The following is a 283,220-nucleotide window of genomic DNA, read 5'->3' on the forward strand; positions in this document are numbered from 1 at the left end:
TGGCAGAGTGCTCCATCCCGTAGCACACAGGTCTCTCCATGAGGCTGCTTGAACGTACCCACAATGTGCCGGCTGGCTTTTCCCCCAGAGCTGGTGATGGAAGAGAGAGTAAGGCAGAAGCTATGATGTCTTTTATGATCCAGTTTTGGGAGTCACAAATCATTCTTTCTGCATATTCTACTGGTCACGTAGGCCAGTCCTGGTACAGTGTAGGTGGGGACTACACGATGACGTGAATATCAGGACACTGGATCATTGGGGGCCATCCTGGAGACTGGCTACCACAGTCCCCTGCTCCAAGATTTATACAACCACCCCTTCTCCCTCGTATACCAGGAATCTGGCCATCACGTTCCCCTCCCCCTTCACCCTCACTCTCTCCTTCAGTCACCAAAGCCCAGGATTGGGCCTCTACAATACCTCTTTCACCAGTTTCCCCATTTCTCTCCTCTGTTCCCACCCAGGTAAGATCCTTGTCACTTCGATCCTGAACACTCAGGCTCTTCTAATCCAAAATGTACATATTGCATAAAACTTTTGTTGGCTCCCCAGGATACACAGATTCCTGGGCGAGACACTCAGCCTCTGCTCACCACTCCTCGATGGACCTAACTTGAGCTTCACCAATGTTCTCTAAGCAAAGTTGTACCCCTTCATTGACCTTGTTAGCTCTGCCTGGAACACATTCTTTTTGTCTGTCTGTAAAACCCCTAGGCATCCTTCAAAACCCATATCCCATAACCCTTCTCTAACTGCCCGGGACAGTTAGTCTGTCCCTCCCCAGATACCCTCAGCCTCTGCTCACAAGCTTGCAACCATCTATTGATAATTACCTGCCAGGCTCTCCCTTCACAACTATGAGCTTCCCCAGGGGAAGCACAGAGTCTGGCTCATCTCAGGGTCCTTACAACAAAGCCCAGGACTGGGCACATCTGCTGACTAGTGCTGGGAATGATGCAGGTAGGGGCTGGAGAGATCAGACAGGACACGTTTAGCTGTGAGTAAGAAAACCCAACTCAAATTGGCTTAACAAATGAGGACCTTCATTATCTCACACAGAGAGAAGTCCAGAGGCAGGTGGGCAGTTGGTGTGGTATGACCAGCAGTTCAGGAACTCTCTGCTGTACGATCCCCATCATTGGCTTTGTCCTCGGGCCAGTTCCTCTCATGGCCATAAGAAGGCTGCACGAGTTCCTTTGTCACCAGTGGACATGACTATATCCGGAGGCAGAAAGGGGCCATTTCCTCTAGTATCTTTCTCTTGGGAGCCAGGAACTCCCTCCCTGCAGCCTCCCAAAAGACCTCCCCTCCTGCTTCATTGGCCAGAGCCAGGTCATGTGTCACTCCTAAGCCAGTTGCTATCAGGGAAACCACCTGGGCACAGGGGCTATTGGGAGGCAACCAGCCAGAGCGAGAGGGAGTCACAGCCTGACCATGAGAGGATGTGGGGGACAGTTATGGATGGAGCTGGGAAATGGGGAGAGACTTTGGCATGTTTAGATCAAGCAAGGTGAGAGGTTGAGGAAATAAAGTTGCTAGGGATGGGTCTCCAGACCCCTCCCAACCTAGTCATCTTTCTATTCGTTCATTCATTCCTTCAAATAGTGATTGAGTAGCTATGTGCTAGGTCCTGGGTCAATCCTATGAAGTGAGTATTATTATTTCTATCTTAGAGTGAAGAAACTGGGCCCAGAGATGGCATAATTTGTTCAAGTTCCCAGAGTATGTGGGAATTGTCATATCTGTCTGGCCCCTGATGCAAAGGTCTGAGTCCCCCGAAGACAGGACCACAGGGGGCTGGGGAGGGTGTGTGTCCCGAATGGGCCTCACTCCCCGGGGCCCTGACCAGCCCCCCAGGAAGCCCGGGCCTGGCTGGATGGGGCTTCTATGCTGTTTGTAAGGGGCCAGGGCCTCAGCCAGGGCAGAAGCTGTCTGGGAATCAGCTCCAGCCTCAGCTGCTCCTCACAGGGGCACTTGGCGGGGGCGGGGTGGGGGGCATTTCTCAGATACGATACAGATACACCAGGCTCCACCCCTAATCCCTCACGGCATACCTCTCTGTCCCATAAAAGGCCACCATGGGCTCAAGCCCTGGGAAGGCAGGACGGTCCTCAGCCCAGGACCTGCCCCAGGTGGTTGGCCCTGCCCAGGGCGCCCACACCTCCAGCTGCCCAGGTAGGTGCTTTCTCAGCATGGGGCAGGGTAGGATGGAGGGGGAGGGGGCCAGAGGCTAAGCGCCGGAGGTGGCAGTCTTGCTGCTCCACCCCTCCTTGGCCCTCCTGGGAAGCCAGGTTCAGGGCAAGGAGGACAGAGAGCAGGCTGCCTGCTCCTGGAAGGTCAACCAAAACTGCGAGTGAGAGCGGCTGAAGGCAGGAGGCGTTGAGGATGCAGAGCCGCTGGCTGGGCTCTGCCCTGCCCTCTGTCCTGTCCCAGTCTGGGGGTGGGGGGCCTACCCCCCACCCGTGTCCAGACCTAGGGGTGCAGCAGGGAACGTCCTGCATACGGATGCTGAACCGAAGGCTCTAGTCACAGCCCTGCCATTCATTTACTCTGTGACCTTGGGCAAGTGCTTCAACCTCTCTGGGCTGAGTTTTCTCATCTGTACCATGGGGAGGGTGCCTGTGATGATCCTGAAGGCTCTTCAGGGCTGACCATCTCTGCTTTAAGTTCGTGGTGGGACTGGGTGTGGGTGGCCCGCCCTCCTCCACCTTCCGCCCCATCTGCTCTCACCCTCATCCCATCCTGCAGCCATTTCTGACTTCCAGCCTTGGGCCTCCAGGCCAAGGACTGGAGACTTTGGATAACTTTTCAGGGCCTTGTGGGGCCCAGATCTTCATGGTCATCTTCTCTCTTCCCCGGAGGCAGGCCAAGCAGGCATTTTTATCGGAGAGAAGGGGAGTGGAATGCCCAAGGCTGCACGACTGGGGAGGCAGAGGACTGGCCTGTGAAGGGCGTGGGGCTGAGTCCCTGGAGAACCACCCCGAATTTCTCTAGCTCTGTGCTTCCTGGACCACCAGCAGCATGCAGATATGTGCACCTGCCCGGCGCCTGGCCTCCTGAATGGGACTCCTTGGCATGCACGGTACCTGGGGGATTCCTCTGCCGAATAGTTTGGAAGCCACTGCTCTGGAAGACCCAGGAAGGGGTAGGTAGTGAGACTGAGTCTCCTTTGCAAGCAGCCCTACAGAGATGGATGGGGGTGCCACTTGCAGCCTGGGAGGCTCCTGGACTCTCTGGGAGGTGGGCACCAGCAGTGTCTGGAACTGGGGGCCCCCAGGTACCCGGCTTAGGCCAGGAGTTAGGGTGTTCTCTGGAGACCTTTCAAAAAGGGGAGGAGGGAACTTCCCTGGCGGTCCAGCGGTTAAATCTCCGCGCTTCCACTGCAAGGGGCGCAGGTTCAATCCCTAGTCGAGAAACTAAGATCCCGCACGCTGCGTGGCATGGCCGAAGGAAAAAATATTTTTAAAATAAAAATAAAGGGGAATAAGTCCTCAATAAATATTGATCGAAAAAGATAAATAAATAAAAAATAAAGGTGGGGGGAGGATGACCTCAACAAAGGAGGCACCCTCTGCAAAGCAGGGCCAGTGGCCACGTGCAGGCTGGGCAGCCCAAGGCGAGGAGGGAGTTTCTAGGGCTCCTTCCTTCTCCTGCTAGACACTCATCCCTCTTGAAAAACACGTTCTGGGGAATGAGGCCAGAGTTGTTTTAATTTCCTGACCTACCACATCCTTTTCTCTTGGCAGACTTGGCAGAGCCAGTGTTGCTAAAATGATTAAAATAATCCTGTTATCATACCCCTGGCTCCGCACAAGAGGCTTTCCTTCCTTGTGAGACACTACCCATGGGAAGCGAAGGGTCTCTCACAGGCCCCGGAGAGCTACCTCTGGGGTTGAAAAGTCTCTCTGATCCCAAATGTGGGCAAATCCCCTCACCCAAGAAATTGCATTGAGGCCCATTTTGCAAAGAATCCTGTGAAAAATAAGCCTGAAAAGCAAAACCCAAAAACAGTGATGGGCGACAAGGGGATTGTTCCATTGGCTTTTTCTAGAGAGCTGTCCTCCAAACTCACTGGTTCTACTGGTTCTGCCCCAGAGCTCCAGCTGTGGTCTCCCCCAGGCAGAATGCTAAGCTGGGATTCACTTCTGCCCCTCTCTGCCTCAATAGAAACAATCAACCAGTTTCCCTCATACCCAGACTCCAAGCATTCATCTTTAGAAATCAGAGAACATAATAATATCTCAACAGATGATTTCCCCTCCCATTAGCTTGTTTAATTCTCAGACCCACTTTGGAAGGTGGCTAGGTTCACCCCCATTTTACAGATGAGAAACTGAGGCCCAGAGTCAGAGGCAGATTTCCACGAAGCTAAGTCGCTTAACTTTCAAGATCCCCATTTGCTGACAACAGTAATATATGTGAAATGATCACTGAAGATGCACTAAGTGAGTTTTACCTTTCTGTCATTACAAACCATCCAACTGTGAATTTATTCAACAAAAGAAACAAGTTCTGGAAAATCGTATTCTTTTTCTTGAAGGGGACTCCTGTGAAAACTGCTGAGGTCCTGCCAGTGTCTCTTGGGGAGGAAGTGGCAAGACGGAGGCTCCACGTCAGCGATCTTTCCCTCCACCACCTCCTGTCCTTCCTCCTGCCCCTTTCTACTTTCACCTCATCTTGTTGTTCCTACTGTTTTCAAGGCAATGGGTTGGTATGTTCTACTTGCCTTGTTTATCCGCAAAGGTGGGTGGTAGATTCATGGGAAATAATTGGGATAGATATTCTTACTTTAAAATAAGCCTGTAATCTCTGTTACGGGGGATTAGACTAACTCATATTGTAAAAGGTGGAAATTACACGGGGATGGATGTCAGCTCATTCAAAGGGAAACTTAAGCCCATCAGAGCTTTCACAGATGGATGGGCTGCCTGAAAAGGCAGTGAGTGCCCAGTCACGGAATGTGGGCAAAGAGAGGCTGGAAGTCATTCGTTGCTGAAGAGGTGATTGCAAATTTAGGGAGGCAGGTGTTCAGGCAGATGCTGTGTAAGAGGGGACCCTGAGAGTCTGCAGGGGGCAAAAGCGAGGAAAGAAACCAACCTAGCGTGCAGGTGAGTGAACACAGGAGAGGAGGTCTCAGGATTGGGGTCGGGCTTAGAAGCCTGGATGGCCTCGGCTGGGGGGCATTATGTCAGCCCAGTGTCCCCACATTTGGGGCAGGTGGTTGTCGCCAGGGCTGCTGCTCTTTCTGACTTTACTCCCAGCTCTTCTCTGCTCCCGTTGTAAGGTTTTCATTTCTGTCTGCATCGTCACTCTACCCCGACCCTGCCGGACACAGTGTAAGATACCTCTATGTTTCTCCAGCCAGGATCCAGGAAAAAGTATATCTGCTCATTACCTTATCACAGGTGCTACACAGGTAGAATTTGACACCGGGAGGGACCTGATAATCCAAACCCTTCATAAGCTCTCAGCTAGTCTGCACACAGAGCAGGACAGAGCCTCCGTTCCCTCATCTGTGATACAGGAACAATAGACCCCAGCTCTTGGGATTGGGTGAGGTTTTAATTAGATCTGTGGTCCTCAGACTTCAGCCTGCGTCAGCATCACCTGGGGGGCTTTTGTTAAAAGCCAGATTTCAGGATCCCCTCTCCCCCAGAATTTCTGATTCAGTAGACTTTGGAAGGAGCCTGAAATGTGGCATTTTGAACAAATTCAAAGGTAATACTGATGCTCCTGGTTTGGGGACCATACTTTGAGAATCATTCAACTAGATCAGTAGATTCTCTATCTTGGCCAGGAGACCACCAGCCCCTTAAAGCCAGGGACCAGCTCTAACTTATTTCCATTTCTGCTAAGGCCCATGGTAGGTGCTCTCAGGAAGTGCTGTTGCACTGAATGTAGATGGAAGCCAAGCAGGCTCCTCCTCAGAGGCTCTTTCTCAATGGCTGTCCCTGGGTTCTGGTTGCTGTGTCAACAGCTGGAGCAGCAGGCAGGCGATATGGGGAACGTAGTCACGCGGATCTTTGCAATAGTGAGGAGGGGGCGGAGGGCCTGACCTAGCAGCACGTGGACAAGAATGCGGAGGTAGGCAGGGAAGACGTGGCTTCCAAAACCTCCCATTACAGAGCCACCCTCCCATTGGCTTTGCAGCGGCCCCAAACCCAGGAATAATTTAAACTTTCGTTGCATAACAGAGAAAGGAACAAAGGGAAGGGGGCTGGGCGGGGGAGGGGCTCATATGTAGGAAACAGGAAAGAGGAAGGAACCCTGGTCCCTGAGAACCAACAGACGCTTGGCTACTTCATGCCCAATAACTCATTTAATCCTCACCCAGACCCCAAGGGGCCGCATTACAAGGACCCACAGTACCCGTCCAAGGTTACACAGCTGTCTGGGCCTTGGCGGTGTCCAGATTGGAAATCCAATCTGCTGTTGCCAAGGGCTATGTTTGTTCTTTCATTTCAGGGCTGCCTCTTTGAAACTGTTGAACTTTGGACGAGGTTAGAGCACTAGGAGTGTGGGGTGGCAGGGAGGCTGTGAGGAAGGTCTGGGGACATTTTAACACCCTGGGGGGGCCAGGCCAGTCATCATCTGAGCTTCTCCTTCAAAGCAACCACCCCCTCCTCTTTATCTGTTTTTGTGTTTGGATCCACCTGAGGTGTGCCTTGCCGTGGACATGCCACCCTCACCCCTGTTCTGGCCAAGTTAACCCCATAAGGCAGTGGTTCTCATATTCCAGTGTGGAAAAGAGTGAAGCTTGTTTAAAATGTCAATTTCTGCCTTGCCTCTGGAGAGTCTGGTCCAACGGCTGGGAGTAGGGATGACCTAGGAATTGGCAGTTTTAATAGGCCCCAGGATGATTCTGATGTAGGGGACCCGTGAACTGCCCTTTGAGACATCCAGCCAGGGCCTCCGCTATCTCCTGTACTTTCACTGTCCCTTCTGGAAGGCCCCAGGTTTCAGTGACTTCTTGTTCTAGCTCCCCGCTGCCCCTGCCCTCTCGTCCTCTCAGCTGTTCCCTGGGAACAATTCACGTTGTCGCCAGACACTGTCTCCAGACAGGATATCCACAGCTGCCCCCCCGCTGGCCAGCTCACCCTGCAGCCAGCAGGCCCCCACGCACCCAACTGGCTTAGTAAGCCCCGCAGCCAGGGCCTCTGCTCTTTCTCATAAGGACCTGGCTCCTGACCAGCCGGGGAGCCTTTGGGCAGGCTGAGCCAGCTGCCCCTGACATCAGAGGGAACTAGGACGTCTGCCCTTTGTAAAAGAGGTTTGGGCGGAGAACCATCCCATCAATGGAGAAAGAACAGACTTTGGGTGCACCAGCCAGATGGAGCTGCTTTATTTCGCTGCCTTAGTTTCCTCATCTGTAAAATGGGGGCAAGACCAAGTGCTCATCGGAGAACTTCAGGAGGTTCAGAGTCCCCCTAGGCACGAGATCAGGCATGAGATTTGGCCAGAGGCTTAGAGGTTGGGGAAGTGCGTCTTCAGGCTCCCTCCCTCTGCTCCTCTCTGACAATAAGTCTCACCTGGGTCCTTGCCTTCGGCCCTGCCGTCACAAATACATCCTTTGGTCATCACCACAAACCTCAGAACACCTGGGAGAAGGGGGGGCGGGACAGGGTTTTTCTCCCCATTTTGCTGATAAGGAAACTGATTTCTTATCCAGGGAGGCCATGCATCTGGTTAGCAGTCAAAGCAGAATTTGGCTCCTGATTTCCAGATGGAGGTTCTGTGCTCTGTGACTCTGTGCTCTGGTGACTGCCGCATCCCTGGCTCTATAAGTAGACAGGGCAGCCCCTTTCAACACACCTGGAGTGAGTTCCTGCTCAAGGCAAGGGGTTTTGAAGCAGATCTTGGAGACTGTGCACCTGAGAAGGAGGAAGCCGGAGTCAGAGGGAGCAGGGAAGAGTCAGGCTGACTGGGACAGGGGCCCTGAGAGGCTGAACCCTCCAAGGCAGCACTGCCCTGGGTGGGGCTGGGGGGAGCCTCCACCAGCATGAGAAATGGTACCACTCCGAAGCAAGAGTGGCACAAAGCCCCCCTCCTAGGCTGGGTGAGTCCTCCTGGGGGAAAGGACGGCTCCCAGGGTTGGGGTGAAGTGGAAAGGGTTTGGATGTGCTTGACACGCTGACCGGTGGGTACCAGGCCCCAGTCACAGTTTAAACACTTACTAGTTGTGGGATCTTGGGGAGCTTGGGACACATCTCCTCACTTCTCTGAGCCTCTGTTTACTCATCTGTCAAATGGGAATCATAGAATACACTTTTGAGAGAAGATTTGCAGTAACACCTGTAGACTGCTTAGTACAGCGCTCGGGATCTAGTTGGTGCTCAGTAAATGGTAATTAGCTCCTCCCTTCTGTCCCATAGCAAGTGGGAGCCCATTGCAAGTGCTCAGTGAACGTTTGGTTCTATAGAGCAAGGAGAGGCTTCAAGGGATCATGGCAATCAAGAGGTACGGATACAGGGTACAGTCCTTAGCTTTGTGGGATGTTATATGTGTAAAAGCTTCTGCTGTGGAGAGGAGCTTTGCTTTAGGGGTCAGTTTCTGGCCCCCCAGCCCCTGAGCTTTCTGTCTGTTGTAGGTGCTCTGAGCTTTCAGGCTGTTCACATTCAGAAGAACCTTGTGGGAAGAGGGTGCGGGATGGCAGAGAAAGGCCCTATCCTGATGGCCCCCATCCCTCCCTTAGAAGACTACATCTTCCTGATGAGCCCTTAATGCAGTGGTACCCGCACCTTCACCTGGACAAACCTTCTTCCATTCTGTTCAGTGGAAGGACACAGCCCTTCCAAAAGCAACAAAGCAGTGGCCTGGACAAGTCACAAAGTCCTTGTTCTGCCCAGACCACAGTCCATTTCCCTTCTCTCCCTCTCATTCCAGCCCTGGCTCTGGCATCCCTGCCCCTTGGACCCTCATTCTCGTTCACCCAAGCCCAAGCCCCTCGACTCCAGGCTGCCTTTCCTGAATCCTCTGTGGCTCATCCCGCAAATGCCTCCATGCTGCCTGCATCTGGCAGAACCTGGGGCTTGGGAGGCAGAGAGAGAAGAGGCTTCTGAGACAGACCTGCCCCGGAGACACTTAAGACTGACGAGACATGATTTAAAGTAGGAAATACTCTGGGCCTTGGAGAGCTGGACAGTAGCGAGGGAGCCATCACTTCTGGAGGGATCAGGGCATCTTCCAGAGGTGGAAGCATTGGTAGGAGATGGACATATAAACATGGAAGAGAACAACATTCCTAGTGGCTCAGAGGAATAAAAATGCACAGCGTGTACAAAACTGGATTCATCCAGTCTTGCTACAGTGTAGAATTTGTGGAAGAAGGTTATAAAGATCGAGCTGGAAAGATACATGGGGGCCAGATTTTGAACGCTCTTCCTGCATTCCAGACTAAGGCAATCCACTCATTCCACAAACTGCTGTGCCCCTTTATGAGACCCGAAACACAGATAGGAATCAGCCTCGTCCTTTATAGTAACCAGTGTGGATGGGGGTGGGGTGCGCCTGAGAACCTTGGAGGGAGTCTCAGGAAAAAAGCTTGATACACCAGATCCCTGGAGAGATTGAGGATCTGTTTCTTTTAAATTGTGCCGGGGGGAAAAAAATGAACTTTCAGAAAGAGGACACACAGCACGAGCCCTGTAATCATAGCGGTGGTTGGTTTGGCCGTGCATCCCCTGTACAATGTGACAACAGTCGGTGCTGCTTGACAGCTGGACTTCTAGGCTCAAGGGACAAAGCAAAGAACATATGTACAATGCAAATGTCGTCAAGCTCAATAATGAAAATATGGAAGTTCAGACAGCTAAGTGGGGAGACAGAGGCTGGGGTACAGAGCAAAGGGAAGGGCAAGGATGCTGAGAGCTTCATGGTATGGCGTGAAAAGATACTGCTTGCAGTGGATGGCTCAAGAAATAAAGGTCCAAGGCTATTATTTCAATTATAAAAATGACTAACAGAGGAAGTAAAATAGGTATATAAATAATTATGTTGACATGTGGGCAGGGGAGGCGGGCTGTGGTTTTAATAACCTAACTCATCATTAGCAGGACTCTAGAGGTAACTCTACAGGTAAAATTTCGGACAACAGGCAGCCACACAAACATTTCTTTACCAGCATGGAAATAAGGACCAGAAGCAAGTGCGAAACGAGGTAAGAAGTGATTCTTTCCCGGCAGTGAAGACGAGGCGTAACAGAGGGGAGTTGGCAGGAAACTGTTGTCTGTAACCCCACACGTGCTGAATTTTGATTTAAGAAAAATGAAGTGGATGGTCACTGTTCTTTACCTATTGGGAGCCAGTAAAAGGCTGGTTCTTTGGCCAGCGACAAGGTTGTTTGAGTATTTTTAAAAGTATTTACGTATTTGACTTAGAATAAATAAAACATTCATAAGGCACAAAATGTGAAAGATACAAAGGGTGTACAGTGACGCTTCCTTTGCCCTTGGTCCCAGTTCTCCCAGTCCTCTAGAGACGACCAATGCTATCTCTTTTTTTCTTTCCACAGAGGTCACACACATACAACCAAATATATATACACAGTACGTACATTGTTTCCACCACTTTCCCCCACTGCAATACTTTTAAAAACACCAACAGTAGCATTCTCTGCCTTGTATTGGCCATCGCCTTGTACTTTTAGTTCATCAATTTATCTGAGAGATTGTTCTGTATCAGCAATGAGCTTCCTTATTTGTCTTCTTTATAGCTAGATGATATTCATGTTTGGATGGGGAAACAATGAATGACAGTGTCTTTTTCCACACAGCTCCACCGACCCTGTGTCATCAGATTTTGTCATCATTGTAGGTGAAAACCAGTATCTTGGTCAACTTTTTTTTTTTTTTTTTTTTTGCGGTACGCGGGCCTCTCACTGTTGTGGCCTCTCCCGTTGCGGAGCACCGCCTCCGGACGCACAGGCTCAGCGGCCATGGCTCACGGGCCCAGCCGCTCCGTGGCATGTGGGATCTTCCCGGACCGGGGCACGAACCCGCGTCCCCTGCATCGGCAGGCGGACTCTCAACCACTGCGCCACCAGGGAAGCCCTTGGTCAACTTTTAATTTGCATTTTTTCTACGTGTGGGGTTGAATAACTTTTCATATGGTTAAGAGCCATTTGTATTTTTTCTTCTGTGAACTGATGATTCCTATCTTTTGCCCCTTTATATTAATGTCTTTTTCTTATTAATTAGTAGAGGCTGTTTATTAGGCAAATATTTCCTCCTGGGTTTGTCCTTTGCCTTTGGACTTTGCCTGTAGATCTTTGTCACACATCAAGTTTTTTTTTTTTTTACACATCAAGTTTTGATTTTTAATCAGTTTACCTTTTTTAAAAAATTTTGGCCGCTTTGGGTCTTCATTGCTGTGCACAAGCTTTCTCTAGTTGTGGCGAGCGGGGGCTATCCTTTGTTGCAGTGTGCAGGCTTCTCATCGCGGTGGCTTCTCTTGTTGTGGTGCACAGGCTTCTAGGCACGTGGGCTTCAGTAGTTGCGGCACGCAGGCTCAGTAGTTGTGGCACGTGGGCTCTAGAGCTCAGGCTCAGTAGTTGTGGCACATGGGCTTAGTTGCTCTGTGGCATGTGGGATCTTCCCGGACCAGGGATCGAACCCTTGTCCCCTGCATTGGCAGGCAGATTCTTAACCACTGTGCCACCAGGGAAGTCCCAAGTTTTGATTTTTATGTAGTGGTTTTCTCAGTCATTTATGGCTTCTGGGGTTTGTAGTAGTTTTCTGTCATTTATGGCTTCTAACTCAGAAAGTCCTCTTGGAGATTAACACAATTCTCCCATGGTTTCTTGTAGGACTTTTCCTTTTTCTTCTCTTTTTAAAAATTGTTTACATCTTTTATCTATCAGGAGTTTATATTAATGTAAGGTGTGAGATGTGTCTCCAACTTACATTTTTTTTCCCCAGCTGGCTAGTGAGAGTATATTTTGAGGAGGAAAGCTTAAGGGACAGGAAGGTAGGGCACTGAGCAGAGCAGTATAAGAGGAAGTTTCCCTGGTATAGGTATAGAAGAAACTGGAGGTGGCATTCGAGTCAGGAACTGCTGAGATCAGCCAGGTGAAAGGTGAACCCAGGTGGGCCTAAACTAGGGTAGGGAGAGCAAGAAAGATGAGAAAGGGGGAGGGTGGTCCTGGAGACAGAATCCCTAGTACTCAGCTACTGGTTTAATGGTAAAAAGTAAAAGAAGATGCCTGTCTCCTGCCTCAGAGATGCTATTAGCAGAGAGAGAGAATTCAGTGGTATGTGTTCTGGCTTCACAGAAGCAGGGTGCAAGGATTCAGAGGCAAAGTTTGAAGCCTCTCTGGGACACGCAGGGAAGATTGTTCAGCAAGGTGGTGAAAAGGTGACAGGGAGTATCAGAGATCTGGGGGATGAATTTCCCTGCTGCTCTCTTGAGGGCCTAGCATAGGAGTTACACATCCAGTCCCTTAGTTAGACAGGGGTACGCCCCACCCTGAGGGCTACTGCATTCATCCAACCTGTCGGAGGGACTGATTCAATGGGGTGAATCAGACATGTTCCTGACAGACTGGAACGATGGAACCCTAAAACTGGGGCCATGGGAATAATCCTCTCCTTATATAGGCCTTTAGTATTTTCAAAGTAATTGGTTGTCGTTGGTGGGTCCCATTTTTAAAGATGGAGAACGGGTTCTGAACGAAGTGAGTTGCCCACTGTTCCAAAAGGAATTCGCAGCAGAGCCTGTAATAATAACAACAACAACAACAACAACTTACATTTCTAGAGCACTTACTATCGCACTGAGCTAAATTATTTATGAACATGAGTTATATCATCTAATCCTGATAATCCTGTAATATAGGAACCACGGCAGGAGGAAAAGGTGGGCTTCTTACCCCCGACCAAGACAGCCTATCTTTCCAAACCTGAAGTGCCTTCTGCCCCCTCCTGCCTCTTCGGTCCAGTCCTTGTCCCCTGCCTGCTCACTTCCTGCCCCCCGACCCAAGCAGGCCAGCATTCCAGTCCCAGGCTGGAGGGACCCCGACACTCTGTTCATGCAGGTTCGCCATTTTCAGGCAAGGGCACTGAGGATCGTGGAGGAAAAAGAGTCGCGAACACACGCGAGCGGCGGCCGGCAGCAGGAGGCCAGAAGGCGCGGCTCACGGCTACTGCCCCCACGGAACTGTCAAAGGCGTGAGGGGACTCCCGCCCCCTCCGGGACTAAGCGCTGAGCTCCGGGGTCCCTCTGCTGAGCTGGGACGCTAAGGGGGCGTGGCCTTCAGGGCCGTACCAACAGCGCGGATTCGCAGGGGGGAAGCCTGGCCCCAGAAACAAGCGCACGGCCGGGTTAGGCGGAGCGGCGCCGCCGTCGGCCACGCTCCCACCCCCGCAGCCGGCGTGGGCGGTGGTAGCGCCTCAGTGGTGTGGGCCTGCGTCCTGCTCAGGTGTCCGTACTGCAGCCGGCCGACCGTGGTGAGTACGTGCGTTCCCTGGTGCTGGGTTGGCGGGGTCCGGTCGCCAGGACTCTGGGTGCCCGGGCTCCGGGGCCCGACGCCTTCTGGCCGCCTCGGCCGCCCTGGCCCTCGGTATGGGGGCGGGCTCTTGGGCCGGGTCACTGCCCAATTCGCCAGACGCGGAAAGCGCGGCTCCCATTTCGGCCCTTCTTAGGGTGGCCCTTCCCCTCGAGCTGACCTCTCGCGGAGGCTTGAGGGTCGTCGTTTCCACGGCCGAAGGCGCCCTGCCGGCCCTTCGGCGGAGGATCGGGTCTCGGCGTGAGAGGGCTCCAGACCCCACGCCGCCACCGTTGGGCTAAGCCACTTTTCCTCTCCGAGCCTCAGGTTCCCCGTCTGTACAGTGGGCCTCAGGAGGCGGCCACTTATTGGGTTCACTCACGTAGGACGCGCTCGATGAGTGTGGGTGGGACCCGAATCTGATCTCGCAGCATCAGGTGGGCTCAGTCGAGCCCGCCAGCCCGGCCTCTCCTGGGAAACGTTCTGCGTGCCGGCGGCATCCCTGGGGGATAGTGCTCCTCGCGGGCAGGTGCCTTGGCAGGTGCTTTGCCGGGCTCTGCTGGGCAACCGTGACACCCTTAGCTCGTGGGAGCAATTGGGAAGGAGGTGGAGGTCTTCTGGGCGGCGGGGGCACTTGACCTCGACTTTTTGCTTTTCATTTCTCGATGAGAGTCACCATTGCGTGAGCCGGTGACCAGTACTGAGAAGTTTGGGGCCATTTCAAAGAACGTGGCTGCCTCCTCTCGTAGACCGACAAAATACAGTCTTCCTTCTGAGCTTGGCCGAAGTAGGGAATAGTGCTAAGACCAAGGGAGACAGGTCTGGAATGGGTAGTCCTCGGTTGGCATCTTGGCAGGACACAACTTCTTGGAGCCTCTGTTTCCTACTCAGTAGCCCAGATGGTGATAACAGCCCACCCTGTAGGCCCCCACAGGGTTGAGGTTCAGAGGTTCAGAAGAGAGGGTCTCAGAGGATGTCATTGAGAACTGTGACATTCCATGTAAGCTGAGCAGTTAACTAACCCTCTGGGATCCAGTGTCCTCACTGTGCAGTGCTGTAATTCACAGGCCTGTTTGGGGAGAAAGCATCGATTCATCAACCACTGACAAGTTCTGTCTACACAAGTCCCCTTTGAGTGGTTGTGAGCTTGGCTTGATCAGGAAAAAAGTCCAAACGTCCCGGTTAGTAAAGCAGTGCACCCAGAAGTAACCACTTTCTTTTCTTTGTGTCCCTCTACGGAGTTCTCATTTTCCTTTCGAGAGAATGGTCAGTTCTGGAGCTTCTCATGATTTTCATACCACCTAGTTTAATCAAGTCTAAAAACGTGGTCTGCATTTCAGAGAACAGAATATTGGCTTCCAGTTGGGTTGTAGTGTTGAAAACTTCAGAGTGATCGTAACTCTCCCAAATCCTTCGTGTCTAGCACTTGAAAACGTTACAGGTAGGTTTGAGGTGAAAGGAATGTACTTCAGCACCTGGAAGTAGCAACCTTGACTGCAGTCAGCATGAGTAAGGCAGGTGAAACTCCTGAGTGGCATGAGTTTGTAAACAATTCATGAGATGTATGAGGTGCTTGTTGCCAGACAAGCCTTACATTTTAGGACATGCCGATGACTCTGAATTGATCCTTCCTTAACCCTTTGAACATTAGGATCCGAGTTCAATAAAGTTCACACCTACTTAGGAGATAGACTATTTGAAATCAGAACTGCTTGGCAAATCCAGAACATTTACTTGTTAAACTCATGGAACATTTCAAGTTCATAAAAATGTAGCTCTTAAGCAACTTTTCTTTTTCCCCCCCAATAGAGGCTTCTGTAATTGTGGGACTTTTCATGGTTCCAGAGGGCCCAGCTGCCCTGGCAACATCTGCTTCCTCATGCTTTAGGAAGGAGGAGAGCCCTGGATGGGGTGGAGGGTGTGGTGTCAGGGGACCTGAGTCCCAGCTCAGGCACTAGCACTGTGTGCCTTTCACCAAGGCACCCCAGGCCCAGGGACCTCAGGTTAGTGCTGTGGGATTTAACTTACATGTCAGATTCATTTAAAAATTAAAATGAGAAAAAAGTGAAATGGAGAAATGACTTTTTATAAAAATAGATTTCATTCTGTTTACAAAATTACTAAGTGCTCATTATTTTAAAAAATACTCTTATATCAGAAGGAGAAAAACAGATACCGTATGCTAACACATATGGAATCTAAAAAAAAAAAAATGGTTCTGAAGAACCTAGGGGCAGGACAGGAATAAAGACACAGACGTAGAGAATGGACTTGAGGACACGGGGAGGGGGAAGGGTAAGCTGGGATGAAGTGAGAGCGTGGCATGGATTTATATATGCTACCAAATGTAAAATAGATAGCTAGTGGGAAGCAGCTGCGTGGCACAGGGAGATCAGCTCGGTGCTTTGTGACCACCTAGAGAGCTGGGATAAGGAGGGTGGGAGGGAGACACAAGAGGGAGGGGATATGGGGATACATGTATACGTATAGCTGATTCACTTTGTTATACAGCAGAAACTAACACAACATTGTAAAGCAATTATACTTCAATAGAGATGTTAAAAAAAAAAACTCTTATAGAAATACTCAATATAATAGTGAACATTCCTCATAGCCTTACACTGAGACAAAAAAATCACTGCTAGTGGTGTAGTATGTATTCTCCAGATATTTTTCTTCACATATAAAAACATTTATTACCTAGATTTTTTTTTTTTACTTAAAATAGCAGGAATTTTTTACTATTTAAATTTAAAACACAGAATTAAGATGAAACTAGTCATGTTGTTCTGAGTCTTGCTTTTTATAACTTAACATGATGTCTTTCTATAGCACTATGTAAAGATCTACCTCATTCCTTTTTTAAAACCTCATTCTTTTTAAAAATGACAATACCCCAGTATCCAATATTATTGAAAAAAAATTGTGTTGTTTGCAGCCTTTTACTGTTTTGAATTCTGCTGCAATGATTAGCCTTGTTCTTTATCTTTCAGCGATTAGACAAATATTTTTGCATAATGAATTCTTAGAAGTGGAAGAACTGGAACATTTTTGAGCTTTTAAATGTATTCATTTAACAGATGTTGATTACCTGTGATATATCAGGCACTATTTGAGGTGTTAGGCCTATAGCAGTGAACATAACACACAAGTCCTCCATGGCTCTGACACATGGTTTGTCAAATGATGATATAATTTTAGATTTAACTTTTTACTATATGTCAGATTCATTTGAAAATTGAAATGGAGAAATGACTGTTTTTTATAAAAATGTATTTTTTCTGTTTACAAAATTATTAAAGGCTCATTATAAAAAGTCTCTTACAGAAATGTGCAATATAGACAGCGAATGTCCTTCATAGCCTTACACTGAGACAGTTTCCAGATGGAGAAAAATAGTACAGAGGAGTATGTGTGTTTGTAAAAATGGGGTGACTTTAAATGTCAATAGATATTGCCAAACTTCCCTCCAAAAATGATAATCTTGTTATGTTCCCACCAACAGAGACTCATCATTTTTTTTAAATTAATTAATTTTATTTTATTTTTGGCTGTGTTGGGTCTTCGTTGCTGCACGCAGGCTTTCTCTAGTTGCGGCAAGTGGGGGCTACTCTTTGTTGCGGTGCATGGGCTTCTCGTTGCGGTGGCTTCTCTTGTTGCAGAGCACTAGCTCTAGGTGCGCGGGCTTCAGTAGTTGTGGCTCGCGGGCTTAGTTGCTCCACAGCATGTGGGATCTTCCCAGACCAGGCCTTGAACCCGTGTCCCTTGCATCGACAGGTGGGTTCTTAACCACTGCACCACCAGGGAAGCCCAAGACTCATCATTTTTTAATTCATAATTCTAGGGCCAGTTGCTAACTGCTAAGGGCAGAGATGCTTTTTGTTTTTTGGCCGCACCATGAGTGCCATGTGACCTTAGTTCCTGGACCAGGGAATCGAACCCTCACCCCCTGCAGTGGAAGCACAGAGTCTTAACCACTGGACTGCAAGGGAAGCCCAGAGATGCTTTTATTTCAGGAAAATTTATGTGAGACTCTGAGCTAAGTTTGTATTAGGTATATATATATATATGGCACAGAACAGTGTATTCTTTTCTTAGGTTTTCAGACTTTCTTACTTCTCTCTGGATGAATTCATCATTTAGGAATCTTACTCTGCCTAAATCTGTGTCATACCATTTTAGAACTCTACATCCTAAAAGTGTTTTTCCTTCCCCAACCCCCTCCCCAAGTGAGGTGTTTACATTGGTTGTGCGCCTGCTGGGATGTGTGTGTGTGAAGGTGGTGGAGGAGGCCCATGGCGCAAACCATGGCTCTTTGCGGACTGGTGGCTCCTGTTGGTTGGGTCCACTGGAGCCAAATTCATCAGCCCGTGTTATGCCTGTTGCTCGTTGGCATGGCAACACGCTCGGGGATGTTGTAAACAAAGCAGCTGGGGGACCTGGTCCTTCTTCTGGGTGGCTTAAGGAGAAAGCTGCTGACATAGGGGCTTACTTGTTTTACTTACAAAGAGGTGATGTGGTGGGGTAACATCTAAGAATTATCCTTTAATTGGAGTGCTGGAGGGTGAGGCATTCTGGTCTGTACGCAGCTGAGAGAATTGTACACGTGCTTCCCTGAAATTAATGTTTCAAAGCTAAACTAGAATAAAATGATGAGCCAGACTGTGGTGCCATCAGCCGTAGACTGTTTCTCAGAGAACTGGATTCTTTGGGAGTGACCTGTAGTAGGAAAATAGGACGGAAAAAGCTGAGTTTTGTCCCCTGGTTGTAATCACGGAGAAGATGGACTCTGTGAGGATACTCTGATGTGGGGTTGTGTAATCTGCTTCTAGGTGAACATCAAGAATGATGTTTAGTCATTTTTTTAAAAAATCTCCCCTAGTTTTTTGTCTTCAGTGCCTTTTCCTGTGGCCCTGTGTACCCCATTCCTTTTGCCAGAGCAGCCTTTCATATCACTTCTTCCTTTGACGCTTAGGTAAGAGCACTGTGACCGAGATAACTTTGATCCTCACGGCACACACCGTCACTGCGCCGGGTAGGCTGGGTCTGTACAAAGGTTGGAGGACTGGGTAGGAACACACGAACTCATGCTCAACTTCCCTGAACCCGATGTGCTGACTCTGTATCTACAGGTCACTTGGGGTCTGTTTTCAACACTGAAAACAGGGCTTGCAGTTCTTGAAAACACAGGAAAATGGATCAGCCAGTTGTGCCCGGCTTCTTTCAGAAGTGGGGTTTCGGGTGGGACTGTGGTCTTTTGAAGAAGGGCGTTTGTTGGTTTCAGAACCTTTGCGGTTAAGAAACCACATGGCATTACCTGGACATGTTGGACACCGTCCCTTATGTAATGTGATTTGCAAACTCTAAAAGGTCATTGAGCAAGACCGTCCGGCCTATCTGAAACCCCCACCAGCAAGGTCTCTGCCCCTGCTAGTGACCTTGCCGTCCCCTGGTCCCCGAAGCTCTAAGGACAAAAGACATTTTCCACTTTCCCCTTGTCTTCACGCTGGGGTGCCTCCACCACACAGTCCCAACAGTGTTTAGTCTTTGAATCTCCTTCCACTGCTGTGGTCTTATTGTGGCCCCTGTCATTTTCTGCTGTGCCAGCTCTCGAATTGGCCTCCCTGAGTCCAAAATTCTCCCTCCCTGCCCCACCCCATCACTTCTTGTGATCTGTCCATGGTACCATTGCTCATGAAGCCCAACTCTTATCAACCCTCCTTTGCTGAAGAATTTACAGTCGGGCTTCCCCGGTGGTGCAGTGGTTGAGAGTCCGCCTACCGCTGCAGGGGACGCAGGTTCGTGCCTCAGTCCGGGAAGGTCCCACATGCCGCGGAGCGTCTGGGCCTGTGAGCCATGGCCACTGAGCCTGCGCGTCCGGAGCCTGTGCTCCGCAGTGGGAGAGGCCACAGCAGTGAGAGGCCCGCGTACCACAAAAAAAAAAAAAAAAAAAAGAATTTACAGTCACTCTTACTGTTTTCTGTTTATTTTTCCTTCTTCTCTGTCTGCTTCCACCCAGAATATGGAAGTGGCTTATAATAAAATGAGTCTTATTCTCCCCATCTCTAATGGCAATATGGGGGTTGGAGAGGAATGTGGATTCGTTGAGAACAGAGAAGCCCCTTCATTTCTGCGAGTGTAGGCCAGCACATAGAATAGTGCCGGGCAGGAAGCAGGCCCTCAGAAACGCTAGCTGGGTGAGTGGCGCGTGGGTGCTTATGGCTTCTGCTCCCAGGTGTACTGCCCAGCTTTCTCCTGCATATTGACTGAGGTGCCAATATCGGGTCTGATCTATGTTTTTAAAGATTATTCTAAGATACAATATGAACTTTTTGTAGGATTTTAGTTTCCATCTAGGTGTGAAATTTTAAATGTTTCAAGTTCCTCCTGCCACTGATAGTTTATTCAATAATTATTTTTTAATTGAAGGAGAGAAAGAACTTGTGTACTGCCCTTCCATCATAGTATACTATGTCTTTCTGGATATTTCTAGATCAGGTACCTGGATGCCAAAAGCATGAATAAATTTGTTTATTTAAAAAATTCTAATGAAATGAATAAAAGGGATCTAATCTGACCTTTGAGTGTCTGTTGTATGTCAGGTGTTTCATATCTCATGTGGTGATCATATAACAATGTGAGAGGATGGTCAGCAAGGAGACCGAGGCAGAGTAAGCGACGTGCCCAGGGTCCCGTGGTGTGGAGGTGGCACATCTGGGGTTTGAACCAAGGTCTGTCTACCTACAAGGCCCATGTTCTTTTCATGGCTCAACTGGGTTTTATTTTAGGTTGGTTGAATTTCAAGGCCCACACCCTCCTCAGCAAAACCAAGAACCTAGTAATTGAGAGAAGGCCCCAGGAGGCAGGTAGTTTTACCAAAAGACAGTCAAGGGAAGTCATTGTGATGGAGCACAGAATTCATCTCAGAGCCTCGTGGAAGGCAAGGAAAGAAGGACAGGATTCACAGCAAACGTGATGGAAAAAAGGAAGCACTTTTCCTTGGGGCTTCCTATAACGGTCACTGAGTAAGGCACCGGGCAGCAGCCTCCGTACTCAGCAGGCGTTTGAAGAGCCCCTTGTGTGTACCAGGCCCCCTGTGAGGTGCTGGGACTGCACTGTGTGTGGACAAGGTCGACAGGATTAGATAGGTGGCTTAGGCCAGGGTGGAGGGAATGTTCTAAAGAACAGAGGAGTGTGACCACAGGTCACCCTTTCTGGAACCCACTGCGGTAAAGGCAGCGAACTTCAGACTCCCTTATAATAGTGTCAGGGCAGCTCTTTGGAGATGGGAGCCAGAGAATAGACCCAGAGTGGTCTATTTTATCAGGCAGGGGTAGAGCAGGGGAGTCTGGGAGAGCGAGCGCGGAGAGACCCTTTGCCAGAGGTGGAAGGCAGGCAGTCCACAGTGGAGGCCCCGAGGCTCTCAGCGCATCCTCCACGCTGTGTCCAGCTATTTTGCCGTGAAAGTTGGAAAGGCTGGCTTGGCTTCTTGCCCCTGATCGGGTGACTGTAGGCAGAGCTGGGAGTTCTCAGAAGGCAGCACTGGTTATGGTTCAGTGCTCCCAGCCAGCATTCTATACCACCGAGTGGGGAGCAAGAGAGATCCTGGAGCTTTGTGGATTCAGTCATGCAGCAGGTACATGGTGAGCACTGTGTCATGCCAGGCCTCCTGAGCACGAGGGCTACTGAAATGCAGGGCAGCCCCAGCCAGACACCAGCCCAGCAATGCTGTCACCTGATGGTATAGTCAGGATCTTAAACTGCCAGATGAATCCCAGGCCAGGCAGTGAGGCGGCTTCTGTCTACAGCTTGGCCTTGTTCTAAAAAGGTGGTGAAGGGCATGCAAATGGATGATTGAGTGGCTCTGACGCCAGTGGGTCTGGGTTTGAATCCTGCTTCTAACGCCTATCAGCTCCCTGACTTTGGACAAGGCACTCTAATCTCTGTGCTAATTACAGCTCCTGTGCCTCAGAGCGTTGCTGTAAGGAGAACATTAAGTAGTAGAAAGTCATAGTGTGAATGCTTCATACCTGGTAACGGCTGTTACAATTAGTATTTATTTAGAAAAAAGTAGATACGATGGCAGGTGGGGACCTAGGGATAAGATAGCATATGGCTGCTCAAGGCTGTTTAGATTTGTCCCGAGTTTCCTGATGTCCAGAGCAAAGAGGGGGTGGGGCACATCAGGGGTGGGAGTGGCTGCTGATGGGTACAGAGATTTCCTTTGGGGGGCGGGGGTGATGAAAATGTCCTGGGGTTAGCTAATTGTGCTGCTTGTGCAATGGGTGAACATAGTGAAAACCACTGAATCGTGCACTTTAAAATGGTGAATTTGGGGTGGGGGGGGGCATGAATTATATCTCGATTTTTTTTTAATATTTATTTTTTTTGGCTGCATTGGGTCTTCATTGCTGCGCACGGGCTTTCTCTAGTTGCGGCGAGCAGGGGCTACTCTTCGTTGCAGTGCACAGGCTTCTCATTTGGGTGGCTTCTCTTGTTGCGGAGCACGGGCTCTAGACGTGCAGGCTTCAGTAGTTGTGGCACGCTGGCTCAGTAGTTGTGGCTCGTGGGCTCTAGAGCACAGGCTCAGTAGTTGTGGCACACGGGCTCTGTTGCTCTGTGGCACGTGGGATCTTCCCAGACCAGGGCTCGAACCTGTGTCCCCTGCCTTGGCAGGCGGATTCTTAACCACTGCGCCCCCAGGGAATTCCCAATATATCTCGATTTTTTAAAATCAGGTTTAGCGGTCTCAAGTCCTTGAGCAGCTAGACTCTCACTAGTTCTGCTACTGAGTCCCCATCACCTCGAGCAAGTTGTGCACACCTGCGGCAGACACATTCACTGCTCACGGCGTATTTCTGTCCCCACCCTCCCATCCCTTAGCCCTCTGGAAGTTAACCTCAGCTAACGCCCTGTGAGTGGGAGCATGGTGTGTCCCCTCTGCCCTGAAGCGTTTAAGGTCTGGGACCAATCCCTCCCAGTCTTCTCCTCATCACAGAAGCCCTGCAAGTTACATGTTGAGTTGGTGGCATCACAAGGAAAAAGCTGCTTGAAGCACCAAGTCCCCTTAACGAGGCCAAGAGCCTGGCAGAGACACCTGGCCTCCACTGGACATCGTGTAAACTTATGCATTACATCACTTGGGGCATAAGGCAGGGCTGGGAGGAAGACACCTTTCCCCGGTGCTGTGGCCCATGTCCTCATAGCCCCTCCCTCATGCGTGCTGTGTGATGTGGGTCTTTTCTAACCGAAGCCACAGCCGATGCACTGGGACCCGAGTGTGTCCCCACTGCTGGCTGCAGCCGAGTTCACAGCCCTGTCTGTCAGCGAGAGCATTAACTTCAGCCTCTGGGAGCATGTCGAGTGATTGAGTGTACCTGCCTCAAGTGACAGCGTGGTGTAATGTCAGGCCAGCATTTTGTCTTCCTCCCCCCCTAAGAGAACATGGTCAGGCAATCAAAAGCTCTCAGCAGCTCCTGGTTTAGTGTGGGTGGCGTAATAATCGTGGACACTTTTACAGACGCCATGAGACAGTCCTCTATCCCCATGGGGTCTGGTTCTTACGGACTCGCTCATGCTGTTCTGTTGTGAACTTCGATAACCCCACTGCCCACATCCTACCGTTGAAAAGCATGGTGTGACTCGGCAGGCAGAGATCGCGGAGATGACCTTCAGTTGGTGCTCAGACACACTTGACTGACACCAGCCTTTAACGCATGGCAGTGACCTAATGTCAAGGCGAAATGCAGGCAGAGCTGGGGATCAAAACAGTGCCATCCAAGGCCCAAGCCTGACGGCAGTCTGGCCTGACCGCATGATAAAAGCTGGCCCCTGGGAAGTGCGTGGCCACGTGTCTCTCTGCCGTCCTCCGTCAGCGCCTCCATCACTGTGTGTAGCTGCTGGCTGCAGCAGCCTTGTGCGGCTCCTGTCCTCACCACCCCCCACCCCGCCATCCCATCCCCCCACCCCCGGCAGAGACTCCATCTTCGCTGAAGGGCACCGACTCCTGCTGGCCAAACCTGGGGTGACAGGCCAGCCTGGGAACCAACCGGGACGATGATGAGCCAGGAGTTGGGCCACCCCGTTGCTCGTCTGCAGGCAGACGATGACTAGAGCTGTGACAGGAAGTGACAGAGAGGGTCTCGTATGACCCTTAAATCTCCCTCTTTGAGTTGCTGGCTGTGGGACTTTCAGTGATTTTCTGGTTCCTTAGGTCTTAGAGTACGTGTCTGTAAAAATGGGTGAAATATTTATCTAAACAGACTAATCAGTAGATCAGTAGACCTACTGGACTTGCCAGCCTGCAGAACTATATTAAGTGTCTGTTGTGGAAGCTACATAGTCTGTGCTGTTTGTTATGGCAGCCTGAGCTTAGACACAGACTTGTTGTTTCTGGAGCTGGATAACTTAGATCCTATTCATCAGTCTGCTGAACTGTTCCTTTTTCAGAAACATAGATACCATCCAAAAATTTTTCTGATATCCTTGTTTTTTTTGGTTTTTGGTTTTTGATTGTGGTACGCGGGCCCCTCACTGTGTGGCCTCTCCCGTTGCGGAGCACAGGCTCTGGACGCACAGGCTCAGCGGCCACGGCTCACGGGCCCAGCCGCTCCGCGCCACGTGGGATCTTCCCAGACCGGGGCACGAACCCGTGTCCCCTGCATCGGCAGGCGGACTCTCAACCACTGCGCCACCAGGGAAGCCCATGGTATCCTTGTTTTTAACTGTTGTGGCTCGTGAATCCAAGCAGCTGAGTTTGATACATGTCCACTGCCCCCTCCTTCAAGAACTAGCTCATCTTCCTGGGCTTGAGGTAGTGAACCTGCAACGCCTGGCCTCATCCGAACCCTGCGGATATATTTTTTGCCCAAGAAAATTTGGATTTCAACGAGAAGACTATTCTTTTGAATGATAGTGTGGACGGGGAAGTGAGAGTTCAGAGGCCGCACCTTGTAACGGGAGCCCCGTGTGACACCCGTGATCGTGTTCTGTATGTGACTATGGATAGTGCCAACGATAGCCAGGTCCTTTCTGTTTCCCCACCATTCGTCACCCCGGAGCCTCTTTCTCTTTCCAAGGAGGCCGAGTTCTACATTAATGTGATTGAAGACCCTCCACAGGGTGCCCCTGGGGCCCTTCACAATAACCGTGTGTCCCTTCAGAGTGATGTCCATGTTTTCTGGAGTGTTAATAGTCTGCTAAAACTGGGCTTCGTCCCCGCAGTAGACGCAGAGAGGACACAGCTTCTTTTTGGCCACACCACACAGCTTGTGAGATCTTAATTCCCCAACCAGGGATTGAACCCAGGCCCTCGGCAGTGAGAGCACGGAGTCCTAACCACTGGACCGCCAGGGAAGTCCTGACATGGCTTATTTTAACCTGCTTCTGCCCTGAAGAATACGAATGGGAGAGAGAAGTAATCCACCAAGGTTCTTTGAGCGCCTACCATGCATTCTGTGCAGTTTTACCCATATTATCCTCCCAGTAACCCTTTCAGAGTTATCAGTGATGATGATTCTCCATTTTAGATAGGAAAGCAGCTGAGGGAAGTTGAGTTTTGCCCAAAGTCATAGAACTGTAAGTGGCAGAGCAATTTTGAACTCGTTTTTATTTTTCTTTAGACCTGTGCCCCCATTTTCCCTTTAGGCCCTTCTGGATCCTCTTCTCCCCCCGCCCGCCCCCATCTCTGCCATTTTGCACCCTCTCCCATCAAGAAGCCATCCTAAGCCAGTCTCTGCCCAACCGTGAGCTGCACTGGCCAGAATCTGTACTGTTCATTTTGGCAAGGAAGTAACTGTGTGTCTCGTCTCTTTCCATAGAAGGGCAGGGGACATCCCCTGACCTAGTTTGTCTTCGCCCGTTTAGGTGGCAGGGTGCTGGGCACGTGACCTACCTGATGAACATGGAAGAGCCACTCTTGATATGAGTGGAGTGTTTCTCCTCAAGGCGATTTCACTTTGGACAGTTGTGTTCAAATCAACATCACCATCAGTATTTCTAGGATACTTTGCGGAATGCTTCCACAAGCATCATTTGTGCAAAGGCCAAACAGGGATTAAAAGCCCACCTTGTTGGCTGAGGCTCAGTGAGAAGTAATTTGCTAAGGTGGTGGTCAAGCCGGTCCCCAAGTTCGGTTCTCTGAACTGCTGCCAAGTCCCACACCCTTTTCACTATGTCCCCCTGCTCCAGGTTTTCTGTTTTATAATCCAGTGGAGTGGAGAGAAATCAAAGAAAAGATGGGGCTCTTTGGTTCCCCTCAATGTTATGGTCCCTTCTCTGTGAAACCACTTCTAGTTAGAAAACTCATGATTTTTAGTTGAAATTTGAATATTACTTTCGGAAAGTGGTCTTGGTTTCCTATGGTATGACTGAAAAGTAGAGTCACATTTCCAGAGTCAACAGATGATTAAAAAAAAAAAAAGTAGTCACTCCCTTTCTCTAGGGGATACTAAATGGAGGCATTTGGAAATTTGAAATTTGATGTAATACTATCATTGTGAAGGAATAAATAAATAAAGGTAGGTAGGTTTTTATTTATTTTGTTTTGTTTTATTTTCCTGTTAAGATGGTTTGGAACAAGGACAGGTTACTCTTCATGCCAGAGCAGACAGGTGAGTTTGGATAGAGGGGCCATCACCTTTCCATTCTGGCCGGTGGAAGTTGACAAAGACTGAGCTGACCTTGTCTGCTGATGGTAGAAAAATGCGGACAGAGGCGCACTGGGGTTTGGCAGGGGTTCCAAGTCCTAACCTGTGTGTTCTTAAAGCCCAGAAGTTCTGTTGCTGTGCCTTTTTGAGTCATTTCAGACCTTCCGAGCTCTCTTCTGACCTGCCCTCTGCCAGGCATCGTCTCCTGTCTCCTCTCAGTAGCTTCTGGGGCCTGTGTCCACCCCCCGACCTTCCATCCCTTTAGTTAGAGGACTTGTATTGCATCAGGTATAAGGACCCAGATGTAAGTCAAGGTGAGCCCATCAAGAATGGTTGAAAGGTGATGAATTGAAACTCAACGTGCTCCTGTTGGCAGGGGCTGGGGGCAGGGCAGTGGGGGAGGGAGGGGTGGTGGCCCTTCCACTGCAGCTCAGCCTGAGGCAGGTCTCTGGATGAGTCCTCTGATGGCTCAGGTTCCCTGAAAGGCGGGATGGGACAGACTCTGGAAGCTCTAGACGTCAGAACCCAGATGCTTACTTTCCTCTCCGTAAAGGTCGGGTTTCTCCAGAGCCTTTGGGTGTCTCCAGACCATATTTCTCTAAACTCTTAAGGAAATCTAGGAGTTTCTGGGAGTCACCCAGACTGCTTTCCCAGGACTCTGGTTCTTTCTTTCCGAGTCACCCACTGCTCTGCCTTGACGGTCTCCCCTCCAGCCATCACACTGCGGCAGGCTCAGGGGACTAAGGAGCAGGTGATGAGTAACTCACAGCAGGAGGAGAGCTGAGAGGTGGAACTAGTGTGTCTCCAGGCTGTGGTCCCCAGGTTGGTGTGTGGTTGTGACCCTGGGCCAGCACCTCCCGCTGCACACCTTTCCCACTTATTACCACAGAGGGTCTCCTTTACTGGGTATGGTTTCCGTGGTGGAGAGGGCCCATCTTTTTTTTTTTTAAGAACAGGAACCCGTAGGCAGTTTCCTTTTTTTTTTAATTAATTAATTAATTAATTTTTGGCTGCGTTGGGTCTTCATTTCTGCGCGAGGGCTCTCTCCAGTCGGGGCAAGTGGGAGCTACTCTTAATTGCGGTGTGCGGGCCCGTCACCGCTGCGGCCCCTCCCGTTGCAGGGCACAGGCTCCAGACGCGCAGGCTCAGTAGTTGTGGCTCACGGACCCAGTCGCTCCGCGGCATGTGGGATCCTCCCAGACCAGGGCTCAAACCCGTGTCCCCTGCATTGGCAGGCAGACTCTCAACCACTGCGCCACCAGGGAAGCCCAAGAGGGCCCATCTTGTCTATACATCCATCTCTCCAGTTTCTTCTCTTTGCCCGTCCTTCTGGGGCACAGGTGTTCTGGCCTCCCTGGAGTGCTTATTGATTCTTATATGTAGGGGTTTTTCTGTTTTCGTTTTTTAAAGAATCGATTTTATTTATTTTTGGTTGTGTTGGGTCTTTGTTGCTGCGCGCGGGCTTTCTCTAGTTGCGGTGAGCAGGGGCTTCTCTTCGTTGCGGTGCGCGGGCTTCTCATTGCAGTGGCTTCTCTTGTTGTGGAGCACAGGCTCTAGGCGCACGGGCTTCAGTAGTTGTGGCACATGGGCTCTAGAGCACAGGCTTAGTAGTTGTGGCGCACGGGCTTAGCTGCTCCGCGGCATGTGGGATCTTCCCGGACCAGGGCTCAAACCGTGTCCCCGGCATCGACAGGTGGATTCTTAACCACTGCACCACCAGGGAAGTCCCCATGTTTTTGTTTTTTTACCTTGCTTCCCTCCCAGGCTTCTGGGGATGCAGTGATTTGTGGGTTACTCTCACCTCCCCAGGTTAGCAATATGTCTTGCAGAGGGAAGGCTGCAGAGAAACGTTGAAAATAAATTGCTTTTTGGAAAATAATTTGACAGTGAGTCAAGAATCCTAAAAATATTTATTCCCTTTGATTCGGAAATATTTCTAAGATCTATTCAGAAACTCAATAATCAGAGGTGCACAAAGATCTATCTTGAAAAGATATCAGTCATCTTGTTTATGGTGGTGTTGTTTACTATAGTGAAAATATCCAGTAAGGTGCTCTATATTCGTAGGCTGGAAGAACATTTGAGATTTTTTAAGCTTCGCAATTTAATAAATGAAAAAAGCAGGACAAGATTATATGTAGTATAAAACCAATAATGTTAAAAATAAATATATTTTACAATATACACGTAAAAATGGGTGGGACAAAAACAAATAGGTGTTTGGGTTATGTTTTCTTTAACTTTATGGTTTTAAATTTAGCATATTTTCTTCAGTAAGCATGTATTTATTTATTTTTAAATTTATTTATTTTATTTATTTATTTTTGTCTGCGTTGGGTCTTTGTTGCTGTGCGTGGGCTTTTTCTAGTTGGAGCGAGCGGGCGCTACTCTTTGTTGCAGTGTGCCGGCTTCTCATTGCAGTGGCTTCTCTTGTTGCGGAGCACAGGCTCTAGGCGTGGGGCTTCAGTAGTTGTGGCACGTGGGCTCAGTACTTATGGCTCGCGGGCTCAGTACTTGTGGCTCGTGGGCTTAGTTGCTCTGCGGCATATGGGATCTTCCCGGACCAGGGCTCGAACCCGTGTCCCCTGCATTGGCAAGCGGATCCTTAACCACTGCGCCACCAGGGAAGCCTGACATGTATTTATTTTTAACTTTTTTATTTTGAAATAGTCTCAGATTCACAGAGAAGTTACAAAAAATAGTGCAAAGAATTTTTGAATACTCTTTATGCAGATTCCCCAAATATTACCATTTTACCTTATACTCTCTCTCTCTGTCTTTTAAAATTGAAGTGTAATTGACCTATAGGTGTATGTTAGTTCCAGGTGCATGACATATTCTATACATTACATAATATTTCTATACATTACAAAATGATCATCATGATAAGTCTAATTACCATCTGTCACCATGCAAAGACATTACAATATTATTGGCTCTGTTCCGCATGCTGTGCATTTCATCCCCGTGACTAGTTAATTTTGTAACTGGAAGTTTGCTCCTCTTAATTTCCCTCAGCTGTTTCATTCATCCCCCCTCCACCCACCCTCTCCTCTGGCAGCCACCTGTTTGTTCTCGGAATCTGAGTCAATTTCTGTTTTGTTTTTTAGATTCCACATATAAGTGAGATCATATGGTACTTGTTTCTCTGTCTGACTTATTTCACTTGGCACAGTGTCCTCTAGGTCCATCCATGTTGTTGCAGATGGCAAGATTTCATTCTTTCTGATGGCTGAGTAATGTCCATTTTATACATATACCGTCTCTTCTTTATCCATTCATCATCTATGGATGGGCACTTGGGTTGCTCCCGTATATTGGCTGTTGTAAAAAATGCTACAGTGAACAGAGGGGTGCATATATTTTTTAAAATTAGTGTTTTTATTTTCTTTGGGAAAATACCCAGTAGTGGGATTGCTGGATCATATGGTAGTCCTATTTTTAGTTTTTTAAGGAACCTCCGTAGTGTTTTACACAGCGGCAGCACCAGTTTACATTCCCACCAACAGTGCACGAGGGTTCTCTTTTCTCCACATCCTCGCCAATGCGTGTCTCTCTCTCTTTTTATCATGTCTTGTCCTGACCTTTTTGAGAATAAGTTGTACATATGGACATAGGAATTACTCTTAAGTACTTCAGTGTTTCTTTTCTAAAATTCAAGGGCACTTTCTTACATAGCCACAGTATAATAATCAATATCAGGAAATTAACATTGATATACTATGTTGTCTAATCATAGCAGTTATTCAGATTTCCCATTAATGTCTCTTATAGCAAAAAAAAAAAAAATCTTTTTATTTTTCCCTTGGTCCAAGATTGCACTGAACTGTAACCACTTTTCAGTTTCCTTTGATCTGGAGCAGTGCCTCCGTCTTTTTTTATCTTTCATGACCTTGACATTTTTCAAAAAGTCAGGCCATCTCTTTATAGAATGTCCCTCAGTGTGGATTTGTCTGATGTTTCCACATGATAAGATTCAGATTATATGTTTTTTAGGGAATATCACAGAAATGGTATTTTGTCCTTGTCCCAGTATTGGACTTTGATCCCTTGGTTATGGTGGTGTTAGCCAGGCTCTCCACCAGGAAGTTCTGGTTTTTTTCGGATGGAATCAATAGCTTCTCGTCAGACTTTTACCCACAGGTTTTAGCACTCATGATTCTTGTCTGAAAGTTATTACTATGGTGGTTGCCAACTGGTGATTTTCTAAGCCCTTCATTCTTTCTGCATTTGTTAGCTCACATTCTACTCTAAGGAAGAACTTTCCTTTCTCACCGATGTGTTTATTTATTCATTTATGTGTTTATAGCAGTATTGACTCTTGCATTATTCTTCTATCCTTTGGGTTATAGTCTGTTGCTGACGGTGTTTATTTTAATGCTCAAGTTGTCCCAGATTTCCCAGTGGGAACCCCCTCATGTAGACTCTTACGTTCTTTAGCCATGTACCTGTCATTCTGCAAGCCCTTCCTTACCCTTTGGTGCACAGCAAGGTGATCCAGGTTCATCCACTACTTTTCCTGCCCTTATTCTCCAGTCAGCCATCTCTCCAAAGAGCCCTGGTTTCTTTGGATGGAGAATGATGTTTAGAAACCAAGATTTGGGTGCTAGATGGCTCCTTGCTCCTAGGGTATCATTACTTCTATGCCCTCTCAGCAGACAAAACTAGGAAATACACACAAAACATATGCATTTCTATGTCCATCTTTATATATTAAGAGACCATTGTGTATTCTGATATCTGCAGTTTCAGTCCAGCCCCACAGCGTTCATTCCCCAGTCTCTCTTCCCATATTTGTACCTCCCTCCTTCAGCAGTAAGAAATCCAGCTCGCATGTATTTAACTTCAGAAGTAACACATGAATACCAACCATCTCCTTATAAAGAACAGACAAAGCAAAGGTCCCTTTAGACACCCCAATCATATTCTAGGTGTTTCCTAGAGGAAATCACTATTGTATATATCTTCCTGGATCATATTTCTGGAGAAATACCTAATTTTTTTTTTATTTCATTAACGGTTTCCTAATGAAAATATAACTTGCTTTTTTATTTAATATATTTTGTCAGTCTTGCAATGAGAGTACCATTAGCTCCACGTAACTATTTTTTAACTGTTGCATAGCATTCCATTACTTGGAATGGAAAACAAAGCATCCAGTTTGGGGCTGGTACAAGCAGTGCTGGGCTCAGTGAGAGGCACAGTTCAAGAAGAGAGTCACCAGACCCAAGGATCTGGGCCTTTTTTTTTCCCCATAAGAAAACAGCTTTAAAAATATTTTTCTGATTAGATAAATAGCCATTATTTTAAAAGAAGCAAGTAATACATTAAAAATAAAATGGGGGGCTTCCCTGGTGGAGCAGTGGCTGAGAATTCGCCTGCCAATGCAGGGGACACGGGTTCAAGCCTTGGTCCGGGAAGATCCCACATGCCGCAGAGCAACTAATCCTGTGTGCCCACAACTACTGAACCTGCGCTCTAGAGACTTTGAGCCACAACTACTGAGCCCACGTGCCACAACTACTGAAGCCCACATGCCTAGAGCCCGTGCTCCGCAGCAAGAGAAGCCACTGCAATGAGAAGCGTGCGCACTGCAATGAAGAGCAGCCCCCGCTCGCCACAAGTAGAGAAAGCCCCGCGCACAGCAACGAAGACCCAACACAGCCAAAAATAAATAAATAAATTTATTTTAAAACTAATAATAATAAAATAAAGTGGGGGATAAAATTAAAATCTCACCCCTGAGATAATATTTTGGTAATCCTTTCACATATCATCTTATGTATGTACATACATGAATATTTTTACATCGTTGGGCCATAGTACCCATGCTGTTGTATTGTGGATACTTATCTTGCAGTGTGACTTACATACAGTGTATATACTTACATACAGTACGATCTTTGATGATGAATTCTTACGTAGGTAAACTCCCCTGTAACCACCACCACAGATAAGGTACTGCACATAATCCAGCATGCCAGAACCTTCCCTTGTACCTCTTCCTCCACGTATGACCCTTGACCCAAAGGTAACTACTGTTCTGACCTCTATCACCGTAGACTTTCTGCCTTTTCTTGAAGTTCAACTATAAATGGAATCCTACAATAAGGTACTCTCCTGTGTTCAGCTTCCCTTGTTCAGTGTTACGTCTGTGAGATTCATCTGTGTTACTGCGTGCAATAGTTCATTCTTTTTCATGTCCATGGGTACTTAATACTTCTTCTCGTTTACTTCTTGTTGTTCAAAGAATTTTTCATAGTAGTAACAGCTACATTTATTACAGCACATACTCTGTGCTAGGCACTGTTCTAAACCCTTTACAAGTTCAGCTTGTTTAATCCTCACAATAACCCAGTGAAGTGGGTACTACTATTATTATAATAACATGTCCATGACTCTTTATCAGGTTGATGAAGTTCCCTATTATTCCTAGTTTACTGAATTTTTTCATCATGAATAGATGTTGAATTTCTCCATCCATTGATGATCAGGTGGATTTTTTACAAACCTGTTTATATAGTGAATTACATTGATGTTTGGATATTGAACTAACCTTGTATTCCTGGAGAAAACTCCATTTGATCATGACATAGTATCCTTTTTACATATTGCTGAATTCGATTGACTAATAGTTTAAATTTTTGCATCTGTGTTCACGAAGCATGTTGGTCTGTAGCCTTCTGTTTTGTACTGTTGCTGTCTGGTTTTGGTATCAGAGTAATACATACCTCATAAAAGAGTTGGGAAGTCTTCTATTTTCTGAAAGAATTTGTACAGAATTGGTATAATTTCTTCCTTAAATGTTTAATTTAATTCACCAGTGAAGCTGTCTGCTCCTGGAGTTCACTTTTTTTTTTTTTTTTTGTGGTACATGGGCCTCTCACTGCTGTGGCCTCTCCCGTTGCGGAGCACAGGCTCCGGATGCGCAGGCCCAGCGGCCATGGCTCACGGGCCCAGCCGCTCCGTGGCACGTGGGATCCTCCCGGACCGGGGCACGAACCCGCGCCCCCTGCATCGGCAGGCAGACCCCCAACCACTGGGCCACCAGGGAAGCCCCCTGGAGTTCACTTTTGGTGAAGGTTTTAACTAGTAATTTGAATTCTTTTAGAGAGCTCTTCAGCTTATCTATTTTTCTCAAATGAGCTCTGACAGTTTGTATCTAAGAAATTTGTCCATTTCATCTAAGTTATCAAATGTTGACATAAAGCTGTTCGTAATTTCCCATATTACCCTTTTAATGTCTATAGAATCTATTGATGTCCTCTTTTTCATTCCCTATATTGGTGATTTATGTCTTCTTTTCTTCCTGATCATTCTGCCTGAGATTGATCTATTTGAGAGCAATGTATGTGTCAAGAGTTCTAAGAATTCAAATCTAGTCGAGAATTTAAGGATTTTTTTAATTTTTTTTTTTTTTTAATTTTTGGCTGCATTGGGTCTTAGTTGCTGCGCGCGGGCTTTCTCTAGTTGTGGTGAGCGGGGGCTACTCCTTGTTGCGGTGCATGGGCTTCTCATTGCGATGGCTTCTCTTGTTGCAGATATTGGGCTCTAGGCGTGCAGGCTTCAGTAGTTGTAGCACACAGGCTCAGTAGTTGTGGCTCGTGGGCTCTAGAGCACAGGCTCAGTAGTTACGGCTCACAGGTTCTAGAGCACAGGCTCAGTAGTTGTGGCACATGGGCTTAGTTGCTCCGTGGCCTGTGGGATCTTCCCAGACCAGGGCTTGAACCCGTGTCCCCTGCATTGGCAGGTGGATTCTTAACCACTGTGCCACCAAGGAAGCCCTAATTTTTTTTTTAAATTTTAAAATTTATTTTATTTATCTATTTTTGGCTGTGTTGGGTCTTTGTTGTGGTGCACATGCTTCTCACTGCGGTGGCTTCTCTTGTTGAGAAGCACAGGCTCTAGAGCGCAGGCTCAGTAGTTGTAGCATGCGGGCTCACTAGTTGTGGCTCGCGGGCTCTAGAGCACAGGCTCAGTAGTTGTGGCACACGGGCTTAGTTGCTCCGCGGCAACGTGGGATCTTCCTGGACCAGGGCTCAAACCTGTGTCCCCTGCACTGGCAGGCGGATTCCTAACCACTGCGCCACCAGGGAAGTCCTAAAATTTATTTATTTTGGCTGCGCCGGGTCTTAGTTGCGACACGCGGGATCTTCACTGGGGCATGCGGGATCTTTAGTTGTGGCATGCAGACTCTTAGTTGCGGCATGCATGCGGGATCTAGTTCCCCGACCAGGGATCGAACCCGGGCCCCTGCATTGGGAGCACGGAGTCTTACCCACTGGACCACCAGGGAAGTCCCCAAAGATTTTTTTTTTTTAAGAGAAAGATTTTTGTTTAAAGATACTTTTCTTAATAGTATTTAGGGAAGAAATCAGAATGGACGTCAGTAACAGACACATTTTAATTCAAACTGCACCCCTCACCAGCTGTGTGACCTCAGGCAAACCACTCAAACCCACCTGAGTACGGATGTCATCGTTATAAGGAGATAATAGTAATTTCCATGTAGAGTGGCTGAGACATTGATGTACACCCCAAAAGTGCCAGGCCCCGTGCCTGCTTACATGGGCACCTGTGCATCTGTTACTCAGAGTGAGAAGTTGGAGACGACCCTGCCAAAATCATCCCTGTGTGCAGTGTGCCCGCGTTTCCCTGGAGCAGCTCCTCACTTCTCCCCTCTGTCCCCACAGCACTTTGTAAACAGTGATTTTATAGCATTTCTCACATTTGACCGCAGTGTCTTCTGTGCTTCCTTGACCAGATTGCGCACTGCTGCACAGCCGGGCCATGTTTTTATCTTTTCTCTCTGTTGCCCATATAGATTTAAGTGCTCAAAAATATTTTAATAAACGTAGAATAGGAAAGTACGTCATAATGGTACGTCAAATCAGTGGACCGTCAGGCAGCCAAAGAAAATATCATTATAAAGGATTCTTTAGCAACGTGAAGAACTGTGTTACAAAGTAGAATACGTTTTATCTATTTTTGTTAATGAGTGTATGTAGATGCGTGTGTATAATGTATTTATATATGGAAAAAATGAAAGAAAACTCTAGAGAGAAAGCAGCTCTGTGGGCAGTCAGCTTCTGCCTGACCTTTCATCCTTTAAGATAACCATTTGAGTGGGGTGAGACTGGGATGGGAGGTGCTGAGTCCCCTGTCGCTAGAGGCTGTACAGGCACAAAAGAAATCACTGGAATCACGGGGCACAAAGGGCTGTCGAGGTGCCTGGTCCAGGAGGCCTGAGGCAGGCATTCCTTCCCTGCCCCGGTTTACCAAGTCCTTCCTCTTGGGGCCAGAAGGAGCAGTGAAGTCCCATCAGGGAGCAGCACTTGTGTCTGTGCAGAGGGAGTTGGGTTTGAAAAGATATCATACAGACATGATGGCCGTGTGCTTGGAGGCGAAGAGACTCATTTACCCCTGAAGATGCTCCTCCTTAAAAGCCGAAAGCCAGGCTCTGTGGGAAGCACGGACTGTTCTTGGGACCAGTTTCTTAATCGGAAGAGTTAGTACTTCCCCCTTTTTTCAGAGTCTGCTGTGTGGCTCCCCGTCTCTCTTCCTATTTCCTGAGTCCTTAGGATGTGCCACGGACCACGTGTCACAGCGTCATTGTCTGCTTTCACTTTCCATAGCTGCTCTTGTTTAACATGAACTAGAAGCGTGTGTGTGTGTGTGTGTGTGTGTGTGTGTGTGTGTGTGTGTTTCAACACGCTCAGGGAAAGAAGGTCCAGGAATCAGTGTTGGAGTATTAACTCAGGTCAGAGACTAGCGGTTTTTCCTCCTAGCATCATCACCAATCAGCCGGTTCAGTTTAATGATCATTACTTTGGCAGGTCTGTGTCCCAGGCCCCTGGGGTGGCAGGCGCTCTGTCATTAAGCACAGTTCACCTAGCCTTGTGTTGACACATCCCCAGTGATGGAGGTGGGGGGCCACGCCTCACAACAGCTCATTTTCTTTCTACATATTTTTGTCAGAAAGTTCTTCTTGGAGAGTGTGTGAACCTCTGTCCTCCGTTACCGCGCAGGGTAAGGGCTCAGTCCCTCAAGACTGCTCCCCACACCCCGCTTCAGATGCCAGTCACAGGTCCAGGTTGTCACCTGTGCTTCTGACCAATCAGCTGTAAATGTGGATTCCCACAGCCTGCTACTCGGGTTTGGTGAATTTGCTAGAGCAGCTCACAGAACTCAGGGAAACATTCACTTATGTTTACCAGTTTATTGAAGGATATGATGAAGGATACAGATGAACAGCCAGATGAAAAGATACATAGAGCGAGGTCTGGGAGGGTCCAGAACCCAGGAGTTTCTGTCCCTGTAGTGTGAGGGTCACTCTCCCGGCACATGGATGTGCTCACCAACCTGGAAGCTCTCTGAGCCCCACACTTCTGGGGTTTTAGGAAGGTCTCCTCATGTAGTCATGATCAGTTGTTCACTCCATTTCCAGCCCCTCTCCCCTCTCTAGGGAAAGGGGTGGAGGCAGGGACTGAAAATTCCAAGCTTCTATTCATGGCTTGGGCTTTCTGGTAACCAGCCCCTGTGCAGGAGGCCACCCAGAGCTGTATTTGAACAAAAGATGCTCCAAGTGCTCTTATCACTTAGGAAATTACAAGAGTTTTAGGAGCTCTGTGCCAGGGACTGGGGGCAGAGACATATATGTGTGTGTGTGTGTGTGTGTGTGTGTGTGTGTGTGTGTATACATATATATATGTGTGTGTATATATATATATATATGTGTGTATATATATATATTTTTTTTCTATTATCTCACAGAACTCCTGTGCAGTCTCTTGTACCCATAAATTGCCTTGTGCTAACTTTTAGTAGGGTTACTAAGTTATACCCTCAGAATGCCCCAGAGTACATTGCCTTAGGGGATCTGTGGGTTTGCCCCACTTGGAGTTGAGGCCAGGTGGCTGGGGCCCCAGAGAGGCTGATAGAAACAAGCCCACGTGGCTGCCCACGACCGGCTGCAGTTCCTGTGGTCAGCGCCTGTGGGGCTTTGTCAGCTCCATTTGTGCTGAGTGATGCTAGGTCTTCTGCCTGCTTCTCGCCAAGTCATGCTTTCACAGATCCAGCTCGCCTGGCTGCCTTCCTCTTTCACGTCATTGCATCAGACACAGTGCCAGTCATGCGTCTCCACATCCCACCCGTAAGCCCTGTTAAGTGGGGGAGAGGTCGTCAGCTGGGGCATTTGGGCATCTGCATAGAATGTTGGCCTGAGAGTGTTCTAGTCTAGGATGCCTTGGTCATAGCTCCATGTCCGCACTGATCCTTTGGGTGTGACCACTGTTCAGGGTTACCGCCCTATGACATGGTTCTAATCATGCCACACCCTCGCCCTGTCATCATCTCCAACCAGGGCTCAAAGACTTCAGACACGTAGAGGGCTCCTGGGCCCTTTGCAAACTGGTCTTAATCTGTTTTTAAAGGCCATGCTCTTCCTCACCAGCCTTTTACCCATACATGCATCTCCTCATGCCACTCTTGAGTCACACTAGGTTCTTGTAACTACTGCTCTTTTATCATGTACACCTTGGCATGTGCTTCCTCTGTCTGGAGCGACTCTTACCTCCTTTTCTTTTTTTTTTTTTTTGACTGCATTGGGTCTTCATTGCGGCATCGGGATCTTTTCATTGTGGCTCACGAGCTTCTTTCTAGTTGTGTGTGGGCTCTGTAGTTTGTGGTACGCGGGCTCTCTCGCTGAGGCATGTGAGCTCAGTAGTTGTGGCTCGCGGGCTTAGTTGCCCTGCGGCTTGTGGAATCTTAGTTCCCTGACGAGGGATTGAACCCACGTCCCATGCGTTAGAAGGCGGATTCTTTACCACTGGACCACCAGGGAAGTCCCAACTCTTACCTCCTTTACCTGACTGTTGGAACCTGGTCACTTTTCATCACCCTGCTCAGAGGTTGGCCCCTGGGTGACCCTTCTTTGACTGTTTGGACTATCTGACCTTCTTCTTCCTCAGAGCTCCATTTTCCCCTACGCCTGGCCCCACCACGGTGTTGAAACCATTGGGATATGCCTACAAATCACAGCAATGAGTTGGTGCCCTGCATCTCCCACCAGCGCAATGGTGGGAGAGGCCTGACAAAAGGGAGAATTTAAATAAGATTTAGAGTGTTATAATACCCAAATGTTCAGGATACAATTTTTAAAATCACCATAGTGAGAACTAGGAAAATCTCAACTTGAGTGAGAAGAGACAATCATACAAGATATAAAGAAGAGCCAAACAGACATCTTAGAACTGAAAAATACTATAACATAAAAAAAGAAAAGAAAACCACAACTCAGTATATGGTACCATGGCAGAATGGAGACGGCAGAGGGAGTCACCAGTGAACTTGAAGATAGAACAATAGAAGTTACCCAGTCTGAGTCACAGAGAGAAACGAGACTGATAAAACTGAACAGATCCTCAGGGACTTGTGGGACTAATAACAAAACACATGTATGTCATCGCGGTCCCAGAAGGAGAAGAGAAAGAGGGTGGGGCTGAAAACGTATTTGGAGAAATAATGGCTGAAGAGTTCCTAAACCTACAGATTCAAGAAGCTGAGTGACTTCTAAACAGGATAAACTCAAAGAAAGCTGCACTGTCTTGTCTCGGTTCAGGTGATTGACGAGGTGGACAACAGAGGGGAATGTGTGCCAGCTGCAGTGCTCTCAGCAGGCTGCCTTGGGGAGGCACTTTCCCCTGAGTATCTCTCAGGCCCTGGAGGATGAGCTGTTAGGCAAGAGCAGGCTTGGTTTCCCTGAGGAGTTTCCCCTGTCTTAAAGCCACTGAACCATGGACGAGTTTTGTGACTGAGCAGGCCCTGCTCCCACTGCAGCTGGGGGGTCTGGGCTGCCTGTTCGCCTGGGCTCTGTGCTTGCTAAAGGGGCCGACTGACTTACTCGCTGGCTTCCTTCCCTCCTGTTGCTGCATCCATGGCCGGCTCACTGTGACGTCAGTGCCAGCTTGGTTGATCAGTCATTTACTGACCAGAAGTTACGTACAGCAAAGGCAAAGCCACAAATACTTCCTGGAGGATGATTTTACGCCCCGGTGTTGTAAACAGTCCGATGGAGAAAGAGCCCTTCTGTTCTTGCCTCATTCGCCCTTTTCAGAAGCTGGCAAAGCTCCCATCATGCTCTTGGCCTGGGTGACCAGCAATTTGTCCGCCCTGCTCTGCAGGGTGTCGGGCTGCCTGGGGACTGGAGTGGCTGCCTTTGACCTTCAGCATCAGTGGGAACTGGCTAATCAGTGAAATTCAGGAAGAATAGCCCCTGTCTCTCTACCTATCTTATGTATGTATCTATCTATGCCCGTTTCCAAATGTACATTGTCTTTATGATAAAAGTGAAAACCTACGTACAGACCTACTTTGTAATAAAAGATCGAATCAGACCTGCTCTGTTTGGGGTGGGCGAGACCTACTTGGCTAGTCTTTTGATGTACCCCCTTTTTCTGTGCCTAACCTTACAGATGAGGACACGAACGCCTACTGCCAAGTAAGGGATTTGCACAGCTGGAGGCAGAGCTGTGGCAAGAGCCTGGTCTAGTTAAGAACGTACTCTACTTGCTCACGGCCCTTTTGGGTTGGTTGGTTGTTTTGTTTTCTGTTGCTGACAAATGCTGCTTTGGGCCCCATGAGCTCTGTAGTGTTTGGCGTTCCTCCTTTCCACTAAATGTAAAAGAATGGATGATTAATGGGCAGAAGGATCACACAGGGCTCCCAGAGGCTCCTGGGAGGGCCTGTGGGGACCTCAGACTGTCTCATGGTCACCCTACCACACCTGAAATGGAGGGACACTTACCAAGCAGGGTGGTCAAAATTTTCCCATCAGAATATTTCACACAGCAGAAGAGAGTGATTTTATGTCACAGAGTCTTGTCTCCCAGACTGTACCGAGGTGCCTCAAGGCACCACAGCCGGCGCCCAGAGGTGCTCAGGGAGAGTCCACGTCTGCCCCCGTTGGTGCAGCTTGGGGTGATTCTCAGTATCAATGTGGGATCGTCTACATTCCTTTGATCTTCTACATTCCTTTTGATACTTTGTGTCTTTGCAAAGCTGGGTTTTCAGGGGTTGTTTGGATCTAACTACTCCTAAATGGAACGATTAGGTATTTCTCTTGGCCTAGGGATACCATGAAAATTTCGCTGAAATGTCAGGGATTCCATGAGCTGAGAAAGTTTGGGAATCTGTGTCCTGGAGGCACAGGCACACTCCCAGTCCCAAAGTTCTTTTCAATCTGCAGGCTTCACATAGTGGTTCATGCAAATTTTACATTCTGTGTGTTGTAGTGAATTCACTGACTCCCTTCATTCATTCCACGGGGAGTTACGGAGCACTAGATTATGTGCCAAGCGCTGTGCCAGGAAAGTGTGACGCCCGGAAGTGACGGTTGAGCCGAGGTCTGAAGACTGAATAGGAAGCAAGTAGAGGGGGAGCATGCCAGGCACATGTAAAGGCCCTGGGGCAGGGATGCAGTGACGCGGGCTGGAGAGATGGGTAGGCGTGTTTGTGTGCACTTCAACGTGACGATGGTGGTTTAACAGCTTGCTCTCGGCTTCAGCCCCCATGCACGCTGCTCCGATCCTAGTGGGAAGCATAGGGTGAAGGTTTTTCCTCCCAGGTTGACTTCCTTCTTGCCAGCCTGCCAATCCTTCCTTCCCACCATGTGCCAGATACAGAGGTGCCTCTGACACAGATACACGTGTCCACTCAGTCTCCCCACTTAAATGGGTAGTGAGCACAGCCCTCCCCTGGGAAGCTGGCGCTCCTTTCTAGTTTGCCGCTTGGGTGAGCTGCTTACCCGTTGGACCCTCCGACTCCCGGTTGTAGATCAGATGTTCTCCAGGGTCCTTTCCACTGCCCTTCTTCAGTTTTTGTCTGTCTGACCTCAGAGTTAAAGCTGCTGGGGACATTCTCAGGTCTGTGGAGACCTCAGGTCTGAATGCTGGCGTGTCCAGCATGCTGGTGAGGGCCTGCTGCAGGGGGTCAGTCACGTTGCCTGTGCGCAGCGCCTGGTCATCTCTGCAGTGGGGCAGGAATTCGTGGTGTCCTGATTCTGAGCTCAAAGGGAGAGGCCTGGGATTCTGAAGGAAGCAGCAAGTCAGCTGTTCGAGACAGAGGGAGAGGGGAGAAGAGTGAACATAGCCTCACAAACTGCATTGTAATCACGTGTCTGTGTTGTGCTTTCCAGAATCTAAAACGGCTCCATAATTGTATGCCACGCTCTGCCAGCCCAGCTACTCTAGAATCTGATGCTCATTCATTGAACAGTTCTATTCAGTTGCTATACCTGATGCTCATTATCTGCCCTTGTGGGTTGACCCTGTAGTCAGGGAGATGGCCAGTGGGGAAAACGTATAATATAATGTCAGGTAGTGATCAGGGCTGTGAGTGGGGAAGGGTAGGGAGAATGACAAGATACTATAGCGAGGCCAGGTCTCTCTGAGATGGTGACCTCTGAGCAGAGACCTGAATGAAGCAAGGGAGAGAACCCTGCAGGTAACTAGAAGAGAGTCCAGGTAGCCGTATTAACATGTGCAAAGGCCCTGGGGCACGAGCAGGCCCGGAGGCTTGAGGAGTAGTAAGGAGGCCAGCGTGACCGTGACCGTGAAGTGTGAGGAAAGGGGAGAGCAGTGAGAATCGGGGTGGGAGTGGTACCCAGGGGCGAGATCGCATGGGACTAATCGAGCACGTTAAGGACGTTAGATTTTGTGCTGAGTATGATATGAAGTCATTTGAGGGTTTTGATGAGGGAGGTAACAGAGTCTGACTTTTTCAAAGCCTCCCTCTGGCTACTGTGTGGAGAGCAGCCCGTTAGGCACCTCTCGCAGGGTCGGGTGTGTGGGAAGGCCACCAGGCAGCTCCCCTTGCTCTGCGCGCCGTCGCCTTAGACGCCTCCTCCAGGGCTGCGCTTTCTCCTCTGATTGCTGTGGTCGACTGCGCGCGTGTCAAGAAACAGTCATTTCGTTTGGTGGGCATCAGTCACCCCTCGGTAAAGTAAGGGGGCCGGGCGGCCTGAATCAGAAAGGTGGCCGGACAGGGAGCGGGCGGTCGTTGCTGCGATGTGAGGGGCGCCAGCTGGGGGCTCTCCGGAGTCAGCACATCAGCCCCGCCCGGAACCCCCAGGCTTCCAGGCGGGCTCTGAGATCATGTGGGACAGGTCCCCTCCCCTCTGCTTCTCCATGGCAGTAGGCTTGTGGGCCAGATGACAGTGCCACCACCAGGGTTGGATAGAAAGATGTGACTAACATTGAATAAATATTCAGTGTGTTTATAAGTTAATGCTTAAATATAGACAGTACTCTCTGGGCACTAGAATTAAGATTGTCCTTTAACGTCAGATATCGCAAAAGGGTGTAAGCTGACATGACTCAGGAACTCAGCGTGAGGAAAGCCCCTCAGATTAACGAAGCCAAGAGCCAGGCTTGAGGGCCGTCCTGAATGGCCTGTTCCTGGCAGGTTGCACAGGTCAGCAGGACTGATGCCCAGCCCTCGGATGACAGGGTGCTCTGCTGCAGGGCCCACCCTGTGGCTTCCTGGAGGCGGTGACAGCTAAGGGAAGTCAGATGTGAAGTAATCTCCCATTGCCCGAGTTGCAGAGCTGTGACTAAGGCATTCCTGACCGAGTCTGGAGCCTGGTTACAGTGAGAGCCACCCACTCGGTGACAGGGCACAATGCCAACTCCAGAGCTGAGCCCAGCCTCGGTGATAAGAGGCAGAAATGCAGAAATGCGCTGCTGGGGTTTTAGGTCCTCTCACCTCGGGTCTTTGTTGACTCATATCTACATACCCGCCAGGTTTCAGTGGTGGAAGGACCAGTTGAGCACCCTTCAACGGAGCTAAGTAGGTTGGTGTGCTGGGGTCCCAAAGACCACCCCCTGGCTCAGTGATTCACCAGGACTTGCAGAACTCAGAAAAGCTGTTTTACTCTCAGTCACGGTTTATTACGGCAGAGGGAAATAGACTGAAATCAGCAAAAGAAAGACTCCGTAGGACAGAGTCTAGCAGGAGCCAGGCAGAAGCTTCCAGTTGTCCTCTGCCCGTGGAGTCACGCGACGGTGCTTGATTCTCCCAGCAGCCTCGTGTGGAAGCCCACTTGAGCCTTGGTGTCCAGGTTTTTTATTGGGGGTCAGTCTTGGAGGCATCGGGCGCCCAAGTGCCTAAGCTTACCTCCTCAGTCTCCAGCACCCCAGAGGCGACACCAGTGTGATGTGACTCAGAGCCCCAGGTGCTCCCCTCAATCACATCATTAGCATAAGCTACGTGCATGACCCAAGGTCTCAGGTGTATGGAGACACTTTATCAGGCGGCACATTCCGTGGCCTCAGGGGTGATTTCCTTGGAGCCATCCAAGGGCCAGTCCTGAAGACCTTTGGAATGTGCAGGGTTGGGGGCATCCCAGGCCTGCCACACAGCTGGGGAAAGGGTTTGCTGTGAAGCGGCCCCTCTGTCGTGTGGAAGCAGTGCCTCTGCTGTGTCCTTGTGGGGCCGGAGAACGCTGGTACAGGGAGGCTGTGGCTTCCGTTCTCTGTTCGCAGGGGACCCAGTCCTAGTTCTAGCCGTAGGCTGCACCCAGGTGTGCCCAGGGCTGTGCAGGCACCGTGCAGGCCACGTGCTCTCTTAGTCCTGGTCCAAGGCTGCAGCTGCTGCCCCGAGGCTCTGCTAGTTGCTGCAGCCCTTGGGGCGTGAGCCCCAGACCAAAGCCTTCAGGGGGCTTCCCAGCAGGCCTCAGATGGACCCTGCTGACGGCTGTCGTTCTGTCTCCCAACAGTTTCTCGATCAACATGGGAGACTCCAGTGTGGAGGCTGGCGCCACCGCATCTGACACGGTGGCTGAAGAAGTGTCCCTTTTCAGCACGACGGACATGATCATGTTTTCCCTCATTGTGGGTCTCCTGACATACTGGTTCCTCTTCAGGAAGAAGAAAGACGAAGTCCCCGAGTTCACCAGAATTCAGACCACGTAAGTGACTCTCTCAGGATCCCTCTAGAGCACATCTCTGCCATCCCAGCAGTGCCTGGGCAGGAGCGAGCCGGCTGAGAGCTGCAGGGTCTCTCGTACCGTGTTGGGCTGCGTCTTGGGTTTTGCCTTATTGATGGACTCTGCTTTGGAGCCACCTTCGTAATCCCTTATGTTTACACTGCACTTCACAGTGTTCAGGGTCCTTTGATACCTGTTTCTTATTCAGGCTTCACAGGAACCATTCTGAGTAGAAGGCACCTTGCACAGACAAGTAACCTGAGGCTCAGGGCATTAAAGGTCATCAGTGTAGGGCAAGGTGTGGGGAAGGGGCACAGAGCTTCCATGCCCCCTCTGGGGTGCCACCCTGCCAGCACCTCCATGTGTCCGGCAACCCCGAAACTCTCCAAACCCCATCCTTTTGGGGTTTTATGAAGGTTTTGTTATGTAGGCATAATTGATTAAATCATTGACCATTGGGGATTAATTCAGCCTCCAGGCCCTCTCCCCTCCCCGGAGGTCAGTAACCCTAAATGAAGGCTCTTGTGGGTGACGGTTATGATGTCACCTAGCCCTGGTCCTGCCGCAAGGCAGCTGCTTAGTCTTTGTGTCAGAAAGTGTCTCGTACCAAGCACTACGCCGGGCGCTACACGTATGCAAAGGTGGCCTTTACATTAAAGAGGCTGAGAAGTCAGGACATTGAAAGATACTTTTGAAAAATGGTTTGTGAAATGCTTTTGCGTGCATGATCTAATCAGGGCCTCTGCGACAGCAGTGCCCACTCGGTGCGGGGGGACGGCCTCATCGCTCATGATGGAGGGAGAGGCCAGGCAGCCGGGACACACTGGCTCTGGGGACTCCAAGAAGGAATTTCCCCTTGGAGGGATCGGGAAGGTGTGCTGCTGGAGGAGGGCCACACCCCGAGGCTTCGAGGACTTTGTCAGCAGAGGGCCAGAGGGAAGCTGGGAGGCTGGGCAGGTGAGCAGGGTCCAGCCTGTTCTCTCGGGGCTGGACAGGTCCATTCCTGGTGTGGCAAAGTAGTTTTGCTGAAGATATGGCACTCGGGATAAGGGGGCCAGCGTCCAGGGCCCAGTTTACAGTAGCCCTGCGTTTCCTTGTCTGTGGGATGGAGGTGTGTCCCCACCCCCATCCCCAAGCGAGGTTGAGCCGCAGGAGAGCATGGGGCCGCCAGCCTCCCCGTCCCCAAGATCTCTGGCCTTGCAAGATGGACTTGAAGCAGAACTCCTGGACTTGTATCTTGTGGATTCTAATTGTTTCTCCTTGCCAGGATGCTGAAGCAATATTTCCCTCTTCATAATCTTAAAATTTTAACCCTGTATGTTTAAATCCGCTTCTCATCCCTTATTATATCATGTTGAATACCCCATGGCCAGGGGTTCTACGTGTACACTGTACAGGGAAACTGTTATAGTGCAGTGGTTACGTTCTAGGCCCTGACACTGGGTAATGAAGGTTTGAGTCCTGACTCTACCATGTATTAGCCATATGACATTTGCCCTTAATATGACATTAATCTTTTGAAGTCTCAACTGTATCTTTTGAAGTGTCCTCAACTGTAAATTGGAGATAATAATAGAACTTACCTTGTAGGGTTGTAAAAATTAAACGGCATAAGCTGTCGTAGAGCTCTTTGCCCAGGTCCTGGAGCCCTTCAATGGTGTGTATTTTATGGTGCGTGGGCTTCTCATTGCGGTGGCTTCTCTTGCTGCAGAGTACAGGCTCTAGGGCATGCAGGCTTCAGTAGTTGTGGCACGTGGGCTCAGTAGTTGTGGCTCACGAGCTTAGTTGCTCCACAGCACGTGGGATCTTCCCGGACCAGGGATCGAACCCGTGTCCCCTGCATTGGCAGGTGGATTCTTAACCACTGCGCCACCAGGGAAGTACCTATTCTTATTATTAATACCATATCCAGTCTTACAGGAGCCCTCCAAGAACACCATTATTACCCCATTTTGCAGAGGAGGAAACTGAGGCACTAGTGATTGAGGAGTTTGCCCGAGGCCACCTAACTCACAAGTAGCAGAGCTGCCTTTTGAACCCAGATCTACAAACTCCACACCCCCTGTTTTCCCTGCTTTGCCATGCTGCCTTCCATCTCTTAAGAGTTAAGAGTAGTTAATATCCCTATTTCAAAGATGAGAAAACTGAGACTCAGAGTGGTCACTTAGCTGATACATCTGGGCCACCAGCTAGATGGTGGCCGCCACCTCCTGCTAGAAATCCCGCACTGTTGTCCCTGCCCACTTGTACTTTCAGTGAACACAGGTGGTTTTGGCCATGGCACGGTGCCTCCCTTATCCCAGCAGGTCAGTGGAGGGTGATTAGTGTGGGGACAGTACGCGCCCAGGGTTGTATCAGTTCTCACCACAACCCCCAGTGGCTTCTAGTTGGTCTTTTAAGGCCTTTTCAGGCCTTCACCACCTGGGATGGTGAGTCCAAACCTTGGGGCATGGATGTTTTTTAAAAACCAAGCCAATGGGAACAATTGTGTCTGAGCAGCAAGCATAGGACACACACCTGCAGCCCCCTGACCCTGAACTTACAGGTGCAGGGGATTCAGAAGGAGTCCCTGTGCTCACAACTGAATCTCCCAGGCACGCTGGCCTCTGGGGCCCTCACCATCAGGCCGGATTTGGCTTCAGAACCTCAGGAGCCCAGGGAGGGCTTAGAGGGAGGTCAGTTCTGGAAGGCCTCCTGGGTTTTTTTCATAAACTATTTACTGAAGTACTGAAGTACATAACAGGCAGACATAAAAGTATACAGATCATAAGCACACAGTTTATTTGTCACAAAACGGATAGAATCATGTAAGAAAGGACCCCTCTTCCCCCTCCAATCCCACCACCCCCAGGTCACCCACTCTCCTGACTCCTCGTGACATAGACGAGTGTTGTCTGTGTCCCGGGATATGTAGTATTTGGCCATTCTTTCTGAGATTTCTCCATGTCGTGTGTAGTCGTAGTTCTCTCGTTCTCATTGTTGCATAATGTTCTGTTGTGGGAATAAACTGAAATTTATTCATTCCCATCATGATGGCCCTTTAGATTGCTTCCAGCCTAGGGCACTGTTACCAGCAGTCCTGCAGGGAACATCCTAGTACATGTGGATGTGGTTCCCGTGTGAATGTGGTTCCCATGTGGATGTAGCTCTGTTGGGTATGTGTTGGATGTGGAGTTGGGGGTCAGAGGGAAGGCTCATGTGCAGCTCTGTTAGACACAGCCAGTTTTCCAGCATCCAGTCCCACCCCCAGCATGTGGGGTTTCAGTTGCTGCCCATCCTCAGCAACACTTATTTTTGTCAATTAAAAAATTTTAGCCATTCTAGGGAATTCCCTGGTGGTCCAGTGCTTAGGACCCCATGCTTTCACTGTCAGGGGCCCAGGTTTGATCCCTGGTCAGGGAACTAAGATCGCACAAGCCGTGCAGTGCAGCCAAAAAAATTTTTTTTTTATTAAAATGAAATGAAATAAAATTTTAGCCATTCTAATGGGCATGTGGTGGTAATTGTTTTAACTGCATTTCTCTTATGTCCAGTGACCTTTTCATATGTTTATTGGCCACTGAGGTATCTTTTGTGACTTGGCCCATTTTTTTCCTGTCGGGCTATTGGCCTTCTTGTTGATTTGTTACAGTTCTTTATATATTCTAGGTCTGAGTCCCCTGTTAGATATCTATGTATTGTCAATATCTTTCTGTATAGTTGCCTTTTTACTCTCTTCAGTGTCTTTTTGTGATCAGAAGTTGTTGCCTTAAACTGGCCCAGTTTGTCAACCTTTTGGTTGGCCTTCACCTTTATGGTTAATGCTCTGGTGTTCAGTTTAAGAACTGTTATCTCGTGGTCAGGAAGCTTTTCTTTTGTATTTTCTTCTAGCAGCTTCACTCTTATAGTTCTTATCCTTAGATCTGCCATCCAGCTGAAATTGATTTTGGTATCAGCAAATTGTCAAGGCGCTTCGAAAATCATTTTTTCCTGTGGTTATCCATCCACTTGACCCAGCATCATTTACTGAAAAGGGTTATTCTTTTCTCACTGCACTGAAGCATCCCTGAAGATATAAATCAGGTGCCTGTATAGCTGGGGGTTGATTTCTAGACTGCTTGTTCTGTTGATCTGTTTTCCGTCCTTTCGCCAACACCACATGTTCTGCTTTCTGTGGTTTTACAGCAACTCTTGACTTGGTCACTGGTAGTCCAGGTCCTCCAGCTTTGTTCTCTTTTAAGATTCTCTTGGCTTTTTTGGGGCCCTGGGCATTTCCATATACCTTTTGGAATCAGCTTGTCAAAGTCCACCAAAACAAACAAAAAAACCTTCTGGGATTTTAGTTGAGATGGGGTGGAATCTATAAATTAATTGGCATCTTCCAGTATTGAGCCTTCTAATCAGTGAACATGATTTTATCCCCCGGGGAGGTCTTTTGAATGGTTTATCATAGCAATTAAACACTGGTTAAAGAGGAGCAGTCACGAGCAGCGCATTCTCTTAATCATAATCATTTTAAAAGTCGCTCTTTCATCTCTCCTCCCACTGGCCCCTCAGGCTTTGCTCAGCGTGTACCTCTGGGCAGAGCACTGGGGCCAGGGCAGCTCCTGATGGAAGGGAGCCCGGGGGGATGGCGGCTCCCAGAGGAGTCTGAAGCTCAGGGAGCCTCTCTGTGGCCCGAGGCGCATTGTTCGCGCCTGTAATGCAACACCCTTCTGGCTGGGTGGGAATTTGCTTCTATTTCTGTCTCCCGTAATGCAGAGGGAGCATCCCATTCCTGTCTGGGTCCCTGGCTCTGTGCAGGGCCTGTCGGAGCGAAGATACTCAGAGAAAGGCCGTTGAATTAGTAAATGCTAAACCCGCACGTGCGTCTGCCTCTAAGGCAAGCTGGCTCGCGGTCTGGGTGCGGCTCATGTTAAAACTTCTTAAATTTTTAAATTAGAACATTGAAAACCCTGGCAATTCCACATAAAAGTCACTTGTAGCTTCATTTGGGAAAAAAAAACAAAACAGAGGACCTGACCCCACGGAGCCCACCGTGACACTTGCCAGCAGGGGCTGAGGCTGAGCGGGGCCGCCCTTCTAGATGGGGCCTGCACCACAGCCTGTGCCCCCAGCCAGCCCTAGCTGCCGTCCTCGGCTCTGCTCACAGCCCCCCGCCCCCCTGCAGTCTGCTTCACTTGCAGCGCCTGAGTGCTTTAAAGGAGAACAAAGCTTTTTATCATGAAACGCTGCAAGCAAACACCAAAGCTGGAGCATAGGAGAGGGAACTCCTGCACCTGTCACCCAGCTTCAACAACTGTCCGCTCCTGGCCAGTCTTGCTTCCTTCCCCTTCCCCACTGTTGCTGGATTATCTTAAACCAAGCATATAATTTCATAATTAATCCTATAATTCATATGAATTATGAATAAAGAAATCATGATTTCATAGGAAATTGGAAATATTTCCTATGAAATTATGTGGAAATATGAACTATGAGAATATTTCAGTCCTCTCAAATGCAGAGACTCCCCTTTTTAAACCTAACAGAGCTGTCCTCCCACCCCTGTAAGTTCGCAGCATGTCTCAGTACCATTGGATACTCAGCCGGCATTGTTCGTAGCTCCCTGAGTGACTGATCAATTTTTTTTAACCTTTTTTTTTTTTTTTAATTCAGGATCTAAACCCACACATTGCAATTGACTACCGAATCTTTTAAGTCTCTCTTTCGGAGGTCAGGTCTATTGAGGTGTAATTTACATGCAGTAAAAGTCACCCTTTTAAAGTGTACAGTTTGATGCGTCCTGACAGGTGTGTGCAGTTGTGTAACCAGTGTTGCAGTCAAGGTACAGGACACTCCACACCCTAGAAAGCGCCCCCCCCTCCACTGCCCAGGTCCCATTGCAGTCGCCACCCCCCTGCCCCACCTCTGGCAACCACCAATCTGATTTTTGTCCCTGTAGTTTTGCCTTTTCCAGACTGTCATGCATACGGGGTTATGTCATCACAGCCTCTGGTGCCAGGCTGCTTCCCCTTAACATAATGTCAGGTCTCTCTCAGTCCGTGGGCTTCCTTCCATCCCTGTGATTCCCTCGCGGCATTTTCATTGAAGAACCCAGATCATTTGTTTCCCAAAGTTTCCCACAGTCTAGAATTTTGCTGCCTGCATCCCACTGGGGGTTGCTTCTGAGAAGCCACAAAAGAGCTCATTTTCCTCCGTGACCTTCGTTTGACGGCCTGCTCTTGCCAGAAAGGCCGGGAAAGCCAGGAGTCAAGGCTACCTGCATCATCTCTATCCATCTTTATCTCCTTTTTCCACACCCAGCTCAGGGCCACTCTTTCTAGAGATGGGTCCTTGGCTCTGCCGAGCACGACGATAGAAACATCAATGGGTTTTACAGAGAGAAGAGCGCAAGGAAAGGCCCCTGTGGCCGTGGAGGGTGGACAGTGCCCGAAGTGTCCTGCATCCGTGGAAACGGTGAGGCTGTGGGCTCAGGACATTCACGCCGCCCTGCAAGCACAGGCGTGGGTTTTCTGATGCCACCTGACCACCAAGGGACCTCTCCTGTCCCTTGATGAGACTGGGGTAGTTTTGCTGTTCTAGCCAGTGCCCGAAATCTTGACCGTGGCCTGTCTGGGAAGGTGATGCAGAGCCGAGTGTCATCGGACCTTCTGACCTCTCTGGGCATCACCAGGGCACTTGGTGCTGGCGGCTCCCTCTCTGGGCCAGACACCAGGGCACAGGGACGTGCGGCATCCTCGGGGGCTCACATGCAGTTGGGGCGCGTGAGGATGGTACAGTGACGATGCTCGAACAGCCCAGGGCGCCACCGGGGAGGGGGCTATGTCAGGACGGAGGTGCCCCCCAAGCTGAGTCTGGGAGGCTGAGTAGGAAGCTGGGCCAGGGCTGCGTGTGCAGAAGCCCAGGGCAAGGAAAGCAGGGCCTGCTCTGGGAAGGGCGCGTCTTGGTAGAGCCTGGGTGTAAGTCGCCAAGGGAGTCAGGGGTCATGAAGGGAACTGAGAGGCCAGAGGATGGATCTACAGGGCCTTGGGGTTTTATCTGACCCTCGTGGGGAGCCGACGGGAGGGCTGGTGCCAGGGCAGCCCTGAGACCAGCCATTCCTGAATGCAGCTTGGAGTGGATTGGAGGAAGGTCGTCGGGAGGCGTTGGCGCTGACCAGGGCCCGCGGTACAGGCGACAGGCAGGGCACGGAGAGCAGCCGTGCCAGTGGCCCAGAGAGAGGATGTGTGCTGGGGCTTTCTAACACTTTAATTCTTGCATCCCTGTTTTACAAGAGGCAGAGCCGATTCGGGGGGAGGTGAGTAACTTACCCAGGGCTGAGAAGGAATAAGCCCCAGGGCAGGACTTCACTCCCCAGGCCGTGGCCGCCACTCCTGCTAGCCCCCTGCCCCGGCCCTGTCGTCACCGCCCCTCCCACCCCACTCTCCTTTCAGGGCCACTTTGTCTGTGACTAGAGCCACGTCATCCCAGTGTCAGAGGCTGTGGCTTTTCCTCTGTCTTGGACAGGCTGGGTGACCCTGAGCAGTTTCTTGGGCCTCGGTCTCTGCACAGTAGCACTAGCCCTACCTGGCACCCAACTGGCCCAAGAGAGGGCAGGCCACCCGGGCCACGGCATGTTGTGGAGTCCCGACAGGCACGGTGGTGAATACGTGTTGAAGGCTGTGTGGGTAGGGGCTCCACCAGGGGAACAGCAGCCCCCTCGAGCCTTGGAGCACCCTAAGTGACAGGGAGGAGGCTCCCTGGGAAGGGCAGTGAAGTGTGAACAGGGCTGCTGTGTCCCGCATCCCGACTGATGAGGTGGCCAGGGGAGGTGCAGCCTTGCTCCGCACAGTGGGAACAGATGCAAAGCTGCGGGGGCCCTGGGCGTTCACAGGCTTGGAGTTGCTGCTTCAGCCCTGAGCCTCACTCCCCTCCGCTGTCAAATGGGGTAGAATCCTTTGCCACTTCACAGGGTGGGGACAATTAAATGAAGTAAAATGAAAAGTATACAGGAGGTACTCAGTAAGTCGTAGTTCCTGTTCCCTTTTTTGTCTTTGACCAGTGGCCTCACACCTGCTTCAAGCTCCCACCTGTCCTCACTGCCTTCCGTTGGCGCTGGTCCCCGTTCCTGGCCCCATCCGTGGAGAGAGCTGCGGTTTTTTGTTTAAGCTCCAGCGAACTACTTTGTCTTCACCAAAGGCAGCTCTTCCAAACCATTAGCTTTCTGCCACGAGGCTCCGGGCTGGCTCTGCCCCGGTCCAGCCGCCTGCTCAGCTCTCGTCCCCTCTCCTGTTGTGCTGCGCTGGGGACCAGAGAACTTGTTGCCACACGCTAGGCTCTGGAAGGGAGCCGTTAAAAAGCAGCTGGCCTGTGTGTTGCCAAGGGCAGGGGGATGTCTCAGAAGTCAGTTCCGCTCTGCAGAAAATTTAAATTTCAGAGTAACCCTTACGAGCCCTGCCTGGGACTGGAAACAAAATGAATCGTGCTGGGCCATCGTGGTTCATCTCTGTCCAAGTGACTCAGTGCTTTTGTCCAGCCTCCCTCTCGCTTCCCCACCCGGCGGGCTGCAGTTGACTTCCAAAGCCTGAACCAGAGACACGCCTGCTCCCAATGTGGGAGCCGAGAGCCCTAATTGGAACCACTTGTGCTCCATGCTGGAGCGTCGTGGTCCCTGGGCTCCGCGCCTGGGTCGGCTGCGGCCTCTCCTGATGGGCCGTTTGTACTTGGACGCCTTCGAAGGGGGCTCCTCACTTGCAAACGTCTCAGCAGCGAATGCGGTGCCCACCTTGCTGGGCATTCCCCGCGCTGCGCGACAGGAGGCCGAGATGTGCTGGTTCCACAGCACGCTCTGCCCCCAGGTGACTGGACCCAGCATCGTAGGCTCTGCTACCCACAGTCCTTCTGTAGGGAGGGAGGTGGGAACCAGGTCTAACTTACTATGATCCTGAGGCGCCCCGGCAGCAGGCTCGCTGCGCTCCCTCTATGGGGAAACAGCCCTGCCATAGCAACCTGCACCACCGCCTTCCAGTGTCCAGAGGAGCTTTGTTCCGCCTGCACGACTCACTTTTTTTTTTTAATGGGAAAGGGGGAGGATGTGGGGAGAAAGGGCTCTGATATAAACAGTTACCAAGGAGATCCGAGCCGGGGTTGGAGAGGTTTCCTCCTTCCCTCGGTCCATACAGAAGGAGGAGGGGTGTGTGCCAGACGCAGGGGCTCACGGGAGGTTCCAGCCCAGAGTCCTGGTTCCTCCCTGCTGGAGCCGCCAGACGCAGCAGCTCTCCCAGGCTGCGGGGACCGAGGCAGGCAAGGGCTCAGCAGGGCTTCCGAGAGGACCAGGGTGTCCGGGAGGATGTTCAGTGTCTGCGGGCCAGTCTGCCCGCTGCCAGCACTGGTAGAGAATGGACAGAGCCCGACTCGCTAGCTGCTGGCTCCCCGTCCGTTTCCAGGAGAGCAGCAAGCTTCCTTTTCCCTTCAGTCCAGAGTTGAGAGTAAGAAACCATGGGGTGCGCGTACTCATCTCTGCAGGACGAGCCCATCCTGAGAAGGTCAGTTCCAGACAGTGTCCGGGCAGATGGTGTGGATGCCCGCGGGCACCCCTACTCAGTGTGGATGGAACTTCTTCCCCGGGCAGGGATGCCTGGAGGCACGAGGAGGGCGCTGTGTAGAGTTGACCGCAGACTCGGGGGCAGTCCCAGGGGGCTCACCCAGGCACGGCCACCCTGGCTCCTTCGGTCCTGGTTTGCAGGCTGCATTTCTCTGCTTCCAGAGGAAGGGGTTTAGACCGGAAACCAGAAGGGCCCCCATCACCCACTCCTCGGCCTGTGAAAGATGGGGTTCCGAGTGCAGATCCCGGCATGAAGCTGTCAGGAGGGGTGAAGCCAGCCGAGGGCGCCCAGGTGTGGACCTGCTCAGGCCCCGGCAGCCGGGCGTCACGGTGGGCAGCGGCGGAACCCGCCTGGTGTAACCGGTGGGAACGTGGGGAACTGCTCCGCGCCGGGCAGTGACTAGAGGCACGGACAGTGTCTTTCCCCGCCTCCACGCGTTTCCGTTTTCCCTCATGGGGCTGTGGGCGTGATCCTCCTTTTCCCTGTGGGCCGAAGCTAATGACGGGACCAGTGCTGCCTTCAGAAGTGCATGCCCTTCTCAGGAGCACTCTTCCCCTGGGGGCGGGGGGCCCTAGCACCTCCTGCCCGCCCTCTGACACCCCCAGTGAGACCTGCGTGGAGGGCCCCCCCCCCCGCCCTTGCTGCCGGCCTGGATCGTCCGCCCCGTGCAGCTGCGTGGGCGCCCCCCAGACCTCCTCCCCAGAGCTCAGCTCCCACCCGCTGCTTGGGTCTCATCCAGCAGCCCCTCAGCTGCCGCTGCCACGGCTTTCCCTCCTGGGAGCCGTTTTCCTCTCTGAGAATAGAGCCCAGCTCTTCCGCAAGGCCTTTCCTGGGTTCTTCGGCCGCAGTGCCTGCTCCCTCAGAAACCCCGTGGCATGGCGTCCGCTCCGTCCATTTGGTCTTCGCACACCTCACCCTGTTGAAATCACAGAGTGACCCAGACAGCTTTCTTCTGCCCTCCGTATCCTCGAGAGCTAAACAAGTTCCAGGTGCTGAGTGCGACCATGGGGTGACTGCAGACGCCGAGACGCAGTGTTTTCCATAGAGGAACCTGAGGCCTCAAGAGGCCCGACTTGTCCAGTCACAGGCCCATTTGGTGGCAGAACCAGAATTTGAACCCAAGTCTCTGCTCCTGGTGTGTGGCCCCTCCCCTTCCTCCGTGATTCTCCCGGGCTCTTTCTCCAGCCTGGCGATGGGCCCTTGGAAGGTGGAGGCTGCCTCATTTAGTCTCATGCCCTCGGCACCGCCCAGTGCACACGTCACCGGAGATGGAGAAAGGGCAACCGGGCGCTCCCTGGGCGGTGCAGGTCCCTCTGGTCCCTTTCTTCAGCAAGGCCCCAAATCTGCTCAGATGTAGCTTCTGAGGAAACCTCTGCCCTTTGAGAAAAGAGAGCTTTTCTACTGACGTCAGACCCTCTCAGGTGGACAGGGGAGCCTCCAAAGGCCTCCAGGCCACCTCAGCCAACCTTCTGTTGGGCAGAGACTCAGGACTGACCGCCCGAGAAGCCCATACAACGTCGTGTGCTGAGTGCCGGGCACCGTGCTGACTGCAAAGAGTTACACAGATAGCTCCCCCCAGATTGTGAAACCCAGGCCTCAAGTTGAGCAATGAGAATACGCTGAGACAAGCGCCTGGATGGAGTTCCTGAAGACGTACCGAAGACGGTGACAAACAACCTTATGTCTGAGCGGCAGGGAAAGGTGCTCTGGAGAGGAGCTTAGGCCGAGTGTCTTCAGGGATAAGCAGGGGTCGGTGGCAAACGGTTAGAAGAAGGACACTCTAGGCCACGGCGTGGTGGGTCCAAGGGCACAATGGAACCAGGGAGCGGCGGGCTGGTCACTGTGGCCAGAGCATTTGGAAGGTGGAGGGGGGTGGGCCCCTTTCTCTTACTTAGAATAGCTTCTCTGATGTGGGTTCTACCCAGGGTGTAGCTCTTCTAGTCATCCTCACCAGAGCCTTCAAAATTAACCCATCTATATCCACTGGCACAGCGTTTCTTAAAATAGCAAGTAATTTGTATCTTCTTAGTACAAAAGCCTTACATTTTCATTGTAGGAAAGAAAAGAGTGGAGGAGTTGGGAATAGAAATTAGCAAGAAAAAGAAACAAAAAACTCATAATTGCTCAACCTGAGGACAGAACAGCTCTTAACACGTCAGCACCTACCCTTCTGTACCTTGCTTTTACACAAAAATGGGATTGTGTCACCTGTGTTACTTTGTAGCCTGCCTTTCCCATTTGACAAGAACATCAGGTGATGGTCTGTGCTGTTCGGTACAGAGCAGCGTGTGTCACAAGGCACTAGGCTGTTCAACCTCTCCCCTGTCTTCAGACGTCTGAATGTGTATTTGAATATAAAATGTATTTTTAATTATAAAAGTAACAGAAAACAAGAATTTGGAAAATTAGGGAAACCCTCTCACCCGTTATCCTTACACTCCCGTGTCCTCTGTCTTAAGATGCTGGTGTGTTTCTCTTCAGGCCACTTTTCTATGAACAACTAATCATGTGCATTCCACTTCTAAGGACACAGATTCTGCTTTTCCTAGAAGAGGGCAATTGTGAGGGAAGATGCATTGGTTACCTTGCTGGCTTGTTTCTCGCTTGGCTTTGCGTCGTCTGAATTTCTCCTGGAGCATCTGCTGTGGCCCGTCCACACGTGGAGAACTGGCAACGGTCAAGAAATTGACGAAGAAGAGTTCCATATAAGTGAATATTCCAAAACTCAAGCCTGGCACCTTTTAGGTGTCAACTGAATGCATTTACTTTGTTTTCATTTTTTTAATTGAGGTGAAATTCACACCCCTTAAAATTCACGGCTTTCACCATTTTACAGTGTATAATTCAGTGGCTTTTAGTACAGTCATCCTGTTGTACAGGCATACCACTGCCTAATTCAAAACCTTTCATCACCCCAAAGGGAAACACTGTCACTCCCCACCCCCTCCCCCCAGCCCCTGGCACCACTAGTCCACCTCCCGTCACTATGGGTTTGCCTATTCCAGACGTTTCCTATAAATGGAAATTGCATTTAGTTTTGACCTGCTTTCTTTCTCATGATTTTTCATCAGAAACATTTGTCTAGGTTGCTGGTATTTAACCATCAGTTTAGATTTACATCTGATTTTATGTTTAGTGGGTAATATATTCTCATGACTCAGAATTCAAAGCTACTCAGTGGTGGAATTCGCGTCATCGTGCGCCTTGCTTCCTTTCCTGATGGTGTGTCTTGGTGAGCACGCCGTGTTAGTGCTCAGACAGACAGACAGACAAGGTTGTAGGTTGTGTTGTAGTTCAGTCTGCACACAGCTAGAGGGTTAGTGAAGACGTGGCCATTTGCGGCTGGGCGCGGGCAGAAGTTGGACATGTGGCCAAGATGCTAGACACAAGACCCCTTTGAAGTGCAGGTTGGAGCTGGGCGTGGGAAGATGGAGCTGGGCATGGGAAGATGGAGCTGGGCATGGGAAGATGGAGCTGGGCTTGGGAAGATGGAGCTGGGCGTGGGAAGATTTAGCTGGGCGTGGGAAGATGGGACCAGGCCTGAGGGCCTCTGCTCATTCGTGCTTCTGCCCTGGCCCTGCTGAGGTTAGGGATGGGCCGGCCCGGGGATGCCGGGATAAATGGGGAGTCGGGGATGGCCTGCTCTGGGTTCCTGTGCAGCTGGGCCCTTGCTGGGTGGGAAAGCCTGGGTGGCCAGCCCCCCGCTGCCTCCCTGCTGCCCCTTGTGGGGCTGTTGCACCGAAGGGACCTCGGGATGGAGGAGGGAGGCTGGAGTGGCCAACCCGGGCACCGGGCCTCACCTTTCCCTGCTGCCTACTGTGATGTTATTTAATGCTAAGACCCTGAAAATAGCATTAGTCCTGCACCTACTAACCTAGTGAAAAACCCAGCAGGGGCTTAGACATGAAACTTCTGATACCCTTATGTTTACAAAATACCTGTCTGAACAGCTTTGCAGGGGCATCCTTAAAAGAAACCTTCAGGGCTTCCCTGGTGGCACAGTGGTTGAGAGTCCACCTGCCGATGCAGGGGACACGGGTTCGTGCCCCGGTCCGGGAAGATCCCACATGCCGCGGAGCGGCTGGGCCCGTGAGCCATGGCCGCTGAGCCTGCGCGTCCGGAGCCTGTGCTCCGCAACGGGAGAGGCCACAGCAGTGAGAGGCCCGCGTACCGAAAAAAGAAACCTTCACTTACATAAGTTTTTCCACGGACTCCAGGCCTGTAGCCCTGACAGACATTGCTTCATGCTGTTGTGATGAGAGTGTGTGTGTGTGTGCGCGCGCGCGTGCATGCTGGCACTTCACTCTGTTACACTCTACTGTGCACAGGAGGCAGTGGAGAGAGCAAAGAATGTATGTCTTTCGTTCCCCGGGTATGAATGCAGCCTATGGGGCGTGTAGCAGAGTGAATTGCTGGGCTGTAGAGTCACAGGAGGTACTGCCAAGCCGCGTTCCAAAGTCACCGTGCCATGTCGCCCTCTCCCAGCTGCGTGTAGGAATTCCCATTGCTCCACAGCCTCGCTTGTTTGAGATCTTGTCTGTCTTTTCAGTTTTAGCCATTCTTACTGGGTGTATGATAGATCTCACTGTGGTTTTAACTTCCTTTTCTCCGGTATCTAATAACGTCGAGCACCCTTCCCTATGTTCTTTGGCTGTTTAGATGCTCTTTAAGAAGGTACCTGTTCAAGCCTTTGGACAATGTTTCTGTCGCAGTATTGTCTTTTCTGATCGATTTGTAGGGATTTCTTATATTCTCAACCCTAGTCATCAGTCAGATACGTGTACATTGCAGACACCTTCTCCCGTGCTGGGGCTTGCCTTCCATTCCCTTGATGGTGTCTTTTTAAACAGAAACAACGGTATTTTAGTGTTCAGATTTGTCGCTTGGTTCAGGCCGGCCATGTTTCAAACGTCTTAAATATTTACCGTCCAGAGGTAAATCACCTTGCTGTCTTAGGCCTGAGCGTCCCTGGGGAGGCTCGCTGGGTTGCTTTGGATGGCTCTGCAGGCCTGGGGCAAGGACAGAGAGAAGGGAAAGGACCAGAAGTGGAGAGGGAGGGGCAGGAGGCCAGAGCTAGGAGGTGGAGAGGCCGTCCAGTTCAGGGCTTTAGAAGGTGACAGGGTCACAGAGAGGGGAGCAAGTAAAAGTGGCTCCAGGGCAGGGGAGGACTGGGGGGGGTGTCTTGGGAATCCCAAGAGACTTGCTATTCACGTGGGGCCTTGGTGGGGAACAGGGGTCTGTCAGGTGAGGAACTGGAGTGAGGACGCTCTGGGCGGAGATGGTGGTGATGACAGAATTCTAAGGACCATCGTGGAGGGCTGGTGTGTGGAGGGGAGTGGCAGGCGAAGCTGGGACAGGTTCTGAAGGGACTTGTGCACCCCTGTTCCTGCGGGTCATGGGAGCCATGGAAGGTTCCAGAGCGCAGCAGTAGCACGGTCAGAATCTTATTTGGGAAACTCCTGGTTGCCCCGAGGTGGGGACCATTGGCTGTGGGTGGTGAGCGGCCGGGGAGTGAGCTTGACCCTTCGTTCTCGTGAGCTCATGTACCCGGTGGGTCAGCCCAGGCCCTGCGGGGTGCTGGATTTGGACTTACCAGGCCCTGGAGCCTGGGTCCTGCCTCTTCCAGCCCCGGCACTGGACCAAAGGCGGCTGCTGGCGGGGGCACCATAGAGTGGAGCGGGCGGAGCTGGAAATGCCCCTCGCTGCTGCCATGTGCCTCCCGTGCCCAGCAGACACTTTTATTTTTCAGGACCTCCTCTGTCAAAGACAGCAGCTTCGTGGAAAAGATGAAGAAGACGGTGAGTTTTCTCTTTGTGCTCGGCCCTGGTGGGTGTGCGGGGGCACCCAGCAGAAGGCCAGCTTCACTGGCCGGGAGGAGAAGCGGGCGGGAAGCCGGCTCAACTCCCTGTGTGCGTACTTTCTGGGCTAACCAGAGCCTCGAGGCTGCTCTGCTGTTGCTGGGACAGTTTACTCCGCTTTTTGCGTGTTTGCTTCTTGAACAAACCAAACTGTAAGAACAGACCCTCCCTCTGACTCGGGTGCCGCCCCATCTCCTCCCTCCCAGGCCGGGCTGTGTCCGTGAGCATATGTAAACCTCACATAGCTGTGATCCTAGCACAGCTACAGCTTTATCTGTTTGATTTTTGTTTATTTAAGTGTTGAATTTATGACCAGGTGCTGCATTCACATGGTTAAAGTCCAAAACATAAACTGTTTAGTGGAAAGCTCTCCTATCCCTGTCACCCATCACTGTCCTGAGTACTTTACAGATCCTTCTAGAGCTTTTCTATGCACATATAATAAAAACAAATACAGACCAACACTTTTTAAACACAAAAGGTGGCATATTACATACACTGCTATAGACCTTCATTTTTTTCCCACTTAATGGTATGTCTTGGAGCTCCTTTCACAACAATTCAAAAATACCTCCCGCATTCTTTGTTATAGTTGCGTGATGATTCCATGTGTGGCCACAAGTACTATAATTTGTTTTAATACTGCCTTGTTGATGGGCGCTTGGAGTATTTCTAATCTTTAGCTCTTACAGATGGTGCTGCTGTGACTGTGTAGATCAGTTTGCATATTTGAAAATACAGTAAAATCCCAGAAGTGGAATTTTTGGATCAAAAGATATATGCAGGGCTTCCCTGGTGGCGCAGTGGTTGAGCGTCCGCCTGCCGATGCAGGGGACACAGGTTTGTGCCCTGGTCCGGGAAGATCCCACATGCCGCGGAGCGGCTGGGCGCATGAGCCATGGCCGCTGGGCCTGCGCGTCCGGAGCCTGTGCTCCGCAACGGGAGAGGCCACAGCAGTGAGAGGCCCGCGTACCGCAAAAAAAAAAAAAAAAAAAAAAAAAAAAAAAAGATATATGCATTTGTGACAGAAACTGCCAGATTGTGCCCCACCCCCGTAGAGGTCACGCCGCGGGGCCGTCACTAGCAGTGTGAGAACACCTGCTCCCCAAGCCTTGCCAACAGAGTCTGCTAGCAAAGTTTGGGATTTTGCCAGTTTTCTAGGTTACAAAAAAGATATTTCTGTGGAGTTCTAATTTGCATTTTTCCTATGAATGAGTTTAAGCAAATTTTTCATGTTATGCTGGCATTTCTTTTCTCTTTTTTTACAGATTCTTTGTTCAAATCTTTTGCCCACTTTTCTGTTGGGATTGATCTTTCTCAAGGAACTCCTTAAACTTATTAGGGTGATTAACCCCTCGTCTGTGATATGAGTTAAAAATATTTCTCCCAGCTAACAGTTTGTGTATCATTCGGCTTACTGTGTGTTTACTTGTTCGTTTCGCCTGTTAAAGTTCTTTAGTCCATTTAACTATTCTCTGACTTCTGGACTTTGAGTCATCATTTGAAAGGCTTCCCCCCTCTAAAGAGATAAAGGAATTCTTCCATATTTTTTTCTAGTATTTTTATGATTTTGTTTTCCATATTTAAAATTTAATCTGTTGGGAATTTATCCTGGTGTAAGATGTAAGGTATGGGTCCAACAATTTTTTACACAGCTCTCTAAATTCCGTGTAATAAAGTCCATCTTTTCCCCACTAGTTTTATCATAAATGTAATTCCCATGGGTATTTGAGTGTAGTTCTGTATTTTCCTGTTCTGGTACTTTGATCTAGCTGTCTGTGTATAAGCAATATCATACTGTTTAATTATTATAACACTGTTGTATAATTATTATAACTTGTTTTAATATCTGTAGCACTAGGCACTTCCTCCCTCCCCATCACTCTTATTTTTCAGTTTTCCTGGCTATTACTTCATACGTATTCATTCATTTTAGGTAGCAGTTTTATTGAGATATAATTCCTATTCCATACAGTTCTCCAATTTAAAGTTTATTTTAAAAAATAAATATACTAAAAATCACATCAGTGATTTTTAGTATATTCCCAGTTGTACAAACTATCACCACAATCCATTTTAGGACATTTCCATCATCCCCAAAAGAAACCCTATGCCCATAAGTAGTCACTCCCCATTCCCCCACCCTGAGCCCTAAGCAACTATTCATCTACTTTTTATCTCTACAGAGTTGCCTATATGGCAACTGGACATTTCATGTAAGTGGAATCATACCGTATATGGCCTTTTGTGGCATCTTTCACTTAGCGTAATGTCTTCAAGGTTCATCCATGCTATAGCTGTGTCAGCACTTCATTCCTTTTATTGCCAAATGATGTTCCAGTGGATGGATTCGCACTTATTTTTCCACAGGATTTTTAGGATCAAATTGTTGATGAAAAAAGAGCTGTTCAAGTTTTTATTAGGATCGTGTTACATTTCTGTACTGATAGAGGGAGGGCTGACATCTTGTACGTTGAGTTTTCCTGTGCAAAATCAGAGTGCCTTTCCATTTGGTTGAGTCCTTTATCACTCGGTAGCTTCTCACATGTTTCTTGTATGGCTTATTTCTAGGTACTTTATATATTTTGATGCTACCATAAATATTTAGCTACTGTTTTATATCCTCTTTTGCTCCCTTGACATCATAAGCAATATTTTAAAATGATTTGTAGAAAATTCAGGAAATGTAAAAGGTATGAGAACACTTTACAGCAATTGTAGTCCCTCCGTTTTATTTTGTCATTTGTACCTGTCAGTTAGGGCTCTGTGCCAGGCCAGAGACCCCTCCAGGCATTTTGGGCACTGGAAGGCTGCCGCAGAGAAACCTCACGTCTACAGAAAGGGACCGGGGAGGTGGCCTGTGCCTTGCTTCCACCTTCCAGATCTTGCAAAGCACATCCAGTTGGCTGGACCTAATTTGCTGCATCCCTGGCTGGAGGCAGTCTGGGGGATGGAGTTCCAGCTTTTCCAGAGCTGCTGCAGTGGGCACAGTAGGAGGAAGGTGGGATGAAGAGCCTGTGAGCCAGTCTATATGGTACCTTTCCCCATTGTCTAGATTTTTATAAAGCATGTGCATTACTTTTGTAAACATCCAGAAAAACTCACCCATGATTCCCCATTTAAAGACTCTTGGTATATTTCACGCCATTCTTTTTCCCTGTGCATTTATATGTATAAACACACACATGTATGTGGAGTGGATATGTAACAAAATTGGATTATGCTATACACAGTCTTTGATCACTTTTTTTTTTTACTGAACGTCATTTCTGCATTTTTACATGTCCTTTAAAAATATGCCCACAGTGTGATTTTGAGCGGCTTGTGTGAGTAGCATTATCTTGATGGCTCCACTGAAGTCAGCTAGGTGGCCTCTGACCCCATCCGCTGCAGTGGCTGTGGCAGTGAGATGCTAGCCCCAGAGCGACTTAGAAAGGACCTGAAGCAGGCAGGAAAGAGGGTGCCCTTGAGGGACCTGCCTGCCCCTGTGGTCACCTAGAGCCTCCAGTGAAGCCTGTGGCTCTTGGCCCCTCACTGATCCTGCGTGTCTGGCCGTTCCTAGGGCAGGAACATCGTCGTGTTCTACGGCTCCCAGACGGGGACCGCCGAGGAGTTTGCCAACCGCTTGTCCAAGGACGCCCATCGCTACGGGATGCGGGGCATGGCGGCAGACCCGGAGGAGTATGACCTGGTGAGCTCTTGCCGCACCCTGCCCCCTTCCTCCCATGCAGTGCAGCCCAGGGCATTAAGGAAGTCACGTCTGGATCGTGGAGACGCTTAAAGGGCTGAGTTAGCCAAAGGGACAGACAGGAATAGGCGTCTCTTGTCATCTGTTCCAGCAGCCAGGTGGCCCCAGTTGTAAGGACATTAAGAACACCTGGCCCCGGTGTGCGCATGTGCGCTCTCAGCAGTGCTCACGCTCAGCCTTCCAAGCTCTCCACGCTGCAGGCTTTGCAAGTGCTGGGCAGGTGCCAGCAGAAGGGACTCAGGCACCTAGTGGATTGGTTGTGGCTTAAAAGATGAAAAGGGTCTCAGCAAGTCAGGAGAGGAACTGTTTCTCATCTCCCCTCAACCCCCACCTGAGAACTGCAGTTCCAGGGGAGCTGGACCGAGTCATCGGGGGTCTGGGCTCTAGTGCCGCTCTGCCCTGACTGCCCGTGTGACCCTGAGCGAGCGCCCACCGAGGGCCTTCCTTGACTCGTCTACAGAGAGGCAGTGAGGGTGTTGGGTGAGCCATCTCCAGGAACCCTTCAGCTGGGCTTTGAAATGAGGCTGTAAACTCGCATGTGTGGGCTCGGGGAGGGCCAAAGAGAGCCCCGGAATTGAGGGAAGGGCCCCCATCTGGAGCTGCAGGCTCCCCGCCTTCTCCTGTCAGCCATCCTTGGCACGTGGCTCCTCCGGGCCAACACAGGGCTGTCTGCAGGACGCAGTCCCCACTTCCTGGCCCCAGCTGCACCCAGCCTGCCCCTGAGGGTGGTGGGGACCCGCTCGCCTTGCTACCTCTCCTCCGCGCATCGGCTCTTTCGCCAGTCGTGGCTCTCCAAAGGGCAGGAAACTTCCAGCAGTCTGCTTGCCTGTTTCTGAGACAGCCAGGCCAGCGGCCCCAGGTGGACTCAGTGGGCAGGGAAGTGGGGAGTGGTCCTTAGGCACCCAGGAGGGGCAGGGCTGGCAGGGAGCAGGTAGTCCTGGGAAGATGCCCCAGGGAGTTGCCTTCCTGCTTCTCCCCTGAAGGGTCATTGCCAGACATCGGGGCAGGGGAGGCAATGTCGGGCTCTTGCTGCTCCAACAACATGATAAATGAACTTTCCCTTAGAGCTGCTTCCCACATGTGCCACTCCATCTCCCAAACCGAACCATCCCCCACCTACTCCACACCCCTGCCTTCGGTCCTGGGGACGAGCACCACTACCCATCTGTCTTAGGACCTGGGTTTCGAGTTGGCGGACAGCTGGTTAGGAATTAGTGCGAGCCCAGGTCCTCCTGTGCCCCAGGGACTTGGTGGGATGATGAGGTTCTCCGGAGGTGGCCCAGGGCACCGTGTTCCAAGTGCCAGCCCATAGCCTAGAACCCAGCATACTTCTGTCCACACCCCAGGCCCTCACCTGTGCTCTTCTGGGCCTGCTGTTCCCTTTGCTCTTGAAATGCACCCCGTCCACGTGAACCCTTGACTCGCCCATCTGCACCCCTGCTGGGAGCAGGCTTAGTCTTGGTTGCTGGGCCTGGCCCTGCCTTTGTCTCCCCAGGGCGACCTGAGCAGCCTGTCAGAGATTGAGAACGCCCTGGCAGTGTTCTGCATGGCCACCTACGGCGAGGGGGACCCCACTGACAATGCCCAGGACTTCTATGACTGGCTTCAGGAGACGGACGTGGACCTCTCTGGGGTCAAGTATGCGGTGAGTCACCCGTGTGGGCTTGTGCAACCTCCGGAACCCGTGTCCAAGAGGAACTCCTCCGGTTCTCACCTCGTTTGATCAGCTAGGGCAGGCCCAGGTGCCAGGACAGAGGCTTCGAGCTGAGGGCCTGGTAGGGAGCTCGTGGCAGGGAATCCCAGGAAGGCCGCTCATGGGGCGACCCTGTCTTGCGCCCGGGCCCGGCCCAAGAGCTCCCCCTCCCATGTCCCGGCCCCACTTTGCTCGGGAGCATGTGCTACTGGAGACTGAAGGCAAGAGAAGGGCGGTGGGCTGACCAAGATTCGGCTGGGCAAGGAGAATCTTGAATGGGCAGGGTGAACCCCCCCCTGCTGCCGCCAGGGTCAAGGCCAAGGTGGTTGAGGAGGGGCTTGGACTGCAGGTCACCAAAACAAAGCCGCCTCTGGGGCCTTACAGTGCAAGGTGTCTGGCAGGGACCGCTGACCACTGGCCCCTCATGCACACAGGTGTTTGGCCTTGGGAACAAGACCTATGAGCACTTCAACGCCATGGGCAAGTATGTGGACAAGCGGCTGGAGCAGCTCGGGGCCCAGCGGATCTTTGATCTGGGGCTGGGCGACGACGACGGGAAGTAAGTGACCCCCCTCCAGGGCCCCCGCCCTTGCACGCCCCCCTGGGCTGTCGTGTGTCAGGAGCTACAGGTTAGGGCTGGCCGGGGCACAGGAGGAGAGGGCAGAGCCATGATGTCAGCGCAACTCCGTGACCCGCCTCACCACAGGGGAGGGAAGGCCATCCCCCCATCGCCAGTCCCCACGTTCTTTGCTCATCCACACCCTCCCGGCTCACCCGGCTCAGATGGGGCCTCCCGTGGTTACTGCAGACCCTCTGGACGCTTCCTGATGCCCTGGGTTACGTCACTGGGTGGGCTGGCGTGAAATGAACCCTCCAGCTTGGAGGGGTGATGGGACAGAGTCCGAGCTCTCCCGGCAGCCCCATCTGGAGCCTGGCTCATCCCCTCTCGTCCCCAGCCTGGAGGAGGACTTCATCACGTGGCGAGAGCAGTTCTGGCCGGCCGTGTGCGAGCACTTAGGGGTGGAAGCCACTGGAGAGGAGTCCAGGTGAGTGTGCGCTGGTGGGCCGGGGCCTCGGGTGCTGCCTGCCGAGGCGGGGTACTGGACTGGCGTGTGTGGTGGGGCTGGAGGAGGCTGCGGCAGGGGCGCGGGCCTAAGCGCTTGGGCTGTGCCTGCAGGTGACGGTCAGGGCGGGCGAGCCTCGGGCCTGCTGACGGGCCGCCCCGCCCTCTGAGCACGCTGTGCTGGCCCCTCCTGCCTCCCCTGCTCACGCGTCTCCTTCCTTGTGGGTCACGTCTGGCCCCGCAGCCCTCGCCGCACGTCCCATCGCCTCACAGCCTCACTCTCTCCTTGGGACCCGGCCCCCTCCCGCCCCCCGCCTCACCCTGCGTCTCCCCTTTGCAGCATTCGCCAGTATGAGCTTGTGGTCCACACAGACATAGACGCGGCCAAGGTGTACGTGGGCGAAATGGGCCGCCTGAAGAGCTATGAGAACCAGAAACCGTGAGTAGAGAGCGTGGCTGGGGCCGGACAGCTGCCTGTCCTGTGCGTCCCCGCAGGGCCTGTCCTCCCAGGCCCTGTCCTGTGGGGCTTCCTTACCCCCACATCCAGGAGTGGGCCCGGGTGAGGGCACCTCCATTTCCATCTCCACCGCACAGGAGGGCGTGAGGCCTGGAGCAGAGAGAGATCGGAGGCTGCTCTGACCCCGGGGCCCTGGGGACCCCTCCACTCCGCTCCCAGCGGTCCCTTCGCCCAGGGCGTGGCCTTGGGGGGACTGGCCCTTGCTCAGCTTGTACTTCATTTTCCCTGTAAATACCCTGGGGTGGGGGGTACCCACCAGTCCCTGGACCAGGACAGTGAGTTCAGCTCTGGGTCTAGGTGGAACTTGGGCAAAAGGGCTCGCTTCCTTAAAAATCTGCCTTGACGTCTGGACATATGTCCAGAAACATAGTGTTCTTCTCTGGGGCCCCTGACTTGCCCCTGGGTACCACCCAGAATCCTGCTGGAGCCGCCCAGGAAAGACCTCCTAGAACCACCAGGCTTTGAGACCAGCAGCCCTGCTGCAGCTGTAGCCGGAAAGCCCGACATTTCAGTGGCTTCACAGAGTGAAAGCCTCTCTCCTGCTCACGTACAGTCCTGGGCACGTTGGGGAGGGGGCTTTGCTCCACAGTCACTCGGAACCCAGGCCCCTTCCCTCCTGGGGAGCCACCTTCAAGGGCCTGGCCCTCCTTGTGCTCTGCTCACCAACGTGTGCAGAGTGTGGAGGGTCCCCCAGGTTTTTAGGGACCAGCCTCAGTTTCCGTGTCTGTAAGAGGGGACACTGATAGCCTAGTTGTACCCCCTTGCGGGTTGCCAGGAGCACCGCTGTGGATTAGGCTGGGAAAGGCCACTACCTAATTGGAGAGGTGTCCTCGTGACCCTTGGAGGCCAGCTCTGATGTTTCCTGTGTCCTGTGTGGCCAGAAGTGTCCCTTGGGGTGGGAAGATTCAGACTGGAGGCCTGGCCAGTCACTGAGCTGCTCTCCCCACCCAGCCCCTTCGACGCCAAGAACCCCTTCTTGGCTGTCGTCACCACCAACCGGAAGCTGAACCAGGGAACTGAGCGACACTTCATGCACCTGGAATTAGACATCTCAGACTCCAAAATCAGGTATCAGCTGCTGCCACCCCCCACGCCCTCAAACCTTTCACTCAGGCCTCCTGTTTGGGTGCAGAGCTGTCTTCCACCCTCCTCCTGAGCCTCGCATCTCCCCCAGGTATGAATCTGGAGACCACGTGGCTGTTTACCCAGCCAACGACTCTGCCCTGGTCAACCAGCTCGGCGAGATCCTGGGTGCCGACCTGGACGTTATCATGTCCCTGAACAATCTTGACGGTGAGTCCTGGGATCCAGGCCTCCCTACCTACCTGGGCCTGAGGTGGCTGGTGGGAATGGGCCCCTTGGCAAGGTCCATAGGTTGAACTTCTGCTTCGGCCTAAAGCCTGGTGCCCTAGAAGCCCTCATAACCAAGACCCCAGTTACAGGCTGTAGAACAAACTCAGGGCTGGGGGAAGAGGTGGCTGCAGGGTCTGGCACTCTCCCTTTTGGGGTTCCCCCATCCCCTCACCGCCATACTCCCTTGAGGGAGTGCGGGTGCCTGGAGACAGAGCCAGCCCGTGTCCTACAGGGAAGAGAGCCACAACTGGCTGCTGAAGGTCCTCTCTGGCTCCAGGGTCTCCTCACCTGTGAACCCAGGGATCCGAGTCAACAATCCTGATGGCCCTCCAGGCCCATTCAGGGTGCTCAGAGTGCAAGGGGCACTACCATGGGGCAGGGCTGCCCACTGACCTGGGGCCCAGCACGGCCTGGCCCTGCCCCGCTCACTCTTGTCTTCAGTGACCTGAGCCTGGGCAGCTCCTTCTCAGCAGCTCCCGAGTCAGCCTCGAGAGGAGCTGCGTGAAAGGGGGCTCATTTGTATCAGATCTCACTGTGCCGGCGGTGCACTCACGGTCGGTAGTGCACATGTGGGCCTTTCTTGCACTGGGGGGCATGTCTCTTGTGCCATCTGAGGCAGGACCTTGCTGGGGGTCAGGAGGGGTGTTGGTGCTCCCTCTGCCCGAGGAGACTCTGGGCCCCTGTGGAGAGCCGTTCACTGCCAAGAGCTGCTTAGAGAGAGGGCTGCAGAGGCTCAACTAGAGGCAGCAGTGGGGCTGCAGAAGCGCCCACACCTGCCCCTGTAGTGCAAGGCCTGAGCCCTGGCTTCTGGGCTCACACAAGAGGGCGCCTGGGCGCAGGGAACACCTACTACTTGGTGTGGGTGCTGGGCACACGAGGACTTTCAGTTCATGAAAATCCATCAGGCATTGCACTGTGACTTGTACACTGTACGTAGGTCACACTTCAGTACCAAGTTCAAACCCCTCCCCAAAACAGACCCAAACCCCTAAAGGCTGAGCCGTCCTGGGCCAGGCCCTCTCCTCTCCATGTGGCTCGGCAGCCTCGCGGTTCCACGGGGCTCATTTGTGCACAGGAATAAACGCCCCTGCAGTCATGCCTCTAAGAGATGGAGTTGCTCCTGGGTCCAGTCCAGCTCTAGCCTGCTTGTGGGGAGCTGTCAGTAAAGCCAGCCTGTTGACTGTGGTAGTGGAAGGACCCTGGCAAGGGCTGGTGGGGGGGTCTGTGCCAGCAGCTGCCCCTGAGTGTACAGGATGCTGCCCCCATAGCTTGGCCCTTGGGTGACCCATGCACAGACCTCCACATGTGTCCAAGCATAAAAACCGACCTGGAGGGAGCTCTGCTGTCACAGCTGAAGGCCCGGTATTGGCATCACACAGTCATGAGCCTGGAGCGCCACCCCCCCACAGTGGACCAGGTCCAGCCCGCAGGCAGGCAGGACACACTTGGGGAGCTCCCCCTCTACAGCCCTGTCTCTGAGCAGCTCTTGGCAGGGGAAGGGTGCCCGAAGGGGCTGATTCTCCTGGGTGGGGACAGTGACTGCCAGGCCTACCCCGGCAATATCCTGCCTCTGATGAAGACGACCTGTCCAGCGTGAAGCTTGAGGGTGGCCGAAGCCTGAGGCTTTGCCCCCAAAGTCAAGGAAGGACCAGAAAGAGCTGGTCTTGCTTCCAGTGAGAGCAGGCCTGAGGCTTTGCCCACCCCATCCCTTGGCACCCGACCCATCCCGGGGGCGGCCACTAACCCCGAACCCTGCCTGCTCTCTCCCTACAGAAGACTCCAACAAGAAGCACCCGTTCCCCTGCCCCACCTCCTACCGCACGGCCCTCACCTACTACCTGGATATCACCAACCCGCCCCGCACCAACGTGCTCTACGAGCTGGCCCAGTACGCCTCAGAGCCCTCGGAACAGGAGCAGCTGCGCAAGATGGCCTCCTCCTCGGGCGAGGGCAAGGTGGGCCTGCCACCCACACCCCAGCGCCCGCCACCGCCTCAGCCCTGCACCGCGGCTCCCAGCCAGCACCCCCGGGCCATTCCCCAGGCTGCCTGGGCCCCACTTCAGCCCTGTCCCCTAGGTCCCCGTGTCTCACCTACGTCTGCATCTCCCCAGGAGCTGTACCTGAGCTGGGTGGTCGAGGCTCGAAGGCACATCCTGGCCATCCTGCAGGACTACTCGTCCCTGCGGCCCCCCATCGACCACTTGTGTGAGCTGCTGCCTCGTCTCCAGGCCCGCTACTACTCCATCGCCTCGTCCTCCAAGGTGTGGGCTCCAGGCCTGCCCGCTTATAGGAGACATAGTGTTGGCTCCTTGGAGGGACCGGGGTCCCTGGGCCATGGCCCCAGCTCTGCCCCCCGTGCCCAGGGCAGTTCACTCGAGACTCCTGGGCTGTGTGTCCAGTAGGCTGGACTGTAAGACTGCAAACTGCTGTCCGGCCCCAGTGCCGAGAGCCAGTCAGGAGAGCTGCCAGGAAGGGGCCTTTGAACAGGTTTGGGCGCCGCGAAGGGTGTAAAGAGGCGCTGAGCAGGGACCCCCCCGCGGCAGTGTGGGTGGCAGGAGGGAGGGGGCCTCCGGCATCACCACGCTCACTCCGACCCTGCCGCCCCGCCAGGTCCACCCCAACTCCGTGCACATCTGTGCGGTGGCTGTGGAGTATGAAACCCAGTCTGGCCGCGTTAACAAGGGCGTGGCCACCAGCTGGCTGCGGGCCAAGGAGCCCTCCGGGGAGAACGGCCACAGGGCCCTGGTGCCCATGTTCGTGCGCAAGTCCCAGTTCCGCCTGCCCTTCAAGGCCACCGTACCTGTCATCATGGTGGGCCCCGGCACCGGGGTTGCCCCCTTCATAGGCTTCGTCCAGGAGCGGGCCTGGCTGAGGCAGCAGGGTGAGTGTACGGGCCCTGGGCGGGCGGGCTGGCCGGCGGGCAGTGGGGGCGGGACCGGCGTCCCACATTCCCCTGACTGCTGCTGCCCCAGGCAAGGAGGTGGGGGAGACGCTGCTCTACTACGGCTGCCGCCGCTCTGACGAGGACTACCTGTACCGCGAGGAGCTGGCCATGCTCCACCAGGACGGCGCCCTCACCCAGCTCAACGTGGCCTTCTCCCGGGAGCAGCCCCAGAAGGTGAGGCCGCGGGCAGGGCCCCGCAGGGCGGAGGGTGGTGTGACCAGCCCTCCTCACAGGTGCCCCCACCCCCAGGTCTACGTGCAGCACTTGCTGAAGAGGGACAGGGAGCACCTCTGGAAGCTGATCCACGACGGGGGCGCCCACATCTACGTCTGTGGGTGAGTGAGGGCAGAGGCGGGGCGGGGACAGGGCCTACCTGCCCGTGGGGGGAGGGGGACCCCTGCCCAGCCCCCAGTGCCACCTCCTTCCCGCCCCCAGGGACGCTCGGAACATGGCGAGGGACGTGCAGAACACCTTCTACGACATCGTGGCCGAGCAGGGGGCCATGGAGCACGCCCAGGCCGTGGACTATGTCAAGAAGCTGATGACCAAGGGCCGGTACTCCCTGGACGTGTGGAGCTAGGAGCATCCAGGCCGCCTTGCTCTGCTCTGCACGCCCTACAGACTCGCTCCCCAACGTGATCGCTTTCCTCGCTCCCCTCTGCCAGTCGCCTAGCTGGGTTCTGCTGGCCCTGCCACAGGAGGCAGGCCCAGTGACTGACAGAGACTGCTCCAGGCCTGAGCTGTACCCTCGGACCCGCCAGCCCCAGGGGGCGTGGCTACGGGTGACCGGGCTGATGCTCCGTGAACACCTCGGGCCCTCGCTGGCTGAACAGGAGGGGCTCCTCCTCTCAGCTGAGTGGGGCCTGGCCCCTCCCCGTGATTTTCAATGAGTGTAAATAATTTTAAATAACCTCTGGCCCTTGGAATAAAGTTCTGTTTTCTGTATTTGCCAGGTATTACTTGCATAGATCTGGGGCCTCCACCAGGACTCCTTAATCCAGACCCCAGAGAGACCTCAGGAACCCCAAGACCCCTGTCTTACCAGCAGGAGAACACACACCGAGCCACTCTGAGCCTCTCACCCTTTATTGAGGTCGCTGGCCCCCGGCTCCCGCAGGCGGGGACACAGGCCCGGGTCTTCCTCTCCAGCGCCGCCTTCAGGGCCCACAGAGCCCACAAAACCCAGGGAAGAGCAGACAGACCCTCCCAGACGAGAGGAGCCCCCACCCCCTCAACACATGGGGTTCAGAAGCCCCTTCCAGGCCGGGGGTGCCGTAGAGGGCTGTGCCAGCAGGCAGGGAAGGCCCAGCCTCATTCTTTCTTGCTCCCGTGCTGCTGGTTGTGGAACTTCTGGTGTACAACCCGCAGGGTGGTGAAGAAATTGCCAAGGAAGAGGAGGAGGAAGGGGAAGCCACACATGAGCACCTGGGGGAGGAATCGGGGTCAGGACAGAAGCCAGGCCCGGCCCTCCCGGCGTCCTCTCCAGGGGCCCGGCTCACCTGCCACTCCTTGCACTCGGGGTCCCGGGCCAGGTTGAACAACGTCAGCGCGTTGAAAAGCTGCCAGAACTGGGAGGGAGGGCGGTTTTTACACACAGTCCCTGTTCGAATCAGAGCTGGGGACAGACAGCCCGATGGACAGGGACAGAGGTACAACTTACGTGTCCAAAGAAGAGGAAGGGCAGCAGGAAGGTGAGGCCCCGCCACATCCAGGACTGGAAGCCCTCTGCAGGGACCACAACCAGGACAGAGACGACCCCATCACTCAGGCCCAGGTCAAGAGGAAAGGACTTTGCCCTTCCAGCTCCCCCGTCAGGATTCCAGAGAGGGGCGGCCACGCCCGACTCACCCACAGTGAGGTCCATGGTGTGCCTCTCGCCCAGGGCCCGCAGGCGGTACAGACAGCCGCTCTGGTAGTAATACTGGAGGAACTGCACGAAGCCTGGAGGGCGGGGGGACATCAGGACTGGGCTGGAGTCCCAAGTCTCTTTCCCGCCCCTCCTGGGGGGGCTGGTCCCAAGCTCAGCAGGACCTCTGAGACACTCACTCTGGTACATGGAGAAGGACAGGAACTGGTTCCGGAACTTCTGGTACATGAGGCCCTCGGGCCTAAGGCAGAGAGCAGAGGAAGGGGTCAGGGCTCGGGGATGCCACCTCTCCCTGCCCCGGCTCCCCCGGAGACCCTAGGACCAAGCTGGGCCACTCACCATGTCAGCATGACTCCTGACAGGAACGTGGACACGTAATGATGGAAAACCCACCAGCCTTTGATCCTGCGTCAGGAAGCCACCGTCACTCCTGTCCCCTCAGCCCCCAGGATCAGTGCTCCAGGACAGGAAGTGGGAAGAAACCAGTACCCCAGCCAGTTCCCGCTTCTCAGAGGGCCACAGCACCCGCCGCCCCCACCCCGCTTTCTAGGGCAGCTCCAGTGTCACTCCCCCCACCCCCCACCCCCAGGAGCCAGGCTCCGGCCCTCGCCCACCGGGAGCCGTTGTTGATGAGGATGCTCTCACGGATGGTCAGGGTGCAATAATACCAGACCAGCAGGAAGTTGAAGGCAGCGTCTGTCACCCTAGGGAGGGGTACAGAAGGTTGGTGCCAGAGCCTGGAGAGGGCACAGGGTCCAGCCCCGTGCAGCAGGACACCCACCTGGAGTTGAGGAGGAAGCGGCAGGTGAAGGAGATGAGGATGAGGATGATGGTGAGGTAGAGCTTGAACTTCTCGTACTCGTCTTTGTAGGCAAACCTGGGGAGGAGCGAGGGGTACACACTCATGGGACAGGCTGGGATGATGGCAGGGCCCACCCACGCCTCTGGACACACTGCTGTGGTGGCATGGGGCCAGCATGGGGGAGCAGCCCCTGAACCCCAAGCTTAGCCAGGGAAGCTGGGGCACACTGGAAGGGGCCTGGGGCAGGGGACGGGGAGTAGGGTTGAGACCCCGCCCACGACAACAAATTACTTAGCCTGCTTGCTCAGGAGTGTCACGTTGACATTGCCCAGAACCAGGCTCAGATACAACCTGGGGGAGGGAACACCAGGTGAGGAGAGGTAGCCTTCAGCCCCAAGTCCACTGCAGCAACCCACACCTGTGACCACACCACCCTCCTCCCAACCCAAAAGGGCCTCCTCGGAAACCCTGGCTATATTCTGACCCCTGAGCGCCCAGTCTCCCACCCACAAGGACCCTCTCCCTCACTGAGGCTCCCAGGCCCTCCTGACCCTGGTCTCCCTTCCCGAGCCAGCTGAGTCACCAAGCCCTCCTCCATAACACGGAACCACTTTCTTGCCAATCCTTGCATTGCCATCACCCCACCATCTAAGCTTGTCTCGTCCTTCTCTGCCAGAGGAACTCCGTGAGGTGACTGAAAGCTACAGTCGTGTTAAGCAGCTGTTCCCACAGGGGCTCTTGTTCACACTCGAGCCGTATGCACAGGCTCAGAGGAGTTCAGGGACTTGCCTGAGGCAGTGAAGAGATTATGGGGCACAGCAGGGACCGGGACCAGGCTGCCTCTCAGCATGACCAGGCTGCCTCTCAGCATCGCCACGGGCTCCCTCTCCCATTCTCAGCAGTGGCCTTGTCCAACGCTCTCCCAAATCCTCCAACCTGTCCCTGTCCGGGCAGGTGACATCTCCCCTGCCTGCCTCCTCACCCTCATCTCTGCACCCTCCCATCCCAGAAAACAAGGGCCTACACCCACCCTTTCCCACCTCCCCAGGGACTTCCCTCCATTGTTTAGGGCACCTCTTCTGGGTCTCTCCCTCTGCTGGCCCACCTCTCAGCAGGTAGATATGCTCAAGTCTTTCCTATGTACAAACTTACACCCACACACCCAAACAAAAGCCACTCCTCAACTCTCATGCCAAGTCCTAGCCACCGGTTTCTCGTTGCCAGTTTCTCCTTCCACTCACAGCCAAGCTTCTGAAGCAAGGCCTAAACTTGGCTTATCCTCAGCTCTTCTGTCATCCCCAGTATCAACTTCCACCCCTACGCTCCTGTGAAGCGGTTCTCTCCAAGGTCACCCTGACTTCCAGGAAACATTTCCCCTTCTGCATTGCATCTGACTGCCTCCCACGCTGCCCCGGGCCAACTGATCGGAGGCTACTGGCCAGGCCTCCCTTCCTTGCCTTCTGGAACACGCTCTCTCCCAGGTGTCTTGCTGCCTGGGGTCTCTGCGGGATTGTTTTCCCTAAACCTAGGCTTCTGCCATGTCCTCTGCTATGTCTGCAGCTGATCTAAGTGCATGACTGATCTGTCACTCTCCCCTGCCCACTGGGCCAGAGGGAAGCTCTGCAGGCTGGCTCCCCCTCTGGTCTCATCGCAACCTCTCACCTCCTACTGCGAGCTATGGCCGTGACACCTACTATTTCCGCCTTCCCATGTCTGCCTGGCTCACTCCTCTTTATCCTTATGACTCAGCTCAGGCATCACCTACTCCAGGAGGCTTTCTCCGACCTCCCAAGTGGTTAGGTACCCCTCACTGTGCTCCCCCCATTCCCTATACTTCCCTCACAAAGCACTCATTGCAGTGAGCTGTCACTGTCACTCAGGCTGTCCCTGAGCTAGGACTGTGTCTCACTGGTCAGCCCAGAGTGGGTGCAGGAAGCCAAGCAGAGGAAGACGGCGCTTCAGGCCTCCCTCTCAGAAATGGCTGTGAACTGAGCTGGGGGAGGAACCTCACCCATTCTGCTTGGGCAAGTAGGCCTCCATATCAAAGAAAAGGCCTTGGCGCTCCTTGATCTGGTTTTCCAGCTCCTGTGCAGCTTTCTCGGCCTCTGACGGGAGGGAGGGTTTACATCTGCAGGTGCGGCCACAGAAGCCAGAGTCAGAACAGGGGACCCCCACGTGTGAATCACACCTGACACCTGCGCGGCAGGAGAGCAAATGCAACCCAGAGAGAGGAGAAGCCATGCCCAGGGACATCTGGGAGTCAGTGCCAGCTCTCTACCCCACCAGGTCACACACCCACCCCCAGTCCGAGGCCACAGGGTATGGGGGGGTGGGCATGATGAGGTATGGGAGGGCATGGGGGAGTATATGGGGACAGGTCCTAACTTCTTCAGGACAAGGGCCAGCTCCTGGAGCTGCTTCTTCTGCCGAGTGATGGAGCTGGTACAGTTGTTCTGCAGCTTGGTCAGCTCCTCCAGCTTCAGGCGGTACAGCCGGTGGGTCTCCTGAGAACCAGGTCGGGGTAAGGCTCAGGCTGGCTAGTGGGCTCCCGAGCCAGAGCCTGCTGGGAAGGAGGTGGGGCATGGACTCCTCCAGGGCTCCTTGGGAGGGTCTCAGCAGGAAAGGAGACAGCCAGCTGTGCCAGCCCAGGGAACTCCCTGAGGGTACTCTCTCTCCAAGGCAGGCAAGGAGGCAGGGGTCTCCCTGTAAGCCCAGAAGCCCCCACAGTACCGCTCTCCCAGAAACAGGGGAGTTCTCTGAAGCTTTTCTTAGCCTCAGCCCATCTACTAGTTGTTCCCACCCCTCTCTGGCCTGTCCTGAATCCGGATTCTAGGCTCATGGGTCTACCTTCTGGCCCAAGCAGGCTACCTAAAGCCATCCCTGGCCCGCTCAGATCCTCCTGCCCAGATAGCCTGCAAGTGCAGGGGAAGATGAGGTTGTCCAAGATACCTGCTGCTCTGGCACTCCCAGCATCTTCCTCCCAGAGTAAAGGTCATCAGGCTTTAGCCCTTGGACCTCTTGCTATAAGACCATTCCTCTACTCTTCCCCCAACACCTTTGACCCAAGACTTCCCAGAGCACTTTGCCCCAATGGGTAAGTCTTGAGAAGGAACAGCCTAGAGATGGGGCAAGGAGCAGTGTGAGGAACGTCAGGCAGAGGCTGAGGCCAGGACAGTGGTGACCCAGCTGGGAAGCACTAATGGCAGCAGCTTGGCCAGGCCAGGGGCAGTCAGGCTTCAACGTGGACAGGAAAGGGCTGGAACCAGTCCAGGAGAGGCAAAGTCCTGACCAAGTGCCCAGCTGACCTGGGCTCTACCCTGCCTGGGTCTTGTTTCTCATGCCCAGGAGGGGCAACCTCGGCCTACCCCCAGCCACCACGCTCTCCTGTCTGCCTTCCCACAGAACAGCACAGTGGCCCACAGCAGCCAGATCCAGACGATTCCTCCCTTGGCTTCCCACTGGTCTCAGAGAGATTCCAATCCCCGTCGCCCGTGAGGTCTCTCGGCAGGGTCTGGCCCACCCACTTTTCCCCTCACTCCCTGCATCAGCCACGTGGTCCTGTCTCTGGTGGGAGCTGTCCTTCACCCTGGATGGGCCCCGCCCCCATCCAGGGACTTCACCTAAACACCACTTACCCCGACCTAGGCCAGGCTGCCTCCCGGACTGCTCCCCAGCCACACTCAGCCCAGACCGCGCGGCCCGAGGGCGGGGAAGGCGCTCCTCGCCAATCCGGCCCGGCCGGCGCCCACGGCGCATTTGCTCAGTAACTGACACAAGACTGGCCCCGGTCAGCTCGGACTCTCCTGGAAGGGGACCGGGTCGGAGTCGGGGCCTCTTTCCGAGGCCTCAGAGGGAGGCCGGAGGTCCGCCTGGGTCAGTGGGGTCACTCCGGGGTCGCGACGGCCGCGCGGGGAAGAGGTCCCGCTGCCGAACATTCATTTGAGGCCGAGGGGAGGGTCCAACCGGGGACACCAAGACCCGGGGCCTCGCCGCCGTCGGGAGCGACACCAGGGTCCCCGACCCCTGACCCCGAGCTCCCGCTGCCCGACCCGGGGCTAACCGACCCTTGACCCAGAGCCAGATAGACATGGCTCGGAACCAATGGGGGACCGCATCAGCACTTACCTGGATGCCGTGGAAGTCCCGCTGGAGCTCCTCCCAGTCCCGCAGGCAGTCGCCCAACGGGCCCGGAGGCGGGGGATGCATTGCTGCCGTTCCGTGAGCCGGACGAGCCGAGTCGAAGACAGAGCCGCAACCCCGGCGGGCTCGAGGCGCCTCCGCCTCCGCCGCCTCCGCCCCCGTCAGCTTCCGGGCTCGAGCCGCCGCGACCACCAATGCGGAAAAGCCTGGAGCGGCGACCGCGCTGGCCCCGCCCCCTGCCTGAGCCAATCCGGGCCAGGGGCGGGGGCGGGGCCACGTGCTCCGAGGGCCCTACGCCCGGCTGCTCCCAGCTCGGAGGGTGGTGGCAGCCCCCAACCGGGGCACTCCTGGTGGCGCCAACTGTGTGGTGCAGCCAGCAGTGTCCTTGCCTGACAGGCAGGGAGTAAACCAAGGCCCAGGGAGGTGCCACCTGCCTCAAACACTTTCCCCCTTGGGAAGCTGCTCTTTGGCAGGGAGGGGATTCCGAGCCTCTTATCTCGCTTGGATTTTTACAAGGGCCCCTTTACTGTCTCCCTGTCTCCAAGTTCACCGCTAGTGTCCCTTACCACACCCACCAGACTGCCCTGACTAAAACACAAGGCGAATCCCCACCATGTCCCTGCTGAACACTTTCCAATGGCTCTGCCCTTCCTGCCAGGAGGTCCCTAAGCCATCGCTCTGCAGCCATCCCAGGCTCTGTTCCAGTTCAAGTCCCGACTAAAGGCTGCACTGCCTGAAAAGCCCTTACCCCTCTGGCAAAACCCCACTCTTTGAGGGCGTGGGCTCCTGTGGGGGCACGGGGGAGTGCTACTCTAACCCTCTGCAAAGAGTCCTAGGAGGCAACATGGCGTTCACCTGTATGTCCTCAGCCCTGCCCAGGTGTCAGGGAATGTTTGCTGGATGAACGTGGACCGACATGTTAAATTCTCCATCAGTCCCCTTGTCTCCTGACTCCAGGCCCGTTCTGTGGGTGCTGCCAGCACTCAGAAGCGCAGTCAGAGGAAAATTCCTTTTGAGACCCGAGGAATTTCTAGAAACCTGGTTGTGAGGGATGGGAGGGTGAGAGTCTCTTCTTGGTGAACACAGCCAGGCAGAAATGAGTGAGGAGCAAGGAAAGGACATCTGTACAGGTGATGGAGCAGTAGGGATGCTGAAACTGGGGATGAGGCGAGGGTATGCCCTTGTGCCAGGAGCCTCTCAAAGCTGTGTAGCCTGCGGCCTGAGCCAAGGCTGAGCTTGGCATCTCTGGGGCTGGGGGATCTCCACCCATGGGTGGGCATTGTGACATCCCCTGTGGAACAACACAAGGCTGGGGGAACCCTTGGAGCTCCCACCCAGCAGCCTCCAAAGGGTCCACGTTATGGGGGACATGAGGGGCAGCTGCTCTGGCACCAGATGCTCCTCCAGAAGCAGCCTCAGGAGCGCAGTGGGGGTGGGCCCACGATGCCCCAGGGATGGGGGTTCTCGCTGAGTCTGAGCACCTCCTGTGCTAGCACAAATGAGGAACCTGGGAAGAAGCACTGCGGGAGGCTGACACAGGCTCCAGGCAGCAAAGGCCTTCTCATTCCTGGTTACACACCCTGGCCCACTACCCACAAAAAGCTCCCAAGGCAGGTTCTTCTGGACCCATAGCTGGGCCACAGAGAAAATCAGTAGAGTGGATCCAAGATGTCTGTGACGCTGTCTCCAAGGATAACCTTCTCCCACTCTGACAGCTGAGCCACCAAAGCCCGATTTGGACGCATGTTGGTTTTACACTTCTTGACGTAGGCCCAGGACCTCTGTGAACCCAAGGAGAGAAAAGCAGACTTCAGGATTGGACCTGGGCCCTTACCACCTTGATCACAGCCAGCTCAGAGGGGACAGGAGGCACTTGCCCAGGGGTCAGAAACATAGCTTAAGGGCAGGACAAAGAAACAGCAGCAGCTTGGGGTTAATAGATTAGGGCAAGGAGTTGTAGGAGCTGGCTCTGCCTGGGGCAAGCCCCTCTGCATTCTGAATATAGACAGAAATCATTCTTATGTCAGATGGCTCCCGTGAAGGTTGAGAAAACATATGTGAAACCTCCTGTGGACAGGAAAGCACCACGCCCATGCCTGGCACTCAGTGCTGCCTCAACAAAGATTTGCATTGTAAGTGGATAAATGAATGGAAAGGGGAAGAGAACTTCGGCAAATTCTCTGAAGAAGAAAAACTGAAGCTGCCTTCTTTTAGGTGCCCACCCCCAAACGCAGGAAAGGTTATTACATGAAGGAAGGTGACCAGCTGGTCTCCATCTGGATTGAGGATAGAGGAAAAAGGAAAAGGCAAAAGCAGTTCCTCAACAAACTATGGATTAGAAGAAAACTATCTTAACATAATAAAGGTCATATATGGAAAGTACACAGGTAACATCATAATGGTGAAAGACTGAAAGCTTTTCCTCTGAGATCAGGAACAAGGCAAGGATGCCCACTTCCACAACTTCTATTCAACACTGTCCTAGACAGAGCAATTAGGAAAAAAAGAAAAGGCATCCAAATTGGAAAGGAAGAAGTAAAATTATTTCTGTTTGCAGATGATATGAACTTAATGTATGTTGAAAACCTTAAAGATTAAACACAAAAAACTGTTAGAATAAACGAATGTAACAAAGTTGCAGGATACAAAATCAGTTGTGTATCTAACTAACAATGAACAATCCGAAAAGGAAATTAAGAAAATTTCATTTACACTAGCATCAAGAGAATAAAATACTCAGGAATAAACTTAACCAAGGAGGTAAAAGACATGTGCCCTGAAAAATGCAAAATGTTGCTGAAAGAAATTAATGAAGACTAAAATAAATGGAAAGACATCCCAGGTACATGGAATAGAAGATTTAATATTGTTAAGATGCAAATACTACCCAAAGTGATCTGAAGATTTAATGCAATCTCTATCAAAATCCCAACAGCGTTTTTTGCAGAAATAGAAAAATCCATCCTAAAATCCATATTGAATCTCAAGGAACCCTGGAATAGCCAAAACAATTGTGAAAAAAGAGAGACGAAGTTGGGGTTCTCACACTTCGTTATTTCAAAACCTTTTAAGTTATTACACAACTATGATAAAAGAATATAGTACTGGCATAAAGACAGACATTTAGACCAGTGGAATAGAAGAGACAGCCCAGAAGTAAATGCTCACATATATAGTAAAATGATTTCAACAATGGTGCCAAAACTATTCAATGGAGAAAGGAGTCTTTTCAACAAATGTTGTTAGGATTACTGGATATCCACATGCAAAAGAATGAAACTAGTGTAAACTTACACCATGTACAAAAATTAACTCAAGATGATGGAAGATATAAAGTAAGAGCTAAAATTATAAAACCCTTGAAAGAAAACATAGGGGAAAAGCTTCATGATATTGGATTTGGCAATTATTTCTTGGATGTGACACCAAAAGCACAGGCAATAAAAGAAAAAATAGATTGGTTTATATCAAAATAAACAACTTCTGTACATCAAAAAAAACCACTTCTGTGCATCAAAAGACACAATCAACAGAGTGAAAAGGCAAGACACAGAATGGAAGGAAACATTTGCAAATCATATACCTGTTTTATATTTCAACCTTATTTCAAACCTTTTAAGTTATTACAAAACTATGATAAAAGAATGTGGTACTGGCATAAAAACAGACATTTAAGACCAGTGGAATAGGATAGACAGCCCAGAAATAAATGCTCACATATATAGTAAAATGATTCCAACAGGGGTGCCGAAACTCTTCAATGCACAAAGTGTTAATATGAGGAATATATAAGGAACTTCTAAAACTCAACAACAAAAAACAAACAACCCAACTAATAAATGGGCAAAGGACTCTGAATAGACATTTCTCCTAAGAAGGCATATGGATGGCCAATAAGCGTGCAAAAAGATGCTCAACATCACTAATCATTAAGGAAATGCACATCAAGACCACAGTGCTATACTTCCTCAAACTGATCACGATGGTACTACAAAGGAAAGGAAGGAAGGAAGGAAGGAAGGAAACAACTGTTGGCAAGGACGTGGAGAAATTAGAACCCTTGTGCACTGTTGATGGAATGTATTAAATGGTACAGCCACTGTGGAAAACAGTATGGAGATCCCCCCAAAAAATTAAAATTAGAACTACCATATGACCCAGTAATTCGTCTACTGGGTATATACCCAAAAGAGTTGAAGGCAGGGTCTCAAAGAGATATTTGCACAACCATGTTCACAGCAGCATTATTCATAATGGCTAAAACGTGGAAGCAATCCAAGTGTCCATCAATGAATAAATGGATAAGCAAAATGTGGTATATACATACAAGGGAATATTATTAGCCTTAAAAAGGAAGGAAATTTTGACATATGTTACAACATGGTTAAACCTTGAGGACATTATGCTAAGTGTAATAAGCCATTCATGAAAAAACAAATACTTTATGATTCCACTTATATGATGTACTTAGTGTAGTCAAAATTATAAAGACAGAAAGAAGAATGGTGGTTACCATGGGCTAGGGGGAGGGGAGAATAAGGAGTTATTGTTTAATAAATATAGAGTTTCAGTTTTACAAGATGAAGAGTTATGGGGCTAGGTGGTGGTGATGGGTGCACATTAGGAATGTATTTAACACTACTGAATTATATTCTTAAAAATTGTTAAGACAGGGGCTTCCCTGGTGGTGCAATGGTTAAGAATCTGCCTGCCAATGCAGGGGACATGGGTTCAAGCCCTGGTCCAGGAAGATCCCACATGCCACGGAGCAACTAAGCCCATGCACCACAACTACTGAGCCTGCGCCCTAGAGCCCACGAGCCACAACTACTGAGCCCTTGTGCCACAACTACTGAAAACCACATGCCTAGAGCCTGTGCTCCACAACAAGAGAAGTCACTGCAATGAGAAGCCCACGTACTGCAACAAAGAGTAGTCCCCACTCACCACAACTAGAGAAAGCCTGCATGCACAGCAGCACAACAACAAAGACCCAACGCAGCCAAAAAAATAAATTTATTTTTTAAAAATTATTTCAAAAAATGGTTAAGAGAGTAAATTTTATATTATGTATTTTGTTGTTGTTGTTGTTATTGTTGTTTTTTGTTTTTGTTTTTTTGCTGTACGCGGGCCTCTCACTGTTGTGGTCCTCCCGTTGCAGAGCACAGGCTCCGGACGCGCAGGCTCAGCGGCCATGGCTCACGGGCCCAGCCGCTCCACGGCATGGGGGATCCTCCCAGACCGGGGCACGAATCCGTGTCCCCTGCAACAACAGGCGGACCCTCAACCACTGCACCACCAGGGAAGCCCCTGTTATGTATGTTTTAATGCAATAAAAAAGGGAAAAAATAACTACGAGATACCACCTCACACCCATTAGGGTGGCTACTATTAAAAAAAAAAAGAAAGAAAATAATAAGTGTTGGTGAGGAAATGGAGAATTTGGAACCTTATGGTACTATGTATGGGAATGTAAAATGGTGCAGCTGCTATGGAAAACAGTGGTTCCTCAACAAAGTAAAAACAGAATTACCATGTGATCTAGAAATTCCATTCTGGGTCTATACCCAAAAGAATTGAAAGCAAGTGGCCAGTGGGGCTTGTGTTCATGGGTTTAACAGGACAGTAGTAAACAAACAGTTCTTAACTGGATTATCAGCCCAGGGCTAAGTGCAAAGAAAGCATACAGAAACACCCTTTTTCCATTCTTCCCCTTAAAGAGATATATTTGCACACTTTAAAAGTTGCTGCCTAAAAAAAAAAAAAAAAAAAAAAAAAAAAAAAGTTGCTGCCTGAGGGTCTGGCTTCCAATCAGCCTGAATCTAGGTGCAGACTGAGATCCTTCCCTTTGGAAGGCTGACAGGTCTTGGCACACCCTCAACTACTGGGAACCACTAAGAACAAAGTAGGCTGCTTGAACAATCACAAAGCTGTGAGAGATAACAAAGAGATAGGGAAGGGTTGGACAATATGGTTCATCTCTTACATGAGACACTAGGAGAGGTGGCTGTTTTATCTAATGCATAGAAACCAACACAGAGGGTTAAGGAAAATGAAGAAACATAGGAATATGTTCCAAATGAAACAAAAAGAGAAACCCTCACAAGAACACTTTAATGAAATGGAGATAAGTGATTTACCTGACAAAAGTTCAAAGTAACAGTCATAGAGATGATCACCAAGGTCAGAAGAATGCCTGAACAAAGTGAGAATCTCAACTAAGAGATAGAAAATATAAGGAAGTACAAAATAGAAGTCTCAGAGCATGCAATAACTGAAATGAAAAATGCAACAGAAGGATTCAACAGCAGACTAGATGAAGCAGAAGAAAGGCTCAGCAAACTCAAAGACAGTAGAACTCATTCATTCAGAGCAGCAAAAGGAAAGAATAATTAAAAACAGTGAAGATATTGAAAAAGAATATGTACATGTATAACTGAATCACTCTGCTGTACACCTGAAACTAGCACAACATTGTTAATCAACTATACTCCAATATAAAAGTTTAAAATTAAATTTAAAAGTCAGTGAAGATAGATTAAGGGACTTAAGGGACATCAAAAGGACCAATATTCACATTATAGAGATCCCAGAGGAGAAGAGAAAGAGGAAGGGACAGAAAACTTATTTGAATAAATAATGGCTGAAAACCTCCTTATCCTGGGGAAGGAAACAAACTTCCAGATTCAGGAAGTCCCGTGAATCCAAACAAGATGAACCCAGAGAAACCCACACCAAGACATTATACTTAAATTGTCAAAGCTGAAGACAAGGAAAGAATCTTAAAAGCAACAAGAGAAAAACAACTTGGGAACCCCCATAAGACTGTCAGCAGATTTCTCAGCAGAAACTTTGCAGGCCAGGAGGGAGTGGCATAATATATTCAAAGAGCTGAAAGAAAAAAATTGCCAACCAAAAATTGCTTTACACCTGGCAAAGTTGTCCTCCTTCAAAACTGAAGGAGAGGTAGAGAGTTTTCCAGACAAGCAAAAGCTGAAGGAGTCCATCACCACTAGGCCTTGCAAGAAATGTTAAAGGGACTTCTTTAAGCTGAAATAAAAGGGCAGTAATTAGTAACAGGAAAACATATGAAACTATAAATCTCACTGGTAAAGGTAAATATATAGTAAAATTCAAAATAATCTAATGTAAAAGTGGTGGTTTAATAACTTCAGATGTATGGACACACACAGACTGAAAGTGAAAGGATGGAAGAAGATATTCTAGGCAAATGGAAACCAAAAGAAAGCTGGGTTAGCTATATTTATTCAGACAAAAATAGACTTTAAGACAAAGACTGTAGTAGACACAAAAGTAGGTCACTATAAAGGGGTCAATCCAACGAGTGAATATAACACTTATAAATATTTATGTACCCAACATAGGAGCATCTAAATATACAAAGCAAATATTAATAGTCCTAAAGGGAGAAGTAGACAGCAATACCCCACTTTCATCAATGGATAGATCATTCAGAAAAAATCAGTAAGGAAACACTGGACTTAAGCTACACATAGACTTAACAGACATTTACAGAACACTCCATCCAAAAGCAGCAGAATACACTTTCTCTCAAGTGCAGATGGAACATTCTCCTGTATAGACCATATATGAGACCACAAAACAAGTGTTAATAAATTTAAGTTTAAAATCATATCAAGCGGACTTCCCTGGTGGCCCAGTGGCTAGGAATCCACCTGCCAATGCAGAGGACATGGGTTCAAGCCCTGGTCTGGGAAGATCCCACATGCCACAGAGCAACTAAGCCCCTGTGCCACAACTACTGAGCCTGTGCTCTAGAGCCCACAAGCCACAACTACTGAGACCGCATGACACAACTACTGAAGTCCGCCCGCCTAGAGCCCGTGCTCTGCAACAAGAGAAGCCACCGCAATGAGAAGCCTGCGCTTGCCATAACTAGAGAAAGCCCACGCACAGCAACGAGGAGCCAGTGCAGCCATTAATTAATTAATTAATTAATTAATGTGTCCAAAAAAATTTTTAGATCATATCAAGCATCTCTCCTATCTCTCCTAATCACAATGGTATGAAACTAGAAATCAATTACAAGAAGAAAACTGAAAAATTCACAAGTATGTGAAAAGTAAAGAACATGCTACTTAACAACCAATGGGTCAAAGAAGAATTCAAACAAGAACTCAAAAAATATCTTGAGTCAGATTAAATGGAAATATAACATACCAAAACTTATGAGATGCAACAAAGGCAGTTCTAAAAGGGAAGTTCATAGCAATAAGTGCCTACATTAAAAATAAGAAAGATCTCAAATAAATTACCTAACCTTACACCTCAAGGAACTAGAAAAAGAACAAACTAAGCCTAAAGTGAACAGAAGGAAGGAAATAACAAAGATCAGTGGGGAAATAAATGAAATAGCAACTTAAAAGACAATAGAAAAGATCAATGAAACTACCAGCTAGTTTTTTGAAAAGTAAAACAAAATAGACAAAGCTTTAGCTAGATTCACCAAGAAAAAAAGAGAGAGGACTCAAATAAATAATACCAGAAATGAAAAAGGAGACATTAAACTGATACCACAGAAATACAAAAGATAGTAAGAAGTCAGACAACCTAGAAGAAACGGATAAATTCCTAGAAATGCACAACTTACCAGGACTTAGCCATGAAGAAATAAGAAAATCTGAACAGACCAGTTACTAGCAAAGAGATGGAATCAGTAATCGAAAACCTCCCAAAAAACAAAAGTCCAGGACCAGATGGCTTCACTGGCAAATTCTACCAAACATTTGAACAAGAATTAATACCAATCCTTCTCAAACTCTTCCAAAAAACAGAAGAGGAGGGAACACTCCCAAATTCATTCCGTGAGGCCAGCATTACCCTGACACCAAAACCAGACAAGGACACCACAAGAAAAGAAAATTACAGGCCAATATCACTGATGAACATAAATACAAAATCCTCAACAAAATTTTAGCAAACTGAATTCAACAATACATTAAAAGGATCACACACCATGGTCAAGTGGGATTTGTTCCAGGGATGTATGGATGGTTCAACATCTGCAAAACAATCAATGTGATACATCAAATTAACAAAATGAAAGATAAAAATCATATGATCATCTCAAGAGATGCATAAAAAGCATTTGACAATATTCAACATCAATTTATGATAAGAATTCTCAACTAAGTGTGTACAGAGGGAATGTACCTCAACATAATAAAGGCCATATACGACAAGCTGACAGCTAACATCATACTCAACAGTGAAAAGTTGGAAGCTTTTCCTCTAAGATCAGGAACAAGACAAGGATGCCTACTCTTACCACATTTATTCAACATAGTATTTCAAGTCCTAGACAGAGTAAGAAAAAGATATCCAAATCAGAAAGGAAGAAGTAAAACTGTCTCTCTTTACATACAACATATATATAGAAAACCCTAAAGACTTCACAAAAAAACTGTTAGAACTAATAAACAAATTCAGTAAAGTTACAGGATACAAAATCAATATACAAAAATCAGCTGTGTTTCTATACACTGATAACAAACTATCAGAAATAGAAATTAAGAAAATAATCCCAATTGCATCAGAAAGAGTAAAATACCTAGGAATAAATTTAACCAAGGAGGTGAAAGACTTGTACACTGAAAACTGTGACACTGATGAAAGAAATTAAAGAAGACACAAATAAATAGAAAGATACTCCATGCTCATGGATTGGAGGAATATTGTTAGAATGTCCATACTACCTAAAGCAATCTACAGATTGAACACAATCCCTATCAAAATCCCAAAGGTAGCTTTCAGAGAAATAGAATAAACAGTCCTAAAACTTGTATGGAACGACAAGACCCCAAATAGCCAAAGCAAACTTGAGGAAGAAGAATAAAGCTAGAGGCATCATGCGTCCTGATTTCAAACTATATTACAAAGCTATAGTAATCAAAGCAGTATGGTATTGGCATAAAATATATATACACATAGATCAATGGAATAGAATAGAGATCCCAGAAATAAGCCCATACATATATGGTCAATTAATTGAGGACAAAGGAGTTAATAATATGCAATGACAAAAGAACGGTCTCTTCAATAAGTAGTGCTGGGAAAACTGGACAGTCACATGCAAAAGAATGAAACTGGTGGGAATTCCCTGGCGGTCCAGTGGTTAGGACTCCATGCTTCCACTGCCAGGGGCTCAGGTTCAATCCCTGGTTGGGGAACTACGATCCCGCAAGCCACACAGTGCAGCCAAAAAAACAAAAGAAACTGGACCACTATCCTACACCATACACAAAAATCAACTCAAAACGGATTAAAGGCTCAAGTGGAAGACCTGAAATCATAAAACTACTAGAAGAAAACATAGGTGGTAAACTCCTTGACATCAGTCTGGTGGTAACTTTTTGGATTTGACACCAAAAGCAAAGGCAACAAAAGCAAAAATAAACAAGTGGGACTACATCAAACTAAAAGGCTTCTGCACAGCAAAGGAAACCATCAACAAAATGAAAAGGCAACCTAAGAAACGGGAGAAAATATCTGCAAATCATGTAACTGATAATGGGTTAATACCCAAAATATATAAAGAATTCATACAACTCAATAGCAAAAAAACAAAAAATCTGATTTTTAAAAGGGCCAAGATTCTGAATAGACATTTTTCCAAAGAAGACATACAGATGGTCAAGAGTCAAAATGCACCTCCCTTGGAAAACCCTGAACAAACACTGGTACACAGACTGACAACATTGGGGGACACACAGATGGTGCTGCTGGCCACAGCCTTGCCCAGCCTGAGTCCCTGGGCCTGCCCTGTCTGCCCAGCCTCAGGTCTCTAACCCAGATCTCGGGTTCCTTCCCTTGGATGTGGTATGCTGGGTAAAGCCCTGGACTTGGGGCTCCACTCCCTGACCCTTCCCTCCCAAACCCCCCACCCCCAATTAAGGCCCCAAGTCGGTGCTGGAGACCCACTCCTCTGAGGCGCAGCTCTGACCCCACCTCCTGGACCAGGGACTACATACCTTCAGGGTCTGCTCATTTCGGTGCATAAGGTAGGCCAAGATGGCCGCACAGCTGCGACTGATGCCCATGGTGGAAAAGACCAGGATGACAGAGCCAAGCTCCAGGTGAATTTCTACAAAAGGAAGGAAAGGTGTGAGGTTGTGCGTGGCCCCCTTCCTTGTGGGTCTGTAAGATGACTGCCCTCAGTGGGTCCAAGAGTAGGTTCAGAACCAGCACACCATGGTCTAGGCAAGTCACATGACATCTCTAGGATACTGTTTCATTGCCTGGCAAATGGGGATCCTCAGACTTAGCTGGCAGTTCAAGAGAATCACGCCTGGGCACTCAGCATTATCATGCAAAGGCCTTCTCTGGGCTATGAAGGCTTCCATCCCAGGAAGGTCTGCTACCAGTTGACCTCCCCAGGTAGGGATAAAAGGACTATACCCCAAGGGCACTTGGGTGCTGATAGAGGCAGTGTAGCCTGGATGTGAATCACAACCAGTAAGTACTGGCTGTTGGGCTTGGGCACTCTAACCCACAGTTTCCTCATCTGGAAAATGTGACAACAGTATACTACCTACCTGATAAGATTTTGCACTGTGCTTAGCCCAGTGCCTGGCACACAAGTGTCAGCTAACCACACTCAATAATGCCCCTGGGGCTGTCAATCTCACCCAGTGAGGGGTGGGAAGGAAATCTAAGCTGGCATCTTAGGCTGGTTGGTAACCCCCAAGAACTGAAGATAAATATACCAAGTGCAAAATCACAGACTGTCAGAGCTGGAGGATGACTCAAATGATTAAGGCCAACTGCCTCATTGTATGGATAAGGAAACTGAGGCACAGAGAAGTTAAGGTTTGGCTCAGAGCCACCCAGTGAGGTAGAGCTGGAGAGGGGGCTTCTTTGGGCCACAGGGCTCTGCCACCCCATGATGGGACCAAGGGCAAGTCTCAGTCTCAGCTCCTAGGCAAGTGATAGTTACAACCTCCCAGAAAAATAAAGGATGTCTGGGCCAAAATGCCATTCTCAGGCTGGGGACTGTGTTGGTGCTGAGCAGGCCGTCCTGGGGTGGGCCTCTAACCGGACACAACCTTGCTCTCTCCAGGGATCTTGCTCTCCTTAGGATGACTGAAAACTCCACCCTCAGGGAGGCAAGCGGCTGGTGGGCACTGCTGTGTGTGGTAGGAGAACAGAAGGGGCACTGGGCCCACACACTGGGGACCATGAAATTTAGAGATGGAAGGGCTCTGGAGTCTTCCTCTACCCCACCATACTGACCAGAGAGGAGGGTCGGGACAGAGTGAGATTCACCTGCAGGTCACCGGAGCCTAGCCTGGAGCAGGCCTTCATGAACATATGCACCCAGGGTGGGCCAGCACCCTCATTTCACAACAGGCACAGTGATGCCGAGACTGGAGCTTGGCCAGGCATGAAAGGACATAGCGATCCAGCCAGGGCCAGAACGCAGGGCACTCAATCCACAGTCTGGGGCTCTCATTTGGCCCCACTGCTCCCAAGGTAAACGCATGGCTGCCCATATTTCCAAGGACCCCCGGGGGCAGGCTTGTCCCAGGGCTTGGCCACACCTGGCTGGGCATGTGCTGGGCCCTGCCCTTTTCCTCCTGAGTGCTGGGAGTGGCAGTCAGCAATAGGCGTGTGGATGAGGCACCACAGCCCCTCTGCTCCCTGGGCACAGACCAGTTGTTGCCTGGTTAAAGAATGCTCCTTACCAATGAAGTGACAGAGGTGGCGTAAAAAGGGTGTAATGTTGGCTTCCAGGGAATCTTCTATCTGGATGTGCAGAAGCTTGTCGGCGTCACCTGCAAAACTAAATGGAAGAAAAGCACAGGTAATCAGGCAAACTCACACAGAGCCCTACTGTGGCATCCTTCACCCACAGCAATGGGATCATAGGGGAAGGAGGCTGAACTAGCATCAGGGAGATGTGGGCAAATAAATGAACCCCTCTCAAAAAAAACAGCACCTACCTCATAGGGGTGTTGTGTAGATTAAGTCAATCTATGTAGAGCATTCAGCAATCTGCTTGACACACGGTAGTGCCCAATAAATGTGACATTATTATTATTAAACAAACCTGATGCTTTCCTAGAATACAGCAAAGAAAGTGAGGGTGGAAAGGAATATGTAATGAATCTGCTATGTTAAGTGGAGAAAGCAAGGTGAGAAGGATGGAGAGTGGTGGGCCTGCTATTTTAGATAGGATGGTCATGGAAAGCTTTACTGAGGAGGTAACACTTGGGCAGAGGTTTAAAGGAGGTGACAGAACAAGCCAGGCAGTTATATGAGGAAAGAGTGTTCCAGGTAGAGAATACAAGTGCAAAGACCCTGAGGGCAGTATGTTTCATATGTTTGAGAAACAACAGGGAGATCAGAGTGGCTAGAGCTTTACGATCAAGGTGGAAAGAGGAGGGAGATGAGGTACGTGGCATGTTTAATGAGAAGATGCCCACAAGGAGCTTGGCACAATGCCTAGTGTGCAGTGCGCACTTGGTAAATGTTATTTATGAAGACTGTGGCCTACTGGTGACATTCATTCACTGTGGTATGCAGAAAGTTGCAGCAGATTCAGAAATGAAAATATCCTGGTTTAGTTTCTGCATGAGCACTTGCTGTGACAAATACAAGCGCAATTCACCCTGCATTCATTCATTCGTCCATCCATCCTTCCCTTCCCCCTCATCCCTCTCTCCCTCCACACCTGACCACCCATCCACCATCCATTCACCCATCTATCCCCAACCATTCATTCTTTCCTCAGATACTCACTCAATGCCTACTGTGTGCCAGACCTTGAGCTGGACCCTAGTGGACACAAGATGAATCAAATAGGGCCCCTCCCAGCTTCAAGGAGCTCCCAGTCTGATGGGGCAGGCAGACGCATAAACAAATGGCCCCAATCCAACTGGCTAGGTTTTAGGATAAAGACCTGCACGTGCTCCTGAAGAGGAAGGCCAGGGAAAAGTCTAGGGAGCTGGGGAAAGCCTTACAATGGAGGAGACATCTGGGTGGAGAAGACTGAAGGATACAAGGTTAATATATACAAACCAACTGGATTTCTATATACTAGCAACAATCAGAAATTTAAATTTTATTTGAGTTTTCTTGGCTATGCCGCGCAGTTTGCGGGATCTTAGTTCCCCGACCAGGGATTGAATCCAGGCCCCAGGAGTGAAAGCGCAGAGTCCTAACCACCAGCGAATTCCCAAGAAATTTATAATTTAAATATACCATTTATAATCACATCAAAAGTATCAAATACTTAGGAAGAAATCTGATACAAGATGTGCAAGAACTGTGCACTGAAAACTATAAAACATTGCTGAAAGAAACCAAAGAGCAAAGTAAACGAAAGATAGACCATGTTAATGAATCGGGAGATTCAGCATTTTTCAGATGTCAATTCTTCACAAATTGCCCTATGGAATCCATTCAGTCCCAGTCCAAATTCCAACAAGTTTCTGTATAGAAACTGACAAGTTGATTCTAAAATTTATATGGAAATTCAAAGGAAACAACTTTGAAAAAGAACAACAAAATTAGAGGACTAACACTACCTGACTTCAAGATTTATTATAAAGCTACAGTAATCAAGTGTGGAACTGATAATAAGGTCCTACTGTATAGCACAGGGAACTATATTGAATATCCTGTGATAAACCATAACAGAAAAGAATATGAAAAAGAATATATATCTATAACTGAGTCACTTTGCTATACAGCAGAAATTAACACAACATTGTAAATCAACTATACTTTTTTTTTAAGTAATTAATTTATTTTATTTATTTATTTTGGCCGTGTTGGGTCTTCATTGCTGCACGCAGGCTTTCTCTAGTTGCGGCAAGCGGGGGCTACTCTTCATTGCAGTGTGCAGGCTTCTCATTGCGGTGGCTTCTCTTGCTGCAGAGCACGGGCTCTAGGAGCATGGGCTTCGGTAGTTGCAGCATGTGGGCTCAGTAGTTGTGGCTCACAGGCTTTAGAGCACAGGCTCAGTAGTTGTGGCGCACAGGCTTAGTTGCTCCGCGGCATGTGGGATCTTCCCGGACCAGGGAAAGAAACCGTGTTCCCTGCACTGGCAGGCGGATTCTCAACCACTGCACCACCAGGGAAGCCCCAATCAACTATACTTTAATAAAATTTTTTTTAAAAGAGAAAAACAAGTGTGGGAAACTGGTATAAAGAAAAACATAGATCAATGAAAAAGAACAAAGAATCCAGATATAATCCCGTACACGTATGGTCAACTGATTTTCAACAAAGGTATCAAAGCAATTCAGCAGGAAAAGGATCACCTTTTCAACAGTGATGACTTCCACATACAAAACAATGAACTTTGTTCCATATCAGGCACCATATACAAAAACGGATTTCAAAATGTATCACAGGGGGGCTTCCCTGGTGGTGCAGTGGTTGAGAGTACGCCTGCTGATGCAGGGGACGCGGGTTCGTGCCCCGGTCCGGGAAGATCCCACATGCCGCGGAGCGGCTGGGCCCGTGAGCCATGGCTGCTGAGCCTGCGCGTCCGGAGCCTGTGCTCCACAATAGGAGAGGCCACAACAGTGAGAGGCCTGCGTACCGCAAAAAAAAAAAAAAAAAAAAAAAACCACAAAATGTATCACAGGGGACTTCCCTGGTGGTCCAGTGGGTAAGACTCTGTGCGCCCACTGCAGGGGGCACAGGTTCGATCCCTGGTGGGGGAACTAGATCCTGTATGCATGCCACAACGAAGAAGTCCACATGCCACAACTAAGACCTGAAGCAATAAATAAATATATTTTTTTAAATGTATCATAAAACGTGAAGGTTAAAACTACAAAACTTTTAGAAGAAAATATAGGAGAAAATCTTTGCATAATTCAAGTGTCCGTATATGCATGGGTCTGTGTTTGGACTCCATCTTGCTCCATTGGTTTATTTTTCTATCCTGCACCAATATCACAATGCCTTACTTGCTGTGGTTCTTTTTAAGTCTTCGTAACTGGTCAAGTCAATTTTCCCATTTGTTGTTATTCACTATTCAGCTATTTTTGCCCTTTGTATTTCCATATAAAATTTAAAATTACTGTATCAATTTTCACAAATCCATAGGAATTTTATTGGCATTCCATTGAATCTATAGATCAATTGGGCAAGAATCAACATCTTTACAAAATTGATTCTTCTAATCCACAACTACGGTACATCCTCTGTTTATTCAGGTGATCTTTACTAACATCCTCTAGCTATTTAGATAATCTTTAGTAATTCACAGTAATGCTGTATACTCTTCTGTGTAGAGATCTTGCACATCTTTCAATAGGTATAATCCTAGATATTTAATATTTTTGTCCTATTGTAAATTGTATGCTTTTAAAATTTCAGCAAACTTATTTAAGTCCAATAATTTATCTGCAGGTTGTTTTGGCTTTTCTCTGTATACAATTAGACTGTGTATAATGACAGGTTTTGTTCCCTTTTGATTCCTATTTTATTTCCTTTACTTGTCATATTTCACCAACTAGAACCTCCAGTACAATGTTAAATAGAAGTGGTGATAGTTGCATCTTTGTCTTGTTCCCAGGCTCAGAGGGAAAACTTTCAACATTTCATCATTGTGATGTTTGCTATAGAGATTTTTGTAGAATTTTATTTTTAGGTCAAAGAAGTTCCCTTCTATTCTCAGTTTGCGAAGATTTTTTTTTTTTTTTTTTTTTTTTGCGGTACACGGGCCTCTCACTGTTGTGGCTTCTCCCATTGCAGAGCACAGGCTCCGGACACGCAGGCTCAGCGGCCATGGCTCACAGGTCCAGCCGCTCTGCGGCATGTGGGATCTTCCCGGACCGGGGCACGAACCCGTGTCCCCCGCATCGGCAGGCAGGCTCTCAACCACTGCGCCACCAGGGAAGCCCTAGAATCCCCTTTTACAGATGGTTATTTGTGCTTTCTCTCTTTTTGGCCAAGGGTTTATCAAATTTATTATTTTTGTAAAACTATTTTGACTTTCTAGATCCTATTTTATTGTTTCTAGTTCATTTTATCTGCTTTTATTATTCCTTCCTTCCTTATTTGAGTTTAGTTTGCTGTTTCTTTGGTAATTTCTTGAGATAAATGCGTAACTAGTTGATTTTTAGCCTTTCTCCTTTTTAATAGATGCATTTAAAGCTATAAATTTCCCTCACAGCTTAGCTACACTCCACAAGTTCTTATATATTCTATTTTCATTATCATATAGTTGAAACTATTTCATAATTTCCATTGTGAGTTCTTTTTTGATCCATGAGCTGTTGTAAAATTAATTTCTAAGCTTCTAGGAATTTCCTAGTTATATTTGCAAATTATTGTTTTCTACATTAACTCCACAGTGGTTGAAAGCCAACTCTATATGATTTGCATCTCCTGAAATTGGTTGAATCTTGTTTTAGGAACTATCATATTGTCAGTTTTTATAAATCTATTTCTTTTTAAGTAAGCATTGGTAGCTTGAGTCTTCTGAGGAAACTGTTAATTTTTCAAATGTATTGACATAAAGTTGCTCATAATCTTCCAAATTATTCTATTTTTAATTAAAAATTTTATTGAGATCAGTGTAGATGATCATTTATAGTTTTTATCAAATTTGGAAAATTCTGGCCATTGTTTCTTCAATGTTTCCTGTCTCCCCATTCTCCTTTCCTTTGGAGATTCTAATTACACATGTTAGGCCACCTGAAGCTGTCTCAGTCTCACTGAAGTTCTACTCTAGTTTCTTTTTTAAAGTCTTTTTCTTCTCTATGGTTCATTTTGTATACTTCTATTGCTGTGTCTCCAAATTCAGCGATCTTTTCTTCCACAGTGTCTAATCTTTTAATTCTATCCAGTATATTTTTCATCTCAGACTGTACTTTTCATCCCTAATATAGGGCAAAGTTTTTCCTCACTACTGAAGCAGTAGTCTTCTAAGTACTCTGTTTGATGCACTGTATATTGTGAGTTTTGTTTAATCTGACTGGAAACACAAACTACTCCTGGCCCCACATAATCTCTGGGGATTGTACCACCTGTTGATTTCTATTGGTTTTTCTCCCTGCCTTGAGTAGTTTTCTCACATGCATGTGCTTATTAGTACTTAGCTGAAGACACAGGAGGACTCTCTGCAGATGTCCAGAGTCTTTCTTTGTACTCAGCTCTCTATTCTCCATGCAGGTCTCCTGCAAATTCTAGCCAACTCAACAGCTCTGAGTCCTCAACTCTGTACCCTCAACTCAGAAAGAATAATAGGATCTGTGTTGTGACCTGCAAACAATCTCCAAGCAATAAGCTGGTTCGATTGTGGAGCTCACCATTTTTTTTCCTCTCAGGAATCATTGTCCTGTGCTGTCTGTTGGCCATTGTCTGAAAAACCCTTGTTTTAGATGCTTTGTCTGAGTATTTTTAGTTGTTTAAGGTGGGGTTGTAAATCTGGTGCCATTTACTCTATCATGGCCAGAAATGGAAATTCTTCTCACTTACATTCTTTTTCTTAAATTTATTTTTGGCTGCACTGGGGCTTCATTGCTGCACGTGGGTTTTCTCTAGTTGCAGTGAGCGGGGGCTACTCTTCATTGCAGTGTGTGGGCTTCTCACTGCAGTGGTTTCTCTTGTTGCGGAGCACAGGCCCTAGGCACATGGGCTTCAGTAGTTGTGGCACGCGGACTCAGTAGTTGTGGCACGTAGACTCAGTAGTTGTGGCTCACGGGCTGTAGAGCACAGGCTCAGTAGTTGTGGTGCACAGGCTTAGTTGCTCCATGGCATGTGGGATCTTCCTGGACCAGAGCTCAAACCTGTGTCCCCTGAATAGGCAGGCAGATTCTTAACCACTGCGCCACCAGGGAAGTCCTCTCACTTACATTATTGAAGGATATATTCTCTGGGTACAAAATTGTGGGTTGGCAGTTATTTTCTTTCAGTGCTTTAAGGTTCTATTATTTATTGCTGGATAACAAAATGTCCTAACACTCAGTGGCTTAAAACAATAAAAAATTATTATCTATCAATTTCTATGGATCAGGAATCTGGGAGCAGCTTATTTGGGTACCATTGGCTTAAAATCTCTCATAAAATTATAGACAAGCTGTTGTCATCTGGTCTCATCTGAAGACTCAATTAGAAGCTAATTCACATGACTATTGGCAGGATTCAGTTTCTCACAGGCTTTTTGACTGAGGGCCTCAGTTCATTGCTAGCTGTTGGCTGAAGACTGTCAGGTCCTTGCCATGTGGACCTCTCCATAGGACAGCTCACCACATGGTAGCTGACTTCCTTCAGAATGAGTGAGCAAGAGAGAATGAGCAATACTGATGCCACAGTCTTTCTGTGACCCGATATCAGAAGTGACAGCCCATCACTTTTGCTTTATTCTATCCATTAGCACACATCAGTAAATCTAGCCCACATTCAATGCTGTGAATGGTAGGAGGTGGGGAATCACCAGAAACGTTACCGACTACAAAGACACATTCCATATTTCCTTCTAGTTGCAGCGATTTCTGTTGATGAGTCAGCTGTTAGTCTAATTATTGCTCCTTGGAAAGTAATGTCTTACTTCTCTGCTTCTTTTATTTTTTTGTGTGTGTGTGGTATGCAGGCCTCTCACTGTTGTGGCCTCTCCTGTTGTGGAGCACAGGCTCCAGACACACAGGCTCAGCGGCCATGGCTCACGGGCCCAGCCACTCTGCGGAATGTGGGATTCTCCCGGACCGGGGCACGAACCCGTGTCCCCTGCATTGGCAGGCGGACTCTCAACCACTGCGCCACCAGGGAAGCCCTATTTTTATTTTTTTAATTAATTTTTTTTTTGGCTGCGTTGGGTCTTCATTGCTGCATGCGGGCTTTTCTCTGGTTGCGGCGAGCGGGGTCTACTCTTCGTTGCGGTGTATGGGCTTCTCATTGCGCGGGCTTCTCATTGCGGGGGCTTCTCTTGTTGTGGAGCATGGGCTCTAGGCACGTGGGCTTCAGTAGCTGTGACACACGGGCTCAGTAGCTGTCACTCGTGGGCTCTAGAGCGCAGGCTCAGTAGTTGTGGCGCATGGGCTTAGTTGCTCCGCAGCGTGTGGGATCTTCCCAGACCAGGGCTCAAACCTGTGTCCCCTGCATTGGCAGACGGATTCTTAACCACTGTGCCACCAGGAAAGCCCTCTGCTTCTTTTAATATGTTCTCTCTTTCTTTGGTTTTCAGCAGTTTCACTAAGTACCTATACGCAATTTTCTTTAGATTTATTGATTTTTATATAGTTTTTTTTTACCAGATGCCTTACTGAATTCTTGTGTTATTTATATAAATCCTCTCTGAGCTGAATTTTATTAGCTTTGATCAGGAGCTAGAAGAGGTAGGTTGTACAGTGTGGGGGGCCTTGGTGATCATGAGTGGACACAGCTGGGAAGACACAGGCTGACAAGCAAGGCTGTGAAGAACTTTCCTGCTCTTTGAACAATGATGAGTGAGGGTGTGTGTGTGTATCTGTATGTTCCTAGCACCAAGGAAAATCTGACGTAAAGGTTGCTGTATCAAATGTTTCTGTCCTCTCAAAATTCATATTTTGAAACCTAATCCCCAAAGTGATGGTATTTGGAGGTGGGGCTTTGGGGAGGTAATTAGGTCATGAGGATAGAAATTGAAACCCCTAGGAGCAGGATTAGTGCCTTTATAAAAGGGACCCTAGAGAGCTTTGCCCCTTCTGCCACGTGAGGATGCCATCTATGAACCAGAAAGCAGGCCTTCATCTGACGCTGAATCTGCCAGTGCCTTAATCTTGGACTTCCCCGCGCCTTAATCTTGGACTTCCCAGCCTCCACACCATGAGAAATTCCGTTGTTCATAAGCCACCAGTCTACAGTATCCTGTTACAGCAGCCCAGATGGACCAAGAGAGGGGTCACTTCTCAGAGGGCCTGAGATAGGAGAAGCAGGGTAAACCAGGGTATTTTGCATCAGAATGTTAAGTACCAAGAAAGTATTATTTTGGTAAGATTTAAGTATGGGGTATGGGGCAAGTGTGGGGTCTCAGTCAGGGGCAGAGGATGCCATGGCCATGCCAGGCAATGAAGTGCAGACCAGGAATAGATGAAAATAAATGCAGACCCTACTCCAGTGTATGCTGATTTCTAAAAGCCCTTTCAATTCTGTCAATGCATGCCACTAGGAATCTTATATAAATAAATTATACTAATATAAAAAAAACAAAAAAACAATGGTTTTTCTACTTACAACGGCCCTGTCTCCATGGAGACGTTGACATGTGCTTTGATTTTCAAATCCTTCTGAATTTTAGGGTCGCAGGCTTGCCTGAAATTTCCCAGGTAGATCCTGCCTGGCATTATCTCAACAGGGTACGGTTGGAAGGCATCCAGTTCCTGAGGTGGAGAAGGAGAAAGGCTGCTATGATAACAATCCCCAGAGAAGAAGTTATTTTTGTTTCATCTCTTGAAATGTGGCTCAGCAAACAAGCTTAGAAAGACAAACTGGGACAGTGAATGAGACTAACCCAATGTTTATTGTGGCACTATTTATAATAGCCAAAACATGGAAGCAACCTAAATGTCCATTGACAGAGGAATGGATAAAGAAGATGTGGTACATATAACACATGGAATATTACTCAGTCATAACACATGGAATATTACTCAGCCATAAAAAAGAATGAAATAATGCCCTTTGCAGCAACATGGATGGACATAGAGATTATCATACTAAGTGAAGTAAGTCAGACAGAGAAAGACAAATATCATATGATATCACTTGTATGTGGAATCTAAAAAGGTGATACAAATGAACTTATTTACAAAATGGAAACAGACTCACAGACATAGAAAACAAACTTCTGGTTACCAAAGGGGAAAGGTAGAGGGGGGAAGGATAAATTAGGAGGTTGGGATTAACATATACACACTACTATATATAAAACAGATAATCAACAAGGACCTACTGAATAGCACAGAGAACTCTGCTCAGTATTCTGTAATAACCTATATGGGAAAACAATTTGAAAAAGAATGGATATATGTATATGAATAACTGAACCACTTTGCTGTACACCTGAGACTAACACAGCACTGTAAATCAGCTATATCCCAATATAAAATAAAAATTAAATTAAAAAAATTAAAAACAGGGACTTCCCTGGTGGTCCAGTGGTAAAGAATCCACCTTCCAATGCAGGGGACACGGGTTCAATCCCTGGTCAGGGAACTAAGATCCCACGTGCCACGGGGCAACTAAGCCCAAGCACCACAACTACAGAGCCCACACGCCCTGGAGCCTGCATGCCACAACTAGAGAGAAGCCCGCGCGCTGCAACGAACAGCCCACGCCCCAATGAAAGACCTCTCATGCCTCAACAAAGATCCCACGTGCCGCAACTAAGACCCGACACAGCCCAAAATAAATAAGTAAATTAATTAATAATAAATAAAGCTTTTTAAAAAAAATTAAAAACAAAACTACCCTTTGATCCAGCAATCCCACTTTTGGTATATATCTGAAGGAAATGAAATCACCATCTTGAAGACATATCTGCACACGCCCCCCCGCCCCAGGATCATTTGAGCATTATTCACAAAGACATAGAAATGACCTAAGTGTCCATCAATGGATGAATGGATAAAGAAAATATGGCATATATACACAATGGAACATTGTTCAGCCATAAAGAAGAAGGAAATCCTGTCATTTGTGACAACATGAATGGATCTTGGGGCCATTGTGCTAAGAGAATAAGTCAGAAAAAAACAAATATTGCATGATTTCACTCATATGTAGAATCTAAAAAAGTGAAAGTCGGGACTTCCATGGCAGTCCAGTGGTTAAGACTCCACACTCTCAATTCAGGGGGCACAGGTTCTATCCCTGGTCAGGGAACTAAGATCCCACATGCCACACAGCGTGGCCAAAAATCATAATAAAATAATAAAATAAAATAAAAATTAAAAAGCGAAACTCATGGAAACAGAGTAGAGTGGTTGTTGCCAGGGGCTGTGGGGGTGAGGGAAATGGGGAGATGTTGGTCACGGTTATAAACTTCCAGATATAAGGCAAATAAGTTCTGGGGATCTAACGTACAGCATGGTGACTACGGTTAACAACACAGGGCTTCCCTGGTGGCGCAGTGGCTAAGAATCCGCCTGCCAACGCAAGGGACACAGGTTCGAGCCCTGGTCCGGGAAGATCCCATACGCTGCGGAGCAACTAACTCCTTGTACCACAACTGCTGAGCCTGCGCTCTAGAGCCCACAAACCACAACTACGGAAGCCCACGCGCCTAGAGCCCGTGCTCTGCAACATGAGAAGCCACTGCGATGAGAAGCCCGCGCACTGCAATGAAGAGTAGCCCCCACTCGCCGCAACTAGAGAAAGCCCACGCACAGCAACGAAGACCCAATGCAGCCACAAATAAATTTATTTTTTAAAAATACAGTATTATGTACTTGAAAGTTGCTAAGAAAGTACATCTTAAATGTTCTCATCTCACACACACACACAAAATGGTAATTACCTGAGGTGACGGATGTGTTACTCTTATGGTAATCATTCTGCATATATGTGTATCAAGTCATCTTGTTGTAAACCTTAAATTTACACAATGTTATATGTCAATTACATATCAAAGCCAGAGGGAAAATTACAAAATTTGATTGTTTCCAAGGAAAGATTATTAGAGCACCAATCAGGTGTTTAGAAACAATTATCATCAAATAATAAGACTCATCTTACAAACAAGTTGGAAAACAGCCAGAAAAGCATGCCAGTCGAAGACTGTTCTCAAAGCATGCCTCCAGGAGACTGAGAACTAATGGAAATTCCCCTAACGGTTTCTTGGGTGGCCTATTACGGTTCAGATGTCCGTAATAAAACAGTGGCTACATATTTGTTGTTGTCATGGATTGAAAACTTACCTGTTACGTTTAGTAAAATAAAACCTAGGCATAACCCCAAAAGAAAAAAAAAAAGAAATCCACTAACATTGTATGAACTGATGTTTCTAATATGATCTGTTTAGAGACCCCTTTGTTCCCATCAGTTTTCCATGGGAAATGCTAACCTATATAATTTCAAAGGTCAAACCAGCTCTAAAATGCCTCTGGCTCCAAGTCTGACTCAGAAATAACATCTTAAGTATCTCAAGCTATTTTGCTGTCCACTTGAGCCTTTCAGAGCCTTCTGGCTTCAGCACATCTCGCCTCACCGTGAACCTACCACAAGCCCGCATTCCTCCCAAACTGTTAGCCTCAAAAGCCTTTATCAATGAGCAGACACCACGCTAAGCAAACCCTCAAGTTTGTGAGACACACGGCCTTCTACATGCAGGCAGGCCCACTACTTGCGGATGTGACCCAAAGCACTCCCCAGGGTTCAGGGTGATCCCGCCCAGGACGCTCAGCTTGCCGGGGGCCAAATGAAATCCTTCTGGTTTCTTTCGGAAAATCTCACACAATACCCACCACAAATCTGTCAACTCTTCCTGACACTTTCAAACCAGCTTCCTTTGTGGTTGTAACAGCTGTGCGGAAGAGGGTGTGGGACGGATAAAAGAAGCTCTGCTGTTAATTCTAGAGGACACGATTTTGACAACCACATTGACAAATGTAAAAGAAACTGGTGTCACAAATTAACATGCCCAAACCGAGCCCACTGCCTTCCCCTGACACTGCCACCGCCTCCTCCTGTGTCCCCTTCTCAATGAGCCACACCACTGGCCACCTGTCACCCGCACCTGAACTGTGGCATTATTCTAGACTCCTCCCTCTCCCATACCCCCTGCCCCATGTCTAATCGAAGCCGTTTCCTAAGTATTTCTTGAATCTGTCCTCTCCTCTTCATCCCTGACTCCTAGCAGGTCTCCCCAGACCCACTCTGCCTGCATTGGTCTGGGCTCTGCTCTGCAATCAGAGTTGATCTTTCTAAAGGGCAATCTAACCAGGTGCCCCTCCCCGGACTTAAAACCACTTGGTGGCTCACCAGCATCTCTCTCTAGTGTGGTCTTCACACGTGCCCTAGTCACAGAACCCCTTTGCTCAAAGTGAAATCTTATTTAAGGGGTACCACATATAAAACGGGAAATTAGAAATCACTGTGTCTAAAGGAGAGGGGCAGTCTCAGAGCCCAAATTCTGTGCCTCCATCTCCCCTCGCAGGAGTTCCTTGGGGAGCAGTAGGGACACTCCTGCTTTATACTGTGTCAGAACACGTAACAGGAAGGGAGTGGGGCTCTCACTCTTGCCCCTGAATTAATAACAAAGGTCCCAAAGTAGGGAGTGGCAAATACTTGGAACGTACATTCTAAAGAGGGCCACATACAAGCAGAGTAGAACTCACCCATCCAGGCCCTGCTAGATACCACCAGCCACCACCCTACCCCTCTTCCCAATCTACTTAAGAAGACTGGGGGCAAGGACAAGTCTCAGGTGCATACATGTCAAAACTGACCAAACTGTACATTTTAAATAGGTGCAGTTCATCCTATGCCAATTCCACCTTCCTAAAGCTTTAAAAGAAAAATAAAGAAGGTGAGGTATCAGCATGTGACGTCTTCAGATCAGAAAGAGTCCCTCCCATCACTGCAAAGCCAGTAAGGGTGCTCCTCTAGGAGCGAGGAGGAGTGCCTGGCAGGACGGGGAGGCTGGCTGTACACCTGTTGAGCTGAACATCATAGCTCAGTGGAAGAAGGAGAAGAAGGCCTTTGGAGAACTTGACATATATATACCCTGCATTTGGCAACAGGTATGACCCCAGACACAGGTCCCTAGCTTTTCACACAGGCCGACTGGAGCAGCCAAGCCAGCAAGGCAAGAAGGGGCCTCCTTCCCTACTGTCACACTCCCCTGTGGCTCATTCTGGGATTCAGCTGAAAGAATATGGACGTGGTGGGAGGTCATGAGCTACCAAGGGAAGGGAAGGGCATTGGGGGTACTCCTGTCAGGAATTCTCAGCTGGCTCTCTCTGAAGGATGCTCAGTAACAGACGGGGCCCCCTGAACACAGCCCCAAGAAAACCAGCAACAAAGGCCAGCAGCAGCGCACAGAAGCTGGCTGGGGCAGAATGAGAAGGCACTTCCCCACCATTGACAAACAGGCAGCCACACAAGACAGGGCCCACGCTGGACCCCCAGCACCAAAGGGACCAGACCCAGAAGAGGGGACGTAAGGAGATGCCCATAAAGCTATCCCACACCCCTCCCCACTCCCAGCCCTCAGCCCCCAGCAAATGGAAGGCTGCCCAGCTCTGGAAGATGAGAAGAGAGGAGATTTGAGTTGAGATCGGAATGTTAAACTAGCCTAGATTGTACTGGACTGTTTTTATGCCCTTTTCAAAAAATTACTTCAAAAACACACAAAAGTAGAGAGAATAGTATAACAAACCTTGGATCTATCACCCTTCTGCAAGCATTATCAACCAATGGCCCATTTTGTTTCATCTATACCCCTGACTCCCCAACCCTCCCCAGATTATTTTGAAGGAAATTCCAGACATCATATCATTTTAATTATAAATATTTCATTATGTATCTCTAAAAGATAGGGACTCATATTTTTAAAAACATAGCCATAATAATGTCATCACAACCTAAAGAAATATATAACAATAATATAATATCATCAAATTCCAGTTCATAGGCGCATTTCCCCCGCTGTTTTATAATATGACTAGACTGAAATTGTCCATAACCGAAAGCGGCCAGAAAGTATGGAATCTGCCCATGATGCTGCAAAGGGCAAGAATGAGAGCACAGTTGAAGGCAATTGCTGGAAAGAATGAAACCTCTGCAGGTTCACATTCCATTACATTCAGACCCTTCAAGAAACCAAATACTATAAAATGCCCCCAGGGACCAGTCCCTGCCTGCCTATCATTGCCACCCAGTTTGGCTCCAGGAAGTAAGTGCTCCTCCAGGCTCCAGACATCTGGTGCATCCCTTGGCCACACCTTATTACAACCCGTCTCCCAATTTTTACTGTATCCTCTGGACCCAGCCAGGGTTTGTGAGGCCAGACGGCTAAGGATGGCGAGGCAGCCTCGAATCATGATGGCCCTGCCTGCCCGTGTGACTTTGACCACGACCCACCATCCAGAACACGCTGCCCCGGCTCCCTGCCCTCTGAACCAACCTCATGTATTAAACACCGCCCTGGATTTTGCCTGAACCTGGCGATTATAAATTCATCATACTGGACTGGACCTCCTGGCTGCCCCAGGTTCATTCCCAAGCCATCTTTGACATCTCTTCCATCTTTTCCATGTCATCTGTCTCCTTCTCCTCTTTTTCCAGCCCTGCTCCCTGCCCCTCGGTCCCCAGGGGAAGGCCATGCTCCCATCCAAGCCTGCCTGTGCTCAGCACCTTGCCTTACCTGTGGCATCCAGATGATCTTCTGTGTCCGGAAGAAGTGGTACATGGCCGAGAAGCTCTCGTAGCCTCCTCTCAGGATACGGATGGGGTGGCGGGCAAGGTGAGTCAGGGTTCTGCCACACTCAACGGCAGCTCCAAGCACAATTCCTAAGAGTAGAGACCAAAGAGATCAATGTCCCCTGTGTGCTCACCATTTGCCTAAAGGCCCAGTGGATAGGCACTCCATTCTGAAAAGCAATTGTCTAGAAAGCTGAAGCAAATATAAATAGAGGTGAATGTTACAATTAAAATTTAAAAAGCAATTCACCACCAAGTAAGCTGATCTTTTTCTATAAACTCCGAGATTTCATTTTTTTTTTCATATTGTTGCAAGGAAGGATGATTCAGCATGAGGGGAATGTGTGTGTATATATACAATATCACATATTATATACCATACAATTCATCTATTTAAAGTATATAAATTAATGTTTTTTATTATATTCACAGTTGTGTAACCATCACTGCAGTCAATTTCAGAACATTTTAATCACTCCCAAAAGAAACCATGTACCAGTTAGAGGGTTTCATTCCTCATTTCCCTCCAAACATCCAGCTCTAGGCAACCATTAATCTAATTTCTACGGATTGACCTATTCTGGACATTTCATAGACACTGAATTATACAATATGTGGCGTTTTGTGTCTGGTTTCTTTCACTGAGCATAACGTTTTCAAAGTTCATCTATGTTGCAGCAAGTGTCAGCACTCCATCCTTTTTCATAGCTGAATAATATTCCACTGTGTGGCTCTCCACCTTTTGTTTACCCATTTATCTATTGATGACTATTTGGATGTTTCCATTTTGTGGCTATTATGAATAAGGCTGCTATGAACATCCATGTGCAAGGTTTTGTGTGCACATGTTTAATTTCTCTTGGTATATACTGTGGACAAAGAATGTTGCTTGCCATATCAGTAAACAAAGGATGCTGCGGCCATCAAGCCATCAGCCACTGCAGCTGCCCCCGACTGTGCAATTTTCCATGAGCAGGCAAATTATATGCGTGTGGTTTTGGGGTTTTGTTGTTCTGTGGTTGTGATTTCTTACCAAGTGAGGTTGGGGGCTCCATAGCACTAAAGTGAGGTCAGGTATAGACTGCAGACGGCGCTGTCTTTACTGACCAACATTTCCTAGGATTTCAGGGTCCAGCCGACAATCCTAGGATTGCAGACTGGAGACCAACAGGATGAGCTTAGGAAAGAGGGGACAATTTCCTGGCTAAGGACCTCCTGAGAAGACTGGTTTTATTAAAGGTGGAAGCCTAGCGCCACCCAGTGACCGCTGGTGTGAATACCCAACCCATGGAACTCCACCCATATATATTAGTCACTGAGCCACACGCAGCAGCAAGGGGTGGTCAGCCCAAAGCAGGGGCTGAATGGAAAATGCAGTGGAGCCTCAGTGAAGCAGATTAGAACTGACCACGCTCCAGCGTGTGGCTGGAGTGACCGCACTGTTCTCCAGCATCACTACCCTGGCCTTAGGAGACCAGACAGAGCCAAACTGCCCAGGTTTGAATCCTGGCCCCAGCACTTGCTAGGTGTGGTGGTTTAAAAACTCTCTCCACAAACCTAGAAAAATGGTACAGATGAACCGGTTTGCAGGGCAGAAGTTCAGACACAGATGTAGAGAACAAACATATGGACATCAAGGGGGGAAAGCCGCGGGGAGTGGGGATGGTGGTGTGATGAATCGGGCGATTGGGATTGACATGTATACACTGACGTGTATAAAATTGATGACTAATAAGAACCTGCTGTATAAAAAAATAAATAAAATTCAAAAAAGTTCTTTAAAAAAACTGATACTAAACTTTCTTTGGGTTATTTGTATGGAAATATGTTAATATAAATGTTTCAGACATTACATGAAATTCATAAAAATCTTATATGTTCTGGTATAATATTATAAGTCATAATTCTAGTTATTATTTTAAAATGTATGTCTCAGAAATAACTAAATTTCCTTGTTAACTGCATTATTATGAACTTCCATCAACTCTTTAACCGTGGTCATTTTTAAGTCTTTGTCATTTACAGACAGTTCTGGGTGTACTGTGATGCTTTTGCAAAAATGTTCCTGTAAAAGGGTTTCATCTTCAACGAATTCATGGGAAAGACTCTGACAAGTACAGGTTTCTGGTAACTGACTATACTGCTGAACTGAATGAATAAGCATTTTCAGAACTCTAATGGAAAACTGATGAATTCATAAAAGTGCTAACAAAAGATCAAGATGAAAAAAATTAATTACATGGGACTGAGTGAACTGATGAGGATGATTATAATTTTTGTGACTTTCCATTTGAATAAAAAAAAAAAACTCTCCACAAATTCTTTCAAACACCTCCCTTTAAAAGGTTGAGTTTAGGGACTTCCCTGGTGGTGCTCCCAATGCAGGGGGCCCAGGTTCGATCCCTGGTCAGGGAACTAGATCCCACATGCATGCTGCAACTAAGAGTTCGCATGCCACAACTAAGGAGCCCGCCTGCCAGAACTAAGATGGTGCAACCAAATAAATAAATAAATAAATATATTTTTTAAAAAGGTTGAGTTTTAATTCCCCTCTCCTTGAGGGTAGGCTGTACTCAGTGACTTGCTTCTAATGAATAGAATGTGGCAAGAGTGACTGTTTAAGTCCCAAGACTAGGTCATAAAGGGTACATGGCTGTCCCTTTCTCTCCCTCTTTCTTGGATCACTTGCTCTGGGGTATACCGGCTGCCCTGTCGTGAGGCCATCTAAGCAGCCCCATGCAGAAATTCATGCAGTGAGGAACTGAGGACTCCTAGCTATTCCCATGTGAGTGAGTCATCTCAGAGGCACATTATCTTGGCCTGGCCAAACCTTCACAAGACAGCAGTTCTGGCTAACGTCATGACTACAACCTTAGGACAGGCTAGAACCTCCCAGCTAAGCTACTCCTGAATTCCACAGAAACGAATATATAATTAATGTTTATGGTATTAAACTACAGAGTTGGGCTTCCCTGGTGGCACAGTGGTTGAGAGTCCGCCTGCCGATGCAGGGGACACGGGTTCATGCCCCGGTCCGGGAAGATCCCACATGCCACGGAGCGGCTGAGCCCGTGAGCCGTGGCCGCTGAGCCTGCGTGTCCGGAGCCTGTGCTCCGCAACGGGAGAGGCCACAACAGTGAGAGGCCCGTGTACTGCAAAAAAAAAAAAAAAAAAAAACTACAGCGTTTTGGGGTAATTTGTTACACAGCAATAGATACCCATGGTCTCACACCTGGGGAATGAGTTACTTCACCTTCCTGGACCCCAGTTTCCTCATCAATAAAGTGGGGATGTTACCTATTAGGGCACAATTCTCCATGGTCTTTCGTGTTTCTACATAGCCTCTGAACAAAGGCACTGGCTTTTCAAGGATATGTGTATAACAAACAGCCTTGGATGACAGAGACAGTTTCTGCCTCCAGAGCCAAGGGCAGGCAGGCTTTCTGCCCATTTGTTAAAAAAGATTCAAGCCCCCTAAGCTCAGAGTTCTCCATAATACCACCCACTGCACTCTGGCTACTTTTACTGCTCTGAGAAATAAAGCCCTTTGTCTCTGACCCAGGAGCCTCATGTCTTTTGCCAGCATCCATGAACCACGGCAGGCTCACCTGTCATCTTGCACAGGAAGGAAAAAGCCCAGGCCCTTCCCAGTTCCTGGCATTGCCATCCTCATCGGGCTGCTCTGCAGACTGCATGAGGTGACCCAGGCAGAGCTCCTGGCACGTGACAAAAGTGCTCAGTAACTGAACTCATATTCTTGCTGCTGTTGTAAAAACCCACCTTGATCGCCTTCATCAGCGTTGTCATCGTCGTTGTCGCCTTTTAGGATGACATTCAGGGAGCTGGTGTTGTTATCATATACCACACAGTGTTCCACACACTCCAGATCCACAGACTCCGGGATAAGATATTCACCCGCCCTCTAAAGAAACCACAAAGGAAGGCTGCTGGCAGGTGGGTCCAGCTGAACCCGTATTCCCTGCACGCCAGCACCGGGAGGAGCCAGAGCTAGGACGGTGTCCACCTCCCTGACTACACACAGGCACGGGAGCGCTGACAGTGGACAGAGAGTCTGCTGAACTCCAAGGACCTGCCACACCCATATTCCCTCCTGGGGGAAGCTGACCACAGCTGACCGGGCCAGAGATAACTGCCGGGTCAAAGAACAGTGGTCTATGGACCAGCCCACAGCCCTTTAGGTGCCCTGGCATGAGTGCTATGAGAGCAGTCGTGGCCACCTTAACTAATGACATTCTCTGTCTGGGGGAGAGTGTTGGCATTGGGGACCGAATCCAAACTCTGCCATGAAGAGGGCAGTGAGCAGAAGGCTTGAATGCACAGAAGTCATAAGCAAGCAGGCATCATGAGGCAGGCTGTAAGCTCAAATGGAAGCTCTGTGAGAGCAGGAACTTTTGTCCCTTTATGGCCACTGATGTATCCTGAGCTTCCAGAACAGTGCCTGGCACACAGCAGGCCATAAATATGGTTAAAGGAAGGAATGGGCAGACAGCAGCAATGAGGTCATGAGGAGGAGCTGGGGACTGGCTGAGTCATCATTATGCTGGACCACAAGGGCAGCAACAACAGGTGTCTTCTGCCAAGGAGGGGATGACCTCTCCCAGTACCAGAACTGCCCAGGACTCCAAAGGGTGTCCCAGAGCTCGGGAAGGCCCAGCTGGTAGCAGCAGAGAGGTGGGTCTTCACTTGTTCGCAATGCTTCCTGAAAGCCCCCACTACTCAGGGGAACCTGAGCCTGGCTCTGTCCCTTGTGACCTGAGCTGACTGTCGTAGAGGCCCTGACAGAGGACATTCAGGTGGGATAGGACGAGTGTGCATCTACTGTACTGCAAGGCAGAGCAGTAAGGCCCCTGGAAGTACAGACCCAGGACGTTCTCCAGGATTCTAAGGAGAGAAATCATATTCGTCTAACAGAATTGGGAGACAGGTGGTGCTCAGAGGACGAGCAGGACTTAGACAGGTGACAATGCGGGGGTAGAAGGCTCTGGGTATGGAGAAGAGCATGAGCAAAAGGGGAACGGCGAGAACAGCCCCTAGAGGCTTGAGCAGGTGGGAGCACAGGAGAGTTGTGGCCCAACATCCATTTTCACTTAATAAACATTCGCTGAGGACTCACTTTGCACTCACACTGTGCTAGGTTCTGAAATACGGAGATACAAAAAAAAAGAAAAAAACAAAAAGGGAAATGCCCGAGTTGGCCTGGAGGACTCAGAAGGGTCTCATGGGACAGGAGGCATTTGAGATGAGACTGTGAGGGCAAGTGGAAATTTGCCAGATGGACAAGGGCTGGGGGAGCATTCCAGGCTGAAGGAACAGATACCCGTCATTCATTTTTAGTTAACAAATAGGTCCCAAGCACCTCCCAGATGCCAGGGACCAGAGTGAGCACCCGGGATACAATGATGAACAAAGCATACACGTGCTTTGGGTCACAGAGAGCAATGTGTCCAAGGGACCACACATATTGTCATTTCCTAGATTGTAAGAGACCATTGGTTGTAAGATGCACCACCAATTTCATAACATTTGCAATCAGGAGTCTACACAGAAGGAGAGGTGTGTTGGCACATAACGCTACTTCAGGCAGGGCGGGGAGCAAGTGGTCCTGGGAAGACCTGAATCGGTGATCTAAAGCCCAGACCTCCCTCCTGGGCCCTGCTGCTCTCTGTGTCCCCTGCACACTGGGTTCACCTTCTCAGACCACTTTGTCCTGAAGCCTTAGTCACGACCACCAGCAATGTCAGACTCCCATCCTCCAAACCCCACCACCAGAGCAGCCTTCCCTAATGCCAATTCTGATTTGCTGTTTTCTTCCCAGGCCAATCACCGTGGCCAGGGCCTGGATCCTATTCTAAGGAGCACCACTAGACCCCCCATGATTTAAGCAGAGAGAGGAGGAGTTCCCCTCAAAAAAGTGGAGGTGCCAGGCAGAAAAACAACAGATGTTGTGGCCACATTCATTTTCGGGGGAAAAGACTTTGTCACTTTAAGGTGCAAATCAATTGTAGGATATATTCCAACCTCAGAAGTGTTAAAATACAAGGACAAATGAGCATCTTAGACCCCAGGAAACACGGCAGGACAAGGTTGTGGAGGTGTCAGGGGAGAGTGGAAGCATGCCGGATGAGGCTGGAGAGGGAGGTGGAACCAGATCCGGTGTGTGAACACCGACTTGGGGGCTGTGTGTCCTGCTCATGCTGGGGTTCCCTTCCAGCCTTCAGGCCTGTAACCTCCTGGCCAGAAAGTAGGGGAGGGGAGGTGTGAGGTGTCAGCCTGGCCGAGGGGCTGAGGCAGAGGGAATGCCTCTTTTCCAGAGCCGGGGGTACTGCCGGAATCAAAGGAACACACAGATTTGAGAGGTGAGTTGGAAGCTGAAAGCCATACAGGACGAAGGGGCTCTGAATCAGCTGCAAAACACCAAGGAAGGCCTGAAATGGAGATGAAGAGCTAGAGTATGGAGCCAGAAAACTGAAAATCCAGAGAGGAAAAAAGCAGATAATGACACACTAGGGCAGGGAAAGGGAGGTGTTAAGAGCAAGCTTATCCCAGAAAAATACTTGAGGCAGGGCACAGGCTCCCTGGCCAGTTGTGTGGGAAAGGGCCAGAGGTGGAGTGCGCAGCAGCACGTGGCAGTGGGAACAGGGAGAAGGGGGAAATATTGCAAGACAGAATTGTGGAAGTAAAATTGACAGGATGGCTAACTGCATGTGGACAGCTGAAGCTGTAAGCTTGGATGAAATCTCTGAAGAAAGTATACTGACCAACAGATATACAAGAACAGGGTAGTGGTTTCTTCAGGCGGCAGCAGGAGAAAATGAAGCTGAACCAAAGAGGTAGAGAAGAAACCAGGGAAGCAAGGGAGAACCTGGACGTCAAGGAAAGAGAATGTGGTCAGGATGGGAGGGGTCAAGGTAGAGCCCAAGTGAAGGCTGCCATGCTCAGCAGTGACCAGAGAGAGAAGACTCCCTATGGGACTGGAGGGAAGGGCTTCACTGCAGGAGCGAGGCCGGTGACTGCCTGCAGGGCCCAGGCATTATAAAAGCTGGGCCGGGAATAGGAAGACAGGATGGAAATGGAAGGGAGGGTAGGGAAGGGGCTTCTGTCTCTGGGTTATACTAACTATTTCTATGGCTTGTTGTCTGTTGCCCAAGTAGAAGAGATGCTCCATGAGGCAGGGAGAATGAATTAAGGGCATCTTATATTCTGTTGTATCCCCAGGGTCTGGAACATTGCCTGGCAAGTCAAGGAATTAAAGCAACATTTGCTTAATGAAGCTGTTGACCGTGGGGGGCAGTGGGGAGACCTTAAGGAGTGTGAAACAGTGTAGGAGACCCTCATGGTGGACGCACAAGGGCAGTCCTGTCTCTGCCGCCCACAGTGTCCAGTAGTAAGTGCTGCCTCCTGGACCTCGGACACAATCTCCCATTCTCCGCCCCCCCCTGTAAGGTAGCCCCAGATTCTGACTCTGCCCATATACCTTCCTCACAAGACGGGCTGTAATCACATGGCTTTCATCGTACTCCCGTTTGGAACGCACATCTGAAAAGGAAAAGTATTTAACTAATAACTGCACTTGCAAAGGAACACATGACCAAACTAGAGCACTTACATCAGCATTAACATATATTTGTTTGGCAGTTAGGCAACACTTGTCGTGAATTTAAAATTCAAAGCGTGTAGCTGTCCTATTCTAGGCTGCCCATATAACTCCCCTGCCCCCTCATATCCACACCCATATCCCCCCCATAAGGAACAGTGAGACTCCGCATCTATGATTTAGGGGAAGTTCTCTCTGAGGTCAAAAAAAGCAGGGAGGGGAGAAATCAAAGTCAGGGTAGCCTCATACTAAATGCTCCATGGAATTTTAAACAAATTCAGACTCTAGAGCCTAAGAGTTGAGGTTCTAATGCCCCTGTGAGGACAGAAGTTGTGGTACTGATGTCCTCTAAGTTGGGAGGAACATGGAACATAAATCCTAAAAAGAACCGTTATGCATAAATCTTAAAAAGGACTGTTATCAAAAAAAAAAAAAAAAAAGGACTGTTATCCAAAATACACCAAGGATTCTTAAAATACAACAAGAAAACAATCAACTCAATTTTTAAAATGGGCAAAAGATATGAACAGACACACCATACCAAAGATAAATGGCAAATAAGCATATGGAAAGATGCTCCACATCATATGTCATCAAGGAAATGCAAATTGAAACACGAGATACCACTACATGCCTATCAGAATGGCAAAACTTCAAAACACAGAACACCAGATGCTGGTGCAGATGCAGGGCAACAGGAACTGTCATTTGTTGCCGGTGGGGATGTAAAATGGTACAGCCATTTTGGAAGACAGTTTGGCAGTTTTTAATAAAACCAAACATTCTCTTAACAGCAACTGTGCTCCTTGGTATTCACTCAAATGAGTGGAAAACGTATGACCGCAGATGCTTATAGTAGCTTTTTCATAACTGCCAAAACTTGAGAGCAGCCAATATGTCCTTAAGTAGGTGAGCGGATAAATAAACTGTGGTACATCCAAATAATGGAATATTAATAAAACTGAAAAGAAAAGAGCTATCAAGTCATGAAAAGATATGGAGGAAAGTTTAATGCATATATGTGACAGAAGCCAATCTGAAAAGGCTTCATTTCACACTGTCCGATTCCAACTATATGACATTCTAGAAAAGGCAAAACTGTAAAGATCAGTGGCTGCCAGGGGTTAGTGACAGAGAGGGATGGACAGGCAGAACATACAGGATTTTTAGGTCAGGAAAACTATTCTGTGTGATATTATAATGATGGACATATGTCATTATATATTTGTCAAAACCCACAGAACGTATCAATACATCAACCCTAATGTAAACTGTGGGCTTTACGGGATAATGATGTGTCAATGTAGGTTCATCAACTGTAACAACTATACCACTCTGGTTTGGGATGCTGACAGTTGAGGAGGCTGTACCTGTGGGGTGTGGGGGGAGTCAGGGGTTATACAGGAACTCTGTACTTTCTGTTCAATTTTGCTGTGAACCTAAAACTTCTCTAAAAAACATCTATTTTTTTTAAAAAGACATAAGCAAGCACTAACCACAAAAGAAAACATTGATAAACCTAATCCTATTAAAATTTAAAACTTCTCTTTTCATTAAAATACGACATTGAGGGGACTTCCCTGCTGGCACAGTGGTTAGGAATCTGCCTGCCAATGCAGGGGACACAGGTTCAATCCCTGGCCCGGGAAGATCAACTAAGCCCGTCCGCCACAACTACTGAGCCTGCACTCTAGAGCCCGTGAGCCAAAACTACCTAGCCCACGTGCCACAACTACTGCAGCCCACGTGCCTAGAGCCCGTACTCCGCAACAAGAGAAGCCACCGCAATGAGAAGCCCGCGCGTCACAATGAAGAGTAGCACCCACTCGCCGCAACTAGAGACAGCCCGCATGCAGCAACGAAGACCCAATGCAGCCAAAAAATAAATAGATAAAAAATTTAAAAATACAACGTTAAGAAAGCAAAAGGGCAAGCCAGAGACTGAGAGAAAATATCCCTAATACAAATAACTAAGAAAATCTCGTATCCAGAATTTATAAAGAACTTACAAATTCAGGCATCTGAAGGTACCTTCATCTGAAGACACCTGTATTATGAGACACATTTAGAAACAGCTCAAGACCACATCCCTGGGCTGACTCCAGCCCAGTAAGGTGCCTGCCTGAGGAAACTCAAGGCTTCCAAAGAACTACCTGAAGATAGGGCCCCTGTCTCCCAGGCCCTGTGGAGGGTAAGAACCTAACTCGGATAAGCACCAGTTAGTAAACCCCCCTGGGTTTCACATGGTCCAACTCCCATCCCCTTTTTGTAGTTTTTCACTTCCCTGACTGAGCTCCACTCATCTCCCTCCCTACTCCCTCACTCTTCCTTTGAAAGGCCCAGTTGCCTCTGTGCAAATTGAGGTGGAGTTCCATTCACACTGGACTCTTCCCTATGGCAAGGGTATACTACCGATTAAACTCTGTGTTCACCACTCTGATTAGTGTCTGGCTTTGTTTATCTTTAACATAATTTAACAACAAAAACGAACAAACTACAGTATAGCTACATACAACAACATAAGCGAAACTTAATCATATAATTTTGAGCAAAGGAAGTCAGTGACATGGTCTATATGGCTTAAAAACAAGTGAAACTGAGTATAGTATATTATAAGCTTGTTTCACTCATAAATATAGCTGCGAAAATCTGAAATGAATAGGAAGCTAAACCTAACCGTGTTCACAAAAAATAATATAACATGATCTAGTAGGAATTCTGTCATACTAGAAAATAATACTAGAAAATCTTTAAGATATTAAAGAAGGCACTTCTCTGGTGGTGCAGTAGTTAAGAATCTGCCTGCCAAAAAGTTAAAAAAAAAAAAAAAAGAATCTGCCTGCCAATGCAGGGGACACGGGTTCAAGCCCTGGTCCGGGAAGATCCCACATGCCGTGGAACAACTAAGCCTGTGCGCCCCAACTACCAAGCCTGAGCTCTAGAGCTCACAAGCCACAACTACTGAGCCTGTGTGCCACAACTACTGAAGCCTGCAAGCCTAGAGCCCATGCTCCGCAACAAGAGAAGCCACCGCAATGAGAAGCTCACGCACCACAACTAAGAGTAGCCCCCCGCTTGCCGCAACTAGAGAAAGCCTGCGTGCAGCAACAAAGACCCAAAGCAGCCAAACATAAATAAATAAATAATTTTTTAAAGATATTAAAGGAGAAAAACTATGTTCATTTTAACAAATTAAGAAAATTTTCAATTCATGTCATGAAAAAAATTCTTAGTACATTAGGTATATATGGTAACTTCCTTAATGTGATAGGTAAATTACTCAGTATCTACAGTAAACATCATACTGATTGATAAAGTGAGAAACAAGACAAAATGCTCACTATCACTGTAACAGAGAAGAACAAACCTGACTCCATATTGGATCTATTCCTTTATCTCTAACCTTTGTGCTCTGCTGCCTGTGCTTAGTCATGCTGGCTCTGCACCTTTGTAAAGGAATGTTGCCTACAGCATGAAATATATATACTAGCCCTTTCTCAAGGTTCTGACTCCCAGGCTTGACCTTTAAAAGGTATAACATTTGTCTTGTTGGAGGTTTACAGGAACATTGTGACCAGACCTATGTGGACAGCTGCAAGAAGAAAGGATTATTACATACCCTCTGGAGTCTGGCCAGCACCAAGAAGTTTGCAATAACCAGCCACATGCCCTCCCCTTTTAGTATAAAAGGGGCCTGAATTCTAACTCAAGTAGGATGGTTCTTTGGGACACTAGTCCACTATCTTCTCAGTCTGCTGGCTTTCCAAATAAAGTCACTATTCCTTGCCCCAACAACTCATCTCTTGATTTATTGGCCTGTGGTGCAGTGAGCAGTACGAGCTTGGACTTGGTATCATCACTGTTCCTTTTTTTTTTATAACATATTTATTGGAGTATAATTACTTTACAATGGTGTGTTAGTTTCTGCTTTATAACACACTGTTCCTTTTTAACACTGTACTGGAGGGCAAAGGGTATAGCAATGTAGTGAGACTTAAGAATTGAAACAGAAGAAATAACACTTTTGTTATAAGCAGATAAATGATTGTTTTACATAAAATCCAAGAGAATCACAAACAATTAGCATTAGTAGGAGAGTACATCAAGGTTGCTAGATACAATATATTTTAAAAATCAATAACGGTCTGAAAGTGGAGAAAAAAGAGAATGTTTTAAAAGAGAAAAAGGCTTATAGTAATGTCTCAATGATCCAAGTGTCTACCAAAACTTGCAAATCAGCAACAGAGACTAAAGAGATGGATGTGCATACCAGCAATGATTCAGAAATCCTGTAAAACCAAGAAAAGTTACAAGAAAATAGAAGCTGAAGCCCATTCCATAAATGATCCTGTGAATGATGAAAAACCTATGACAAAAAAGAAAAAGAAAAGCTTTCTACCAAAATAGTCAGGAAGTGCCAAAGGGTGACAGCAAAGTAGAGGAGAATAAAAAGAAAAGTACCTGCATGAGAAAAAAAAGTAAAATGATAACTCTGGAAAGTAAATCAAGTTAAAAAAGCAGCAAGACTGCTCAGAAGGGGCCTGCTCGGGTGAAAACAACTCCTTCTACAGATCTTCTTCTTTACATGGGGCCAATTTCCAAAAATGTCTCCTTTCCAAAAAGATAACAAAAAGGAAAAGTCCAACATGCAGAGTGAACATAAAGTAAAATGCAGCATCTCTAGGAAAGTGCAGGTGCACAGGGTCTCCTACCACCATCACCACTGCAGCCAAAGGAAAACTTAAAAGAGGAGACGTCAAAAGACCAAAAATTACTCTCCAAAGGGAAGAAAACAGGCTCCCCTTCAGAAAATAGCAGCAGAAGGGGCAGATAAGAGTCTTGCTGGTTTTGCTGCCAGTATAAAGGAATCTACTGGTACTTCATCCTCTGAATAAAACCTGAATTTCACCTAGAGGGTGAAATTTCAGATAGTTAACAGGCTGACATTATGCACTGTAAAATGGAAAATGATCAGAACACAACAGAGAACCTCCCTGGTAAGAACTCAGCAGGTGGAGAACCAATTTCACCACTGTTTCTTCTCCCACCAATAGAAAAATGTGGAGCAGTGTCTAGAACCACACTGACATCACCTCCTGTTACCATGTCAATAGATGAGTCTCAGGATACTGATGAAGATGCATGCATCCACAGTCATGATGGAAGTGACCTAAGTGACAACATGTCAGAGGGTAGTGATGATTCTGGACTGCACAGGGCTCAGCCAGTTCCACAAGAAACTAGTAGAAGAAATGCAAAGGAAGTCTTGGCAGTCTAAGGGACTGAAGGAGATTTTGTTTGTATCTTCTATGCTTCTTTTTTTAGAAAAGAAAAAGATCACAGCAAACATTTCAATCATCCTTTGGTTAGTGTACACGTCCTTGAAAAAGCAGCTAAAGGGAGAAGTAATTAAACTTTGGACAAGGCTTTAGTTCCTAGTTTGTATATCTATTACATTTTATATTCATTCACAGTAATAGACAATCTTTTATTTTGAAAATTGCTTTGATAGTTTCCGATGTTGATTTTTAAGTGGTACTCTTTTCCTTAGGACTTTATGTATACCTATTGATTGTTGTATAAATTTTAGCAAATCCAAGGGAGTTAGTACGCTAAACCAGCAGACATCTAATCTGTTAGCTCATGCGTTTAACTGAAATGAGGAGGCCAAGATGGCATTTTATTGCCTTGTGCAGTTACAACTTGTTTTTCCCCATGTCTATCTTTTCCTGTTTCACCTTAACTTATTCTCAGTTCCTTGTTTAGCTCTATAAAAATTGGCATACTTAATAGCAAATTATTTGAAGAATTTGCCTGCTTTATATAATATTAACACTTAAAAAATTTTTAGAGATGATAAGACATTTAAATTGAAGTAAACGTAAACCAAAATGTGAGAAATGGAGACCTGATTGAAACAAAAAGGTGTTTATTTGGGCTTTGTTAGGACCGCGGCCCAAGAGACACCGATTCAAGAAGCACTTGAAGTGTGTTCTGCCAGATTACAAAATGGGGGAGGCTTATAAAGGGCAAAAAACTTCACAAGGTTACGTACATTGTTTGTCAGGAATCAGAACTGGAGTTGGCAAGAAGTAAGGGTGCTTGTTAAGCAAGGATTGGTTGGGGATTGAGATGTTTCATAGTTTCAGTGCGGGAAGAGGGGGCTCAGACTTTGATACTACAAGGTTGAAGCTAGCAGCTGCTAGCAGATACTGTTTTGAAAATGGCTGGTGGTATCCATGAGTTTTATATGGTTCAGAAAATTCAAGCTCTCAGTGATGTAGGAACATGTCTAAAACCACATCCACGTGGCCACCCAGATCCATTTTGGATGCCTGAACTCCACTTTCACTTTTAAATGATCTTAAATATGTCAAAAAGTTTTTCCAACAACTGACATCCAGGCATTTATTTCCTGAGTTTTGATCAGTATTTCTTATTTGGGTACGTTAATCACCATAAAAACAGTGATTTTGATCCATTTTTGCTGTTGTTGCTGTTGCTGCTGCTATAATGGCTTAAGATGTTGCATATTGTCATAGTTTTAACCTATGTAGTTTTTTCTAGAAATAACATGTGTTGAACAGCAACACTTTATACCTATATACACATGTTTACTCTGGTCTCTTTGGAGGAATGCTTTTAGACTATTTGCAAAAGGTCATTTTTCTTTGCTGCAATTATCTTTTGCAGAATATTAGTGTGTGCAAGTTTGAGCAATGAAAACACGAAATCTGCAAGTTCAATCCATTGAACTGATTTTCACATCCTTTCTCTATGCCAGAGTCTGTATTTTGTATGCTACTTATTTTGAATGGATGTAGTAAATTCACAGCTCTCAGCTTTTATTTTGCAATAACTCAACCCCTAGGCTCTATAGTGAAAGGATTTTCATCTCAAATACCAGCCATCAGTAATTTCTTTTTTGTGTTTGTTTCTTTTTGGCCTGTTTTGGTACAGCTACTTCCTAAATGACAGTGTTAAGTCAGATATTTGAGAAAAACGGTTGGTGTCTATATGGCTACTCAACTGAATAAAGAACTCTAAGTGATATTTGGAAAGTGCAAACCTGGAATGAGGAGACATGATTATTCCTTCAAACTATACAGAATCTCACTTGTATAATAGCTACCTATGGCTTCAGAATTTCACAACAAACTCAGGATAAGAGAGACAGTATGACTGCTGGCAGACCAGCTGCAACTTCCTATGAACACAATGAAAAAGACTAGTGAAACTCAAGTACATTCTAGATTAAAAATCCACACTTTCCCAGGGATCTCCCAGTACGTGTCCTGGTTGTCCCATTGAGACAGGCTGGAACCTGGGACCCTTTGCTGCAGTACTTGCACCTGGACAAAAGTCTCCTCCAGCAATAAATACAAAGAAACTATAAGGGACTAAAAATAACTACATGCATGCCCAGTTGGGAAAATTATGAACAACAAAATACAAAAAGACCAACAACCCAACTGCCACTTCTGAGGAGTTGAGAGCAAAAGCAGGGTGCTACACATGTACCCTGCACACAGCACTACCAAGGGGGTGGGCAGACCACCTTATTATTATAATTCAAATATATACTCTCTTACTGACAGAGTTGACACAAAGCAGAATTACAAGCCAAATATAGAAGATTGGTTCAAGATGGCAGAGTAGAAGGATGTGCTCTCACTCCCTCCTGCGAGAGCAACGGTATCACAACTAACTGCTGAACAATCATCGACAGGAAGACACTGAAACTCACCAGAAAAGATACGCCACATCCAAAGACAAAGGAGAAGCCACAATGAGACGGTAGGAGGGGTGCAATCACAATAAAATCAAATCCCATAACTGCCAGGTGGCTGACCCACAGACTGCAGAACACTTATACCACAGAAGTCCACCCACTGGAGTGAAGGTTCTGAGCCCCACGTCAGGCTTCCCAACCTGGGGGTCTAGCAACAGGAGGAGAAATTCCTAGAGAGTCAGACTTTGAAGGCTAGTGGGATTTGATTGCAGGACTTCGACAGGACTGGGGGAAATAGAGACTCCACTCTTGGAGGGCACACACAAAGTAGTGTGCACATCAGGACCCAGGGGAAGGAGCAGTGACCCCAGGGGAGACTGAACCAGACCTACCTGCTAGTGTGTTGGAGGGTCTCCTGCAGAGGCAGGGGGTGGCTGTGGCTCACCATGAGGACAAGGACACTGGCAGTGGAAGTTCTGGGAAGTAATCCTTGGCGTGAGCCCTCCCAGAGGCCGCCATTAGCCCTACCAAAGAGCCCAGGTAGGCTTCAGTGTTGGGTCACCTCAGGCCAAACAACCAACAGGGAGGGAACCCAGCCCCACCCATCAGCAGACAAGCAGATTCAAGTTTTACTGAGCTCTGCCCACCAGAGCAACACCCAGCTCTACCCACCACCAGTTCCTCCCATCAGGAACCTTACACAAGCCTCTTAGATAGCCTCATCCACCAGAGGGCAGACAGCAGAAGCAAGAAGAACTACAATCCTGCAGCCTGTGGAACAAAAACCACATTCACAGAAAGATAGACAAGATGAAAAGGCAGAGGGCTATGTACCAGATGAAGGAACAAGATAAAACCCCAGAAAAACAACTAAGTGAAGTGAAGATAGGCAGCCTTCCAGAAAAAGAATTCAAAATAATGACAGTGAAGATGATCCAGGACCTCGGAAAAAGAATGGAGGCAAAGATCAAGAAGATGCAAGAAATGTTTAACAAGGACCTAGAAGAATTAAAGAAAAACAAACAGAGATGAACAATACAATAACTGAAATGAAAAATACACTAGAAGGAATCAATAGCAGAATAACTGAGGCAGAAGAACAGATAAGTGACCTGGAAGACAGAATGGTGGAATTCACTGCCATGGAACAGAATAAAGACAAAAGAATGAAAAGAAATGAAGACAGCCTAAGAGACCTCTGGGACAACATTAAACGCAACAACATTCACATTATAGGGGTCCCAGAAGGAGAAGAGAGGGAGAAAGGATCCAAGAAAATATTTGAAGAGATTATAGTTGAAAACTTCCCTAGCATGGGAAAGGAAATAGCCACCCAAGTCCTGGAAGCGCAGAGAGTCCCAGGCAGGAGAATCCCAAGGAGAAACACACCAAGACACATAGTAATCAAATTGACAAAAATTAAAGGCAAAGAAAAATTACTGAAAGCAACAAGGGAAAAATGACAAATAACATACAAGGGAACTCCCATAAGGTTAACAGCTGATTTCTCAGCAGAAACTCTACAAGCCAGAAGGGGGTGGCATGACATATTTAGAGTGATGAAAGGGAAGAACCTACAACCAAGATTACTCTACCCTGCAAGGCTATCATTCAGATTCGATGGAGAAATCAAAAGCTTTACAGACAAGCAAAAGCTAAGAGAATTCAGCACCACCAAACCAGCTCTACAACAAATGCTAAAGGAACTTCTCTAAGTGGGAAACACAAGAAAAGGACCTACAAAAACAAACCCATAACAATTAAGAAAATGGTAACAGGAACATACATATTGATAACTACCTTAAACATGTATGGATTAAATGCTCCAATCAAAAGACACAGGCTTGATGAATGGATACAAAAACAAGACCCATATGTATGCTGTCTACAAGAGACCCACTTCAGACCTAGGGACACATACAGACTGAAAGTGAGGGGATGGAAAAAGATATTCCATGCAAATGGAAATCAAAAGAAAGCTGGAGTAGCAATACTCATATCAGATAAGATAGACTTTAAAATAAAGAATGTAACAAGAGACAAAGAAGGACACTACATAATGATCAAGGGATCAATCCAAGAAGAAGATATAACAATTATAAATATATATGCACCCAACATAGGAGCACCTCAGTACATAAAGCAATTGCTAATGGCTATAAAAGAAGAAAGCGACAGAAACACAATAATAGTGAGAGACTTTAACACCTCACTTACACCAAGGGACAGATCATCCAGACAGAAAATTAATACGGAGATACAAGCTTTAAATGACACAATAGACCAGATAGATTTAATTGATATTTATAGGACATTCCATCCAAAAACAGCAGATTACACTTTCTTCTCAAGTGCACACAGAACATTCCCCAGCATAGACCACATCTTGGGTCACAAATCAAGCCTCAGTAAATTTAAGACAATTGAAATGATACCAAGCATCTTTTCTGACCACAACACTATGAGATTAGAAAAGAATTACAGGGAAAAAAATATAAAAAACACAAACACACGGAGGTTAAACAATACATTACTAAATAACCAAGAGATCACTGAAGAAATCAAAGAGGAAATCAAAAAATACCTAGAGACAAATGACAATGAAAACACAACAATCCAAAACCTATGGGGTGCAGCAAAAGCAATAATAAGAGGGAAGTTTATAGCAATACAATCCTACCACAAGAAACAAGAAAAATCTCAAATACACAATCTAACCTTAAACCTAAAGGAACTAGAGAAAGAACAAACAAAACCCAAAGTTAGTAGAAGGAAAGAAATCATAACTATCAGAGCAGAAATAAATGAAATAGAAACAAAGAAAACAATAGCAAAGATCAATAAAACTAAAACCTGGTTCTTTGAGAAGATGTAGTAAATTGATAAACCTTTAGCCAGACTCATCAAGAAAAACAGAGAGAGGACTCAATCAATAAAATTAGAAATGAGAAAGGGGTTACAACAGACATCGCAGAAATACAAAGCAACCTAAGAGACTACTACTACAAGCAACTCTATGCCAATAAAATGGACAACCTGGAAGAAATGGGCAAATTCTTAGAAAAGTGTAACCTTCCAAGACTGAACCAGGAAGAAATAGAAAACATGAACAGACCAATCACAAGCACTGAAACTGTAACAGTGATTAAAAATCTTCCAACAAACAAAAGCCCAGGACCAGATGGCTTCACAGACAAATTCTGTCAAACATTTAGAGAAGAGCTAACACCTATCCTTCTCAAACTCTTCCAAAATATAGCAGAGGGAGGAATACTCCCAAACTCATTCTATGAGGCCACCATCACCCTGATACCAAAACGAGACAAGGATTCACAAAGAAAGAAAACTACAGGCCAATATCACTGATGAACATAGATGCAAAAATCCTCAACAAAATACTAGCAAACAGAATCCAACAGCACATTAAAAGGATCATACACCACGATCAAGTGGGGTTTATTCCAGGAATGCAAGGATTCTTCAATATACGCAAATCAATCAACGTGATACACCATATTAACAAATTGAAGGAGAAAAACCATATGATCATCTCAATAGATGCAGAGAAAGCTTTCGACAAAATTCAACACACATTTATGATAAAAACCCTGCAGAAAGTAGGCATAGAGGGAATTTTCCTCAACATAATAAAGGCCATATATGACAAACCCACAGCCAACATCATCCTCAATGCTGAAAAACTGAAAGCATTTCCACTAAGATCAGGAACAAGACAAGGTTGCCCACTCTCACCACTCTTATTCAACATAGTTTTGGAAGTTTTAGCCACAGCAATCAGAGAAGAAAAGGAAATAAAAGGAATCCAAATCAGAAAAGAAGAAGTTAAACTGTCACTGTTTGCAGATGACATGATACTATACATAGAGAATCCTAAAGATGACACCAGAAAACTTCTAGAGCTAATCAATGAATTTGGTAAAGTAGCAGGATACAAAATTAATGCACAGAAATCTCTGGCATTCCTATACATTAATGATGAAAAATCTGAAAGTGAAATCAAGAAAACACTCCCATTTACCACTGCAACAAAAAGAATAAAATATCTAGGAATAAACCTACCTAAGGAGACAAAAGACCTGTATGCAGAAAATTATAAGATACTGATGAAAGAAATTAAAGATGATACAAATAGATGGAGAGATATACCATGTTCTTGGATTGGAAGAATCAACATTGTGAAAATGACTCTACTACCCAAAGCAATCTACAGGTTCAGTGCAATCCCTATCAAACCACCACTGGCATTTTTCACAGAACTAGAACAAAAAATTTCACAATTTGTATGGAAACACAAAAGACCCCGAATAGCCAAAGCAATCTTGAGAATGAAAAACGGAGATGGAGGAATCAGGCTCCCTGACTTCAGACTATACTACAAAGCTACAGTAATCAAGACAATATGGTACTGGCACAAAAACAGAAATATAGATCTATGGAACAGGACAGAAAGTCCAGAGATAAACCCACGCACATATGGTCACCTTATCTTTGATAAAGGAGGCAGGAATGTACAGTGGAGAAAGGACAGCCTCTTCAATAAATGGTGCTGGGAAAAGTGGACAGGTACATGTAAAAGTATGAGATTAGATCACTCCCTAACACCATACACAAAAATAAGCTCAAAATGGAGTAAAGACCTAAATGTAAGGCCAGAAACTATCAAACTCTTAGAGGAAAACATAGGCAGAACACTCTATGACATAAATCACAGCAAGATCCTTTTTTTCCCACCTCCTAGAGAAATGGAAATAAAAACAAAAATAAACAAATGGGACCTAATGAAACTTAAAAGCTTTTGCACAGCAAAGGAAACCATAAACAAGATCAAAAGACAACTCTCAGAATGGGAGAAAACATTTGCAAATGAAGCAACTGACAAAGGATTAATCTCAAAAATTTACAAGCAGCTCATGCAGCTCAATAACAAAAAAACAAAAAACCCAATCCAAAAATGGGCAGAAGACCTAAATAGACATTTCTCCAAAGAAGATATACAGACTGCCAACAAACACATGAAAGAATGCTCAACATCATTAATCATTAGAGAAATGCAAATCAAAACTACAATGAGATATCATCTCACACCAGTCAGAATGGCCATCATCAAAAAATCTACAAACAACAAATGCTGGAGAGGGTGTGGAGAAAAGGGAACCCTCTTGCACTGCTGGTGGGAATGTGAATTGGTACAGCCACTATGGAGAACAGTATGGAGGTTCCTTAAAAAACTACAAATAGAACTACCATATGACCCAGCAATCCCACTACTGGGCATATACCCTGAGAAAACCATAATTCAAAAAGAGTCATGTACCAAAATGTTCATTGCAGCTCTATTTACAATAGCCCAGAGATGGAAACAACCTAAGTGCCCATCATCGGATGAATGGATAAAGAAGATGTGGCACATATATACAATGGAGTATTACTCAGCCATAAAAAGAAATGAAACTGAGCTATTTGTAATGAGGTGGATAGACCTAGAATCTGTCATACAGAGTGAAGTAAGTCAGAAAGAGAAAGACAAATACCATATGCTAACACATATATATGGAATTTAAGGAAAATAATGTCATGAAGAACCTAGGGGTCAGACAGGAATAAAGACACAGACCTACTGGAGAACAGACTTGAGGATATGGGGAGGGGGAAGGGTGAGCTGTGACAAAGACAGAGAGAGGCATGGACATATATACACTACCAAACGTAAAACAGATAGCTAGTGGGAAGCCTCCGCATAGCACAGGGATATCAGCTCGGTGCTTTGTGACCGCCTGGAGGGGTGGGATACGGAGGGTGGGAGGGAAGGAGACACAAGAGGGAAGAGATATGGGAACATATGTATATGTATAACTGATTCACTTTGTTATAAAGCAGAAACTAACACACCATTGTAAAGCAATTATACCCCAATAAAAATGTTTAAAAAATAAAATAAATAAAAAATAAAATAAAAAGAGATGCCTGGATGGTACACGGATTTCTCTAAAAAAAAGAAAAAAGATGCCAAATAGCCAAAGCAGTCTTGAGGGGGAAAAAAGGAGCTGGAGGAATCAGACTCCCTGACTTCAGACTATACTACAAAGCTACAGTAATCAAGACAGTATGGGACTGGCACAAAAACAGAAAGATAGATCAATGGAACAGGATAGAAAGCCCAGAGGTAAACCCATGCACCTGTGGTCAACTAACCTATGACAAAGGAGGCAAGGATATACAATGGAGAAAAGACAGTCTCTTCAATAAGTGGTGCTGGGAAAACTGGACAGCTATGTGTAAAAGAATGAAATTAGAACACTCCCTAACACCATACACAAAAATAAACTCAAAATGGATTAGAGACCTAAACGTAAGACCAGACACTATAAAACTCTTAGAGGAAAACATAGGAAGAACACTCTTTGACATAAATCACAGCAAGATCTTTTTTGATCCACCTCCTAGAGCAATGGAAATAAAAACAAAAATAAACAAATGGGACCTAATGAAACTTCAAAGCTTTTGCAAAGCAAAGGAAACTACAAACAAGACCAAAAGACAACCCTCAGAATGGGAGAAAATATTTGCAAACGAATCAATGGACAAAGGATTCATCTCCAAAATATATAAACAGCTCATGCAGCTCAATATTCAAAAAACAAACCCAATCCAAAAATGGGCAGAAGACCTAAATAGACATTTCTCCAAAGAAGACATACAGATGGCCAAGAAGCACATGAGAAGCTGCTCAATATCACTAATTATTAGAGAAATGCAAATCAAAACTACAATGAGGTATCACCTCACACCAGTCAGAATGGGCATCATCAGAAAATCTACAAACAATAAATGCTGGAGAGGCTGTGGAGAAAAGGGAACCCTCTTGCACTGTTGGTGGGAATGTAAATTGATACAGCCACTATGGAGAACAGCATGGAGGTTCCTTAAAAAACTAAAAATAGAATTACCATATGACCCAGCAATCCCACTACTGGGCATATACCCAGAGAAAACCATAATTCAAAAAGACACATGGACCCCAATGTTCACTGCAGCACTATTTACAATAGCCAGGTCATGGAAGCAAACTAAATGCCCATCGACAGACGAATGGATAAAGAAGTTGTGGTACATATATACAATGGAATATTACTCAGCCATAAAAAGGAACGAAATTGGGTCATTTGTAGAGACGTGGATGGATCTAGAGACTGTCATACAGAGTGAAGTAGGGCAGAAAGAGAAAAACAAATATTGTATGTTAATGCATATATGTGGAACCTAGAAAAATGGTACAGATGAACCAGTTTGCAGGGCAGAAATAGAGACACAGATGTAGAGAACAAATGTATGGACACCAAGCAGGGAAAGTGGCGGGGGGGGGGGGGTGATGAATTAGGAGATTGGGATTGACATGTATACACTGATGTGTATAAAATGGATAACTAATAACAGCCTGCTGTATAAAAATTAAATTAAATTTAAAAAAATAAAATAAAAATAAGCCAAATATAGTATGGGCACTGAGGCTTTTCCCTTGTCTGTAGCCTCCCCAATCTGTTACCCTGAAAGGGCCTTTCCCACATCTAATTAACCAATAGCTGCTCTCAGGAAAGAATCTCATCCACCACTCCTTGGGAATGTAACACTTAAGAATTCAGTGTATCACTTATTTTCTTGAAAAATGATAATAAACTTCTTGAAATTCATGACCTGGATATCTATTCATTCTCAGAGGGAATTATCATGTGTTTACTAAAATATAAATGTTTTAGGCTGAAAATAAAAAAGCCCTGAACCTGATACATTCACTGGTGAATTCTACCCAACATTTAAAGAAGAATTAATATCAATCCTTCTGAAATTTTTCCCAAAAGATTGAAGAGAAGGCAACACTTCCTAACTCATCGTATGAGGCCAGCATGACCCTGATACCAAAGTCAGACAAAGACACAGCAAGAAAAATACAGATCATATTCCTTATAAACACTGATGCAAAAATCCTCAACAAAATGCTAGCAAACCACATTCAGCAGGATTATACACCATGATCAAGTGGAATTTATTCCTGGAAGGCAAGAATGGCTCAACATTCTAAAATCAATTTAATTTACCACTTCAAACGAATGAAGGAGGAAGAAAAACTACATGATTATCTCAATCAATGCAGAAAAAGTATGAAAAATTCAACACCCTTTCAAGATAAAAACACTTGACAAACTAGGAATAGAAGGAAGTTACCTGAACATAATAAAAAAACATATATGAAAGACCCACAACAAACATTATACTCAATGGTGAAAGACTGAAAGCTTTTCTTTAAGGAACGAGACAAGGATGCCCACTTTCACTACTTCTATTCAACGGAGTGGTAGAAGTCCTAGACAGAGCAATTAAGCAAGAAAAAGAAACAAAGGGCATCTAAATTGGAAAGGAAGAAGTAAAATCATCTAAGTTCACAGAAGATATGATCTTATATACAAAAAAATCCTAAAGATTCCACACAAAAAAAACCTGTTAGAACTAATAAATGAATTCAGCAGAGCTTCAGGACAGAAAACCAACACAGAAAAATCAGTTGTACAGTTGACCCTTGAACAACATGAGTTTGAACTGCATGGGTCCACTTACACGCAGATATTTTTCAATAATAAATACTACAATGCTAAATGGTCCATGGTTGGTTGAATCCACGAATGCAGAAGAACCACAGACACGGAGAGCTGACTATAAGTGATACACAGGTTATTCCCCACGTTGTTCAAGGGTCAATTGTATTTCTATATACTATCAATGAACAATCTGAAAAGGAAATTAACAATTCCATTTTCAATAGCATTAAAAATAATAATATACTTGGGAATAAAATTTAAACAAGGACTTGAAAGATTTGAACTCTGGAAACTACAAAATGAATTAGAGACAAAAAAAAAATTCTGTGTTCACAAACTGGAAGACTTAATATTAAGCTGTCAATACTACCCAAAGCAATCTACAGATTCAATGCCATCCCATCAATATTCCAATGATGTTTTCTGCAGAAATAGAAAAATCTATTCAAAATTCATGTGGACTCCCTAGGGACCATGAACAAGACAGTCTTTTCAACAAATGATGCTGGGAAAACTGGATATCCACATGCAAAAGAATGAAATTGGATGCTTATCTAAACATCATATACAAAACTCAACTCAAAATGGATCAAGGACCTAAATGTAAGGCCTAAAAGTATAAAAATTGTAGAAGAAAACATAAGGCAAAAGCTTCATGACACTGGATTCGGCAACAATTTCCTGGATATGACAAGCAACAAAAGAAGAGATAGACAAGTTGAACTTCGTGAAAAATCTTAAATGTTGCATATCAAAACACAATATCAACAGAGTAAAAAGGTAACCCACGGAAGGGGAGAAATTATTTACAAGTCATCTATCTTGTAAGGAATTAATATCCAGAATATATACAGAACTCCTAAAACTCAAAAACAACAACCCAATTCAAAAATGGGCGAAGAACTTGAATAGTAATTTCTCCAAAGAAGATATACAAATGGCCAATAAGCACATGAAAAGATGCTCAACATCCCTAATCATTAGGGAAATGCAAATCAAAACTACAATGAGATACCACTTCACACCCATTAGGATGGTTACTAAAAATAAAAATAAAAATAAAAACCCAGGAAAATAACAACGTTGACAACGATTTCAAAAAACTGGAACCCTTGTACACCACTGGTACAAATGTAAAATCGTACAGCTGCTACAGAAAACACAATGGTGGTTCCTCAAAAAATTAAAAATAGAATTACCACATGATCCAGCAATTACACTTCTGGGTACATACTGAAAATAATTGAAAGCAGGGTCTCAGAGAGATATTTTGTACATCCATGTTCATAGCAGCATTATTCACAACAGCTAAAAGGTGGAAGCAGCCCAAGTGTCCATCGATGGATGAATGGATAAGCAAAATGTGGTATATACATACAATGGAATATTATTCAGCCTTAAAAATAAAGGAGATCCTGACACGCACTACAACATGGATGAACCTGGAGGACATTATGCTAAGTGAAATAAGCCAGTCACAAAGACAAATACTGTATGATTACACTTATATGAGGCACCTGGAGTAGTCAAAATCAGAGACATAAAGTAGAATGGTGGTTACCAGCGTTGCAGGGAGGAGGGAATGGGGAGCTATTGTTTAACGGGTGTAGGGTTTCAGTTTTACAAGATGAAAAGAGCTATGGAGATGATGGTGATGATGTACCACCGAACTGGACATTTAAAAGTGGTTAAGATGGTAAATTTTATGTGTATTTTAAACACGATGTTTTTAATTGTGGGGAAAAACATCATAATACAAGTTCATGCCAATCAGAGAAAAAAATTTAAAGGGTGACAAAACCAGGTATTGGTAGGTATGTTTCTTACACTGCTGATTGGAGTATAAAATTGATACAATGTCTTCGGAGGGCAATTTGACAATAATGTAGTGAAGGTGAATGTGCAACTTGGTACTTCCATTTCTGGGAATATATTCTGAAAAAATTCTTGCACATGAATAGGGAGAGAGATACAAACTGTTCACTGCAGCACTGTTCATAATAGCAACACAATGCAAGCAACACACCACAATCAATTAGGAATGGATATATATTGCAACTACCAGTTAAAATAAACTAGATCTTCATATACAGAAATGGGGAAACAGATGAACCAGTTTGCAGGGCAGAAACTGAGACACAGATGTAGAGAACAAACGTATGGACACCAAGAGGGGAAAGCAGCAGTGGGGGCAGGGGGGTATGATGAATTGGGAGATTGGGATTGACATGTATACACTGATGTGTATAAAATGGATAACTAATAAGAACCTGCTGTATAAAAAAAAAATTAAACTAAATTTAAAAAAAGTAAGTTGGGCTTTCCTGGTGGCACAGTGGTTGAGAGTCCGCCTGTCGATGCAGGGGACACGGGTTCGTGCCCCGGTCTGGGAAGATCCCACATGCCGCAACGGGAGAGGCCACAACAGTGAGAGGCCCGCATACCGCAAAAAAAAAAAAAAAAAAAGTAAGTTGCAGGATCACTGTACCTTATGGTACTGTTTATGTAAATGTTTGAACCATACATTACTTTGGGATGCCTGCCTATGTCGTAAACGTGTAAAAATACAGAAGCAGTCATCTTCGGGGAGGGAAAGGAAGAGGATCAGGATGGAGTACAAAAGAGGGGTACATTTGTGTAACTTTTTATTATGTTAAATCTGAATGGTGTGTACATAAGCGCTTATGTGTATTACTATGTGTTTGTTAGACGTTTAAAATATTTCACTAAAAACAATAGTAAGAGGACTCAAACATGAGTCTTCTGGGAACTTTTCTTCTAGATTTATTTAATCTGGCAATATTCCAAGTCACATGACAGTTAATAGTAGCATTTTGAGCTATGCCTAATTAGTTTAATAGTTTTCTAAAGTAATTTATTACTCTTCAAAGTTTGTTAATTCATGAAAAATAATCTTTGAAGGACACTGTTCACAACATTTTTTAAAGTACTTACCTAATAAACAGAGATAGTTGGGTTCAGTTAATCTGGATAGTTTTGTGACCTGATTCAAGATGTTGTAAAGCTCTGTTGGTTCACACAAAACCAAACCACTCATCCTACAGGGAAGAATCAATCATGTAAAAGCTTAGTGCATCTTTCTATTTTAGATGAATGACCACAAAGTAAGATAATTCAACTCTTTCTTAACATGCCTTCAAACAAAGGTGAAAATAATCATGCATGTGATCAAGGAAAATTCCAAAATTGATAGTGAAATGTGTGTAGGGGAGATAATCGTTGCACACGACATATCTGAACCATATAAATACAAAGCAGGCTGTAAAACAGTCACCAATTCACTTTCCTTCAGTAAATAACTACTGAGCACTTACCACAGGCCAGGCACTGGAAATAAGTGTGGTAAACTAGACTTACCCTCATGAAGGTTACAGTCTAGCATGGAATGCAGACACTGGACAAAAAAATACATTGTGAGTAGGAAAAGCGTTTTTTTTAAAAGAGTCAGCATCCAGTGTCATGGGAGGTGCTAATAGGAGGGCCTCACCTAGCTGGGATCAGAGAAGGGCTGTCTGAGATGTGATTGCTAAGCTGAGACAGGAGGTTAGGCAAGACCTAGGCAGGTAGAGGAGAGGGAGAGGATGGAGGAGGTAGAAACTGACAACAGGAGGGAACTTAGTATCTGAGAGATTTCAAAAGGAGCCTGGTGTGGCAACAGTGGGAAGAGAGTAATGAGTGAAGACCCTGGGGAGGCCGACGCAGGTGCCCTTGTGAGGGGCCTTTAGGGTTATGATGAAGATCGTGATGGTCTGTGGAAGGAGGAGAATGGCTCAGTTGTACTGACAGAACTGCCCAGCCAGCCTGGGCTCTGGTTCCTGATTACAGGGCTGCTCTTGGGACACTGGTTCCTTGGCACAACTGTCTCTGGTGCCCCATGGACACTGAGGGGGAAGGCTGGGCCTGTGCAGCAGCTTACTGCAGGGAGGCTACCTTTTAGCTGGGGTGGGGGCAGCCAGAAGACCTCTGAAGGCCAGTCAAGTCCAGGGGTATCCTGCTCAAAACAGTTAGGGTCCACTTCAGAATTACCAGAACAATGCTCCCCAGAAAGGCTAACCCCTTGACTTGGGCCCTGGATCCTTCTCACTTCCTCAAGGACTTCAGCTCTCAGCCTCCCCTCCAGCATCATCAGTTTCACCCTCCATACAGGTCATTCCTAGTGGCACGCAAACATCCTCTGTACCAGTCTCTGTTCTCCTTTACAGCCAAGACTTCTCAAAAGGGTGGTGTTGGGCTTCCCTGGTGGCGCGGTGGTTGAGAGTCCGCCTGCCGATGCAGGGGACACGGGTTCGTGCCCTGGTCCGGGAAGATCCCACATGCCGCGGAGCGGCTGGGCCCATGAGCCGTGGCCGCTGAGCCTGCGCGTCCGGAGCCTGTGCTCCGCAATGGGAGAGGCCACAACAGTGAGAGGACCGCATACCAAAAAAAAAAAAAAAAAGGTGGTGTTAACACTGCCTCTATTTCCTCACCTCCAAACTCTAGATCCAAACCCCTGCTGTGCCACCTACTATTGGCTGCCTGACTTGAGGGAATAATTAGCCTCTCTGTGCCTCAGTTTCTACCTCTGTAAAATGGGGGTAAAAATAGTATTGCCATTTCGGTAAAACAAGGATAATAGTACTTGTTGTGTGTGGAATAATGAAATTACACATGTAAGACATTCTGAGCAGGGAGGAAGTGTTCAGTAATTGTTAGCTGTTGGTACAACCTTCTCCCCTGGAATTTCTGACCCCAAACCACAGAAACTGCTCCTATCAAGGTCATCAAAAATACTCCTCTTGCCTAATCCACTAGTCATTTCTCTTTGTGCTCAAACATGGAGCCTCAGTAACCCAGTTGAGCGCTCCTCCTTCCCCACTCTCCACTCCCAGGACACCCCACTCTCCAGGCTTCCCTCCTACCTCTCAGACAGTTCCTGCTCTAACTGTCTCCATGAGAATGCCCTTGGGCACAGTCATCTCTTTTCTTCTCTATCTACTCTCACCCTGGGACAGAGCTTCTCAACCTCAGCACCACTGACATTTGGGGCCAGATAATGCTTCGTCGTGGGGCCGACCCGTGCGTTGCAGAATGTTCAGCAGGATCCCTGGCCTCCACTGGGTGGATGCCAGTAGCAACCCCACCCTCCAGTTATAACAACCAAAAATGTTTCCAGACTTCACCAAATGTCCCCTGGAAGAGGGGCAAAGTCACTGTCAGTTGAGAACAAGCATCTAAGACCTAGAGTCTAGGTGATTCATCTAGTCCCTTGAATACCCCATGTATAATAACGACTCCCCAACTATGGCCCCTACTTGACCTCTCCACTGAGCTCCAGGCTCCACTTGGACGCCTGATGGACATCTCAAATAAAACATGGCCCAAAAGGAATGTTTAAATTACACGTGCCTTACCTCCAATATGTCTTTTAGTCTTCCCTGTCTCAATAAACAGCACCATTTAGCCACCTAGTTACTCAAGGTCACACCCCTAACCTCTCTTTCCCTCAGTCCCTCACATCCAATCTATTAGCTCTACTACTTAAATATGTTCCAAACCCGGGTCCAGGGCTAGCATCCTAGACCAAGGGACTAGCATCTCTCTCCTGAGGATGCGTACTTTCCAACTGGGCTTCTTGCTTTCTCCCTACGGTCTGATCTTCCCATGGCAGTCAGGGTGATCTTTGCAAACTACGAGTTTGTCTTCACCTGCATTATTGCACTCATTTGTTTGCTTGTTTTATCATCAGTCTCCCCACAGTGGAATATACGGCTCCTGAGGGTACGGACCTTGACCTTTTTGTTCACTGCTGTGTCCTCACCCAGTGCCCAGGATTTTTGATGCAGACTAGTGCTCAGTAAGCACGTGTTGAATGACTACATTATTACTAGTCACCATTCCTGCCTTCACCAATGGGGCCATCCTGACCTGAGGCCATACTTCTAGATGCTACATAAAGATCCTTCCTGAGGACATCCCAACTCGTACCCTCAGGTCCTCTGCCTCTGAAAGTCCTGATCTCAGGCCATTCTGGAGGTGGTGAGCATAGGGGAGAGAGGATGAGTTTTGTGTCTAGTCCCACAACTTTGCTAAGCCAACCTAAAAGCTGGCTCCTAACCTATCTGGTCTATTGCTCAGAGCCCATCCTCACACTCCCACCCACTTTCCCCATTACAACCTCCATCTCTTTATTCACTAGCCAAGGGATTGTCTCTGGGCGTTCAGGTAAAAACCCAGTCCAGCCCCAGCAATCAACTCCTTCAGACATCTCCTTCCCAAAGGGGGCACTCTCCCTTGTCAAGCAAGAGCTGCCTCACTGGGACTTCCCTGGTGGCACAGTGGTTAAGAATCCACCCAATGCAGGGGACACAGGTTTCAAGCCCTGGTGCAGGAAGATCCCACATGCCACGGAGCAACTAAGCCCACGCACCACAACTACTGAAGCCCACGCGCCTAGAGCCCGTGCTCTGCAACAAGCGAAGCCACTGCAATGAGAAGCCCGCACACCGCAGCGAAAATCAGCCCCCACTCGCCGCAACTAGAGAAAAGCCCGCGCACAGCAACGAAGACCCAACGCAGCCAAAAATAAATAAATAAATTTATTTAAAAAAAAAAAAAAAAGACCTGCCTCACCTGCTGGTAAACTTCAGGAGGGTAAGTACAGTCCTGAACCTAACGGCACACTGCTGAGAGAAGACGCACCCCTGTGAGCCGTGATGAGGAGGGCCACTAGCCCCGGTGGGTGGAGGACCGGACGTAGCTAACAGCCCTTCCAGCACTACTCCAAATTCTGAAAGGTGGAAGACGTTCTTGGCTCCACCATTTGGGCCCTAAGAATATTCTGATGTTGAGCTTTTATATAGAACCATTAAACAAATGTCGATGAGGTTTTGCAAAAAGTATTTTTCTTAGATGAATTCCACTAAGCCGATTTAATCCCTTAATTGATTTCCTATATTGATTCACAGTTAACCAATTGATTTCACAGTTAACCAATTGATTTCACAGTTAACCAGTTCCAATTTTTTTCACTTTCAATTTTGTTTAGCCAAAATTATTTCTCCCAAGATCAAGTCTTGTTTCTCTGTGCATTTTACAATAAATATCTGATTCCTTAATCAGATTCTTACTGTATCAGATTTTACCGAGGATGGTTTCTGCCACTGTTTCATTTGTAATGATTATTTCCACCAAGTCTCATTTCCTGGTGATCTATTCAAAGCAGTGGAGCCAGGATGGCAAGTCTAAGACATCCCCCTTTGGGCCCTTTTAGCACAGCACAGCTCTGAAGAGACTTTCAGGGCATTTAGTGCAATAGCTCTTGCAAGGGTCATGGGGCAGGCAGGTGGGAAGGGAGGTCAAAGGGAGCACCTCCTGGGGATCTGGCTTCATAGGGTGAGAGGATACCAATATTCCTATGAACTGACCCATCTGGGAAATCCACACAGATTTTTGGGTGGCGAGGAGCCACCTACTGCCAGGAGAGCAGGGTGCCAGCACAGGCCTCATCTCTGCACACTGGACACCCACCAGCAGGAAGGTTCTTCACCCTCCCTGTAATGACCTGGTCTGAACTTCAACCTAGGGGGCTTGTGTGGGGCTCTCTCTCCCGTCCAGACACAGCTGGGCTGGAGAGCTCAGCTCCAGTAAAAGACCGTGTCTATCTTTGAGAAGGGATGTTTCATTAGGGGTCATCATAGCCTGAGACTAAGGGGAAACTGGCCAGATCCAGGCCTTCTTGCCTCCTTATGCCTGACCAATTCCATTCTGACTGATGGCGTCACTGCCAGAGGCTGGGCCTGACCCCATCCTTCTCACAGGTATTCCAGGGTCCTGAGAGCTTGGTCTAGTGCTCAGGCCCAGACAGTCCAGGTGGACACAACTGATGGGCATTTGCTTCTAGTGGAAAAGAGGCATCACTCAACACTCCTGGAGAAGTCAGACCGTAAGCTTTACTCTGGGTTCCTGGCTCAGGCTGAGCAGGGACCAGAGGACTGCACAGATATGAATCAGGGTCCACAGCCAACCCCACTATGCCCTGGTTCTGTGTGGGAAACTGAGGCTGTGCCAGGATGACCCAGGCTTAAATACAGTGACAGGCATCAATGCTCTCACCTGTAAACTGAGGCAATAATACACCCTGGAAAGGCTGTAGGAATGTTATGTTGAAATAACAAACATAAATTGCCCAGAACTGGGCCCAGCACAGAGCAGGAGCTTAGGAAACAAATTCCTTTACTCCTACTTTCTCTCTCTTTTCAATTTCATCTAGGAGTCTCCGGATGTCCAGCAGACAGAAAGCACCATTCAGAGAAATCTCAGGCCAAAGACCAGAGCAGGAGCTGGCCAAGTTTGTAAGCGGGGGGATCCAGTGATGCTGCCTAAGGGTCAGGTTCCTAAGGGATCTGGTAGAGTCTTTCCTCAATCCCAATCAGACACCTTCCTTGTGGCCTGAACCCTGACAAAGCTAGAGGACACAGTCACAGGCCGCAGCACCCCAGAGCTGTGGAGGCTGCAGAAGTGGTCCTGAAACCATTTCTCAGCTCAGAGAAGCTCCAGGTCCTGTAGCTAGTGAGCACCAGTATCTCCAGAGGCCCAGACTCAAGCCACCACATCCCTGTCCCTTGTCTATCTTACCTTCATTCCCATCGCCCCAAACCTAGACCCACTACACCCCCAAAAGGTACCCTAGTGGTCCTGGGAGGGTGACAGGCCTACCCATGCAGCAATTCACATGTCAAAGGTAGCGGCTAGCGAACTGCTACACAAAGGCTGTGTGGCCACCAGGTCTGGTCTCACCTCCTCCAACTCTGTCTCCAGCACTTGCTTCTCCTCTGCTCAACTGGGCTAGCGCCCCACCTTCTGCACCTGACACGGGTTCTTGGACATGACCAACCTCTGGATTCAGCTTTGTTCTCACTTCCCTGACCTCCAGCTGGCCTGGAGGACTGCAGGCTTTGCTCCCGACTCAGATCTGCCACCATCGGCGACTCTCAGCTCTTGGGAGCTCCTTGCCAGCAGTTTCTTGCTGCCTCTGCTGTCACCAGTCCACCATCTCCTAGTTGCTCTGCTGGCATGTATCTTGGAAAGCCACACCCTTTGACTTCCAGCTGGGCCACAACTGAAAGTTAAGCTATATATCTAAACAGTTCTGTTTTAAAATTTTATGTCCCCATTTGCCGATATTCTAGAGACCCTAGAGGAAAATAAAGCAAACTCTCAGGCAGGTGGGATGATTACCACCTTTCTAATTCTTCATTTTATCTCCAGGGATCTGAAAGGAAAGATTTGAAATACTGCACTTTGAGGTACGATTTTAGGGTTGAAGAGAAGGTAGGTTAGCATAGAATATGTGCACCTAAGAGCAAAAACCTGACAGCTCGACTGTGGCCCCAGCCTATTGTAAGGAACAAAATGGTCAGTATAGGTGCACGTGTGCGGCTTGTGTGGGGGTGTGGCAAGGAGGACATCAATGTATTTCTATACTGTGTATGAAAACATGCAATGAAGAACTAGTGAAATTAATCTATGGTGATAGAAGTCAGGAAGTAGCTGTCTGGGGAATGGGGCATGAGGGAACTTTCTGGAATAATGAAAATGCTTCTATAGCTTGTTTTGGGTGGTGGTTAGAAGACTGCAAACTGTCAAAACTATCCAACTGCACACTGAAGATCTGTATACTGTACTGTATGTAAACTATATGGCAATAATTGCTTTTAATCCCCCGTATAGAACCATGTGTTTGTGTTCAAGGATACAAATGTGTGGGTGTGTGGCCCACCCGTACATCCGTGAACTTGGTGTGGGGTCTGGGCTGTGAGAAGCCACATGAGCTTGGACACACAGAAAGGACACACTGCAAACCTTCAGCTGGGCCCCCAGAGCTGCCAATGAATCCTTTCTCACCGTTCCTGATTTTCCCAGCATTTCCCCAATGGCTACAACTGTTATCCAAACCTCCTCACCATGCAGCAACCTCTCTCATTTTCTAGGTCTTGGCTGGGAAGGCTAAGGCCACGGGATGCAAACCGCCCTACCTCACCAACTGCCCGCTGGGTGCCCTTCAAGTTTCTTCCCAAAATCAAAGGGATAAGTGTCCTCTGACCTCATCTTTTCCCACCTAATCCTTTTCTCTCTTGACTTCTAGCATCTCAAAGCTCTTCACCTCTATTACAGCCTCTTTCTCCCTGATTTCAAATATTCACAAGTCTCAGCTTTCTTGAAGCAGTTCACGAAACCAGAAAGAAAACCCCTAGAATAGCTTGGCCTGTGCCCTCTGAAGCTTGTGCAGGCACAGAGGCTGGTGGTGGGCACCTGCCTGGAAAAATCGGAAGCTGGTTAGCTGTTAGCAAAGAGCAGCAGCTGCATTTGAAACAGCCTACACCCCCAGAATTTGATGGGGTGAAGGATACCTATGTGTCTCTTGTAGACCAGATGTGGGCCAGGCAGGAGAGAGGGCCAACTAGAAGCAATCTTAAAGGGACTTTGCCCAAGAGGGCCACTTGGACAGACAATGGACCAATCTCAGGTACTGGAGGATTCCAGAAAACAGGGGTTGAGGGAGCAACTGGAAACAGCAAGGCTGAGGTGTAACCACCCAGGTCAAGGGAACTGCAGGTAAGAGAGACCCACAAAAGCACCACATGGAAGTGTCAGCCACAAACTCCCATCAAGCTCAGAGAATTCTTACTAATGCCAAATGGACCCTTCCTGCCCCTATCTTTATTCTCACAACCCCCTCCACCAACACTGATGGGCCTGAAGCCTCAGTCTTCAGGGATGAGGGGTAGTGAGGAAGTAAGATGGAGAAATGGAGAAGACAACCACTCTCCACTCCCAAGGTGGGAGCCTGAAGCAAGCTCAGGAGGGGAAGGGGAGCAGCTTTAACACTGACTTAAAAGTTCAGAGTTTTGACTATTAATGTGAACAGGACATTTAGGCTATTGCAACAAGTCTGTCCTGGTGGCTTGATGTAATCCAAGGGCAAGCAAAGATTTAGAGGAAGAATGGGGATGAAGACATACAGCCATTTTCTGACTGCACTAGGCTTCCTGAATGAGGCTGTGCATGTTCCCTGTTAACAGTTACACTTGCAAAGCAGGGCATGGTGCCTGGTACAAAGTCAATTCTTGATACGGTAGCTGCTAAGAGTGTTATGAACCATTTTGCGATTTAAAGGGAAGCAACTAGGAGCTGAATGTGAGGACGTTTTTCTAACAGTCAAGTGGCTGGGATGGCCCGAGTAGAGGACTTGGGAGGTAGTGACTCCCCGCCGTGGAGATGCTGACAGGGGCTGACTGACTTGCCAGGGGGGTGGGAAGGAGTTCCAGCCCCAGATGTGGGAGTGAGCACACGAGAATGTGACTCTAGTTTCTCTCCCCTGGCCTCAGCTCTCCCCTGGCCTCAGCTCTCCCCTCTATAGGGATGACTTCAGCCCTGGCCTCTCTCAGGGGTTTCAATCCCATATTTCCCCTTGGAGTAATTCCCCAAGTGTCCACTGATATTTCTATATGGACAACTCACCATCACTTCCAATGTAGCCCATCTAAAACAGAACTCTTTACTTTTTCTCCAGCCAGCTCTCCTTCCACACACACCCTGAATTCCATTTCTGTACATATACAGTTCTCTCAGGCTGGTTTCCCACATCACTTCCATTTGTTTCTTAAACCCAGATGGGCACAAACGCTTATCAATTCTTCCCTCTCCCTCATTTGGCCCCACTTCACCATTTCTAAAACCATGACAGTAACTCAGATATTTATCATCTCATTAGATAGCCTCCTGAACAATCTCCCTGCCCTGCACATTTTTCCCTTGGAACTTTTTTTTCCCCCCTTGGAACTTTTAACACGCCAAAGTCGGTCTAATCTTCCTCAAACACAGTTCTGGTGGCATCACAAAAGCCTTTGATAAACACCTGCTTCCCGAGAAATAAAATACAAACTTCTCAGCTAACATTCGGTTAAGTCCTGCACAATCTGGGTTTTCCAGCCTTGTATCTAAAACCACTCAACTCTCCCAAAATTCAGAAACCCACTCTCAGCCTGGTCAGATGCTGGACAATAAAGAGATGAAAGAACCTGACTGTAAGATGCTTTCAGTTCTAGTGGTAAGATAGAGGGGTAAACAATTAGGGAGAACACAGTCAGTGATAAGATAAAGAACACCGTTTGTCCTCATGTCCCCTCTCCAACAGAAATTATCTGTTCACTGTCCCTTCCTCCAGGTTTGTCTTTGGGCTCTTTTCCCTTTCTTTCTCATCTGGACACTTCCCATTGTTAAACGCCCAGCTCCTAGTGCCCCCGCTTCGAGAGGTCCAAAGCCCAGGCAAGGATCTCTCCCTCCTGTGGAGGTGAATGGTCCCACTGAGAAACTCCTGCTCTTCCTTTACATCTCAGCTTAGATGTTTCATCCTCCTAAGTCCTCTCTCACATGGCCCCCACCTCCACCCCAAATCTGGGGTAGATGGACCTCCTTTGTGTTCCCACAGCCCCTCGTAATTTTCCTGGTGTTAGCCATACCATGCTGCTTGCAGTTTACCTGTCGCCCCACTAGACTCTGAGCTCCCGGAAGGCAGAAAGTGTCTGGATCTCGTTCATAGTTGAACACCCAGCTCCAAGACTGGACTGGCACATCTTAGTAGCTCAATAAACAAGTGGAAAGGAGGGAGGAAAGAGTAAGCCAGGCACCATGCACTCCCTCCTACGGATAGGTTCTTCAGCACCTGTGCTAACTGTTCTTTTCACCGCTGGTTCCCTGACCACTGTTCCCAGGGAAGCGGTCACTGGTCCCCCCCACTGGGTTTGTACACTCCTCTAAGGTTAACAACCTGCCACACACCTACCTGTCCCACTTGACCCTGAACTTTTTGTGGGCAAGGAATTCTCTGTATGCCCAGAAAACAGCAGTGGGGCACATGAAGCTTATAAGGATACTGATCAACTTAAATATGCTTCTTGTGAGGAGAAACCGTATCTTTACTTTCTGGTAGACTCTGAACGAATCCACTTAACTGAGCTCAGCCATGGTTTCTTGGTCCCTAAAGCAGAAACAGTGTGGCCGGGTTCACAGCACGGCTGGGCAGACCGGAGGGGCAGGGACTGGGTGACTTCGCAGGTTATCACCTGTATACCTGTTTCCTCATCTGTAACGCGGGACTGCTTTCCTGTAAACTCGTAGAACAGTGTCTCGCGCCACGTCAGTGCTCAGGGTCGGCCATTCTTGGTAGAGGTGTCTCTAAAGCTTTGTAATCTCTACTAGAAGGTCCTGGGCACCAGGAGGGACGACGACACTGGCGGGTGGACGGGGTGTGTGCGACCGGGGGGGGGGAGGGGTGCACGGGAGTGACTGATTAGATGAGCCTTCATCCTCCACCCCAACCGCGGGACTCTCAACCTCCCCTCCCCCCTTCCCTTTCCAGAGCTTTCCAAAGCTCGGAGCCCCTCCCGCCTCCAAGGACAGGAGGGGTGGGTTGGGCTGAGCTGGGGGGGGGGGCTCGGGCCGCACCCATTCTGTCGGGCCTGCGGCGCGACCTCAGCCGGTCTCCCTATGAGAGCCTCTGTCTGGGGCCCCCACCTGCAAAATCGCTCCTCTAGGGCTCTTCCAGCCTAAAGCCTGTCTTCCTGCACCTCTCGGGTGCTGACTCTCCCTCCCACTCCGACGGCGTCTCCCCGACAGGCCGCACTGCACCGGACCGCACAACGACCCACCCCAGAACTGCGCACGGAGAGCGTCCCTCCGCCGGCCTCCGCGACAGTCCGGATGTGGCCGAAATACCGCGAGATCTAGAAGGTGGGGTGCCGGAAGCCAGGCCACTCTCGCGAGGCCAGGTGGAGCAGAGCCGGGAGGCTCGGTGCAGCGTGGAGGTCGTTGGAGTCACTATCCTACCGCCAGCTCCTTCGCCGACCAGTCCGCACCCCGCCCGTCTCAGCCATGCTCTCCGCCCTCGCCCGGCCTGCCAGCGCCGCTCTCCGCCGCAGCTTCAGCACCTCGGCCCAGGTAGGTCCTGCGAGGGGCTGCCTGCAGGTGGAGGCTCCCCGACCTAGGCCACGTGTGCTCCTGGCTCGCGAGCAGCCTTGACCCCCGGGCCAGCCTGGACCGCAGGGCCACCCGGTGCTGGTCCTCGGCTGTGGCGTCCTGGACCGGCCCTGATACCGGGCAGGAGGTGCGGGGGAGAAAGCCCAGGAGTCGGGGGTGGGGAAGTAGTCCAGCTGGATTCAGGACCGGGGCGCTTCTCCGAGTCTCCCAGTTCGCCCCCGAGCCCCCCAGAGGGTCTACTCTTGACCTGTGCTCCTTCAAGGTGGAGAAGCCAGGGCTCTAGGGCCGAAAGTAACTTATTTTCCATAGTATTTTGAGAGACTAACCTCGTTCTTGCAGCGTCCGTACAAGCACTGTGTAATTTTTTTGTTTGCGGTACGCGGGCCTTTCGCTGTTGTGGCGTCTCCCGTTGCGGAGCACAGGCTCCGGACGCGCAGGCTCAGCGGCCATGGCTCACGGGCCCAGCTTCTCCGCGGCATGTGGGGTCTTCCCGGACCGGGGCACGAACCCGCATCCCCTGCATCGGCAGGCGGACTCTCAACCACTGCGCCACCAGGGAAGCCCCTACACTGTAATTTTTAACTCCATAGTGCAGGCAGGCAGAGATACCGAGGGCAGAGCATTGGTCCAAGGTTACACAGTGTTTTGGCCAGAGGATTAAAATTCAGCTCTCCTGACCACTGTCAGTGACTGTTTTGGATCATCAAGCCTTTCCTCTAAGAACCCGAAGACTCTGCTTCCGCTTGAGGACCTTTTGAAGGCTCCTTCCTGCGGTGGGCGGGCTGGGCCTGCGCCCGGGTGTTGTTAACTGCGCGGCTTGGCCTGAGACTACTTAAGCCTAAGCTATTTTTAGCCGTCTTCTTCTAGGGCAGCGATTCTCAAACTCTGTTGTGTCAGAATCACCTGAAAGCTGGTAAAGATCAGAGGCCGAGGCTCATCGAAGGAGGGTAGGACCTGGGCCTCCGTGTTTTTTTACCAAGTTCCCCAAGTGATTCTAATACCACCAAAGTTAGAATCCAGGAGATGCCCACATTGCCTCTTGAAGTACCACACCCTAAAAGGGAGGTGATTATTAAATGAGGTTCCACATTTCTTACTTAGCTTTTGTTCTTCAGATCAGTTTCCTGTGCATTCAGTTCATTCGAAAAATAAATATATGAATGAGTACATTTGAGTATCCGTGTTGCCCAGAACTGTGCTGGGTGCTGCAGGTGATACCAGGATGAGTGAGAAGTGGCACTTAAGCCAACAGTGAGTAAACAAACGTAGGACAGGTGGAGGTGATGAAGACTGATGCTGAGGAGTGGGGGAAGGGAGATTAACTGCAGGTAAGACAGTGGGATTTGCTGATAACGATTTCATGAGGTGTATGGAGAGAAAGAGGAACATGGAGAAAACCAAGGCTTTGGGTTTTGGAGTTGAGATTTGCTGAGGTGGGAAATACTGCTAGAAGAGAGTGATTGTAGGGGGGTGGGTATCAGGAGCTCAGATTTGGATGTGTTGAGTTTAAAATGCCTACTGGACATAAAGGTGGAGTTGTTGAAGTATATAAGTGTATAAGTCAGAAAGATGAGCTTGAGCCAGATGGTACATTGGCCTAGGGAGACTTCAACCTCAGTGTATTTATGTCTTTCCGTATGTACTAATGTACTAATATGTATGACACAAAACACAGAAATTTAAAAACCATAACCGATTAAAAAAAGAAAACTGAGAAGTGAAGGAAGTGTTACTATACATCCATTTTCAAAGCCCCGTTGCTAAACAGTGTGCTGTTGACAACCACTCCTCAACGTGGAAAAAGATATGGAGTTTGGAAACAGCTTGTTTACAAAGAGGTCATGAGCTAACCTGCAGTACCAAAGATTCTCATCTCACTAAAGATATCACCACTTACAAGTTATGTTTTTATAAATATTAACTAAGTTGATGAAACCTTATAATATACAAACAATAACATCACCTCGTCACACTGAGAGCAGTCCCCTCTTCTCCCTGTGTTGGGTTCATCTTCTGTGTCACGTGGGACTGATTCACTTAAGGACCCTAATTGAGAGCACCAGGTCAGTCTGTTTCTTGGTAGAGTTTAATTCTTCACCTGATTGATGAAAATAAAGACACAGCCTTGACATTGACATCCTGCACACCAAGGGAACTGTCTTATGCTCCCCACATTGGAGCCCTGGTCAGCCTTGGGAGCCAGGCTGAGTAATCTGGGCATGAGGAACTTGAGAAGATTTTTTACCCAAGGAAATGATTAAAACTTTGAATTTCTGGAAGGGTGGTTTAGAGGTGGAGCTGAGGACCTAAGTTAGATAATGGAATCAGGATGGAAATCGGGGGGCAGGTTGGGAAGATGTTTGAGATGCCAAGTCCTTTCGTGTCCTAACTGGGTGTCTCCAGTAAGGGAAGAAGCAGAAGATAGCTCTAAAGTTTTGAATTTGGGTACACACAGATGCCATTTGGGAACAGGGATGGGAGAGGTAGTAAGGACAAATTTATTTACACAGTTGGGTTTGTGGGACCAGTGGGTATGCCTAACAGAACTGGGAATGTGGAGCTGGAACTTGGGAGTCCCTAGGATTCGGGACAGGATGTGGGAGTGATAATTGAAGGTCTGAAGATGGGTGAGATTGCCAGACCTCAGGTTCTGGGTTGGTCCAGCTAGTTTTCTATGAAGTCAAGGGTCCACCTTTAAAGCACCAACTTAAAAACAAACAAATGAAACCTGAATTCCAATCTTAGATATAATATATGCTTTTTAGAGTTTTAGTTTCCTCGAGCAGATGACACTGTGTGGTTGTTTTGGTTTCGGCTTGAGTTTTGGTTGGTTTGGTTTGATTTTTGTTTTTGATAACGGAAGCCTGTTATTACTAGCATCCGTTGCTGTGGAACACAGCGTGCAGTGATAATGTAAAGACCCAGAGTACACGGCTGCCCTAGAGGACCACACGCCATGCTTTGCGTTCTTGTGGCTGCTCTTCTCTCAGTTTGTCTTCTTCCCTGGCAGCTCCCTGCCTGCTTGCCCGGGATAGGCTCCCCTTCTCATTTGTGAGTTTAGGTTAGAAACAGCCTCACTCACAGTGGTTAAGAATCCGCCTGCCAATGCAGGGGACACGGGTTCGAGCCCTGGTTCAGGAAGGTCCCACATGCCGTGGAGCGACTAAGCCTGTGCACCACAGCTACTGAGCCTGCATTCTAGAGCCCGTGAGCCACAACTACTGAGCCCATAAGCCACAACTACTGAAGCTTGCGTGCCTAGAGCCCGTGCTCTGCAACAAGAGAAGCCACCGCAATGAGAAGCCCGCACACTGCAACGAAGAGTAGCCCCCGCTCACCGCAACTAGAGAAAGCCCCGTGCGCAGCCACAAAGACCCAATTCAGCCCAAAATAAATAAATTTATTTAAAAAATAATAAAACTGCACATTGAAGGAAAGCCTTCTGTTACGAGTCCAGGTGGCGATTGAGTGAAGTTTGCTCCCGTTTTGGAGGGTACAGGAGTATGCCCCTGACTGTCACAGCATCTAGAGACATGAGTTCTCCCCCATTTTCCTGAGGCAAACCTCTGAACTTCAGAAGGAAAGGGGGCCTTTGGAATGGTAGGAATACGATTGCATCTTCATTTGGTACTGCTGCAATAAAAAAGACCCAGTACAGTACTCTGCAGTTTATTACCATGTGAATCCTTTTAATGCTGATTCCATCTTCACAGTCCTCTCTCTGTGTCTCTTTCTAGAACAATGCTAAAGTAGCCGTGCTGGGGGCTTCCGGAGGAATCGGGCAGCCGCTCTCACTTCTCCTGAAGAACAGCCCCTTGGTGAGCCGCCTGACCCTCTACGATATTGCTCATACGCCCGGAGTGGCCGCCGACCTGAGCCACATAGAGACCAGGGCGACAGTAAAAGGTATTGAGCACGCCGGCCCTGAAAACTTACACCTGTCCTCCCCCGTCGGCCAGGACTCAGGTTTAGAGTGAGATTCCTAAGTGAAACTAGGTGTTCAGAGACTTGGGGTTTCCATGTTCATTTTAGAATTAAATTTTATATATTATTGCACCTTTTTTGACTTGAGTCTACAAAAATTTAAATAGTGTCTTTGAGAATAACAACGGTGGTCTCACCTTCCCATTTTTAATTTTTTATAATTTAACAAGTAATATGAGGATGGGGAAGAGGCAGCCTCGTGCAGGGGCGTGGGGGCAGTGAGAAATGCTGCGAGCCGCTCCCCACCTTGGGCCGTCCCTCCACCCCAGGGTTTCCTCTGCCAGCTTCTTCAGAGCATGGCCACCTTAGGAAAATCCAAGGGACATCTAGCTATGTCATCCAAGAAGTCACTCATAATTACATATAATTATATATATCCTGCTTATCTTACCTTCATATTATAGCAGCATTTTTCCATGTCACCAAATTCTTGGTAAAATCATTTTTAAAGGTGTACTATAATTTATCACTTATTTATTATTATACCCACAGTGTTGTCCATTGGGCTGTTTCCTGTTTTGCTCTACTGTAAATAGCTAGGCTGTGTAAACATCTTTATCTTTACATCTTGTTTCTTAGAATCCTTAAAAAAAAAAAGAATCCTAAAAGTAGAATGAGTAGGTATGACTATTTTAAAGCTTTTACTATAAAGTATCAGATTGCTGTGCAGAGAACTTGTACTGCTTTCTGTCTCTGCTGTCAGTGTGAGACTGTTGGATGGTGTTTGCATGTATCTTCATCTGGTGTAGACAGCACAGGAGATTGACTGACTGTCAGATCATTTGTTCGTGTGCCTTCCGTGGTCCCTCTGAATTAGTTGCTCATTTTCTTTTGGGCTGTATATTTGCGCTTCCAAAAGCTCCCACAATAAGGGAGAAGTCAAATCAAAGCAGATTTCGGCCGATTTCCCCGAGATCTTTGAAAGTGGACCTTTTATTCCTCGGATGATAGGAGTAAACAGAATGGATGCTAATATTTCGTCCCTGCTTCTCAGCACGGGGCTTTTCTCTCCTGGCCTCCACCGTGCCTTCTGATCTGACTCCGAGACAGAGCTTTTGTTAGGATGACCGGGACGTGGAATAAGCAGCTCTTACTGGGAGCCGAGAAGGACTGAGAAGTGCTGGCGAGTTGGGTTGGATAAGGAAAAGCAGCCGACTTGGCCGATTCTGTGGGAACCTGGACGGTTACTCTGTTCCGAATCGGGGCTGGGCCGGTGAGGCTGGAGGAAAGTGGAGTGAAAGAGACTGTCCTGCCAGCCGGTGTCATCAGGCCCACAGTGGTAGTTCTCCAGAAGAGGAACCCCTTCGTGGGCGGTCCTTCCAGCCTGTCTTGAGGCCTGTGGCCGGCCTTGGACTCAGGTGGGCCCGTCCTACCCGGGCTCTGTCCCCACAGACGTGCTGGCCTCTCCAAGTCGGAAGTGGTGAAATTGCTCACGTGGGTGTTTCTTCCAGGTTACCTCGGACCTGAGCAGCTGCCAGACTGCCTGAAGGGCTGCGACGTGGTGGTGATTCCAGCGGGAGTCCCAAGAAAACCAGGTGTGTGTTGAACTCCTTGCCTAGCATCTCCCCACAAGTCAGCTGAGGATGTGGTTTTCTGTGAAAAATGGATCTGGTCAGATCTCTGCTGCAGAAAAAATTCCAAAGGGTCCCCAGTGCCTGTGGGGTACAGATGAAGCCCTCCACCTGTCCCTGGGTCCCCTCGCCCAGTCTCATTGTGCTCTGTGTGCACTTTTTTTTTGCATGCAAGGCCCTTTCCTCCACCTGCCTCCACCTTGGAAGCTGTACTGGTCCTTGGTGATCCTCCTCGGGTATAACCCCCCTCATTCCCTCCCCACGCTCCACCCTCACAGACGTCTATCTTGGCACTTATCACACTGGGCCGTTTTCCCTACAAGATGGATTTACTTGAAACAGGGACCCTGTCTCACTCATGTTTGAATTTCCCATAACAACAAACACACACAACGTGGTACACGTTTGGAAATTCGTCCTGTGTTTATGAACACCTCGAATTGGATTGTTCTCAGGCATGACCCGGGATGACCTGTTCAACACCAACGCCACGATTGTGGCCACCCTGACTGCTGCCTGTGCCCAGCACTGCCCCGAGGCCATGATCTGCATCATTGCAAATCCGGTGAGTGCCGGCTGCTGATGCCGCGTGAAGGTCCACAGTTAGCAAAAGTGTGCTTCTGTGCTTAGAGGGGGAATAATCAGGTTCATGTGCTGAAATGGATAAAGTGGATGAGCTAATAAAAGGCCCTTAAATTTATTTCCTAAGGATTCCTTCTGGCATAGACCAAGTGAGTTTTAACCTGGTTTTCCCATCGACCGTGTGCCTCTGGGCAGATCGCTTCCCCTCTCGGTATCTTAGTTTTTCCACCTGGAAAATAAGCCCATTCCTGAGGCTGCTTCAGCCGTGACTGTGGTAGCGTGTTAACTCCTTTTCCTGTGTTCTACTTGGGGGTTGCAATTCCTGCTTCCTGGCGCCCCCTCCCTCCTCACACTCACACATGGTCCTGTACGCAGCCCCCCAGGCCCTGTTTGCTGCTTTTTGCAGGAAGCTAGTTCTTCAGTTCAGAAACTCCGGGTGCTGTGTCCCTCCTGAGAAGTTGGCTGTGGCTCCCACGCCCGCCCTAGCAGGGCCTCAGGTTGCATTTGACAGCAGCCCTTCTGTTCCTCCCTGCTGGTTGATCTGGTCTCGCGAGTACAAGAAGGATCTGGGTGGAAGTGCAGTGACACTGATGTGGACTCAGGAACGTGGCCGCTGATAAACACGCAGAGCTTGTGCCCGTGGCCTCTGAGAAGAGGATCCTGCCCTTTCCAACCAGCTCACCTTTCCTCGGGGGCAACTGGTCAGAAGATCTTGGGGGGCTGATTAACCGGTGCCTAATATAAATCTCGCTGTTTTTGTCTTGTTTTTATTCTTTCTATGTACCAGGTAATGTGTTAAGCCCTTGCCATGTATTAAGTCACTTAATCTTCACACCCACCTCAGGAGGTAGTTGTCTCCCGTTTTAAGAAACTGAGTTCTAAGGAGTTGAGGTAACTTGGCCGGGGTTACGACACAGAGTGACAGAGCTGGGACTGAGCTTGTAGCTTGTAGCTTCTTGCTAGACTGTCTTTTTTTTTTTTTTAATGGCCATTTGGGCTAAGTCCCAGCTGGAGCAGAAGGTGCCTTGTGGATCCTCCATCACATTTTTAAGTTGATAGTCGAAGGGTCACGTGCACGTTTGAACTTTGGGCTCGGAGGCCGCCAAGGAGAAGAGTGCCTCCCCCAGCGAATGGTTTCTTCTTTCTCGTGGTGGGGAGAAGCAGCAGTCTTTTAGAGTAGGGGGCCTTCCATCGTGAGGGTCGCTTATCAGGGCAATTTAATGTGACAGCTTAGAGCTTGTTCATGGTCTGACGAGAAGATTTTTCCTCCTGTCACGAGGCTCTGCTCTCAGAACACAGGCAAATTGTGCCCCTCTCTCTTGGATTTACTAGGTTAACTCCACCATCCCAATCACAGCAGAAGTTTTCAAGAAACACGGAGTATACAACCCCAGTAAAATATTTGGGGTGACAACCCTGGACATTGTCCGAGCCAACACTTTTGTTGCAGAACTGAAGGTAAGAGCTGCCTCGGGCATCTTTCAGGTTCCCTTTCGGAACCTCTCTGGCTATTCTTGGCTCCTTTACGGGCCTGGAGGACACCGGGGCCCTTACAGGCCACATGTAGCTGGAGGGTTTAAATGTCTTTATAGCTCGCCTCCTTGGTGGGAAGCAGCTTGCGCGGGGAACGCAGACAGCAGGCCCCTGCGGGCTGGAACCGGCCAGGCTCGCTCTTCTCCCTGCTGTAGCAAGGGTTCGGCTTTCCCTGGGTTTCTCACTGGCTAGACTGGGTTGTGCTCTTCGTGTTCATCGGCTCGGGTCTGAAAACTGGTCCTAACAGGTTTTACCCGCTAACCATTAGACAAATGATAAAATCAGCAAACACGAAGAACTTGGGAAAGTCCCTGAAATCATGTCAGAATTCTTGTCCCTGGTCTGTGTTCTGACTCCCTGGGTGCCTGCAGTGACTTACCTCAGTTCTGCTCCTGCTGGCTGCCTGCTTCTTCCTGAGCCGCCAGGCTTGTCCCGAGGTGGGTGTGGCACCGGCGCCAGGTCTGGAGTCCTCGGTACCTTTCACAGTTCGCTGTCTAGTCTGTTGGGTTATGGACCCAGCAGAACCACTTCCTCTGGCCCAAATAAGTGTCCCTCCTGAGCTTCAGGCCATTTTTCGTGAACTTGTGGAAGAGGGGGTCCTCCCAAGTCAGGAATAATTGTCGTGCACACAGCTTAGTGAGAAGGGCGCACGCAGGACCGTTGACCTTCCTCTTCCTCCCCTGCACCCAGCACTTCTCTTCTAGGGTGTGGACGGTACGGTGCCCCGCTGCAATTCACGCTCTGGCGTGTTCCTCAGGCTCTGCTCTCCGAGTGGGGTCGGATCCCTGAGATGTGGCCCCGGGGCCTGGGAGCTCTGTGAGTGAAGCGGAAAGAGACACTTTAATTCCAGAGACAACTGAATCACCGTTTCAGTGCACGTGTGTTTAGACTGTGGTTGGCTTTGAGTCAGGAAAGGCTTTGCGGAGCGTGTCTCGGTGAAGCCGAGTCTGAACGCACCCAGGCCGGGAGGCAGGGGTTCCAGCTTCCCGAGGCACACGCCCCCGGTTCCTGGAAGCAGCAGTGCTCGTTCTCTTAGGTCCCGTGGTGCTGCCAGCTCCAGGGGGAAGCACGCGTTTCCCCCGGTCCCCTGATCCTGCTGCAACAGTAGATACCTGTGGCTAGTTGAATTAATTATAATTAAATTAGAAACTGTGGTCCTCTGTTGCACCAGCCACACTTGAGATGCTCCAAAGCCCCACGTGGCTGCTGTGTTCGCACAGAGAGTTCTGTTAGGCCATGGAGGCTTGGCCTCGAAGCTTTGCCATGTGAGGTGGGGAAGCATGTCTCCGCCCTGGATCCATCAGTTAAGGAGTGCGCCCTTTACCTCAGGCTGCCTGGCATTCTGAAAAGTTCCTGGATTGCATGGAGGGTGAAAGGCTGCCCTTAACCTCGCAGCCTCTGGCTCCCCCCTCGGCCGTCTCTACCCCCGCCTTCCACTGCGCTTGCCCTTTGCACTTCATGCTCTGCTGATGGTACCTGCCCTGTGAACCCCCAGGTCTTTGTTCTTTCTGCTCCTTTTGCCTAGAATACGCTTCCCTTGGTGGAGTCCTGCTCCTTCCCAGATGAAGTTAGGTCTGCCCCAGGAGGCCTTCTCTCAGGCGCCTTCCAGAGCCACCCTGTGGCTGGCTTCACCCGTTGCATTGGAGCGTCTGTTTGTATCTGTCTCATTTTGGACAAAGAGCTTCTCAAAAGCAGGGGCCCTTTCTGTTCGTGCCTGTGTCCCTGGTGACCGGCGTGGTGCCCTGGCCTGTAGACACTGCCGTGCATGTCCGTTAACGGTGCTGCTGGGTCTGCCCACCCTTGTGGCTGGGCTCCCCAACCTAGGCAAGGCTGGTTCCTAACTTACGGTGTCTCTCTTTAGCAGCTGCAGCATTTGGGGAAGGTGGCAGCATTTTGGGACTGCTCACCCCCTCCCGTTACTCCCACCAGCTTCTTTTTTTGACTGTGTTAAGAAATACCTGGTTCGCAGATTCTTGGGGGCATCCTGCCTCCGGTTTAACAAATGAATCAGCCGTCCCAGCAAGCCCCACTTAATGAACCTTGGCGTTGTGACCCCTTTCAACTTGGTTTCCTTCTTTCTGTTCCAATCACTGTTTGAGTTGACGGACTTCTCACCCCTGGGTGTTCTGGAGTCTTGCTCTGATACGAGGTGTATGTTCTCTGTAACAAAGCGTAGGCACGTAAGTCTGAGCTAAGGCATGGGGATGACATCAGGTGTGGGAAAGAGGATTTGTCATCCTCTGATTCCAAGAAGCTGTCGGACTGATGGGAACGAATTGGGACCCTTCACGAAGGCAGTTTTCAGCACATTGTGAAGGGAAAGCCTCGGAGTGACCTCACCAGACACCGAGTTACTCACTGCATGTGTTGAAACTGCAGGGGGCGCCTAGTGGGACATGTGAGCACGGCTGGAGTCAGGCGGCCTCTTACCTGGTTTCCGAGTTCTGTGGATTTTTCCGGTATTGGTGCTTTAGGTGCATATGACGTGTTTTACACTCAAAGCGCTTGTTAAAAGTTAATCAGGCTTTCCACTTTCGGTGACCAGGGTTTGGACCCGGCTCGCGTCAGCGTTCCTGTCATTGGCGGCCATGCTGGGAAGACCATCATCCCCCTGGTCTCTCAGGTGCGTGTGTCACCCTGCCCGGAAGCCTCAAGACCACGAGCACAGTTCAGAGGTTCACTTTGGGGCCCTCGTATCAGGCTGACACGGATCTCACCGTCTGTTGTTACTTTGAAGCGTCCACAGCTGTGGGAGTGAGTGTGGTCAGAAGGTGTTCAAAGGGGCCAGCTCCTACGCAGTGAAAACTGCTGGTGGAAACATCACTACCTTCCTGATTAGGTCAGAGCAGGCAAAGCTGCTTTTTTTAAAAATGAGGAGAGACAAGGTAAACACCACTGAGAATAAGATAAATCACCTCATAACCTCAGGAGAAAATACTGAGGAAGCACCTTTTGAACCTAAGTTGATGGACATCCTACAAAGCGAGCATTCAGTACCCTTGACAGATGTCCTGAAAGCCAGGGGAGGACTGAGGAAGCAGTCAAAGGCGAGGTCCCTGGGTGCTGGTGGGTCCTGGGCAGGACCCTGAACAGAAGGGACGGTAGTGGAACAGTCGGTGACACTTGAGTAAGGTCTGTGGTTTAGTTAATTTCCTGTTCTTTATAACTGCACTGTGGTTATGTAAAGTGTTATCAGGGTAAGCCGGGTGAGGAAAATCTTTCTGCTATTTTTACAACATTTCTCTAAGTCTAAAATTAGTCCAAAATAGAGAAAGTTTTTTTTTTTTTTTTTAATGAGTAGAGAACTCACTACACCTCCCAACAAAGTCGGCTTTTTCTTTAAGGAAAAGGTCTTGGTTTCCCACGTGGCAGCGATGCCGGGGCCCGCCGGGCGTGGGGCTGGGAGGTGACCGGAGCCTGGTCCTGCTCACGTGAGCCCTGTGACTTGCACTTGCAGTGCACCCCCAAGGTGGACTTCCCCCAGGACCAGCTGACCCCCCTCATCGGGCGGATCCAGGAGGCCGGCACGGAGGTGGTCAAGGCCAAGGCCGGAGCAGGTAGGCGCCCAGGTGGCCCCAGGCTTTTGGAGGCAGAGCCGAAGACTCGTGAGGGCCCAGCAAGGAGCGGGTCCTTTTCTAAGCCTCACGTCCCTCTGCTCGATAAGCAGCCCCCCGGTCAGAGGGCAGCGCGGCTTGCTGGGGGGCGTGGAGTAGTGTTTGAGGTCAGCAGAGCTAATTGCGTGCCGTCTGCGGGTCTGTCACTTCAAGGGATGCTGACCTAAATTCCTGATGAGACTGGAAAGCTGGGGGTTATGCAGATGGGGTTTTAGCTGGCGGGGAAGCTCGTCTGGGTCTTACGGTCGCAGCGCTAGCTTGGCTGACCTGCCTTTGTCCTCCTAGGCTCTGCCACCCTATCCATGGCGTATGCCGGAGCCCGGTTTGTCTTCTCCCTCGTGGATGCGATGAACGGAAAGGAAGGAGTTGTCGAATGTTCCTTCGTTAAGTCCCAAGAAACGGACTGTCCGTACTTCTCCACACCATTGCTGCTGGGGGTATGTGTCCCAGAGGCCAGGTCTTGGCCGGAAGGAGGAGCATTTTCTGTAGCTGAGACTCAGCAGCTGTACTCCGTGCGTTTGCTCCATGGTTCAGATTTCCTTGTGCAGTAACTGCATCTCACTGCCTGGCCTGTGCTTGGACTTTTGAGGGTAGAAGCATCCCAGAAGCAGTGGCGGGGAGAAACCTCAGTCTGTGGGGGCTGACGGGGATCTCACGGCTCCAGCAGCCGGTCAGCAGCGGCCGCCTGGGTAGGTTTCCCAGTGAGACCCTCGCTGTGTCCCGAGGCAGCCCACGGACAGCCCTCACAGAAGAGGCTTCCCCGCACCAGGCTGTGCTGGTTCCTTCTCATTCTGACCTCAGGGCCTGCCGGGGCGTGCACACGTGTTAGACCTTCCAGCTCAGGCATTCCTGGGCCCTGCTCCTCGTCTCACTGCTTTTCCTCCTTGAAATGCACTGGGACGGGGCCCTTCTAGTCACCTTGCTGGCTTCAGCCAGGCTGGTTTGGGGCAGCTCTCTGGTCTGCTTGACTCCTAACCGAGTCTTCAGTGAGCAGGTTTCCACGTCTTAGCCGTGGGCACCCGCTGGAATCAGGCAAATGTGTGCTCGCCTTCCTCTCGTGCCCAGAAAGAAGCCCTTCCCACAGACACCCTGGTGTCCAAAATCCCTGAGACCGACACTGGTCTCCAGAACTACCTGTGGTTATAGCTCCAGAGCCAGCTGAGCGCAGGTGTGTGCAGCGTGGTGGGGCCTGTAGGAGAGGCCCCCAAGGCTGATAGTCCTGGTCAGGGAGGCTCCGAGGAGGCAGCCTGGACGCCAGCCTGCTGTTTTCCTAACGTCCGACGTGTAGCTCCTTAATTATGTTGGATTCAGGTGGCTATGAAAGTGTTTCTTCAGTCCTTTACCAACTTGGGAAAAAAACTAGATCCCAAAAGTACGCTCCGCGTCAGGGAGAATAACTCAGGTGCTACTAATTATTGAGTTCTTTGTGTGCCAAGCAACCCACATGTGTCCTCACAGCCTCCTGTGGGGTCGATAAGGAAACACACTTGGCGGGTGCGTGACAGGTGCACACACAGTGAGTGCCAGAGCCCGGCTCCCAGCCCAGGGCTGAATGACAGAAGCTGAGCTCCTGGCACGGCTCACACCCGTCCGGCCCCGTCCCCAGGGTGTGCGGCTCCCTCAGCAGGCTGCCCAGGAGCCACCGGTTAGACAGGCGAGGCAGGGCTGATGAAGTTACAAGTGGGATTTTCTGTAACAAACCCATTCATGGAAACTTTCTTGTAAAATCTTACCACCTCCCCTCTCTCCTTCAGAAAAAGGGCATCGAGAAGAATCTAGGCATTGGCAAAATCTCCCCTTTCGAAGAGAAGATGATCGCCGAGGCCATTCCTGAGCTGAAAGCCTCCATCAAGAAAGGAGAGGAGTTTGTAAAGAACATGAAGTGAGAAGGCGGTTAACGAGCAGGCCATCTCCGTAACTTATTAAGGCATCGTGTCGCTGTAAAGCCACTTCAGGCACCGTGGTCTTCTCAGTTTGCTTTGATGATGAGTATTGTATTAGCGAACTACCCCTTCCAAATCGCGGGTCAGTCTGTCGGTGCATCAATAAAAGCAGGCTTTGATTTTCTTTTCCAAGGTCTCCAATTAAATACTGTGCTTTCAGAACCCCATTGGAGCTGACTGCAGAGTGTGTGTCTGACATCTCTTCCATCACAAATTAGAATCAGGTGTTATTTAAAAAGTAGACTTGGGCTTCCCTGGTGGCGCAGTGGTTGAGAGTCCGCCTGCCGATGCAGGGGACACGGGTTCGTGCCCCGGTCTGGGAAGATCCCACATGCCGCGGAGCGGCTGGGCCCGTGAGCCATGGCCGCTGAGCCTGCACTTTCAGAGCCTGTGCTCCGCAACGGGAGAGGCCACAGCAGTGAGAGCCCCGCGTACGGTTAAAAAAAAAAAAAAAAGTAGACTGAAACATCATGGTCTCATCAGTAGCTTCAAGCCTGTAATCTTCATCAGTAACTGCTCTCCCAACCCTGCTCTTTGCACCATCGTGTCCCTCAGGTGTGTGAGCGGAAGGAAGGGCCAGCTTGGGTCTGATTCCTCGGTGTCCTCTCGCCTGTGCAGGTGGCAGCTCAGTGGCCGACGCTGGGCCGCTGTCTGCTGTCGCAGGTTCTCTCTGTGCGGGTGGCAGCTCAGTGGCCGACGCTGGGCCGCTGTCTGCTGTCGCAGGTTCTCCCTGTGCGGGTGGCACCTCAGTGGCCGACGCTGGGCCGCTGTCTTCTGTCGCAGGTTGTCTCTGTGGTTTTTCTGGCCGAGCAGACAGCACCACTGGCTGGACTTCGTCCTCTTCTGATCGAGCCCTGATATTCAGTGGCAATGACTAGCCAAAGCCAGAATTGTGAGGAGGGCTGGGCAGGGGCAGGAACAACCAAACCAAAACACCGGCTGCAGCCACAGGGCTGAGGACACAGGGGAGGTGGCTTCGTGTCTTCATCAGTGGCCAGAAGGGACTTTGTTGCATTAGCTGGGCTTAGGATACATGTGGGGAATTAAAGGGAGACCTGATTCCCTTCGGGTACAGTTTGCTCCCCAGAAGCCGTGGCCTCTGAAGTGGAAACTGAGAGCTCAATACCTGAGAACTTTCTGACAACAGGTGATGACCTTCCGGTGAAAGGGCAGGTGGTGCTCGAGGCACGCGCAGTAGACAGAGACCCATTTATCTGCAGCTTTTTTTTTTTAAACTGCAGTGGATTTTATCAAGTATGACATCATTGTGTTCTTATGTAAGTGATCATGTTCATCGTTTAAAAACTAAAACGTAGCCAAATACAGGAAATTATCTCCGATAATAGTATTTGTGCTCCTGATTTTGCGTATTTCAAAAGTCGAGATAAAGCTGCTTGGGCCGTTTTGCAACCTGTCCTGGTTAATTACTGTGTAACACACACAGTTTAGTTGCTTTTAAGCCAGTATTTTATTACGTCTCACGATTCTGTGGTTGGCAGGGTTCCGCTGGAAGTTTCTGTTCCTCCAGGTGTGGGGCGCTGGCTAGTCAGGCACGTTCAAGGTGATGGCTCCGGCGCATGGCTGCTGTTGAGGGGGTGGTGGGACAGCTGGGCTCCACGAGGCCCTACAGCAGGGCACGCAGATTTCTTACTTGATGGCCTGGGGTTCCCAAAAGTGCAAAAGCAGAAGCTGCCAGGCGTTAAAGCTTAGGCTCAGAACCGGCACGGCATCACGGTTGCCAGATCCTCGTGGCTAAAGCGAGTCACCAGGCAAGCCCAGGTCCATGGCGGGAGGGGCCTCAAGGGTCCTGTGGGAGCCAGCTCTGGAGATTCTCTACCACACGCGCACAATTCCTTAAGTGTATCCGTGTCTTCCCATATCGCTTGTTTAATAGCTGGATGACCCTTAGGGTGAATGTACTATAAAACGTATTCCACTGTTGGATCATTAGGTGGTTTAGGTTTTCACTACTATGAAGACCATGGCTCTGAACGGCACGGTGCTGTTGGACTAATGCCTCCTGGAGGTTCTGTACTTGAGGCACTGTGCCAGCTCTGGGCTGACAGGCAGGACCTAGTGCGATGACTCCACAAGTGGTCTTGGTTTAGGGTGGTCAGGTCGGCGCCGGTCTCCATACACCAGCGGTTACCGCATAAGGCCCGTCCAAGGGGTTTGCTTAAAATGCAGCCCCCTCCTACACTGTTGGTGGGAATGTAAACTGGTGCAGCCACCGTGGAAAACAGTATGGAGGTTCCTCAGAAAACTAAAAATAGAATTACCATATGATCCAGCAATCCCTCTCCTGGGATATATCCAGACAAAACTATAGTTTCAAAAGATACATGCACCCGTGTGTTCATAGCAGCACTATTCACGATAGCCAAGACATGGAAACAACCTAAATGTCCATCCACAGAGGAATAGATAAAGAAGACGTGGTACATATATACAATGGAATACTACTCAGCCATAAAAAAGAACAAAATGCCATCTGCAGCAGCATGGATGGACCTAGAGATTATCATACTAAGTGAAGTAAGAGAAGGATAAATACCGTATGATATCACTTATATGTGGAATCTAAAATATGACACAGATGAACCTATCTGTGAAACAAACAGAATCACAAACAGAACAGACTGGTGGTTGCCAAGGGGGAGGGGTCGGGGGAGAGATGGAGTGGGAGGTTGAAGTTAGCAGATGGAAGCTTTTATGTATAGAATGGATAAACAACAAGGTCCTACTGTATAGCACAGAACTATATTCAATGTCTTATGATAAACCATAATGGAAAAGAATACTTTTTAAAAAGAATGCATACCTATGTATAACTGAATCACCTTGCTGTACAGCAGTAAATAACACAACATTGTAAATCAATTGTACTTCAATTTTTTTTTAAGTTTTTTAAATGCAGGTTCCTGTGCCCACCCCTCAGAAGTTCTGATCTAGCAGTCTTGAGAGGAAGGACCAAGAACCTATAATATTCCAGATCCCTCCAGATTATGCTGAGGGGGGATGGGGTAGCCAGTGACCACTTTGGACACTGGCTGCCCCAGAGCTCTTTTCACTATATAAGCCTCCTGCCTTTCAGGACTTACAGATAAGTCAGGGATGAGAGAATCAGAAAAATGCAGATCAAGTACCACAGGACTCAGAAGAGGACTAGGTTACTTCTGGACATCTTGGCAGAGGCCAGGATCAGAGGAGACTGCTCCATCAAGATAGCCAGGAGGGAAGAGGAGGAGAGGCCATTTGAGCTGGCCCTGCAGGAGGGGTAGGATTCCAGCCGGCCGGGAGGGCAGGGTGGTCACGGCGAGCAGGCAGCCGCGGCAGAATCAGGCTAGGCTTAGGAGAATGGGCTCCAGAGGGTTTGAGGAATGGCCAGTGTTCACACGATGAGGGGAGTGAGGCCATTGGCGGGGGGGGTCTTCCATGCAGGCTGCAGAGCTCGGACCTCGTGCTGTGGGTGGTGGGAACAGGGAGGGTAAAGGCGCTGAGCGGGCAGGTGACACGATCCTAGGCGGGGGCTTGTTGACATACAGATTGTGGCCCAGGAGCCTGGGGAGGGGTCCAGGTGATGTCCTTGCTGCTGGCCACACTTAAGTAGGAAAGATGTGGCAGCGGGGACTGCTCAGGACGCTTTGACAGCAGAAGGGACAAGGGCCCAAAGCGGGGTGGCAGTGAGTGGGAAGGGAAGGATGACAGAGAAAACACCAGCATCTCCCAGCCCCACCTCTACCGCCCAGAAGTCCATCAGCCCACTGGCAGCGTGGGTTAAACTAACCACACCCCCACTTTCAAGCTCCAATTATACACCTCCCAGTCTGTGAACTGGCTGTCATCCCTACCTTCCGGTGGCCTCCTGACACACGACTCCTGTCCGCCTCAGCAAGGAACAAAAACCCGGGGACTGCGTGGATGGTGTTAATGACCTTGATGAGCTGGCTGAGCCTTTGCCGGGGGAAGCCAAGAACCAGGGCCAACTCTTCCTGGCAGCCCCTGGAAACCCCTATCGACTAAATCATCCCCCAAGTGTGCAAGCTGTGTCCCCCCGTCCAGGCCGTGAGCACTTTTCCCTCTCTCACATTTGCTGAGCACTCACTGCTTCCCAGGCCTCCTAGCAGAGGCAGAATAATGGCCCCCAGAAATGTCCATTTCCTTATCCCTGAAACCTGTGACTATGTTACCTTCCGAGGGACTTTGTAGATATGATGAAGTTAAAGATTTTAAGATGGGGAGATTGTCCTGGATTATCTGCGTGGCTCTAACGTAATCACAATGGTCCTCCTAAGAAGGAGGCAGGAAGAGCGGAATCAAAGTCAGAATCAAAGCAGTGGATGTGATGACAGAGGTGGTCAGAGCGAGAGAGATCTGAAGATGCTACTGTCTCAAGCCTTGAAGAGGGAGGGAGGGAGGGAGGGAGGGAGGGCCCACAAGCCAAGGAGTGTAGGCAGCCTCCAGAAAGGCAGGCAAGGAAATATTCTCCCCTAGAGCCTCCAGAAGGAAAGCAGCCCTGCTGACACCTTGATTTTAGAAAGTCTGACCTCCAGAACTGTTAGATAATAAATGTGTGTTGTTTTAAGCCACTAAGCTTGTAGTCAGCTGTTAACAGCAGCCATGGGAAACTGGTACACCCTCCTAGGCATTTTGCACACATATTCCCTTTTATCCTCATCACAGTCCTCTAAGGTGGCTACATTAGCAAGAGAAGTGATGCCCAGAGAGGTTGAGTAACTTTCCAAGGTCACACAGCAGGTGAAGGGAGCTGGGACTTGAACCTAGGCATTCTGGCTGCAGAGCTTCCCCTGCCCCAGTCAGCAAGGTGCCTGCAGCCTTGGGGAGGGCAGGGCTGTCTGAATGTGGGGCGGTTCTGTGCCACGAAACCAGACCCTTGGATTTCTTGGGTTCTTGGCTCACCATGCTCTGATGTTTTATGCGCTTTGGGAGTTGGGGGGTTGCCCCGTGTGCCCCTCACTGCGAGACAGGATCTTGGGGGCACTCCACAGAGGATGGGGAGAACATTGACCCCAGATCAGGAGCCTGAATGGAGGGGACCAGCCATTCACAAAGGAGCTGGTGTGCCCTCAGGAAGTCACAGACCCTGCCACTGCCCAGCTGCTCTCAAGGCCTGATGGAGAAGCCCCGCCCTGCTCCCCCCCTGTGTGTCTGCCTGTGGGTGGGGGGAAGGGCTGTCAGCTCATGCAGAGCCTTCTCCCCATTTTAGAGCCATTTCACATTCTCCCAGCTGGCAACCCAGCCCAGTGGGACAGCTCTGGTAGGAAGGCTTGGCAAGTCCCTCCTTCCTTCTCTCTGTCCCCTCCCCTCCTTCCTAAGAGCTGGCCTGGTCCCTCTTAGGAGGGGCCACAGCCAGGCTGCCTCACCCCCTGACCTGAGCCCTCCATCACTCCGTGAAGACTGCCCCCTGCCCCCTCAGCCACCAGCCCAGCTCAACTACAAACCCCACCTCCGTTGCCTAAAAATAACTCCTCCCCGCCCTGCTCTCTCCCTCCCAGGCTCCTGCTGATGCTAATATGCTCCCAGCCAGGCTGAGAGCCCTTGCCAGGCAGACGCAGGCCAGTAATTAGGTTAACTCCCTTCCTGCCAGAGATGGAGGTCGGCTGGTTGCGGCTGGGGTAGGGGTGACTGGGAGTGCTTCTTTCACGGGCCGGGGTGATTCTGCGTGATGTGTGTATGTGTGGGCAGTGTGTGTATGTGGGGTGTATGTTTGGGGGGACTGTAAGCTCTGAAAGCGGTGACCGATGCCAGATGTACCCGGCCTGGGCTCAGGGAAAAGCTCTGGCTCAGGAAAGGGGTGGGGGGCAATGGGACCCTCAAGTGCCTCCCACTGAGCGCTTGGAGCGGACCAGGCAGTGCCTGTTTGCATCACAGAGCATCTTGTCCTCACCTGGAACCTTTCACATCTCACAGCTGTTACAAACGGGAAAGCAGGGAGGGGCTGCCCAGGAGCACCCCCCATTCCCCTGCTCCCGATGCGAGCCCAGCGCAGCTTCAGCCGCCTTTACTGGACGGCTGCTCTGTCCCAGGCACCTCCTGGGCACAGGTACGTGTAAGATAATTAACAGACTGAGGCTCGAGTCAGGTGACCAGCTGTTGGAGGGGGGACTGTCCCAGCAGCTGTGGGAGAGGCTGAAGGAGGAGGCCACTGCCCAGGCCAGGCCTCTCCCAGGGGCCCCGACCTGACTTAGGGACGTTTATTGTGACGAATGTCTCAATGTCGGAAACCAGCTCATGAAGCCTGCCACACCCTGGGCAGCACGGCTCAGACAAGGCTGAGTACAAACAGGAACTGATTTCAAGAACGAGTTAAATAGCACAGAAGGTACACAGAGGAGCAGAAATGTGGAGACAGGACAGGAATTGCGGAAGTTTCGGTGGCACCGTGCTACGTTGCAAATTTGACTCCACGCTTCCCAGTGCGACAGAACCTTCCAGAAGGAGAGTCCAACAGGGCTGGAGTAGTCTAGAAGGACAGCCTGGGAGGTGAGGCTGCTGAGGGCCCACAAGGGGTCACCTCACTCCAGACCCCAGACCTCCTCCCCATGCCCAAGCCCCCAAGGCTGTGCAGCCTTGAGCAAATTACTTAACTTCTCTGGGCCTCGGCTTCCTCACTAGTAAAATTATGCCCATTCCCAGGCTTGCTGAGAGGATTTAGTGTCTAAAATCCACAGCAAGGACTTCCCTGGTGATCCAGGGGTTGGGACTCCGCCCTTCCCTTACTTCAGGGAAGTAAGATTCCACGTGCCGCGGGGTGCGGCCAAAAACTCTTTTTAATTTAAAAAATAAATAAAGTCCACAGCACACAGTAGGCACTCAATAAATAGTGACCATCCTTGCCATGTTCCTCACTTGGAGGTCAGGGCCCTGCTGGGGCTCCAGGTCTGAGGGTGAGGGCTACTGGGAGGAGGGCTCTGGCCAGCGATAAGGAAGCCGGGGTCCTGGGGACAGCCCCAGGCAGAGCACATGCACAGGGCCCTCCCACCCCGCAGGGCTGGGCCAGCCTGGGCTTATGTCTGAGCTGGCCTCAGCTCAGGAAGCAAATTTAGCCTGCTGGGGTCCCCGGAGGGATCATTAAACACGGCCAGGGGAGAGAAGGAGGCAGTATGCAATTAAATGCATCACACTTATACCAGTCTCTGCATGTGTGTACACACACAGGTGCAGGCCTCTCCCAAGCAGCCTGCTCTTTCACCGTCCCCGCCTGACAGCCTGTCCCAGGCCAGCTGCCCTTTCCCCAGAGCGGTCGGAGTGGGCAGGCCCAGGTTGGTCCAGTCTAGGACCCCGGAGTTCCCCAGCTGCTCCCACCTGGCTCTGCCTTCCAGCCCTGGCCCCAGCTCTCTCTGGCTGCCACTCCAGCTGGGGTGGGGCTGGGGGGCTTCTCTTGGGCCACTGAACAGTCAGGAAAGTGCCCATGAAAGAGATGGCGCCCAGGTTAAGACCCCCCTAAAGAGACCCTCAGTTGATCGCCTCTGGGTGCCTCGGGGGTCAGGTTCAGTGTGGCTGCACGCCTCCTATAAGCCGTCTCTAGCCATCTCTGTCCCAGAGTCTGATGTGTTGGTGGGAGTATTTATGCACGGACGCACATGTGTGGGGCCCATGTTGATGCAGGAGTGTGTGTGTGCGGTGTGTGTCTGAGGTTTGGGTTGTCCAGGTGTAGAGATGTAACAACGTTCCTGAGTGTGTGTGTGTATGAGTGGATCTGACATGTGTATGGGGCTGTGTATGGGACTTAGTGTATGGTGGGGTCAGGTGACTGGGGTCACTTCTGCTGGCAGACGAATGTTGGAGATGAAACTGGGTCACAGCCTCCAAGACAGCCTCAGCTGCCATCTCTGCATCCCCTCCCCACCCGCCCTGTCCTGATCGGAACACATGGACCCAGGTGTGGCGCTCAAGGCCTTTAAGAAGAGCTCACTGCACACTCCTTGGGGATGGGGGTTCCCAGGACAGGGGACCTGCCCACTGGGACAACCTGGATTCTTCCTGGACCTGGATGCAGTAGGTGCCCAGTGTAGGATGGAGAGACGATGGGTGTTGGGTGAGGGTGTATGGTGACCCGCCAAGAAAAGAAGGGAGGTGTACATCCCAGGCTACAGTGATAGGTGAAGGGGCAGGGCTGCCCTCTGCCCACCTGCACCCCTCCTGTCCCTCTGCTGACATTCCCCTGTCTTCTTTTACTCTTTTTGTCTCCTCACCCTAACCCTCCCTTCTCCTGGGCATTTAAAATTTTTTATTAAAATACAATAATAAAGTATGGAAATCATACATATACAGCTCAATGAATTTTCACAAACTGAACACAGCCATGGACCAGCACCCAGATCAAGAAACATAACCAGCCCTCCTATACCCCTTCTAGTCATGCCCTCCCCAAGGACAGCCATGGTCCTGACTTCTAATACGATAGTTTTGTCTAAGTAGTCACTTTTATTCCCAATACCTGCCTGAGTCCCTCCTCCAACCCCAGAGCAACATTAACTCCTCCCTGAATGGGAGAGGTGAGAAGAAAGCTGTGAGGTCACACTGTCTATCCCTACCACCAGCAGGCAAAGGACGGAGTCCCTACTGGTCCTTGTCACAGATGCCTGTCGAGGGTCTCCCCAGCCCCCGCCTAAGTGTTTCAGGGACGAGTTCCATAGCTTGGCAATGAATAATTAGCTTCTGTGAGCGTGTCACTTAAGGAAACGCCAGCTGCTATAACAAATAAATCCTAAAATTTCAGTAGCTTATCGCTACTTATTATTTCTCGTTCTCTAACGGTCCTAGGCTGATGCTCCTGGTCAGCAGGCAGCTCTCTTCCTCATGATGATACAGGGACTCAGGTTCCTTCCATCTCGTGGCTCCCTCTCCCCTCCCCAGGGCCTTGGAGTCCTGTACAACCTGCCAGCAGATGGGGGAAGAGAGGGGAGAGAGGAGGGAGAGCGCACACCTGCTTCTTAGGTGCCTCTTCCAGGAAAATGGCACTTTGCCTGCACATCATTGGTGAGACTTGGTCACATAGTCTATCTGTATGCAGGGAATGCTGGGAGATGTAGTCCCTGGATGGGCGGTCACATCCCATTGACAACTCGGTGGGCATCTCCGTCACAGTGGGCCTCATGGGGAGGCAGAGCCCAGAGAGGACACAATCTCTTTGCTCCTGCCCTGACCTTGCCTGGTGGACGGAGTTCACTGACTCAGTGCCTCATTCAGGGATCCATTTGAACCACTTCTCATTCATTCACTCATTTGCAAATGTATTCACTCAGTTACTCACTCATCTATTCCCCAGGCCCTTGACACACATTGTACCCACCCACCTGTTCACACACATATTTACACCTCCTGTACACCTGTAAGACCCCAAGGGGCAAAGTAGCTGGGCCAGCCAGAGTCACACCCACCATGTGGACAGCTCAGGGTGGGTTTAGGCTCCGGGGTCCCAAAAGGTCCAGGGGGAAAGGGGGACGCACTGAGGGGCCAGGGAGTTGGCAACCTGGCTCTGGGAGGCCTGTCCCTCCCACAGGGCCCACACTGGAGGGTGAGGTGCAGCCGCAGGGAAGCAGAGGAACTGTGGGCCCCGGTCAGGAGCAGGAAGAAGGAATAAGACTGTGCTCAGCTCAGTGGTTCAGGGACAAGCTTGGCTTTGCATCAAACAGATGGTGGCTCAAGTCATCGCCCAGGTCACCGATGGGCTGGGTGGCTGTGGGCAGCGCTGAACCTCTCTGATCCTCAGTGTTGCCATCTATGAGATGGGACAGTGATCCCCAGCTCATTGTGAGCTCGTTGTGAGGATTAGAGGTAATGAGGCTGAATGCAATTGCTGGGATAAGGCAGTGTTCAAGGTGCGGGTCCCTCTCACTCCGGCGCTCAGGCTGAGTGGGACCTGGGTCTGTGGGGGACTTGATTCCGAGTACCCAAGTGGGTGAGGCCTAGGCTGCTGCTGACACCCCCAACTGCAGCCCAGGATGGCTTTGGGCCAGGGGTGGGGCTGAACCATTGAGACAATTGTGAGGCCTCGGTGGGAGGGGGATTCTTGTGTAAAGCTCTAAGGCAGAGGCAGGCAGGGCCCACAGCCTCAGAGTATACCCCCCTCCCCTCCTATACCACTTCCTCCTGCCCCCCTCCCCCCCCACCCCGCATCCCAACAAAAACTTCCCTCCTTCGCACTCGCACAGCCCAGGGATTTGCACCCTCTAAAAGGACCCTGATGAAGGCGATGCTTAACCCAGAGCCGTAGCCCCTTACGGTAGGTTTACAGGGGAAGGAGAGGAGAGCCCGGGCTGGAGGGAGGAGGGGTGTCAGGGGAAGCAAGCTGAGGAATGGGGGAGGCTGCTGTCTCTGCTCATTTTTTATTAAAGATCTGCTTCAAGGTCAGCCCTGCCCGTCTGCCACAAGGGACTCCTCAACTTCCCAGGCTCTGCAGAGAAAATGAGAGTGATGCGCTACGAGGACGGGAGGGAAATGGAGAGGAAGAGGCCTGGAGTGGGCCAGGCAGAGAGGCACCGAGAGAAAGAGGCCTGGTGTTTCCTGAATGCAGAGTGGACCCAGCAGAGTTCTGGGCTCTGAGGGGGCCCCCATGCGACAGGGAAGGGAGCGAGGAGACAGACAGGATAACAGGAGGAAAACACTTTTGGGTTGAACCAGGGGAAAGGAGTGAATAACTAAGGTCTCAGGACCCTGACGCCCAGGTTTTGTCATTTTCCAGATAAAAGACAGCAGAACATCACTGGCCTGTCACCTGCATTACCAATTCACTGCAAGCTATGACCACGAGATGATCGATAATAATTAGCAAAGGAGCACAACCCTCAGAGACAGGTATTACTAGCCCCATTTTACAGATGAGGAAACTGAGGCTCAGTGAGGCCTAAATCACTTTCTCAAATCCACAGTTAGTCAGTAGCACATCTGGGCATCAGACCTGGGCCCTGACTCCAGAACCCACTCCTCCCACTGGGTCAGTCATACCTTCCCCACCCTTTGGACTCAGCTCAAGATTCTCCCTCCCAGGTTGCTCCGGTAAGCGTGAGGCAAAGGAACAACCCAGGGGATGATGAGTACAAGTTCTAGGGCAGGTGGGGGCCATAGCATTCTTCAAGTTCAGGGGCATGATTGTGGGTCTACCCCTAAGATGTGACTCAGTAGGTATGGCTGATTAAATACGGCCACCAGGACTTCCCTGGTGGTGCAGTGGTTAAGAATCCGCCTGCCAGTGCAGGGGACACGGGTTCGAGCCCTGGTCCGGGAAGATCCCACATGCCGCGGAGTAACTAAGCCTGTGCAACACAGCTACTAAGCCTGTGCTCTACAGCCCACAAGCCACAACTACTGAGCCCACGTGCCACAACTATTGAAGCCTACATGCCTAGAGCCTGTGCTCTGCCACAAGAGAAGCCACCGCAATAAGAAGTCCGCTCACCACAACGAAGAGCTTGTAGCAACTAGAGAAAGCCTTCACTCAGCAACAAAGACCCAACGCAGCCAAAAATAAATAAATTTATTAAAAAAAAAAAAAAAAAAAAAGATGGCCACCAACTCCTTGCCCCTCCTCCCATCAAGAGCAGGGGATCTATGTCCCCTACCTCTGGATATGAGCGAGGAAGCACTACTTTAAATGGAGTGGGTTCTGTAACTGCTTTGACCGCTAGAAAACGGGGAAAGTGCTGTGCCTCTGAGCCTCGGCCTGCCTTAGGAGTTTTGTAATGTCTACTTCCTCTCTTTTGGAGCACTAGCTCTCAGAGCCCTGAGCTGCTGTGTAAGAAGTCTGACGACTCTTCTGGAGACACCATGTGGAGAGCCCTGAGATGACCCAGAGAAGGAGAGAAGCGGAGCTGAGCCCAGCCCTCCAGACATCCCCACCAGGGCCTGAGACATGTGAAAGAAGGCATCCTGGCATCCTGGACCTTCCAGTCCACAACACATCCATCAGCTGAAAAGCATCTAGTGACCCCATTTAATGCCTCGTGGAGCAGAAGAATCACGTAGTCAAGCCCAAATTTCTGACCCACAGACTTGTGAAATACAGTAAAATGGTTGTTGTTACGCAGCAGTAGATCACCCTTAGAGTAGGTCTGGAGAGGCTCAGACACCGGCACATTCAACAAGCACTTCCGGTGGTTCTGATGCAGAGGGTAGAGGAAACACTTTGAGAAGTGCCAGAAGAGAGGGGCTGGCTCCAAGGCCAAGTGCCCCAAGGTGCATGTCTACATCACATCATACAGAAGGATAAGCGGAAAGAGACAGAGACAGAGAGAAAGGGAGGAGTCGATTGTCTGAGGAGTGGAGAGGCAAAAAAAAAAAAAAAAAAGTGGGAGATGGGGATGGAGAACGGAGGAGAGCTTGGAGGCAGGCAGAAATCCCGACAACCCAACTCAACAAGCAAAGATTCTTGCCTCCTCTGTGCTAGGGTGGGAGATGGGAGGTAGGCACAATGCATCCCCGCCGTCACGGAATTCACATTCTAGACACAGGTTGGCACAGAGAGAGGGTATCAGAGACAGGGCAGAATAAGAGAGAAAGGGAAGGGCCAATTCTGAGGTCAAAGCCACTGTAAGCCACTCTGGGCCTGGGAACTCTGGTGAGTGAAGCACCCCAGCCTGGCCCGGGTTGGTCTCTCATCACAGGGTCTTTCCTGCTCTTGCCTCTGGGCATGAGGCCCCTAGGAGGGGTGACCAGGCATGTAGGAGGGTGGGCGCCTGGAAGGGGAGCTCCCCCTGGAGCTGAGTGTTAAAGGACAGGGGAAGTAGGGAAAGGTGCTACCGTTGGGAGGACAGCAAGTATAAAGGCCAGTGGGGAGGCAAGTGTTGCTGGGGAGGTGGGCAATGTCAAATTCAGTGACAGATTGAAGGCCAGGGAGTCTGGTTATGCGGGGAATGGGAAAATATGAATCTGCTGCAGGTGCAGGGCTCTGAATCAGACCCTGGATCCCGTGTCTGGAAAAGTTTATTCACGGCACTATTGTTCTCATAATACAAATGACAGAATGGAAGACAGACAGAATTTTGGTTGGTGAGGCTCGGCAGAGGTGGATGGAGAAAAGCATCAAGGGGAGAATTTAGACATTTGATCAACAGATATTTGTTGAGCATCTACTATGTGCTGGAGCTGGGAAGACAGCAGTGAGCAAAGGCCTTCCCTCGTGGAGCTCAGAGTGTGAAAACAGGAAAAAACACAAGTGGATGAGTCATACGACGGGTGGGGATAAGATAAAAAATAAGAGAGGGTACCCCACAGAAGACAGACAGATAACCAATAAGCACCCAAAAAGATCACATCACTGATCATCAGGGAAATGCATCAAAACCACAACGAGACACCAATTCACACCCATTAGGATGGCTATCCTAAACAACAACAGAAAGTAATAAGTATTGACAGGGATGTGGAGAAACTGGAACTCGCGTGCATTGCGGTGGGAATTATAATGGCGTAGCTGCTGTGGAAAACAGTACGGCAGTTCCTCAAAACAATTAAACCTAGAATTACCATATAAGCCAAAAAGTGAAAACAACCCACAGGTCCACTGATAGATGAATGGATAAACAAAGTGTACTCCTTCCATACAATGGAATATTATTCAGTCTTAAAAGAGGACATTCTGACACATGCTATGACATGGAAGAAACTTAAGGACATTCTGCTGAGTGAAATAAGCCAGACACAAAAAGATAAATACTGTATGATTCCATCTATGGGAGGCCCACAGGGCTGTCAGATTCATAGAGGTAGAGAGTAGCATGGGGGGTACTAGGGGCTGGGGGACTTTCATGGGTACAGAGTTTCAGCTTGGGTTTGGGTGATGGTTGCACAACATTGTGAACGTACTTAATGCCACTAAGCTGTAAACACTTAAAATAGTTAAAACGGCCAATTGGGCTTCCCTGGTGGCGCAGTGGTTGGGAGTCCGCCTGCCGATGCAGGGGACACGGGTTCGTGCCCCGGTCCGGGAAGATCCCACATGCCGCGGAGCGGCTGGGCCTGTGAGCCATGGCTGCTGAGCCTGCGCGTCTGGAGCCTGTGCTCTGCAGCGGGAGAGGCCACAACGGTGAGAGGCCCGCGTACCGCAAAAAAAAACGGCCAATTTATATCATGAATATTTTACCACAGTAAATTTTTCTAAAGGAGAATAAGAGGGAACAAGAGTGCTGGTCTGGGAGACGTTATTTCATGAGGTTCATTGGAAGAGTTTGTTGATCGAGTGCTATCCAAGCAGAGATGTATGTTTCAGGGGGGAGTGAATGGGGAGTGAGCAGGCACTAAGCTGGGGTCCAGGACCGAGGCTTGGGCCAGGCAGACACCCTGGAGGTGAAGAAGAAACACAGTTCCAGTAGGTGGAAGGTCTGCAGGGAGAAGGGGGAATTGTAGGGCTCAAGGACACACAGGGCTCTGGCTTGGAGACTGGACTTGAGACGGAGGGTGCATGGGCCAGGGACCCAGAATGAAGTCGACAGCACCTCCAAAGGTTTAACAGAAGAGAACCTGATGAAGGGATTATGCACTGAGATGGGGTGGGTATACGAGAATGGACCACCAAGGGATAGAGAAGCACCCAAAGACTTATAACAGCAGGAGCCATTACCACCTCTGGGCCTGAAGTGTCACAGGGAGGAAACTTAATGCCAGAGCTTGGCGAGAAGAATGGAGCCATGGATGAGGGGACACTGGACCAGAGATGGAGAGGAACTCGGCAGGAGAATAAATACTTAACTTCTTTCTCCTCCCGCCCTTCATCCTCCTGGTGATGCTTCCCCTTGGATGAACCCAACCAGAAGCCAAGAGCAGGGGAACCTGGGTAATCAGTCTGCAGAGGTCAGTCTCCCAAGGCCCAGAACAGGGCAGAGAAGGATGGGAATGGACCAGAGGGGCAAGTGGAGAAAAACCAGGGCAGATGGTGATGCCATTTGTTGAAATATGTAACACAAAGGAAGGAGCTCCTTTTGGAAAATTAGCAGGCTGGTAGGGAAACCAAGATAGAGGTCTACCCCTCTGAGCTAGGGCACAAGAGTGTAAGGGGTGAGGGGGCTACTGGGGGTGAGAGCCTGCCTAGGCTTCCAGGGCTCCCCCATCCCAGGTCTGGTAGAAGAGAGGGCCCAAGGCAGCTGGGGAGGTTTGCTTGCAGCCAGCTTGCAGGCCCCTCTCCCCTTCTCCCCTAAAGCAGCTCCCACTGTGAAGCCAGGGAGCAGGGGTTGCAGAGGCAGATGAGGAGAGGGCAGGAGGAGGTGTGCCCAGCCGGGGCAACGTGTTCCCAGGCACTAGTCCCAAACAGAGTTGAGGTGGGGGCTGATCAGGAACCAAATCATGCGGTGAGGTTTCAAAAAACTAATTTGATCTCATTTAAGGCATGGGCTTCACTCTGGGAGGATGCCGCCTCCCTGCACCTCCTCTGGCCTCCTCCCCCACCCCCGCCCTCCCCTCCGCACACCCAGCCAAGGCTCCCCAGGCAAGGCGAGGCCACAGGCCCTCCAGGGGGCCCTCTTCCAGCCCTTGATCTGCCTACTACCCCTCTGCCTCGGGAGGCCCAGCCAGGCAAAGGGGGCAGCCCCTCCCAGGCAGGGGGAGCAAACACACTGGTGCTAGGCCAGCTCAAGGCCCCAGCATATGAAATATTCATGCAGCCAGACGGCAGGAGACCAGCAGAGGACTCACCCCTGGGGCTATGGGGCTGCAGTAATGGCAGCAGCAGCTGTAGCCCAGCCCTCTCCCCCACCCCAAGCTTTGTTCTGCAGACTCAAAGGGCCTGCAGTGCCAATATCCCAACCACACGCACACACAGACCCCAAGATACACTCCAAGGACACAGGTAGGTGAAGAAACTTGGGGGAAAGGAGAGAGGAGGGGAGGAGGACACACACAGACGGGAATATAGAAACAGACACACGTATATACGGGTGCACACACGCACAAACACGTGCAGATTCATAACAAACATTCACTTGAATGACTCCCAGTGTCGTGCAAAGGTCTTCTTATAATCTGTGCCCCAGGTGCCTCACTGGCTTCATCCTAGTCCCTGCTCTGCCTCAGGTTTGCTCTAGCACTTCAGCCCTGCTTCCTGGGACAGCACAGGGATACCACTGGTGGCTCCACGCAAAGGCCTCCTCGTTCCTGGCCTCCTTCCTACCACAGAAAGGTCTCTGTGCTTTCAGTGCTCCTTGCACAGCCTGCCCCACCTGAGGTCCCTTCACTCCACCGGCTACACTGTCCAGCCAAGGAAACGGAGGCGGGAGCTGCAGGACAACAGGCTACCAAGGTCCTGACTCGAACTCAGGACTCCAGACAGCCAATCCAGCACCGCAGAAGGTTCAGAGATTCCAGTCTCAAAATCCTCACCCCTTTGGGATGTCTCTCACCACCCCGCCTGGCCTCGGTCAGGCCACCAGGATGCACGATGAAAGAGGGCATCCCAGCGGGATCCCTTGTCCCAGGCGCCTGCCCCCACCCGCTACCCGTAAGTCGTGGAGCAGGTCACTGCCGTGGAGGTTCCGGCCCCCGACAGACGCCCAGTCCCTTGGCTTGGCTGCCGTCGGCCTCCAGGACTATAGGGGCCGCTGTAGATGCCGGGCCGCTCTGGCCGGCAAGCGGGCAGGGAGGCCGCCTCCATGGTGGTGCGCTGTCCAGCATTTCAGCAATCGGCGGCGGCGCCCGCGGGGAGACGGAGGGCGCGGGGCCGCGGGGGCGGCAGAGCTGCCCCGCCAAGCCGAGCCGAGCCGAGGAGGCGGCCCGGAGGCCGCCCAGACAAGCGGGGCCAGAGGGCCTGGCTCCAGCGTCCGGCGGAGCGCAACGATCAGCAGGGAGGTGAGAGCCCCTGGCGGGGCGGGGGCATTTCCCAGAGGGGCTGGGGCTGGGTGGAATCCTGGGCCTCCCCAGACGGGCCGGGGCCCACGGTCCACAGATCCCAGAGCAGAGGGTAGAGGTTGGGGGACTGTTAGTGTGTTCGGTCGTGGGTGCGAGGCACCTGGGAAACAGAGATGAGAAACGTTTTTCATTTCGCTGAGAGGGATGGAGAAAGTGAGAACCCTGCCGGGTCATGGGCAGGACTCCACTGAGCATAAATGACCATGGCCTGGCCCATAAGGATGCTAGAGAGGCACCCAACTGCAGTCCAATTGCCCTCCCCCAATTGAGGAGAAGGACCTTCTCCCTAGGGAAGGGAAAGACCAATGAAGGACCCTGTGGAGATGCTGGTCACTGGGAGGGATGGAATGAGCAGGCCCCCACCTGAATGCTGGGCTTCTGTCCAGCACAGGGTGGCAGCATAAGGGACAGTCTGGCCCCTTTCCCAGCTGTCCAAACGCCCCTGGGGAGGCAGAAGCTGGCAACGAGAACTGGGTCTCACACAGGATGGCATTTACTCTCTCACTGGGGAGAGAATGGAGGGCACAGAAGAGATAATAGCCACTAGGAATTTAGGGGGGGTTCTACGTGGTCTCTCTGGATGCCCAGGGAGAGTTTCTGGAGCTCAGAGTGGGCCCAACCAACCCCAGAGCAAATTCCTGGTTACAAAAAAAAAAAAAAAGGAGAGATAGAGAAGAGACGCAGCCTCTTTCTCGTATCCTCCTCCCCCTCCATCCCAGAGCTCCTGCTTGGACAGTGCTGAAGCCTCCTGCAGTTCCTGCTTCTGGCAGCAGGTCCACTGTGGGGATTGGAGGGGGAACAAGAGGAACGCACCCAGCTCTGACCTGGTACTCTAATGCCTGTTCTCTATCCCAGCCATAACTTCTCACTCTCCTAAGACCTCACTCACTCATCCACTTCTGGCATCAAGGGGCCTGGGCTGGTCTTTCATCCTGTGACAAGAGAAAAGGCAGGTACTTTGGTGGAGAGCAGGGCAGGGTTTGGAGAGTTTCTCTGTCTAGGGGGCATCTTAAGGTCACGGTCCCAGCATGTGCCAGCCAGATCCTTTCCCAGGCAGAAATAGGACCAAGGTGGCTAACAAATTGCTCCCACACATCAGCTTTTTGGTTCCTTAACTTTATGCCCCATCCCACTCTCCCATGAGGGATGGAAGAGGAATTCTTGAAGAGCGAATAAAGAATGGTTTGGATTTTAAAAGGTGGGGTTGAATGGGTAGGGAGTCATGCACTTTGAAGCGTGAGAGACATGGGTTCATATCCGAGCTATGTGACTTCAGGTAAGCCACTTAACCTTTCTGAGCCTGTTTCCCAATCTGTAAAATAGGTATAGCGTTAACAGTATCTGCTTTGGCGGTCAAAGAAATACTCCAGCTATCAGATAGGAAACTAGCTGTCAGCCGTAAAATGCTGAGCAGGTGTTAGCAAATCCAACACAAGTAAGAATTTCTTATGGCGGAGCTAGACAAAGGTGGAAAAGTTTCCAGCACTGTTTCAAGTACGTCTTTCTCTTCCCAGAAGGAGGTGGACATTGGCTGAGGGCCTCGTACAGGCTCCATAATGGGCACATAGGAGGCTACAGTTAACTCAGTTCATCCTCACGAAAACGTGCCCAGGAAGCCATCAATGTCCCTATTTCACAACTGAGAAATGAGACTTGAATGACTTTCCCAAGGTCACGAAGCCACCCAAGCTGTCTTCCCTGGGGCAGCTGTGGAGCTGATAACCTGTCCTGGCCCCTTGATATCAAGACCCAGTTAAATGCCCGTTTCTTGATTCACGAGGCCAGCTTTCCAGGTGAGGAGCCTGTGGCACATGGGTGAGGGTGTGCAGTGCAGTGAGGCGCTGACTCCCCCAAGGTCACCGGGATATTTGGAGGTGGAATGTGCTTTGAATTATCCAGCTGGGTGCTCCCATCACAACCCACCCCCGCCACCATCATGCCTGCCAGAGGGGGAGTCTGGGTCTGGCAGGCCCCGTCTGCTCACCTCCGCACCCACTCTCACCTTCTCTGCCTGCCAGCCTCTTGCTGACCTTGGCAAGCCGGTCACTGCCTGTTCCTTTCTGAGCAGTTAGCCCTCACCCTCTGTGATGGGGCCACGGCAATGCTGGGGTCAGCCTCGCCTACTGACTCTTCCTCTGCCTGCTTCTCGCTGCCAGTGGGGCAGGATCACAGCTCCTCCTGTCCCAGTAGCCAGCCATCGGTGCTGCTGAGGAGACGGGCGAGAGCCCACCCTCTCTCTCTTAACTCCTACACACACTCTGAGCCCCTGCCATGGGCCTGTCACTTCACATACGTATCTCATTTCATCCTCACATAACCTGGTGCCAAAGGTGCCACTGTCTCCCTTTCACAGGGGAGCAAAACAAGGCCTGAAAGTGACATGACTTTCCCAAGGTCACAGAGCAAGGTCTTGGTCCAACTCTAGCCCTCTGCCTCAGGGGCCCAGTGTGGCTTCCACAACGCCACTCTGCCCTCGATTCTCCAGGCTCTCCTGAGTGAGGATGAGCCAGGGCACTGTGTGCCAGTAGGGGCTTGAGGGTGGCATGAGATGGAGTCCCAGGACCTTCTTTCTGGGCCCTTCTCTGACCCTGGCTCCTTTTGTAACCTTGAACAGGTCTCTTCCTGTCTCTGGGCCTCAGTGTTCTCAACCATAAAACGATGGGGCTTGATCAGATGACCCCCACAACGGCCCTGCCAGCATTAAGGTTTTAAGATCTCTCTGCTCCATAAATCTGTGCGTCAGGAAGCCTGTGGTCCCGTCAGCAGAGATAGAATTCACCTCCAGTGTTTGAAGCTTAGGTTTATTCATTGCCGCTGAGATTTAAAATTCACCCATCCCTCCTAACTACAAACTTGTGGTCTTAACTCAAAATGGGAAAATGTGGCTTGGAGAGGCCCAGTGGCTCACCCAGAGATCCCAGGACTCTGTGACAGAGCCAGGATTGAGCCCTCCTGGCCCAAGATTTAAGGTGACCTGCAGGGACACTGAAGATGCCTTCCACGCACCTCCCAGCGTTGTTCAGCAATGTTCAGGAATCCCCCAGGACACATATGCTCAGGTCCCACATCCAGGGAAGCAGCAGCGGTACGGTGTTGGAAGCTTATTCATAGAGTCTTGGGGAGAGGGAGGGATTTTTGCAGCTGATGCTCTAAAGAGAAGATGCAGGGCCCTGCCACGGGAGTGGGTCGGTATGGACACTAGTCCAGGCTGTATTGGGGGAGGAGCAGCCAGGCAAGAAATGGGGAAGTTCCTGCTCAATTCTAACACCTGGGCTCAGGGAGAGGGGGAAAAGCTTAAGGAAAGAAAGGAAGAGGTCACTCGCTGAAGGAAGGGGCCCCGTGGGGTCTTAGAGGCTCCGGGAGGGGAAGGAGCTCAGGGAGGTGGTACTCAGAGAAGGGCGGGCAACCGATGAGTGGAATGGAGTTAGAAGAGGGTATGGGGGCTCAGTAGGGGAGAGTGAGCTCAGAGAGGACGAGGCCGAGGCCGTTAGAGAGGAGAGACAGGAGCATGAGAGCGTGGGAAGCCCAGAGGAGCCCGTGACAGGGAGGGACCATTACCAACAGTTACAGACCCCAGCCTGGCCCAGCCTAGGTCTTCACTGTGGCTTAGTGCCTGCTGACACCTCTAGGTTCCTGTCTCTTCACGTTCTTCTGGGTCATGAGCACAGGGGGGTGACAGCTCCATCCCCAGAGGCCAAGCCCTGTTGACTCTGTGTCATCCAGAACGGGGCTCTCAGGGGGCCTGGGCAGGTGAGCCAGGCCCAGGCTGCCCACTGATCTGGGAGAAAGGCCTCAGCGGACACGTGTGCCTGGGCTCCAGAGCAGCCCCCAACCTCCAGGGTAGCCCCCAACCTCCAGGGTCTCCCCGCTTATAGCCAAAAGCCGCCAGCCCATCCGTCTGTGGCACTGCTTCCTAGGCAGTCAGCCTGGCCTCAGCATCCTGCCGCCCCCGCCCTGGCCTCCTGCCCACTGCAGAGGCTGCTGTGCCAGCTGGAGCTGGCGGGCAGGACCACAGCTCGCTCAGCATCCTGCCGGGGCCTGTGAGGACTAGAGGGGGGCCTGAGCCCAGGGAAACAGACCCTGAGGGCCAGGCAGCTTACGGAGCTGGGGCGTCAGTGTTCGGAGTAGCCCGTGGTTCTGAGACCTCTCCCTGTACTGAACCCCATTCCCACCACCGTTCCCCAGAACTCCCTAGGATGGAGACAAGTGAGGTTCATTGAATTCTGTTGATTTTAAGAACGGCACATCCTCACTGTGTTAGACTTGGGAAATAGAAAACAAGGAGAAAAAAGTCATGTGTGGTCCCACCACCCAGAGACAGCCACTGTGAACACAGAGGGGTGTTTCCTACCAGGATTTTGTCCATGCGTTCACAGATACATAGCATTAAATAACTGGGAACGCCCTGTAGAGGGAAGTCGGCATGCTGTTTTTTACTCTATAGTGAGAATTCTCTGATGTCTTTAAAGACTCTGCAAAAAGCATACTTTTCAAGGCCATATGAACACTGGGCACAGGTGGACCAGCTTCCCAGGGAGCTAGTGAGAGCTGGGGGGAGAACTCGCCCCTCCCCTGCCCTCTTGGGTGGGGCACACCTTGGGGATCTGCTGTGGGCTGTGGGTTTCCCTTGGAGAGGATGGCTCTGAGGCCTGTGACAGGGTTAGCCAGGGACTGAGGTGGGCCTGCTTCCTCAGTACACCCCTCTGCCAGGGACCAAGGTGGGGAGGGCCAAGGCTGCCAGGGGAGGGGAAGCACGAGGGAGTCATACATCCCCTGGGCGGGGTGAGAACTTGGACCCACCCAGACCTTAGAAGAAGGAGCTCAGAGCTGGGAATCAGGCGATTGCCAATCTCCTGGCCTCTGATCACATCTAGGCCCCAACCTCCACAATCAGATCTGTTTCTCCCTCCTGTGAGAGGGCCATAATAATACCCACCTCCAGGTGTGCACTGACAAGTGATTCAGGTAATGAGTGTGAAGACACCCAAGGAGAGATGAAACCCAGTGTGCTGCCCAGAGGTGGCGGTCATTTGAATGTGTGAGGTCACACCATTAACATCTATTGAATGCTTCTGATTTTCCGGGCATTGTATGAACACCGGGGACATAGACGTGAATCAGACACCAACCCTGACCTTGAGGAGCTCCCAGACTAGTGGGAAACGGAGGCGTGAGTTAACTGACAGTGATGACCACTGAGGTTCTGCTAGGACTAAGATGTGACGTGGGCAGCCAGAGGAGACTGGGAGAGAGACCTTTAAGCTGGGCTTTGGAGAATGACAGGAAAGGTGCCAGACAGAGAAGGTAGAGGCAGGGCACTCCAGACAACAGCGTGGGCCGCGGCACAGGGGTATGAAAGGTCCTAGTGAACTAAGGGGATAGTCAGTGACCTAACAGAGCCATGGCACAGAGGGCGTGCCCAAGGATAGAGCGCAGCCCCGGCGGCGTGGTGAGCCAGGTCAGGTCTTGAAGGACCTCAAAAACCACTGTAAGCGCTGGGAGTTTATTTGGAAAGTGATGGGAGCCAAGTAGCCTTTGGAGCAGTGTCATGAGATGATCAGATTTGCGCGTAAGGAAGCCTACGCTGGCTGCCTTTGGGAGGAAGAGGATGAAGAGAAAGAGACCAAGGGCGAGAGGCCAGGGAGGAGGTGATGGCACAGCTGCAGGTGAGACGGGTACCGGAGATGCACCGCTGGGAGGTTTGACAGGGCATGTGCATGTGCTCCAGGCTGGGCTCACCGGGGGCAGGGGCAGGGTGAGAGGTAGCACAGCTTTGGCACAGCCGTCAGCACCAGAGAACCAGGTTGGGGAAGTGGGCTTCAGGACGGGCAAAGGGGCCCAGCCCCCTCTTCTCCCAGCAGGGGGCCAGAGGGGGCCTCCGGGATGGAAGGGAAGCTGGGACACTCAGCAGGCCCTGCCTCCGGGCAGCCCTGTGCCCCCTCCCTACCTGGCACAGTCTAGCACATGCTTCTCGGTCCCTGTGACCCATACATTATTGTCCCCAGAACACCTCTCTTATCTGCCTCCCGAATTCTCTCTTCCTCCGTCCTCTGCTCCTCATACATCAGAAAGCAGAGACGGCCATTCCTTCATTCATTAAACATTTGCTCAGCAGCTCCTTTAAACTGAAAACTCAATTATCCCTGTCATCCCCAAGCCCTGTGCTCAGCGCTGGAGAAAGGGAGGAGCCGCCCTCAGTCCAGTGGGGAGCAAGGCCCATGAGCTGGTGAATGTTTAGGGATGGAATGTGGGTTATGTGGGACCATCCCGGGGGCTGCCTGGGCACTGGTGGTTGGGGGTGGGTAGTTGCCTGCCTGATTGACTTTGGAGCCAGCATCACAGATGGTCCTCCTAGGATGAGTACAGGTTTGCCAGGGGGAGAAAAAGGGGAAGGGAATTTCTGGCCAGAAGGAACAGAACAGGCATGAGCAGAGTCACGGAGGAGAAAAGAGCCCCGGCACTTAGGGAATAGTGCGGCTGGAGAGTCCGAGGAACAGAGGAGCAGGCTGGAGAGGGAGGCCTCGTGAGGCGCCTTAACACCAGTCAGGGGAGTCTGGCCTTTCTCCTGAAGGCAGCAGAGAAACCAAGGGATGTTTCCAGCAGGTAAGCACACGGCCAGAGCTGTTTCAGGAAGGTCACCCGTGAAGGGCGAGCATGGACAGATGGAGAGAACAGGGGGGCCTGCGGTATGCTTTCGGGACATGGGTCACATGGCCTGGGGCCTCTCCTGATGCAGCTCTGCTCCTCCCAGCCTGGGACACCCAGAAACCACGGCAGCCACAGTCTCTAGGTGCAGAGTACCTACCTGCCTTGGTATTTCCAAAACAGTCCATGAACAGCAGGTTCCTGGGACCCACCCATTCAGAATCTGAGTGTAGGACCTGGGAGGTCAGGATTTTCGAAAGCTCCCCATGCTAGCAGGGAGAATTGGTGCCTCATTGCTTTGCAGATGCTGTTCCCTTTGCCTAGATGCCCTTCTTCCCTCTTCCTCTACCTCCTTGACCTTCAGCCTCTACTCCCACGTCTTTTGTGCGATGCCTCGTTCCAAGCTCCCTCTGTGTGCCCCCAGGTGCCTGGGACCACCTCTTTCTCAGCCGCTTTCATACTCTGTCCTGATGGTTGCTTACCCTTCCATCTCCCTCGGTAACCATCACGAACATTTGGAATCTCCCGTGTGACTGGCACCGCTACAAGGGCTTCATGTGTCCTAACTCATTTAGTCTTCACAACATCTTATGATGGAGCCAGGACACAGCAGAGGATATTGAGGCCCAGAGAGATGGTTAACGTCGCTGGCGTCATCCAGCTAAGATGCAGTAGGCTGCACTGTTCTGTGACGCCCCAGACGAGGAGCTCCTTGAGGGCAGCCCCCCCGGGGCTGATTATCGTTGCTGGTGCTCAGTGCAAGCACAGGGCCTGGCATAGGAGAGGTGCTGTTTCCCCATCTGGGCTTAAGGATGACAAGTCCCCTCCAGGGCTGCTCTGCAGCTTGGGAAAGTCCATGGCCCTGGTGGGGGTGGTAGGCTATGAGGTGTGCGGTCTGGGCGGGGGGTTGGGATGGCAGCAGGGGCAGGGACTCCTCGCTAGGATTTTGGGGTGGAACAACTTCCCAAACAGGAGGCCTTTCTCCCTCCTCTGCTGTGCTGAGATTCAGCCTTTCTCATAGAAATCAGACCGTCTCAAACCTGGTCAGGCGCCGGGGAAGGGTTTGTGGCCGGGGTGGGGTTGGAGGCCCTGATGAAGATTCTGGGCCTGATGGCAGAGCAAGGCAGAGACTCAGAGAGGCCACAGCTGCACGAGTAGCCCCCCACTCTCAACCTGAACTTAAGGGGCTCGCCTCTTCCCAGAGCAAGGAGGGCCCCCGCCCCCTGCCATTCCTACCGCCCACCCACAATCCCTCGGGAGCCATAGGTTATTGTCAATGATGTTGTTAATTAACTGCTTAATTAACTATTTAGGCTAATCAGATTAATTGACATTAATTGGTTACCATTTGTCAAGGACCCTGGAAAGCTATGCCTCTCAGAGTTGGAGTGTGTGACTGGGTCTGGGCAGGGGAGGCAGAGAGGAATTGTCATTGCGCTGTGGAGCTGGGGGAAGCAGGTGGCAGGCAGTGGCAGGACCGAGGGCACCAGGACGGCTGCCCAGGGACTGTGCATCTCCCAGCAGCTCTCGGGGCTGGGTCCTCAGACTCCTGAGTTCTGGGTCTTTATGCTTTGGGAAGTGCATCAACTCTTCCTATCCCTTAGCTGCATTTTTTAAAGAAAGGTCTGATGAGGGACCAGAGGTAAGAGTGAGATACTTTCCATCCCCAAGGACTGTAAAGACCTCAGAGAGGGGAGAGACCTTAAAATCCTAAATAAGCCACGATATAAGTAGGTCACCACATAACAACTGTGGGGATGACTTGCACACACTCAGTTTTTTAAAAAGAGAAAGATGAGCAGTATAGGGTAGATCAAATATGCAAAATATTAAACTGTGATAAAATGATCTGCATTATTTAGTCAATTACAGCCCCCAAAACCCACAGTACATTTTGATGCCTGTTTTAAAATACAACTTACAGTTTTAAATTATAGCACTTGAAACAAAAAAGAAAAAACTACTATGAAATGCATCCTACGTTTTGGAAAAAGAAAAAAAAAAAAAAGCCAACCCACTCAAAACTGAGAGTGTGAATTTGTCTTCAGTGCCGTTCTCTCAAGATTACATGATTCCCACATCCAGTCCAATGCTGGGCTGGAAGACGGTAGCCTGCAGCCCCATCTGGACTTTTTCACTGACTCCTACCCCACACCCCCAAGGGTCCCTTCCCCTCTCTGGTGAGTCCCTGGCCTGTCTTCCTGATAGAGTGCTTACGTGGGACATAGGAGGTGTGGATTTCGAGTATTCTGGAGATGAATACAAATGTGAGGGGAGAAAAGGGGTCTGTTTTGGTGGGAGGGTCAAGTTCCCAGGATGGAGGGCCCTTCCTGGGCAGGAAGAGGGCTCCCGGCTTGGTGACAGAGATCTCTAGCTTGGTAAGGGGAGAGCTAGAGAATGAACGTGGGGTCTCTCTCCCCCTTTACTGCCCGATCCTGCCGCCCCTGGGGGAGGAAGGACCAGGAGAGACTGGAGACTGTTGCCTAGCAACAAGAGGCGCATCTGGATCGATGGGAATGGCAGATGAGGCTCTAGCCCCCAGCCCGGCTCTCTCTTTGATCTCACCCAGCCCAGCAGAAACCTGGTGGGGGGGAAGCCCAGGGCAGCCTGCCTGATTAAAGCTGAGTCAATAGAGGGAATTTTCCATAATGAGATTGTGTGGGCAGTGGAGGCAGCTGCCCTGTCTCCCCACTTCACCCTCCCCAGCGGGTGGAAGGGGCTTGTCTGTCTGTCCAGCACACACCCTTCCTGCTGATAGCTCCTGGGAGGGCAGGCACATCACCACCCAACTTGGATTCTTCCAAGTGTTGGGCTGCCAGGGACTCAGAGCCCAGCCCTACCCTGGCCCCACTAGTAACCAGGCCCTGGCACTTAGTCCAGATGGGGAAACTGAAACCTGAAAAGGGAAAGAAATCTGGTCATACAGCTTCTAGCCCATCTTCCCCTTCCTCAGCCCAGCTCCCGGGTGTGAACCTGGGTGCGTCTGATCTTTTCCGGGAGGGGAAGCGGGTAAAGGACGTAATGAAGCTGATGACAGCGCAGGGCCCCTCTGATTTTACTCCAGCCTCAGCCCTAGAGGCCAGCTTGGGAGAGTCCTCAGAGAGCAGGACACCTAGGGCGCTCTCTCTAGGACACCTCCCCAAGGCCATCTGGCTTGGCCCCTCCCCAGGACACAGAGATCCCCACCTCCCTGGCAGCCCAGGCCATCAGTGGCCGCTCAGCCATGAGAATGTTCTTTCGCAGTCTTCTCCCCGCAATCCCAAATCTCCACTGGAGCTCAGGCAGCCACAGGGAAGCTGCCTGCTCCCTAGCTGGAAGGCTACAGCTCCCTGAAGGCCACTGAGGGCCCTAAAAAGGAACAGAGTGGGCCGAGTGGGTGCAGGGATTCCTTTGTTCCACCAGAACGCAGGGGAGGGGAGACTAAAACACTGCTTGCTGTTTGATATCAGTACTGGTCTATACAGGCTGCCTCCTGAGTTAAACTGGTCTGTATTATTTTCAATGACCAGTACTGTGTGTTCTGCTCTATTCCACTGGTCTAGAATACTGGTCTGCATTGGTCTGTGTGTTCCCTGATGTATCCAGTCTGAATTCTTGGTTCCTCTATGGCCTGTCCTGGGCTGCAGTGGGCTGCACTGGTCTCATTTAGGCTATATTGCCTATACTGTGGGCCCCTCTGTAGGGAGCAGACAGCTGAGGCCTCTTTGTCCCTGGGGACCTGCCATCCAGATCCTCTGCTCTGGGAACCCAAATCAGAGCCAACGGGAATAAAGACAGGGCCCTGGCTTGATGGGCAGGAACCTAGGTGCCAGGTGAGTCCTTCCTATCCATTCAATGACAGAGCTGGACTCCAGGGCTTACAAAGTATATGACAATGTGGCCTTTGCAAATATTAACACACATCAAGTCTGGGCATATTGAGAGCGGTAACCAGGGACCTTTCCCACTGAGGTCCCCAGAGATGGAGGTGGTTAAAAAAATAAGTAGTGAGCTCCCCGTCAGTGCAAACACAAGCCAGGTTTCAATAAATATTCACAGATGGCTGCTTTGTGCCAAGCTCTGTGCTAGGCCGTAGGGACACAAAGATGGACACAGCCCAGTCGCTGCCCTTGGAGATCCCTCACTCGGCTAGGGAGCAAATAGTCACAGCAGGACAAGGGGAACACTGAGATGGTAACCAGAAGGTAAGGCTCTGGAAGCAGTGTGGAGGCACATCCCACAGTGGAGGTCAGGGAGAGCTTCACAGAGGAGGTGATGCTTGAGCCGCGTACTGCAAGATGAATGGAAGGGGAAGGGCATTCCAGGCAAAGGGAGCAGTCTGGGCCAGCATGTTCTTGGGTGAAGCCGAGTGCCGTGTTTCTGACGTACAGGGGGCTGGACAGGTTGCCCAGGACGCAGGTGCCAGCTAAGCTGCCTGGCTTTCTCCTGTGGACAGTGGACAGGCCCTCCCTCCCTTGCCTACCCCCAGACACCCCACCTTGGCTCTGGGAACTGGGCCAGCCCGCCCCCGCCTCCGTTCCACAGCACAGTCTGAGTCCGCAGGGAAGGGGATAGCTCCAAGCCTGCCCAGGCACGGCTGCCCCCCCGCCAAACCCCGCAGCCCAGGGCTGGGGGCATCGGGGAGGAAGGGCAGGAGCAGGCCCAGGCTGTGTGCAGGCCAGGCTGCCCGTCCCTCCTGCAACCAGCCCTCCCCCCAGCCCAGCCAGACCCAGCCCGGGGGCTCTGGCCAGGGCCTTCCTCCGGCTCCATCCGGGCCGGCAGGAAGCTCCGGATGCTGAATAATTGAAAAGAAGGCTTTCAGCTTTCTCCCTCCCCACTGCAGCGTCTTCTCGAGGGTTGGGTAACAAACAGCAGTGCCAGCGCCTCCTGAGAGAGACTCCAAGAAGGCAGGGAGGAAGCTTGCTCTGCTAATCCTCTCTGCCGGCCTGCCGAGTGCCTTCCTCCCAGGCCTCTCCCCACAGCATCTTCTGACCCGCGAATACTGGTCTCTATGGGTCCGTGTGGGCTGGTATCTACTAGTCTTCACAAGTTGGCACTGACGTGGTACATTATCTACCTTATGTGTTCTGATTTATACCGATCTATACGTCTTCCTGGTTAACTCATGCCTGTAGTGGTTTAGACTAGCTGGCGTTGTTTATGAGTAGTACTAACAGTTAACACTTATACACAGAACTTACTACATTCCTGGGCACTGCTGCACTGTACATATGTTAATTCCTTCACCCCTAATGGTGGGGGTACTTATATTAACCCCATTTTACAAATGAGGAAACTGAGCACAGAGGTCAAGTCACTTTAGGGCACACAGTAATGGATTTGAACCCAGCCTGGCTCTTCTGTCACTTGCTGATCCGTACAGATCTGTCTTGGTTAATGTGGACCGGGCTATCTCTGAGAGGCAGACCTTTCTTCAGGGCAAAGGCCACGAAAATCGAGGGCACCAGGCAGCAAGAGAGATCTTTTTGAAATGCAAAGCTGACTGTGACCTCCCCAGCTCAGCAGCCTTCACTGGCTCCCGATTGCCTGCAGGGTGTGGGCCTAGCTCCTCCAGCCCCTCCTGGCCCACTCTGCCTACCTGTGCATGAGCCCATGCTCTTCCTTTTTTCCTCTCCAAACCTTCTTCCCACATGCCCCACACTCTGTGCAAGACACCCTTCCTCCCCTTCTACATCTACCAGCTCCTACTTACGCTTCAAGAGTCCTCCTCCAGGAAGACCTCCCAGCTTTGATCCTCCCCAAACACATTCCAGCTCAGCTGATGTCTCTGCTGCCTGTCTACCATCCCAGCACTTATCTTGCTACCTCACAGTGCTTCTCCCCCTGCATCTCCTCTGGTGAGCCTCAGACTGGCCACTCACCGAATAGCTGTGACATGAATGAGTGACCTGCCCCTAGAGCTGAGGGGCCATCTCCCAGTCCTGTGGCCCTTACTCCCCAGCCGCACCCCCTTGGGCAGGGAGCACAGGGAGGGCTTCTAGTTTGTTCCAGCCATGACCTGATTACCTTCGCCACCTCCACACGCCTGTGTTCATGGGCTGGAGGTCTGGAGAAGGGTCCCCCCGGGAAAGGGAGGAGTTGACAGGAGAGCCCCCTCCCCAGGGTGCTCTGGGGACACATCCTCTGTGGTCAGGAGTACAGCCTGGCTTCAGGGCAGGGACTGGGGTGGGGAAGGGCCACACCCAGATTCCTTGGACACAGTGGAGATGGGTTTTCTTTGCCAGCTTCATAAAATATATTGACAAAACCATTGTTGTTACACACTTATTTTTACAAAGACCCAGACTTAGTTTCACAAGCTAAGTGCCTGGTTTCACGTGTGTTTGTCAGTTCCATCACGTTTCTGACAGTTACAAAGAACTCTTTCCTCCAGGAAACTCCGGAGGCACGTCCCTCCCCAGCCCCTCTCCCCACACTGAGCTCTTTCTCTGGGCGGGCTCACCCTGTGTTAGTAGTCCCCACCTTCACGGGAAGGCTGCTCTCCATCATGCATCCCACTCCACCCTGACCCTCTTAATCCCAGGTCCCTGGACCTCGCCGTACCCTTGCCTTCAGCCCGTGCCATCCCCTGCTTGGACTCCCCCTTCCTTAGACTCATCCTTCAAAGGACCAGTGTAAACACCCTTGCCTTTGTGAAGCCTTCCCTGACCATCGCAGGCAAAGGTAGACCCTCCCTGGTCTCGTTTTTGCTCCTGTAGCATTGGGGGGGGCGGGTGATCAGGATCTGTCTTCATAACAAGCTTGTCACTGAAAGAATGAACAATCCCACCACCTTATGAGCTAGGGAGTATTGTCCCCATTTTACAGATGAGAAAACTGAGGCTCGGGGAGGTTTGGTGACATTCCCTGATCACCCAGGGAGAACTGGTATAACCAGAATTCAAGCTCAAATCTTCTGATTCCCAACCCAGTGCTCCTTGTTCCTGAGCCAGCGGGAGCAGCAGAGGGACCTTAGTGGCAAGAAGGTGGTTAAATTGTGTATGACCACAGGTCAAGAGTTTACTTGAAGTTGTAGGAACCTGTACCTTTGAGGGTGCAGAGGCCCTGAGTCCTGACATCATCACCGGGTAGGTGGGTCTCTGGCAGGCAGGGGTGGGGAAAGGAGCCCCCAGGGGAGTGAGTGCTGACCCTGGGGGAGACAGGTTCCTGAGCCCCAGGAGCAAAGGGGGCCCCTGGTTTGGTGCCATGGGGGCTGGAGGCTGAGACACTGAAAGTGAGTTGGGAGGGGTTTGCTGAGGCCAGTGGCGATGGGGAAAGGTGGCCCAGGTCATCCTTGCCCTGGGCTCCGGCCTCTGCCCTCTCCTCCCTCCACAATCAACAACCTTGCTTACCCTTGGGTCTCAATCCCCAGCTATGTGATGACATCCCCCAATCAGACCCAGAGCTCAGCCATCTGGACCTCTTCACATGGATGTCCAAGGACTCCTCACCCCCACCATGTCCAAAAGAGGACAGTCACCACTGACAAATAATCGTCGCCATTTATGGGACATTCATTGTGTGCCAGGCACCGTGCTAGCATTTCACATGCATTAGTCCTTTACCACGACCCTACGAGGAGGGTGCTGTTATTAGTTCCAATTCACAGGCAAGGAAACTGAGGCACATAGTTTAAGCCACATGATCAAGGTCACTCAGCTCATGAGTTCCCAAAGAGCACGGCCCTGTCTCCCCGCCTCAAACCATGTTCCCCGTGGCACAACGCAGTCTCCTTCTCAGACACATATGTGGTCCACTGTTCCCTTTCCCCAGACCTGGTCCAGTCACTACCACCCTTAGCATCCTACCCCTCTGAGCCCCGAGGTGAGTGATGATCTCATTAGCTGAGAGGCCTCTGCGTCTGTCAGCAGGCTGGACCCTGCAGTACAGATGGGCTATTTCCCCTTCAATTAATCTCTACCAGCAGGACTGGACTTGCAGGTACTGGCAGCCAGACTGTGTTCCATCCTGTCCTCAGCCAGGCCTGCTCAGGGGACCCAGGCTTGGGACTGAGGGAAGGAGGCAAGCCCAAGGACTCGGGAGTGAGGCTTGGAAGTCAGGGCTATGGCCCTTTAACCACTTCCTGGCTGTCAGAAGGGGAGATGCAACCCCACCGCGCACCCCCACCCCACCAGTCAGACAGCATTAAATCATGACTTAATCTGCGCATGGGTTTGACTGGCCCAGCATCTGGGCCTGCCCTTGGGACCTGACCCAGTGCTGGGGACAGCCTCAGGCTGAGCTCTGGGGGGAACTGGTGTGGTCCTGGCCACTGGCTACAGCAGCAGGAAGGAGGTGGGCTGAAGGCTTGGCGGTATACATACATAGTCAGTATTACCTAGATTTCCAGAGCAGGAGAAGACCTGTGGGGTCTTTGAGTCCAGTCTCTCATTGTCCACTGGGAAAACCAGGGTCCAGAGATGGGAAGAGACTCGCTCAGGGTCTCACAGCCAATCAGGGGTCAAGAAGAGACTTCCCATGTGCCACCCTGCCTCCAAAGAGACACAGCACCAATGTCCCCAAGGACCTTAACAAGTCAGGGTCAGTGTTATGTCTCCAGACCTCATAGCTGCCTGCTTGACCCCCAGAAGCCCCTCACCCTTAACACAGCCCAGTTTGCCCTCCATATTCCCCATCACAGTAAATGTCTGCACCATCCCCCTGGCCGCCCAAGCCAGAGACCCAGTGTTATCCAAGGTGCCTCCCTCCACCCCACACCCAGTCCGCCAACAGTCCTGCCCAGTCTGTCCATTTATTTCTTGAATCCTGGCCAGGGCCCAGCTGCTCTGGTGTCCCTGTCTCCAGCCCCCCTCACCCCTTCTGGGAAGCCTGCCCTGACCAACCAGGCGGAGATGCAGACACTCCTCAAATTCTCTCTTATCACACTACACCGCGATAACTACTGGTTTCCCAAACTAGCCTGTGAGCTGCCAGAGGGTCAGGATGGGGTCTTGCTTGTCTCCAAATCTCCAGCATTTGTTGCTGGGGGAGGCGGCGAGTAGATGCTGTGCGAGTGTCTGTTGTGTGAATATAATAGTTTATCTCCTATTTGAGTAGTTCCTGTAATGGGGAACTCACTCATCCTGGGATGAACTGCTTAGTTTTTCTAAAGTTTTGATGGTTAGGGAAAAAAATCCTACCTTGGACTTAGCTGAAGTCCGCTCGAGATGGCTTCTCGGCAGGAGTCCTGGCTTTGTCTTCCGGAACCACCCAGATTGGCTAGGCGTTTGCTCCCTTCAGTGTGGGTCAAGGTCCAGCACAGGTGAAACTTGTTAGAAATGCAAATTCTCATTGTTAGAAATGCACATTCTCAGAGCCCACCCCAGATCTACCCAATCAGAGATTTCAGGGGTAGACCAGTCATCTATGGTTTAACAAGCCCTCCAGGTGACTCTGCTGCCTAATAAGATTTGAGAACGGCTGCTGTAAAACCGGCTCCCAATTGCTGGTCCACAGATGGTCTATATCAGAATCACCTGGGGAACACTGACAATTTCACCCCCAGGGATTTTGATTCAGTAGGTCTAGGTAGGAATCACATATAAAATACAAGACACCCAGTTTAAGTTGAATTTCAGATAAACAATGAATAATTTTCTTTTAGTATAAGGATGTCCCAAATATGAAATTCATGAAATCCAAATTAATTTAACTGTGCATCCTGTATTTTTATTTGCCAAATCTGGCCACCCAACCTACTTCTCTTTTATTAAATAAATTTACTTATTTTATTTTATTTATTTTTGGCTGCTTTGGGTCTTCGTTGCTGCGCACGGGCTTTCTCTAGTTGCGGCGAGCGGGGGCTACTCTTTCGTTGTGGTGAACAGGCTTCTTATTGCGGTGGCTTCTCTTGTTGCGGAGCACGGGCTGTAGGCATGCGGGCTTCAGTAGTGGTGGCACACGGGCTCAGTAGTTGTGGCTCACGGGATTAGTTCCCGGACCAGAAGCTTGAACCTGTGTCCCCTAGCATTGGCAGCGGATTCTTAACCACTGCACCACCAGGGAAGCCCAACCCAACCTACTTCTAACAAGCTTCCCAACAGATTCAGCCAGGCTTGGCCTAAATCCTTCACAATCCTTCAAGTGTCTGAAGATCGGGACTCTGACCACTTGGATATTCTTATCATCACCTCCCCATTCTGGACATATTTTTGGTGACGTAGCCTAAGATGGCATGTACTTTTGGCAGCCACATCATGATACTGACTCAAATTGAGCCTGTGACCACTGCAAACCCCTAAATCCTTCCTAAATATGCTGCTTCTAAAGTATGTCTACCTCATTCCAATTTTAGAAAGTTAATTTGGGACCCAGCTTCAGGATGTGGCATTTCTCACTGTCCTGTTTCACCTTCTTAGACGCCTTCCATCTTTTCAGTCTGTTGAGTCCTTTCAGATTCTGACTCTGAACTTATGAGCCTTCTCAAGTGGTGTCCTCAGTGAATCTGATCATCAGGTTATCAGAGTTCCATCCAGTCAGTGGTGAACATATCAGATCAGATGCGGGTGAAGACAGAGCCCTGTGGTCTTCCACTAGATACCCCCATCTAATGTGACATTGACCCATTAATCAGCTCCCTTTGAGCATAGGTTAATCTATCCACCAAATAAAACAGTACAGAATGTTAGTTCCCACCAGCACAGTGTCTCTTTCTTCTTATGAAATCTCACAAGGATTCTGTAATAGATAATATCAGATACCCCACAGAGAGACTCGGTGCCTGTCGTAACTAACTCCCTGGTCTGCTGGTCCAGCAACCCTGACTTGGAAAGAAGTGGGCTCAGTGTGCAATGACTTATTCTTAGGGTCCTGGGCTCTCCTCTAGGGGTTCAGGGGTCATTCTTTCAACAACATGCTTCTGATTCCTGCCTGGCACCCTCCATCACCAGGTGAAATTGCTAGAATCCACCGTCTGTCCTAGTGAAAATCCAGACAGCATCTGCCCCGTCTTCACATTCCTCTCCTTTCCTTCAGTCACTCCTGAAAGATTGCCTTCAGCAGCCTAGCCATCTTACCCAGGCATTCTCCCGGTGCCAGGGATAGGATTTCTCAGGGTCTGGAGATCTGAGTGCATTCAGAACTGCTCCCACCAGCTTCCCCTCCCCTGCCCTCAAGGAGCTCAGGCCAAGTTTTAGGCTGGGGAGCCTCTCCCACATCAGAGGGAAAGCATGCAGAGCAGCATTACTCAGAACCTGGCTCCATGGGCTCTCACTGGGACCCAAGCACTTTGTCCCTACACCCTCAGTGCACCTCCTGAGTTGCCAGGTGCTGGGTAGGTTCTGGGGAGCCAGAATGAACGGATGGTCCCCTTCACTCAAAGGGCTAGAACAAGTGGTCAGATGCAAACAATAAATTGAGCCTCAGTATCTAAAGAGATGAGGACAAAAGCTGTGGGGGCACAAGGAGGGAATGACTCATCCTTCCTCAAAAGCAGGGAAGGCTTCCCAGAGGAGGTGACATTTGGGCTGGGCCCAGAAGGCTGTGCCGGAGTTCCCCAGGTGGACAGAGGAGGAAATGGAATTCCAGCACAGGGGAACCGCATGGGTAAAGGCACAAAGGAGTGAGAGCACATGTTTGGGGGCAGATGACCCAGGCTGAGGGGCTGGATGTTGGCTACAGGATGCGGTGTGGCACGGGATGAAGTTGTAAGATAGCCTAAGGCAAAATGCAAAGGGGTCTTGCAGGCTGTATCAAGGACTGCCCAGCATTCCTCTGTCCCACCTCCCTTTTTGCCTCCTCCTTGTTCTACCCCGGGGCGCTGGGCTCCACATGTTTCAGGCACTTTGCTGGCCCTAGGAGTTGAGGCTAAACAGCCCTCAGCCCTCAGGGGGAGCCAGACCTGTGTGCCCACAGTGAAACAGTGAGTGGCTAGAGCTCCAGGAGGGTCACACCAGCCAGAGCGGGGAGGGGGAGCTTCCAGAAAGTGGGGAGGCCTGTGAGCAGTGATTTTGAGGTCATGCAGGAGTCGGGTGCAGAGCATCCCAGGGAAAGGGAGCAGCAGGGGGAAAGGCCTGGATGCAGGAGGGTTGGAGAATCTGTGTGGGAGCAGCAGGGGACGGCTAGTCCAGGAGACAGGCCATGTCACGACTTGAAGCCAGAGTGACAGGAAGCCACTAGAGGCTGTTAATCAGGGCATGATTTGCTGACTTGCTCCTGGACCAATCTCCCAGGTTGCTGTTGGAAGATGAACAGAAAGAGGTCGGGGAGGGTGGGACAGACAGGATGCTGAGGCCAGAGTGGACCAGAGGGAGAGGCTTGAACTGAGGCGGTAACGAGAGAGGAGGAGATGGATAAATGTGAGCAAGGTTGAGCAGAGGGAATGAGGGACCAAACTTGATGCTGGTGAGCTGTGGGGGGCCAGGACAATGGGGTTCTCCAAGCTCCATGCGTGTCCCTGGCTGGAGGCCGGAAGCTATGCACTGGAGCCAAGGCAGGTAGCAAGCAGGGATCCCAGAACTTTGTGTGGGGCTTGGTGAGTGGGTGATGCCTGTGGGGCACCCTAGGAGAAGGCCTGGTGGAGCTGGGGTGCGGGGCTGGGCTGGGGACAGACGGGAAGCAGGGTTAGAAGAACAGCTTTGCTCTGTAAATCCCCGAGAACCCTCCTCTTCTGAAGAATCTGGATGACGCTCCCAGGCACAGGTCGGGAACAAAGGCTCAGAGAGGAGCAGTGACATCGTCAGGGTCACAAAACAGGGAGTAGAGAAGCCTGACCTAGAACTCAGACATGTGCGGGGATGGACGTATGAAAGGAGCTTGTGTTCTCATGACCACTGTCACCTCCTGTCACTGTCCCCTTCAGAGCCTTTTTCCTCTCACAGTCCCCTTCTCTTCTCTGCCTTTCAGACTCCATGGCTCTGAACACCCCTCACCCCCCAGCACTTTGAGGCCAGTGAGGGGAGTATGTGTTTGGGCGGGGGGGTTGTACCGAAGGAGGGCCCCATCTGGGATGTCCAGACATGCCCAGTTCCTTCTCTTCTCACCTCCCTCCACCCCTTCCCTCCCTCCCATCCCACTCCCTGGGAAGGAGGCCTCCCTGTTGCCTAGCAACTAGCAGAGCCTTGGAGAAAGGAAATGGAAATAGCTCAGGAGGTGCCTCCCCTCTGCTAAGATAAGTCCTCGGAGTGTGTGCGCGCATGCGCACACGCGTTTATACATGCGCAGGGGGCAGGTAGGCACATGCTCTACTTTGGGTCTAGCACGAAGCCACAGCTTCTCACCTCCCAAGCCATGCTGCCTCCTACCCCATCCCAAGCCGGCAGGAGGATGCGGCTGCCTGGAGAGTTAATGTCAGTGCCACTTTTGGTCACATCCTCAGAAGCAGTGTTCCCAGAACAAAGGAGGGGACAGTCCTGTGGGCTTCAATCAGGCCCCTACCTGGAATGGACTTTGGAAAAGTTAGCCAAATCCAAGTGGGAACTGAAAACTGCATCTGAGGTGGGAATGGAGTTGAGCCTGGAGAAGGTTCCATCTTCCCGTCTAGGCAGGGCTCTCCCAGAGCAGCCTGGGAGGGGGGAGCACATGTGGTCTGTGACTCCAGGGGCCAGAGCCAGGAGAATGGGCACTGGGGAGTGAGAGGAGGGTGTTAAACTGAGCCTGAAGGAAAAACAAGAATAAAACCAACAAATTTCCCCAGAGACCGACTTGGTTGCCTGGGGAGCTGCCAGCAGGCGTGCAGGCAGGAGCCAGGCAGGCAGGGGCCAGGCATTGGTACAAGGCAGAGAGGGTTGTCCTGAGTGGTACTAGGTCCCTGGAGATGAGAAGGTTACTTAGAGCCCATCTAGTCCGGCCTGAATCCACCCACCTTACAGATGGGGAAAGCCCAGTGTCCGTCCGGTTCCCCCTCATGCCCTGGGGTGTGACCCAAAGGTGCAAACCTGCCACCAGCCCGGCTCTGCAGCATGAGGCGAAGCGGATTAGAGCCGTGAGTGGTCCTTTAAATCTCCAGGATTAACCCGCGCCGAGAGGAGCTTAGCAGGTGGCCGAGAAGTGACCATCCCGCCGGGTGTCTGTTTCTACCCCGCAGGGCCGAGGCCAGCAGCTCCGGGAGCAGCCACCATGTCCTCCACAGTGAACAACGGGGCCGCCAGCATGCCGTCCCCGACCGACGCGGCGAACGGCTTTCCGCAGCCGGGCGCTTCGTCGGGGGCCTGGCCGCGGGCGGAGGAGGAGCTGCGCGCCGCGGAGCCCGGCCTAGTGAAGCGCGCGCACCGCGAGATCCTGGACCACGAGCGCAAGCGGCGCGTGGAACTCAAGTGCATGGAGCTGCAGGAGATGATGGAGGAGCAGGGGTGAGTCGGGAGGGGGCGGGACCGGGGCGGGGCACTGGGGGCGTGGAGGGAACCAAGGGCGGCGCCGGGGCGGAGCCAGCGTTGGGACCCGGGAGCCCGTAAGGTCAGAATCTGAACCACTGCAAGCCCAGCCGAACTTTCATTCATTTATTAGTTTATTCTACCAATAAGCCATCTTGAACTCCTGCTCTATGTCAAGCTCTGACCTGGGCTCAGATTCGCAGAAGCCAAGGAGACACAGTCCATGCCTTCCAGAAATATCCAGCCCAGGGCAGGAGAGAGGCCTGTAAACATCAGTGATAAATCAAAGCCTCAGTTTCCCCTTCTATAAAATGGGTGGATCGAGCTGCCTGCTCTCTGCCAAGCAGATGCTGCAGCCAGGCAAGAAAGTACAGTGGGCCCCTACTGTGTGTGAGGGCTGCCTGTGGTTTCAGCAAAGAAATCCCACCCTGGAAGCTTAGGTTTCACCCTATCTAGTTCAGAACCAGCCACAGGGGCACACAAGTGTGCCAGGCACTGTTCTGGGCAATGGTGGACCCCAGAGCCGAATCAGAGTCACTTCCTCAAAGACCACCCTTCCAACCCCTATTCCTTCCCCATCTCAGAAGGGAAAAAAACATGTTAACAACCAACTCCACCATAAGACAGATTAGAATCATGGTTATAGGACAGGACAGGAGAGGGTCAAGTGCTTCAGGAGCTCAGAGGGGAGATTATGAGAGAAGACATTTGAATGGGCCTTGAAGCACGTGTAGGAGTTCGTCAGGCTGAGAAGGAGGGGCTGCGCATTCATCAGTAAGGATTTAGGGACCTCCCCCTGAAAATCCAGTGGAGACAGGACAGCCCTCACACGTGGAGCTGGAGGCAAAGAAACAGAGAACAAAGCCATTCCCATCTGTGCAGCTCCAAGGAAAGCTGGTATTCCCAAGCCTCCCTTTTGCATCTGCCCTGAGTACTTTGAAACTACTGGGCCGGCTGTTGAGGGAGTCAGAGTGGGGAGCAGGGCCCGCCCATCAGGCTTGCACTGTCAGTGAGCTGAGAAATCAGAAATGCCCAGTGCACTAGGGCCTGGAGCCACATGGCGACAGACAGCCTGTGGACAGCAGTCCTTCCAAACCACATCTTTGTCTGTTCATCCAGGCCTCCTGGGCTCCCTAAGAGGCAGCCAAGACAAGGCTCACTGTCCCTTTGGAGCCCAGAAGACACTGAGGCTCAGACAGAGATAGTCACCACCACCCAAGGCCCTCAGGAAGGCAGGGCCAGGCAGGGCCGCTTGTAGGAAAAGAAAGGGGCACGGGGACTTGGTGTTCACCGCCAGGTGGGGACCAGGTGGGGGTGCGGAGGGTCCCTGCAGAGAGGGATGGATGGGTGGAAGGCTGCTGAAGACAGACAGAAAGGAGGCTTCCAGCTGGCAATGAAAACAGGTTTGATGAGCTGTGGATGTGGCCAAAGAAATGAGATCCCAAGGGGCAGGGTGGAGTAGCGGGTGGGGAATGGAGTATCCTTCTGCAGAGAAAGTCCCAGACCTTAATTAAACCTGCAATTCCTGCTGAATTGGGAGACTCGAGAAGTGGAGGGAGTGTGGGAGTGGCTGGGAAACAGGATTACTGGGACAGCAGAGAACCAGCCTTCCCTGCTTCATTCTAGGAAAACACCCCTTTCCCCTCCCAGAGCCCCGCCCCTTCTCCGTCACAGGGCCCCGCCCCCTTCCTAAGCCCCTTCCTCTTCACTGAACCTTCCCCTTCGGAAAGGCCTCCCCCTCACAGAGCCCCAACCTTTCAGGGGCCTTCCCTCCCCAACCGCCCCACCCCGCCGGTTGAATCTCCCCCTGCACTGGGAGGCTTATTATCCGACGAGGGCAGCCTCGGTGGAGGGGGACGGCATTTGGCCGTGTCCTTGGTGTCCGTCCCCTGGCATCAAGGACTTACGCCTCTCTAGGAAGCACCCATCAGGCCTCCAAATGTTTCGTCAGGGGCCCTTCCCCCACCCAAGCTCTCACTCCAAGTGGTCCTTAGACTGGAGTCTCCCACAAAGCTAGCTCTCAAGTTACCATCCACCTCCCCTCCCCATCTCTTAGCGGCTGCGCGGTCGGTAGAGGGCACAGCCACTCTGGAGCCCAGCAGTCCGGGCTTCCAGCCCTGGCCTGTGACCTTGGGCAAGTCACAGCTACTGGCCTGTTAAATAGGGAGTTGTTCTGGGAATTCCTTGGCCGTCCAATGGTTAGGACTCCACGCTTTCACTGCTGAGGACCCAGGTTTCCATCTCTGTTTAGGGAACTAAGATCCCGCAAGCCGAGGCGGGGGGTGGGGGTGGGGGGATAAATAAATAAATAAAAATAAGAATAAAAAGTTTAAAAAGGGCTTCCCTGGTGGCGCAGTGGTTGAGAGTCCGCCTGCCGATGCAGGGGACACGGGTTTGTGCCCCGGTCCGGGAAGATCCCACATGCCGCGGAGCGGCTGGGCCCGTGAGGCATGGCCGCTGAGCCTGCGCGTCCGGAGCCTGTGCCCCGCAACGGGAGAGGCCACAACAGTGAGAGGCCTGCGTACCGAAAAAAAATAAAAAAATAAAAAAAATAAAATTTTTTAAAGGTGGGGGAGAGTTGTTCCGAGTGTCCTGTGGACTAAGGAACATGCAGGGCTCCCGCATGCGGAGCCAATCCCCAGAAAGTGCTCCACAAACACTAGAGACCTTTGCTCTGTTATAAAATCCAGCCATTAATATCCATTCCTAGAAACGCTGGGTCATTCGCATTTATTTACCAGCTTCTCAAACATTTGACAAATATTCCCACTAGTCACAGGAACACACATTCTTTGGCCCTGTTAAAAAGAAATCCCTTCCTTAATATTGATGGATGGCGGCTAATTCACTGGTGATTGACGCTGCCTTCGGAGTCATCTTCCTGGGCAGCCTCCACGTGCAGCCGGCAACCACCTTGGGGGTGGGGATAGCGCCCCCAGCCTTTGGGACGTGATGCTCCAACTCCGGCCCCAGACATCCCCCCACATCCTACCCATGCCCCTTCCTATGAGGACACTCGAGGTGGACAGAGCACGGCTCTGCCCCTAGCTGGGTTTGGAGCTTTGAATCCTCCCTTCTCCCTGTTCTGTTTCCTCATCTGTAAAATGGGAATAGTAAGGCCACCCACCCGCCTCAGAGCTGTGGTGAAGATCAAATTAATGACTGAGGAAGTAATTATCTAGGAAATGCCGGATCTGGGCAAAGACAGGCAGAATGAAACATTTTCAACGCTGGGACCCTCTTTTAAAATGCATTGTCGGGGGCTTCCCTGGTGGCGCAGTGGTTGAGAGTCCGCCTGCCGATGCAGGGGACACGGGTTCGCGCCCTGGTCCGGGAAGATCCCACATGCTGCGGAGTGGCTGGGCCCGTGAGCCATGGCCGCTGAGCCTGCGCGTCCGGAGCCTGTACTCCGCAACGGGAGAGGCCACAACAGTGAGAGGCCCGCGTACCGCAAAAAAAAAAAAAAAAAAAAAAATGCATTGTCGGGACTTCCCTGGTGGCGTAGTGGTTAAGTGTCCACCTGCCAATGCAGGGGACACAGGTTCGAGCCCTGGGCCGGGAAGATCCCACATGCCGCGGAGCAACTAAGCCTGTGCGCCACAACTACTGAGCCTGCGCTCTACAGCCTGCGAGCCACAACTACTGAGTCCACGTGCCACAACTACTGAAGCCCGCACGCCTAGAGCCCGTGCTCTGCAACAAGAGAAGCCACCGCAATGAGAAGCCACGCACTGCAACTTAGAGTAGCCCCAGCTCGCCGCAACTGGAGAAAGCCCTCGTGCAGCAGTGAAGACCCGACGCAGCCAAATTAAAAAAAAAAAAAAGAAATGCATTGTCCCCTCCCCCCACCCCAGCCCCAGAGGGCAACCCAGGAAGTCCCCAAGCAAAAATGAATTTGGCACATCCTTTCCGAAGAGTGAAGCGGCAACGAGGGAGCCAGATCGGCTTGGGAAGCAGTGGAGCCAGTAGGCTGCGGCGCTGAGACAGGCAGCCTTGCCCTGCCTACCCGCTTCCCCTGTCCAAGCCCTTGACTTTTAGCCATCCAGGCCTCCTGCGTGGCCTTAAGTTGGCAGGTGCTGCCACATCCTCAGGGAGTGGGTGATTTGGATGCCGGCCTCCCTCTCCTCAGCCTTTGCCTCCTGGGAGAGCAGAGGGGAGAGGCCCAGGTGATTCCTGACCCGGACCACGCTGACGTGGGAGGGGTCTAGGGTAGAAAAAGGCAGGGTGCCTGGGACGACTAGACCCTCTGTCCCCACAGCTCTGGGACAAATAATCCTCAATCAGCTCCATTTATGGGCACCTACTACGTGCCAGGCACTGCGCAAAGTGCTTTATACGCACTATCTCCCTTAATCCTGTGACGACCTTGAAAGGCAGGTTACTGTCCCGTTTCACAGATGGAGAGGCTCAGGCTAAGAGAAGTATGCGGACTTGTCCAACGTCACAGAGCTAGAAAGTGGGGGCGCTGGGATTTGAACACAGGACGGCCTGGCTCTTCTGCCTCTCCTCGTAACGCCTGTGGCCTCAGCTGAGAGGTGCGAGGGGAGAGGAGAATCCAGGTGGTGGTCACACTTGAGACCGCTTCGCCCAATAACCAGATGTCCTCCCTGGGTCCCAGCTTCTCCCAGCAAGAGACCCCGGCACATAGAGGGGTCCTACTGAGTCAGTTCAGTCCAGCAACAGCGGCCCCCCCAACAGCAGGTGCTGGCGTTAGTCACCTCGCCTTACACCTGCCGGCTCTGGGATGAGCCCTAAGTCCCTGCACACGTCCTGCTCCGGGTCTTCATGAAATCCTGGGCTTCGCTCCCACCTCCCAGCCTTCACGTGCTCTGTAGATCCCCGGGCGTGCGGCTTGGACCCTGGCCTGAAGCCCCTCCCATACAGCTGGGGGTCTGGCCCAGCCTGGCTCTCGGTCCACCTCCTTCCTGACCCTGCCAGGTCCCAGGCCCCCTGCCGATGGCCCAGCCAGCTGGTGTCTCCCTCCCAGGGGTCTCTGAGTTTGGGGCTCGGCAGTGCTGAAGGGCCAGTACTGTTTTTCTCTGTGCTGGTGACAATGACAAGCTGGTCTCCTGAGGAGAAGGTGAGATGGAAGCAGTTCCTCTGAGCCTCCACTGCTCAGAAAAGGACCAAGGATGTGACTCAGGGGATGTTTACAGCAGGAGGGATTCCCTCCTTCAGAGCCCGGTGACCGAGGGCTCTGTCCTGCCCAGCAGGCAAGGCCTAGGGACCTCCAGCTGAATGCTAAACAGGGACCAAGGCGGACACGTACAAGCCAAGGCCCAGGGCTGGTGAAGCTGGGTCAGTGGTGTCCGCACAGCAGGACCTGAGACACACACACTCCTGCGGAAATGGTGGGGGTTGGAAGAGACGGGCTCCTCCCGCTGCCAGGCTGGACTCCATCCTCCCTATGGGGAGGGATAAGTTAGGAGATTGGGATTAACATATTCACACTACTATATATAAAATAGATAACCAAGAAGGACCTGCTATATAGCACAGGGAGCTCTACTCAATATTTTGTAATAACCTATAAGGGAAAAGAAGCTGAAAAAGAATATATATATGTGTATATATATCTGAATCACTTTGCTGTACACCTGAAACACAACATTGTAAATCAACAATAGGTCAATTAAAAAAAAGAAAGGAAAAAAAAGGTTAAAATGGTGAAAAAAAATCCTCCCTATAGTGGGCCGCAGAGGTGCCCAAACCTATAGAGGGTGACACCCCAGCTGGGGGTCAGGGGACACATGGTTAAGAAGTAGGTAGTGTTCCTCTCCTAACCCCCCTACCGCCATATTCACCCGGTTCCGAGTCCCAGCCGTTCTCCCTACCAGATGGTATTGCGTCCACTTCTCCCCCTCCAACCTCACGCCCACTCTCTAGCTCTGACCTCAGCACCTCCCCCCTGAACCCCTGCCGTAGCCCAGGGCCGGCCTCCCTCTCCTCCAGCCACACGGCCACCAGAGCCATCTCTCCAAAATGAAAATTCCACCTTCGAACTCTTCAGTCCCCTCCATCACCATCTACTCATTTATCAAACACTTTTGGATGCCACGTGTGGCAGGCAAGGTGCCAGGTGCGAGGACACAACAGCAATTCAGACAGACAAGGTCCCTGCCCCCAGGGAACTCCCAGGCCAGGAGTCAACGCACGACGACTAGCACACGAACCACCTGCCAGGAACCGGGAAGCTCGGTTTGCTATGGAAACACAAACACAAACGTTGACACCTAGCCTGGTGGGGGGGGTGGGAATCCATCCTGCTGTAAACATGCATGAGTCACATCTCTGTGCTTAGCCACGGTTACTCCCCAGAGCAAACCTGGAAGTTAATTTATGAGTCAAAAGCTGTATTCATTTTCCTTTAAGCCTCTTGAAAAGAATTGCCAAATTGCTCTCCAAAAAGGTAGGGTCAATCCCAAATGCTTGCTGAAGGAGAGGAAGGAAGGAGAAAAGAGATGGGGTCCCTGAGAGGGAACAGTGTGGCATTTTCATGGACGGGCTGAGTGGGCCGGGCTGTGCACAGAGGGTGGATGGTCAGATGACAAAGAAGACGGGACCTCGGTTCCTATTTGGTCACCATATTTTCTGTCCAGGACGATGACCTGCAGCCCAGGAAGGGGAGAGGGTGGGAGCCTGGGACCCCAAGACTCAACCAGCAGCGTCCACTGGATCCAGCTGCATGTGCTGGGCCCAGGGCCGGGGGCTGGGTGAGCACAGAACCCCCCCACCCCGGGAGCAGCGTGGACATCTGTCACAGTGGTGGTGTGAGAGAGATTACAGCCAAGCCCAGGGTGTGGGAACAAGGATGAGGGGTAGATAATTCTGGGCTTTGGTCCCTAGCCTCAGGGAGGGAGGGAGAGCGGAGTAGAGAAGTCGGGAGCTTCCATCCAAGGCCCAGACTCCATCCACCCCCCATCCCAAGCTGGGAAGCAATGGATCTACTCCTGGGATCCTGGGCCAGCCACCTGGCAGCCTAGACCTTACCGAGGCGGGGATGCGCTGAGGATCTCCCCAGGCTACTGTGAGGATCAGAGGTCCCTGAAGCAGGAAAGCAGAAAAGGCCATGTATGTGTCCAGGCCACGGGTCTCACTTTGTCCCCTAAAATGTCTCCAGAGAGTGACTGCAGCCGGGACGTGGGAGGGAGGCCTGCCCTGGGGTGGGGGAGGGCCAGGAGGAAGGGCCCCGTCTCCCCTGGTGGGTCTCCCCACTTCTGGGAGCAACACTTCCTGTAGTTTATGCGTTTGTTTGGCTGGTAGTTTGTTTGTTTAGTTGATTGGTTGGCTGAGTTGGTGCAAAACGGGTAGGCCTTGAGCCTCCCCAGCACTGAGAATCTTGGTGGTGGTGTGACCTTGGACAGGTCGTTGCAAGCTGGAAAGTGCCCACGTGACTGAGGGCTGGGGGGATGGGCTGGGGGGCAGGCAGCTGGGGAGGAAACCAAACCCAAGACAGCAGTTCTCATCTTCCCTGTGCCCCACAGGTACTCAGAGGAGGAGACCCGGCAGAAGGTCAGGACTTTCCGGCAGATGCTAATGGAGAAGGAGGGAATGCTCACCAGGGAGGACCGGCCTGGGGGCCACATGTGAGTGCTGCCTGGGTGGGCAGGGCACAGAGAGAGTGCAGGCTCAGGCAGCAGCTGGGGGCCAGAGGGGCCTTTCCCAGGGATCCCTAAGTTGGTCGGGGCTGGAGAGGGGAGAAAGAGGAGAAGGAGGACAGGGCATGGGTCTTGCCCACTGGAAGCTCTGGCCTGGCCCGGGGCACGAGCAGGAGCCGTTGGGCACCTGGGCATCCCCGAGGCCCTCTCCCTGGGCCCTGGGTTCTATCTATCGCCCAGCGGTAGGGGAGGCACCCCAGATCTCAGCTCAGGGAAGGCTGCGTGCGAATCAGGAACTTGAGAAATGTTCTCACCCTCGTGTTGTCCGTGGCGGGTAGGCTAGTCCCTCTGCCCCAACGACCACCACCTATGAAGTGGCCTCCGGAGCAAGCACAGACTCTGGAAAATAAGAACTAACGCACCAATGCCATTGCTGGCTTAGCCAAAGGCTAATCGGGTACAGAGAGCATGGGCTCTGCGGCGGTCACGTCTCTGCAGCTGTCACAGGACAGGAGGAGCACTGAGGTGCTGTGGCCCCCCGGGGGGGCTTTGGATCAAACAGGGAAGTTACAGGGAGGCAGACTTTGTCTCAGATTACAGGAGAACCATCAGCCACTCAAAACCATAGGAAATGGAGCAGCTGCCATAGGAGGGCGGGGACTGCAAGTGTCCGGGCCTGGCTGGATGATGGCATCTTGCTGGGTCCCTAAGTCCCTGTGCACCTTTACTGGCACAAAAATAAAATGACAGCAGCACCTTCTGAGCGATTTTCCTGTTGCCGTTGTCTTGAGGGCAGACGGCATGCCAGGAGTAGATGGACCTCAACAGGCAGCGGGGAAGCCCTTTCTGCAGAAATTCTGGACTGCTGGGGGATCCCGGGTTGGGGTGTCCCCTCCTAACCCCACTCAACCTCACCTCTCTGGCTTGAGTAGGAACATAAGCAGAGTCAGGGGGACTTCCCTGGTGGTCCACTGGTTAGGACAACGTGCTTCCACTGCAGGGGGCGCGGGTTCGATCCCTGGTCAGGGAACTAAGATCCCACGTGCTGCACAGCGTGGCCAAAAAGAAAAAAGAAAAAAAGAAGAAGCAGAGTCATGGCAGCCTCGGGTTTGTAGGGGGCTCGTGGGTGATCTGGGGGAGCCTGGCTCAGCAGGCCTGCTCTCTCCTCCCCGGAGGTGGGAAGAAGTCATACCACCACCACCTCCTTCTCTCCAGCTTCCCAGAACCCACAGCACCCCTCAACAACTGCTGTGCCCACCTCACTGATGCCCGAAGGTCCCCACCACCACCCAGCAGGGCGAGCCCCTCCCTCCCTTCCCTTCTCAAACTTCCCGACAACCAGATTCTCCCGCTGCTGTCCACACCACCTCCAAACCCACCAGGTCCTGCCTTTCTGACCTGTGTCCCCCCAGATCCCCTCAGGGCGCCTCTGGAAAATCAGCCACCCTTTCCTCTTCCATCCAGTGTGAGGGCGGGAGGCCTCATCCGGAATCTATCTTTGCCACCTTCTCTGGGCCCTTCCAGCAATAACCGCCCCTCCAGCCCAAAACTGCCATCCTGCCTGCCCTCTCCTGGGCTCCTTCTTAATCTACTCCCTGTCCTTCCTCAATTTCTGCTATCTCCCCCCCGCTTCCAGCCCACATGTGTCTCTCCTTTTTCCACCACACTTCTGCAGAGCACGTGGTACACGTTGTCTCCACTTCCTTAAGCCATGGAGGTCTGGCTTCTTGCCCCCATGACTCCGGTGACCTGCTTGGGCCGTGGCTGCCTGAGCCCTCCTTAGCATGGCCCGGGCTCCTCTGCAGGCCTGGCCTCTCTCTGGCGCATGCCACCACTGTACTTCCCCAGTGGAAACCTGCTTTTCCCCCTGGCTTCCAAGATTCAGTTCTTTGTGAGTTTCCTCCTACCTCTCTGATGGCTTCTGCTCCTCCCTCACTTCTGCCCACTTCTCAGATGTTGGCTCCCCCCAAGGATCTGTCATGTCCTCAGGTCTCTCCCCCAGGTCTCCCTTCCCTCTTCTTCCTGGGGAATCTCATCCATCCCCCAGCTGGAACGCTGCCCTGGTAGTGGATGACTCCCAAGTCTTTTCCAGAAGTCCTGATCTTCTCTTTCCTGGAATGAATGAATGAATGAATGAATGATGCATTTAAGAACTGGGACACATTAGGAAGGATGTCACGGAGAGGTTGCGGTGTCCATGATCAGAAGGAAAGTCCTTGAAGGTCTGTGCTGTATGCCGAACCCTGCGCTGAGGGGGTGCTATGAGGGGGGCAGGGGTGGGGGGAGGGAAAGACTGCCCCTGCTCCCTGGGTGGAAACACAAACCTCCAACCTGAAACAGGAATTACTGGCAGCCGTGGACAAGAAGAGACAATGTGGCCACTTGAACAACTTAGTCTCAAGCTCTGTGCGTGTCTGGTGGGGGAAGAGAGACAGGCTAGGGTGGTCGGTCAGGAAGGGTTCCTCGGAAGAGGCAGTGTCAGGAAGATTTGACAGTCAAGGAGGACCCCTGCTCTGGAAGCAGAGGAGAATATAGACTTGGCAGGGTCCTGGGATCCTACTAGAATATTAGAAGACATTGAGGACAAGTTCGTTACCAGTTTTGTTTACTGCTGTATCCCTGGTGCCTAAAACAGTGCGGTTTGCCCAATCTCCCCCAAAGCCTCAGTTTCCTCCTTTACACAGGGAAGGGTTGAGACCAGAAGGCTTCTTCTAGCTCACGCAGCCAAAATGGTGTGAAAATAGCATTGCAAACAGTGACTGCAGCAGTGATGGTGGCCTGGATTACTCCCGGGCTGGGAAGAGTTGTTTCTGGTGCTGAACCCAAGGCCAGAGGCAGAGAGGTGACAGAGGGCTAGCAACAGATTGGTCATATGCCTTCCTGTGGACCTGGCATCTGACCAGGTCTTCAGTTCTCAGTTCAGAGTACAGGCTAGTGGAGGGAGAGTGTGTGCTCTGGCATCAGACGCCCCACCTGTCTTAACCTCTAAGTTCAATATTAACCCCCTGAGCTCTGTATCCCAGCTCCACCACACCCCAGCTGTGTGACTTGGGTAGGTCCTTGATTTCCGTGGGCCTTCAGTTCTTTATTTATAAAATGCAGATATTAGTACCATCCTCAAAGGATTGTAGAGGAAATTAATTGAAACAGTGACTGTCAGCGTGAGGGTCAGCGGCTGGCACACAGCAGACGCACATCACCCCTGGATGAGCGCCACCACTGTCTTAGGCACCTCGGGCCGCTATAACACAGTACCGTAAACTGGGTGCTTCGATCTACAACAGAAACTTATTTTTCACTGTTCTGGAGGCTGGAAGTCTGCGATCACGGAGTAGTCCCCTCCAGTCTACTCTCCACACTGGACACCAGAACATCGTACTGCGGTGTTCTGGGTGTGATCCCATAGATGGTAGGAGCCAGTGGAAGGCTCTTGAGAGGTAGGATGTGGTCAGACAGGTGTTTAGGGACTTTCTCCTTTGGCAGATGGATCAGATGGGTAAAACCACAGGGAGAACAGTGGGGCAGCTGGCACTCTAATCCGGCAGGGAAGTGATGGAGAGTGTGGTCCCAGAGACACTGAGAGAGGACATGCTTTTGTCTGGAAACCGATTCATGTGGGGAGTCCTAGTTTGCCCCAGAAAACTTCTGTGGGTCCCCACCCTCCAGGCAATCATATTTGGACTCCCTGGCCTGGCGCTCAAGGCTCTCCACACTCTAGACCCACCCTGGCTTCCCACTCCCGGTATCACGCAGTAGCCAGCCCGACCTGCTGGCAGCTCGCAGCCACGTCCTGCACGTTCTCACTTCCACGCCTTTGCTCATCCTGGGCCCTCAGCCGGAAACACCCTTGTGCACGGGTTCGAATATACCCCATCATTCAAGGCTGCCTCTAAAAACCACTTTATTCCTGGGATAAAAGTAAAATCTTCTCCTCTTTGGGATATATACAATGTTTTCTTTACTTCTATGTCTGTTATCAGTTCTTTGTTTCACTTTAATAGACAACCTTTAAGAATAATTGTTTTCATCACTATATAATGCACCTCCCATATATGGACATAAGATTATATTGCATCTTGGTTTGCAAGAGCACAGAACCATTCAAGTTTACTCCGGATACTTTAAAAAAAAAGAATAATTGTTTTCATAGTTATGTAATATAACAAAATGTTTGGGAGAGAGGGTTTCTGGAAAACAATATTCATATGCTACTTCCTAAAACAATGAGCAAATGCCGGTGTTTTTTTTTTCCATGTGTCTAATTTTATACATAGTGTGACCTCTCCATGCCTCCTATTTTTGCTATGAGGATATCAGTGATGATACCCACATCAGAGGCTTGTTGAGTATTAAATGACTGAATGAGATAAATATATGTAAAGTGTTCAGAACAGCACGCGGCACCTGCCTTAGATTAGTATCATATGCACCTGTCATATTTTTGCCCTGTGCCATGAGGAGCTACAGGAGAGGCCCTTGTTCCTGCCACCCCTGCCCCTGCCTCCCGGCCCCGGGCAGGCCTGGCACACAGGCTGAGTGAGTGAATGGAGAGGGCAGCCCCTTTGCCTGGAACCCTCCTCCTCTTCTGTCTGGATTCATTCATCTGTCAATTGGCCATCAGGCTCCTGGCAAATGGGAAACAGGACCAGTTAATTAGTGAAACTCTTTTCAGAGGGAAGAGCGTGTGACTCGCAGTCTCTTCCCAGGTCGGAGCCCTTCCTGGGAAGCCTGTCCAACAGGTGCTCCCTGCGGTGCTGGGTTCAACCTCGATTTGCCCTTGGTCCCTCTGCAGTGGACTCCAGCTGGGCTTACTTTGGTCAGCTCTGTGGGGTTCCGTTCCTTCTGTCACAGGGGAGGAACACCTCCCCTGCCTATTCCACCGTCGTGGTGAGGAGTAAACTAACTAACAAACGTGAACTTAAGAGCAGGAAATGCTAAACAAATCTAGAATTCAGTGCACACACCCACAACTGTGCCTACAGAGCAGGGAGGGGACAGCTGAGCTAACATCCACAGCAGGGAAGCCCAGCCAGCAGAGGCGAGGGCCGTCCTGTTTGCACATGAATTCTCAAAGCCAATTGCACAGGTGAACTTACATTCTTAATCAAAGGTCCCACAAAATAGGACATGTTCCTCTCCCTCTCTGGACCTCAGTTTTCTCATCTCTGAAGTGGGGGCGTGCAAATGTCTCTAAATCAGGAACTGGTTCTGAGTGGGATTTGAACTGTGGAGAGCCATCTAATCATTAGAGAACATTCTTATTAGTGATATTATCAGCCAGGACGGTCAGGACAGGAGAACCCAGTGTTCTAGCCCTGGGAGAGCCTGCAAAGTGGACATAAGGGTACCAGCTGCACAAAACCAGCAAGAGAGGCCTCAGCATAGGCCCATTTATACCCCTGGAACTGCCAGGAGAAGTCTTACCAGAAGGTTCTGAAACCTTGTGCATCTCCCTGAGCCTGGATCTCCCCACGCCTGTCTTCCGGTGCTCCCAGCAGACAAGGTCAACCTCCCAGAAAGGACTGGAAAGTGAGAGAAGTCAAATGATAAGGTCCCAGGGAGGGAGGATGGGGCAGACGGCAGGGAGCTCTGTCCCTGGGACAGAGGTAGAAAGGAAAGATGTCTCTAGGGGTGCAGCCAGCAGAACGAGGAGGGCTCAGCGAGGGCCTGTATTCAGTGGCTAACCCACCTTGGGTATTAGGAGGCGAGGAAGGAGTCCTGCAGAAGGCAGGGCCCAAACTGAGCTGTTTTCATTTGTAAATAACCTTCGTCATTTTTGTGTTAGGATAAACGGAAGCTCCTTCCTCCCACTGGCTCACCCACACGATGTTTGTGGCGCCCTTCAGTTTTGCTAAAGACTGTGTTTTATGTGTCAGGCGTTTGTAGGGCTGAGGGCTGTGTGGGGGCAATGGGCCCTGGGACAGGCCCAGGAGTTGGAGATTTCAGGGACGGGAAGTAGGAGGCCACTGGCTTCAGGAAGAGGAGCACGGGGAAGAGCAGAGAGGTTTGAATGAAGGGATGTGCGGGCGGTGCAGGGTCAGGGGAACGACATGAGCCTCCAGCACCCCAGAAGCACCTCCCATCACACCGGTGTGACTTCTAGGCTGCCAGGGCCAGGATAGCGTTTGGGATCCAAATGGCATTCTTGACACGAGCCTCAAGGCCAGCCAACCCTGTCAGGTATGGGTTACATCCTTTTTTTTTCAAATCCAAAACTCAGTCTTCCAAGAGCTGCTTAGCGGGTGCTCTGCTGCAGATCTGTCCCTGAAAATCCTTTCACCTTGTAGCTGTGATCTGCCTTCCTTGCTCTGTTTCTCTTTCATGTGTCAAAACCACTTTTCTCCCTGGAAGAGGAAGTGTTGGTGTGTGAGTGTGTGACAGAGGTCCGTCCACCTAGCAATGGTGACCGTGTGTGCATGACCAGGCCTCATGTCAGGAGCTTCACAGAATCTGACTTAATCCTCTCCTCAAAGCTGGGATATTCTCTTCCTCGTCGTATAGATAAGGAGTTGGAGGCTCGGTGAGCGTGGTCACGCCTGAATTCAGACCTGTCTGTGTGAATCCAAAGCTTATGTCACGTCCTTAACGCTCTGCCATCCAAGCCCTGGCCTCCCTCGCTCTGGGCAGGAAAAAGATGAGCCCGGTGAGACCAGGGCTGAGCCTCCATCTGGGAGGGGCACCGTCTAAGCCAGCACAGAATGAAAAATGGAAGATGGAGGGGGCACATCACCCTGGAGCTGGGCCTTTGGAGGGTTATTTCCGGGCGTGTTCAATAAAAAACAAAGTTACACAGCATCTGGGACCTCCGTGAACTGTCCCAACACCGCTGTAACGTAATTAGCGTTCTCATCTTGGAGAAGAGGCTCAGAGAGGGGGCATGACAGGCACTGGGTCACACAGCGACTCAGGGACAGTACATAATGAGGGCACATCTGCAGCTTCAAAGTTCCTGCTCTTGCCTTAAGCCCAGCGGCCTTTAGGGAAAATCGCCACTCTTCCAAGTGCCCGCAGGGAGCAAACACCTGTGGCAGAAGATGGCTGGGGGCTCCTAAGCCCGTAGCTGGGACAAGATGACGCGGTCCCCGCTGAGTGAAGCGGAGAGTTCGGCAAGACGGATGGGGAGCATCGGGGCGGCAGAGTGCAGAGGCCTGTGCCGACCGCCACTGGGCAGTGATTGATGACAGCCTGGCAGCGGGAGCAGAGCCGCCAGGCCTCCAGAGGCTGCAGAGAGGAGGGCGAGGAGAGGATATGAATATTTCAGAGATGCAGCAGGGGCTGGAAGGAGGCACTCCGGCAGGGGAGGGGGCTCAGGGACCGTGGGATTAAGGACGGACAGTTATCAGAAAGGGGGCAGCTAAGAAAGGGGGAAGGGGCTCTCTGAGAAAGCGGGGCTCAGTGTGGGAAAAGGGGAGCGGGGGAGGGGATGGGGCCTCTGGAATAGGACGCTGGGGTTAAGGCTGCAGGGATCAGTGAAAGGGGCTCAACGAGGGAAGAGGGGGCTCAGTGGGGGGGACTGGGGCGCATTGAATGAGACTGAGGGACAAAGAATCAGTGTCGGGAGGGGCCTCGGCGAGGGGAGGGGCCTCACTAAGGAGGAGGGGTCTCCCAGAGGGTGAGAACTTAGAAGGAGGACGGCTAAGTGAGGAGGGAGGGCTCCGTACTCTTTTCTCTTTTGCAAAATATGGCATCGTTGAGGCTGGGGCCCTGTAAGGGAGGCTCCCGGTCGGGTTCCCCAGATCCCCGCCTGACCCTCTAAAGGTCGGTGCCGGCGCATTCGGACCTTGCCGCCCGGCCAGGCCCCGGTGCGCCGCGCGGAGAAAGGGGCCGCCGGAAGGCCGGGCCGCGGAGGCGGCTGCTCAGCGTCCCTGTCGCCGGCAGCGTGGCGGAGACCCCGCGGCTGATCGAGGGCACCGAGCCGGACCTGGAGTACGCGCCGTTCGACGAGGACGACGGCCCGGTGGACTGCGACTGCCCGGCCGCCTGCTACCGAGGGCACCGGGGGTACAGGTCAGCGCCCGCCGCGGCGGGGGGTGGGGGCAGATGGGGCCACCCCTCCCCCCTCACCTCTGCCCCACCCCACCCCCCGCCCCTTCTCACCCAGGACCAAGCACTGGTCCAGCAGCTCGGCGTCGCCCCCTCCCAAGAAGAAGAAGAAAAAGAAAGGCGGCCACCGGAGAAGCCGGTAAGAGCTGCCACCGGCCAGCGTGGGATGGGAGGAGAACGGTGGGGCCCCCAGGTGCCCATCCCTCGGCTGGCAAGGCGCCAACGCCTCATTGTGGGCCCCGCCCCTCGCTGAACCCCTCTGCCCTTACTGAATCCCTCCCCCTCACTGAGCTGCCCCCCCCAAGAGCCCCTCCCCTTCACCAGGCCCCTCGCCCCACTGAGTACCCACCCCCACCAGTGGCACTCACCTGCCCCAGAACTGGGCAGCCCCCCACCACCACCTCGGTCCACCTGCTCTTCATCCCCCAGCACCCTCCCCAGGGGTCCTGCCTCCACCACCAGCTTGAGTGGCCAGGGGAGGAGGGGTTTGGCTGGTGTCAGCTGTGGTTCCCCGTCTCTATGTGCCTCTCCCCGGTGCTAAGTGAGACCCTGGCCAATGTCTGGGGCCCCAGCTAACCCCGCCCAATTGTCTGTCTCCCCTTCTTTCTCCCCCGGCCCTCAGCAAAAAGAGGAGACTAGACTCCGAGTGCAGGTCAGTAATGAAGGCGGGTCAGCGATGGACGGGCTGGGCCTGGAGAGGATGTCTGTGGGTGGGAGAGAGTCCAAGGCCATCCCCCAGAGGCTGGAGACCTGCCACCTCAGGGCCTGGACCCTGGACAGGGCCAACATGCCAGCTTTTCCCCACAGAGGCCAGAAATTCCATCATTGGAGCCTCTAACCTTTGGGTTTGAAACAGTCCTCACTCACAATGCCCGGGAGGCTGGAAAGTGACGAGGGGACAACACAGGCAGCTCCATCAACTACCCTCAGGGACCTTGTGGACCCTCAGGGCCTCGGTTCATTCTGTACAGTGGCAGCCGGCTTCAAGCCCTGGAATCCCCTTTCCAGCTTGGAGGCCCCAGGCGCCCGGGGTTCCCCAGCCATTTCCACCGCCCCTCATCCCAGGGCCCCAGTTCACTAGACCCCCCACCACCACTGTGTCCGCAGCTGTGGGAGCTCCTCACCCCTGCGCAAGAGGAAGAAGAATGTGAAGAAACACCGCCGAGACAGGTACCCTCGGCCTCCCCTGGGGCCTCCCCTCACTTCCACTGCCCCACCCTCGCCATGACCAATGCTGTGCAGACCCCGTCCTCAGGCCACCCCAGGCATGCTCAGGAGAACCCTTTTATGGCCCTACAGGTCTGATTCTGGGTCCCGGAGGAAGAGACGGCACAGGTGAGTGGCGCCCTTTGGAGGCGGGACAGGAGGATGTGGACAGAGGCCAGTGCCCCCCTGCAGGGACCGAGGAAGCCATGATGGGAGGGGTGTTGCCAGGGTCCTGTCCTGCTCCATCTTCCCACTCCAGGGACTCCTCCCCAGAGCCAGACAGGGGACTGGAGGGTGGGGGGCGGAGGAGGAAGGCCAACTGCAACCCTTGCTTGGCCCATGAGTCAGCCTCACCTTGGGGGCCTCAAGAATTTCCAGACAACACAGTATACTGGTCCAGTGTGCAAGGGGTGCAGCCGTGGAGGTGCCAGTTGGGAAGGCATAAGCATCAGGACCCCAGGTTTGCAGGGAAAGGGCATGACAGGCAGAAGGACGTTCTTGAGCTAGGAAGGCTCAGTGGATAGGAGACAGAGTGAGCGGGCTATGCCTACAGGTGGAGTTTCTGGGGGACAGGTGTCAGCCCCCAACAAGCCTGACTGCCAGGCTATGAAGCCTCCACGCAGGTGGGGCTGGGAGCCAGCAGGGGGCTCTGAGCAGGACAGTGACTTGTTCAGGATGGACTGCAGAGGCGAGAGGAGGTGTAAGGCCGGAACCCAGGCAGAGGTAGGGGTGTGGAAAGTAGTAGAAAACTCGCCATGGAGGAAAGGACGATGTGGGGCAGCCACATCCCCACTGTTGACGTTGGAGCCAGACCCCCTCCCAGCAGCCCTGGGGAGGGGCAGAGTCCCTGGTCCCATTCCGGCAGTGAGAATTTGCCCACGGCCACTTGCGAGGTGGGGGAGGAGCCTAAACAAACACCTCCTCCTGTCCCTCCAATTTCCCGTCTCTCCCCCTTGTAGCCCTCTCCGGTCCTTCAGGGTCAGTGTGGGCCCCTACTGCCCCCCAGTGGTCACCAACCGCTTGCACAGATCCTCTGTCCCGCTCCCATCAGTCCTGGGAAAGACCTAGAGGTGAGCTAGGGCCAGACCAGCTCCAGAGGGGGAGACTGAGGCCCAAAGCAGGCAGCATGAGTTCTAGAACCCAAACCTCTGGACTCCTGGGCCTGCCCCCGACCCAACTCTGCTCTTGTGTGAAACACATTCTGGTGTTTCTTAGCATCACCTCATTTTTTGGTCAGAAGGAGGCATCTGTTCAGCACTAGAGGGATTGAGCAGGAATCTGGTGGCATCAGGGAGGGTGAGGCTGAGAGACCTACAGGGGTGAGACCCTAGAAGCCTGATCAGAAACTTCTCAGTCCATTTGCCAAAGGCAGAAGGAGCTGGGCTGTGGGGCTCGCCCCAGAGAGCTGGATGAGGTGAGATGGGGTTTGAGTAACCCCAAAGCAGGAAGGTCATCATGTCCAAGGGAAAGCATTTCTTTCCTGAACCCCTGGTGAGCTGGCCCAAGGCTGGGCCACAGTCTGAGGGGACAGAGAGGCAGGAGGCCTGGACCCTACCCTAGAGAGCCCCATCCGAGGGAACCTGGGGCACAGGGGACGCAAATGAGGTGTGGAGGGGCCACCCCCACCATGGCAGCTCATCAGAGGGGCCTGTCCCAAGACCAATGCCAGAGGAAAGGGCAGGTCACCCCTCCTTCTGGGGCCAGAGCCACATCGCCTATGGCACTGCCAGAGGGAACAGCAGTTGGGGCCCAGGCAGGAGGCGATCCAGGCCAGGACTTAGAGGAGAAGGAGGGAATAAGGCCTGGCAGAGTAAAAGGGGCAAAAGCAGTGGGGTGGGGTGGGCAAGCCCACGCCAGCCAGGGAGTCTCAGGTACAAGAGAGGAACACATCTCAGATCCACACCTGGACACAGCCAGCTCCGGAGCTCGAAGGCCCCGCCCTCCCCCGGCCAGCTCAGGGCTCAGGCTGTGCTGTCACAGTAGCCTCTGCTTTCTGTAGATCTCGAAGCCCCAAGAGCAAAAGAAAAGAAAAGAACAAAGAAAGGAAGAGGTGAGTACCCTCCACCCGTCTCCAGCCCCTCAGCCCACTCCCCTTCTCCCCCACCCCCCCACCCCCGCAACCAGAAAACCTGGCCTTCTAGAGTCACAGAATCAGGCCCTCGAAGATAGCTCATGTCCCCGCTGCCCAGAAGGAAAAATTCAAACCCAGAGAGGAAGCCAAGAGCCCCCATGAGTCGGTGGCAGAGCTGGAACCCAGACCTGTGGCCTCCCAGGCTAGGGTCCTTTCAAGTTCAGTCCTTGTGACTCCCCTGCATCCCAGTCACAAGAACACCAACTGAGGGGCGAGCGGGGTCTTGGGGGGCTGGGACTGTCTACAGAAAAGGATGCCTTTTTCCTAATTCTGACAAATGACCACATGGACTAACTCTGTGCCCAGCATGGACAGGGTTTGTGTTATTTTTGTATGAGGCTATTTTCGTAAGAGACTATTTTGGGGGGCTGGGGGGGAGACTATGGGGGCAGCAGCGGCGGGCAGGGAGGTCAGCAGAGGCTTCCATCAGGGCTTCACAGGGATCCCCCCGGGGGAGGTGGGGCAGAACTTGAGTACAGCCTGATTTCTCTCCCAGGCCACATGCAGAGTCCCCAGGCCGGAGGTCGCATCGCCACAGCAGCGGCAGCTCCCACAGTCCCTCACTGTCCTCCCATTACAGTGATTCCAGATCACCTAGCAGGTAGGCCCCGGGCCACTGGGCACGCTCAGGTGTGGTTGAGCTCCCTTTCCGCTGGAGGGAGGGGACCTGCAGTTTAAACACTCCCCCATCCCCAGGGCTGGGGAGCGGGGCTGACAGACAACAGCTCAGCAGTGGGTAGAAATTTACCAGGGCTGAGCTGCTGCCCATGCCCAAGGGCGCCCCAGACCCTGAATGGAAACCGAGGCAGTGTGAGGGCTGGGGCCTTGCTCTCTCCATGCCAGGGTTTCCCGGCGCAGTGGGGGGACAGGGGTGGGGGTAGGGCTACCTTTCGAGCCTGGCACCGGCCGCTTGCACACGGGGCGTCCCAAGCCGGCTCCCCCCGTGTAGGCTGAGTCCCAAGCACCGAGACGACGGGCGGAAGACGGGCAGCCAGCGGTCCAGCGGGAGCCGGTCTCCTTCCCCGTCCGGCGGCAGCGGATGGGGGTCACCCCAGCAGAACGGCGGCAGCAGGCAGCGGAGCGGAGCTCACGGGGGCCGCCCCGGCTCGGCGCACAGCTCGCTCGATGTACGTACGCTTGGCTTTGCAGAGGCTTCCCGCGCCGCGCGGGCTGCGCCGAGCTGGGTCGGGGCGGAGCTGGGTCGGGCCGGGTCGCCGCGGGGCAGGGGCCAGTGAGTGCGTCACGGGGGCGGGGCCGGCCGCTCCCCCCTCCCAGGCGCCCCTCCCCGCACCCGAGCGGCCAGGAATGCTGGTGTCAGGGTGAGGGGCTCCTGCACCCTTGACCTTGGCAAACTGAAGGCCAGAGAAGGTTGACCACAGGGGCGCTCAGCCTGTTGGGTAAAGAGCTGGAAAGGAAACAAGGCCTCCTGCCTCCCTTCCGCCAGGCATATTGGGGTGGGAGGGAGCATGGACATTGGTAGGAGTCGCAATCGGGAACAGGATTCAAGAGTCAGGACCTCCCTGGGGCATCACTTGGGCCCTGAGCCTCCCTCTCCCCACAAAGTCCTTTACCCCCATGGAAAGCCCGCCCTCCCTCAAAACCCTCATAACCCCTCTCCCAGATCCCTCCCCCATCTCAGTCCCCTTGCTGCCACAGAGCTGCATTTCTAAAGTCTGTCCCTTCCCGGGCACTGCCCACACTTGGACAGGTGTCTCAAACCTGTGGGCTCCACTTCCCATGGCCCATCCTTCCTAAGGCATCTCCCAGCATACTCACTGCTCCCTCAGAGATACTGTCCCCACACACCCCCACCCCCCAGGAGGCGAATAAACTCCTGGAGACCCACAGGCAGGTGTGGTGACCTTAGGAGCTGGCGGAGCCTTTCCCAGGTAGATGAGCTGGGCCAGGGTGGGAGGCTCTCCCAGGTCCTGGAGGTGGGGGCGGGGGAGGCCCACATCCCCTTTTGTCAGTCTTAGAGTCTAGGGTAGAGTCCCCTCAGGGAGAGGGGACTGCAGTGCTGGCAGGGGCACTGGATGCGCAAGTGGGCACAGGGGAATGGGGGTGAGCAGGCCTGCAGGTTCCCCCCCCAGATCTCCAGGCTGCCCCAGGAGCCTCAGCAGGAAGGGGGGAGTCTGCCCCTCCCCAGACCTCAGGTCTCAGCAGCAAACATGTACGTGTTGGTCAGTTTCATTTTGATTTCTGGCTGTTTCCTTTCACTCCCTTTCTTTTCTCAAACACCCTTACTCTCAAGGCCTCAGGGAGGAAAGTCAAGGGCAGCTGACAAAAAGCTCTGAGTCTCAAGATCAATTTTTGTTTAACGACATTACCTGTCTTGAGACTGCCCCACCTGGACAGGGTGCCAGGCACCTGAGCTCCAAGGGACCTCGTTGGGCCACATGGGGAGGATCCCTCCCATATCCCTGGACCTGTCTTAGGAGTGGGAGAGGGCTCACAGAGGTAGCTGAGGGCGGCCCGGACAGGGACTGGTGCCACACGCCACAGAGATGATGCCCAATCTGGGCAAACCTAGAAGACATCGCCCCCGACCCCAACCCCATGGGCACAGAGCTGGAAGAGCACAGTACCCCAAACACCTTCTCGTGGGAACTTCACATCCTCTGAGAGGCACAGAAATGCAGGTTCTCTCGATCAGGGCCGTCCCGCAGGAGAGAGCAGCCAGGGAAGGCGGCCTAGCTTCCGGCCTCAGGGAGGAAGCCTCGGCAGCCATTTTGTCTCCCTCCCCAAAAATGGGACCAAATTGGGCATCGCCCTGGGAGTTTTCTAGAAGACAGCACTTTGTTACTCTTCTCACAAAACATGCTCCCCAAATCCTCTCCCTACCCTTTGGGCCCTGCGAGATCTGGGACTTCAGAACATCCCAGGCCTCTCACCCTCACCTGATCCCCTCTTGGCCTGCAGATCCTTTCTGAGAAGGAACATGAGACTTGTTCTCATTCCAGGGAGGTGAGATAGGGGCTGGGGTCACAGACTTGGCCATTAACCAAAAATGTCTTTGGGAAAAAGTACTGGAGGGTGGGGTGGTATTCTTGGACGCTACCATTAAAAAAAGAAAAAGAGAGAGAGAAACAAATGGGAAAAGAAAAAGCTCACCGTTTTTTAACCCCGTCTATGTTTTTGTTTGTTTTTTTTTAGCCTCCCATTTGAAACGTGGTAATATTGTGATTCCATTTCTTGTTTAGCCGGAAGGGAAGAGGGTGGGGAAGTTTATGTAACTTTTCCTGTTATTTTGTTTCTGTTTGTATTTCCCTTTTTTTCTTTCTTTTCTTTTCTTTCTTTTTTCCCTTTTGTAACGTACAGAAATGCAAAGTATCTCTGTTTTTTGTTTTTTCTATCTTCTATGTTGTTCTAGAATTTTGCTTTTGTGCGTGTTACTGTGGGAACTTCTCCTCCTAATGCAGAGATGGTTTTTGAATCTCAAGTGAACATTAGTCATATACATGTCTCCCTGTATTTTTTTTCCTTTGTAATCAGAATTTAAAAGGGAAGATAACTTTAAAAACACGGCTCCCACACCAAGAGCTCCTGCCAAATCTTCGGCAGCAGCCAGCCCTCTCCTCAACACCGGGGCATGAGCTGGGACTGCTTCAGCTTTTAAACTAACAAAAGTGGTGCAGATGGTGCTTCTGTGTCTCAGTCTATAAGGAACCTTGGAGAGAAGCTGGGAGACCCAGGGAAGGGGAGAGACTTGTCCCAGGTCACCCAGGTTGCTTCCCAGAGCCCTGAGCTTCCTCAGTTCCATCTAGAATAAGATGGCTGCTCAGGCCCTTCCTGCCAGGCCTCAGATCCTTGGGAGGCCCCAGAGGAGGGAGCTGAAGGCACCTGATAGAGTTTAACTCAGGTGAGGGCTTCAAAGCCAGATATTCCCGGGCAAGAGAAAAAGTCCATCCTGGGCTTGAGACTGAGGCCAGCAGGGTGCTAGCTCCCAACACATCTCTTAGATGTCCCATCCCAGGCCAGGGCTGAGCCCCAAAGGGATTTCTGGGTTCTGCTGCTTACTGCTGTCTGTGGCTCAGAGAGGTCAAGTGACAAGCTCAAGGTCACACAGCTTTTTAGAGGTAGATCCCAAGATGTGGGAGAGTTGTTAATAGAAAACACACTCCAGGAGCCCTGAGCAAGGGGAGGAGGACGCGGGAGGTGGCTGCTGGTTGTCTCAGCTCCTAGGTTCCCCCTGAGGACCCCGCCAGATGTCAAGGGCACGCTCCCAACTCTCCTGGTTCTACGCAATTGCTGCCTCAGAGACCCAGGGAGCCCTGCGCCCTCACAGTTCACACACTACGTAGGGAAATAAATAGTGAGGCACAGAGAGGAAAGGGAGTGGCTCAAAGTCACACAACGTGGGACGGAAGAGTGAGATGACCTCACGGGACAAGTCCTTCCATCCGGTCTCACCTGCCTCCCCCCACCCCCAAGAACACAGACTGGTGCTAGCTTGGCCCTCCCAGCACATAGGCCAGAAAGGCTGTGCAGGGTTTGCACCTGCCTGGCTGCGCCTGCCCCTGGCATCTGAAGTGTTGAAGGAATCCTCGTTGTTTGGTGAGGATGGCGGAGGAGGTTCCCGAGCAAGGCCCCCGGGCTGTCTCTGGTGGCTGCCTTGGGCTCAAATCTCATCACTTAATGGGGAGCCTAGAATGACCCCAAGAAGAGGTGCCCGTGACTCTCCCTGACCTGCCTCATCCCAGCCTCCCTGCTCCCGACCCCCAGGAAAGAGCAGTGACCACGGCTGCGGTGGGGCAGTCAGGATAGGAAGGGGCATCTTGGCATTTCTTCCAGGATGAAGCCAGAAGACAGGAAGGATACATTTTGCTAAAATGATGCTGAAGCCGGGGTGGGGGGGGGGCGGGGAGTTGACTTGAGGCTGAGCCAATCCTCCAAATTTGATCTGCGGTTGCCTTCCCTTTTAAATGCGTGATTCCCTTTCACCCCATCTGTCCAGTCTGATAGCCCTTGTTTAAACAGCTTTTCTCTCTTCTGTCTGGGTCCACCTTCCCCTCTGTCTTCCTGCCTCTCTCTTTGTTTCCTTCTACCTCTGTTTCTTTGTTTCTCTGCTGTCTGTCTGTCTCTCTCCCCGTGTCTCTCTGTCTCTTCCTGGCCATCTCTCTCCCCTGACTTGGGCCTCTCGCCCCCTGCTGCCAGCCCCTCCTTCACCCATGCTGTGGTTCTGTTTCCATCAGCTGCTTCCTGCATGCCCTCTGGAGGTTTTCTGTTGTTTGAAGGTTAAGGAAAGGTTGGCTCTTGGAGCCTGTGGGTTTAAAAAAAAAAAAAAAAGAAGCAAACAGAAATGGCTGGGCAGGAGCCCCCTCCCATTCCGGGGACTAGACCGAAAGCCGTATGGCTGCCCCGTGCTGATTCAGAGGGGGAGCGCAGCTTAGAGACACTGTCTTACCCCGATTCTGCATTCCCAATGCGGAGACCTTCTTTTCTTTTTTATTATTGCATTCCCGTCCCTGACCACTGAGAAGGTAGGTATCCCGGCTCCGCTGTGCGCCGCTCCCATCTCCAGATAAGCCCCGCCACTCTGCTTGGTTTGAATGTGATTTTCTTTCTCTCTCAATCTCTCAATCTCGCTCTGGTTGGTTTTCTCCCCCTCCCTTTTTCTTTCTTTATTTTAATGACTACTCATTTGTAACTTGCATTTTCTCCAAATGAGCTACAAAGCTGTGTTTCCTGGTTTGTCGTTTAGTTTTCTTGACTTTTCCTGACAACTTTTCTGGTTCATTCTTTCCCCCCTTTCCCACCTTCCCCTTCTCCTTCTTCTTCCTCTCCATCCCCGCCCCCATCCCCCAAGCCTCCCTCATGCCCTCTCTTTCTCATTTTGTTGTCCGAATGCATTTCTGTGTGGTTTAGCATTCCGAGTTTGTGTTCCCTTCCTGAGCTGTATGCTGCGGTGAAGCCAGTTTGATTTCTATTGTCTGGAGTAGCCGCTAAGCCCCTCACCCTCACGCCTGCCAGTCCCCTGGGCCACCTTGGGCAATAAGTGATGGTGAAAGGGCCTGTGCTGGGCCTCTTGGCCTCCAGATCTTGGAAGAAGTTCTGGCTGAGGTCAGGCCTGAGGAAAGAGCTCTGTCCCCCGCTCCAGGGCCTGCTGGGCTCCCACGGTCCTGCCCTGGTGGCAGGTGCAGCAGCTGGCACCAGGACTGAACCTCACCGCTCCATCTTTTGGGCGTAAGGGTAGTTGAACTTCAGGGGTGATGTGAGCTGGCCAGGAACAGGCACCGGATGTAGATGGCCTACTTAGCAAAGTCTCTGTGGGGGCAACTTGAGAGATGGAGGGGATGCTCAGCTCTCCCACCCCCCTGCCTGGACCACAACCCAACCCAGTCAGGGGCTCCCTCAGTCCCCCAGCATCCTTCCATCTTCCAAATGTGGGCTAAATGCGGTCCCTCAGTGCAGATGATCCGGAAGGGACAGTCAGTAGGGGCCAGGGGCCCTCAGGATGTTGATGGAGAACCAGGCCTGGATCCTGAGACTTGTGACCCCCAGCCCGGTGCTCATCCAGCCACACTGAGGGTATACATGAGGAGTAGGTCCTCAGGGGCCCCATCTCCCCGTCCTTGCCCTTTAAACTGTTCCCTGTCCCACCTGGGAGCCGCTGCAGAAGTTTGACACCCCAACCCTCGTGAGGCCTCGGTGGGCCTCCATCCTCAGCTTTGAAAAGAAAAAGGCTGGCTATTCATCCTCTCCTCCCCCCATGCTGGCCCCAGGGGCAGGTCCCAGGGAGCTCACCCACCAGAGCATCCCTCATCCCTGGGTGGTGCTGGAGGGCAGACAAGGACATCGTTCAGGGAGGGAGAAAGTGCCGCTGGTCTGACGGAGGAGACTCCGTCCCAGCCTGATGCGGGAGTGGAGGCCTTGTCTTCGAGGAGTACCTGATGTGACCAGGGCCCCCGAAATAGGATTTTCAGATGCTGAGTTAGAGGGGGTAGCCGTTCCAGATGCTCACTTGTTCTTGTCCTTAAGGACACCAGGACTGGGCAAGCACCCTGTCCCTTGCTACTCTTACCTTTCCCCTCGAAAATGTCTTACAGAAGCAAAAGATGTCAGGTAGCAGGTGGTACCAAGGAGCAGAGGGGCTCCTGGGAGCAGGGCTCAGGGGCAGGCGAGGTCCTTCATTCACGCACTCACTCATTCATTCATACATGCACACACTAGGCCAGCACATGCTGGCACTCCTCCGCACCAGGCCCCATCTTGGTGTCCATGCCAGGGGAGAAGCAGGCAGGCCTGGGTTCACAGCCCCCACCTGTCAGGCTGGAGGACTGATGAAGATCACTCAGAACGATGAGAGGGAAGAGCTGAACCGTGGATGGGGAGCTCCCGCTGGCCATGGTAGCCCCAGCCCTGGCACAGCCTGGCAGAGTCCATACTAAGGGAAGGAACAAGGGTCTGTGGGATCATAGCGGAGAGCACCCGACTCAGGGTGAGGATCAGGAGAGGCTTCCTGGAGGTGGTGACCTCTTGCTAGGGTTGGGGGGCGATAGGCATTAGCCAGGGGAAAGAGGCAAGAGGGACAAGAGTCACAGAGAGCAGGCTTCTGGGGATGTTTGGAGGTCCCTGGCCGCCACAGTCCTGTCCGTCCATGAAGTTCCGTGGTGTCTGGACTCGGATCTCCCTCAATTCCTGGGAAGAATGAGACCCAAGCTGGGGAAGAGGCTCACCCTCTGGCAGGATCACAGCGACTCTTTCTCCAGGGCTTCTGGAGGCATGGGTGGATAAGGGTGAGATGGGCTCTAGAAGTCTCCCCAGGGAGGTGCTATCTGCCACCCTACCCAACATAGCCTTCCTCCCACCCTCCTCCATCCTGGCACTTGGGAGATACCCATGGGGCCCCAGGCCTTCCTGCCCTGCTCTGACCCTGTTCATCTGTAAGGGGACCATGAGTAAGAGTTGTCCTCTGAAAAGAACCTCTCAGCCCCTATACAGGCCCACTTAGCAGAGACCCAGCTATCCCCCACTTTACCAATGGGGAAACTGAGGTTCCCAGAGTTGGTCACTTCCTTAAGGTTTCACAGCAAACTCATATCAGAGCTAATCCCAGGGTGTTCCACTTTGCCAATTACTATCATCTGGGGCTCTAACAGCCATTTGGCTTGAAGGAGATGAGAGGGAAGTAGGGAAGAGCTTGGACTTCAAGACATGCTAGGCAGGAAGCATCCGGCTCAGCACAGGGCGTCTGGCCCGGGGGCTTGGGTCTCAGTGCCTAGGATCCTGGAGGTTTCTTTCTCATTTGCCTCCTCTGGAGGGAAAAGGATGCTGGATGACAGAACCTAGTTCTGGGGGCTTGGGCGCTGTGAGGCACTGGCCACCTGCTGGGGTGGAGGGGGTTATGTGTTAGGGAAGACAGGTGTCTCCTGGTCTACTGAGAATGGACTGCCATTTCAGAGGGGCCGTGGCGGAACAGCCCAGCGTCCGTCTCTCCTAGCAGAGGTGAGCTGGTGATCAGGAAGGTCAGAGTGCTCAAGGGACACCTTGGTACCCAGTGATATCCATTCTGCCTGCCTATGTCTGCCCCTGCCCTAAACAGAGGGCTCTCCCAGGTCTTCATGGCCCATTTGGCTCTGGACAGCTGCTCTCCCTGCTATGGCTGGTGTTCATTGGCTGCTGCGGCCACCAATCATGAGCTAGCTGTGCCCTGCCCCAGAGGGAGCTGACTTCTTCGTCTAGGGATTCAGGCTTAGCACAGAGAGGTCTTAACGCCACACCCCCACCCCCTCCAGGAAGCACCCAGGGCCATGCCAAGGAAGCCACGCCCCTTCCTGTCCCTGGCAGCAAGGTGCCCTGAGGCGTGGCAGCTGGTTTTGCTCTCTCCTCCAAAAGAGCTTGACCCAGACCCTGCCCCTTTCCTAAGACTCCCTGGTTTGGCCCTGTCCCTTGCGAGGGCATTTCTTCCTCAGCAGACCGCACTGAGGCCCTACTAGATGCCAAGTTCTGTGATAAAAACTGAGGTTATAAAGCTGAACCCAACACCACATTGGCCCTGGAGGTGCTCCAAGTCAAGTTGGTGCTGGTGATTGGGGGCTGGGGAGGGATGGGACACAGACTTACAGACAGACAAGTGCAATCAACTGTTACTGGATGGAAGCCTAAGGACAGGAGGAAGGGTCAGTTCTGTGGAGGGTGGGGGATGGAGAGGGTGGTCAGGGAATCCTGGAATATTTGCTCTGGAAGGGACATCCCGAAGCAAAGCCTGACCGTCTCATTTTGTGGATGGGGAAACTAAGGCCCAGACTAGGGAAGTGACTTGGCCAGGGTCACTCAGTGAGATTGTGGCAGGCTCTCAGACCCCTGCTTCCCAGCCAGGGCCCTTTTGATGGTACCAGGTGCCCTTTCTGGTTTTCTGTAGCCCGATGCTTGTGTCCTGACTCCACTTTTGGAAAAACATTCGACATCTCTATCCAGTGGTCACCCAAGAGGTACCTGCTCAGGCCCGAGGAGCTGGGCGCTGCTAACCCTTCCTCCAGAGGCGGCACGGCCTCCTCTTGGCCTAGAATGGGGTGGTTGCGTTTTTCTCTCTCTCTCTCTATGTCTCTTGCATTTTTGTGAATCTAATGATGAACTTACGCTACCACGCTTTTCCCTTCTCTTACACACCTTACCTACTAAAGGAGGAAGTGCCCCTTTATTGGTAAGTGGACGTTAACCAAGAGGGACTTAAACAATCAGAACTTAAAAGAAAAAAAAAAAGAAAAAGAAAGAAAAAGAAAAGAGAGAAACAGAAAGACAGTCGGGTGCTACTGACAGCTCCACAGATCTCTGCAGGGCCGGAAAACAAAGAAAGAAAAAATGTTAACAGAAAAATGTCAGTTCCCCAGGAGTTCAGACATTGTTTTTGATTTCGGTATCTAATGACATTTGTGGATTTTGTTTTTTATTTCGTTTTTCCTCCCTTTCTTCGGTTCAGTTTTGAGTTCAGTTGTCCCGCCTCGCCCCCACCCCCATCTGTGTGCCGTGTGCCCCCTCCATCCCCTCACCCACCCCCCAAGCGCTGGGCGGCCTGGCCTGGTGGGCTGGCCCTGGCCCGGCCTCCCGGTGCCCGCCCTCTCTCTTCTCTCTGCCGGGATCCTCCGTCCCGTCGAGGGGGGGGCAATGCCAGCCCCCGTGCCCGTCCTGGATTCCCCCTCCCTGACAGCCCACCCCCACCCCCACCGCTCCGTCCCTCTTGTGTTTTGCATGCCGAGAACCTTGCATGAGCTGCACTGTTGAGGCCAGAAGGTGGACACTCAGGAGAGGCAGAGGCAGGGCAGGCGCGGGGAACCGTGTGTGCGATGCTCCGGGACTGGCAGCCCCCGGCCTGGGCCCGGTGAAAGCCCCCTCTCCTTCTCTCCCCCCACCCCGCCCGCCCGCTCTCTCCCCCTCGGCCTCTTGCTCCTTCTCTGGATCTGTCCTCTCTCTCTGTCTCTCCTCCTTTCCTGTCTCCGCTCTGTCTCTCTGCTTCTCTAACCTCTCCCCGTCTCTTTCCTCTCGGCTCTGCCTCTGCCTCTCCCCCTCTGGATTCTCCGTCTCCTCTCTCTCTCCGTCTCTGCCCGCTTCTGTCGCCCTCTCCGTCCCCTCTCCACCCCCTACGTGCCCTCTCTGCCTCTCTCCCCGTCAGAAGCCCAGCTCGCCCTCGCCCAGGGCCCGCGACCAGGCGGAGGCCGGCGTAGCCACGCCGCCCGCGCGGGGGAAGGAGAGCCCGAGCCCGCGCTCGGCGCCGTCGTCGCAGGGCAGAGGAGGCCGCGCGGCCGGCGGGGCGGCCAGGCGGCGGCGGCGGCGGAGGCGGCGGCGGAGGCGGAGGCGGCGGCGCTCCCGGTCCTCGGCGTCCGCGCCCCGCCGCAGGGGCCGCCGGCGCTCCCGGCCCGCGCCGCCCCGGGGCTCGTCGCGCTCGCTCAGCAGGGCCCGCTCCAGCAGCGACTCGGGCGGCGACGCCCCCGGCCCCGGGCCCGAGCCCGGCTCCGAGCGAGGTCACGGCGGGCACGGGAAACGGTGAGCGGGCTCGGCCCCTGGGACCCGCACCGGGCTCCCCTCCCCGCCCCCTCGCCCCACCGAGCCCTCTCCCCTCCCCGGTCATACCCCCTCCCCGCGCACTGAGCGCCCCACCACTGACCCCTCTCCCCGCAGCGGACCTGTCCAGCCGCCCCCGCGCTAAGATCCAGATCCTCCTCGCACAACAGAGCACCCTCCTCCCGTACTCGCCCCCCACCCCCATGATCACTCTTTCTCGACAGCACGGAACAGCTTCTTCCTCACTGATTCCTCTCCCCCCACCAGAGCCCCCTTCTCTCCTCCGGGAACCTCTCCCCGACCGCCAACACAACAACCGCTTCGTCCGCACTAACCCCATAGAACCCCTTCCTCTCCTGAGTCCTTTCCCCCCCAGGGCTTCCACTCACTCTCTCCCTAAGTGAGCCCCCTTCCCTGTCACCGGGCCCCCCTCCGCCCGCTCCTCCCCTGCCCGGGGCCCACTGTCTCCCAGCTGAGCCCCCCCTGTCGCCGTGCCCCTCCTCCAGGGCCAAGGAGCGGCCCCCGCGCGCCCGGCCCGCCAGCACCTCCCCGTCCCCGGGTGCGCACGGCAGGCACGGCGGCCCGGAGGGGAAGAGTTCGTCGCGCAGCCCGGGCCCGCACCCTCGCTCGTGGAGCTCCAGCCGCTCGCCCTCCAAATCCCGCTCGCGCTCCGCGGAGAAGAGGACCCGCAGCCCCAGCCGCTCGCCGTCGCCCAAGAAAACCGTGGGCCGGTAAGTGCGGGCCCAGGGGTGGCGGCGGGACCGGCCGGGGCTGCTGGGCCGCGTCGCTCATCTCGGGCCGGGCCCCGCAGGGACAAGGACGGCGAGGGCCGCGCGAGGCACGCCGAGGCCGAGGCCGCCCGCGCCCGGCGCCGCTCCCGCAGCTACTCGCCCATCCGCAAGCGGCGCCGGGACTCACCCAGCTTCATGGAGCCGCGGCGCATCACCAGGTACGGAGGGGCCGGGGCCGGGCCACGGGGACCTTGGGGGTCCTCGACCAACCGCACCTGGTGCGGGGAGGGGAGGGCGCCGAAAGAGAGAAGGTGAGGGTTGGGAGAGGGAAGAGGGCGCTCAGGCTAGGACTGAGGTGCTGGGGAGGGGTTGGGACCCGAGAGGCAGAGGTGCAGGCTCACTTGCGGGGAGGGAGGCCTCCAGAAAGGAAGCGTCCTGAGGGCCATGGAGGGGAGGGGCTCGGTTCTGGGGTCTGGGTACAGCAGCAGGCAAGCAGTTCAGCTCTGGAAGATTCCAGCCATCCCTCTTGGAGCCCCTCCCTCCTCCTTCCCTCCCCACATTCATCTCCTGGCAATGATGTGTCCTTTTCTCCTTCATCTCAAGGTCCAGCCTGCTGAGTGGCCTGTGGCCAGCCTGGGGGCCGGGTGGACCCCCTCTCCACAGGCTGCAGGGGAGATGCCCATGTGAGCTGACTGGCTCTGTTCGGCTGTCTGTCTGCCTCTCCTTTTCTCACTAAGCTCTCTGCTCACTTCCCAGTCCCCTGGGGAATTTGGAGGAGGGGGCACCGGCAGTCTGGTCTCTGGGGCAGCTGTGAGGGGAACCGGTCCCTCCCACTTTGCCCACACAGTCTGCCGGGACTGGAGGGTCTGGGCCTGGGTCTCCAGGTGAGATGATGGTCTGCATTTGTGGAAATCACCCTGCAGCCCTAGATCCCCGACATGGGGTAGAGGGCCACAGGCAAAATTCTGAGCCCAGCTCTGCCCTGGCCTTGCTGGGCAGCCATGGGAGATCAGCGTGCCTCTCCGGGCCTCAGTTCTCACATCAGAGCTAGAGGCCAGGCTGCCAGGCTTGGGACACCCCCCCCGCCAGATACCCCCATAAGCAGGGGGTCCTAAGACAGCCTCCACACCTTCCACCTGGCACCCCCTTCAGCCCCTCCCAGGCTGCCTCCTCCTCCCACTAACAGACACCTGTTTTCTTCCTCAGAATTAACCCCACGCAATGGGGCACTGTCGCCCCCTTAACTCTGTTTTCTTTTCTCTGGGTCACAGTCTCCTGGCTTCAAACTAACTCTGGGCCAGCGGGAGGTAGCTGAGTAAGGAGTGGGGGCCGGCAGGCCTGGGCCAGGGCCTTGGGCATGGGCAGCAGTGGCCAGGGGGCTCCTTTGGTGCCCTCTGAGTGACCTGAGAACCAATATCCTCTGTCCTGTGGGGAACAAAGAAGCAGGAATGGGCCATATTCACAAACCCTCCCGTGCACAGAAGCCACTGCTTAGCTTGGCTTAAAAGTTGCATTTATTCAACAGATTTTTATTGAGCACCTACTCCGGTCAAGCAGAGACTTGGTCTCCTTTCCCTGCAGACAAGTGAGGAAAAACAAAGTGATCAACATGAAATTGGACCACTGCATGTCCAGTCTTGCTGGGGCAGGGGTGGAGGTGGGGAGAATTCCAAGGTCAAGGCTCAGGGGAAACCGAGGCAGGGAAGCCCTGGCCACTGCTGGGGAGGGGCTCAGGGCCTGAGTGAGGGCCCAGGACTGGCACAGATCAGGGCCTTGGCTGGCCTGTAATCAGCTCTTCCCTCCCGGCAGTGCCCGAAAGCGTCCCATCCCCTACTACCGGCCCAGCCCCTCGTCCTCCTCCAGCTGCCTGAGCAGCGACTACTCAAGCCGGAGCCCCAGCCCTGGCCACAGCCACGGAAGCTACAGCAGCCGCAGTCGGACCCGCAGCCGCACTCGCAGCCCTTCCAGGACCCCCAGTCCCAGCTACCACAGCCGGAGCAGCTCAGAGAGCGGGGGCTTCTGAGCCCAGCAGACCCAGTTTCGTGCCCCCTGGCACAGGGAGAGGCGAGGGGTCAGGACCCAGGAGCTGCAGGGGGCCTGCACCCCACTGCTACAAGGAGGTCCCGGGTCCAGGGAAGACCTTGAGGGCGGGGGCCCTGAAGACAAACAGGATCTGGATTCTGCTGCTTCTAGGGGGCCCCCGCCCTCACCTCCCGCTCGCCCACCACGGCCAGGGAACAAGAGCCGTTTCGAACACAGGGACCACCCTGCCCCGCTTCCTGCTTGAGGCCAGCTCGCCAGGCTGGGGACCTCAGCTCAGTGGACCCAGGGACACCTTTGACGGTGCCAGACCTGGGAGCCTCCCCTGCCACTCCATAGGACCCTCAGCTCCTCTCTACCCCTGGGCGGACACGGAGAGGGGACAGCAAGCGGAGCTAAGTTAGACAAGAAGAAGAATGGCCTGACCTTGGTGCACCACCATCCAGGCTGAGGAACCACTTCCTTCGAGCCGGCTGCAGGAGGACCCTGGCTGAGGGCTGGAGGCTGGCCCCAGAGCCTCCCCAGATGCCTCCCCTGGCCCAGGAGTGCCCAGACTGGGTGAGCCCCTAAGCCCCAGCCTGAGGGTCCAGGGAGCTCACCCTTGGTCGCACCTCTCCAGCCCAGGCTCTCCCCTCCAGCCCTCGCCCCGTGCCCTGGGCCGAGGCCACACCAGCCAGGCCTTCTGCATGACGAGAGGTGGGATATACAGACCACAGCTGCATCTGACCCTGAGATCAAAAGGGGTTCGGGTCAGGAGGTGGAAGGGAGAAGCGGTAGAAGGAGGAGGAGCCTGTGAGGGGAAGAGCAATGCAGTCGGCTGACTGAGCGGCCTCGGGGAGCCCCGGTGTGCCCAGTGGCTGGGACCTGGGCCGGATGGCAGCAGGCCTAGGGTGACGTGCCCTTTGGGGCTGCCCAAGGGAGCAGGGAGCCAAAGGGAGCACTTCCTCCTCCTCTTCCAGAGAGGGGCGCTACACCCCTTCGAAGAAAGGGTAGAATCTAGACGGAGGGCCTTGGCCTGGGGCATGGACGGGGAAGCAGCGGCCCCCAGCCCTCTACTGCTGCTCCCAGCCCCCTCCTCCTGGGGCCCTCAGGGATCTCACGAAGTCTTCCTTGGCCCAACAGGGCAGATGCCCTGGGCTCCGGTGGGGGGAGGGGTCTGGGGTCTGGTCCGGGTTCCCCCTCTGTTTCCCCGTCCTTCTCCGCGGTGCGGATAAAAATTGGACTCTAATAAAACACTTGGTGCCCGGATGGCAGGTGGTGAGACCAGGCCTCTGTGGATTTGGGTACCTGGGGAGTGTGGGGAAGGCAGAGGGTCCTGGGGTCCTTGCCTCTGAGAAATGAGAGGGACTCAGACTCCAAGGGACCAGGACCCAGCACGTCCACCTCGTGTCTCCACGCGTGAGTCTGTGGAGCCTGCAGCTTGGTGGGGAGAAAAACAGGGACCCAGAAAGGCCTTCTCCCTAGCCGGGAGGCCCTGTGGGCTTTGAATACCCCCATTCCACCCGACGCCCAGACACCCGGCCTTGCTTCAGCAGTGAACAGGGGATAGGACAGGCCCACGTGCAGGACCCTCCATCGCGGTGGAGTGTTCAGAACCGCTGGAACACAGCGCAGAGCAACGCCGGCTGTGAATCCAGGCTCCACGCGGGACTGTGAGGAAGCCGAAAGGGGATGCTGTCCTAAGAGTGCCCGGCACAGGGCCTGCCATAGAGCGAGTCATAAGTGGCCACTTAAAAGAAAACACCATGTGTCCAGCCCCGGATGGGTGCTGGGATGGGGATTGGAAAGGGAGAGCTTGGCGTGGTTTTTACTTTTTAATAGCTATTCACACTGTATTTCTTCCTTTCTTTTTTTTTTTTTTTTTTTGCGGTATGCGGGCCTCTCACTGTTGTGGCCTCTCCCGTTGCGGAGCACAGACTCCGGACGCGCAGGCTCAGCAGCCATGGCTCATGGGCCCAGCCGCTCCGCGGCACGTGGGATCTTCCCGGACCGGGGCACGAACCCATGTCCCCTGCATGGACAGGCGGACTCTCAACCACTGCGCCACCAGGGAAGCCCTGGATTTCTTTCTTTTATAGAGACCTAAACAAATGCACACACTCTCCTCTTCCTCCTCTCCTCATCTTCCTTCTCCTTTTCTTTTAGTGGTAGATGTTAACCTTGCTTTGAATCAGCTGCTCTTTGGGAATCTGATGGAAGTTGGGAACCCTTTCCTCGAAATAATGTGCACACGCCCACCATCTGCAGGCAACTTCAGACCTCACAGGCACTCTGCAATCCTTTAGGGCTCCACAGGTCAAGAACCCTGACCCACCTCTACTGAGAGGGCAGTGGACGTGGCCACGGCTCTGGGCTGTGCGTGCCACGACACAGGAGATGTCCTTGGTCTGTTCTGGGCTGCAGAGCGGGGGTGCCGTGCTCTGAAGGCTAGGGCTGTGTCAGCACATGACCTCTCTCTACTTTCTATTCCCTCAGACCGGAAGGGGCACCTGAGGAGGCCTTTGGCCAGTGGCTCTGTTTCTGATCTGAGGAAGCTGGTCAAAGAAGTGTCAGTGATCTCTTTAATGCTTTACACATGTTCAGCAAAACTAGGCCTCAGGCTGGGAGTTCCCTGGCGGTCCAGTGGTTAAGACTTCACGCTTCCGATGCAGGTGGCACGGGTTCGATCCCTGGTCGGGGAACTAAGATCCTGCATGCCATGTGGCACGGCCAAAAAAAAAAACCAGCTGGGTAGGGGTTGGGGCTCCAGGGAAAGCAGGCTTGGCCCTGCTCTGGAGACGCTGCCTTTTGGAGGGGATGGGGGCATGAAACACACCCCAAGGTGGGCATGGAAGTCCAGCCTGTCTCACACAAGCCCAAAGCTGCCCCTTCCCCTTCCCCCCTTCCAGTCCCTCACTGCCCAGCTGGACCGCCTTCCTCATCTGCACCCCACAGCCAGGCTGCAACCAGGTGACCAGGCAGTGCCACTTCCTTTTCTGCCCCACCCCCGCTCCTGGCCTCTAACCACGACCCCTCCTAGGCCCACCTCCTCACCAGCTGGCCTGCCTGGGTCTGGCCCGCTCCAGTCCATCCCACCATATCCACAATTCAAATCTGACCATTCCCTCCCTCTTTCCATACATGCTTACTCAACACCTACTATATGCCATGCCCAGTTCCTGGCTCTGAGGACACAGTATTGAATTAAGGAAACAGAACTCCCCACCATAAGGATCCCGTGACCATGTCCACCAGCTCGTAGCACTTGGAAGGCCTTCCGAACGGCGAACGGCTCCACCTGGAATTGCCATCCTCTCCCGCCGCCACCCTCCAACCTCCGCTCCCATCACTGTCCTTGACTCCAGCGGACCCTCCTCCCTGGGCCCCCCTCGGCCCCAAGGCATGCCCTCTCCACCTCCACAGGTTCCTGAGAGCTCGTGGTTCCAGGCCCAGCTCAGCTGCCCCCTACTTCTAGGCGCCTTCCCGATCCCCAGCTGCGGTGGCCACTCCCGCCTCTGGATTTCTCCAGCCCTAGGTCTGTTACTGCCTTTAGGGTATCGAGCTCTTGATCCAGTTATTTGTTGGCGGGTCTCTCTCTCCCTAAATCTGTGAGCTTCTGGAGCCCGGGCCATGCCTTCTTATCTCTGCATTCCCCGAACAGGCACCCTTGAGATGTTTGTTGAATGAGTGAAGGAGTGAACGAGGCAACTATGGCGTGAGGGGTTCCAGCAACCGTGGGGGAGGGTGGAGACCAAAGGCATGGTGGCAGCAGGAAGACCCTAGAGGGCGACAGAGAGAGAGGAAAAAAAACTGCTGGCTGGCGGCGCGCCAGAAGGGATACAAAACAGGCCTGGACAGAGAGGAGAGCTCCCCGGGGGAGGATCCGTGGCAGCCTGGAAGCCCGAAGCTCTTGTCTTCAGCACCTCCCTGGCTACTTGGTGCCCGTTCCGCTGAGAAGGACAGGGAGGGTACCAGGCCCCTGTCCCTCCCGCAGACGGAGGGTTCAGACTGAACTCTTCTGCTCTTACCTTGGGAAAAGGGAAAAACACTGGAAGGCAAGGCAGGAAAACAGGAAATTCCAATTCTATGTCGGGTAACAAGAGGGGGAGACGGGGGCAGGGGTGGGGGAACCTTAGCAAGATGTGGCATTTGGGGTGTAGGACGTCCTCTCCTCACCTCTCTCTCTGCACTTGGGGCCTCGGGGGCCCCTCCATCCTTCCCCTCCCTGCACACACAGCAGCCAGGAGGCTGGACAAGGCTTGCCTGGGTCCTGGCAAATTCGCCCCCTTTTCTTAATCTGTTTCCTACAGCCCCAGACCCACGGTAGCAAGTCACAAATGCACATGCCCAATTTGGGCGTCCCAGCTGACTACCCCCCTCCCCTGCCCCTCTGAGGTGCTCTTCAAGCCCCCTGGCCTACTCCCCCAACCCTCCCACCTCCGCCTCTCTCAGCCGAGGGCATATTCAGCAAACCGGCCTTATCATCAGGCGCCTACCCTTCCTTTGCCAAGCCCCCCTCCACCTGAGAAAGGCTCTCGGGACACCCAGCACAGGAGGGTGCTCCAGCCACAGGGCCTCCCGCCTCCATGGCCACCGCAGGGGTTGCCCCATCCCCACGCCCTCCCTCATCCTCTGCGTCCACTCACCGTATACACATCCCTGGGTGGGATGGGGGGTCGTGGGGGATGGGGGAGAGTAGAGAGTGGAGGAGAAACTGTTGATTCGCCAGCGCTGGAAGGAGCCTTCGAGAACATCCAGTCCGATGGTCTCATCGTACAGATGAAGAAAATGAGTCACGGAGGCCGGCTGTTAGCCAAGGTCACAGAGTTAGAGACGTAGGCGTCCCCAGACTCCCAAGCTGGACAGATTCTTTCTACTGGACAGCAGGGTGGGAGGGGTAGGAGGATGGATCCCCAGCCCTCCCGCCCGGCCCCTCCTTGGCACCCCTCCAGCAGTGATGGAGGCAAGGTGACCCCAAGGCCCGCCAGAAGCCGAATGCCTAGGAGATGGGTTTTGGGAAATGGACTCCCGGAGGGGCAGTGTCTAGACACTTCCAGAAAGACCCAGAGCCCCCCCGCCCCCATGCGCCCTCGTTACGGCTGCCCACATTCTTAGTTCCCAGCAGGCCCAGCGGCTGGCGCTTCATCAGCTGTCGGGCCTCTCCCGGGAGCTCGGGCAGCTGCCTGAACGCTCTCGCACTTTCTGAGGCTGGGCCAGGAAGGGAAGGGCTGCGGCAGCTGGAGTTGGCGAAAGCCTGCCAAGGGAGTGGCTCGTGTGGCCAAGTGCTCAGGCGAGGGCCAGGCCAGGAAGCTGGGAGGCTGTTCTCGGAGCTGCGGCAGAGTAACCCAGACGCTGGGGCTAGGGATAGGGGACGGGCCCCTCTGATTAAGGAATCCCTGCAGTGTCCCCCTGCTCCCCACCCCCTTGGCTTCTGGGAAATCCCTGCAGGTGGAGTTGTCCTCTTAATCCCAGAAAAACTACCCCTGGGAGCTCAGTACCCTAGAGGAAGGGTGCTTGGTCAGGGCTGGAAGTGAACCCAGAGAGGCTAGCCCAACCCTCCCCATCCCACAGGGCTGCACACCTCACCCTGGGCCTGCAAGCCGCAGCCCACGGCCCTCCCTGGACTGCCTGGGAAGTCTCCCCCCTGCCGGATAGAGAGGCAGGAGGCCTGGGTTCCAATCCCTCCATCCTTCACCAGCTTTGTGACCTTGGGGCAGTTGTGACTCTCAGTTTTCTCATCTCCAGGATGGGACTCTGATAAGATACCTGAACATGCTATAAAGCACATACAACCAGGTAATTCTCATTCATCTAAGCCTCAATATCCAAAATTAAAGGCCCTCTTTCCTTAATAACAATGAACACTTCTGAGCACCAGGCGCTTCGCAGGAGTTACCGTGTTACAGATTCACCGCAGCCCTGCAAGATGGGTGTGTTAAAAAAAAAAAGATGGGTGTGTTATTAGCTACGTCTTGCAGATGGGGACGTGCCAGCTCAGAGAGGTCACCAGGCCAGCAGCAGGTTCAAGCCCAGCCTTGTCTGACTCCAAAACCCAGTTTCTCCTCCACCCCTACCCGCGCTTACTACCACCCAGAGCTACCCAGTTCCCCTCCCTTATGATTGGCAGCTCTGATCTGAGAGTCCCTTGAGAAGTGACCCATTGAAGCTGGATGTGGGGAATTCCCTGGCAGTCCAGTGGTTAGAACTCCACACTTTTGTTGTAGCAAAAATAGAAATTAGACTTTTCTGATAAACTGGAAAATAAGGAAACAATGAACAGGCTGGGGAAACAACATAAACAGGCCTGAAAGAGTTAAGCAATCTTGGTTATTCTTTAGCTGTTACTACTAACAAACACTTGTAGCTAGACTTGTCCTTCACAAAGTTGATTACTCTCTGACTCCGTACAAATGACCCTTTGCACCTGGCATTTCTTCTCCCCCTACACTCCCCTGTAGCACTCTTCATTTCAGAAAGAAGGTCATGGGCCCATAACTTCAGGGACATCAGACCCAGTTGCTGAGCTACCTGATGCCAACTTTGGCCATGAATTTGCAGAAGAAAAGAAATGCAAGACCTCCACTACTTTTGATCCTTACCATATACCCCGGACTGCGAGCCCCACGTATAAAATCTTCTCCGATTCCCCAAGAAGGAGGGACAGTTCTTGAGGCGTTAGCCTACTGTGTCTTCCCTTTGCCTGGCAAAGAAAATAAAAAGCCTCTCTATTTCTTATCTTCCAATTCTCTGTCTCCATATTTTTATCCAGCATCGGTGCCGAGGGAGCCAGATTTGGCAGTACTTTCACTGCAGAAGGCCCAGGGTTCAATCCCTGGTTGGGGAACTAAGATCCCATGAGCCCCCCAAGGCGTGATAAAAAAAAAAAAAAAAAGATGGATGTGAATTCTCAGTTCTGCTGCCTCCACCTCCATGGGCTGGGTGCTGGGGGTGGAGCCCTGGGTTGCACAACTTCCCCAAGCCGGGGCAACAGGGATGGATCCTCCCCACCTTGGTTTCAGGCAAAATGAAGGGAGCTCTGAAGGTAGCTTCTGTCTACAAGGTGCTGGCGGCCAGGCAGGCAGCCCCCACCCAGAGCATGGCTGGGCCACACTTGAAGGCACCCATGATTATATTTGACAGCTCCCGCTAGGGTGGGGCACCTGGGCTCCAGTCTGGGCCAAGGTGGGCAGGCAGGGACGGATGAGGGCCCTCCCTGGCTCCTGACCTCACCCTGACTTTAAGAGCTGGGGATAGGTGGGGTTGGGAGTGCCAGGGCGTGAAGGCCTGGGGCTTCCTGAAGCTGAGACCCTTTGGGGGCAGCGAGTAGCTCCCCATGGAGACTGGGCTCCTGACGTGATCCAGCAAGAGGGGCGGGGCAGAGGGCAGGCACCCTGTCTGCCTCCTCTCCTTGGCCCATGAGAGCCCCAGGTGCTTAGAGGCCTTTCCAGAGGCGACCTCTGGCTGTGGCCCAACCCCAGCTCTTTCCCGATGGGGAGCAGGTGGGTAAGAAAGAAAGACATCTAGGAGTGCTCTCTTGAAGAGGAAATTGAGGCTCAGAGAGGGCATGAGACTTGTTGCTACCCCAGCTCATTTTTCTAAATTAATTAATTTATTTATTTTTGGCTGCGTTAGGCCTTTGTTGCTGTGCGCAGGCTTTCTCTAGTTGAGGCGAGCGGAGGCTACTCTTCCTTGCAGTGCGCGGGCTTCTCACTGCGGCGGCTTCTCTTGCTGCGGAACACGGGCTCTAGGCACGCGGTCTGCAGTAGTTGCAGCACGTGGGCTCAGTGGCTGTGGCTCACGGGCTCTAGAGCGCAGGCTCAGTAGTTGCAGCGCGTGGGCTTAGTTGTTCCACGGCACGTGGGATCTTCCAGGACCAGGGATCAAACCCATGTCCCCTGCATCGGCAGGTGGATTCTTAACCACTGCGCCACCAGGGAAGCCCTACCGCAGCTCAATGAGGTGAGTGGACTGGAGTCTGGCTTTCAGCCCCTCAGGTGTCCTGGGCGGGGCAGGGCAAGTCCTGCGTGGAACTGGCAGGAGTACAGCCTCAGCCCAGCCCCAGGAGAGGGGCAGCAAACAGAGTGGGTCTCGGAAGCAGAGGAAGTAAGGGACTCCAAGGTGGGAGCCCCATGAGGGTAAGAGCCCTGAGCACTAGAGAGGCAAGAGCCTTACTCTGCTAGTGTCTTAAAGGAGGCCGTAGGCCAGTCACCTATTCTCTCTGAACCTCAGTTTCCCCATCTAAAAAGGAGGGATAAAAAGACAGAAGTCAGGAGAAGGAAGGCTGGACTGGGGTCCTGCCAATGAAGGCAGGAGAGAGAGGGAACGTTAGGATTAAGGCAGGACCGTAGGGGCAGCATCCTCTCCCAGAGGTGGGAGTGAGGGCGTGGATCCCATAGGTGGTCAGATAGGAGGTGGGGCAGGCTTCAGGCTTCAAGCAAGTTTGAAGGAGCTGTACTACCTGGAGCCCCCTCTCCCTTTGTGCTGTGGGAATATTAAACAAAAGGAGCTTTGAGATCATAATCTGCAAAGAGGAAAAGGAGGGGCCTTGGCCCAAAGCACACAAAAAATCAGTGGCAAAACCCCTATGAGATTCAAGGTTGCTGCATTTCAAGTTCCCTGTCCAGAGCTCCTCGAGAAAAACAGATATAATGGGGAGTTTTGACAGTAACCTTTCTCCTGACCCCCCTCAGCACGGGGCCTCAGGGTTCGTGATCTGGGTCTGCCCCACTGGGAAGTCAAGGGGAAAACGACCAAACCTACACACGCCACAGCCTCTGCGACAGGGAGACATACACGCTCTCTCTCCTCCCCCCTCTTTCAACTCCAAGGAGCTAATAATAACAATAATTCATTATCATGTACCAGGTCCTGGACTAAAATGTTTACTTGCATTAAGTGGCTGAATCCTCACACCAACCCAGTGATGGAAGCATTTTCATCATCATCATCATCATCCCCATTCTCCCGATGGGTAAACTGAGTCACAAAGACTCTCATTTGCACAAGTTCATCCAGTGAGTGGCAGGACCTGGATGTGAACTCAGGCGGTCTGGCTCCCGAGCCCACACTCCTAACCATGCTGCTTCTTAAGACATTATTTCAGACACCCTGGGGTCCAAATCCCGGCTCTGCCAATTCCTAGCTGTGTGGCCTGGGACAAGCAGCCTGACCTCTCTCTCGGCTTTATCCTCCTAGACTGTCCACAGATCGCGGCCTAGCGCTTTAGCACCCAGGCCTGCGAGCGTCCGGCAGTGAGTACTGCACCAGCATCGGGGCTCCAGTCATTTGTTTACTCAAGCAAGAGAAGGTTCCAGATGTGGGTAGGGCCTTCCTCGCCCCGCCCCGCGCCCCGGTATGCAGTGGGGGGAATGCAGGGGGAGGGGCTGCTCCGGCTCGTCACTGCCATTAATAGCGACCTGAAACACGCCTGCTAAAAATACCCAGCTGGAGGCCCATAAAAGCGCTGCTGGGGCTGGCGCCCGACACTTCTCGCACTACTCCGAACCTCAGCCAGACGCGCCCAGACCAGCCAGCATGACCGAGCGCCGAGTGCCCTTCTCGCTCCTGCGGGGCCCCAGCTGGGACCCTTTCCGCGATTGGTACCCGGCCCACAGCCGCCTCTTCGACCAGGCCTTCGGGATGCCCCGGCTGCCCGAGGAGTGGTCGCAGTGGCTGAGCCACAGCGGATGGCCGGGCTACGTGCGCCCTCTGTCCGCCGCCGCGATCGAGGGTCCCGCCTACAGCCGCGCGCTCAGCCGGCAGCTCAGCAGCGGCTTCTCGGAGATCCAGCAGACTGCCGACCGCTGGCGCGTGTCCTTGGACGTCAACCACTTCGCCCCCGAGGAGCTGACGGTCAAGACCAAGGACGGCGTGGTGGAGATCACTGGTGAGCCCCCCCGGGGACTGGGGCGCCGGCCTCCGGCCTCTCGCCGGTCCTGGGGAGGAGCCCTGGTCAGGGACCTGGGTTGAAATGCGGGGCGGGGGGCGGCGGGGCGGGGGCTGGAAAGTGAAAGCTTAGCCGAGGACCCGGGGGCAGAGCCCGGGGCGCGGGGCGGGCCTCCTTGCCCTGCCCCTGGCCTCTATACACTCCTCTGGAGTTGGGGGGTGCTGATAGCTCCTAATGGATCTTTTAGCCCTAAAAAGTCTACGCTAAGGGAAGAAACGCCCCCTTCCAGCGGAGACCCCCCCACGGCCCCAGCCCCACCCCCAAGGGACCAGGTCGCCCCGCCCCCACCCGCGCGCGCCTACCCACCTCGGCCGGCGGTTGGTATGAAGAGGGCGTCGCCGCCCGCCCCACGCCGTCTCCGCCCCTAGCCCGTGTCCGCGGAGGGGGCGTGTGCGCGTGCCCGGCGCTGCGGCCCCCCTCACCGCTCCCAAAGCCCCTGAACCGAACTTTCCAGAAGCTTCTGAGATTCCGGGACGGCCTGGAGCACACAAATCCCTTAGTCAGTCTTGCCTGCCCTGAGTCCTGGCCGCCAGGTGGGACGCGTTTGGATGTGCGCCAGCTGGAGAGGCCGCCCCTCCCTGCCTCCTCTGACCTCCTACCCGCCCCCCCCCCCACTCCCCTCTTCCTCAGGCAAGCACGAAGAGCGACAGGACGAGCACGGCTACATTTCCCGGTGCTTCACTCGAAAATACACGTGAGTCCTGGCTCCAGAGCTGGGGGGACGGGAGGAGGGCGCAGGGACACACAGGTGTGTAATGCTTCTCCTCCCTTTCTGCGTGTCCAGGCTGCCCCCCGGTGTGGACCCCACCCAGGTCTCCTCCTCCCTGTCCCCCGAGGGCACGCTCACAGTGGAGGCCCCCTTGCCCAAGCCAGCCACCCAGTCGGCAGAGATCACCATCCCTGTCACCTTCGAGGCGCGTGCCCAGCTTGGGGGCCCAGAAGCTGGGAAGTCTGAACAGCCTGGAAACAAGTAAAGGCCCTAGCCTAGTTGCCCACCCCACAGTAGCCATCACTGACCGTCCCCACCCACCAAACCTCTGAACTCTTTTGATATCTTTACCTTCTGTTTTTCTCAAATAAAGTTTGAAACAACTGCCTGCCCCTGCCTCGGACCCTGGTGTGTTTGTGGAGACATAGGGGTTGTTGGTGGTTCACACGTTCATCACCTTTGCTGAGGGCCTGCGTGTGCCAAGACCCACGCTGGGCCCTGTGGGTACAGTGGTATCCATCACAGGGCACAGCCCTGCCCTCCAGTCCCTTGTTTAGTAAGAGAGAAACAGTCATTGTTTACGGAAATAAAACCCGCAGGGCTGGGCTTCCCTGGTGGCGCAGTGGTTAAGAATCCACCTGCCAATGCAGGAGACATGAGTTCGAGCTCTGGTCTGGGAAGATCCCACATGCTGCGGAGCAACTAAGCTCGTGCACCACAACTACTGAGCCTGCGCTGTAGAACCCGCTCGCCGCAACTAGAGAAAAGCCCGCACATCAAAGGCCCGATGCAGCCAAAAATAAATAAATTTATGAAAAAAACAAACCAACCCAGGGCCAGGTGTGGGATCAGGGGAAACCAGGAGATGCGCCTGGCCCAGGCTTAGGCATTCAGGAACACCTGGGCAGGGGGCAGGTGAGGGGGGACAGGGCAGGGTCTGGGGAGGGGAGCTTCCTGGGAGCTCAGAGTTCCTTCCTGCCCTCCTCATAACTTCATTAATCCTGGGGAAAAGGGGCAGGACCAGGTAGATGGTATGGGGGGGGGGTGGCCACCCCAGGTGGCATTCTGAGGGGAGATTGGCCTCGTCAAAGGACCTTTCCCGCCAGGCCAGGCCGTGCAGGTAGCAGGGGGCCTGGGCCCTCAGGCCTGAGGGTGCCCTGCAGAGAGCGAGGGCAGGTGTGGCCTAGGTTTTGGTGGAAGAGAGGCAAAGACCTGCCAGGGGAAGCAGTGGCTACAGGAGGGCCTGCCTTGACTGTCGCCGGCAGGAACACCCACACCTACCTCGGCCTTTGTCCTTGTCCTGCCCTGACCCTCTCCCCTGCCCGAGGAGGGTTCGGGGCGACCTAGGGGAGGGAGAAGGTAGATGGGGGCTTTTGAGACCCCACATTCTCCCCACCAGCAAGGTCCCAGAGCCGGGGGCTATGGCCAGACGCTTGCGGGTGCACAGCCCTACTGTGTCAGGGTCCCTGAGAGGAGCAGAACCCGCAGGGCGGGGCCTGGGGCATCCACACACCACTGCTCACGCCGTCCAACTTCTCAGTTTCTCCTCCCTGGTGCGGGCTCCCTGTTGGGACAGCACATCTGGAGCAGGCGTAAAGCCAAAGGAGGTCCCGGCCCTTGAGGGCCCCGCCGAACCTGGAAGGAGGCCAACAGGGAAGAAAACACCTGGCACAAGGACGGTGCTGGGCCAGCTGGCAGCACAGGTGTGGGCCTGTCAGCCAGGATGCCGCCCAGTCCACCCGCCCTCCCACCTGGTTTCCTGAGCTCTGATTGCCTAAATCTTCCACCCTCTCCCCGAGACGCACACCCCCCCACGTCTCAGATGTCTCCTGGATGCCTCCACGCTCCCGTGGCCACGACCCAGTCAGCCTGTCCAGTTCTCACCCTCGCTCTGCTGGCCAGTGCCCTTGTGGTTGGCAACAGCATGGCCCTGACCTCCACGGGGGTGGCCGGGTGCCCAAATCTGGTCGGAGAGAGTGACTGCAAGCCTGCCGGGCTGCCAGCTCCTCCACTGGTGCCCTGGGCGTGTGGGAGAGCTACTTCTGAGCTTTTGACCAGGTAATCCTCACATCAGCCCCGAGAAGAGGTGCGGTTACTGCTGCTTGACAACTGGGCAGTGAGCCTCAAAGAAGTGAAGAGACTTGCCCAGGTTCACACAGCTCATCCTGGAGGGAGCAGAGGGCCATCTGCATCGCCCCAGACACGGGAGGTCAGATTAACTCAGACGCAAGGCTGGCGGGGTGGGGGTGGGGGCTCCACAGCTGGAAGTGCTGCCGCATCAGGCTCCGTGGGGCCTCAGGAGGAGAAGGACAGGGATGCAGCTGAGCCTGGGGGCCAGGGCCACTCGAGGGGGCGAGGCTGCAAAGTGGCCCAGAGAGAGCTGCCAGGTCTCAGGCCCAAAGTCCAGGGCCATGGCCTGGGGTAGGCAGGGGTCAGCGCCTGGGTGCTGTCGGTGCTATTGGAATGGAATATAGATCCGGGGGCTCAGGCCAACACTGGGGTCACAGCTGGGGCACGAGGGAGGTAGGAAGTGAAGAATTCAATCCCTGCAAAGGAAACAGGCCGCAGTCTCCGTGGGAAACCAAAGTAGGAGGTGAGGAAGTGGGGGGCGGGGCAGAGACAGGAGGGGAGCCTGGGGCTGGGCTGGCCCTACGCCCAGAGCTCATCTCCGAAGACGTGGGATCTGGGCAGCACCTCTGGGCGGAGTGGTGGGTGGGGCAGGCTGGCTCAGGTCCCGGGGTCTCCACGGGGAGAGGCCAGTTCTGGGCATTGAGATGCCTGGTGAGTCCCTGCCCTACTGCTGTCCCCGGCCTCGCCAAGCATTTCCCTGATTTTCAGTGGGTCCCTCTCTAAACGCCTCTGATGACATTCAGGTCTGCAGACTCAGACACTGGCCTTGGTTCAGTGAATGCTAGCATCTGGGTCCCTCCGCTCAGCCGAAGGGTGCCTGAGGGGCAATGCCCCCTGCTGCAGGCCAGTGACAAAGGCGCCCTCAGGGACTTCAAATCCCTGTGGCAGCTGCTCACCTCTCACCAGCTCCAGCTCCCCTAGGGATCTGTGGAGTGCACAAGCCGCTCTCAGTTCCAGGCTGATCCCTGGGTCTCTCCTTTTCTCTCTCCCTCCCAGTTATGGAATCTGCCCTCCCTGTTGGCACCTTCTCTGGGCCCAGCACCCAGCCCGTAGGTCCAAGTCCCTGCTTGAGCTCAAGGGGGCAAGCGGAGGACACAGCCCAGTGACGAGCAGCATTCTACCATCAGAGAGGGCCCAGGACAGCCTGCGGAGTCTTAGTGGAGTGGGAAGGAGGGATTTCCAGAAGTGACCCTTGTGTGACGGGCAAGGGGGAGTTGCATGGGCGAGGGCTGGAAGGCTGGTGTAGTCAGGCTGGAGGAGGGGCTGCAAGCAGGGAGGGCAAGTGAAGGAGGTGCGGGGGCCCCATCCTGGAGGGCACCGAAGGCCACGCTAAGTGCAGGCTAAGCAAAGGGTTTAAGCATCCCTGCTTTAGAAATAGGGTTCCAGACCTTAGAGGAGAGTGGATGGGAGGGGCAGCCGTGAGGCAGGGGCAGTGTGCTGCTGAGATGTAGTGGACATGGGTCCTGCCAGGGAGGGGGGAAAGGGGGTTCGCACGCCAGATGTGGCAGCAGCAGGCTCTGCAGTGTGGGGTGACACACCGGATGTCGGGGTGCTGGGGGTGGGGGAAGGAGGGGACCTCTAAAGTCCTGGGCTCTCTGCCTGGGGCTTGCTGACTTCAGTCTATGTAAGGTCAAGCAGCCACCAGACCTTGGCTGCTGGGGGAGTGAATTGTTTCCAGCTGCCCTCATCTTCCCTGCTACTGAATCAACCTAGGGTTTGCCAGAGAGACTGCTCTGTGGAGAGGGTGGGGTGGGGAATAAAAGCCGCCCAGAGAATGGCTGCGGAGGACCCCAGTGCTGGATCCAAAGGGTACGGCCAGAGCACCTTTGTGATGGGGGAGGGGCAACCAAGCGAAGGGAGAAGAGGAGGGTAGGGTTGGACTGGAGCCCCCGTCCAGGGTTGACCAGGAGGTTGACCATTAGAGACCCCAGACCCCTGGCCGGCTGGCAGCCACACAAGCCCTACGTGCCCTGGCAGAGCCCAGGGCAGGGCAGAGATCAGCCTGGAGGGGGTTCTATCTGCTGGCCTTACCCCGGACCCCCTGCAACTCTACACTACACCCAATCCCCACATGCACACAGTGGGACCTGGGGGTTTGGGACAGCCCTGCAGCCAGGACTCAGCGCCGCGTCCAGACGTGCACAGCAGCGACTGAGCTGCAGCTCAGGACCAAAGCAGGGAAGGAGGATGCAGCATGGGTGAAGGCAGCTGGGCGAGCCTGGGCTGGTCTTAGCCAGAGTCTGCCACTGGGCCCTGCAGCTCAGACCCTGATGAAATGGGGGCTAAGCCCTGCCCTCATGCTGTTCTCCTAGGGAAGTGGACCCTGGGAATGTGTGCCCCCCCCACCCCAAGGTGTGTACTGTCTGTCCATCCACCATGGCCCAGGGCTGGAACAGCCCTGAAGAGCACAGGAGCCTGGAGGCGGGAATGACTCCATCCCTGGCAAAGATCCTCTTAGTCAAGGGCTCTGGATCCTCCCCTCCCTCCTCCACCTGCCCAGGTGACTTTGACTTCATCATATGCATCTAATTCTGCCTCCTAAGGATGAACCATATTCTCATGGGCCTCTTATGAGACAGCTTTGCCAACAGCTAGTTGTGCAGGGAAAGCTGGAAGCATGAAAAATACCAGGAATCCCAGGCCTGGCTAAGAAGAGACGGCTCCAGATCAACAGCAAAATCTCTGGATGGTCTCGGGTACAAGCGTGGAGGGCGGAAGAGCCTGACTGGCCAGTTGGCCACTTCCATCTCTTCTGAAGGGCAGACTGAGGGCAAGGGAAAGTCAAGTGCCCAGACAGGGCTCCCAGCTTGCAGCCCAGGGGGAGAAGGTAATATGCGGGGACCCTGGGGAAAACTGACCTGCCCTAGGAGAGGTCCCTGCAGTTTAATAACCCCCTCCTACCCTTCCTTCCAGCCTTGCACGCCTACCAGCTTGGAACACCTTCCTGCCCAGCCTAAGTGGCAATGGTTGGGTCAAGATGCAGCACTCGTGGTCCAGGGGCTGTCTCAGCAGAAGGAAGTCTACCCTCACCCCCACTTCGGGCTGAACAGGGTGGAGCCTGCCAGGAAGATTTAAAGAATAAATAGGGGTTGGGACTTCCCTGGTGGCGCAGTGCTTAAGAACCCGCCTGCCAATGCAGGGGACACGGGTTCGAGCCCTGGTCCAGGAAGATCCCACATGCTGTGGAGCAACTAAGCCCACGAGCCACAACTACTGAAGCCCACGTGCCTAGAGCCCGTGCTCCGCAACAAAGAGAAGCCACTGCAATGAGAAGCCTGTGCACCACGAGGAAGAGTAGCCCCCGCTCGCCACAACTAGAAAAAGCCCGCACGCAGCAATGAAGACCCAACGCAGCCATAAATAAATAAATTTATACATATATAAAAAAAGAATAGATAGGGATGCAGGAGCAGCTCTGTGTTCAGGAAAAAGCACTGGGCTAAGGCCAGCTCTAGGTTTGCGCCAGCTCTGTCCCTTTTGGAGGCATGGCCTGGGGTCCAGCCCCGCTCTGGGTTCAGTTTCCATTCTGAGGGGTCTGGGGGGCCCCTGAGGCCCCTCCTGCCTTGATTGTCAGTGTTGTCAGCTCTGTGCAGACCGGAAATCAAGGGGGAATCGCCAAGACTGGCAGCTACCCAGGGTCCCCTAAAAATAATAGGAAGGGGCTTCCCTGGTGGCGCAGTGGTTGAGAGTCCGCCTGCCGATGTAGGGGACACGGGTTCGTGCCCCTGTTCGGGAAGATCCCACATGCCGCGGAGCGGCAGGGCCCGTGAGCCATGGCCGCTGAGACTGCGCGTCCGGAGCCTGTGCTCCACAGCAGGAGAGGCCACAACAGTGAGAGGCCCGCGTACCGCAAATAAATAAATAAATAAATAAATAATAGGAAGGCCAAAGTCCCAGAGATGCCCAAGGGTATAAGACAACTTTCTGCAGGACCAACAAGGGCCTGACATGAGGAAGGCCTTCAGTCTTGGCTCTGACCCCAGGGCAGGTCTGGACGAACTTTTTCTTCCCACGTCATTCCCCCCTCATCAAGATGGGTTCATGAAAGTCCTTTTGAAAGTCCCTTACCAAAAACAAAACAAAACAAAACAAACAAACAAAAACAGCAGGGAGACCGGGGGGTCTGGTGGTTAGGACTCCAAACTGCCACTGCTGGGGGCCCAGGTTCGATCCCTGGTCGGGGAACTAAGATCCCACAAGTCCCAAAGTGCAGCCAAAAAAAAAGACCTTTAGGGATAGCTGTTTTCAGGCTGGGGAGACAATGGGACAGTGGCAGGACAGGGGGATTGAGAATTTAGGTGAATGGATGACCAGAGTGGTCCCTGAGCCCTCCCCCCACCGCAGCCCCTTCTGAGCTTCCATCCTCCTTGCTGGGTCTCCCTGTCCCTCTCTGATCTTGCATCTCCCTTACTTCGTCCCACTCCCCCACATCACTGCATCCCTCCCAACACCAAGCCCCTTCTCCCACACTGAAACCCCCTCCTTTCTGGGAGTTCTCCCACCTTCTCTGAACCCCCAAATCCATCACTGCATCTTCTCACTTCACCAAGCCCCCCTCCCTTTTGGGAGCCCCTCCCCTACCTCTCTCTGGGCCCTGGTGGCTGAGCTATCCTTGCACAATGCCCTTGGTGGCCCTGTTGATGATCCCGAAAACCCCCTTCTCCAGGCCTTACCAGCCTGAAAGCCTTGAACCCTAGGAGTGGTCCCACAGGCCAATCCCTCAGCAGGGGTCATGGAGCCCCAAGGCTCTGGGTGGGAGGAAGAATGGTTCTGGAGGAGTAACCAATCCCCACCAAGCAGGCAGCAGGCCATGCTAACTCAGGCCTCAGACTGTACCGACTCCAGAAAGGAAGTCTTACCCCACCTGTAAGGAGGATGGAGCGGGGCCACAGTAAGGCCCGAGGCACCCCCTGTAGGACACCCTGTTGCTGGGCCTCCCCATCCCCTCTCCTCTCCCCACCACCACCCCAAGGCCCAGATAGGACAATGAGTGAGTGCCCCCTGGTGCTCTCCCAGAGACACCCAGATACCTGACACCACCCAGCCCAGAAACTTCGGGAATCTCTGCCCAGGTTCTGGGTCCTGCCAGGCCCAGAGCAGAAATGGGGGCAGAAAATCCGAGTCTTGGAAAACACTGACGCCCCCTAGCCGTGCACCTACCATACCTTTGGTCATATTCTCTGCTCTGGGCCTCAGTCGCTGAATGCCCTCAAGCCTCCTGGAAGTTCCCTCGTGAAGGACCCAGCTCACTTTCTCAGTCTGCCTTTGCAGGGTCTGGGCGCCAAGGCCTGGAGCCCAGGGAGACCTGCCTCACCCTCTGCGCCTTTGCTGCGTAGGTGTTCTGTTCCTAATCACACTGGCGTGTACGGGGCACCTGCTAGCCGCCAACCACTCCTTCGCTTATTAAATCCTCACAGCAACCTCATGCCACTGAGAGGCAGCAGAGGATTACAGTTGTGCTTGTGGGCACTGGTCAAACTGCCTGGGTTCAAATCCCCACTGGGGCACTTACTATTAGAGAGTGAAATCACTGGTGACCTTCCCAAAGTTGAGGCCTCCCTAGAGCTCCAGTGGGTTAGGACTGCACGCTTCCACTGTAGAGGGCAAGGGTTGGGGAACTAAGATCCCACATGCTGTGGGGCATGGCCAGAAAAAAAGGTTGAGGGAAATATGAGGAAATGGTAATCATTCTTTCAGTTTTGTTACAAAAGGGAAGGAAATGGGGCTTGAGCTTCAGAAAATAAGTGTAGAGAAGATTTCCTTTCAAGACTAAAGACAATGAGTTTAAATGATGTGAGAATGGATGGAGAGAAGCAATGGAGAAGTTGATAATGGAGATTTAATTTATAATCAGGAATATAAAGTTCTGAGAAAGACAGAAAAGAACAGACTGTTAGGGAATTCCCTGGCGGTCCAGTGGTTAGGACTCTGCGCTCCCACTGCAAGAGGCACGGGCTCAATCCCTAGTTGGGGAACTAAGAGCCTGAATGCCACACAGCACAGCCAGAAAAAAAAAAGACTTAAAAATTTTAAAAAAAGAAAGAAAAGAAAACGGAGTTAGAGTAGATGTGACCATTCAGTATTAATGAGAAGAAAAGGAGTGTTAAAAAACAAAATTCAGGGCTTCCCTGGTGGCGCAGTGGTTGAGAGTCCGCCTGCCAATGCAGGGGACACGGGTTCGTGTCCCGGTCCGGGAGGATCCCACATGCCGCGGAGCGGCTGGGCCCGTGAGCCATGGCCGCTGAGCCTGCGCGTCCGGAGCCTGTGCTCCACGAGAGAGGCCACAACAGTGAGAGGCCCGCGTACCGCAAAAAAAAAAAAAAAAAAAAAAAAAAAATTCAGCTGAGTAAATTTGAAGCTCTAGCTGGCTTTGGTCAATTATTCATGAATTGGGCAGCCTCGCATCTAGGATAAAAAGGAGCTCCCATAAGTGAAGCCTTGGAGCAGTGTCTGGGGCACCCAGGAAGCGTCCAGTCAATTCTAGGCATCTTTATGAGGTGGTCTGTAATATTCTCATTTTACAGATATGCAAACTGACCTCTGAAGGACGAAGGAACTTGAGAAGTTACGCCTCACAACTAGGACAGGATGGGTTGAGAATTCAAATCCTAAACTCTTAAGTTTTCTACCACTTTGAGCCCTTCATTTGGAAAATGACACACGTTGCTGAGTGACGGAAATCTCACTTTTCTAAACAGCAACCACACTGAAGTTGGTCTTCAATTCCTAAATCCAGGTTTGACTGTGTGCCTTGGGCAACCAATCTCCCCTCTCGGCCTCAGGTTACACAGCTCTATGTTGGGAGATGAGAAGGGCAGAGATTGGGGTGTCTGCGCTCCCTATCATTTCTGAAATCTGATTCTGGGGGAGAGCTCCGGCCGGCCACCACACAATTCCCAGTTAGGAGCGTCTATCCGGCGAGTGTGGGGGAAAGAAGGGTGTTCAGCAGGGACGGGAGCTGGGCTGATACCGGGGGCAGGCGGCAGGCGAGGCTGGAGAGGGGCTGGGGCCTGGCCGTGGAGGGCCTTGAGTGCCAAAGACGGGCAGGAGCTAGCCTCAGAGTCCCTCTGGCTTGGGGCCCGCGTGTGAGGTGATGGAACCTGACAGACCCCACTCGCCATCTCCCTTTGAGCCCCTCCAACTGGTCTGTGGGCCGGGCAAGCTGTAGACAGACCCGGCTTCCTCTGCAATGTGGGAATAACGTAGACCTACCCACAGGGGCTGGCTCCAGAAAAAGTGATACGTAGGGAAGAAAGCATGACGAACCCGCAGTGGACTTTAGAGGCTGCGTCGTTGTTCAGACGGGGAATCTGAGGAGCAGGTACGCCGTCAAGGGCCCCGCAGGAGCCTGAGCTCCGCCCTCCCACACCAGCTCCTTCCACCGACCGCGGCAACGGACAAGGCCCACAGATGTCGCTAACACCCTATAAGGCGTTGTAACGCCCTACAGAACGCAGGCCAGGTTACTCCGGGTGACAAAGGCCCCCACGGAGGGCGGAAACCAAGGAAAGAGTGGAACATGGAGAACAGGGTCGGCGGGGGGGGAGAGAAGGGAACTACGAAAGCCCGCGGTGGGAGGAGGGCTGGGGCACCGCCGGGCAGATTACGGCGCAAAGCCCTAGCAACAGGCCGACCATTGGAGGAGCGGGAAAGGCTAGCTGTGATTGGTTCTCGCCGCTGCCCGCGATTGGAAGGCGGCCGCATCCCCGCCAAGCTCACATCCGGGTGTCTGGTCTGGTCTGGAACCTTAGCGATCCCGGGTTGTCAGATTTCCTTGGCCTACAGGGCAGCGCCGAAGACATGTCAGGCGGGCGCGCAGAGCGGTGAGGCTCACCCACGCGGAATCGCAGGTGCGGGTACGCGCAGGCGTCCCCGCGCAGAACTGAGGTCCCGGGCACACGCACACAGCGAAATCCTGCACCTGGGGCCCAGGTGTTTGCGGATAGGTGACCGGAGAGAAGGCCGAGGATGGAGTTCCCGAATAGGTTGGAGCTGTGCGCGGGCCGAGCTCGGGGGCCCTACTGCCGTCCTAGGGTCTGGGCCCAACCCGGGTAACGCGAAGGCTTGCAGGAAGCCGAACCCAGCCGACACCCGGGGGCCCGGGCCTGCTGCAGAGCCGGGCGGCGCCCAGCGGGGGGCAGCAGAGGACGGCGCCACTGGAGCCGGCCCTTGCGGGGGGGGGGGGGGGGGGGCGGGGCCCGGAAGGCTGCTGAATCCTCCCAATTCCGGGGCCCTGCAAATCATTTGGTAAACCCAAATAAATGGGGCAGAGGCGGCCAGACCAGTCGCTGGTGCATTCTTGGGTACTGAAGCCCTGAGGAATGGATGAAGGCTGTTTTGTTATCTAGGTTCGTTTTGGCCCTATCACCACTGGGCTAAATAAATTTTAAACCCTTAATATTTAGGATATTAGGGGAGTATTGCTCCTTTTGCTTTTGCCCAGCAGTGTAATGAAGTGTTTGATCTTGGGGATCTGGACAGCATTTAGCGAAATTACATTGAAAGGAACTCACCCAAAATGCTTGCAGTCAGCCACAAGCTGCTCCTCCTTTTATACGGGTTACCCAGCCATTACTTCCCAAATCTATCACGTGTATTGGAATGTAAGGCCTAATTTTGGTCAAGAGAATATTTTTCACTTAGTCCATCCACTACCCTCTCCAACCTAGTACTCATTATTGAGGAACCACACTCCCCAAAAGGAATGTCTGTTTGAAAACTCAGCAGTTTCCAAACTGAGCAGGCAAAACCACTTATAAACCGTAATAACGTAACACCTCCATATTTTGGGAAGCAAGGACTTTTGGAATGCAAAATGCTTTCATAACAAACCAAAGGGAATCCAAAATGAGCTTTCAGTCAGGCTTTAAAGAACTGACCAACCATCAAAACCCCGGCTCTAAAAATCTGGCTTAAAGAGGCTAAGAGAATGAAGAGATGGAAGGTTTGATGTCTCGTGTTGGCCCCTTATCTGAGAGCCAGTATGTAGTAGGGTAACTTGTCCATCGTGGTGGGAATAACCAGTTAACACCAAGACTGTGTTGAAAGTCTAGATTCATTCTCCCAAGGTAGATCCAATATGAAGGCAGCCTCTCAGACATGACTGCAGCTTCCTGAAAACTCGGAGTGGTGGGCTGCACTATTTTCCCGCCTCTGCCAGGCATAGGGGCAAACAGCGGCAGGCCACCAGGACTCACCAGGTCAAGTGAGCACATGTATGAGATGGCTTGCTGAGTCAAAGCATGTGCTGAGTGGACACCTACCTAGTTCTTTTCCCATCCAAGGGAAACAGGAGAGGATTTTGAGGAGGCAAAACACCCTAACCTAAAAGACTACTCAGAAAACAAGATGGTTCCTCTGGGTGACAGGCAGGCAGCTTTGTCCTCCTGGGCTCAGGTCACAGGCCCTGGTGCTGACCGCTGCTTAAGGCCACCTGATTCTGGTGGAAGAGCCCTGGGCCGGCCACCACTCAATTCAAATTCGGTTCCACCTGAACCAATGAAAAGGCTGGATGGAGGGACAAAGAAAAATCTTTATGCAAGACCAAAAGAAGCACCCCAACAGGAATAAGACACAAATCAAATGACGTAGGAGGAAACAAATAGACAAAACCCAGAATGTGTTAAGACCACCAAGTAGCCTGGTCTCTGGAAAAGTCAATGTTATAAAAAAGAGGTGGAAGGAGTAGAGGCTAAAGAAAACTATTACGAAATCCAATTAATCGATTTCATTGGATCAGAGGAGAGGGGGTTAGAAAGTGCTATCAAAGGCATTCTGGGCAAAATTCGGGGAGATCTGAATATGGGCTGGTATTAGAGAATTATTGTGAATTCCTTAGGTGTGATGACAGTGTGGCCTTCATAAGACAATGTCCTTGTTTTTAGAAATATCAACATAGGGAGTGCAATGTCATTACTTTCAAGGTTCCACAAGACAAATATAAAATGTCACAAAGCAATGGATATTTGGTTTATCCCTGTACCATCTTTTCAACTTTTGTGTTTGAAATTTTTCAAACTATAAAAAGGTTGGGGGGGTCAAGTCCCCCGATACCACCTAGCTATCCTTTAAACAGGGTTAAATCTAAAGCAAGAGGCAATTACTGGGACCACCGGTTTCAAATATCCACATTTAAAAACCATAAGCCAGGGAATTCTCCCACAGTCCAGTGGTTAGGACTCCACGCTTTCACTGCCGAAGTCCTGGGTTCAATCCTTGGAGGGGGAACCAAAATCCTGCAAGCTGCGCAGTGCAGCCAAAAAAACCCACAAAAAACCACAAGGCAAAAACCTTATATGACCCACGGGTCACTTAATGCTCAAAAGCAGCAAAAGTCCTTCCATCTCAAACTGAGGCAGGTAATGAAACACAGAGGACAGTCACTCGTTACCTCTAGGAAGGGAAATGGGTGGCTGGGAAAACCATGGGAGACTTACTGTTACCCGATGTCACCATACTACTGTCCAGACAGTAAATATTTTAAGTTTCACGGGCAACATACTGCCTCTTTGCACTTTTTCCCTTTACAGCCCTTTAAAAATATAAAGCCAGGTAAGGATTAAGTTATGAAGATGAAATACCAAAAATCCTATGAGCTGGTACTGAGGACTCCCGTCAGTGTGATCCAGCCACTCTAGCCCCAACCCTTCACTGACCACAGGTATCTGGTTAATCAGAGGTAGGGTTTGTGGCCATTCAGATCCAACCACATTTACCCATACCAGAACTGGAAAGTTCAAACTAGCAGGCCAATTAAATTAGTAAGCTGGTACACCACATTTTAATGTTGATTAGGCTGGAGACCACTTAATGTCAGCTCCAAGAAATAGAAAACGGTGTTACCAGCTTGATTCTCCAAGTTTGCTTTGGAAACTGCACAGGAAGAGGTAGCTGCCATTCTCAGCCACTCAGATCAACCGGTGTGAGTCAACAGGCAGGTTCCGCTCACCAGCGCAGAGGCCAGTGCATGCGGTCGTTACATATAAATAGAGTGAAGGGAAACTGCACTCGCTTCACCAGGCAACTTATTTGCTCCACTGAAAGGTTCCCTGCCACTAAGTCCCATTTGATAGCCCCTCCACTCCACCTGCAAAGTTCTAGGAATGCAGAACCCCGCTCTGTGGATGCCCGAAGCCAAGTAGATCATTCACTCCTTTACAATTACCCTCCTGCCCATCACCTTTATTTAATTCCTTCCCACTATCAGTTATTTTTTAAGTTCTAGAGTGCGTTGAGGAAGAGGACCTTTATCGTTAGTGCCTAACCCGGGGTATCATTCAATTCCTGAATTAGGAGAGCTTTCTTAACCTCAACTTTTCAGGGCCATTCTTTTCCAACTGCTTATCACTGTTAATGCAAACCCCCCACCCCCATACTTCACACTGGAAGTATGTCACAGGAGATTGAATGCAGAAGGAGCTAGGAGAGTCCAGATGACTTCTACTAAGAGATCTGCGAAATTGTAAAATAACGCTACTCTTCTATTTTTTGTTTTGGAGAACAGTTACTTTTCATGAAATTGTTATGTATCGCAACATGTAACAGGTTTCCATTATTTTTAAACAAATGAGTATTTTCAGTTTCTAGTTTTTGATACAGTCTACATAAGAGTTATGTAAAGAGGTCCTGAGATGAAAAAGTTTAAGAAACACTGCATCAATGAACTGTTAAAACTGGGTGGAAATGCAGCAACAGACAGCATTTTTATCTCCAGAAGTCTGTCTGTGGAAAATCCTCTGGGCAAATTCCAGTCTTATGTCAAATTCCAGGCACTCACAATGGGACGTTACACCACAGGAACAAGGGTGTAATGGTACCACCTTCCAGGAGCTGCCCTTCTTTCTGAAGAGCCTTGGCGAGCCTGTGCTGATCTTGCCCATCTCTCAACCCCCCTGGCTGGCAAGACGTGTACAACTTGCCCCTATCCAGTAACTGCCACACTGAGCTCTTGCTCAGTGAGCGCGCTGGCTGCTGCTCAGTGTTCTCTCCTAGAGGAGCAGAAGCAGCCTGGTGTTAGGAGGCGAAGCTCAGGAGGGTTGAAGATGCGGGTGCAACATGGGTCATCAGTGAGCTGTGGGACCTTAGGCACACAGGTCACTTCTGTGTCCACAGAAGCGGCGCTCTCAGGCTGGTTCTGAGGGACAAAGAGCCAAAACACGTGAATTCATTAACATGGCAAAAGCCTAGTCCCCCAGTGTTATTCCTAAAATGTGAATTAAAATTTCTCCAAAAACTCAAAAGCCGTCCTCTTCCTCTGCATGAACCAGGGCAGCCAGCCCCTTCCTGCCTTGCTGGAGCACACCCAAGCCGGTGGAGGAGAACGCCTTTGCCCTGGTGTTCCTTCCTGTAGACAAACCCCTCGTCACAGCTGGTCAGGGCAGATCACCCCACACGTCCAGGGATGTGATCCAAGCCCTGGGCACATCCTGACAGCTACCATCAGAAACAGCAGGCTGCTGAGTGCAGCCCACGTCAACTAAGGCTGCTGACCACCTCAGAAGACTTAAAAATTAAAAACCCAAGACAATATATTTATGAATGAACATCTTAAAATGCAAAAACCCACCTCATTTAAAACACAATGAGATCTCCAATGGGCACCTGAGAAATACCAAACCAGGCACGTGACCCGGTTTTCATTTAGACCTATATCCCCCACCCCCAGGGCTGAGAAGTTTAGTCACTTGACCGAGAATCAAAAGGAGTCATGATTCAAACTTAAGGTTCGTTTCATAATAGAAACAATGGAGACCCAAAAGGTGCGATCATTTTTTAAGGTCAGTAAACCCAGGTCTGATTCCCAGAGGTAGGCACTTTCCAATATACACCATTTTGCCCCTTTCCCCCCGCAGTCCAACCTCATTCTTTGAGTGGGGCAGAACACCCATGTCCAATCAAACCTTCAAAAGCAAAGGAAAATTTCAACTCATTAAATAAAACTAGCACTGACATCAGATCTGTAAGTTTATTTGCTCAATGTACGACAGCTACATAATGACTCACATTCATGATATTCCATCACTGAGGAAAACTGCTAAGAATGGTCCGTGTGTGAAATAATTCCTTAGAGAAACACGGAGTTGGAAAAATAATCACTGATTAGACCTTAAAAATAGTTCACTGCATAACATGACAAAAAGCACAAAGGCTCATTCAGAGAACATATTCGTTGTTCTCCTACACTGTAATAGTTATAATTTCACCATGACAAACACCAGACATTAAGATTAAGCTAACACTGGTGTTTCTTTTGCTTCCCCCCCACCCTTAAAAACAAAATATATAACTGCATGTCACTATAGCAACATCCAAAACAGATCAATTTGTTACGATCACTATTTGGTAGAGCAAACTTTACCCCCAAAAGGAAAAATTAAATTAAAAAAACTTTAAAAAATTTGAAGACTTAATTCTTTTTTGTCATAGGAATACATAACACCTACAGTATAAGTTAATAAATTTCAAGCTACTGTATAGAAATACAACACTAGCATGCACAATATTGTATCAATAGAGTAATGGAGGAGTAATCATTTCACTGGAGAGACAGCATCATAGGCAAGTGCATTTCTTTAAAAATAAAGAAAAGAAAATAAACCATTCAAGCTGCTTAAATATCAAGTCTCCCATTCCCTCCTTCATTTTTAGCCCTCAGACACGGTTTTATCTTGCATTATTCTAAAAAGCAGCCAGAGCCAAAGCTAAAATTTAAAAGAAAAATAGGTTTTGTAATTCCAGTAAATCATTTCCAAATGCTACAAGGAAGGACACAGCACTGCTCACTGGACATGAAGATAAATTAAGGAAAACCCCACCAACCCCCCACCCCACCCCCGCAAATCTGTTCCCATCCGTGGCATTGACCTTAGGCCCCTGTTAGGGCACAGAAGCTATAAAGCTCTCTTCTGTTAGTTCTTCTGGTAGGTTTGGTTAGTTGGGACTTCCGCTCTAGCATATGGAGGGGGCCTTCTAAGGAAAGTCATGCTGGGTAACTGTGCCACATTACAGAGCATCGTCACACTCTTCTATCTTCACTGTCACCTGGATCCTGGTCAACACGTGCATTTCACAACTGGAAGCTCCATTTTCGTTTTAGCAAAAGCAACTGTCAGGTTTTCCTCAATTACTACTCATTCCTCTCCCTGCCTAAATAAAACAAACAAACAAGTCTGGTGTCATTACCTATCTCAGCAGTTCACAGTTACTGACTTTATAAAAAAGGCTGAATGCACATGCAACAGGTCGTGTGTTAAGACTTATCCAAAATGAGAACCAAGGACCTAAGGCTAACTGAAACAAACTTGTGGAAATAGCATCGTGGTTTCCTTCAATTCTAAAACGTGTACAGATGGCACAAATGAATTTCCAAATTCTATGCTTTCATTAAAAAGCAAAAAAATACATAGAAAAAGTTTTGGTCAAATAGGAGTTAAATATTTATTATCTGATAATGATTTTAGTTTATTTTCCTACAATGATTATTTGGGGAAGGAGTGTTTTCAGGGAGGAAAAACTGACACACGAGGCTCCTGAAACTGGACAGAATGTTTACGAATAGAGCTCTTCCTTTAGGATTTTTCTACCAGTAAGCTCCTAGCACCTGAATTTTCACACACTGCACCACAAACTTTCTCAAAACGACCGCCAACTTCTACAACCCAACAGCTTTTCAACCCACCCGAGTGCATGCCCTGGGCACAAGGTACAGTACGGAAGACCCAAGTGAGGAGTGAGACAGCAGTGCAGTCCCTGAGGAAGAAGCTATGGCGGCTGAAAAAAATCAGGATTTCTCTGGAAATATCAGCACAGTAAATGACATACAGACCTGAATTTTCTCTATTTTTGTGGTGTTTAACGTTTCTATTAAAGTGATTAATCATTTTTGTGGTGGATTTAAGTTAAGAAGAAAGAAGGACAAAAATCCCACAGCCATCTGCCAAGCACCTATTCAACAAAACCTAAAGTAGCTTTGATTCTCCTCAGGCAAGCCTTTTGGCCTAGGAGACAGATAACAGCAAAACCAACCTGGATGAGGCTGAATAAGGATGTAAAAGCCAAAATAAGAAAAACACACAATCACAATGGCTTGATGTCACATATGGCTGTAATGTAGAAATACTGTAAACTGCAATTTAGTGTTAATACTGTCAACTAATCAGAAACTTCTGAAAACTGGCAAGGCCTAAACCACAAGGATAAATATACCTTATGTTCTAAGTCTATCAGCTTGGGATTTTAACTATTCCATGTCTGGTAGAGTACACCCTGAAAAACAAAATGCACAGCTAAAACAGATGAGCTAGAAAGTACCCAGAACTTAAAAGACAAGAGCATATGTACATAAAAATCCTTACTGGAACCACAGAACTTATTGAATGAGGGCTATTCCGTTTAAGTTTTCTTTTCATCTTAAAACCCTATTTTCTAGCAATAAGTTAAATTAAGGACAGCTCCACTTGCATTAATCTACAGAACAGTCCATATGCCAGTGTGAGGCTGCTATTCCAATACCAGCACAGCTAGCCTGACTTTCCACTAGTGGTATTTTGGCAAAAATGTCAAAGAGGCGATCAAAGACAGGACAGGTCGTGGGTTTCTCCCTAGGAAGGTCATCGCTCCCTTTCCCTCCCCCACCCGACCCCCAACTCATGGGAAAAAAATAAAGACTGCAGTAGTAGCATCAGCGTGTGCTGCCAGTCCACCTGGGGGCCTTAATTGTTGCCTTCTCCACCGTCGTCGTCTTGCTGATCGCTTGTCCAGAGCGTGAGGTTGTCTCGGAGGAGCTGCATGATGAGCGTGGAGTCCTTGTAGGAGTCCTCGTTGAGAGTGTCGAGCTCAGCAATGGCGTCATCAAAAGCGGTCTTGGCCAAGTGGCAGGCTTGCTCTGGGGCGTTCTGGATCTCATAGTAGAAAACGGAGTAGTTAAGGGCCAGGCCTAATCTAATGGGGTGAGTGGGCTGCATGTGCTCCTTGCTAATCTCATGGGCTTCGCTGTAGGCCTTCTCAGATGACTCCACGACGGTCGCCCTCTTCTCTCCAGTGGCGACTTCAGCCAGGTAGCGGTAATAGTCCCCTTTCATCTTCAGATAAAACACTTTGCTCTCATACTGGGTCTCACTGCAATTTTTGATCAGGTAGTTATCCAGCAGGCTCAGCACATCCTGACATACGGCCTCCAATTCCTTCTCTATTTTTTCACGGTAAGCACGGACCATCTCTATCTTCTTCTCATTACCATCTGCAGATGTCTTCTGCTCAATGCTACTGATGACCCTCCAGGAAGAACGGCGTGCCCCAACTACATTCTTGTAGGCCACAGAGAGAAGGTTTCTTTCTTCATTGGACAGTGGCTCATTCAGCTCTGTCACCTATTAAGGAGGAAAGAATAAAGAGCTGTTATGGTACAGATGATGTCAGTTGGGTTAATCGTATCTTTATGCCACTAAAACACAAAGAGGTCTACCAGCTGATTAAAGTAATCAACAAACAGAAGTTGGGCTGTGTGGTTATATGGAAGAGGGATAGAGCGGGAAGGAGCAACAAAGAAGGGAAAAACCTGCGACTGGCTCAATGTTGCCTGAACCCCTGCTTTCTCCCTAGAGAAGGACACATAGGCTTATTATCACACAGCTGTTCCAGGAAAGAACTATCAAGTCTAACTCTTAGATGTAAAATCGAAATTTGATCTAAATTACAAAAGGTCAACAAGTCTCTCATGCAACATTACGTACGTACTGATCCTAAGGATTTTAAGTATAGATGGCTTATATATCTCATCAGTTTTTTTAAGAAAAAAGAATGACAGCTGCTTCCTAACCTTGCCCTGTCTACCAAACGTCGGTCCCATCCATTTTGGGTGAGAGTACCTTGCCTACCGGGTGAGAACATAGTCAGTCAACGTCAAGTTGACTTTTGAGAAACAAAGAAACTTTTCTTATGTTAAAATAATATAAATTACGAACGCCAGGAAGGAAGTCAAAATTGGGGGCACGGGATTGACTCTGATCACTGACATATTAGCAACTTGGGGAACATGTGTTTGTAGTGTCTGAATACAACAGCAATAAAATGGAGAGGTGAGCAAAGCACTTCCGAGCTGAGGTGGCCAACAGGAATTAATGCTTCTTTCACTTGTGCTAGAAGGTCTTCGTCGTCCCAAACACTAAGAGCCTTGAGGACACTAAAGCAACGGCACACCGATGTTGTGTATTTTTATGACTACCAAACAACTGCATATAATAAAGAAATTAAATCAAGTGACTAAAACTATTTAATTTATATTACCTGATTTCTGTGATGTCAGAGCCATACACCTCTAAGTGTCTAACAACCATATGAAACAGAAAATTTTACAAGGAGGAGTGACTGAGCTCTTACTTTTTTTCCTATTCTGAGGTCACATTTTTATTTGCCTGGTTAACTATCATATCTAGACTGGTACATACTAAGTCAACGGCATTATCAGAAACCCCAGATCATGAGCTCTTTCCTATGACTTACAACAGACTAGATGCTTTCCTCGCCTCATTCTCTCATGTACCTGCGCTCCAGTGGTAACATGTTAATTGCAAAAACCTTTCATACTTCTGCCCTTTGTTCTTCTGCCTCTGCCTAGAACAACTACCAGTGCTCCTGCCTGGAAAATCCTTAGACAACTGTCAAGAACCAAGTTATACTCATGGCTTCTATGCAATCTTTCCCAGCTCTACTCCTCCCACCCCCAGTTAAACTGGCTACTCCCTGTTCCCTGTGTAGATCAACCACAGCACCCATGTAACACTGTATTACTCAGAGATGTGAAAGGTACTGGGATGTAATCCAAAAAGATAAGCTAAAGTATCTGGGGGTGGGGAAGGGCTGGGATTCCAAGAGACTTACCTGTGTATGGACCGTTTACATTTGGTATGTATTCCTCTTTTATCATGGAAGAGGTCGGGGTGGGAGAGGATTATACTTAAGGAAACTGGTTGTAAAATAGTTCCTCTCAGATACAATCAAATCAGAATGTAAACCATACTTATTAGTTCATATGCTTCGCTTGCTAATTCTCACAACATCCAGCAAATAACACACTCTCAAATTCCTAACTTTTTGAGTGGTTTTTCTGATGCTAACCTTTTACTATGCATTACTGATTCTCCACTCTACACTAGACAGCAACAGTAGCTCTGCCAGAGGTGGCCTAGGGGAAGCAGATGCAGAGTAGGGGAACAGGGCTCTGGTTCTACTGGACTTCAGAGCAGAAGGAAACCAGCACAGAGGTGCTTTTTACTCTCTGAGCGCCCCTCCACCCCCCCACCGTGGAAACACTGCTTCCCCTGAATAGGAGGCTTATCATCTCACATCCAATTTCCCATATATTTCTGGACTTTGGAGAAACTATTCCCAGCACTCAGCCACTGTCACTCCTGCCAATTTCTGACATATATGCAAATAACCCAGAAGACTGGGGCTTTCCAGTCCCACCATTTACTAAGTGACCTTGGGGACAAGCCATTTCATCTATCTGGGCCTCAGTTTGCATACAGATTTCTACCTCTTTCATAAGATTATAAGGGTGTATCAGATGAACGATAAAGTGCTCCCAACACAGTAAAGTGCTATAGAGATGTGAGCATTTACTTCTTTTATTCGGCCAAGTCATGCGCCTGCGGGATCTTAGTTCCCTGACCAGGTAGACTGAACCTGCGCCCTCGGCAGTGAAAGCCCGGAGTCCTAACCACTGGACTGCCAGGAAATTCCCTTGAGCAATTACTTTTGAGAACACCTTGAATAACGTCCCTTCACTTTAAGTCTCGCCATAGGAGGCCTCTGTATTCCTCACATCGTCTCGTTTATCTTCTGCTCAATGCTACTAATGTATAAGAGATATCAAGTATCTCTTCTCCATTTCATGCTATTCTCTAGTCCTTAGCTCCCTTACATCACTTCCTTTCCATAAACTTTAATATCATATAGCCTGGAATAACTCCCCAGACTGGCTTTCAAACAGGCTGAGAGGCCTCTGTAGGCCCGAGGCCCGCATACCATAGGACACCAGCCCATATTCACTGAATGAATGTGCAGATATTGAAGACTAGCCACCTCTAGAGTAACCTGATAACTGTCTCCAATGCAAGAAGCTGTGATGCCTAAGGCCACTGAGATCGGGTTCTGGCCTTTCCCCTAAATCATGCTATCCTTATTTCAAGAGCCAGCAACTATTTAAAGCTCAAATTACCTCACCAGTACTCTATACCGTTAGGTCTCCTGCTGCAAAAGTTGGGCTAAAGAGCCCAAAGGTAGCCATTTGCGCTTATGTAAAATTTGTCCAGTTGCCTCAGACAAGCTGCAACATGGAGATTATGAAATGCCAACGTCACCTTTAGATACAGTAACTCAACCACATTTGGGACATACCCAGATGTTCTCTGCCACTGAAAAACTATGTTAGAGGGGAAAACCTTTAATTCTAATAAAAAAGTCTGCTCAAAGGAACTAAGATTTCTCTAAAAACCTTAAATCAGAATTTGTTTTAAAATCCTTAATATCAAAATGATTGTATGAGAGATAATCTGTGATTTTTACATTAAAATAAAATAGAGATCCCAACCATCCTAGTTTCAAAAGTCAAGATAACTTTTTTTAAAAGGTCAAAAAAAGTATCCACATAGTGTTCACAAAAGGTTTAACCAAGATCGAATGCCTATTCAGTGTAGGAAGATGTGAGATATGTATCATTTGGGAAGCAAGGCAATGTCTTTCAAAACAGTCACTGAACTGTTTCTGAGAACGCAATACTTGTATATATGGTCCCCAAAATTTACTGTCATGGCTACTGGAAACTGTGGACAGTTTGTACATTCTCCAGTTTTATGTTCTGGTTAAAAATAAAATTAAGGGGCTTCCCTGGTGGCGCAGTGGTTGAGAGTCCGCCTGCCGATGCAGGGGACACGGGTTCGTGCCCCGGTCCGGGAAGATTCCACATGCCGTGGAGCGGCTGGGCCTGTGAGCCATGGCCGCTGAGCCTGCGCGTCCGGAGCCTGTGCTCCGCAACGGGAGAAGCCACAACAGTGAGAGGCCTGCGTACCGCAAAAAATAAATAAATAAATAAAAATAAATAAATAAAATTAAGGTTTCTCTTCTCAACTCCTATGATACTAGCTCAAGTTCAAATTTCTTTCAGTGAGTTCGAGAGAGCTGTTAGCAAAAAGGTTAGAAAAATCTGTTACTCTCACCAACAGTTTAAGAAATAAAACTCCCCAAATCCCAGCTGCTAAGGCATCAGATATTAATTAGTTATCAACTGTTGTCCCCTAAGAGTTGATGAGGAGAGAAATCTTCTCTACCTAAGATGAACAACCCATGAGATTCTTGGAAAGCTATTTAGATAACTTTCTGACCCTGTGCTCTTGGAGCACCAAGTCATTCACAATTCTTCAACTTACCTATGGAGAACCTTAAATTGTAATGAGTGCAACTTCAAATGTTTAAACTCCTTAAATGAAACTTGAATTAAGCTTACTTTACTTAAAATGTATTTCTATCAAGCCGAATCTTGTACAATAACTTATGATGGTGAGTAAGACGCCTTGACTTAAGGAAAGCTGAAAATCTCCACAAAGAACTTACATTCTGTTCACATCCAAATAAGATAGGAGGGATGAACAGGCAGAAAAAAGGATTCTTAGGGCAGTGAAACTATTCTGTACAATACTCTAATGGTGGATACATGTCATTACACACTTGTAAAAATGCACAGTATGTACAATACCAAGACTCCAATGTAAATGATGGACTTGAATACTAATGGTGAGTCAGTGTAGGTCCATTGATGGTAACCAGCATACTACGCTGGGATGCTGACAGTGGGGAGGGGCAGGGGGGCATACAGGACCTCTGTGCTTTCCTCCGTGAACCTAAAACTGCTCTAAAAAATAGTCTATTAAAAAAATGAGTTAGCAGACACCAGGTATAACATTTGGCCCCATGAAGCATTTTTGGTCCTAGGAGTGATATCACCTGAAAGAGCCAAGAGGCCATAAAAAGGGTAAATGCAGTGACTGCTATATATGAACACCCTACACCAAAAAGAAAAACGTGACAAGATGCAAAATCAGTCTCAGTGTCCATGTAATGGACAGTTATCTATATACTGTGCAGGCAGCAGAGTAACCCACTGCAAGTAAATGTGACACTGTTCTGCTTGCACTAAATTAGTCATGTATTCTAGAGATGACCTGCTAAATCTCAAATTAAAATTTCTGAAAATAATCTGAAGTCATGTCTTGCACATGTGGGCAAAATGCCTCAAACTTGAAGTACAGTCTGTACAAAAAAGAGTTAACACAACAGCCTTGAGACTACTATCTTTAGAAAGGTCTGCTTGCAAAGTTGACCCTTGGCTAGCATCTGAGAACTAAGATTTTGGAAGGGTTCCCACCATCCACGACTAAGAATGGCTCACTGTCCCTAAAATGTTTGTCCAAACAATGTGGTTTATGCTAAACACCTGTTTTCCTTCTAGGAGTCTTGAATTTGGTTTGTGCTAGGCAGAAAGTGTCTTTGTGAGCATCCCTCAATGGATGAGGGGCAGGGAGGGTGGGAGGGAGGCTCAAGAGGGAGGGGATATGGGGATACCTGTATGCATACGGCTGACTCACTCCGTTGTACAACAGAAACTAACACAGTAGTGTGAAGCAATTATACTCCAATAAAGATCTATTAAAAAAATACCAATAAACATTTTAAACATCAAAAAAACAAAACGAAACGAAAAAACCCTTGGGTTCTGAGTCTCTAATGAGATTCCCAGCAGACATTTCACACACGCAATCTGTGTGAGTCCCCTGAGAGAAGACTCTGGAAAATTTGCACCTGGTCACTCTGATCTTCGCCCCAAGCACCTTTTCCCTCTGTTGATTTAGCTTTGCATCTTTTCACTGTAATAAATCATAGCCAAGAGCACAGCTATATGCTGAGTCCTGGCAGATCACTGAACATGGGGGTAAGTCTTGGGGACCCTCAACACATATTCAAACTCTGCCTGGAAAGCTCATCAGATGGCCTTTTAGAAGCCAGCAGAGGGACTTCCCTGGTGGCGCAGTGGTTAAGAATCCGCCTGCCAATGCAGGGGACACGGGTTCAAGCCCTGGTCCGGGAAGATCCCACATGCCACAGAGCAACTAAGCCTGTGTGCCACAACTACTGAGCCTGTGCTCTAGAGCCTGCGAGCCACAACTACTGAGCCCTCGTGCCACAACTACTGAAGCCTGTGCGCCTAGAGCCCGTGCTCTGCAACAAGAGAAGCCACGGCAATGAGAAGCCCGCGCACTACAACAAGGATAGCCCCCGCTCGCCACAACTAGAGAAAGCCCGCGTGCAGCAACAAAGACCCAATGCAGCCAAAAATAAATAAATTAAAAAAAAAAGCCTACATAAAAATTTACCAATTTAAAATAAATAAATAAAAGCCAGTAGCAATGACCCTGGATAAAAACTGTGCTGAAGGGAAACATTGCAGGAAGAGGAACATCCTAGAAGAAAAATGAAACTTCCATGGCATATTCAGGGCCAAGCTCAAGGTCTCATGGATGAGAGGAGAGCTTCCTGAGAACCTGGGCTTTTCTGACAGCCACCAAATCCTATGTTCTTTTCACAACTACCCTAACAAGGTGGACATTATACGTTACAGGTGTGATGCGGAGAGATCAACGGACTTTTTCCCAAAAATCACACTGCTAACACACAGCAGGGCAGGGACACAAACTCGGGTCCTCTGGTTTCAAATCCTGTGCTCTTTCTCCCACCTTGAGTCTCTGAAGATGTAAACTTTGCAACATGTCACAGAGAAAGGACTAGTTTCTCTAATAGAGCCTGTACCTTGTTTTACTGCGCTTCACAGATACTGCAGTTTTTTACAAACTGAAGGCTTGTGGCAACCCTGTGTTGTCAGACTGATGGCTAGCAATTTTTAGCAATGAAGTACTTTTTAATTAAGATATGTACTTTTCTACAAGGACGTACTGTATGGCACAGGGAACTATACTCAATATCTTATAATAACCTGAAAAAAATATATATGTATAATTGAATCACTTTGCTGTACACTTGAAACTAACACAACATTGTAAATTAACTAAACTCCAATAAAAAAATATGTACTTTAAGGGCTTCCTTGGTGGCGCAGTGGTTGAGAGTCTGCCTGCTGATGCAGGGAACACGGGTTCGTGCCCTGGTCTGCGAGGATCCCACATGCCGCAGAGCGGCTAGACCTGTGAGCCATGGCCGCTGAGCTTACGCGTCCGGAGCCTGTGCTCCGCAGCGGGAGAGGCCACAGCAGTGAGAGGCCTGCGTACCATCAAAAAAAAAAAAAAAAAGTACTTTAAGACATGCTATTGCAGGGAATTCCCTGGTGGTCCAATGGTCAGAACTCCATGCTTTCACTGCCAAGCGTCCAGGTTTAATCCCTGGTTGGGGAACTAAGATCCCACAAGCCTCACAGCGGCACAGCCAAACAAAAACAAAAACAAAAATACCTTCCTAAAAGGAATTTAAGACCAATCAGTAATAGAAAAGTGAGCAAAAGGAATGGACAATTGAAAAAGAAAAAGGAAAATATAAGTAGAGTACTCAAATTCATTCATTTTATAAATGCTAATTTTTCTCCAATCAGACTGGCAAAACTTAAACTTTGATGACTCACTGTGAAGGCTGATGCTGTGGATAAACAGGCACTCTCATCCATTGTTGGAAACCGTAAATTAGTACAAACTTTATGGAGGGCAATTGGGAACAGCTATCAGAATTACAAATACTAAGGAAACTTCTGACTCTGCCGTTCCACTTCTAGAAACTGATTCACTGCCATCATCTGTAGCAGCTAAAGTCTGGAACCACCTAAATGGTCCTCGATGGAAGTCTGGCTAGATTATGAAACATCCACACAACAGAGTTCTACGTAGACATTAAAAAGGAATTTGTATGCTCTCACTGTATTTCTAGAAGGGTCTGAAAACAGAGCGGCTGGGAGGCAGTCAAGGTTGAGGAGGTTGAATTTTGACCTGTTACCAGTAGTACCTATTCAAACAAACCCTCTCCATAACTTACCGAGTTAATCACACCCACGATTAAAGTTTAAAGTCAATTTTGAAAACCAAGTTTTCAAAAAAAGCTCAAAGCCAGCAGTTTTATGTAAACAAGTTTACTCATGTAAATAACTCAAACCCACACCTGCTGCTTTGTGCTCACCACCTCGCTTCTACCAAGAATACCTTAAAAAGCAAAAAAACCCAAAACTTAGTTGCATAAAAATCTTTCATTATATCTTTATACAGATTAGGGCTGATATATGAAATACATACTATAGATTTCAGCCCTGTTTCATTGAATTACTAATTCTAACATTTTTCCAGTTTACTCCCTACCTAATTTTACGGTTTCCAAATATCACTTGTCCTTTCCCGTGCTTAGATTTCTTATACTGTATCACATCTACTGCAAGGACAAGGACAATATTAATAATGCTTATAATGTGCATCTTTGTTTCATTTTGAATTTAATGGAATACGTCCAGTGTTTCATTCTTAAATACCAACTCTTTGTTTAAAAGATACTTCTATCATGTTAAGAAGTATTCATCTATTCCGTATTTTTCTAAATAACTTTTGTAGTATCAAAAATGAGATCTTCACTAAAATTATAATACCTCCTTGGTCCTCCAGATAACCCTTTATGATTTAGTACTGTTATTTCCATTTTAGAGTTTAGAAAATTAAGGCTCAGAGCCAAAGAATGGAATGCAAATCTCACGGCTCAAAATCCCATATGCTTTCCACTATATGACTGGTTCTTAACCAAGGAGGAGCTTTTTGTAAAACACTCTCCCTAGCGCCCTAACCTTCAAAGATTCAGTATTGCATGGGATCCACACACGTCTATTTCTCCAGGTTAAGAACTGCAGGACAATGTTCCTCAAAATGTTGAGTTACCACGTGACTCAGCAATTCCACTCCTAGGTATATACAAAAGAAATGAAAACATGAGACCCACACAAAAACTTGCACACAAATGTTCCCAGCAGCATTAGTTAAAACAGCCAAAAAGTGGAAACAATCCAAATGTCAACAGATGAAAAGATAAGTTAAATGTAGCATTATCCATACAATGGAATATTATTCAGGCATAAAAAGGAATGAAGTTCTGATACATGGTACCACATGGATGACAATAAAAATATTAGGCTAGTGAAAGAAGCCTATCACCAATGACCACATATTATGATTCCAGTTACATGAAATGTCCCAAGCAGGCAAATCTATAAAAACAGAAAATAGATTAGTGGTTGCTTAGAGCTCTTTTTGTTGGGGGGGGGGGGGAGGCAGGGCAGAGGGCAGTGACAGCTTGCTAATGGTACAGGGTTTCTTCTGGGGAGGTGACAATGTTCTGTATTTAGATACTAGTGATGCTTACAAAACTCTGAACACACTAAAAACCAGTGAACTGTACACTTCAAATGGGTGAATTGTATGGTATGTGAACTATATCTCAATAAAGATAAAACTGCTGCACTATGCCACAGTCTCTACAGCACTTTCACACATGTCAATAATTAATTAGCTTATTTGACAAGTTCAGAATTCCAAATACTTCATAACATGTGGGCTGTTACAAAGAAAACCCACTATAATACAGCATGAACCTCTACCTCTTATTTAATCCTCCTCTTGCGCTTTCAAATAAACTACGTAGTTTGACATAGGTTAATATTTCTCAATAGCCTCGCCAAAAATGTGAACGAGAGCGTTATCTCTATTGCTCAGATATAGTTAAGCAAACCTGAAAAGGGATAAGAATTTTACATTCCCTACCATGGGTATTCTTCATTATGAAGCAATTCAATTCTGCCACTATGGGGGAAAAAGGCAGGAGAGAAATATACTAAAATAACAACTTCTCAAATTACAGACAATCCACACACAAACCCAAAGCTGTGCTCCCCTCCCTCTTGCAGACCCTGCTGGGTGCTCTTCCAACCCTCTACTTGGACACCTGGGAGAATTCTGCCTAAATCCACCTTTAGAGAGTAACATCAGAAGTACCTGACTTGAAGATAAAGCTAAGTTTATCTCCCCTAAAACTGCCAGTCGCTAGCCTTAAGAATTTTATTTCTTGGAGCCAGAATCACTTCTTCAAACAGATAGTCCTCATACCCCTGGGTCTTCTCTACTTAACTGTTTCTATGATCTAGATACAACTCCCCTCATCATCCTGACTCTTTCCCCCCAAATTTGCCAGTACTCTTGTCAGTACTTGTCAGTCTGCTATTTAGAATACACCACTTCACACTTTAGCCGGGCTATTTTCTGAATTCAGCACAAATGAACTAACATTTATAACGCTAGTTTTACCATAGATCTGCTTTTTTGGGGGGGGGAGGGGGGCAGGGGGAAGAAGGTAAATAAGCTGGTGTATTTGAAAATGCTGTATAACCTATGGTACAGTGCATTTTAAAAGCAGCTCTATTTAGATATTATCTACCAGGCAGAGGCCAGGCATGCTGGTGAACATCCTACAATGCACAGGTCAGCCACATACAAGAGCAAAGAATAATTTGGCCCAAATATCAATAGAGCCCTGCTTCAAGTCATCAATACCCAGACCCAGGTCTCGCAGTCTTCCTCATATTACACACTCCTCTGCTATCATGCTTTTCCAACCACCTAAAACGCACTTCCAGAACTATGAAGAAAAATTCTCTATATGTCATCTTTTAAGCCCTAATTCAAATTCTACACTTACTTCCTGAAGCCTGAAAATTCCTCAGGCAGAACTAACTACTGCTTACTCTGTGTGTAACTTTCACCTTGCAGTTATTATACTGCTTATATCTAATGCCTTGTAGTTTAATTGTATACCTTTCTTTCTCCTAAAAGGACTAAAGTCCTTAAGGGCAGGTAGCACACTTCACTCAGCAGTGAATCAACCACAGTACCTAAACTGTCACTTCCAAATGTTTAAGTGACATGAATCTACATAGGCTGTATCCAGCCCAGACTGTTTGCATAAATGGTCCTAATAACTCCCTCCAACCCTGTGTGTATCTCCTTCCTTTTAAATGATTTCGCAGCTCCTTCCATCAAGAACTTCCATCAAGAACTATATTTCCGCAACTCTATAATCTGAACTTGATCATGAGACTTGCTTTGGCTAGTAGAACATTAGCAAGTATGAGGTAAGCAAAGGCCTGAAAAGTGCTTGTGAATCAGGACTCGCTGCTGGGAACCTTCCCCAGGCAAAGAAGCCTGGGTTAACCTGGAGATGAGAGGCCTTTACCTCTTCATAGTTATTCCGGCCCCACAGGAGCAAGTCTAGACCCAAACTACCTGGCCAGTATAAAGAACTGTGATAAACAAGAAATATCTGCTTTAGGTAGTTTGATACAAACAAAAACTTAACGAATATTAAGATGGCTATTGTTAAGTGCCACCTGCATCAAATGTAACGAACAGTTGAATTTTAGGGTCAAGGTACAGGACCTGAAGCAAAAACAAGGCCACTTCATTAGCCGAGATTCCACCCATTGCTCCAGTCTGATCTCACTTTTCAACAACCGGGACAAATGCCAAAGCTCTGCAGCTCACCATTTAACCTCACAAATCAGGAAATAGATATACTATGCTCTAGCACTCCCTTGGCTAGCAGTCAAATAACCCTATTCTAAAAATTAGTTAACTGGAGCCTCAACTAAGGAGCCCGCCTGGCACAACTAAGACCCGGTGCAACCAAATAAATAAATATTTTTAAAAAATAAAAATTAGTTAAATCAAAATTAGTTATGCAGGTTCTTATACAAGCCCATACTGACTCCCTCACAATCTTCTCTTTCATGCCTTTTCTGTGCTTCTAAAATTTCTCCTAGAATCAATGTCATGTTCGCTTTCTTTGCGATTGTTTACCTGTATCCAGACCTCTGGCCCTACCTCCTTATCCAAGGCTACTCCCTCAAATTAATTCTGAACAACAGTTCAGTTATCTCGATTCTGACAACTTATCACTAAACCACACCTTTAACCTCACTCACAACCATTCATTTTTTTAATTTTTATTTTATATTGGAGTATAGTTGATTTACAATGCTGTGTTAGTTCCAGGCGTACAGCAAAGTGACTCAGTTAGACATATACATGTATCCATTCTCTGCAGTCTCTTCCCATACAGGTTATTACAGGATATTGAGTAGGTCCTTGTTGATTATTTTATGTAATGTGCATACGTTAATCCCAAACTCCTAATTTATCCCCCCGCCCCACCCCCAACCATTCACTTTAAAAATCAAACTCCTGCGAGTTCCTGGGCAGTCCACTGGTTAGGACACGGCGATTTCACTGGTCAGGGAACTAAGAGGTGTGGCCAAGATAAATAAATAAATAAATATTTTAAATAAATAAAGCAAAAAGACATAAACAAAATTAAAAAATAAAAAATTTTTTAAAAAGGGGAGTTCGCTTGTGGTCTAGTGGTTAGGACTTGGAGCTTTCACTGCCGTGGCCTGGGTTCAATCCCTGGTTGGGGAACTGAGGTCCTGCAAGCTGTGCGGCACGGCCAAAACAAGTAAAAAATAATAAAACCAAACTCCTACCTACCCTTCAATGTTACCAGTCCTCACTTCCACCTACTAGACTCGCTCTTGAGCCCTCTCCTTTTTCCTCAGCCCCTTTCCTTTAGGTTTTATTTCCTCCTTGTAAGCTTCATCAAGATCCATCAAATTCAATTATTTTTGCATTAATATCAACATTCCTATGCCTTGTCCTTCTGCTACACCATCTCTAAACACCCAAATTCTCCATCAATAGAGCCACCCGGCCTGCTTTCAACTCTTATACCCAAAATATGGTGCGGGGTAGGGGAGAGGGAGAGACCAAAAAAAACGAGATTGTAATCACTACAAATTAAGGCTTTTTAACCTCAGCAGGGCCCTTAGCACTCACTGCCTGGCAACCCTTGCTCTACTACAGCCTCTTCAAAGGAAAGTGACCAAAGGCCTTTACTTGACAAACAACTGCCCCTACCACTGCCGCCTCCGCCCTGTATGCAAACAAGATGCTTCTTCCCTCTCAAGATATTCCCATCAGTTACTCTCTTTCCTGTACTTTCCCATTAACATGTAGTCCAAGTTGAGGTTTAAAATAAACAATGCCGGGGCTTCCCTGGTGGCTCAGTGGTTGGGAGTCTGCCTGCCGATGCAGGGGACGTGGGTTCGTGCCCCGGTCCAGGAAGATCCCACATGCCGCGGAGCGGCTGGGCCCGTGAGCCATGGCCGCTAAGCCTGCGCGTCCGGAGCCACCGGGGGAGGCCACAGCAGTGGGAGGCCCGCGTACCGCAGAGGACAAAAAAATAAAATAAATGATGCCTTTTAATCACGTTTCCTTCAAAATCAAGTTTCTGAAAACTAGCCTATACTTGTTACCATTTCTTCACCTTTCATTCACTCCTCACCCCATTACCACTGTCATCAACTGTCTTCCTACCTCACATATCCCATGTTCTCTTATGTCTTAATCTTAATTCGTAAGGGATCTATAACACTGCGGACTAATCCCCCTTTCTTGACACTCTTGTCCACTTTGTTAGCTTTCTTTCTTGGTTTTCTATCACCATCTACTTAGTCTTTTCTTCCTCGTTCCAGTCACTGCTGAAGTGGGATTCCCCAGGATTCACTTTGACTTCAGCTCTCAATTTTGCCTAGGTGACCTTATTATGCCTGGTAGGAGACTCCCACTAGAATGCTAGTTCTGTGAGGGCAGGGGATATTATATCCTCCAGGTCTGAGACTAGAACCTGGCCGTTAGTGGTTCCTAAATAAATATTTATTTACTTAATGAATAATAAGTAACACTGAGTGCTTAACCTGTGCCAGGCCCTGTTTTAAGAGCTTTTCATGAATTAACTTGTAGCCATGATGCTTCCATTTACCGCCACTTAAATGTTTCCTCAAACACAGCATGTCAGCAACTGACTTGATCTTCCCCATCATTTCTCCTTCCTCCTCCTCCCATCTCCAGCCATCAAATTCTCTCTCTCAAATCTGCCGTCACTGTCCATGTCCTGTTCCTCATACCTTCAGAGCAGACCCTGCAATACTAATCAGTCTTGTCCCTCTGCCGCACTGTCCTCCTCTTCAACTTCCACACTGCTGCCAAGGTTCTCTCCAAACCAAAAACCGGACAATGATCCTCTTTTGCCTGAAACCCTTCAATGACTCTCCAAAGCCTAAGAAAAAAACCCAAACTCCACAAGGCCCTTCATGAACTGGCTCCTGCCCCTATTTACCTCTCTGGACTCATTTCCTAACATTCTCTCAACGCAACCAGTAGTGACTGGATCAATCATGCAACAGATTCTGCTCCCTGTACATTCTGCAACTAAACAATGCTATTCCCTCTGCCTGGACACTCCTTCCTCCAGCCTTTCCCCTCCCCTCAACATCCACCCCTCACTGCTCTGCTATCATTTCTCTAGGAAATCTCCCCTGATGCTCAGGGTGACTTCAGTGTCCTGATACCACAGCACTGGGCTGACCTTCACTTTCTGTGTGTGGAAGTTCCCACAGACGTTCAATAATCCCCTCACAACTCTACCTTCCCTGTGTGAATTCTGGATCAGTACCATTCACTTCTTCCACTGCCTAGAACATCTACAAAATATTCAAGTTAACATTCTTTTCTTCCTTTGATCTTCACTTAAATCCCCTCAAAACATGTTTCCACATTCCAGTTTGTGAATTCCACACAAGCCCATATTATCTTTGATGTACAAAAAAGTCACAGCTTCCTCCCATTTCTTTCAAGTGAGGTATACTCTTCCATTCAGTTTGAGTAGCATCCTTTCACTTCTTGGCCATACCTGTAAGACTCCAATGGCAAAAGCATGGTACTTACCTCCTTATGCTAAAAAACTGCAAGTTCTCCTTTGTTAAATGGTATTTAAAACACACCACAGTCATGGGACCAAATATTTTCTAGAAGAAAGATTACACTCATATTGAGTATTTCATCTTAGGGCTGTCCTAAAGAAGTTTGCTCTGTATTAAAAACCTGGATTACATAACAACCCTCTCAAGCACAACCAAATGGGAAAATATTAAATATATAGCAGTTTGAAGCAATTTCAAAGCTTCTGCAAACAATGGAACATTGACTAAAATTAATGAAAACAGATCACTGAGACAATAGCTAAAAGATTACCAGTATCCATGTATACACTTCACCTTTGACTCCTTTTTGAAAACTAAAAAACCTTTTAAAAGAGGCCGAGATTTAGGAAAAATACTTTTAACTCAAGCCTTAATAAGCAAATTACTTAAACATTTCTGCCTGTAAAATGGGACCATCACTTTATAAAACTGTTGTGAAATTAAATGGGAAAACTATAGGAAGATGCTTCCCAAGTGACAGTAAATGTCCAACTATATTGCAATATTTTAATCTGAGAGTGTGTAACTTAAAATTTTGTCTTCCGGGCTTCCCTGGTGGCGCAGTGGTTGAGAGTCCGCCTGCCGATGCAGGGGACACGGGTTCGTGCCCCGGTCCAGGAGGATCCCACATGCCGTGGAGCGGCTGGGCCTGTGAGCCATGGCCGCTGAGCCTGCGCTCCGTGGCGGGAGGGGCCACAACAGTGAGAGCCCCGCGTAACCCCCCCCCCAAAAATCTTGTCTTCCCCAAAATATTACAGTCAGTGCAGAAGTCTATAGAACAGATGTGAAAAAAGTCATACCCAAAAGTACACTAGGTTTTCCACTGTGTAGTGGAACTCATCAACATTTCAGGGTAATGCTATGCCGTAACAGCTTAGTAGATTATAGTACTGACGTGATTTTCACAACAGATGTAAACACTTGCTAAAAAGCTAGTCTTAATCATCCTTCATTAAAAAATATATGTATTTATACAGCCAGCCAGATTATGAAGAGAAAAACATGATCAAAATGCAAGAGTACCATAAATCCAAAATAAGAACTAGCTATAATTCAGTGTTTTTGAGAATCTATATGCTAGACAGAGTTCTAAATAAGTAATGTTAATAGAAATATATTTTATGCAATTTTAAAGTTCAATTCATTACTAAAGCTGTTTGAAGTTTACCATGTTGTTTTCTCTTCCTCAATAAATGGTTCCAAAAATCTAGCCTTTTTCTGCAGGACCTTCGAATGGTAAAAAAATAAAACGGCAGTATACTCACCTGTATTACTGATATCAATAAACTAGTCAACTCCATACTTCTGAGCATGGAATTCAAGCCCAAGGTGTCCGGGCCCAGACAGCTAGTGTATGTACGTATCTATCTACCTACCTACCTACCTACTCATACCTACAACCAGTACCATGATAACTTTAAGGCAAAAATGATTTTTTAAAAATGCTTGGCAAGGAACAAAACCAAACAAAAGCAAAACTTGTTTATCCACATCGCCCTCAACAAATCAATTGGGTTTTAGCACTTCTATCAGATTGGTGATAAAAGCCAGAACTGACAAAAGATATCAGCCTTTGTTGTCCCTTTCCCAAAAAAGGCAGTAAAAAACAGTCCAGTAATGATAAAGCCCTTCTCTAAACCTACCTGACACAGCACCACCTTTCCTCTCCCCAGTCGTGACCCATCCAGCCTTTCCTCCTCCTCATGAGCAAAGGCTGATGGGAAGCAGCACTTGGATGTCAACTGAGAGAAACACTCCTTTTAAAATCAAGGAAAAAATTATCTGCCACCTGGATTATATGCCTTAAGCAAGAAACTACACTTTGAGGTTGCCAAATCTGAATATAAAGAGATCTTGCTGGTAATTGGAACATTTGTGGGAAAAAAGGCGTAATTTTAGGTCAATAAAAAACCATCTTGCGGGCTTCCCTGGTGGCGCAGTGGTTGGGAGTCCGCCTGCCGACACAGGGGACGCGGGTTCGTGCCCTGGTCCGGGAAGATCCCACATGCTGCGGAGCGGCTGGGCCCGTAAGGCATGGCCGCTGCGCCTGCGCGTCTGGATGACTGTGCTCTGCAACTGGAGAGGCCACAACAGTGAAAGGCCCGCATACCGCAAAAAAAAAAAAAAAAAAAAAAGAAACCATCTTGCAAGATGGTAAATACCAAGGGGACCAGAACAGTAGTAAAGTATATAGACAGAAGATTGGCCAATATGCTGACAAACGGTGAAACTGGTTATATGGAGTTATATCATGCTATTATCTTTATTTTGCATATACTCGAAAGTTACCATATTAGTTTTTTTTTTTTTTTTTTAATTTTTAAAAAAGGTACTCATTCCAACCACAAGAAAGCAGAAGAGAGGCTTGCCACAAATAAGCTTGCAGTTAAACTTTCCCCTGTTTCAACCTCATTTTCTCTTTCTGGAGCAGAAAGGGCAATAGGGTATCCTTGAACTTTGAACCATGTGTATGTACTATCTACCCAAACAAGTACATCTTCCAAAACTTTTGAGATACATACCAGTGCTAGTGATGGTTTCAAGTTCCTTAAAAATTCTTAGCAATTCTTTCAAAAATTCCACTTTGGGGTCTCTGTCCTAATATACAATCTGTGTTGAAAGCTTTAGCCACAAAGATATTCATGGCAATATTATTTATAAATTTGGAAACGGCCTAAATGCTAAATAAAAATTAAATTATGACACACCCACAGGACTGTTCAGCCACTGAAAATACTGATAACAGAAGAAAATATCCTTGAAATATCAAGGGGAAAAAGCAAGGTGCAAAACCCTGTAGAAAGACATGATGGAAATATCCCTGCATAGGGAACTATTATGGTGATACTTGTCATTTTTCCAGCGTCCTAAAAGCCAGACATTTTTGTCATCAGTGGTCTGTCCCACTGATAACAGCCTTCCAAAAACCAGAGTCCCTTAGAAGATCAGAGCACCCCCAAATCAAGATATTCTAAAATTTTTCTTCCCTACTCACTTGTCCCCACCAGCTTTCCTTGTCTGCGGAATGCTGTTCTGCTGTTCTTACCCTATCTTGTTATTTCTCCTTATCCTCACGCACTGGGTCATTTTCAAACTACTAGGAAAAAAATATAGTGTCTGGGCTTCCCTGGTGGCGCAGTGGTTGGGAGTCTGCCTGCCGATGCAGGGGACACGGATTCGTGCCCCAGTCCGGGAAGATCCCACATGCCACGGAGCGGCTGGGCCTGTGAGCCATGGCCGCTGAGCCTGTGCTCCGCAACGGGAGAGGCCACAACAGTGAGAGGCCCGCGTACCGTTAAAAAAAAAAAAAAAATATATATATATAGTCTCAACTTTAAGTCTCTATTTTTACTACACAGATGTAGTTAGAAAGACCAGAGGTGAGTCATATGTGAAGAGTGGAGTATGATTTGAAAATAACATCTATCCACCGGGTCTAGCCATGCCAGGCAGGCCCTCATTTAAGAATGTCCTGGCAGGAATATGGGATTGTTTGCATGGCGACTATCCATCCTGGGCTTCTGCTGCAAAGACATACTCATTCACTATTTCATGTTAGACCCATACAAAAGGAGCACTGTGTTGAACTGAATAGCACTGAATTGAAACAATTCAGTCAAAAATATTTTAAGCTTATTTCCACATCCTTAAAGTACTGGCACCACAGGCAACTTTGTTTCCTAGATCTTGGTTATTTGAATACGGTAGCTTAAGTGCCATATTAATAACTCCTTTCAGAAAGCTAAAGAAGTTTTAAATGATCTCTCTTCAAAACAAACCTTCTTTTTCAAAGCCTTCCTCTTGTTACCTCTTAGCCTTCTCTCACTTCTCACACCACCACAGCTGCTCTTCATACTCGGCGGTGGGGGAGGGTGGATGAGGGATTCCTCTCGCACTACTGTCATTACACGTTCAGCTGCCCACTGTCGTCACTGTCATATCCCCAGCTCTGACACCCCTGTTCTAGCAACAGAATTATTAAGAGGGAAAAGCTGACACTACACCTGGGTCCTACTCACCAAGTTTGGCTTTACATCTCTCCAAAAATGAGGTATCGTTTCAAAGATTAAAAGGATAAGACCAATGAGTTTATTTGGAATTTTTAAAAAATGTCATATTAAAAATCTACATATGTAAGAACACTCTCATTTCTATCTACTTATTCACAACGCAACTAATGCTATGCACCACATTATTCAACTTAGGTAAAGAAAAATCTACCTCCGTGGGACACTCTTACAAGTGATATGCTGATGAACATTTGGTTTAGACTTCACGAGTTTTTAAAAGGAAGAAAAAAAAAGACTGATGCAAAGTCTTACAAGATTTACAAATTTTTATTGTTTCTGCAAAATCATGGAACCAAATAAATTTAACCATTTATCTTAAAATTAAAGCTTTCTTTTGGGAATTTTTGTTGATCACTTTTCATGTAACTTTTTTTATGACTCAAATTCATAAATTAGTAAAATCAAAATTTCAAGTGCCAGTCTAAAGCAAGATAATATGGTCTGGTACTAAACCAAAATGATAGGTAATACCTAAAATGGAATGTGGGGAAGACAGCAGAAAAATGATCATGACAGGAAAGGCCATAAGGCAGCTCATGTTGATAGCCTTTATAGCCTAGAAAGGCAACAAATACAGGTTCCCTATAATTACAGTCTCGAATATCTGGTCAAGCTCTAACAAACAGAGCTTAGAAAATAAGACAAAAGACAATGGTTTATATGTGATTTTTTTCCCTTTGACTGTTAAACATATAAAGTGGTCTTTGCTTCTTTTTTTCCACATCTCATGGAATCTGGTAGGAACACGAAAGAATCAGATGCCCTGCCAGATAAAACTGTTAGGGCTGGTGATACTGGAGACAAGAAGTTGTTCCTGGCAGACTCAGAAACACCAAAACAATGTATTTAACATCTTATTTACGAGAAGCCCATGCTTGAATAGCTCACCACTCTCAGCACTGCAGGAACCCGGGCCACACAGCAGGGCAAGTGTGTCTAACAAAGTCAGTCTTGGGGTGGAAAATGAGTGATGATAAGAACACCAGCAAAATTCCTATAATCTCCAAATAGTTAATAGTTTGCTCCGATTTCAGGTAAATTGTTCTTATTCATTTGTGTGAGCAACGTATAGTTTTTAAGCTCTGTAACTTTTTAAATGGAAATACAAATCTAGCCAAAATAAGTCCCCTTTTCAATTTATGCTGAACAGTTCGGATGTTAGAAAACAAAGAGAAAGGGATACTGATTACCACTGGCTGTGAGCCCTGCACTATTGACACATTCCTGAATCAGTAATGTGCTGAAATCCAGCCAGCTATAGCCAGACCATCATCACTTTTTAAAAATATCATTTTCCTATTTTTTCTAGAGGTGATGGCTGCACATCATTGTGAATGTACTGAATGCTACTGAATTGTACACTTGAAAGTGGTCAGTTTATGTTGTGACTTTTACCTCAATAAAAACAAAATCATTTCCTCCACTTTTTAATAATTTAGAGTTTGGTTTAATAAATAAATAAGGCTTCCTCCAAGTACTAGGGGATGAAATCCTCCCTAGGGTCTGCAGTTAATCCAAAGAACCGTAATGAGGATGCACATTCAGCAACATCTTTTATCTTAATATAATCCAAAAGATACACATGAAATTGTTTAAATAATTAGAAAAGGCACTTAAGAGTCATTTCAGTTACTGTGAAGGTTAACATAAAAAGCAAACTGTCATCTGTATGCTTTCCACCCCAAAGAGAACAACTGAAACCACATGACTTTGATTATAATAATGGCTGGCAGAACTCCACCTCTGAAGAGTCTAAAGAGGTGTCATTACTCCATTAGTGATAATGGCTATTGATCTAGCCTCCTGGAAGAGCTAGTAGGAAAAACAGAATATTTAACATTGTAAAACCTTTTTAAGTATATCGATTCCACCACGAAGACTTTTTTATATAATTAAGATAGCCTTTTGCCACTAATGCCCCCCAACACACCCGAGTTAAATTGCTTAACCCAGTAACTTCAACAAAGTTACTAGCCCAGAACCTTTTCTGCCCGCCCTCCCCCCCCCAGGAAAGTACCAGTAGCCTACTTAGAATATTAACTTCTCAAGAGGCTATTAAAATCCAAAGGACAAGTCAGTATTGTCTAACAAGTAGGAAACATCTAGGTGTTTGCTCTTTTTAGATATAAGCCTACACATGTGTCTTAAAAGACTAAACTTCCTTCTTTCCTCCTTTCCAGAATACACCATTTTACCTCTATCCTGGTCACCCACCTACAACTATCACAGGTCCTAACTCTTTACTACTAGGGTAACTTCATCCGATGCAAATAACTTTAATCACGCTAGCATCTGGATGACTTCAGCCTTAGAAGAGAACTCAAGTGGTAGAACTGAGTATTTTCTTTGTATCTTCCTGTATTTTCCAAATTCTCTGATGAGATGATCTTTATAAACAAAGGAAGAAACAAAGTTTTATAAATAGTTACCTTTTCTTAAGCACCTACTATATTTTTTATTTAATCCTAACAACTTTGTCAAGCAGGTGTTGACCCATTTTACAGATGAGGAAAATGCAGATCAGAGGTAAGCCTAATTCCTCAAAATCATGGTAAACAGATTTGGAAAAGGTCTGCTATATTTTATAAACTGTTTTTTCCTGCACACTCAGTTAAGGAGCAGAAACATAAACACAGCAAAAGAGAACTTTTCCAAATCCCAAGGTAAATTGTTCTGTAAGGGATTCTCATTCCCTAACGTTTACTGAAAATGCCCCAGCAGGAAGTCATAATTTTTTTAAGGTTTTTATTAAAACCTGCCGAGTTAATAATTTGCAATAAACCCATGTATACAGCTCATCCCTGCACTATGAGCATAAAACATATTCTTGTTTAAAACTTCTATCTTTATTCCTTCATTGCCCAATTTTAACAAATGTTTAAAACCACGACTGTATCTTATAAACTTTTGAGAAAACTACAAATACGCAGGTGAACAGGCATAGCCAGACATCCCTGATTTGCACGTCTAAGGATAAATGAAATTCTTATTTGGAGGACCAATTCTCATCCGGTGGAAGACAAAATGCTCAATTCCACCTGGCTTATCTGCTAATTTCTGCATTACCTTGGACAAATGCCATCTGCATACTCCCTACCAACCCATTAGGTGCATTGCAGCCTCTGTGTCATTGTGTGTGACATCACTGGGTTGCTATGGATATAGGAGCGAGGTCACTCGCTTTCCTGTGAAACTAGAAATATGGAAAAATTAGAAGAGTCTAAGTAATGTGAACTAAAGATACTGATATCTGCTGAAGTGCAACTTACATCATTTGAGCTTTAAGGACAGCAACTGTGGCAATAATATTAATACAGCAGTACTCCAAATGTCAGAATCAATTCTCTTCCTTAATGAGATAAAAATCTTCTTTGTTAATGTATCTGGCTTAAATACACAGGCATCAGCATTGTCGTCTTCTGTGAACCAGTAAAGTTATTCAAGAATTAATCTGCAATACCTATACTGCTTCATTAAAGAGGTTTAACAGGCAAGGTACACTCCTCCATCCGCTGCACACTGGAGATGCGTTTTAAAACCTTTGTTACATAAGGCAGGAAGTTAGATATGAAAATAGTGGGAGACCGAAATCATTAGATAATTTTACGTTTCATTTAATAATGCTCAATACTTCCCCAATCCTCTAATATCAAACTGGTTGACCACCCATTAGGTGAATATAGTGTTACTGACAAAATGGTGCAATACAAGCAGGAATCTGCAAAATGCGACAACTGGAGATCAGTATTCTCTTTTCATCAGCATTGAGGATGCGCTAGTTTTTTTTTTTTTAAGCTTCAGATGCATCTAACAAAACAAATTAAAAAAAAAAAAAGAAGACTTTTTCCCCTTTAAAATAACTCCTCCCAGCCTCCACCCAGTCTAGGCTCTCTGCAATACGACAAATGCAGAATCTTCTGGAATGACTTGATGCTGCCTCCCACCAGCGCTTTGTTTGCAATATCAGATCAGAGAATATTTTTTCAACTTATAGGAATTTCGACAAATGTGTGCCTATATTTAAAAAAGAAACAGCATATATCACAAACTGAACTAGTCAGCTAAATTCACAACCTTTGTTTTAAAGACAATACCAACACTTTTCAATACGAAAGCCGTAGGAAAACAAGGAGATGACATATTGAGAACAATCAATGAAAACGCTAGCGAGACAAACGTGCCCCCTTCCTAAAAGCAAGAGGACTTGCTTTGGGGCATGCAGAAAGAGGAGCCTTTTGTTAAGAAAAACGTGAGCAAGGAGGTTTCGATTTTGCATCTTGGAGCCCAGGTTTTCAGGACAGCCTACATTTTTCCCGGGGAGGTCCTAAAGGATCTGTCTGGAGAGGCAGTGGGAAGATTTGGGGAGGGGGGGAGTATGAGAAAACCGGGAGACCTGCTGAGTGAATGGGAAAGGCGCCGCCCAGACATCAGGGAGAAAAGAGGAACCGCATCCATGCGGTCCCCCGCCCCCACACGGCCAGGCTGGGAGGAGGGGAAGTGGGGCACAAAGGATGCGCACGGCCCCTGCTCAGGTCCCCAGCAGACCCGGAGGCGCAGCGGCCAGAGACCCTGCTCCCGAGACCAGCCCTCCAAGACCCCGCCCCAGCGCGGGCGCGTGGGGAGGGCCGAGGCGGCAGCGCCGCCGGCCCTGGGGAATGCTCGGGCAGAGGCCGCGTCACACCCGGTCCTCAGCGCTCTCAGGACCCTCCCCAGCCCCCTCTGGGGCGGCCAACCTGCAGGAGCGACGGGCGACTAGTCCCCAAGTCGACCCCGCGAAAGCCCGCGTCTGCGAAGGGGCTGGGGCGAGGCGGCGGGGGGGGAGGAGAAACTCACGTTCTTCATGGCCGCGGCCATGTCGTCGTAGCGCTCCGCCTGCTCCGCCAGCCGGGCTTTCTGCACCAGTTGCTCGCGGTCCACCATCTTCACGGGCTGGGTCGGGCCGGGCGAGGAGACCAGGGCGGCCTGAAGGGCTCGGAGGGCGGCTGCGGGCGCGGCTGGAGCCCGTGTGCCGGAAGGACCGACCCACGAAGCGAGGGGCTGAGGCGACGGCGCGAAGGCTGCGGCTCGAGCTGCGACCGCGGGACCGGGCGCGAGGTGGCTGCGGCTGCTGTGCGTGCCGCGGGCGGACAACCCTCTGCGGCCCCGCCCACGCCGCGTGACGCAGACGGCCCCGCCCACCACCCCGCGCACCCCGCCCCGGCCCCGCCCCGGCCCCTCCGCTTCTCGGGTTGCCCCTCCCCAACTCAGCTCGCCGCCGCGTTCTGGGTGTCCCCTTCTTCCCCGCTGCCCCTCAACAAGCCCCGTTTTTCCCTTCACCCCGGTTGCTGCGCCCTAGCTTTTCCAGACGACCCCCACCCCTCGCCATGCAGGCCCCCGCCCTGCCAGACCCCCGGCGCGTGGGCCCCTGGGAGTTGTAGTTCATCCTCTGCTGAGGTGCTACGTTGGGGAGATCAAGGACAAAGGAGCGGTCAAGACTACATCTCCCAGTGGTCATAGCGCGCAGATGGAGGAGGATTCGGGGTGGGGGGGGTCTAATTCCGCGGCCGCTGGGGACCCCTGGCGGGGACGAAGGCTGCCTGTGTCCGAGCGAGTGCTGATTCACGGCCCCGCCCCATATTCTTCGGGAAATTACTGGGGGAGGGGGCCAGGGCCTCAGCCCTGGACCGTATTTCCGAGATAAAATAGCACGCCATGGGGGGATTGGGGAGATGGGGCGCGTCCACTGTTGATCCAAACTGTCAGGGTGGTACCCACCTCAGGGATGGCTGAATTAAAGAGCCAAACCTTGGGGGACTGTCAACCTCCCCCACCCCCCACAAGGTTCCAGCTCCCCCATCCCCACCTTGAGGTTCTTGGACCTGACAGGTGGAAATATGGAAAGACAAATACCAGCCGGGCACTCTGGTTAATATACAGAAAGGATGCAGCTGTTTGCAGACTGATCCCTGGGGAGCCCCTTCTTCCTCTCCGGGGTGGAGCGTTAAAGATTCAATTCAGTTACCAGAGCCAATGGATGCTTACCACTGGGTTGTGTCTCGGGGTTAACCAAACCTTCTCTCCCCGCCTAGGATATACACGCTGAGGTCAGGCTGACTAATTCTTGCTCATATGCTTCCCTTTTTGACATTCCATGTAGCTCACACACCCCATAGTTTTGACTGCACATTTTATTTATTTCATTTATTCGGCCCTTATCTACTGAGCACCTACTATGTTCTAAGCACTGTTCTAAGTAATGGGGTACAGCAGTGAACAAAACAAAACAAAACCCCCGCCCAAGAAAATGGGCAAAATAAAAAACGTGTAGAGTACGTTAGAAAATTATAACTAGTAAAAAAAAAAAAAAAAGATAGTGGACATGAAGCGTTGTTTATGAGAATAGAGAATGAGGGAGTTTCTGTGAAGGAATATTCCAGGCTCTATGCGAGGCACTGGAGGAAGAGGACATGGAACCCTGCCCTCAAGGAATTCAGGCTAGATAGGAAGAGTTTCTTTTTTTTTTTGGGGGGGGGGGCGGTGTCGGCAACTTCCCAACCAGGAGTTGAACCTGGGCCCTCCGCAGTGAGAAGACGGGAGTCCTAACCACTGAACCACCAGTTCGGAAAAGCTGGTAACATTTCCAACCCGGCCCTTAAAGATGTGTAGGATTTGATTAAAAACTAATAATAATAATAAATAAAATAAAATGAAAAACAAAAAATTTTTTAAGAAAGAAAGAAAAACAAAACAAAAAAAGAAGAAAAAATAAGATGGGTAGGATTTGAGAGCAGAAGAGGGCACAGGCAGGGGTCTCAGAAGCAGGTTCCTCCCTGACATATTTATTGATAGGCAAAGAATTCAGTATGTTTGTTGCCTGAAGTGACAGGTAGTGGGGCTGGGGATGGAGTCAGGAGCCAGAACATGAGGAACCCTGAATGGCAGGCAAGGGAGTGAAGTCTTTCTTCCAAAATAAATAGAAAGCCTGTGAGAGATTTTAACCAGGGCAGAAAAGGATGAGATTTGCATTTGCTCTTCATCATCGTTGCTTCCTCAGTGCCGAGCACAGTGCCTGGCACACCATACGTATGCAGAGCATGTGAAATGAAGAAATGAATGAACGCATGCATGCGCTTAGGGAGAGTGCTGTGGCAGGAGTGAAGGAGGTGGCCTGAGTGAGGAGAGGACTCTAGAAATAGCTCTGTTCTCCCCTCCTCCAACATGGGATCTGGTCCCTCTTCTCTTACTACACCACCCAGCAAAATGCAATCCTGCTGGTGAATAAACCCTCCCACTTCCTTCTGTCTCTTACATGAGAGTTCGCCAAGTCCTTCCTCTTCCTTTCTCTTCCTCCCTGCAGGCCAGGCCTCAACCATTCTGGCCTGGGCATCCCAGGTGCATGGGAAGGGAACCCTTACAGCCAACCCTGGTTGTCCACATGTGGATTAAATGTGCCAATGATTCAGGCCCCAGAAGCTAAATCCCAGGAACTTCCTGGCACATTTCAGGCTGCCTCTCTGACCTCTCCCTCCCGCACCAGTCCAATGTGAATTAAAGAATAAAATAAGGTAAAAGAATTCCAGGCCAAACCTGTTTGGGGAAAAAGCAAAGCAGATGCGAAGAAAAGGATGTTCTAAAATCAAACAGGAATAACATCTGTAGTCTCCACATCCAGGCCTCTCTCCGATGGTGCAGGGGAGAGCTGGCCCTGCCCTCCTTTCCCTTTTGATTCTTTTTAAGACTCTAGGCTTAAAGCTGCAGCTGCCCAGCGGCCCCTGGCTGTTTAGAGGGCTGCTTCAGAGGCATGGCAACATGACATAGAGCAAATGGCTTAACATTCTGGCTTCCTCCTCCATGCCGTGGTACTGCTAAGAGAAACCTGGAGCAGGGAGGTGGAGAACTAGCATTCTGGCTTCTGCCTGGCCCCCTGGTCTATATGCAAGGCCTGTGTCCTCTCTGGGTCTTAATTTCCCCACCTTTGAAGTGAGAAATTAAATTCAATGAGCGCTAAGTGCTCCGCCCAGGTGTGACAAGTCATAGTTTAGATTCAGCCTGTTCCTCTTCTGAAATGGAAGGCTATTGACATTCTTTAGCTGTGGAAACAGGGAATCTGTACCTGCAGACCTGGGAGATGGTTCAGTCCCAGAGCTGAGAGGCTCAGTCATCTCTGTTTTTTAGACTTGGAGGCTGAGACACAGAGATCTCGGCTGTGTAACCAGTCAAGGCTCAAACAGCAAGGACCAACAGAACCTGAATTCAAATCCAGGCAGATCTTCTGGACTCCCAGTAACAAGGGCACCCTCTCCTGCCCAGGCTATGAGAATCTACCCCTTGGTATCTGCTCAGGGAAGGAGGGGCCTTGCCCTTTGATGACTGGCCTGACACACAGGCTCTGGGCAGGCACACTGTATGGCTAACCCTTTGCCCCATCTCCAGTGCTGGAGGATATGACCTTTAGATGCATCCTCTCTGGGCTGAGTTGGCGGACACACAGGCCAGCCAGAGACATTACTGTCCTGCTGTTTCTGTGCAGTCATAAATCACTGCAGCCCCATCCCCTGGCTCCTGGCTTCCTCCTGCAGCTAGAAAGCTCCCTGATTGGTGTGGAGGCGGCAGCAGCAGCAGCATCTTC

At 50.5% G+C, this 283,220-nt stretch overlaps 7 protein-coding genes across 16 annotated transcripts; 4 read left to right on the forward strand and 3 right to left on the reverse strand.

Moving 5' to 3' along the window:
• Window positions 1–13,350: 13,350 nt before the first annotated feature.
• Window positions 13,351–71,797, forward strand: POR (cytochrome p450 oxidoreductase). 4 transcript variants are annotated; one of them, XM_060032262.1, is made up of 16 exons: window positions 13,351–13,442; window positions 43,901–44,092; window positions 59,426–59,474; window positions 63,097–63,225; window positions 64,778–64,927; window positions 65,410–65,534; window positions 65,932–66,021; window positions 66,379–66,477; window positions 67,507–67,623; window positions 67,730–67,848; window positions 69,682–69,863; window positions 70,020–70,169; window positions 70,519–70,789; window positions 70,881–71,026; window positions 71,102–71,187; window positions 71,288–71,797. In XM_060032262.1, the coding sequence occupies exons 2-16, from the start codon at window positions 43,914–43,916 to the stop codon at window positions 71,430–71,432; spliced, it is 2,037 nt and encodes a 678-aa protein (XP_059888245.1). In that variant the 5' UTR covers window positions 13,351–13,442; window positions 43,901–43,913; the 3' UTR covers window positions 71,433–71,797. The 4 variants fall into 4 exon arrangements, with proteins under 4 accessions (XP_059888245.1, XP_059888244.1, XP_059888243.1 ...); XM_060032261.1 differs by having other exon boundaries at window positions 13,430–13,446; XM_060032260.1 differs by lacking the exon at window positions 13,351–13,442 and adding an exon at window positions 40,511–40,529.
• Window positions 71,798–71,907: 110 nt separating this feature from the next.
• On the reverse strand, window positions 71,908–77,779 carry TMEM120A (transmembrane protein 120A). Of its 2 annotated transcripts, none has more exons than XM_060032266.1 (12): window positions 77,647–77,779; window positions 75,907–76,025; window positions 75,533–75,649; window positions 73,813–73,872; window positions 73,501–73,596; window positions 73,334–73,423; window positions 73,059–73,124; window positions 72,899–72,960; window positions 72,701–72,793; window positions 72,513–72,577; window positions 72,352–72,420; window positions 71,908–72,202 (listed from the first exon to the last, which is right to left on the reverse strand). In XM_060032266.1, exons 1-12 carry the CDS (start codon window positions 77,725–77,727, stop codon window positions 72,164–72,166), a joined length of 957 nt encoding a protein of 318 aa, XP_059888249.1. In that variant the 5' UTR covers window positions 77,728–77,779; the 3' UTR covers window positions 71,908–72,163. The 2 variants fall into 2 exon arrangements, with proteins under 2 accessions (XP_059888249.1, XP_059888248.1); XM_060032265.1 differs by having other exon boundaries at window positions 71,911–72,277.
• Window positions 77,780–79,289: 1,510 nt separating this feature from the next.
• Window positions 79,290–142,777, reverse strand: STYXL1 (serine/threonine/tyrosine interacting like 1). 6 transcript variants are annotated; one of them, XM_060032270.1, is made up of 10 exons: window positions 142,735–142,777; window positions 142,150–142,316; window positions 131,981–132,084; window positions 112,562–112,623; window positions 108,847–108,988; window positions 105,011–105,156; window positions 98,878–99,023; window positions 90,387–90,484; window positions 88,674–88,786; window positions 79,290–79,442 (listed from the first exon to the last, which is right to left on the reverse strand). In XM_060032270.1, the coding sequence occupies exons 2-10, from the start codon at window positions 142,167–142,169 to the stop codon at window positions 79,311–79,313; spliced, it is 963 nt and encodes a 320-aa protein (XP_059888253.1). In that variant the 5' UTR covers window positions 142,170–142,316; window positions 142,735–142,777; the 3' UTR covers window positions 79,290–79,310. The 6 variants fall into 6 exon arrangements, with proteins under 6 accessions (XP_059888253.1, XP_059888254.1, XP_059888251.1 ...); XM_060032271.1 differs by lacking the exon at window positions 142,735–142,777 and adding an exon at window positions 142,601–142,691 and having other exon boundaries at window positions 142,158–142,316; XM_060032268.1 differs by lacking the exon at window positions 142,735–142,777 and adding an exon at window positions 142,601–142,691.
• Window positions 142,778–142,889: 112 nt separating this feature from the next.
• MDH2 (malate dehydrogenase 2) lies at window positions 142,890–156,413 on the forward strand. Its single transcript, XM_060032267.2, has 9 exons — window positions 142,890–143,023; window positions 146,800–146,968; window positions 148,498–148,581; window positions 149,073–149,182; window positions 150,532–150,657; window positions 153,278–153,355; window positions 154,190–154,289; window positions 154,632–154,783; window positions 156,101–156,413. Exons 1-9 carry the CDS (start codon window positions 142,958–142,960, stop codon window positions 156,230–156,232), a joined length of 1,017 nt encoding a protein of 338 aa, XP_059888250.1. The 5' UTR covers window positions 142,890–142,957; the 3' UTR covers window positions 156,233–156,413.
• A 16,600-nt stretch (window positions 156,414–173,013) lies between these two features.
• Window positions 173,014–226,939, forward strand: SRRM3 (serine/arginine repetitive matrix 3). Its single transcript, XM_060032276.1, has 15 exons — window positions 173,014–173,086; window positions 193,794–194,058; window positions 201,564–201,665; window positions 209,556–209,684; window positions 209,779–209,859; window positions 210,343–210,372; window positions 210,828–210,890; window positions 211,020–211,055; window positions 212,926–212,976; window positions 213,554–213,658; window positions 214,007–214,184; window positions 223,667–224,037; window positions 224,562–224,786; window positions 224,867–225,004; window positions 226,596–226,939. The coding sequence occupies exons 2-15, from the start codon at window positions 193,826–193,828 to the stop codon at window positions 226,807–226,809; spliced, it is 1,956 nt and encodes a 651-aa protein (XP_059888259.1). The 5' UTR covers window positions 173,014–173,086; window positions 193,794–193,825; the 3' UTR covers window positions 226,810–226,939.
• A 9,236-nt stretch (window positions 226,940–236,175) lies between these two features.
• On the forward strand, window positions 236,176–237,848 carry HSPB1 (heat shock protein family B (small) member 1). The gene is made up of 3 exons (XM_060032277.1): window positions 236,176–236,691; window positions 237,382–237,445; window positions 237,536–237,848. Exons 1-3 carry the CDS (start codon window positions 236,340–236,342, stop codon window positions 237,723–237,725), a joined length of 606 nt encoding a protein of 201 aa, XP_059888260.1. The 5' UTR covers window positions 236,176–236,339; the 3' UTR covers window positions 237,726–237,848.
• Window positions 237,849–252,535: 14,687 nt separating this feature from the next.
• YWHAG (tyrosine 3-monooxygenase/tryptophan 5-monooxygenase activation protein gamma) lies at window positions 252,536–279,728 on the reverse strand. Its single transcript, XM_060032278.1, has 2 exons — window positions 279,446–279,728; window positions 252,536–255,957 (listed from the first exon to the last, which is right to left on the reverse strand). The coding sequence occupies exons 1-2, from the start codon at window positions 279,530–279,532 to the stop codon at window positions 255,301–255,303; spliced, it is 744 nt and encodes a 247-aa protein (XP_059888261.1). The 5' UTR covers window positions 279,533–279,728; the 3' UTR covers window positions 252,536–255,300.
• Between the last annotated feature and the right edge of the window lie 3,492 nt (window positions 279,729–283,220).

Source organism: Delphinus delphis, chromosome 15 (genome assembly GCF_949987515.2).
Source record: "Delphinus delphis chromosome 15, mDelDel1.2, whole genome shotgun sequence".
In the NCBI taxonomy this organism is placed as follows: domain Eukaryota; kingdom Metazoa; phylum Chordata; class Mammalia; order Artiodactyla; family Delphinidae; genus Delphinus; species Delphinus delphis.

Excerpts from the sequence above, each read along its gene's own strand:
- POR (XM_060032262.1), top strand. The coding sequence starts at position 43,914 with ATGGGAGACTCCAGTGTGGAGGCTGGCGCCACCGCATCTGACACGGTG. Across the intron at positions 67,849-69,681 it reads GTCCCTGAACAATCTTGACG|AAGACTCCAACAAGAAGCAC; the intron begins GTGAGTCCTGGG and ends CTCTCCCTACAG. Across the intron at positions 71,188-71,287 it reads GCCCACATCTACGTCTGTGG|GGACGCTCGGAACATGGCGA; the intron begins GTGAGTGAGGGC and ends TCCCGCCCCCAG.
- TMEM120A (XM_060032265.1), bottom strand. The coding sequence starts at position 77,727 with ATGCATCCCCCGCCTCCGGGCCCGTTGGGCGACTGCCTGCGGGACTGG. Across the intron at positions 72,578-72,700 it reads CACCATGGACCTCACTGTGG|AGGGCTTCCAGTCCTGGATG; the intron begins GTGAGTCGGGCG and ends TGGTCCCTGCAG. Across the intron at positions 72,278-72,351 it reads CCGAGTGCAAGGAGTGGCAG|GTGCTCATGTGTGGCTTCCC; the intron begins GTGAGCCGGGCC and ends TTCCTCCCCCAG.
- STYXL1 (XM_060032270.1), bottom strand. The coding sequence starts at position 142,169 with ATGAGGAAACAGGTATACAG. Across the intron at positions 105,157-108,846 it reads CGCTGATGAAGGCGATCAAG|GAATTGTGCTTGGAGCTGCC; the intron begins GTGGGTTTTTAC and ends CTCTACTCTTAG. Across the intron at positions 88,787-90,386 it reads CCACCTCTGTCACTTCATTG|AAATTCACCTGGAGCTTGGC; the intron begins GTAAGGAGCATT and ends TTCCTTTTGTAG.
- MDH2 (XM_060032267.2), top strand. The coding sequence starts at position 142,958 with ATGCTCTCCGCCCTCGCCCGGCCTGCCAGCGCCGCTCTCCGCCGCAGC. Across the intron at positions 154,290-154,631 it reads CAAGGCCAAGGCCGGAGCAG|GCTCTGCCACCCTATCCATG; the intron begins GTAGGCGCCCAG and ends TTGTCCTCCTAG. Across the intron at positions 154,784-156,100 it reads CCACACCATTGCTGCTGGGG|AAAAAGGGCATCGAGAAGAA; the intron begins GTATGTGTCCCA and ends TCTCTCCTTCAG.
- SRRM3 (XM_060032276.1), top strand. The coding sequence starts at position 193,826 with ATGTCCTCCACAGTGAACAACGGGGCCGCCAGCATGCCGTCCCCGACC. Across the intron at positions 211,056-212,925 it reads CGGAGGAAGAGACGGCACAG|ATCTCGAAGCCCCAAGAGCA; the intron begins GTGAGTGGCGCC and ends TGCTTTCTGTAG. Across the intron at positions 214,185-223,666 it reads CGGCGCACAGCTCGCTCGAT|AAGCCCAGCTCGCCCTCGCC; the intron begins GTACGTACGCTT and ends TCTCCCCGTCAG.
- HSPB1 (XM_060032277.1), top strand. The coding sequence starts at position 236,340 with ATGACCGAGCGCCGAGTGCCCTTCTCGCTCCTGCGGGGCCCCAGCTGG. Across the intron at positions 236,692-237,381 it reads CGGCGTGGTGGAGATCACTG|GCAAGCACGAAGAGCGACAG; the intron begins GTGAGCCCCCCC and ends CCTCTTCCTCAG. Across the intron at positions 237,446-237,535 it reads TGCTTCACTCGAAAATACAC|GCTGCCCCCCGGTGTGGACC; the intron begins GTGAGTCCTGGC and ends CTGCGTGTCCAG.
- YWHAG (XM_060032278.1), bottom strand. The coding sequence starts at position 279,532 with ATGGTGGACCGCGAGCAACTGGTGCAGAAAGCCCGGCTGGCGGAGCAG. Across the intron at positions 255,958-279,445 it reads TGGCCGCGGCCATGAAGAAC|GTGACAGAGCTGAATGAGCC; the intron begins GTGAGTTTCTCC and ends CCTCCTTAATAG.